This window comes from Acanthochromis polyacanthus, chromosome 7 (genome assembly GCF_021347895.1).
Source record: "Acanthochromis polyacanthus isolate Apoly-LR-REF ecotype Palm Island chromosome 7, KAUST_Apoly_ChrSc, whole genome shotgun sequence".
In the NCBI taxonomy this organism is placed as follows: Eukaryota; Metazoa; Chordata; class Actinopteri; family Pomacentridae; genus Acanthochromis; species Acanthochromis polyacanthus.
The window spans coordinates 19576662-19807853 of record NC_067119.1 but is presented as its reverse complement, the minus strand read 5'-3'; the positions used below and the strand labels follow the sequence as shown (position 1 = coordinate 19807853).

The 231192-nt window shown below is 41.1% G+C and overlaps 16 protein-coding genes across 27 annotated transcripts; 7 read left to right on the top strand and 9 right to left on the bottom strand.

Moving 5' to 3' along the window:
• The first annotated feature begins 6577 nt into the window (after positions 1-6577).
• On the top strand, positions 6578-11522 carry sftpbb (surfactant protein Bb). The gene is made up of 11 exons (XM_022196357.2): positions 6578-6735; positions 6926-6978; positions 7195-7269; positions 8162-8284; positions 8530-8661; positions 8757-8837; positions 8933-9116; positions 9219-9361; positions 9512-9592; positions 9997-10107; positions 11028-11522. Exons 1-11 carry the CDS (start codon positions 6681-6683, stop codon positions 11070-11072), a joined length of 1083 nt encoding a protein of 360 aa, XP_022052049.1. The 5' UTR covers positions 6578-6680; the 3' UTR covers positions 11073-11522.
• A 44-nt stretch (positions 11523-11566) lies between these two features.
• On the bottom strand, positions 11567-17727 carry usp39 (ubiquitin specific peptidase 39). The gene is made up of 13 exons (XM_022196355.2): positions 17523-17727; positions 17151-17229; positions 16959-17053; positions 16741-16877; positions 15565-15717; positions 15247-15472; positions 15085-15159; positions 14776-14843; positions 13933-14121; positions 13563-13705; positions 13235-13370; positions 13056-13142; positions 11567-11761 (listed from the first exon to the last, which is right to left on the bottom strand). Exons 1-13 carry the CDS (start codon positions 17581-17583, stop codon positions 11711-11713), a joined length of 1500 nt encoding a protein of 499 aa, XP_022052047.1. The 5' UTR covers positions 17584-17727; the 3' UTR covers positions 11567-11710.
• A 628-nt stretch (positions 17728-18355) lies between these two features.
• c7h2orf68 (chromosome 7 C2orf68 homolog) lies at positions 18356-21588 on the top strand. Its single transcript, XM_022196358.2, has 4 exons — positions 18356-18701; positions 20331-20446; positions 20535-20680; positions 20769-21588. Exons 1-4 carry the CDS (start codon positions 18592-18594, stop codon positions 20889-20891), a joined length of 495 nt encoding a protein of 164 aa, XP_022052050.1. The 5' UTR covers positions 18356-18591; the 3' UTR covers positions 20892-21588.
• Positions 21589-32792: 11204 nt separating this feature from the next.
• Positions 32793-37761, bottom strand: mat2ab (methionine adenosyltransferase II, alpha b). 2 transcript variants are annotated; one of them, XM_022196359.2, is made up of 9 exons: positions 37486-37761; positions 36720-36797; positions 36509-36631; positions 36301-36413; positions 36052-36195; positions 35724-35942; positions 35456-35638; positions 35197-35330; positions 32793-34656 (listed from the first exon to the last, which is right to left on the bottom strand). In XM_022196359.2, the coding sequence occupies exons 1-9, from the start codon at positions 37577-37579 to the stop codon at positions 34554-34556; spliced, it is 1191 nt and encodes a 396-aa protein (XP_022052051.1). In that variant the 5' UTR covers positions 37580-37761; the 3' UTR covers positions 32793-34553. The 2 variants fall into 2 exon arrangements, with proteins under 2 accessions (XP_022052051.1, XP_022052052.1); XM_022196360.2 differs by having other exon boundaries at positions 32793-35330; positions 37486-37760.
• Positions 37762-40429: 2668 nt separating this feature from the next.
• inpp5jb (inositol polyphosphate-5-phosphatase Jb) lies at positions 40430-54343 on the bottom strand. The gene is given in 14 exon segments (XM_051950892.1): positions 40430-43453; positions 43621-43725; positions 43806-43889; positions 44044-44181; positions 44482-44689; positions 44883-44992; positions 45444-45555; positions 45716-45891; positions 47172-47182; positions 47185-47287; positions 51535-51590; positions 51593-51642; positions 51920-52027; positions 53903-54343. Coding segments are annotated over 14 exon segments (1680 nt in total). The 5' UTR covers positions 53971-54343; the 3' UTR covers positions 40430-43102.
• A 10083-nt stretch (positions 54344-64426) lies between these two features.
• Positions 64427-67595, top strand: selenom (selenoprotein M). The gene is made up of 5 exons (XM_051950836.1): positions 64427-64709; positions 65455-65492; positions 65690-65722; positions 65832-65910; positions 66812-67595. Exons 1-5 carry the CDS (start codon positions 64431-64433, stop codon positions 67040-67042), a joined length of 660 nt encoding a protein of 219 aa, XP_051806796.1. The 5' UTR covers positions 64427-64430; the 3' UTR covers positions 67043-67595.
• A 635-nt stretch (positions 67596-68230) lies between these two features.
• smtnb (smoothelin b) lies at positions 68231-118035 on the bottom strand. The gene is given in 31 exon segments (XM_051951123.1): positions 68231-69753; positions 72345-72496; positions 72674-72800; positions 72893-73069; positions 73165-73231; positions 73329-73391; positions 73648-73818; positions 74691-74732; positions 74946-74978; positions 74981-75004; positions 75239-75370; positions 75373-75440; positions 78105-78258; positions 78343-78406; positions 82517-82590; positions 84522-84555; positions 84558-84800; positions 84802-84842; positions 84845-85029; positions 85031-85068; positions 85070-85114; positions 87376-87410; positions 87505-87575; positions 87577-87677; positions 87740-87777; positions 92239-92335; positions 97832-97911; positions 99335-99413; positions 99503-99581; positions 101925-102082; positions 117705-118035. Coding segments are annotated over 31 exon segments (2877 nt in total). The 5' UTR covers positions 117756-118035; the 3' UTR covers positions 68231-69599.
• Positions 118036-122437: 4402 nt separating this feature from the next.
• Positions 122438-132011, bottom strand: trafd1 (TRAF-type zinc finger domain containing 1). 4 transcript variants are annotated; one of them, XM_051951084.1, is made up of 12 exons: positions 131916-132011; positions 131215-131263; positions 130747-130882; positions 129910-129963; positions 129372-129807; positions 128644-128952; positions 128504-128568; positions 126395-126655; positions 126024-126162; positions 124845-125061; positions 124663-124720; positions 122438-123525 (listed from the first exon to the last, which is right to left on the bottom strand). In XM_051951084.1, the coding sequence occupies exons 2-12, from the start codon at positions 131247-131249 to the stop codon at positions 123487-123489; spliced, it is 1749 nt and encodes a 582-aa protein (XP_051807044.1). In that variant the 5' UTR covers positions 131250-131263; positions 131916-132011; the 3' UTR covers positions 122438-123486. The 4 variants fall into 4 exon arrangements, with proteins under 4 accessions (XP_051807044.1, XP_022052061.2, XP_022052060.2 ...); XM_022196369.2 differs by having other exon boundaries at positions 131215-131274; positions 131555-131997; XM_022196368.2 differs by having other exon boundaries at positions 131555-131997.
• A 4534-nt stretch (positions 132012-136545) lies between these two features.
• mob1a (MOB kinase activator 1A) lies at positions 136546-148201 on the bottom strand. The gene is made up of 6 exons (XM_022196370.2): positions 148005-148201; positions 146861-147027; positions 146387-146480; positions 144401-144534; positions 143275-143438; positions 136546-138497 (listed from the first exon to the last, which is right to left on the bottom strand). Exons 1-6 carry the CDS (start codon positions 148016-148018, stop codon positions 138420-138422), a joined length of 651 nt encoding a protein of 216 aa, XP_022052062.1. The 5' UTR covers positions 148019-148201; the 3' UTR covers positions 136546-138419.
• A 1520-nt stretch (positions 148202-149721) lies between these two features.
• Positions 149722-154670, top strand: mthfd2 (methylenetetrahydrofolate dehydrogenase (NADP+ dependent) 2, methenyltetrahydrofolate cyclohydrolase). The gene is given in 13 exon segments (XM_022196371.2): positions 149722-149977; positions 151741-151838; positions 151841-151924; positions 152021-152143; positions 152467-152513; positions 152516-152563; positions 152565-152622; positions 152712-152819; positions 152901-152993; positions 153085-153149; positions 153151-153211; positions 153306-153337; positions 153339-154670. Coding segments are annotated over 13 exon segments (1014 nt in total). The 5' UTR covers positions 149722-149897; the 3' UTR covers positions 153456-154670.
• A 794-nt stretch (positions 154671-155464) lies between these two features.
• Positions 155465-158703, top strand: arl6ip4 (ADP-ribosylation factor-like 6 interacting protein 4). Its single transcript, XM_022196372.2, is given in 7 exon segments — positions 155465-155749; positions 156355-156395; positions 156398-156532; positions 156535-156664; positions 157774-157891; positions 158001-158070; positions 158151-158703. Coding segments are annotated over 7 exon segments (717 nt in total). The 5' UTR covers positions 155465-155583; the 3' UTR covers positions 158208-158703.
• A 565-nt stretch (positions 158704-159268) lies between these two features.
• Positions 159269-203208, bottom strand: LOC110952705 (membrane-associated phosphatidylinositol transfer protein 2). 8 transcript variants are annotated; one of them, XM_051950298.1, is made up of 27 exons: positions 203027-203208; positions 183954-184196; positions 179505-179719; positions 178662-178783; positions 177846-178079; positions 177400-177735; positions 175795-175890; positions 173435-173539; positions 173271-173335; positions 172966-173037; positions 172090-172334; positions 171690-171879; positions 171378-171497; positions 171011-171225; positions 170704-170879; positions 170190-170360; positions 168966-169118; positions 167822-167986; positions 166622-166912; positions 165920-166068; positions 165696-165812; positions 165341-165457; positions 165102-165250; positions 164161-164310; positions 163864-164044; positions 163584-163712; positions 159269-162640 (listed from the first exon to the last, which is right to left on the bottom strand). In XM_051950298.1, the coding sequence occupies exons 2-27, from the start codon at positions 184029-184031 to the stop codon at positions 162257-162259; spliced, it is 4425 nt and encodes a 1474-aa protein (XP_051806258.1). In that variant the 5' UTR covers positions 184032-184196; positions 203027-203208; the 3' UTR covers positions 159269-162256. The 8 variants fall into 8 exon arrangements, with proteins under 8 accessions (XP_051806258.1, XP_051806256.1, XP_051806257.1 ...); XM_051950296.1 differs by lacking the exon at positions 203027-203208 and adding an exon at positions 202322-202989; XM_051950297.1 differs by lacking the exon at positions 203027-203208 and adding an exon at positions 184514-184783.
• Positions 203209-207455: 4247 nt separating this feature from the next.
• mtrfr (mitochondrial translation release factor in rescue) lies at positions 207456-208656 on the top strand. The gene is made up of 2 exons (XM_022196351.2): positions 207456-207886; positions 208206-208656. Exons 1-2 carry the CDS (start codon positions 207620-207622, stop codon positions 208434-208436), a joined length of 498 nt encoding a protein of 165 aa, XP_022052043.1. The 5' UTR covers positions 207456-207619; the 3' UTR covers positions 208437-208656.
• A 1586-nt stretch (positions 208657-210242) lies between these two features.
• On the top strand, positions 210243-214952 carry kmt5ab (lysine methyltransferase 5Ab). The gene is made up of 8 exons (XM_022196352.2): positions 210243-210376; positions 210591-210694; positions 211905-212052; positions 212369-212582; positions 212720-212807; positions 212897-212956; positions 213118-213308; positions 214397-214952. The coding sequence occupies exons 1-8, from the start codon at positions 210367-210369 to the stop codon at positions 214605-214607; spliced, it is 1026 nt and encodes a 341-aa protein (XP_022052044.1). The 5' UTR covers positions 210243-210366; the 3' UTR covers positions 214608-214952.
• A 993-nt stretch (positions 214953-215945) lies between these two features.
• On the bottom strand, positions 215946-218769 carry rilpl2 (Rab interacting lysosomal protein-like 2). Its single transcript, XM_022196353.2, has 4 exons — positions 218287-218769; positions 218061-218212; positions 216843-216965; positions 215946-216400 (listed from the first exon to the last, which is right to left on the bottom strand). Exons 1-4 carry the CDS (start codon positions 218578-218580, stop codon positions 216379-216381), a joined length of 591 nt encoding a protein of 196 aa, XP_022052045.1. The 5' UTR covers positions 218581-218769; the 3' UTR covers positions 215946-216378.
• Positions 218770-219214: 445 nt separating this feature from the next.
• Positions 219215-226822, bottom strand: LOC110952707 (RILP-like protein 1). Its single transcript, XM_022196380.2, has 8 exons — positions 226326-226822; positions 224825-224975; positions 223136-223254; positions 222734-223018; positions 222460-222639; positions 221012-221175; positions 220831-220929; positions 219215-220587 (listed from the first exon to the last, which is right to left on the bottom strand). Exons 1-8 carry the CDS (start codon positions 226647-226649, stop codon positions 220494-220496), a joined length of 1416 nt encoding a protein of 471 aa, XP_022052072.1. The 5' UTR covers positions 226650-226822; the 3' UTR covers positions 219215-220493.
• Between the last annotated feature and the right edge of the window lie 4370 nt (positions 226823-231192).

Sequence of the window (231192 nt, the reverse complement as noted above, 5' to 3'; positions counted from 1 at the left end):
TATGCTGCTTTCCTTCATAAGGCACAATTTTTACTGACAACATTATCTCAAGTGTCAGTCTCAAGAGAATATTAAGTGCTTGGAGAATACTGTTTGAAAAATTAATTTCTTTTTTCTTTTTTGCTTTGTTTGTGGATTTTCTGAACATTTTCATTTTAACATGTTCAAAATGTTGTTTGTTGAAATAAACTGCAAAACACAGACAACAGAATTAACTTGTTTAATATTCTCTGGAACACTACAAGAGAATAAACTGTCATATGTCACTTGCTATACCAACTTTGTATTTAAGCAGGTAAAAGTACTAGTATTAACTCTTAAATGCAATTTTAGTTATTGCCTCACAATATAAGATACCTCTGAATAAGTTGATCATGATGCTGACTCTCTCAAACTCTGTAACTAGCAAAGAAATTCGGGCCTTCCTGATCTGATTTATCTGGGTCCTGGCAGCAATGGACTGCTCATGTTGAAGAACTTCTACTCTGGCCTTTTCCTCTGGAGTCAGCCCATTTCTCACGAAGATCTGATTAAGAAGCCCTCTGTAGCACATAACCACACATACGCATGTTAGTAACTGCTCATTTGATAAACCTCAATAATCTGTGTGATTAGTTTAAATCATTTGATTTTCAACTTGAACTGACACACATTTTGTTTGTTTTTGGTAAGGGAAAAAAATGTATTCACTGTATAATTTGTTCAGTTGGCTTTCAATTTAAATGTTTCTATTTTTTATCTATATTTTGGGAAGAAAAAATGGTGAAAAGCAGGCTAAGAACATTCTTATTTAACTATCTAACCATTATTCATTTCACACAACCCATACGTTTGTTCTGTTCTTATGAACAATATTTGCTTAAGATTGGAGAGTTTTTGTTTGTGGCTAGACATCATTTAGATGCATAAGGTCACAAAATCTGCTGAGAGCTATTTAACTCATTATTACAAACATCCTATATGTCCTCAAATAAAAAAGGTTAATATCACCTAAGCTACATTCAGTTTGTGCATATTTAACTAAACAGAATAATCCGTATGGCTTGATCTTTGATTTTTTTTCCTTTCAAAATAAAATCCAGCAAACTAAAAACAGCTGTTTCTTTTTTCCTTTTGTCGTTGTAAAACATAGAAAATGTTTAAAGATTAAGAAATCTAACAAAATCAACAACTTCTGTTTTTGTTACTTTTTTCAATTCAATACCTAAGCCCGTTTGTTTTTATTTTGTGGCGAAACCATGGGGATTGTGGTGCGTGCACGCGCATTGCCACTGACGCACTTACGCCAATGGGGCGAGTCAACACACCGCGGTTCAGGGATCGCGGCAGCGGCTGCTCTCTTTGTTAATCAGCAGAGACACATCCTCTCTCCTCTGTCACACAAAGTCTGAGCAAACTTTAGTATCTGCGTCTTTGGGCTAAACACGAGCTCCAACGCTATTGACCAGTGATCAGCTGCTCGATTCTTCACCGCACCACTCACAGATTGGAGCTCCGTGCGCTCTGGAGAGACCAGGCAGCCACAGGGCTGGGACACGTGGAATGGGTATACAGTCCAAGCAGAAATAAAATAAATAATATGCAATATGTATCAATGTGTTTCCAGTAATTCCCTTTAAACATAATTACAAAAACCACCAACAAATATTGCAAATTTGGATTTTGTTTGTGGGATACTGTTATTTCTTATCAGTGGCTCAGCAGCACTGACGATGCCGAACCAAGAGGGCGCAGCATATCGTGCGCCCAGCAGTCGATGTGCACTCGCAGTTAGAAAACTCTAATTGGATAAAAGTTCTATCAGAAAGTCGCATGCCTGGACAGAAGGTGTATATTTTTTAATGTAGGATTTGGAGTTTAATTGATTAAAGCGGAGCAACTGAATGCACAATGACGCACATGCTTGGAGCCTTCAGGACGGAGATGGATGAAATTTTTTAAATGGTACACTTCCATGCGCCGGAAATCCGGCGCGGCGCCGGAAAACTTTAAGCCCTGAGTTCCTACTGTAATAATGCACATTTATGAGAACAATGAAGTACAGAGTAACCTGCACCAACACAGGTACACAAGTAATTACACTGCACTTGTTACTGACTCATTACAAAGGCACAGCAGCTGCTCAGCCCCGTTCTGCTGTAGTGTTTCGGCAATGCGCTGGTAAGGACAACCGACAGACTTATTTGCCTGCTGAATATAGTTTAATAACAATAATGCAAAGAACATGGGCTCTCCAGAAGCTCACATCACAGACAATAAACTAATGTCAGTGTTTATTGTGTTTCAATTGTATGCCATTCAGTAGCTTCTGCAACAACAGAGTCTCCTGAGGACTTGTGAAGTGTGAAACTAATTAACTTTTACAAACTATTTTATTATTATGATCTAAAAAAATGCATCCAGTATAAAGAAGTGAGCTGCATATATGCACTAATAAAGCGGCTTTCAGTCACTATATGCATTTTCATCTCTGCAAATATTTTAACGTCAAAGAGCCCCACCTGTGGCTTATGTCCAATAATACAAGTGAAGAAGGTAGATCACACTTGTAAGCTCACATGAATAGTAATATCCAGTGGTGTGCACAGATAGATAACAGGTGGTGCAAGAGCGCCTGTCCCTTGTCCTCAGTATCAAACAGGTGCCCTCCACATCTGAATTTTTTTTAAACACACACACACGTGCCGTGCCATGCCATGCCATGCTGCGACTCCCTTCGTAACGTGAACACGAGGAGCAGACATGCACGCGGCAGCGGCTGCACAGCCCACAGGCATCTCCACCCCAACTTTAATAGCCAACCAGGAAACATGTAAATGAATCAAGCGTATTGTTCATAAGCCTCAGTTGCCAAGCCACACGGTGCATTTATTTGTCTCTGTTGTGAAGTAGCCTGTCTCATGCAGCACTAAACAACCGTTCCTAAATTAGCCAACTGCCTGCCTGCTTCACCACCTCGACGCTACTCATAATAAGAAATCAATTAATTGACATAACGTGACGACTATGACCGCACAACCAATGTTATTTGGTGAATTGGTACAGCATATGATCAGTATACTGTAACTGAATATTTAGCTTGTGTAGGTTTATTATTATCCAACATTAGGTAGATTTTTTTTCTTTCAATTCTCACACTGTTCTATTAAGGCAGCCAGTGGTTCTACATGCCGCAGAAGGTGTCCTTTTTTTCCCCACTGAGCACTTGCACCCCAAAATGTCTGTGAACGCCACTGGTAATATCCACAATATATGACAAAAAGTGAGGATAAAACAGTAAAGTATGGAACACTGCCACACAAATAGAAATGTATAATATCAATAATAAAACATAAATGTTTCTCTACAAAGTGTGGGGCTATGTACCTACGCTCATGTTTTACTTCCTGTTGTCAGGAACAGTGCCGCCTCCACTGCCAAGTTAGGTGCTAATGACATGATAGTGGTACGCTGGATCACAAACATTAAGTTTAAGTCCCTCTCCAGTCATTGATTAAACCCTAAAAAACTTGTCTCTGTGTATCAGAGTTGCACATGTAGAAGTTTTTTTTATATTAAAATAACCTCCTTCTACCATAAAATGCTGTGAATGGAACTCTACGCCATGGCTTTCTCTGTACTGTTACTTCTTTACAGTGTTGTGATCTATGAATTAACTTCCTCTATCTCCACCCACCCCTTCCCCACTCACTGCAGCTCCAGCACACCAGCTCACATATGACTCTTTTTAAACACTGTAAAACTACTCTACCCTACACAGCAGCAGGTTGGAGTAATTCAGTCATAAATGGTTACACCAAAAACCAATTCTGAAGAAGTAGAAGAAGACATAACAGTCCCACCTCGCACAGGATTGGTTCCTTTAGCTTGTTATTTATGAAACCCTAGAAGTCGAAATCTGCGATTTTGAGACTGTTATTATTAATACAATGCATTTAAAACGCTCAACCATGGCACTGACTGCTTATTTCACTAATATTATGTCTTCTAACATAAAACATCATATGGACATGTGAACAAGGTTGTTTTTTTGTTTGTTTTAACCTCATGCAATCTTTCAGTTTTTCTGTAAATCACACAGAGACACACTTCCATTGGATCTAAACTGCCCAGACCTAAACACTCAAATATGAAGCTCCAGTGTTGGATTGTGATCTCCCCTTGTCCTCACCACCTTCAGCAACAATCTATTAAATTCCTGCTTTTCAACTTTAATAACTGAAGACATTTAAGAAAGAAAAGCTCAGCTCTCCATTTCATTGCCTCTGCTGCCATCTACTGGTATTTTCGGAAACCTTCAGAAGGTGTTATTTTTCATTTATAAAATGAGTTGTGTGAGGAACTACAAATAAATACCTGCATATTTCCCTTTTTTTATACATTAAACCAAAGACCTGATGTTAAGTATCCGCATAGCCATGTTTGTAGCAAGAAAAGACCAACTAATCTAGGTGTCGGGTACACCTGTTAAATTGCTTGATAACACAAATAGCTAATCAGCCAATGCCATGACCACAACTCAGTGCATTTAGACATGTAGACGTTGTCAAGACAACTTACTGAAGTTCAAACCGAGTATCAGAATGAGGAAAAAAGAGGACTGAAGTGACTTTGAACATGGCATGGTTGTTGGTGCCTGACGGGCTGACATGAGTATTTCAGAAACTGCTGATCTACTGGGATTTTCACACACAACGATCTCTGGAGTTTACAGAGAATGGTCCAAAAAGAGAAAATATCTGATGAGTGGCAGTTGTGCTGACAAAAAAGTCTTGTTGATGTGAGAAGTTAGAGGAGAATGGGCAGATTGGTTGGAGATGACAGAAGGCAACAGTAACTCAAATAATCATTCGTTACAATCCAGGAATGCAGAACACCATCTCTGAAGGACATGTCCAACCTTGAAGAAGATGAGCTACAGCAGCAGAAGACCACACCAGGTGCCACACCTGTCAGCTAAGAACAGGAAACTGAGGCTGTAATTCACACAGGCTCACCTAAATTGGACAATAGCAGATTGGAAAATGTTGCCTGGTTGGATGATTCTCCATTGCAGCTGCAAAATTAAGATGGTCATAATTTGGCAAAAACAAAAAAAAACATAATAGCATGGATCCTTCCTGCCTTGTATCAACTTTGGGCCCTTTAATACCAAGAGAGCATTGTTTGAACACCACCGCCTACCTGAGTATTGTTGCCAACCATGTCCATCTCTTTATGACCAAAGTGTACCGTCTTCTGATGGTGACTTCCAGCAGGATAATGCATCATGACCCAAAACTCAGATCATCTGAAACTGGTTTCTTGAACATGACACTGAGTTCACTGTACTCCAATGACCTCCAAAGTCACCAGATCTCAATCCAATAGACTATCTTTGGGATGTGGTGGAACAGAAGATTGGCATCATGGATGTGCAACATCATGTCAGTATGGACCAAAATCTGAGGAATGTTTCCAACACCTGGTTGAAAGAATGGCACAAAGATTCAAGGCAGTTCTGAGGGCAAGATGGGGTCCAACTTGTTACTAGCAAGGTGTACCAAATAAAGTGGCCAGTGGGTGTATATGCTTAACAAGCATAGAAACTAGGCAGGCACATGGTCTTCTTTTTTGATTGTTGTGATTCAAAAGGGGTTAAATTTATCCAAATGTGCACATAAACTGTTTTAGTTGTCCATCCGGTGACAAACTTTCAACCACCAAGTTAATCCTCAACCTAGTCAGCTGTGACTTTAAAAAACAATAATCAGACCATGCCCAGAACACAAGACACTCCTTTAACCAGTGACTATTAAAGCCCGCTATCTTTCATGTGACACAATGCCACAGATAAGAAAAAGCAAACAATGGGCTGTTGGTGTGCTGGATGCTGCATGTCAGAGCTGCAGCCAGGCCTTAAAGGTCCACTATTTGTCATCTAAACAGTCATTTCAGACAGCTCTGGATGAACATGATCCAGTCCCTAAAAATGACCACCAACTTCACCAAAGCCCTAGGAAGCAGCATCAACAGCCAGACAACAACTCTGTATCACAAATGTGACTCATTGCTAATTTCTGATCTATGACTCGGCTCTCCATCTGCCTGTTATCATTCCCAATGCTGTCCATTCAGTTGTAGAGATGCTGTGTGGTTGGAACCACACCTGTGCACTAATCATGGTGTCTAATCAGCATCTTGATATGGCACACCTGTGAGGTGGGATGGATTATCTCAGCAAAGGAGAAGTGCTCACTATCGCAGATTTAGACAGATTTGTGAACAATATTTGAGAGAAATGGTGATATTGTGTATGTGTAAAAAGTTTTAGATCTTTGAGTTCATCTCATAAAAAATGGGAGCAAAAACAATAGTGCGCGTTTATATTTTTGTTGAGTGTACTTCTCTGATGTATAAACAGATCACAAATAAATCATGTTGCAAATTGTAATACTAGATAGATTATGACTACTGAGTGCTTACCAGTTTGTGCTTATTTACCGCTGCAGTGTAAATATAACGAGGAGGAGATTAACAGCAGTGCTCTTTAATTATTCATAACGGCGCCTGCGCATTACGCACGCAGCTCTGATTGGGTGAGACGGTCACCTTGTGCTTCCGGACTAACCCAAACAGCAGCTGATGTTTTTCTAACCAGAATCATCTGCGTCTCATTTCCTCCTCCGCTGCGTCCAACCATGGCAGCTGCAGGCTTCATGCTGCTGCTCCTCTTCACGGTGTCTCTGTGGTCGGGTAAGATCTACTCAAATACTCATTAATAACGATTTTAATGTCTGCACAACCTGACCAGGCGCCATTAATCCTGTTACTACTGATAGGGTGATTTATGGAAAAAAATTTCAGGGATCAAGCTGTTTTCTGACCAAGATTGAACCTATAAATGCTCCTCTGAGTCATCATTTCTCTTTGTTTTTTACCGAAGGAGAGTCCAGATTGATTATTGAGCCTTTGTCATTCATCAAACAGGAATCTCAGGTAAGCCTTTGTGGATTAATGTAACAGTAACACACACACACACACAAGGTTATCATAGTACAAAGATGTATTCAGTAGTTTGAGCAATAGATATTTCACTGCTGTCTGCTACTTAACATTAATTTAGCATAATCTGCACAATACATCAAAACACTGACAGGTGTTGTTTTATGTGTCCAGTTAATAAAATTCTTTAAAAACTTCTCTCCTCATCAGACGCTTGATATCTGCACAGAATGTAGTCAGATCATCCAGCTGTCTGAGAACATGATCTCCAGCAGCGACACTAAGGTAAGAGGCTCACCGACCACAGTTTCGTTGGACTTTTGCTTCACTGCTTTACTGAAACTGGGTTTGTGGAAGTGGTTAATACAGAAACTAGCAGCCACAGCCATCTGCTTTTGTATTCTCTAAAAAAAGGAAACCTTAAATTGACGTTTTTATGACTGAGATTTGACCTATTGTAACGATGTATTAAATGAGAGAAAATCGTCATTTTAATGTCAGGGCGTTAATATGCAATAATTCAGTAGCCCTTTAAGCTGCAGTCAATTCCAGCCATTTTCAGTACAAAAAATCGCGAATATTCTTTTTGTAAATAAAAATATGACGAGAAATACAGGGACTTGGACGGGCATCGCGAGGTGCATTTCCTTGAAAACGACCTATTCGTGGATTATATACCGACTTCAAGACATGTTTTGGACAAAATATTTTACTAGCTTGTTTTGTCTGGATGTCCAAGGTTGGATTATGGCCGTTTTTTGTGGAATATTTTCATCTGTGTGTAATAATGAACCCGGAAATGTCCGTCGCGCTGTGTACGTTAAAGCCGTGTACAGAGAACGGATGGATGGATATTCGTTGTTTGTCGGACAAATGTGTTTATATTACTGCTGTGGTAATCACATCTGAAAGTGGTTTATACCGGCGGATTCATGAGAATCTAAGCTTTCCATCGGTGTATAGTGTTTGTATAATCGCGTTTGCAGTTTCAGACATTTAGCAAATTGCTTATGCAGATCTCAAAGTGTACCGCGGGCGGGACACTGAAGCCCAGCGGGTAGTTTTTGAGCTCTTTGCAAGCGCTTGCTTTGATAAACATGTAAAATCAAACAAATAAATGTCCTCCACACAAGCTTCTATGACAAAAAATAGAAAACTGACCCCTGTGCTTTTGCAGGAGACCGTGTATGAAACGCTGCATGCTTTGTGCCATCGCCTCGCAGGAGATCAGGCATCCGAGTGTGATTCACAGGTGAAGGCTTATCTGCCAAAAATCCTGCAGCAAACTCCTGGTCACCTGGTGAGTTTAACCTCAATTTACACTTCTGTGTACATTTACTTGTAGGGAAACAACAAATGCTGCAGGGTTCAGTGTGGCGACTACACATAATAAGCATATGTTTCAATAAATAAAACTTCAAATAACTAATGTGATTAATACTTATTTTTGATATTTTGAAGCTCGTAATTTTCCTTTCCTCCTTCGGTGCAGGAAAAAAAAAACTGTTAATGTGTAATATATTAATTTATAGTATCTTTTTGTAGAAACCTGGTGAGATCTGTGTGGTTTTTGGACTGTGTGCAACCCACAAGGAAGAGGAACTGCAGAAACCTACGTACCATGTCACCAATGAAGACGGACCCAGTTCTGCACTTGGAACAGGCACCAAGACCGTGGTTAGTGTGAGAAAGCAGAAGTAGAAGATAAAATAGAAGCTGAAGTAAAACTTGTGTCAGTCCATTTACGTGACCTTTCTTTGTCATTTCTCTAGGGGCTATTCAACCCAGTGTGCACTCTGTGTATGTTATTTATCAAGAAGCTGGAGGCTCTGCTGCCCCAAAATATGACTGAGGTGAATCTTTTATCATGTATTTTACATTCACTCAGATGTCCTAACCATTCTTCAAATCATCTAAAAGTCATCGTCTTCTCTTTCTTTCCCTGCAGGATACTATAATTAAGGTCATGGACGAGGTCTGCCATCTTCTGCCTAAAAGCTATAAGGACCAATGTGATGATTTTGTGGAAAAATATGGCGCACAGATTGTTGAATTCCTTATGTCGTCTGCAGCTCCTTACACCATATGTAGCCTTTTACACCTCTGCTTGTTCGAAGAGAAGCCCGCTGAAGGTTGGTCACATGTTTCCTACAAACAAATCTGGTCTTTTGTTTAAAGGTTAGATCTGATCCTCACACTTCCTCATTTACAACGAGTTGCACTGACTTCCTCAGAGGTGTTGATCCCCTCGGACTGCGACTCGTGCCGCACGCTGGCAATGCTAAGCCGACTGCACCACGGACTCAACGCCACTGAACCTCAGACTTCTGCTTTCCTGCAGTCTGTGTGCATCAATCACCCAAATGCCATCCCCAAGGTCTGACGCTCAGCTCCTGCTAGGACTCTTCCAACTAACAGCATCCTTTACCAATCACTCAAACTGTAAAATACTTAAACCAGCCAACATACGTAGTTACTCAGCTAATATACTGTTGTTAACACTTTGCACGTAAAACCCTGTTTTCAGTGTGACGCTTTCATCAAAATCTACGGCTCACAGCTGCTGAAGGTGTTGGGAAACCAGATGGAGACACCACAAGCTTGTGAAGTAAGAAAAAGCTGAAGGTGATACTTATAACTTATCTGATCTCCCTGGAAGAAAAACATATATGAAAGACAAAGTATTACAGTGTAATTGGAGGTTTTCTCCACAGTAATCTGCAGAGTAGTTGCCCTGTCAGTGTCTACTCCTCAACATCAACACAAGGCATCACCAGGGTCCAAACTGACTCACTGCCTGACATGAGTTTTACCATCGCTTGCAGCAACGCTCTGTTTTGGAAGACAAGAAATGCACACCAACATGAGTTAAATTGCTTACATAGTGTTAAAGTGTATGAAGAGTTCTAGTCCGTGCACTAAAAATGAATACAGCGTAGCCACTAGAACAGTTATCGCTTATCTTTGGTGTGGTTCATGTTCTCAGGATCTTTTGTCTTATCTGTCCTGCAGAGAGCGTCTCTCTGTGCCTCCTCCAAGAAGCTGGACTCACTGGGAAGCAATCCTTGTACTTGGGGACCAAGTTACTGGTGCAAAGACACTGAAACTGCTCAAAAGTGTGGTGTAAGAGAAATTCATCATTATTATTATATAAAATACCTGATAAAGCTTTCAGTCATCTCGCAACTGCAGCATAAAACATGCAAACTCTTTTTCAGTCACATGTGTTGCTACTGGAGCAGTGGTGAAATGTGACCAAGTCAGTATTTAAGGACAAGTTTTTCTAATTTGTGCAACTATACACTTCACTGCAATATAACAGGTTTACTTACTTTACAGATTACAAGTTTATATATTCTTCCTTTTGAGTGAAAACTTTGTATCTCCAAATTGAGCTGTTTTGAAGAGAATATATATTTCCTGATACACTGAAATATTAAGTGTTCCTTTCTAGGTTGAGAAAATTCTTTCTTCTTCATATACACAAATGATTCAAAATAATTCTTGGATTAGCTCGTGACAAGTTGGCTTTTTAGAGATTTGTGGTTCTCACAGAACAGCGACCTCAGTAGGTTAAATTGCCTCAGAGTACGTAAAGAAGATAAAATGACATCAACCCTAAACACCTACAGCAGTAATGTTAATGTAGAAACATCACATACAACATCCAAGAACATTTGTGTCGATTAGGAACTTTAACTTTTTTGGTGATAATACTTAAATTTTTTTGTAATGGAGTATGTTTATGGTGTGGTATTAGCACTTTTTCTAAACTACTTCACCACTGCCTCAGAGACTGTTTTATCATAGCGAAACTTGACCCAGTCTGTACCATTTTACAGGACTTGATAAACTTCTTTAGTAAATAATTTAAGCTACTGATTTAATCTTTAGTCCTTTGATAAATAATACCAAATTTATAGGAATCAACAATAAAACTATCAGGATCTGTTCTCGTGTGCCGACATACACAGTGCTACAGTTTGATGTAGTTCTGTGAGTCATTATTTAGTTTGCATCTCATTTATGTTTTCAATCTGCAGAATCGAGCCTTCTGTGAGAAATACATGTGGATGAAGAATGAATGAACCCGACATCAGCACTGAAACTACGTGCACACAAACTACTTTCTACAAATGTACTACACTGAAAAACTGTTGAATGTTTTGTTTTTTTAAATGTGATGCACTGATCGTTTTTTTGAGAAATAATCTATAGCCATACGTGCTCATCATAAACTATTTAAATTAGCATGAAGTGTCACAGGTCTGAGGCTGGTATTCAGTTTGAAACATCAGTTTATGAAGGAGTTTGTGAACTGTTATTCAGTATATAGCTACAGCTTTGTCATTATGAATGTGAAAAGTGGCCAAAAGTTTGCTGTTGTGCTCGTCATAAGATGAACTCTGAGTGTATCTTAAAAGCAATCTGCACTACTGATTGTATAACTGCCAATCTGCTTCTTCTGTAATCATATTGCACTTCTGATCATTTGTTATGTAAAGGACCACATACAAATAAAAAATACTAAAATTAAACTAAGTATGTTGTTCAAATTTAACATACAGTTCGGAGACATGTGTCCTGGAGGTGGTTTATTTAGAAACTGCCACATAGTAAAAAGACAAAACAGTGAAAAACATGGAGACATTTACATACATTTGTTTGCTTTTTGTGGCTATAAAAAAATGTCCTGATGTTCTCTTGCCACTTTCTGTTATTTCACTTACACCCCTGTGTGGTTGTTTGTGTCATCACTTTCTTGTCTCTTCCAGATCTGTGAGTGAAAAATAATTTACATTTAGAAAATCTTGTATTCCTTGTTGGGATCAACCTTTTTTTTTTTTTTTACTTTTGGGCATTTTCACTTGACAAAGATTGAAACTGCAAGCAGGTATGAAATTCAGTTACAAGTAGAATGAAGGAATTTTACATCTAAAAGGAGGTCTATTACATCAAAGGCTCTTCCAAATAACAAAAAAGAAAAAAAAAAACCTTCACTCAGGTGGCTATTTGTTGATATAATTGTAAAAAAACAAAACATACGATCCTTGTTAATGTCAAAATGGAGCTGCATCACAACCAACAGATACTGGCACAAACATCCATCCTCAGGGTGTGATTCTTGCCAAACAAGTTCACAGTGTTGACAATGCATATCAATGCTCTAAGTATTTTGGCAACAAAGTTTTACATTTTGTTTCTGTGGTGTCATCGTCACGCTGGCACACAAGCAGCAATGTGCTGTAAATCAGTCAGCAACGTCAGAGTTGTCTGAGCTGAAGAGCGGAGCAGACGTAGAAGCAAGAGTATGAATGGAAAAGTCGAGGGAGCGTCCAAGAAAACTATTTGATACTTCAGTGAAAAAAGAAACTTCAGAAAAATTACAACAGTCTAAAAAGAATGTGACTGATAGCAGTGACACACACACACACTGACCTAACAATGCTGAGGTAGGTACCACCTACCTCAGCATTGTTGCAGACAATGTACACCCTTTCATGGATATGCTATTCCCTGATGTCTGTGACCTCTTTCAGCAGGACAATGTGCCGTGCCACAAAACAACTATGATTCAGGAATGGTCTGAAGATCACAACAACGAGTTTGAAGTGCTGACTTGGTCTCCAAAATACCACAGTACACTTTCATGGGTCTAATGGAGTCCATGCCTCGACGGGTCAGGGCTGTTTTGTCAGCAGAAGGTGGACTAACCCAACATTAGGCAGGTGGTCATAATGTTACGCCTGATCAGCGTATCTTAAGCATGAATCAACTGTGTTTTTGTAATTACTGTCACTGCCAGAAGGGGGAGACTAAAGCACAAGTGTAGTTTTTAAAGCTGCTAAAAATATAGTTACACTGAAATTCTTATTTCTCTACTCAATCCTATTTTACTGCTACTGCTCTGCATTATAAATAAACACACCCTACATACTCTAAGCAGCAACTGCAGGTTTGCCTTTAACAATAATAAAAAAGAGTGTGTTGTAAATGCTTCTCCAGAAAGCATGGAGCTTTCCCATATGTGCATTTTCCAACACACACTCGAAAAGAGCATGTAGACTTGCCTGAATGTAAGCCTCTGACAGTGTGATCATCTGGGGGAGAATGTCGGTCACCTGCAGGTCCTGCATCTCGTACCACTTCCCAGTCCCCTGTTTAAACACACAAACACGTTATAGTAGCTTATGATTGTCCATTTTTACACTTCATCAGGAGTCCTCAGAAATGTCGGACAGCAACTTACGTGGTGCAGAACATGTATTCTGTACGCTCCCTCAGTAGGTTTCCCATCATGCACTACGTTTGCAACAAGGTCGTAAGTTGTGTTCTTCTCTGTAGCTTGAGCTTCTTCTGTCAAGTACTCACGAAGGTCTACATTCCTGTTAAGGAAAATATAAAGTATCAACGAAAGCCCAGATTTGACAAAAAACACAAAAGTTACATCATTATATAACAAGAAACATCATTCATTTCTATTACCAACGTGCAGTTCAACATTCTGTCAAGGAACTTGCACCAAACTCTTGATCAAGGTTACATACTTTAGCTTTCAGTATATAAACAGTACTTACGTAATGGGGAAGTTGACAATTGTGGGGTTCTTTTCCACAAAGAAGTTGTTCTTGGTGAATCTTTTGATGCAAAAGACGAGGTACGGAGGCAGTTTGGTCAACTGGAACCTTTTAAGAAAATTCTCTTTGTAGGTTTTGTACTCCTGAATGCAAAGTACACAAGCACATTGTCACTGGTGAAGTAATAGTTGGGTAAATCTCAGATTTAAATAAAAATTCTAGTTGATTGGACACTTTGCATTAGGACTGACTATGTCAGACTGCTACAATACAGTCAGTGTCCAGTTACAAAGAAAAAGATATTGCACTGCAATGTTGGAGCTGCAATATTTGAAATGGATCAGTCTAAACAGTGTGGAGGAAATAGTACCTTCTCTGTGCTGCCATTGAACTTGCCCAGGATGTTGAAGAGAGGGACCTGTGGGATAATAAGCTGCTCCTTCTCATCTTTGTACAGTGGAGCTGTTGGAAGGTCGAGGGTCAGAAACAGGAAGGTGGATTCAGACATCTGCTCCTGGTACTCCTCCGTTACAAGCAGCGCTTCTTTTTCCTCTGGTAGCTGGAAATGTTTGAAAAATATCATGTAGATTCTTTAAAAAAAACTCAAGATTAAAAACACAGATTGTATTAAAGCAGTGGAAGGTGCGACCATGACATCAGAGACCATAAATTCATCAGAAAAATGTTTACGGATGGAACAAATCCAGTGAGAGGTAAGGTAATTTTCTCATAGACTTCTATACAATCTGATTTCCATTTGGGGGCACAGGTGTTGCCCCCTGCTGGCCTTCAGACAGAAGTTTAAGACACTGTACAGGCAATGGTTTCACTTTAGACCTAGAGGTGACACTTATCTTTTATGTAGTTTGTCAACCGAAAAGAAAATAAGTGAATGATTTTTCTGTTATTCGTCTTGCATTTGAATAGAACCGTCTCCGTTGCTTTAGGATACATGTTTTTACTAAGGGAATTTACAGTGTGGAGCTTCCAAAGTCCAAGTATTCAACACCATATCAGAAAAACTAGATACTGATGCCACCTTAAAAATAAACTCATTCAGGAAAAATCTTTATTGATGTATGCTAAAATATGTGCCAAATAACAAAACAAATTCGAAAGGAAAATAAACTAACTGAAAAACTACAGTAATATTAAAATAAAATTATTCATATACCAGATGTCAAGTAATTTCATAATATAAGAGGAAACTTACTAAATCTGGATGTGGAAGTTTCTTGGAGAAAATCCGCATGGAGCCTTGAAACGCCTTTGTAATGATTGCTATAAGAGAAAGACAAGGACGGAGGTTAATTGGTGCTATTCTTACAATCAATATATGAAACATTTTACATGCTCAGAATGCTGATTGTAAGTTAATTAACCTGAGAGAAAGAAAAGAATAGAAATAGAATTTACATTATTACAGCTAAACGATTTCAGTATTGTAATAAACAGCTTAATTTGCATATATTAGGACCTACAGTTTATTAGTCAAATCCCCTTTGATTGTTCTCACACTCACATGGCTTTTTCTTTGTGCCTCCAAGAGCACCATGCAGAGCATTCAGGAACCACGTCATGAAGTCCACAGCATCACCTGCAGAGCAGAAACACGAAATCTGAATCACAAAGTAGCTTCATTATAGAGATTTCTAAGTACAATTCAGGCCCTCGAAAGCTTTACCTTGCTTGGTAATTTGGAAGTTCTTCTTGCTGCACAGGACTACAGCCTGCAGCATCTCATGGGGAGACACATGGGCCTTGAAGTTTCTGGGATTCCAAAGTTTGCGCATCAGCTCACCAAACCTCTGCACCAAGAGAAACATGATGTCTCCCGGTGGCCTGCGGATTCCTCTGTAGTTTTCCTCCTCCAGGAAATAGTTTCGCAAAGGCGGAACATTGGAAAAAGCCTAAGAACAAGAGACAAATATGAAGTAGCTAGTATTATTCAAACATTTGATGCCAACATCCAGATCAGAGCTACAGTGGCAGGTATTCATGCCTGTAACACCACGTTGGCGTAGTCATTGGCTTTGATGTTGTTGAGCCCCACAATGCCTGGCAGGTAGGTTGTACCATCATAGGCTCTGTACAGTTTGCCCTGCTTGTCCAGTCCTGCAATGTGCTGCTTAGTGAAAGTTGGCTTCAACACATACTGTGGAAGAGAAAGCGTCAACAATTACTGACCCAAAACCAGAGTTTGGAAATACTGACAATATAAGGCTGAACTCAATATTAATATTGTAACATTTTGAACAACACTTTATATTCATAACTTAAAATGATATTGTGCCATTTTTTTTAAAAGCACCAGTGTCACAACATAGAATGCCCAGCAGGTGTACAGTCCACTAGAACTGTGGTAAGTTTAGTACGATTTAAATGCAGTGTAATTTTCAACATCAGGAATGACCAGAATATTCCAGCTGTATCCCAAGAACATAATAATCAATAACAATCTTGCAGATAACCTGACCACTGAGCCAATTTATTTCTCCATGCTACAGTCATTTGATCCATTAGGAAATTTCAAGGTCCCATATCGTGACACTCTAATTTTAATATAGCCTCCCAGCTTCACAAGCCAATAGGTATTACATTCAGTTTTCTGTGGGTAATGTTGCCTTTATGTTAGATCATATGGACACAGGTATGAGCTCTGTGGATAATGTAAACCTTAGGGACATTCAGAGAAGGTAGACACTTTAACACACCAATTTGAAATCAATAAACAAGGGCTGGGTGGGCTACCGTGTGCCTGTTGTGCTTCAGTGCAACTTAACCTCAGCCAGTGTTTACATCTGTTTGCTTCTCTCCTGTTCTTTATGCACAGCATGTAAATACAACCAAATTCCAAAGAAACGTTTGTCTTTTACATACTTCTGTTTCTCTTGTTAAACACAAGAGCAAACACTGACTGAGATGCAGGCCATTAGAACTGGACTAAAACCACATGTTGTAAACTCATGGTAAAATTAACCATCTTTGCAGTGTTCTGAGGTGAAAATTTGAAACACATTTTGGAAACACGTATTACTTTGACTAATTTACTGAGAAGGAACACAATATGGGACCTATAAGTAACTTAAGACGGTGCTGAATGCATATATAAAATTCAGACTTGGCAGTAATAATGTAAGGATATTATCAGGATATAAGCACACGGCTTTGCACTTACCGTGATGTCCTCTAGTGACGAGTCAATGATCTCATAGTTATCTGGCAGACAGTAAAACTTGAGTGTGTGCAGATTGAGGAACACATGGTGGGTAAACTGGACACTGTGAGTGTATGCATGAGACTTCAGACCTCTGCCTACAAGAGAAAGTACATGAATCAGTGGAAGTACAACAAAGGTGTTTGGTCGCTGCTGAAATGGACGTAACACTTGCTTACCTTGAAAGTATTTCCCACATATAAGGCAGGCGTAGACGTTGATGTGGGAGAGAGAGATGGAGCAGAGCTTCTCAAAGTCAAAGTCTAGCACACTCCTGGAAGTTTAACAGAGAAACTGGAGATCAGCTACAGAGGCTATGGTAAACTGGCATGAAGCGCTAATGTTAGCTGCATACATAAACTTTGTCTTGCCTGTTTATGGTGTCAAGATAAGGGCAGTGGCGGCTTCTCCGGTCCTCTACTACACGTCCTCGTACTACTTTAGCTGCCACTGCAACATGAAGTGATCCACAACAAACAGAATGAATGTAAATTATGTGTGTTCAGTAAACTAGCTACACATGCTAGCTCACCTAGCATTTAGTTGTTAATGGGTGATTGTTTATCTCCACGGAGTGCTGTAGAAGAGCGGTGCGTTTGTTTTAGTAACACGAGGGTAATGGTTGTTTAACCGCCTGTGTGTGACCGCACAGAGCCGTGCATAAAAACAAACGCAACGGCGGCTAGCAACGTAGCCGTTAGCTAGCCAAACGCAGGACAAACGTTTGAAGGAAACAAACTTACCTCCGTCTTCATTGTCATCATCGTCCAAATCATCCTCTCTTTCTCGCTTCAATGAAATCATCGCAACAGTTTGCTTAGGATCTCGGTGGCAAAATAACAGAGAAGGCACAAACTTCACGGTATTTGGAGGAGATGAATGAGTCCAGCACCGAGCGCCTCGAAACTCGCGGTGGTTAAACGTCGCAGCTAAAGAGTAGCTACCTAAAACCTAACCCGGAGTTAGCTTCCGAGTCAGCGGCTGAGGGAAAAGTTAAGGTAAAATAAGGTCCGGATCTAAAAACCATGATATAGAGATATGGCAGATCTGGACTAAATTTTCCCAGAGAGGCTCAAGAATCATTAAAACACAGTTTCTGATGTAAACCATTGCAGAATAGCTCTATATCCAAAACCACTACGTATAGACGGATCTAATCTGCACTAATTCATGCCAGAAAAGCAAAACATCACTTAAATAACTGTTTCTGATGAGTGACACTTTACTCCGTTTATGAAAATGAGAAAAGAGAACAGTTTACTGCTTTTTTTTTTTTTTTTTTTTACATCCAGGCCCAGATCTAGAAATAATCTGACCCATGGTTTTAGATCTGGTCTATTTTCTTCTTCAAAGTACAACAACGGCCCCTTTTGTATTTTAAGAAACAGAATAGAGATTTACATTGAACAAACGGATTTCACACAACATTGAGGGTTTAACAACTATAAAATATTACTTAATACAACTGATAAATACGCGCAGTTTTTCATTACCCATCAACATGCCCAGCATGTTGCCAAAATCAATGTGATTACTTGCAGCCTTTTCACAACTATAACCCGGTGTATAAATTAAAACATTTGTGATAGTTGTCTTGTTTTGTTTGTTTGTTTTTACAAGGTTTCATCCTGTATTTTAGCTGTTGTTGATATGTGAACTCCGGGAGTGTTATGGTTGGACAACAACAGCTCCTTTAGTTAGCTAAAGCTATGTAGCTTTTTGTCAGCCCACAGTGCTCTGACAGAGACTTGTTGCAAACATTAGCGCCATTAGCTCATAAATTCTGTCACTGTATTTAAAGGGTTCGCTGAAATGGATATTTTGAGAGACGACGGGGTGCATGAGCTGAAATACAAACCTGGGGGCCGTTTGGATATGAGCCACGGCTTCCTGCACCATATCCGGAGGAACCAGATTGCGAGGTGAGTCCGTCCACTACCGTTAGCTAATGCTAGCAGGTTATATATAAGCTAGTAAGCTAGGTTCACAACATCCAGGTTCAAAATCTGGAGCTGCTGCCGCCTCGTTGTTTGACGAAAGTTAATCTGGTGACGAAGGAAGGGTTATTGATTGGACGAGTAGTGACTGATAATTATACTTTCACGTTCAAAACGAACATAAAGTGGAAGGTCTCACAGGCCTGTTGGATAAAGTTGTCGATGGTTTACGACAGGTGGACAACACAAAATTTAACTGCTTGTTACAAAATAAATGCATTTCTGAAAACACATCTGCTGTTATAAACTACAGGTTTAAGACCGTTTTAAATTCTGTTGTCAGTATTTTACACTGTAGCTCCTGTAGTTTTTCTGTTACGTGTACTGGCTGGTATCTGTGTCAGGGTTTTAAGGGATACAATGCTCAACCTTAGGACGACAAATACAACAGTCTGTGTTACTTGTCATTGTCAGAGCACAGCTATATGAGGGGTAGAGACCACTTTTTGTTTCTGAAATGCATTTAACTAAAGCAAATATAGAATACAACTCACATCTATCTGCATTTTGTCAAATAGACTTGAACATGGGAAAGAGCAGAGTTGGTGCCAAGTCAGTTTGTTGAAATCTCAACTCTACAAACGAGATACTTATAGTGGATGGAAATGCATTAATCCCAAGACCAGATCAACACTGTGACAGACAAGAATACACATATCACAAAAGAATCACTACATGTCAGTAAGCAAAGTGAATAGAAAAAGCTACATGTTGTTATTTGTTGCTTCTTGGTATGTATAAAACTTTTTAAAAACACTATAAATTATATGCTCTAAGTTTCAGAACCAAACATCACCATATGTATAATAGTGAGTGATGAAAGTGGCTTTGGGCTATAACAGTCGTTAGAACTGTTTTCTATGCTCTCTGTTGTAATATTTGCTAAAAAAAAAAAAAAAACAACTTTTAAGATATATAAATTGAACAGATTTTCAACACTATATTCTCTAACAGGAGAAAATACACAGTCTGATGCTTCCTGGCATAACTGGGGGTGCCAGTGTGGTATAAAGGTATAGGTGTTGACAAGTCACAATTATTTATATACATATTTTAAAAAGAAACAGCTACTGAGCCAAAGTGCTCTCCACTAGTGAAATTAGATTTACCTAACATATTTAAATGTTAACTTTAAGATACAGTTACAGCATTATTTATTATGTGAATTTACCTGACAGAGATATATAGATATAGTATTTAAAAAATAAATACAGCCTAGCAATAAAAATAGCAAGCATACAATATATCACAGCTCAAACCCTACAAAATTCTGAATGAGAGAAATTTACCTGATGAAATAAAATATTTAGGTTACTATCCAAGCATATTATTAATAATGCAGCTTAACCTGAATAATTTAAGTGATAATGTTACGACCCTAGAATAGGGTGTGAAAAGGTGCAAACTTAAGTTTGGATGTTGTGTGTTTTAAGCTCAGGCTGACCATGTAGCCCAAATGCAAACAACCATAAAGTAACAGCATGAACTAGTTTGCTCGTTTTTATTCAGCCACTGGATTGACAAGTATTTGACACATATCCCTGTCTTATCAAGAGATGACTATGACAAAGAAGTGAAGCAGGCCAAAGAACTCCAGCGACGGAGGCACACAACAACCCCAAGAAGACCCCGTCGGCCAGACATCCAAGTGTATCACCCTCGACGAAGACGTGAGATTGATGTGCTTCCTTTTGAGATTTCTGCTGACGACCGTGTATCCACTAGACTAAAGATAATGTGTGTGTGCTAATTTTCCAGATGGTTCAGAGCCAGGGGCCGGTGCTGACGCTGAAGAGTGGAATGAGAGTGGGTCAAGCACAGAGACTGAGACCCACGGGACTGAACTCTTCTGGCTCGACTATCAGGCCGACTCTGGCACCATCACGTCCTTCCTTGTGCACAAGGTTAATGCACATTTCTTTGTCTGATATTTCTGGCTCTTTAAACTTTGCCTCGGTTTTAATCCCCTTAATGTTCTCTGTGTTTGCGAAGGAGGATAAGCCTGAGAAGGTAGTGGAACGTGTGGCAGAGAAGAATATTCTGGATCCAGCCATGAGGGCAGTCCTGGTGGCCCGAATTCGAAAGGAAATTGACAAAAGACGAGAGAAACGCTGAGTCACGACTGCAGACAGTTGATTATGATGACAGAGGAGCTACAAACGGAGAGGAGCGACGCTTCTTTTGCTGTTCTGTGCTCTTCCAAAGCATTAATACTGTTGCGTCAGGGGAATAGTGAGGACTCTGGGATAGCAGAGATCTAATGTGAAGACCTACAATCAATGCATCTTCTGTTTTTACAGGAGAAGGAGCTGCACTTATAGACAGAATGGTTGGGAGATGACTGTCAAATGTTATGTTTATTACATTTTATGAACTTTGGACTGTTATGTCACACCCTGATTCACAGCTTTGGGGACGTGTACACAACAAGACAACAGGACCTTTTAAGTCATTGTTGCTTTGTTGTAGTAAAATTCAGAAACCAGAGGTACTCTTTGACAGAGAGCCTGAAGAGGATCCTTTCTCCTCCATTGAACGTTTTTGTTGTGTTTACAAAGGTCTACTTTTCATAAACAATGCTAAAATGCTATAAAAGTCTGTCGGCAATTTCATGTTTAGAAATGTGAGAAAGTAGTTTTGTTTCTTATAAAGTTGGAGTTTAGTAGGTGTTGCCATAGTAATGTGTTGGCCAATGTGTTTTATAGTTTTCAATGTTCTAATTTATTTTGAGTTGCTGAGAGATTTATTTTTGATACTGTAATATTTTTTGACAAAACTCTTTACATATAAAATGACATATACATGAAAGCTATTTATTGTTGTCCAAGTGTGTCTGAATGTGATCTTATGGAGTTGAACCGCCATGAAATGAGTGTCTTGATCTTTTTTATATGCTCCCGTCTGCAAGACAGAATCACAGATCAACACATTTACTCTGATTACTTCTGTTTTCTGTAATCATTGTTGGGAACATGTAAAATTGGGCTACAGAAAAATGCTGCATGAAGTTCAGTCTATAGAAGTGCTTGACGTCATGTCTTCAGCAGGTGGCAGTATCGTTCAGTTGTACAACTGTGCAGTACTTTCGGTGAACCTCCAGAGCCCTTCTTATTCACTGTTAGATTAGATTTTATTCCTTAGGTGTTCAGTAACTGTCCATTTGAGGTATGCGGGTCTGACTATAAAGTGTCTTTTCCATACTAAGGGTGATTTTAGTCCTTGTAGAATTTCACATATTGTGTCACTTTTACTAAAAAGTGCTTGGAATAACTAGAACTCAGGTGTTGTGAGGGTGTTGAACATTAACTATAAAGCCCAGGGTTTGTATCTGGCTGGGGTTGTTTTGCTGCATATTAATCCCCACTTATCTGTGCCTTTTCTTCCTGTCAACTATCTGATAAAGTTGCAGATGCTCCCAACGTACAGTGGCTTAGGAAGGCATCAGATCATCATGTACTATCTAGGCATTGGTTCTCCAGGTCTTTTGAACTCTACTGGGGGACTGAACACCATTTTTCCAAATGATATTCCCTCATTTGATGTTTTAATTGTTGTGGCGGAGAACGAAGTGTTCAGTTGGGTTGAGATCTAGTGGCTGTAAAGGTCATAGCATATGTTTCACATCATTCTAGTACCCTATTGATATGTGGACATTATCATCCTGGACGAGACCGCTCATATCAGGATAGACATGTTCCATCACAGGATAAAGATGACCACTCAGAACAGCTTTGTATTGATTTGCAGCGACCCTTTCTTCAAAGGGGACACATAGACACAAACTATGTCAGCAAAATGCTCCACGCAGCATAGCAGCTAACAGATAACCTCATTGTAAGGGTCAAGGGTTCAGGTTTTTCTTCTAATTTGACTTATACAACACAGAAAAATAGCACTGAGTTCTTCCTGTCTGACAACAAGCGATCAACGCTGAACTTTGAGCACTATATTTTGCACCAAAAGTAGACAGAAAAAATCTTTAAAAAGAAACATTTAGCTTCTTCTACACTATTAAAAGCACACCCGTTTACATCTGTCCTTTAAAATATGAATGAAAATATCTCGAGTCAGGGGAATTGAAATCCTGAACTCAAGGTGGGAAAAAAAAGATCTCAAGCCAGTTTCATCAAGCTTTATCCACCTGGTTTAGTTTTAAATTACCAAACCAAGGCATCATGGATTTTAAAGACAAGATAACAATGTACTAGCCCAATCCAGAGTTCAACATGTTACTTAGCAACTAAATACCATTAAAATCAGGTTTACATATTAAACCTGTTGGCAGTGCCACAATAATGAACTCCAAAGCAAAAAAAGTCCCCTTCTGGCTTCAAAGATGCTGTGTAACATCCATGAAGTTTAAAAGTCCCTCAGGTGATTGGGGTTCCATGTAGCATTTTTCACTGTTTCATTTCTTTACCCACCCACCAAGCTGCAGCAGGAGGTTGCTATTGTTGCTCTAGTTTCCCATGTGAGACAAACCAAGCAATGTACAAGTGTGAAGCCCCCCCTCCAGTCAAATCTTTGAAACACAAAAGCTTGATTCATACAGCAAGGCTGCTGTAAAAAGAAGACGGAGGGGAGATTTCTGGCTGCGGACCACAAACAGCAGCCTTCAAAAAAAAGCATCATTCCACTTAAAACTTAAATGACGAGTGGTAGCATACAGATTAAATGTGTCCCATCAAAGAGAAAACTGCATCCAAATTCTTCCCTGTGCATGAAAAGTGGAGACAGACAGTTCCACCAGCAGCCCCTGGTCCAATCAAACACAGTTGATTTGACATTTGGACAGACAAGCTGCTGATCCGCACCATAGTAGGAGATTAGCTCATTGTTTTCATTAATGCATGAAAATATGCAAACTTCATCCTGTGACCACATGGCGGGCCAAGTCTCCACAGTGTTATGCAAAGCCTTGTCAAGGAGGAGTGGGCCCTGAGAGGCTATTGGTGGAACTCAGACACTCCCCTTTAGATTGCCAACGGCTTCCTCCGGTTCACTTTCATTCCCAAGTCAGCATGTGACTCGAGATATTCACATGTCTTCTACTCCACTGCTCACCAGACCATCTCCAGTTTCGCGATTCCTCAATTGGCTGAAAATGACCCAATCACAACTCACACTTTCACACCTTCCCTCTCATTAGTGTAGCTTACAATCAACAACTGCATAATCCTTAACCTACACTTCTGCCATTTGCCACCTGGAAACACCCACTGAGTGTTTTGAAAATGTGCAGTGAAGTGAAGCGCTGTTTGTGACAGGCAGAATTGGTAATACTCAAATATTGCCTAACATCTTACATATCGCATGTATCAGGCTGTAACATAATCGCTGTGATTATACTGCACTGTTAGGATTTCCAGCCTATTGTAATGTCAGAATCAAGATAACTTGCAGCACCACCTCGAACATTCTGGCGCTTGTATCAACAAGCTGCAGGATTGAATTAAAACACGTTTATCAATAATAGTAGATGTTCAAATACTGAACCAGTTCCCTCATCTCACCCTTTAAGGGCCTCCAGGAATTCTCTTCTTCATCAACAGCTCCAGCTTCCCACCTTTCATGGAACACATCACATCGCTTTGATTTACTTGCTGAGGTACAAAGCTTCGGACAGGTTTTTCAAATATTGCAAAAACAAAACTGCACAGTATGTCCAGACATTCTAAAATTGTGTATTTACATCATCCTTCCTTCTCTGTTCCTTGTTCATGCTGACTAAAACAGTGAATCTACAGGCTGCCTGCTCCATCTCACCTTATCTTCTGAATTCTTGCTAATTTTTACTTACTGTAAATATAAACAAAGCAAAACAATTACTTACCATTTGGTTTCAAATTTGTTTAAAATAGAACAGCATTCTTGGATTTTTGTTTTTCACCATTTTTGCAAGAGACTCTTTTCTCAGCTGAATCTCAATAAAGCTGTTACATAACATACTGTGAAATGTAGACTGAGTTGGACACGGTGACATTCTGAGTTAATGTTGCTTTTATATCAAACAAAGATAAGTTTAGGGGAGAACTGCAATACTCCTGAAAACACAATTGTGCAACAGTGGAGCTGACAGTGACACAGCTCAATCAAAGTGTAATTGGCTGCACCTTTGTAACCGTCAGCACCAGGGATTTATGAGATAGGGTGTGTTATTCTACACAAAAAATCACCATACAAAGACTGAATGTAAAAAATGTGTCCAGTGAAGAACTATCATAAAAAAAGGTCAAATTAAACCTCTTTGCACCCAAAGTATAAAGAAAAAATCTTTAAAAAGAAACAATTAGCTTCTTCTACACTATAAAAAATCACACCAGTTTACATCTGTCCTTTGAAATATGACAGCTTCGAATGAAAATATCTTGAGTCAAGAGAATTAGCTTTTCTTTTACAATCAAAGGTATTTTTATTTCAGTCTGACCAGGCATGTAGGCAAGATAGATTAGAGGACTTAAAATCCTGAACCCAAGGTGGAAAAAATGTTCTCAGGCCGGTTTCATTAAGCTTTATCAACCTGATCTAGTTTCAGATTAACAAATGAAGAAATTATGGTTTAAATTACGTTATTAAGTTAATGCAACTACCAACAATATTATGCCAAAAAGCTAAAAGCACATCAAAGCAATGTTTGCAACCATGCTTTTACTTATGTGGTGGGTAAAGGGCTTGAATTACCTTTTAGAGTGTACTTAATGCTTAAATTCACATTTTTACTGTGAGGCTTCCTGCTGAATTGGAATCAGTGCAGTGAAATGGTGTAAGTTATCAAGTGCAAACATCTAAAAGAGGAAGAGGTGGGTTTGATTTCAGTTGCCTGTACAAGTACAGTAAGAGCAACCTCCTGCAAATATTGCATCAGCTGTCACCTGATCCTTACGCTAAATCCCACTGACCTCAACTAAATAGCTGACCAGCTTCTGCCCTTCTCACCATGACTACTGCACCGGCTGTGAGAAAATTAAAGGCACAATGAGACACTGTCTTCAAAATATCAGATTGTGCTCGGTTGCTGTAGTGGTTTGTTTGGGCTCCTGTGTGAGCTGAGCACAGGTGGGCTGAACTCTCTGCTGTGGGAAGAATTCTGTGTTCTTTTTTGTTCCAGATCGACAGATGATACCTCACCTGAGTGCTGCAAAGAGCTCATTTCCTAACTTCACTCCATGATACTGCAGTTGCGCAACACTCATACGGAAAATTTGAAGCTGTAGCACATGGCTGCCTCAGAAATCCAGCTTAGTAACGTAGTGCTCTCTAGGAACAATTTTCCAGACCCTTATTACAACCCAGTGCATATCATCTGCGACAGCGTGAGCCTGTGCTGCTGTACCGTTGGAGTAGGAAGTGATCTCTTGCCCATTCAAGGCTATGGACGTGTAGCCCCCCTCCTCCGAAGCACCAACAATCGGTTAAATATAGCTGTCTGGCTGAGCCGCCGTGGTAGTGGAGATGCACAGCTGCTGTGGTTAAGCTGCAAACAGGACAGAGGCTTTGATGGTGTCATTTGCCTATGAATGCTATTCATATCTTGATATACTGTAAGTGTAGGGATGAGCAGGGCTCGATTTCAGAGTTATGAGGTACATCCAGAAGTTATCCGAGGTCACAGAAGGTCGCAGTGGACTGGGTGTCTAATGGCTGATCTGAGTGTACTTTCTATTAATGGTAAGGAGTTCTGCAGATTTTTGAAATTCATCAAGATTCATTTGGAAATATGGCAGAGACAGTCCGTCATTGATGTTTGAAATCCAATGTCAACAACACTCTGACCATCATACACATGCATCCAAATCAAACATGACAAAGACTATATAACAATATTAATTCATCTACGTAGTCTATTGACATTTCCTCCAAATATTTAACATAATCGCACATTAGGAGCCACATGTTATCTGTGTCAGTCATATAGTCATGTTCCTTGTACTAATAAGTCTTTTTTTCATAATGATAAAACTCTGCATGGCTACATTTGCAAAACATAAAATACACCCAGGACTTATCAAAGCTGGAAACATTTATGTGACATAGCTAAAGCTAACGATAACAGAAACTGTTTGCTGGAACAGATTTAATGCTAAAATATCCAGATGGGTTTTAGTCAGACAAATCTGTTTAAAGCTAGGAGAAATTTTGAGAAACAAGAACAAAATAAATCACAGAGATTCTATTGGCATTACAATTTAAAGTTTAATTAATTTCAACTCGTCCTCTTTTACCAATTTTCTTTAGTGTCACAGTACAAGGATTTAGCATCGGCTGGGAACATTTCGTACTTTACTGAATTTTGAAATAAACAGGAGTAAAAACAAATCCTGCAAGGAACAAATATTGGATATGGTCCTTTTTAAAAAAAAAAAAAAGTTAAATCACTGTTATTTTTCATGTTCTGAACTTAAGAAAGGAGAAAATAAGTTCTGCTTATGCATGGTCAAATGTTTGCCTAAAGCTGCATTACATAAATGTTTTATTTAACATACCAGTTGTCTCATGTGACCCCCTCAAGGCGCTGACTAGTGCACACTGCCCAAACTTGTCTTAGTGGGCGTTTCAACAATTTCTAACATCAGGTGTGACTAAAAACTAAGAACTAAACTAATAATGAACAGACATTCCTGTAATAATTTCAGCAGAATCTTCTCACACCATCAAATTCCTCGCTTCATTCAAACGCCACCATCTGAGTGTTCCTTCCATTTGGTCAAACACAGAATACCACCGGTACATATAACTACTTAACAATATATCAGTAGCTCACGTCATTCAAGGTTGTGGCAATGCTGTTTTCCTGTGATTAGTTAATCCTGTCCTGTGTTTGCATTGGCTATCAGGTGTTGTGTCAAGATTATCAGCTGTACAGGCTTTACAAATGTTTTTGTTATTGGTGAGTCACACTATCTTGCGCAATGCTAATAACAGGTATTGCAATATTGACATACGATATGACATTTGATAGCTTGCAGTGGGAAACAACTTCCAGTCTAAGTGAAACAACGGCGTTTCCAGAAGACTGAAGATTTGACCACAAACTAATCTCAGGGTTAAGAAAAAGTGTAAATTGTTCTTGGTTGTCAAAGCTCAAGCAATGGTATTTAGGATTTGCTTTAGGGCTTCATTTTTTGGGGTTATTGAATGAAACCAGACGACACATCTGCCTTTGCTGTTTCGCAATACCCCTATAGGTGTGTTTTACAGAAGCCATTTTGACATTTTGACATTACTTAGATGGAACAGAGACGCTCAACTGCTACATGTCAAAATGGCTGCAGTGAAAAGATCTACTGTTCCTGTCATATTTGTTGGGGGGGTAGAAGCTATTCAGCTGATCACTGCAGCAGTTTGGCTTAAATTTCAATCAGAGTCCACAAGGACACAATGAATCCTCAACTCTTTTGAAGTTTTAATTGGCAAAGAGTGTTTTATGTATTAGCTTGCACAGGAGCAGAGCATTTAGCCTAAAAAAAGAATATTAGTCTCAGAGTCCCAGAACAATCAATCCAATCATTGCATTTTAAATGTAACACTGTCTGAATGACATGTTAAACTGTAGGGCAATAAGTTCAGAACATTTAGTCCCAAACACATTTTCCTACATTTGTTCCTGGGCTCAGAGAAAACGATGCAAACATCAGCCAAACGACTTGCTCAGAGTTAATCCAAAGCTGTTGTTCTGACCTTTTGGCCTAGCAATCAGGACAACGTGCCATTTTACATGTCCTTCTCTGAAACAACTCACAGATTAGGCAAATCTTTGTTTATGTTGTTCTTTAGCTCTCTATATTTACGTAGGAGGACAAATTTTTAGCAACCTTTCCCCCTTTTTTTTTTTACCTTGTGAACTTGTTATTTGTATAGACATCAAATGCGTCCAGTCAGAGTTTACACACACATACAACAGTAAATTCTAGTAATGTTCCCCATGTTTGCTCTTTCAGTCTTTATGCTTTACAGTCTCTGTATGTTGCAAGTATTATTACATGCTCTTTTTAACACTGAATTCAGGTTTTCCTGGTGGCACTGTGGCTAATATGCGACTTAACTACTGGTATTTAATTACATTTAACATTCATTTACATTTAGATGCTTTTACATTTTTGCTGAGGAATGCATTTGTTCTATCATAGTGTTGGCATAACTTAAAATTACATTAGCATGTGGTGGTACCATTGATAAAAACTAAACTGTAATACATATATGGTAAATGGTCTGTATTTATATAGCGCTTTACTATACCTGCAAGGTACCCAAAGTGCTTTACATGATACATCACATTCACCCATTCACACACTGATGGCGGAAGCTGCCATGCAAGGCGCTAACCACGACCCCATCAGGAGCAATTCAGGGTTAGGTGTCTTGCTCAGGGACACCTCGAACACGATGGGGTGAGGATCGAACCGGCAACCCTTTGGTTGCAAGACGGCCACTCTACCCACTGAGCCATGCCGCCCCCCAATTTATGGACACATTATGGATATAATTTTGTTTATTGATAATGGAATTAATTTTGTAATTATGGTTGTAGTTAGTGAATAATGCAGTAGATTATAGCTGACATTATTGCTTAATTTCCTCATTGCTCATTCTGTGCTGCTAGATCAAAATATCATATCTGTCATGAACTGTTCATCACTATTTTCTGGTAAAAACCAGTGACCGACAAAACAAAGGCTTCTTTGTATCATAAAGTTCCAGGTTATAAAGCACAAAAAGAAACACTTTTAAAGTGAATGCATTTACAGTATAGAGCAGAAGTGAATCAGTGAGTTTGCAATATCATTTAAATGTCACAAGATCCACCTCTGAATAACTGAATTATTTTAAAGTTGACAAGTATAGTATTTCCTCTTATTAACAAAGACAAACATTTCAGGAAGACTATATGTAAAACACAGACAGTAAAGTAGAAACTGAGTTAGCATACTGGTGATCACTGACACATTAGGAAACCTGTGATCAATAAAACAAGTATGAGCATGTCCTGTGATTTGCCTAATGGCATGAGTGACCTGTGAACACCAGAGCTTTCTCAGTTTTTTAACTACAAACTCTGTTTATCTTCATGTTTGCATCATGGCTCAACATGCAAAAGGAATTGTCAGAATAATTGAAAAATCTTAAAAGTCTTCACAAAGATGGGAAAGAATTTGAGGAGGTTCGGTGACCACCTAAAAATCAGTTTAAACACAGCTGTAGCTGTACTCGTGGGGTATACAACAAAGTAGTAGTGCCACTAATCAGAGCTACAATGGCTGTCCTAAAATGACACCACTGGCAGAGTGCTACTTGCTTATTCCAGCTCTGAAAAACAGGACAGGTGCTTCACACTTTCCACAGGGTTTATCAGTGTAATCAGAGTTTCTGTGACAGCTCAGCCAGTGAGAAGGACTACTACAGTGAATGCACAGTCCTAATATCAGTGAAGCACAGAGGCGAGAGTGTCCAGGAATGATGGTATCACCTTTAAACAAACTTTCGTATATGTCTTGATTTTTCTGAAAACGTACATGTTCTCAAATCGTTTACATACTAAGCTCCTGTCTATTCTTATTTCCATATCTAACTTGATAAACTGGTTTATCACACTTTAGCCTTGGATTACATTGTTTTGTTAAGCAAGTGTTTTGTATAAACCAAGACCAATGTTTCCAAGATTACTGTTCGCTTCATTTACAATACTAATGTGTCAAAGGAACAAATGTGCTGGCTGCAGGTTTATAGAAAGGTCACGCTATCTCAGCATTTCTGTTGTGTCTATATGCTGTTATCAAGTCAAGGGTCACTTTGCCACATGTGAATTCCACTGCTAGATAAAGGCTAGCCAGGAACTGAGCCATTTTTGACCTGACATGAACACAAATGCTCTGCATGTTGGAGTTCCATTTTCAAAGAGAGGAGAAGAGCTCAATGAGAGCTGAATGAAGAGCTCAACAAAAAAACTTTTCATTTTGTAAAATTTATCCCAATTATTGGCTCTTCATAAATAAAGTCTGTCTTTCTTTTCTACAATCTATTGCGCCATCTGAAAGTTACCTTAATAGGTAACTAGCTGACAAAATCTGCATGTATTTTGTATTAAACGCAAAGTCCTTTGCTGACTCATCTAAAATGTGTCTATTTTCAACATAGTAATGTCTGCTTGAAAGCAGAGCACTTTAAAAAACAAATAATTGAGACAATGTGCCACTGCATGTTGTCTTTGGCTTTTAAAATTTATTTTTCACTGATGACAAAGGTTCAATAAAAATGCAAGCAGTAGGCCGACAACATAATAAAAAGAAAGCAAACATATGTTTGATTACGTAATCAGTGTTTTGAAATTTGTTAGACAAATAACAGTGAAGAGCTCCACCCTTCATACAATGCAGTGTCTATGAACTCTGAATCATTAGGTGGAAGCAGGATCTTGGGCTTTGTGCCACCTTAGACGGTAGAAGTTGAATTTAAAGGCAATATTGGTGCTGATCTGGTAAATGACACCGCAATAGTTTTCAAAGAAGCAAAAAAAATTAAAATAAAAATTGATGTGTCCACATGATGTGAATTATAACGTGGGGGCTCACACCACAGTCAGTGTTAATATTAACTACTGGTTCCTGCTCAGTGACGAGACAACAAGCTTAACTGGTCTTCAGTTACGACATTAACAGAAAATTGATAATTTGACGTCAAGGAGCAAATTCCTGAATTTTGAAATTTCACAATACAAAAACCACAAAACTTCCATTGATGACTAGATTCAACAGCTGAGGAAGCCGGCCTTGTCATTTACCTCCATTATACCCTTCACACTACAAGTGCACCGATTTTTTTATTAGGTATAGGCAGCTGTTGGGGCCAACCAGACAGTTTAGCTTGGGTTTAGCTTGGGGTCCAAGTTTGTCGCAAGCGGTGTTCAGTGCTGGACCAGGTCCAGTGGTAACACGTCAGATGTTTGCCCCGCCTACAACCTTGCAGCCTCCCTCTAGCTGTTTTCTTTTGATTAGACAAATTGAGGCCTCAGGAATGACTCAGCAGAAAAATGCAAAAATTTAAGTCACTGACGACTTCTAAGGTTTCAGGGCATTTAAATCACAGACCAAAATGTAATTCACATTGGCTGCAAACAGGAAAGTGACACTTTTTAACATGGCTTTGTGGTCAGAGATTGGCAAACCATACATTTTTGGAAAGCAAACAGGAAACAGATTCTCAAGATGTTGTTGCAACTAAATTCTGTTGCCCCCATTTTTGTGTCAATACAAACAGCAATTATAATGTAGACAAACTGTTGAGGTCCACAGAAGCATTTATATCACATCAGTGTTGATGGAAATCCCACTATACACCATTATGCCTTCAAATGAATGTTACACGCTTTTCAGATACCCTACAGTCTTTCTTGCATACCTGAAAACTAGAAGACAGTTTTCATAATATATGGTTGTCAAGCAACATGCCACTCATTCCAGTGTAGATCATTGCCTTAAAACACAGATGTGTCGGTGCCACATTTTTCAGTCACCTTTGTACAAGGTGAACCTTAAAACAGCACAACTAACAATTCCTTCATTTATCAGAGTTAAGTTGTATTTTGGATTGCTAAAACTCCTGCTCATTATCACCTTTAAATAAAAGGTCTGGTAAATACACTTACAAGCCCTTACAATGAATACATACCTCTAAAGGTAAACATTTCTGATTTCCATCAGCGGAAATAAGCTTTGCTAGGCAGACATTTTTAAAGTGCTTCAATTGGAACTCTGTTTTTTTAAAAAAAATTATTATTGTGAGCTCTCAAAATGTTTAACAGAAAGGGTCGATTGTAAATTTCATTATATTCACAGCACTACAGGCTGGAGCAAGCATTGAACACTGCTTTGTTTTTGGAAAACTTGGTCAGAGCAAGGGGAAGATATTAAAGCAATGGTTTGACAGATAGTGAGGATTGTCTTAAATCTAGCATCAAACACACAGGTAGCATTCTACTATATGTACAATGAATATGCAAGTAAAGTAAGGAGACAAGCACAATTCAAAGGAGTAGTTGTTTATTACAGAGCAGAAGGAAACTACCCAATCAAGACATGAAGCATATTACAGTAGGAGCTACTTGTTCCTCTGGAAGTTGAATGCATGTTGGTGGGGAGGGAGAAAAGCAAATGGGGGGTGGGAGTGTGTGTGTGTGTGTGTGGGGGGGGGGTAGAGGAAATAGAAAAGGCACTCTTACACTTACTGTAGCCAACGGGATGACTTCGAGTGGTTAAAGGGAACAAAACCAAAACTTGAAACTATCCCTCACATGGGATGGCTATGTAAACAAGGCTGGTTTCTCTGTACTACACCAACCAAATGTTGCCATCGCAATAATGAGGATAGCTAAGTGCCAAAGAATTGCACTCGACATTTTAAATGGGATTTCCAAACTGACCCACCTAAAAAAATAAGATCTGCAGTCCAAAAATAAAAAACGTTTCAAGAGTCATTTACAGTAACCAGTGACACTGCTGTTGAGGTGGACCAAAGCTTTTCTGTACAACACTCTGGAGCCTCAAGCCAAACACTGAAATGATCAAGTCAAACGGAATCCAAGATTCAATAAGCAAGTCTAATTAAAGCTGCCTTCTGAAACCTCAGCTTCTCTGTATCCACGCCGAGTTTCAGAGAACAAATAAATAGTGTTGAGGTTCGATTTATAGCCAATAAGACTGGCAAAAACACACTCCTTTAAGAATAAAGATGGTACTCAGGTTTCTCTGTAGGTACACCTGCCGTCAATAAACTTAAGGAGTAAAAGGGCCTTTAGTCACTTCAAACCATAAAAAAGCAAGTGAAACTACATTTAAAAAGGACTAATTTAAAATTGATTTTCAATGCATAAACAGTTGAAATTTTCCCTATCGCCATCAAGTATAACCAATACCTCTGCAGACCAGAGCAGTGACATAGCAGCTTCTGACTTTTCTGTATTACGTCAGAAAACAGCAAAGGTCTGTAGGGGCATCTGAGGCTTTAAGCTCATTTGAGAGCTTGAATAATTATTAGCATTTGGCTTGCCCCTTAGCCTGCAATGCATAGCATTTTTAGTGAAAACAGCGACAACCCTTGAAATTTAATTGTGCCATTCTAGCATCCTCCACAAAGAGGGGACAGAGCCAAGCTAACAAAAAGGATTAAAACACTGGGTCAAGGAATAAGTATACCAGATTGACAAAGGAGGAATGTTAAAAAGCTAAGCTTTTTTTTTTTTTTTTGGGGGGGGGGGGGGGGGGGGGGGGGCAGTGCTAGATCAGTGGACTCTCCAACTATCGAATGATAGTTATAAATGTACTTGAATAAATTTAGATGTCATGCTGACTCATATCAGTAGCACCAGTAAATTAAGAGGGGTATCGCATATAGCCTAATATGCTACCGCCATGACATTGAATAGACTGACTATACTGACATGTGGAATGCCAAAAGGAGAACAACTGAACGCAACTACTCAGTGTCTATCACAAGAAGCAGGGGGACTTCAAGACATGGGAGAACATGAACTTCAGTGCATGAGTTCATGGAACCCATCCAATTCTTTAAAACATCAAGTTTTAGAGGTATGCCTCCTAGGACCAGCACGATACTGCAACCAGTAGAAAACAGTAACAAGACAAAAGGGAGGTGTGGAGCGAGGAAGGGAGTCATGTGTTAAATGATACCATTATTATGTGAGAGATAAGCGCATTTCACCCCGGAACCTTGGAGGCTTCTCTGTAGTATACACCAACAAGCCTGGGGGGGAAAAGCTTAACAGGTTTAGTATTTGAGTTTTTTGGGCACCTCCCATGGGAAGGAGTCTCGGCCAAAGTGGCCATAGGCTGCTGTCCTCTGATACAAGGGTTTCTTCAGATCCAGCTCCCTGGAATACATAATCAACATATTTAGCAGCAGTCACACCCAGTGACCTTAGATCCACACAATCTACTCACACAGGCATAACCCCACAATTAACCAGTGGGGAGTGTCGAGTCATACACAAAAAGTTAGACTGGCTGATAAGGAGGGAACCGTGAAGCTTCAACACTTACCCTGCCAACCAAACAGGACACTGCAGCTTGCAGATGGAAACCACACTCATCCAATTTACAAAGCAGCAGTTATCTAACTGAGCTATATGGCTTTACTACACCAGATATCAGTCACATTTGCCCCAGTAAATGAGACTTTTTGCCCCAGTGATGCCCACGTGTAACCTATTTTGTAATTTAGTAAAAAGAGATAAAGCACTCAATGTTTGATAACAGAGGTCAAACAGAAATATTCTGTTGTTTCACAATTAATAGATTAAATTAAATCCCGGGCAGGGCAACTGAGTAAAGTTAACACTAAGGCATGGGAAACAGAAAGGAGCCAGGAACTGCTATTTGAGTAGCAGTGGGCTTCTGAGGTTATACTTTACCTGACAATGACTCCAGGACGGAGATCAAAGTTCTTCTTCACAATGTCAAGCAGCTCCCTCTCACTCTTGTGGGAGGTCCCATAGTGGAAGATAGAAATGGAGAGGGGATGGGCAACTCCAATGGCATAGGACACCTAATACAGCACACATTAATGTATTATATCAAGCATAAAAAAACAACACAGAAATTTCAGGTAGGAACCTCTTGCAGCCCCTCTCTCTAAAATGAAAACCAGTGGAGTTTGACATGACAACTTACCTGGACCAACACCCGCTTGCAGAGCTCAGCCTTCACCAGAGACTTGGCCACCCAGCGTGCAGCATAAGCAGCAGAGCGGTCCACCTTTGTGTAATCCTTCCCAGAGAACGCTCCACCACCATGGGCTCCCCAGCCTCCGTACGTGTCCACAATGATTTTACGTCCCGTGAGGCCAGCATCTCCCTGTAAAAAAGGTAGAAGAGAGGTTACCCATGTAAGCAACTCAAAGGCTGAACAGGTGCTGAAAACCACACCCTTTGACATTTACCTGTGGGCCGCCAATGACAAACCGCCCACTGGGCTGCAGGTGGTAGATGGTGTCATCATCCAAGTAGATGCAGGGAACAACAGCCTTGATGATTTTCTCCTTTAGAGCATCTCTCATCTCCTCCAGGCAGATATCCTCATCATGCTGAACAGAGATGACAATTGTGTGCACGCGCACGGGGAGCATGGCACCGCGGTCCTGACGGTACTGCACAGTAACCTGAGAGGAACGTGAAAATAGAAATTAGCTAAAGCCACTACCAAAAAGACAAAATTTAAACCAATGACCATCTGGTTTAATAAAAAAAAAAAAAAGAACAAAGTTCTACCTGTGTCTTAGAGTCTGGTCGGAGCCATGGAAGGGTGCCATTGCGTCGTAATTCAGCCATCTTCGCATTCAGCTTGTGGGCAAGCACAATGGTGAGAGGCATGCACTCCTCAGTCTCATCAGTGGCATATCCAAACATCAATCCCTGCAAGGCAAAAGACAATTACTCAGTATTTAAAATGTATTCAAGATCAACAAAATCAGCAATTTATACTTGGGGTGGACCAAAACACTGAGAGCCACAACTGACCTGGTCCCCAGCTCCAATGTCCTCCTCATTACGGTCAACGTGAACACCCTGGGCGATGTCAGGTGACTGCTGCTCCAGAGCCACAAGAACATTGCAGGTCTTATAGTCAAAGCCTGTGCAATAGAGACATGGCAACAGATCAAGACCACAACATACCGCAAACAACTCAATAAAAATCACAAATCAGTGACACAACAACATGCCACACCTTTGGAGGAGTCATCATATCCAATTTGGCGGATGGTGTCGCGAACAACTTTCTGGTAGTCCACTGTGGCACGGGATGTCACCTCACCTGCCAGCAAGATCATCCCAGTCTTGGCAACGGTCTCTGTATTAGGAAAGAAAAGAATTAACCCAAGGAATGCATTTTCTAAGACACAATATTAATATCTGACTGGAGGTAACTGTTGCCTTACCACAAGCAACTTTGGCATCAGGATCCTGCTTGAGATGAGCATCTAGAACTGCATCACTGATCTGGTCACAGATCTTGTCTGAAAAACAAAACAAAACACAAGAACAACGAAATTACTAAAGCGTGGATGTAAACCACAGGCCCGGTTCGTGTTCAGTGGGAGTGGCTCGGAGTCTCAACAGTCGCCATTTCATCAGATGCACATGTGGTGGCTGAAGGAGCGCGGGTATATCGAGGAGGACCGGAAGACAAGCACGATAGACTTTTAAACACTGTACTACTTACAATACATGTGCTCGATTATAACTAAACACAAAATGTCGCCACGGTGCTCACACCGGCAGCAGCTACTGTAACCCGCGTCTCGATTTTAGCCTCGGACGACTCGGCGCTCGAAGAAGACCGTTAACCGATTAACAGATTACAAAAGGTGATAAAAGTGTCAAATTAACGCCTACGGCGAGTGTGTGACACTAACACCGTGGCATGTTTGCTGTCGGTGGACCAGACAAGTGACTGCTCCATCTTTTCACTAAAGGTTTGCTAGCTAACATTAGCTAACCGCGCGTGCTCTGGAAACCGGCCCAGCTCCATTCAAGTAATAGAAAAGGCCGTTACGTTCAAACCTAGACTGTGTCTGTGCCGCTTTTCCTTACTGGAGTTACATTTTAAATTTACACGGCGGTATGCAACCTCACAGTTATGAATGTAGCTTGTTTCATTCGACAATATAATGTGGCAAAAAAGGCCGGCGTGTCGAGTCTTACCGGGGTGTCCTTCTCCGACTGACTCTGAGGTGAACAAGAAGCAGTCCTCGTCAATGAGGGAGTTATGGAAGCCGTTCATCTGTCCGTTCATCATTGTTGACGATTGATTGGCGCGAAAATATTACGACGCTGAAATGAAAGCTAACTCGGTGTTTCTTATTATTTGGAGTGTCTCGGCGTTTTCGCGGCTACCCCAGAGGACGGTCTCTGTCTCTCGGTGTATTGATCCTCAAGCCTGAGCCTCATGGCGCAGAGCTCCACTATTTATCCTGCGGAGTCAGACGTGCTGACGTAACGAGGAGGTGGACCATACCACTGACCCTGCAGAGGGGGGGTTGGCGCTGCACTGTAACACTGAATGCAGAGCGGAGTTTGACAGCGACCACGTGGTGACAAAATGCCACAGTCACACTAGAGCCTTCGTGGATCAGCACATTTTTATCTTAGAAACCTTATCGCATCTGAAATGTGTTAATTGTCGGACGGAGTGTGTGATGGGAATTTGATGTAATAAATCCGTGGATACAGGCAAAAGGTGTGGCAAACACAGTGATGTCAGATAGAAATACTAAAAGTTGTTGACCTCAAACTTTTAAAAAAACGACAGTGAAAGCAACGAATTCTGTTAGTTTTCTATGCTTTTGGCATACGCTGAAGCACAGTATGTGATTCCATGTCAAACTAAAGGGAACACATGCTTAAAACTCTACTGAATATGACATTTATGTCAATACAGCCTATTCTACACATGGCACATACAAACAAACGTATCTGCTGTCTTTTCCCTCTTTTTTACTCATCTTGTTCATTTTATTAATTCCACTAAGTGTTGTTGTTGCTTTTTTCAATTATTATTTACTCATGTTGAACAGCCTTTTCCATGCTGTGACTACATTAACCTCATAACCATGCCAGTAAAGCATACTGTATTTAAAAATGCAATTTAATTGAATTACTCACATATTGTTATGTCGTTTTATATTAAGTGTTCAGGTTAGGATCCCTACCAGTACTAAAGTTGTTAGAATTGTGAACAAAACAGCAAATTTAGAATCGTAAACTTCCCTCAGGGTGGCTTCACCCACACATCCAATACTTCTTTTATTTCTTCATTCCATAAGTGCAGCAGTCCTTCACTTCAGACCCTAACACAAATGTGCTATCACTAATATAATTCTCATTTTAAACAACCTCTAAATTAACCTCTACCCCTAAACTTGATCAGATGTTACTGTGTTTTGTCTATAAGATGATTTTTTTTTCTCTTTTTTTTTGATGTATTATTCAAATCTCCTGGTGTCTGCTTGCATTGTGTATTTTACCATAGGCTTAAGTGTACCATACAAGTGTTTCCTAGAAACCATTATTAAAGTTTGGTATACACCAGTGCCCAGATAATTAATCTGATAAGCTTATTTTAGCTATCATTGGAACATCAGAACATGCTCTTCCTTGGAAAAAACAGATTAACCTGAAAAGACACTTGCAGCAAAATGCAAACTGGACAGTGGAGAGAAGAGCAGATGCTGAGGACATCATGTCTCACCATAACTTGATTATATTCTACTCAACAAGCTCCCATCTCCCTCTTAGGCTTTAGGCCCTGTTGTTTAATATAATCATCAACTACAATTGGGAACATTTCGTACCTTCATAGGCTGCAGATTGGTTTAGTTATTGTTTGCAGAAGAGCTGGCTGACCAGGATTTTAGCTCCAAGCTTGGGTGTTTTATTTTTTAAGAGAGTCTTTCTACCATCAGTTTAAGAGCACTCTATTCATTCAAAGCACCATTCAGTTATGTTTGTTTTCTCCCCAAAAGGAATCTGGTGAACATTTTGAAGCTGGGAAACAGTTCCAAAGTTTGTGACTCCAGCTACTTGCTCACAAAACCAGCTTATGTACATCTTTTCAGCTTTTCCTGTTGAATGTTTTGACATTTTTTCACCAACGAGTAATCCCATTTCCGAGAATTTTTGTGAATACAAACACTCTGCTTGTCACTGTGACATAGCGTTTTTGAAGGCGTGTATCTCACAAACACCGTGGAATTCCAATCAAAGCTCAGTGTTATATCATAAAGCAGATAGTCCTGACACTTTGTTTGACCTGAGATTTAACACATTCACCGTGCTCCAGCTGAGGTCAACAACCAAGTCACTGTGCCCATTAGATAACGATGAGTAGTGGTGGGGCAGTTTTTATCGTCATTTAGAGAAATATTAAAGGCAACTTTCACAGCCAATACCATTTATGGGGAAGGACTGCTGCATATATTAGTAGCATAGTCATACTGTTTTTGTTTTTTTAATTTCCAAAAAGAAACCAAAATTAAACATTTCAGTTTTGAAGTTTGGTTGGTTAAAAAAAAAAAAAGCTAAAAGAAAGAATCATGCCTCTTCATACTGCAATCTGCATTTCCTGATCTTTGTAATTTTATTAGGCTGACTGTGTTTAGTGCCACTAGAAACTAAGCAACTCAATCCCTGACCAGTGTTGCATCAGTGCAGTACAGTCAGCATGAATTTGCATGGTGGACACTTTCTTTTCAAAGGGCAAGAGCATGATGCAAGATTCACTTGCTGTTGCCTTCTGCAGGATGTGTTGTTGTGTCTGTTGCCCACATGTATTCAGAATGTCTAAAATAACCAGCCACTCATTTGCAATGTAAACAATTACAAATCACTAGGAGCTGATTGGTAGTCAGATTATTAATAGACTGGAGGTCTCCTTTAATGCTGGCAGTCATTGATAGAAGAGCAGCTCTTCTATACAATCAGAAAAATGAGTGTACAGGTCTGTAGTTGCACTAAGGACCTTTATAGTTACTGTCTAATGGAACATGGAATTCACAGGTTTTAGCAACCCACACAGTGCTGTCAAAGAGAATAGTACAATGAAAAAATATATAGATGTAAAGAGATGAAGAAGAAGAAACAGACAGACCACAATTTGAAAGGGAGTATATTATTTCTTTGGACAGTGTTGCACTAGTTTTTGGGTTGGAGAACGAAGCAAGCATCCCTCAAACAACCTTCTAGCTTATCTAATCAGATGATTCCACAGAGGTAAATCATCCGCATAATAGGCCACAAATCAATATCACACAGTCTTGCTATATTTTTTGTAATATCATTCACAATTATACAAACACCTGTAGACTAAACAATCTACACTTCTCACAATATAAGCAACATCTGAATTTCTTAAGATGGAAACAGGAGAAATCACCATCTCTCATCATAGCTTCCAATAGAAAAGAAAATAATTATCAATATTCTGTGATATATTTTGACATTCCCATTGGAATAATGCTCCCTCACTGGCCAGCAGAATTCAGGCTCATTTAACAGTTAAATAAGAAAATAAATACATAAAATAATCTTTGTGGCATAGATTGTCTCCTATTTGATATTTTCTACCATACTTAATATTTGTCCTTTACATACATTTTCTTCTACTTTAGCCACATAATTACAAAACAATGACATTCTGTAGACATTTTTTTTTCATTGACATTTCACAATAGTCAGTCACTGGTCATGACTGCAGTACCAAACATATGTATCTAAATGATCTAAATTACCACAATCTTTTTCAAACGTGCTATTTTAAACAGAGGTCCAGTAGATTTTTGATTTCAAAACCAAGAAAATACATGAATGCACTATGAAATGATTCAAACAATTTCAGATTTATGCAAGTATAACTACTCTGCATTTCTTCACCTAATGTTTACACTGAAGTTAAATTTTTATACTGTCCTTACCATGTTTTTCTAACAATTTTCACAGCCACGATTATGACAAAGAGGAGTCAAAAACAGCACTTTACGGCACAAAAACCACAGTACCGGAATGTACAGTATGTCCAGCAGCAAACCATGCAAACACAGTCGCACTCCATTCACTGCCACTGCTTGTTACACAGACACACCTCCATCATCCAAAACACACACACATGCATACTTCCAGAAAAACGCATACACAGAAAAACTAATTACTGACACACACACTGAGGTTACAGCCACAACAGTATACACTGTTCTATGCTATGCCCAAAAGTACAAAGTGTCTAAGATGGCGGATCAGAGGTCACACAGTAACAATGTAACACGACTACTGCGACGATTGTCACTGTCAGCTAATCACCAGGATCATTAAGGGAGGATCTGAGCAAGAGAGGAAACCAAAACACTGGGAACTAAGAGGAGAAAGCAAAAGTCAAATCATAAGAAAAATAACCAGTTATACATGACCATTTCATTTATTTGAAATATCACATTATTGATGTGATATTTCACTGTCATGGAACATGCCAGCTTTGTATCATACTAACTATAGTATAACACAAATACCTGTAGTAACTCTACATAGTAGAGTTCCTGCTCACATTTGCATGAGATCTCCAGATTGAAACCGTTGTTTTGGGTTTTAATGTTGAAAGCACCACGAAAAAAAAAATAATACTAAAAATTAAATCCAAACAAGTAGGTGATTTTTGTGTTATGGATGCATCTGTATAATTAACAGCATGTTGCTGTGCAAAGCAACCATGAAATAAGGCTTAATAACTCGCATCAAGGTATGTGTGTAAAAGCAATTGGCGCTGGGTCAGGTATTGCTGTAGTTGTTACCACTGCAGTTGGCCCAGCAAAAACGGTGGCCAACAATTAATCAACTTGTTCTGGCACGACAGCAATACTGTGTCAGCTGACAGCTAGCCTCCCACACCCATCACATCCCACTGCACTGGTACGGCGGTCTATTTAAAGGACTTTACGCTCACATTCACTCTCCACACTGACATGTGTTGTGCTGCTGCCATGGCTAGTGGCTGAGCCCCTGAATCCCAGTCTCCACCTACTTTGGTTCTGCTCTGTTTTTATGCCGCCTGGAGGGATTTTGTTCCATTGGTGGATCACTTGAAATGCTCCCTGCACATTATGTATCATGTGTTGATGTGCGCTGAGTTTCCAAAGCAGGGAATGTCCACTAGGTTAGGACCATATCGCCAAGTCAAATTGCATGGCTATCTCCATTTGCAGAAACTAATAATGTGAGAGATTGCTGACAGAGCTGGCAATGATTTCATGGATGATTTTGAATGAAATATGTTCCACAACTAAAGTGAAGAGTGGGCGATTCGTGGGAAATGTCTGTGTCAAGTAATGTTACAACCCTTGTTGCAAAAGCTGAAATGCAGTCTGCTGACATGACTGCTAGGTACATCAGTGCAGAGGTTCAAACCGCTGTTGCAAAATAGGGAAGATGGTTTCTAAAAAGTGTTAACCACTCTTTTACTCTACATGACCAGAAATCCTTGAGTGTTTCCTAATGCAAGGTGTCAGCTCCCTGTACTGTCCACACCTGAGAACGGACAAAGATAGAAGGACAGAGTGAAAGGTTTCTGAATAAAAAACATACAATGTGCACAGCTTAATAAAATAACTCAAGGCAAAGTAAACCCCTGGACAAACCAGATGGTTATTCCTGAAAAGGATGGCATCAGAAACTGTACGTTTTCATGACAGAAAACATACAGTGGAGCGGATGACAATGATAAAAGACACAACAGTTGGCTATGCGACCTGTGACAACAGCACAACTTCATGGTGCATCACACTCCTGAATCCTCTGTGTTTTTGTCTTTCTCAGCAGCTCCAGACTGCTGGTTGCTGCTGCCCTCTGCTGAGCATCCTGTGGACTCGCTTTCCGTCATGGCGCTTGGTGGAGGGACATCAGTGATGTTGAGCTTCTTCATTTTGGCCTGTGCAGGACTGCCAGAGCGGCTGCCACTACGACTGCGGCTGCCACTCTGGCTGCCGCTGCGATGGCTGCGGTGTTTGCCCTTACGTGGACTCGGACTGCGGGACCTCATCTTCATGAGGACAACAGTGCTGTCATCTTCTGAACTGAAGTCAGAGCTGTCTGAAGAACTGACGCCTGGACCTGTAGTGGGAAGCTGGATCTGAGGATAGATGAAAAAGAGGATATGAATGGAATAAAGGGGGAGGATATCGAAAATAAGCAGCAAAGTGGGAATAGAGGGGACAACGTGTAAGAATGAAGATGGGAACATCAGAAAAAACAGCACATGATTGTTCTCACATCAAGAAAGCAGTGAGATATGATTACCTGAAATGGCTCTGTTACACCCACAATGGTGCTCATGTTGTTGCTATAGTAACCCAAGATAAAGTCCCCTGAGCCTTTGGGCAATTCCTCCTCAGTAAAGGTTACCTGGAAAACAGATAGTCAGACATTTATTAAATGTGAAGGAAATTTTTCTCTGAAGAGAATTCATCACGCACTCAGGTTACCTGATGTTCTTGTCGTTGAAAATCAGCCTCCTCCTGCTTGGCCCACACATATCCCACATAGTCCTTGTGGTGCTTGAAACCCACCTGTGGGGGCAGCAGCAACGTCATGATCACTGCCTGCTTGATTACAATTGCTAATGCACAGACTTTCGTTACGCTACACCTACTGGAATGTGTGCTAACATGGACTCTTGAAATCCTACATGATGTTTTGTGTGGTGGAGATAAGATTACTTACCTTGTACAGTCCGATCCAGTCCCAAGAGCTGCGGGAATAGTTGGGCGCCACTTTGAATACAGCTGTGGCATCAGCAATGCTGTTCCACTCATCCTCCACTATGAGTGTGACCAGGGGAACATCCACCTTGTACGGGAACTACAAAGAACATTTACCACGAACATTTAGTCACTGCGAGAAAGCTGAAAAGTCTCCAAAGTGAGCTTAAATGATAGTGAGGGCTGAGTGTAAAGCAGCAATTGTCAAAAACTGGGAAAAGATGCCTCCAAATTAGTTGTTGTTGTGTATATGTTCTTTAAATATTTCCTGATCTTAAATATAGCTCTGTGATGTTTAAATAGTTTCTGTGAAATATCAGGATTATAATAATTGTATTAGAACCACTATCAAAAAGCCTTAACGACAATCATCTTCATAGTGTGTCCTAGTGTGCCCCACCTGCAGGGTGAAGATGGAGGACACTGGTTTGTGGTCACTGACGATGTACTCCATGTGACTTCGGTAGCAGTGCTGGGTCACTTTGGTCCCGCTGGTCAGCCCTGAAATGGATCCACGCTTTCCTGCATTCAGAGCGGCACCGGCAGGTGCGGTGGCTCTCAGGCGCCACAGGATCCGGTCAGTCCAAGCTGGTTTACGTTTCTTCCCACTGGGATGGTGCCAGAAACAGAGAGACAACGTGAGACAAGAAAATACCATATTGAGGAAAAAAATGAGGACTTTCATGGTCGCTTAGGGCTACTGAGGACCTTTCAGAGAGTACAGTGTATTAAGTGTTACTGAGTTCTACGGAATCTGGTGAGTGGCCTAGAATTCATAAAAGCACCTCTGGCATCACTAACCTTGTGTCGTATGTATTTGTTCCAACGTCAAACTTGTAGGTAGGAGAGAATTTCAGCGGTCCCTCTTGGAATCCCTCCAACACCGTCTCACTGTCTTTAGCCATGTTCAGCTGTAAAAATGACAATATGTGGACATCACATAACGTTTGATAATTACAGAGGCCTATAAGAAGAAGAGTGTGTTTCTCTATTGCCCTCTAGTGGCATTACTTAGGAAAAACTGCAAAACAATCTATCACGTACTTCCTGAATTTTAACATATTTTGATCATTTAGAATAATGAGAAGTGTTCACAAGCATTTTGATATAAAGTTTAAATTGTAGAATGTAGAGCTTTTTGGAAAACAAGTCTCAATAGGAATCCAGTGTGTAGACACAAAAGTCAAACAAATTAGTCGCTATGGCTGACATAAGGCACAGCTTCTATCTAGTGATTTTCAAGGAGGTCAAACTAATTTGCCTCCTTTGCATGTGGCCTACTTGAAAAACACTAGATAGATGCTGTGTCTTACTTCTTCTATAGTCATAGTAATTACATACATGATATGTACGTATTTTTACCTGGTCCTTTTCCCACAACATGGAATACTTGTTGTTGTCAATGGCTGATTTTACCACTTGCATTTCCAGGTCATCAATGCGGAAATTGAGATCTCCAAACCAGAACACTACACTGAAAAAAGGAGCAGCTTCATGAATTCAAACACTTTTTCAATCCTGTAAATTTTCACTGCTTGTCAAGCTCAGGTAAGAAGAGGTGTGTATGCGTGTGTGTGTGTTTGTATGTGATTCCCTGTGTGACTGTCTGCATGCGTTTCTATGCACTGACTTACTCGTGGTCAAGAACCCCAGTGGCAGCCTGGCCCTCAAACTGCTGCTGCTGCAGGATGCTTTCAAAGTCCTCCATGCGCTGATCGGAGTTTTCCATATGAGCCGGCAGGTGGCAGTTCAGGAAGCAGATGGTGTGGCCGAACACTGACATGCGGGCACTCACTCCACCTTTATTCCCCTGTAACACGAGCACAGAGAAGTTAAATACTACTAAAGAAAAGACGGCCGTCACTGGTGAAAAGACAAAAAAAATTGAATGAGTGAATGAATGAAATTAATATAGTCAGTGATAAAGAATGCACTTAAGGGCTGTAATTATTATGTCTGTGGTTTCTCTGCCACACTGGAACAGGAAGTTTCCTCATTAAGCACCACTGAGGAACAATATCAATATTTAATGGTAACAGTGAAGTGCACAGTGGGGGACAAGATGAGTCGGCAGATTTCCTCTCACTTTTCTCTTAGCTGCTCTGACCCACTAAAACACAAAGGATGCTTCATTTTAAAATCTGTAGAATGTGCTGATGCTTGTCTGAGTATGTACCAGGAGAATTTCACTTACAAGTACACTGTAACTGTAGAAATCAGTCTGAGGCCTGTGATCCCCCTTTTTCAAGGAGAACATATCCCAGATAGCAAACTATGGGTGAATCAATGTTGAATCTATGTTGAGACCTAACGTAGAAATTATACAGAAAGCGCAAGGTTGATAAAATGTTGAGTCAACGTTTGCTTTTCAACCATAAATCACACTTTACCCAGATAGCAAAAGATGTTAAATCAATGTTGAATTAGGGTTAAGAAGGTTGAATTGTGGTTACGGTTGAAGATTGATGGTTGGATCAATGTTGATTCAACAACATTTTGTCAACATTGAAGTTTGTGTTTAAAAGATGCCATTGAATCTACATTGTATTTTGGTTTAATTAAAATGTTTGACAGGTCAATGTTTAATTAATGTTGAATCTATGTTTGCAAACATGTAATCTATGTAAGCAAACGTTGACTCAACATTTTATCAACCTTGCGCTTTCTGTATAATTTCTACGTTAGGTCTCAACATAGATTCAACATTGATTCACCCATAGTTTGCTATCTGGGATGTTTGTGTGCATACCAGGGAAAATACATGAAAAAGTAGTGGACTTGAGGATTCCTCCAGTGTGTGGTTTAGTTTTCCCAGCATTAATAACTACTGTGTGTGAACACTATCTGCTTCTTTATTCATACAAAACTGGATGAAGCAGCATTTGATTAACAAATAACAAGAGCTGATATGATGCAGTCTTTCATGAATGTGTTCAGTGTGTCTCAGATTTACATCAGCGTCTCGGTGAGAGCGACGCGAGCCTAAAATTAGTACAGAGATGCTGTCCACTTTTCCGTATTGCTGTGTGTCCTTGTGTGAAGCTTTCATAACACAGTGTGATCACAGAATGGTGTCAGTAGCCATCTCACCCAGTAACCCCCAGGCCTGTGCGTGTGGTCTCAGTCTGGACTCCACGGAGGAAGGGCAGATGGAAGTATTTGGCAAACACCAGCAGTAACAACCCCTGCATCCGCTGGGATGTCACCTAGATGAAAGACAAGTGAGAATGGACAGACATGAGGAACTAGACAGGATGACATATAGCAGCAGGAGAGTTACGAGGAGGCACTTCACATGATTCTTTAATGAAGACAGCTGTAAGGTTCAGTTGCACAACAAGGTAAATGTTTAACTATAAACCATCTTCCCTTACAGTTCCACTGTGCCCTGCAGATCCCTGTGGTCCAGCTCTCCTGCTGTCTTACATGAAGCACTGCTCATTAAGGATGCTATAGCTTGTGGTCGACCATCACTGTAGACCACACACTACAGCATTCCTGTACCACTTCATAGAGGCAAGTCTACAGTGCAGGGACTTGTTAACTGCATCTTTTCTTTCTCCGAGCCCTCCCAACAACGTCCTCCCAAGCGCTTCTTGTTACGCTACAGAACAATATGCAGATTTTGACATTTGTGCATGTTACATTTGTGATATGTGCATTTCTTAAGTGGAACAGGACAACGTATTTGCATGCTATGTTGACCCCCTTCCCAGATATGAATTTTCATATCTCTCTCTCGTTTGTTCCAGTTGCCAACACATCCCAACCCCCAACCACAGTCTGAAGAAGCACAATCACACCCGGCCTGAAATGCCCTGTGGGCAGTAATGGAGGCATAAATCTCCACGTGACAGAAGACCCTCTTGCTTGTACACTGACTGGCTATTTGGACGACTTTGTTGCGTAATGGCTTCTACTGAACCGTAAAGTGGACTGACTTTATTTTGTGGTGTGTGTGTGTAGACATGGAAAATGAGTGTGTGCATCTGTGTTGCTGAGTAAAGTCTGAGGGAATGTACCTTTGCCTGCATACACCGAGAATGAAAAGCATTTCCTATCAACTTCAGTGAACATTGGCAGCTTCTGAAGGCTGCCAAGCTACATTTAGACTTAGAACGGAAAGACACTTGTGTGAGAGACAGTGGGAGAGAGAGAGAGAAAGAAAGTATGCATGTGTGCAGCTGCATGTGTTGACTTTATTCAACACACACATGACCGAGGAAATGAGCTATGAGTAACAAGTGTCATATTAGCAGGGCAGCATGGAAATTTGGACAAAGTTCAGCACAATAACAGCTTCTTCATTCTATTCTCTAATACTGATATCCATAGAAATATCAATATTTTCTTCCACTGTACCTTATGCAGTATAAACTTAAATCATTTGCTACTTGCTGGATTAAAGAATAAACCTAAAGTTAGATCAAGCAGATGCACAACTTACAATGCTTCCTACATGTTTTCTACTACATATTGTGTACTTTGTATATGAAACTACATTATTCTAGGTTCAGCTACATTCAGACAGTCATGCTATAACACATGCAACAGATTTAACATGTCGCAATTACAGATTGATGGTAGAAAAAACTGCCTTTGACGATACGTGCACATAAATTGTAGCCTACTTGAACTGAATTTATGGTGACAATCAGCAGCATGTGTGGCAAAAAGCTAGAATAAAAGGTTGTAAGCTCTGTGGTTCTGCAGTGAAAGACTGATTTGCTTTTTGTGCTTGCAGCAGTTCCAGTTTAATTCTAACAGTGAGTCCTGGTGAGCAGACTAGTTACTATGTGTCTGTCCACCATGTTATAACTAGACTAGATTCCTACTGACACTACCATGCACCTCAACTTGACAAACTCCAAACACACTCCTAAATCCGTTAATATCCACAAGAAGCATGCAAAAAGGTCACATCGAGATGATTTTAACGAGGTTTCAAACTAACGTAGCAGACTGTGAAATAGCTGGAGGACAGCATCAGTCTCACTGTCAGAGGTCCATCAAGACTGACAACAATGTGATCCAAAAATAAAATAGCACCCTGGGAGGCACTTGTCTAGCTCCGTCTTTCAGCTCGACAGCTGATTCACGCTCCGCGGCTCACCATGCCAACTGAGCCAAGCGTCGTTTCTGATGCAGCCAGACGAACACCAACCACAGCTGCAGTGTATGAGCTCGACAAAATGAAAACATGGAAACACCAACACACCAGACAGATTGTAAGACATTTTTGATATGATACATAATTGTTTTATATAAATAGATGGCTAAATATGTGCACACTGTTAACATCTTCTGTGATATACAGTATGGAACATACGGTATGCAACAGAAGCACCTCTGTGCAATATTACTTGAACATCGAATGATTCAAAAATTCATTAACTCTCTAAAGTTGACACAGTGTAGTATTTGCTCTTTTGCAAAATTAAAAACTTACAGTTTGGATTTCCTACATCAAAAATAAATGGCCTATAGCGGGAACTCAATGCAACAAAAGTCCGTCCAGCTTTCATTATTGAGATTCATATTTTTTCATTCTTACATACTCCATATGTCCACATTTATTTTTGATGACGGATTCAGTTCTCCTCAGTAAGTAGTACAGCAGTGTTGTACTAATTTTAGGAGAAATGTTCTTCCATTCTTCAACAACATCTTTTCTGCTGCTCTTTGCTAGAGGGGGTGGTGTTGCTCTCTCTTTCTCTTCAAAACAGCCTAAAGGTGTTGTATTGGCGTAAAGTCAAACAAAATTCTAGGCTATGCCATCATTTTCCCTTTTTCCTTCTTGAGAAACTCTTGTGTGATTTTGGCAGTGTGCTTCAGCTTGTTATGTTGCCGGAATACTTCATTCCTGCAAAGCTTCTGCAGACTGGGAGTCATTCCTGGTGTCATCTAAAAATGTCATTTCCCCAACACCTTTTCCACTCGTGCAGTCCCATACCATCAGATTCCCATCTTGGTGCCTCAGTGTCAGGACTATGTGTTCACTGCGGCAGCCCTGGTCAGATTAGCAAAATTTAATCTTGAAGTTTTGTGCCAAAGAGCAAGCAAGAGTGTTTTCCTTGGATACTACCCAAGGACAGTTGACATGATTCACTGTCCTTCACAGCCTTAGCTATCACATAAAACTCTGTTCCAAATCCAAAGCACTTGTCTTGTTAGTCAGAGGTAGATTGAGGACGGCCACTGTAGCTTTGATTAACGGTACAGTGCATCATTCTGTACTTATGACTACTGCTAAAACTGTTTCAACTGATTTTTTTTAAATTCTCTTTTTATTTGAATTGAAAACGTAAATTATTACAATACCAAACATGTCTTTTTTACAGCACCAAAGACTATGTTGTCTTTCCAATATTTTCATTCTTTACATCATTCTTTTTTGATGCAGAAGAACAACAGAAAGAGGGAGCCAGCGATTTGAAATCCTTTTCACAACATTTGAGAGAGAAAAAATAAATTAAGAAATTTTAGACAAAGAAAGCTTTTGTATCTAGTTGTGAGTAGATTCAAGTAAAATCATGGCTTTTACATACTCAGTCCATTTAGTCCAGATCTTGTAGAACTTCTCTTCTTGCACTTTTAGGGAAAATGTCAACTTTGTGCAATATCAATCCTCAACTGATGTTTAGTTGGTCACTGATCATCCTGTTTTCTTTCCTATCTTTGTGGAGACACACTACCAGCTCTTTCAATTCCTCTGGCAATTCTTTTTGAACATGATGCAGACATAAACACAGCTTACAGATCCAAAACAAATTTTCCGGTGTTCACAAAAGATTTTACAATCAAGTTCATGCAGTTGGGGTAACTAAATATCACAGGTGTTCTCAATTTTGTCTGAGTGATCACAGGTTTTCTAATTTGTGCATCAGTTATTGCAAGTGTATTCGATTTTGTAGTACTGAGTTTTACTTCAGGGCCTCTATTTCAATCTTGTCATTTCAAAGAATTTGCTTGTGATTTTGTCATAAGAAGAAATACTCCATTTGCCAACACGAGAACAATTTAATTATTGAGGGGTAATACAATTTTCAAACATTTTATATGTAAATAATATTGCACTGAGGTGTATTCACTTCTGTAGAAACAAACTGGATTTCTTAGTAGTATACACTGGGTATGTGTAGCCACTATGAAAGGAAAGCATAGAGAAAATGGGGCCCAGCATACAGGTATGAATGTACAAAGAGGGAAACCAAGAGTCAGCGAGAGCTCGACTTTGCATGATCAGCCTACAGACAGCGGAAGATGGCAGATAGGCTGACATTACACGCCTCTTATAAATTATCACCTCATCCGTTGCTCAGGGAACAAAATGAGTTGAAACAGGCAAGAAGCAGAGATCTCATCAGCGATCAAGTGGCGCGTAATGAATCTTAGCCATTTAGCATTTCACCGAGTGTGCGCATATGTGTTTACAATAAAAGCCATTACTGACCAGCACATATCCAAAGGGGCTGAGTCTCTCCATGCAGACCTCGCTCCACTGGTCTGTGAGAGGACATCTTTCAGTCTTTTGTTAATCATAGAGTTCACTTCCTGCAGCCTTGAAGAAAAATGACACACAGCAGGGCAAAAGGGTCAACAGCAGACAGAGATGTAAGAGGAGCTAATGAGAGGGAGCTTGATAATGTAATGTTGGATTAATAAATGAAAGACGATTTTTGCCACAGGGAGAACAACCACTGGAATCTGAGCCCGACTGCTCATTAGTGACATTCTCTGCGGTGTTGATGCGGGACAAGTGGACATAAATGGACAATCCAGCTATCACATTGAAGAGACATGGAAACAAGGACGACTGGCCACCACAAAACACTCACCCGATAATGTACATGTCTGTGTTCCCATCACCCACATTCAGCCCCAGCAAAGCAGTGATGTCATCAGGCGGCTGGGCTGAACCCACATTCCAAGTGATGATGTGCAGCCTGTTGGAAACGGGTGTTACATAATGTCTTAGAAACACTCATCTCCTACACACCTGTGTCACAGCCTTCAGACTCACAATGAGGCTGCAGAACCCTTGTATATCCCAAAGTGTCATATCTTCCCTGATACCACTGACATAGTTACTCACCATGATATGTGACATCTTGATTGTATTCTTTGTCTTCTGATGTCATGTCAGAGACAATTGTATGATCAAGTATCTACAGGTCAATTGTGCCACACAGAACCATTATAATGTAAATGAATCAGCCTGTCTGACTCATATGCAGGTGAAACTGCATTCAAATAAGGAACACATACGGATGAACAAACTTAGAAACACCAGAATACACAGATTAAGTTCATTTACAGCAGCTGGATCAAAACAAACACATGGCAGGTGGGCAAATGAGAAAATCTAGACTTGCCAACATCCCAACGTTTCTATTGTATGTGCAACATATTTGAAGAACTTAAAACTCCTTCTCTAGGTCATTGATTAAACCCCTAAAACTCATTTCTCCGTATCAACTTAGATATTGATCTTTTTATGTGAAAATAATGCCTTCCTGCCTTAAAATGGGTGTAACATTGGAATAACTCAGTCATACATGTTCAAACTGGAAATCGAACCTAAAGAAAAATAATTAGACACAAAACCCGGCTCTGCGAGTTCACGGGGTTGGTTCTTTAAGTGCGTAACAAACGAAACCCTGAAAGTCTCAATCTGTGATTTTGAGACCATCATTGTTACACTAAGGTTTTGAGCTGGAAATGCTCAGTCACGGTTTTGACTGGGGGGAAAAAATGATTTTCATTGGAGATGGTCTTTAAATTTGACGTGATTTGCAGCAACCAAATGTTTCCTAAATTTCCTGTGGAAACGAACAGACATCTCCTTTCTGTTTACTGACGAGACCATGGTTGTGTCATAAAATATAGGACACGTATGTGAGAACAAGTGTTTACAACTGATTAATCACAACTTTAAAACACGTGGATGTGTCTCGCATCTCCCACTAATTAGGCCAGGTAGTAATCTTCCCAGGGAGTAAGTAATTTTGTCTCTATGCTCACGAACAGTGACATGATAAATTTCCACCTCATTCCCCGTCTTACAATTAATCTCCTCACAGCACTAGAACATGCAAAATACAACTGTAGCTGACATAAATGGACAAATTGTTAATTAAATCATCTAAGTAAGTACTTCCGCAGCTGCGTTTTTTGTGCAACGTTCCCACGTAAGTCAAGTGTCCCCTGAGAACCAATCTACTTAATGCTATGAATCTTAATTTTTGTTTATATGCTAGCCTGACTCTAATATCTTTATGAAACTCTGGCTCATGGTGTCCCATCTTGATAGACTCAGCAAAATCATTTACAGAAATCCAGTTTAAGCTGAGAAAAAATGTTTCACTGCCTACTGAAATGTGTTCGACATTTCCGCAGAAAAAGAGTAAACATCCACATGTAGAGAAACATGCAATCCTTACACAGGGAAATTTAGATAAAAATACGTTATTCTTCTGAGGTTTAAAGGTGTTTGAGGGTGTAAAAGTGATCATTTATGTAGTTTAATGAATGTGGGAAAGAGGGAAAATATTCATCTGCGTTAGATTATTTGGTTGTTCAGATTGTAACAAACTGAGTGTATGACAGAAACAAAGAACTGTGTTACAACATGATTGGTTTCAGTAAATGCTGTAATTATGATTACAGCATTACCAAAACCACAGTTGAGCCGCATGTCCACTGTGATCTTGCAGTGTTGTGCACCAAGGCTGGACATTTCTCATGCTGTCTGGGAAAGAGAGGCCCTGTGGGGGCATGCTGAGACATGAATAAAGCGACACACAGATCAGGAAACTTGCCTGAAATCTTCCACGATCTGGGCCTGAGTGTCGGCTGTACCTGCCACAGAGAGGGCTCTCTGAGGCATGAGGGTTCAGGTGAGGAGGCACAGGCCTGCTGGCAGCTTGGTGGGGCACTGAGGCAGCCCTAACCGGGTGGCTTTTAGGACCAATCTTAGCACTGGGCCTTTTGTGCTCGCCCAAAGGTTTGACTGCTGCCGGACGAGAGGGTTTGTGATGACTTGCCACAGCGCCATCAGGAATGCTCTCATCCTGGTTAGCTTGTGGATCGGGTTCTGCTTTGGGCTGAACTTTGGGTTCGGAAATGGTCAACAGAGCCCTCTACTCTGGCGCTCCTGTGGGGCAGCCGAGGCCTGGCAGAGACCTGCAGGTTGGCCGACTGGGGGATCGGTGGCTGGAGTTGCTGTGTTCCGATGCGGGAGGTGAAGCTGTTGTTGAAGCTTCTGCTCCTTTGTCTGGGTTGTCTTCTTGTGTCTGGCTTTTGGCTCAGATTATCTTGGTCCATTTCTTAAGATTTCTGTGACAACAAAAACAACAGTAATGTTGCTTAGAGCACATGATTCTTACATTTTAGAAATGAAATTTCCAGAACATCTTTAAACTAACCCTGAAGATACCCTGTGAAAAGGAAAATGCATTTTAAAGTAGGCAAAAAGGCACAGAGAGGGTTTATTAACACTGAAGAATTGGACAGCAGAACATTGCAGCCTCTTTCACTAGAGTGAAGTCAGTTCTGCTGATTGAGAGTAGGACTGTCATGAGATTCTATTGACCTAGCAAGACAACAGAGTGAGTCATTCAGGCTCTGACCATCGTGGACTGTTCAATTACCTGCCTTCACAGGGCCTCGGAAAGAGCTGAGGTATTGATTTAGGAAAATCTGAAAGATCAAAATTTCAAAATTCATCAACACCTGGAGGACCAAGAAGAGACATATTCCCCTCTGTGTGTCCTAAATGCTACTGGACGAGGAGATGGAGCAAAAAAAAAAAAAAAAAAAAAAAGGCTGGACACAGTTAAATCATCCTCTCCAGTTGTACCTAAGCTGCCTGCCAGTCCTCCAGTAACCAGGGAGATGCTCACTCAGTTCATATCAGCTCAGAGCACCTGCCACACACTAACACGAGAACCGCTGCACGGTCCAGAACAGCAAAAATCAACCACACAGAATAAAACAACAAACACAGTGAGGCAGAGCTGCAGAGATATCAGACACTGTGAACAAAGGAGGACCGAAATCAATGAAGATTTTAGCCAAAGAATTCAAGTAACAATCCGTTTAATTAGTGTGAATAAATGTCTCCTCTACATTCTTATGTTGCTGACATAATAGCAATTCAAGCAAATGGATTGCTACTGAATTTTCCAGTTTCTGATTTAAATAAACCTTCACGTGCAGCATCTGACACAAAGAAACCCATAACTGAGTAATTATGGTGACATCCGCGCAATTAATGGAAATTCAAAGGGAGAAATAAATTAGGCACTGTGAAGTCCATGATTGTTCACCCCCAAAGCAACAACATCCTCAGATGTTTAATAAAATTAGCCACATAGTTTGGGGACACAGTGTTGTGGCCTGTGGAGCCTTAAAACAGGTGATATTGGACACAAAACGGGTGGCAGCCCGACCCAGAAACATCAGTCAGTGGTAGCTGAAATCTTAACATGAAAAAGGGCAGAAGATACTACAAGGAAGAGGAAACTGTTGGGTGCAAATCATGGTAAACATTAACCCGTCACATTCTCAACGCTGCTGGAATGCAGCGTTGAGGACGCATTTTGGTCAGTATAAGGAGAGAGGGCTAGCTGCCTGGGGACACAGAAACAAACAAGCTCTCATAATTATTACACATGACCTTGAACAGACGCGAGGCCATTGACTTTCATGCAGTGAGGGGAAGGCTGCCTCTGTATTCCACATGTGCCTGCAACATGCTGTTTTTCCGTTCCAACCAATAACCTTGTTTATGGCTGGGCATAATGTATTCTATTGGTCCATGTATGGCATTTAGTGGGAGGGGGGGAGTGTGGAGGAGGGTAGCAGGGTGAGTGGGCACACGTGGGAGTGGGTGGCTGCAAAACGAGCTGAGGGGGGAGTGGGAGGGAGACGAGACAGCCCATTCAGTGGCAACACTGTCTCTTTGCAGAATGTTCTCCAACTTGATCCTCTCACACTTCCCTCTGGCACCGTCTATTTTTCCAAGCTTTAATCCTTCCTCCTCCCTCCATTTCTTATCGTCCAATTTCTCTAATCCTTTCGCTCTCTCCTCATTTTTCCCCAGACTCTGTTGTTCCCACCTTTACTGTACAACCACTGAATCGCTCACCCCCATCGATTTAGTTTCTCCCGTCCTATACTTTTCCTTTCACATCAATCTATTCCTGCTCTAAAATCTCTTCATTCCTTCCCTTTCTTACCCCCCTCTGCACTCTGAGGTGACACTTACGCTCCTCCTGCGACTTGCTGTGCATTGTTTCCCCTCAGCCAACCGCCTCTCAGTCACTATCAGTGACGTCAACATGCCACAGTTCCAACGGCCACCATCACAACAACCGGACATGGATCACAATCAGTGGGAATGCATGTTTGTGTGCTTGGCAACACGAGAGCATGTTTAAATCATGCATAAGCAAAAGCACAAAAGTATCTGGCAACCTGAGAGGTATGTGGGCAATTAACATTTTGACTCTGTATAATTGATAATGAAAGAATGAAACACTAAAATGTGAAACACAGACATACAGAGGTTCTATGTTTATATTGAGGAAAACATTTTCTGTACTTTCCTGCAAACCAAAATCAAAACACAGAACAGTTCCTTTTTTTTCCCTAACACCCTGAATGCTTATTTCCTTTATGCATGCAATTGCAAGAGACACATTTGCCTTTCTGGGAACTGTTATGGCAGACTACCACTTTATATTCAGCTCACATTCACAGAGGAGAGGAATGATTTGATACTAACAAATGTGTCATAGCTTTTACAAGCACCCTCCTGAGGGGTGAGAGCGCAAAGAGCCAGGAAGGATGTAGTGTAACCCAAACAGCAGGCTCTCGCCAGCCGTCTTGGCTCCTTCGGTGGGATTAATTGACAACACAGAGAGTTTGGGATGACGGAGTCAGAGGCCATATTGTTACATTCTTTAGGGTTACAGGGAAATTATGTACAGCCTCACACTGAGTGATCTTTCATCATACATCACTGGCTCTGTGTGGCTAGACACTGTGATCCCAGCCTTAAAGCTGACCACATTTTGCCTCCTTCCAGTGTTTAATTTTGAATTTACAAACCAAGTAGAGTGATGGTGTTGAGGGCCTGCGGAGCCATATGCCCCTGTGACAGGGATACTGATTGACCGGACAGCTGCTGCCACAGCTGTAAATGGTCTGGAGCAACGCTCCCTGTGTCCAGGGGGCTTCATCTTTCTGATCAGGTCACAGCCAAAACTGCAGGACGTCAAAAGAATTTTGCTTACAGTCGAACACTTAAGACACGTGCTGACAACATACAGTACAATGTCTGCACTGCAAAACTATGTTGTAACTTACGCTGTCAGATTGTGTAAGCTAACAATTACAGAAATCAGCCAAATGGAAACTCATACATTCCGCTTAAAAGGCTCTCTGTGGAGAAAAACGGTCACTGAGTTGTTATCAGACACAAAAGCAATGTCTCATTTATCAAATAGCATAAAGACATTACACAATGACAATGTAAGTACACTGAACTGGCTAGAGAGTTAAATTCAATGACAAAAATTCATCAGGGATAAAAAAGAAAAAACGATCATTTGTGCTTGCATGAAACAGCCCCAATTCATGCGTGCTAATATATGCATGTGCATGAACTTCAAACACTGTCTTATCGAGAAGTCGGTTCATTGCCCACATTTTCCTTCCTGTCTTTTGACTGGTTGTTAAAAAGGAGTGAAGCAACACAACTTGCTCAAAGTTGCAACAGCAGCATTAGTTGCTTTTCCAGCAAATACTGAGGAAACTAGTTAGGTGAGCAATAATCACTGCATTTGACTAAAGTTACCTGCACTGTTTTGTAATCCAGTGCAGCTGCTGTCAGAAGCAAATACTTAAGTGTATCAACATTTAGGGCATTTGAATCATATGTTTCCATATGCTTAACATGCATGAAGAAATGTATAACCATGTCAGTGAAATGTAAAGATGGTAAATAATCAGGATGTTAATCATGATATATGAGGATGGTTCATGGCTTTTAATTCCACCTGCTCAAACCACACTGTGCATAACGTTCAGGACACAAGATAGACTGAACAGACACACCATAATGATATATATCCATCCATCCATCCATTCTCTATACACCGCTTTATCCTCACTAGGGTCACGGGGGTCCTGGAGTCTATCCCAGCTGACTCGGGCGAAGGCAGGGGACACCCTGGACAGGTCATAAACATGACACGCATCTCCTTAACATGAGGATAGAATCATGTGACTATGATCAAGCCCATTAAGCAGGGAAAATAATTTCATTTAAATTAATGCATTCTGTGGCAATTTTCAGTTACTCTCGAAACAAGCTGGGTTTGTTTGTAGTTTCCGCTCAGTGTGCAATAAACCTCCAAGTGGGCCAACGATCACTGACGCTGCTCATTTTCATTGTTCTCAGGTGTGTAAAAATAATTTTCCACTACATCAAACATTATTCCTTGTAATTAAATCCTCACTTGGGGCCAAAATTACATGTATGACAATAAAATAGTAGAGGTATGGCTCCTGTCACAGCACTACATTTACAACAGAGGTTTTGATCAAATATAAACATGCAAATATACCTGACAGCCAAAAGAGGACCTTATCCAGTATGTGTAATTTGATATCTGGTGCATGGTGTGTTTGTAAACACTAGAAACGTGTTGATATGTGGTAACGTTTACATAGTGGGACAGACATGAGTGATACCTCGGCTGAAAAAGGAGAGCAGCAGCAGCAGCAGAGCATTCGGCCTAATTACTTTCAAGGACAATTTTTATGCTGTAAAACAGGATGAAGGTCAATTAAGTGTGTTTTGCATCAAATATTTGTGTCATGAGTGTGCATGCATTTGTGTGTATATGTGCAGGAGATCAGAGTGATTAATCAGCATGATTCTGGCATTGCAAAAGGTGTGAAAATAGAGATTTACACAGTTTTATGTTACAAACACATCTGTGTCAGTATCCACTCATCCACGGCAGTGGAGAATCAGGTTCCAGGGTTTTCTTTGCAGCTGCCGTCTGCGTGAAACTAAATTAGACAACATCTCCTGTGTGTTAACAGAAAGCCTGTGCAATTAACTGCAAACAGCCCTGATAGGTTTCAAGCGTGACACAACGCATGCGTGCAGCTGATTAATCATCACCTTTACCTGTTTGGGTTCTACTCTGTTGAGGATTTTTGCAGCTGAACAGTTCCTGCAGATGTGGCGGTCGATCAGAAAAGATGTGGATTTCTATGAATTGCTCTCCTCTAACCAAAAACTTTCCTTCCCAGCCGCCTCCCAGATGAAACCATCGGCATCTCAGCGTCTACCTTCCTTCGTTCCTTCCTTCCTCGGCGGGGGTGACGGAAGAGAGAGAGAGGGGGAGCAGGTGGGTTTGAAGGAGGAGAGGTCTGTCAGTCAGCCTGCATCTCTTTAGAAAACACACTCGTTTTCTCCTCCCGCGTTTAAAGACGCAGCAGCAGCAGCACGCCCGCTCCCGGTGCCCTTCAAATTACAGAAGACGTCCGGGACGACGCGGGAGGCAGCGCTTCCGTAAACGAGCAGCCGCTGACTGCCAACGATGTCGACTCGATGATTACAGTACAGACTCCGGAGCTCACAGAACTACGGCAACTAGAAAGGACATATCATGGCAACCGACCAACATGGCCTCCGCCTCCCAACTCATAAGACACGCTCGTGCACCGACTCGACACCGGTTTCCATGAGAACGTATGGAACTGTGACGTAAGCCGGCGCCAGGGTGCGAGCCTGAGTAATCCTCGTTAGGAGCTGCGGTTCTACATGATGTCAGTCTATGCTGAGGCTCTCCTGCCGCCTAGTGGTCGCCGGGGTGGAGTCACAGAGCAGCAAGGGGGGTGGATGGCCTTTAAAGGTCCCATGTTATAGCCTTTATAGTCTTGTGAAAGTCTCACATGTCCCCAGAGTGTGACTTTCATTTTTAAGCGCAATATACTACAAAGACGGTGCACTATTTAGCTGCTGGTTTTAGCTCTGTTCTAAACTGGCTGTTTCCGTGTCTGCAGCTTTAAATGCAGCCAAGCTTCTGCTGTCCACACCCCCTTCAGGAAGAAGACTGTCTCCGAGTCTGTGGGTGCATTCTAATATTTATACTGCCATACCATATATAGATTTATTATGTCTTAACATAAATTATATAGTATGTCAAAAGTACCAGGATGTCCTGACCCACAATCCTCTGAGAGCACAGACATATGCCTTTTCTTTTTACTTTCAGGATGCACTACAACTATGTAGTATACACACAACTGAGACAAGTACTCCATCATAATACTGCACCTTAAACTTTGACCTTCGCAGTCTGGAATGTGAACTGAACCCCTTGACGTCAAATTAATGAAAGTCTCACATGTCCCCATTTCATTTTTTTTCAGCTCAGTGTACTGCAAAGATCGTTCATTTCAACATGACTATTTAGTTACTGGTTTTAGTGTCTGTATCTTTAAATGCAGCTGAGCTGTGGTCCACGCCCCTTTCAGGAAGAAGACTCTCTCTGAGTCTGTGGGTGCATTCCAATATCCATACTACCACACCATATAAACATTCAATATGTCTCAATGTACAGTATGTCAAATATAGTATATCCAAAGTAGCAGGATGTGATACTACATTAGGTTTTCCAGTGTGTGAGCCAACATTCTTTTCTGGCCATTCGGATCCACAATCCTCTGCACAGTCATGTTAAATATGTAAATCGAGCCACTGAGAGCACAGACAGATCATACTTTTTCTTTATATTACAGCTGCCCTCACAGTCCACACTGTGCAGTATTCATATAACTGAGACATACTACTCCATTATAAGTAAAACTTTGACCATCCCAGTCTGCAATGTGAACTGAACCCCTATTCCCCTTTATATCAATGAATGAAAGTCTCACATGTCCACAGAGTATGTTTTTCCATATTAAGCTCAAAATACTAAACAGCAGCTGCAAAGAAAACCCTGAAACCTGATTCTCAATACAGAGTTCTGCAGTGCAAAGCCAGTGGACAACAGTGGAAATGGCTGACAAAAACACATCAGTAATGGTGGTGGAGGGTACTAGAAAATGCATGCTACATTTTACTTTACATTATCCTATATGGCTAAAATTCATTTTCATTGTGTTTTGTGGTGTTTTTAAAAAACTAGGATGTGTCAAGTTTAAGCTCTTAAGATATGAAGATGTTCTTTTCTGCCATTACCTAAAACAACCCACAGCAGGAAAGCCTCCCAGCTTTACAAGTCAGTGAGAATTTAACCTACTACATGCTACACATGACTATGAACCAATAGTTCACTCATTCAAAGTAATTTATAATCCTGACCACCCACTCCTTGAGCCATTCAGAATGAACAGCTGCCTCACAGTCTGCCAGTTTATTTTTTAAATGGCCCTCTGCAGTGACACCTAATTAGAGAAGAACCCAACTGTGATTTATTTTGTTGGTAGATGTAAGATTTGGCCCTTTTCCCGTTTCATTTGAAGAGTTTGAAAAGTAGAAGAACAAAAGCAACATATTGGTTTAAGGGTCAAGGTGTGATTTAGCTGTGTTTTGGATGACATGAGATCCGGATTAGGTAATCAGATTACAAAAAAGGCGTTATGTTGTTAAAGGTGCAATTAGATTATAGTTACTTTGTTGAGGATTATTGATTCATTTTTTTTGTTATATCCTCAAAATGTAGCAATTTTAAATGCTATGAAACTTTCATATTCAGTTTAAATAAGTTTTTTTTGTAACTACTTTTGTAACTACTTACAAAAGTTGCCTCGTAATTTGTATTCAACAGCTAACCCACATTTCAAGGCAATCTCACCCAACCTGGGACATAGCCACACATTTATAGGAGGACTAAGCCTAAAAAACTGCTGTGGGGCTGTCTCAATACTTGAACAAAAAAAAAAAAAAAAAGCTTTATATCAAAACTTTATTAAAACCCCATTTTTAAAAAGGTCTTGAGCTCACATTCTACTTGATAATATCATAACATGGATGCTCCTTTCTGTAGATTTTTATTTACAAAGTCATGGAGTAGCAAAGGTGCAGCTTTGTGTAAAGTTATCCATGACTTAATATAATTACATTTACCACACAAAAATAAAGACTTGGAGCTGATGTGCCTAAAACCGTGTATTAAAACTCTTGTTAATTTGTAGAAGCTTAAACACCTCTATACCTTGCCAAAGCATGGGATAAGATGTTGCTGTGGCAACACCTGAGGATACCTCATCAGTCTCTGTGACCTCCTAAATGTCTGTGGCATTTACAAAATTAATGAGTCAAAAACTGTACCCGCCTAAGTGTGTGTGTGTGTGTGTGTGACCTTTCAGGCCACAGCTTGCTGGAGAAATGACATGCACTGTAGTTAATGTGGTGAGCTGCATGTTTTCCTGAAGCTTCTGGTGGTTTGTAGTAGTAATCTATTGCACATACTGTACATACCTGTACCTCTACATGAAAGTAAATTACTTATAGCATATCTATAGTAGGGGCTGCACAGTGACTCGGTGGTTAGCACTGTTGTCTTGCAGCTAGAAGATCCCCGGTTTGCATGTGCCTGGGATCTTTCTGCATGGAGTTTGCATGTTCTCCCTGTCTGCTGGTGTAAATGTGAGTGTGCTTGTTTGTCTCTTTGTGCAGCCCTGTGATAGACTGATGATCTGTCCAGGGTGTCCCCTGCATTCACCATAAATCAGCTGGGATAGACTCCAGCCCCTCTGTGACCCTAATGAGGAATAAGCAATGCATAGAAAATGAATGGATATCTATAGTATTTAACAGCTGTAACATTGTACCAAACTGCAATTTATTTTTTATGTTATTCCTTTTGTAGTCATTTAATAAAACAAACACTGAGACATTCTTGACATTGCTATATAATAACAAACTGGTGCCCATCCTGTATTATTAGTATTCATATCGTAGAAAGCATATCGTACACTGCTGCAGAAGTATACCAGTAAAAAAAAAATGGTGTCATTGTCTGGCCTAGTTGCGAGCTTCAGCGTCACCGGGTTGATTTTTGTCTGTTTTTATCCTGTTGGTTGGCCTCATAGATCAGCAGAGCTCTTTTCCTTTCTCTTCTGCACTGCTGTGAATCATGGTGACAACAGCACAGGTTTTTGTGCAGTATATAGGTCAGTGTTTCTGTCATAACCAGCTGTCGCAGTATCCTGCTCCCTTCATTACATCCTGTCTGTGTTCCTCCATCTTCTGTTCCTTTGCAATTTAGCAAATAATATCCAGATTTAATGTTTCCACTTGAAATGAGCTATAGTATTTAGAAAAATATATGGAAAATTAAAGTTTATAATGTCCACTCCATGTGTGTCAGTGTTTCTGTTAATACATGAAGCCACAGTTTGGCATCAACAGTTACCTCATGGATGGGGTCACAAAACATCTTCAATAAAAACATCAGTGTTGCTCAGCTATAATGCTCAATTTTTTGTCTATATACTGGTAAAATGGTACCATATTAAATGGCAAATATGATATTCTGACCTGTGCACTTCAGGTTTCTGTTCTCTGACATAATTCACTTCGTAGTCTAGAACTAGCTAGAGAGTGTCTCATTACCGACAAGATTATTTTACCACATTCTCCACTACATGTAGGGGCTTGTAATCATGGAGTAATTTATGCATATCTTAATGAAAGAAATATTGTGCCTTTGCAGCAGCAACTTCCAAATTTTTCAGTAGCACTCTATTTATCAATCAAATGTTCCTCCTCCATCGACACTCTTATTAAAAATCTAATACAGGTTTTAAAAAGCTTTTCCTTGCTCTTAATGGTCTTAGTATTTTAGTAGTTTATATTTATGTTATTAAAGTAATTGGTCCTATAAGCTGTGGCCCTGTTTTCCTTGATTTTTTTTTAGCATCTGATGTTTATTTTTTGTACTTTATTATCTAATTTTAGATACTTTATTGTCTAATTTCATTTTAACTTTTTATATGCTAATATCTTATCTTGTTTTGTAAATTTATATATATTTATAACATGTACAGCTTTTTGTTTAACTAAGGTTGTTTTAAAACGTGTTGTATTAATAACGCTGATCTGATTTAATGGGCAGGATTTCTATCGACACTGACAGCATAAATCGACCTGAAGCCACCTGTCACCTTGCCTGAAAAGAGTCAGCAGGCATTATCTCGGCTTTATTGTAGTTTTATGAGGAGATCTGCAAACATTATGGAGGATTAAGCAGAGTTTGCACATGGGATCTGTAGGATTAAGTTTTTATCTGGATGGGAAGCAGCGGATAACCAATGAGCGTCCTCCGCGCGCCTGCTGTCTCCTCTGGCGAAATATTTGACGTGGCAAAGAGGTCCGGACGTGACATAGCTGCTCATCATCTCTCCTCCTCTTCTGGGCTCAGTTACCTTCAAACCTCTGCAGGTCCAACACGGGAGATCGTCCTGGTCCTCGATCCGAACCAGGACAGAAAGAAAATGTGGTTGATCGTGTTGGCCGGGTTTCTGCAATGCGCCTCGGCCTATGATGTGGATCTGAAGAAGCTGGACGGGCTGGCCAAAGCGAGGGTGGAGGTAGAGTAAACCTGCCTCATACTTCATAGAGGGCTGAATTATGCCGTGTTTTTACAGCAACACTGGGCCGATGCGGTGTTTTCCGATTCAGATTTGATTAAACGTGTGAACGGGTGCGCTTCTCTACTCGAATTTCCATGTTGGGCGCATGCGTGAAGGAGTCTTGTAGGAGAGTAGGACGGAGCTGTAGTAAGATGAATGGATGCGTATGTAGGATGGCACCGAAACAAGCACGTATGCTGTCATTTTACTGTTGCAGTAAAACTAAAATCTGCTGTAAAGCGACTTGGTGATCAGTTTAAGGTTTAGAGCAGAATCAGGGTGTGGAACTGCAGTAAAGCTTTTGAAATCCTGCCCCCTTTTTTTTTTTTTGTGAGAAACTGTGTAGTTTTCCCTCAGGGTGTCACCCAATCACCCAACTTTGCCAGCATCACTGAAGAAAAGCTTTATCTGTTGCTATTGTTGTGGCAGCCACACCTAATACCTGAGGCTCAGATATCTGCAAAAATAGGTCAGGCATCCCTTCCCTTAGGCCGGAATAAATCTGATACCAGAACATGACCAAGAGGTTTACCGAAGTGTTACTGAATCTTTGATTCTAACTACAAAAACTGCAGTAAGAAGCTGTTGCATGTGCACAAAGACACATTGGAGTTGCAAATGAGGACTGTTAAGTCATCTTTTTTCCTAAACATGAGAGCTGTTTGCAACCTTTTCCTGTGTCTCACGTCTCCATCTCTTCCAGACATGCGGTGGATGACAGCTGAACAGGCTCAGAGAGGTGAGTTATCCAGCTAGGAAAATAACAGACACAACACTGAGAGCCAGTGTCAGACCGAAGCCTAATCCCTGCCTAAAAGTGTTTACTCTCCAAGAAACATTTTACGTCTAACGTTTCACATAATCCCTGACAGATCTGTCACGGAAACCAGCCTGTAAGTGAAGAAAAAAAAACAATAATCTCCACTTCTGTCTGCAGTCAAAGCCTTTGTGGTCCAGGATATTCCTCTCTAGTATCCTTTGATTCAAGTACACCGTCAGTTACGTTTTCTTAAATATGTTTGTTTATTAATTGCACACTGTTACTTGACAAAAAAATATCCTTGACCATCCGTATCTCAGCCATAACCTGGTGATGAAGCACATTCCTGGAGCTGACCCTGAGCTTGTCCTCCTGAACCACTATTACGAAGAGCTGGATGTAAGACTTGTTTGCTGTGTTTTATTGTGTTAAATGTATATGTTCAATGCAGCAATACTACCTCAAGAAAAATATCTCCTTTAGGGGACAATAAAGTCTGTTGTATCCCACTGTATAATAACTTCATCTATAGAGCACTTTTAAAGAGAAACAACAAAAAAGCAGGATGCCTATAAGTCATGTCAGGTCAAAGTGCTTTCCAGTAGAGAAATAAGATTGGATTTACAACTATACCTGCTAAATTTTAATATTATTATAGGACCCTACAGTTTTGTAAATTATGTAATTGTAGATTCTGAGCATCATTTTAAAGCAACTTTGTTTTGTCATATTGCAGAACCGTCCTCACATTATGGCAAATGTTGCGGCAAATATTTGTGCATCTGTTCAGCCGACATGGAGCAAATGAAGCATTCATTTAGAGCGATAATATTAGTTCTGTTCTGGTCTCCTGAGGGCAATATCTGGCTTGATAGTACTTTAGAGTTGCAAACTTTGTCTGGATTTATGTGAGGTTCTTCATGAATAATAACTGTCTACTTCAACATCAATAACTGCAATGAAGCAGAACCACAACAAGAAATCTGCAGCAACAATGAACCAAAAGACACATCAAATGGTCTGCAGAACTGGGGATAATTCTTTGCTGATTCATCAAAATGATCGACCTTTTTCATATTGCACATAAATTGTTAGTTGCCTTGTTCAGACAAAAAAAAAAAAGTATGAATACAAACTGTGCATTCTTAATTGATGTCTATAATTTTAAATCCATTAATATTCAGCCCAGTTTTCATGAAACATAGCACACTAACAATATATCACGTTAGCACAGTTTTACATACAGCTTTCAGTGAACTCACAGTTAATTTATTCTCCAACATGTGTGTGTCCTCCCCAGCGGATCGCTCTGTCTGACATGACCCGCTCTGAGATTAACGAGCTGCTGGAGAAACTGGGTTTCTACAAGAAGGCTCAGCCAGAGGACGAGGTGCCGGAGGAGTTCCGCTTCTCGCCTGCCAAAGACTCCCCGTTCAAAGATGAGCCTCCTTACAAATCCTCCACTTCCTCTGTAGCTACAGAAAACGCCTCCTCAGAGCCCGACGCAGAAGCCAAGCACACTGACCTATAACCTGTAAGAGCGGACGAAAGTAGGAACGCTAACCCTGAGCCCCTTAGCTGCTCCATGACCCGCTGGTTCCTGCAGCTGATCACAGAGATGTTTGTAATTTCAGAGTGAGGCCAGCAGATCCTGGATCAGCTCCTGGGGACGGACTGAATCTCACCATCAGCAGAAGGCCTTTAAAAATAAAGTCCAGTCTGAATTTGCACAAAAGATATTTTTCATGCCACTCGTTCCTTTCTTTTGGCAGCATTATAAACCCAGCAGGCCGCTTTGTGAGTGCTTTTCTACTCCACACAGAGACTGGATGCGTGTGCGTTTGACTTTGTTGTTTTTGTCAATCATGTGTCAGCCGTCTTCAGGATCTTTGCCTCGTTTGAGTTTTTTTGTGTGTCTGTCTTTGCTTCCTACCTACTGTGAAACTGAATGAAGCCTCGGGCTGAAAATCGTCTGACTGGCCTGAGGCTGAACTGCATGTTCTGGTGGGTTGGACTGATGCACACAAGAAGACCCAAGTGAAGGGGTTGTAAGAATAAAGTGATAAACTGTTTGGAAACACAAACATGTCTCTGATCCTTGGTTTGTTGAATGTTCTTATTGTTCTCTTTTACACACTAAAGTGTAAATATGGCAGATTGCAGGCTGTAAATTCCCTTTCGGTATAAATGCAAGCATAAATAACACTTGATATCCAATAGCAGAGCCGCACTTTCAGATAAATACAGGTATCTATTCCACATTCAAAGAGAGTTAATTCGAGTGTTAATAGGCCTAGAGATGTCTTGTTTGCTACACACGGCTTTTTATGTGACTAATTCATTTAATTTGACGTTAATAAGCAGCAGAAAAGCTAACTCTTCTATGATTTGTAATGCTTTGCGTTCCTCTAAACACTGACAGATTCCAAGTTTATATGGAGGAATTATTTACAATAAAGCTCCCTTCAGAGCTGTCAGGACATTTTTATTAACATAATCATCATTATGCATGAAATTAAACTGTTTTGGGTTACAGGACTGAAGCCGGTGAACTTTTCAGCAGCACTAATAAATCCAGGTTGAAAACAGGAGTGTAATCTTCTGTCAGACACCGAAGGGGTTCAATGTCAGACAGAAGATTACACTCATATAATTCGGTGTGGAAAATGAAAATGCACTTTGTGAGGTGATTCAAAGCAATAATCGCCCCTCGAATACATTCAGTTCTTAAATTGGTTTAATTGTTAATTCATATTTAACTGTGGTGCACAGAAACATGAAATTACAACGTGTTTAAGCTCTTATGTACAACACACTGCTTCAAGGAAGGTTTCGTTTTTCAGTTGGCAGCAGTTGAGTAATATTCTCAAATAATTTCTCAAATCTACCAGAAACAGAGCTTTAAGAAATATAGTTCATCAAAATCAGAACTTTAGACATCTTCTTAAAAGGAACAAAGGAATAAAAATCTTCATTAAAGTTTTTTCTTAGCTCTGTGCCGATAAATATACAATTAGCAGGTATCAGTCAAGATTACTGAAAGCCGGCTTTCAAACAAAAAGCAACTGGTTTCAGAAAACATTGTGGTAGCTTAAGCTTATCGACTTACTTTAAACAAAACTTGTAAAAGCATAATGTACACACTAACAAAAGAAATTATATATTTAAAAAAGTCTACTCAAGCATAAATAAGGAGTCCTCTAGAAGAGCTGTGTGTGAGTGTGTTTGGCAGGGCGACGTCAGCAAACATCAAATGATACAAATCAGCTGTACAACATCAGACTCACTCCTTTTTTCTTTGTACCTACACAAAAGCTGGTTTAACTGCAATCGTTTATGATTATAATATCACAGAAGACCATAAAACCTCCTACATGTTCTCAGTAGCTCTGTGGAGTTTAGAAAAGTGACATTACTCAGCTCTTAACTGCAACAGTAATAGATTCACTTGAATAATGATGAGAAAACATCCCCGTGCTCATGGATTACAAAGTAATACGCTAATTGACTACATCAACATGAGAATATTAATAATAACTTAATTTACATACTTCAAGCAAACAGAATTTGGTTTGAAATGACAAAGTACCGACATAAAGATGAAATAATGCATCGTGCGGATGGGTGCATTTTTCTCTTTCAGTGGAATAGCCAAAAGAAGTGCCGGCAAATTACAGTAATTTGAAAAGCGTAGAAGAGAAAACTGTAGGTACAAATACTTTAAAAGGGGAAATGCCATAAAAATATGACTTCTTTCTGTTTTAAGCAGTTCTTTAGTATTCTAGAGGAGTGACACAGCTACTTTGTGTTGAATATAATCTGTTACGAAGTGGAGTTTGAGTAGAAAAAAGGCGCAAAAATTTAAACCTTAAAAGGTCTTTTAAAAAACTTTGGCGCTCACTTTATGGTTGGAGTTCTCTGTTTTCAGAACAGAACTGCAATAATCGATACATGTCACCACTGCCGACAAAGATAATGAGCAAACTGACACAAACACACACACACAATCCCCAATTTGTCCAACAGAGATGTGCAACTATTTGACCCAGCTTGTGAAGAGAAGAGGACCAACGCCACCTGAACACAGGTCAGAGGTCACAGGGTCGACCCATGGACATCTCGTATCTGCGCAGGTGGTTGACCAGAGATTGTACGTAGGTGAAGACACATTTGGAGTCGGGCTTATTACCCATGATCATCATGTCCTCCACTTCCAGCAAAGGCATGCAGTTGGCGTGGGTCCTGAGGAAGAGGCATACAGGACAGTGCATGAGGAAGAGGAGGGTGAGATCAGACAGGAGAGGAGATAAACCACAGACTGACTAAGCAGGAAACTCTCAGATTTCTAAACCATCATGTTTGGTCACGATTATTCAAACTTTATCATCCATCTAGAGCTTTCTTATGATGACAAACAAAACTGGTTAAGCAACAGTTAAAGTCAGTTTAAAGCACGTACATGTCGGCCCTTCTTTGGTGTGGTTTTGCTCAACTCATACTTTCTAAAATCCTCTTTTATCTCAATTTTCTCTAAACCACTTTATGGAAAACTCTTTAAAAGCCTTGTATAAATAAACTTCAGTAATGCAGTGCCTTTAAATAAACAGTTTCAGGAACAAAGACTTAACATGTAAGTTATGCAGAGAGTGACCACAAGGTGGCGTTATCTCCACACATTGTGAACTGTGTGAGGTCTCCTCAGAGCAACAGGAACAGCACAACTGTAAATCTCTTAGACAGAAAAATAAATGCCAGTGACATAAGAGGCGTTTTGTCATTTAGGGAACTGTAAACATAAGTCATTCTAAATTTTATTACTACTGCCTCTCTAATAGGGTTTCAAAGCCAAGTATGTAAAAACCTGTAAGCTCCCACTTTATAAAAAGTCAGTGGACAACGCAGCAGTTCCGTCCTCTGCTTTGTTTCTTAACTCCTCTGTTTGAAATGCCGTGATACAGCAGTTCCTTTTAAAGTGTTGAGCTGCAGAGGGTCCTGGCTCTCCGCCTGACCCATAGACTGGCTATGCAGAAATGCACACATGGACACACACACTGACATACCATGTTTGGTACTTTGGACTTCAGTAGCTTCAGATTAACATGAAGGTTCAAATATCCAAAAAAAGCAGCCAGTACAGGAGTTTCTGAACCACAGTGTCTGCTATAAACCCATCCAGCTGGTAAGAACATGCAGTACACAAACTCTCTCCATCCCCATAAGTCTGTCAGAACCAAAGTGAGGTTCCCTCATGTTTCCTCTCTCACCATAGGTTCAGTTTTAGGTGGGGGTGCGACTCTAGGAGGAATTTTTGGTTTTAACCAGGCCCTTCGTCACCAGACCCCGGTAGAACTCCTGCAGGTACGTGTACACACACTTCCAATCCGGCTCACGCATCTTCACCATGTCGTCCACATCCAACAGCTGGGGACAGTCCACTAGTTTCCTGCACCCACCCCGCCGTGGAGAGGAAGGAAGGGAAGGCCCAAACAGAGAGAAGAGGACAGGAAAGACCAAGAATGAAGGACAGATAAAAAGAGACAGAAGGAACATGACAGAGATAGCGGACAAAGTGTGGGAAAGAGAGAAAGGGAAAAACACAGATAAAGCAGTGAACAGCCAGTTAAGAAGATTCAGAGTGAAATAAAACACAAGGAGAGAGAAAGAACACAAAAAGAAACAAAAACATTACATTCTCTGTGTTCACAAATATATCCATGAGTTGACATGCACCATGAACATCACAGTACAAACAGTCTGTGGCACATACATGAGACAAAACAAAATGTCAAATGAGCGTCATGTGACGCTCATTCAGCCTTTTTGTTTGTTGTTGTTTTTTTCTGTGCTACGACAAGAAAATGTTGACCATATCAATACAACTAGTGTAAACACAAGACACGATGAAAAAAACAACAAGAACTCTGCAAAAACACAAAGCTACAACCACACGGTGACTCTACAAACACACTGGTGCACAGGACGGTGTGTGTGTGTGTTGGAGTGTGTTTCAGATAACAGCAAACTCTTGGGAGGGTTTGGGAGAAGTGAGTGATAGTGCAACACAGAGGTGGCAAGACGGGGGCTGTGGCTGGGTGACAGTCCAGTGCTGACAGAATAAATCATTACTAGAAACATCAGGACGGGCATTATCCTACGAGGAGCATGTGAACACACAGGTGGGTGGGTGGGCGTCACAAGTTGTGTGATGCAACAAGGATGAGAAAGAGAAAAAGACAAGAGAGGTAATGGGAATAAAATAGAGGAAGAATATCTGGATCGTCCATTTTTTTTAACCTGTTGGGTTTTTTGGGAAGGATTTGCTCATGGGTCTCTGGTTTAGAGCAGATGGAGGATGTCGCAGCAGTTACTCAGAGTAGAGGACAGATGTTAGAAGTTATTAGAGTAGTAATGGGCTCACTCAACCTTGAGGGGGCTCGATACACCTGGGAGAGACAGGGACAGTTAACACTGGGACATCGGTCAAGGAGCTTCCACATACTGGTCCGACTCAAGCAGATGTTGCTACTGAATTAAGTTGATCTTACAGAGGAATGAGAGAAGGATGGAAAAATCTGTACAACGCAAAGAAAGGGAAATGTGTTTATTTGGTCTGGGGCAGCGCACAAACCCGACCTGGACGGTTTGATTGGCTCTGTGTATTCACTACAAAACTTTTAACCACAGAGGAAAGTTAAGACAGCAGTTGCTTCTTCCACGTGTTTCTCCACTTTTTCTCTGCCAGACTGACCAAACCAAAGGTTATTTGCAGTTGATGTGGTTTCTCCGACTGATTAGCACACGTTAGCACAAACATGTCCTCGGTGTTTACTCACTCTGCAGCGCTGAAGGCCACCTCGAAGTTTTGCCTGCGGTTGCTGGGGCTCAGTGCGCTGTAGTCAAAGGCATCGGGGAAGAAGTTGTGCACAAGGGCACAAAATGCCATGCCGTTGCTCCAGCTGGATGAAAAGTTCTGAATGTCCACATGCTAGGAGAAAAGATAAACAAAACAGACATGGAGGTAGTGATAGATTAGTGATGGAAAATCTCCCAAGGTGAGAAAACATTGTCTCAGCCCAGAATACCTCAGCTCAGATCCAGCTACAGCCTCATTGGCTGACATTAAAGATGAGTGCTAAACACAGAATCTGGCCAGTTGGCTCACCTCATATGAGCGGGTCTTGGCACGACACCAGTCGAGCAGCATCTGCTTGATGGAGTTTGCATTGGGTACACCAAAGCTGGTGGAGCGCTGGACCTTGTTTACCTTGGCCACTGCCTGATTTCCAGGGCTAAAAGAAAAGTCGGTTTTGTGTTAATATTTACATGCTTTGATGTGCTCCGTTCCTTTCTTTGGTAGTACTACCTTAGTGTTTACCCTTACCCGCCTCCTTCCTTCTCCAACTTCTCTATCATGGCTTTGCGAGCCTGCATGGCAGACGTCTTTGGCAGCGTCTGAGCCCTCATCAGTTCTTTGCGCCTCTCAGCCTGTCGTCGCTCCACCGCGGCCAAACCACCGCTGCCACTTCGAGACGATGTGTCATCCTCGCGATCAAACACACTGAAGCAGTGATATTTACAGCAAGTTAATTAAAGTGAACGCGCAGGGATTTTACATTTTAGTGTAATTAGCTGTGCTGATGCTTCACAACCCACCTGCCCACTTTTTTGCTTGTGTTAGAGGAGGAGGTGTAACTGTATGATTTTGACTGAACTGTGCCTCCTGAAATGATAAGCAAACACATATTAACGATACGGTCCCTAAAACTGTAATTATCACTGTAATAAACTGAAATCCGGAGAGCAAAATATTGACTCACTGTCTGTTTTCGTCACATAACTAGCCTCAACAACAGTGCTGCGTGTTGATCTGCTCCCATCATCTGAACACACACAAGAACATTTAAAATTAATATGATACTGGACAGGGTCAGTTTCATGGCTCAGTGTTGTATAAAACCCTTACATCCATTTTACGGGTTTATTTTTTATTACTCGTTGTGTTGTGCTACCCTATTTTCCTATTTTTGCTCACCAAAATGTCTAAAAATTAGTTTTGTGATGACTTGAGTGGTTCAATACAGACTTAAGAAAAGTCAAAAGAAGGCTAAGAAAGGCAAAGGAAAAGAAAGGAACTACCAGACTGGGCGAAGCGGTCTGTCTTGGTGACTTGGCTGAGGGACGAGCCATCTGCCGACTTCTCCACCTTCCTCATCACCACCTCTCCGGCTCCGGCCCCAGCGCGACCTTTCTGTGCTCTGTCTTCTCTCTGCTGCCGGAGCTCCTGCAGACGGGTCTCGCGCTCCTTTTCTCTTGGTCTGGGGTGGAGAAGAGGGAGTAGAGGAGGTGGGGAAGGTAGAGAGATGAATGTCAGTGGAAAAAGAGGAGGAGGAGGACAAGAGGTCCTAAAACAAGCTGACAGCAGCTCATCCGACTGCCACAAAGATGGATTAAAACGGGGCTTCCAGATTTGGGGCGATATATTTCAGGATTCTTTCCACAGTACCGTAAAATTCCTCTCAACACACAAACACACGCAGGTGGGAGGCTCACACCAAAGCTGTCAAATTACGTGTCCTGGACAAACATCATACGTCAAAGAGAGCAAACACACCGTGATCGTCCTCTGTGGAAGCCTGAAATAAACCCAACAATGTCCAAAATACTGACATCTGCACTGCTACCTCGAGCTTTATCTGAACGGGTACATGCATTTAAAACACATCCTGTAAAGTTAGTCAGACGACTATTCCTAAAGGGTTAGTTTTCTGTGAAAAAACCCCTCATTTACAGTGCTAAGGACAGTCTTGGACCTGCTCGATGCCACTGACTGCACTCAACTTTTACAGATTTTTTTAAGATAGACTAAGATCAGGGAATCCAATTAGGTGGTTCAACTGTCAGCAGCTCAGAGCAACCAAGTGCCTAATGAAACCACATGGTGGGTGCTTCACTGAAAAACAGTTAACACACTAAATGTGCAGAGGTTTCAGTGACCATGTTCAACACTTCACATTTAAAAAATAACACAGCATTCATGCACATTAACAAAATTGTCAACATATCCTCATCATCCACCAAATCAGAGATTAAAATTTGTGGTGGTCCGACAATGACAGGATGGTGCTCACAGAGAGACAAACACAGGCAAGTATCAATTATTAATGCACACTGCACACCACCTGTCCTACCTATTTCCTCTTGAGTACATCCCAGCATGACCTCTGAGGGCAGAACGGACAGGAATTATGTGGAAATAGCAGGTTTGTTTAAAATGAGTAAAGAAAAGACAGAAAAGTCACGAAAACTATCCATGAGATTTTATTTTAAACAGAAGTTGCCCGCCTGTAATGGATCGAAAGAAAGCAGTAGTCATTGAAAAAACTTTCATCTGGCTGAAGTAACAGATAAAAGACTGGTTTTCTGTATGCCATTACCTCTCTTTTTCTTGCGAAGGTCTCTCATGCTGCGCGGATCATCTTCCTCTCCTCAAAGTCTTTGACTCATCGAGCTGTGAAACGGAAACAATGGGTGGTCACTCCTTGGCAAAAAGCCAAAATGGTATGACTCTATAACGCATGCACTTCTAACTTAGAATTCCATTTTTTTTCCAAATGCACGCTTGCATAGCTGGCAAGACTTAGTGTTGATAAAACAATCGCTCTGCATGACTGAAGCTGCTGTATTCAACTCAAAGAGGTGCTTTTGAATTGAAATCATCCATTACAACTTGGGGTGCGAAATACCATTTTGTCAAGGAGCTCTTCGTCCTCGATCGCAGCCAGCTGTTCAACGGTCAGTTTTCCGGAGCAGTCGACGGGTTTGACCTGAGTGCTGGAGCCGTTGGGATGGCTGGGACATGACACGGCACCTGGACTGACGATTCCTGCTGAAACACCAGCTCGGACGCAACAACGGGCTCCGTCTCCCATCTGCACAGGACACAACAAAGCAGCATAAGCACAAAGACATATGTATTCAATCATCCGACTGCAAAGACGTCTGAGATTTATCTATACTCATTTTAGGAGGAAAACCTTAGTTGGATGTATGCATTGCAGTGAAGAGCTAAATCAGTACCTCAGCCTCTAAGCTATGTACTTACTAAACAGGAATGAAGGTTTAAAATACATATTTCAGGCTGGCTGACAGTTCAGGACGCAATAGCCTGGAGGATTTTGTCAAACACACTGCAGCCATAATAGGTTTGAGTGTGAAGTTACCCGCCCTCTAATAATCTCCTTTTTGTACCAAGACTGCCCACTCACACTATCTCATAACTTCTTTCCATCCCCTCTATTTTCCAGCTTTGGCCAGAGAGAGTGACAGGCAAGCACATGAGAGCGGAGAAACCCTGCCAAGTTACTGTTCACTTAGTTCATGGAGTGTGACTGACATACGGAGTGCTCTTAATGATACCAAGCTGCTGCCAACTGAGAGTTTATGTGACAGGAATGGTACACCCACTATCGCTGTATGATGGGGACAATGCATTAAGAGACATAAATCTGAGGAAAAAACACCCAAAGCCACATCTCTCTCTGGTATGTGAGTGAAGGGAGCACCATATGCACCATAAGAACAAACACAACATTATAGGCTGTTAAGTGAACCTGGCTACACACTGCGAGTTAATTTCATATGGTGCTGAATGCCTGTGGTGGACGTTAGACTCTATAGACTACTTGTGGCTTCAGTGCTTTGTTGTAAGATCCAGATTTAGCTCAGACAGTTGGCCCCGTCCCTGTCCACAGCTGCCCAGCCCTCCTCCCTAAAGGCCCCAGACAGACCAGTCTCACCAGGGAGGAACGGTGCCCGGCACAGTCACGGGTTCTCTCTGATCAAAGGTGGTCCCTGGGTTTTAGACTTTTCTGGACGCACAGTTTTGACCCATGGGACGGGCTGGACTGAGACCCACTTGACCGATGAAGAATGTTTGGGGACACAACACAGCCAAATGAGCGCTCTGAGTCAGCCAATGACGGAGGGTGAGAAACTCCCAGATAACCTCAGACTCTGAGTAAGTGAGCTGCAACGTATCCCTAAGCATCTGAGTCACTGTAGCATGAAAAGCCCTTTTTGTTTACTATTTCTGTAATGAAAACTGTTTAATTAACTGCTCTGACCTGCAGTACAGTCTCCACCAGCAGAACCATGGAACAGCTGACATGAGAGAAAAAGCACATACCACACAAAGAGAAAAGGAAATACAGTCAGATAAGGTCACCTCTCATTATCACGCGTTTGCCAAAAGGATCGACACTTGGGAGGAGTCAGCCACCTTGACTGAAGTAGCTGATTGGTGGACCCAGCTGTCTTTGCAGGATTAGAGAGGAATATGAACTCTAGATGGCTGAATAACTGAAGATGATGCTTAATACTCATTATCCCCTCAGAATGTCACCGGGTTTGTTATAGGCTTTTTGGAGTACATAAACCAAATGGGCCGAGGCATGAGCGCCAAATGGTTCTCGTGTCAAACATGAAACTGTATTGGTTATATAACAGGAATGTACAGCCTTCAATCACATCTAAAAACCTGTTCATATATGGTCCATCTCATGGCTGGCCTGACCTTTCTACATGCCATTCTCCTGCTCTCTTTCACCCTGCAACTTTCTATATAAAAACGCAAAAAAAAAAGCTTAAAAAATAAAGAAAGAGAGAAACATGAAATTAAAAGTAAATGCTCCTGCAAAAGTGAGTATTATGGATGATGGGAAGATGAAAAATTACAGACTGAGCCACTTTTACCATTGAAATAATAGCATTTTTCTCCTCCATTAGGAAGTGCATCCACTTCACACAACACTCATGCTGACATACACACGATTGTGGACTTGGACACAAATAGAGCTGCATGGTGTTACAGACTGGAATACCTCCATGACAGACTGCAGTGAAGTCCTCCACATAAACACAATCTGTCAAACTGACTGACAGCTGAGATGGACAGCTTTTTTCAGTTGAGAGTGACGACCACAATGCGAGATTAAAACCGATGGAAAGCTTAGAGAGGTGAGCTGCAGGTCAACAAGGACATGAGCAGAACACAGAGGATCACCGGCCTGGCATGTAAACTCATGGCCAGCTGATCCACAGGCATTGTCAACAGCAGAACAAAAGATGTTCCCAGCTTATGTGAATTAATCGGGTCATAATCAGAACCGTTAAGAAGAGAGCAGTACCGTGATGTTGTTTGAGGTAATGTTTGCCATCAGAGAGGGAGCAGAGAGGGACGGCGGCTTGCAAAGGTTGGTGGTGAGGGACGGGTGAATGTGCCGACTTCTGAGGTGTGTTTGTCGCAGTAGACTCAGAGTCCTGGGGCATGATGTAGGTTCCTGGGGTTCACCTGCTGAGTTTGCTGAGGAGTGCTAGCAGAGATATCCTGAGCTGCACTGGATGGAGAATCTTGAGGTGTGCAAGATGAATCATCATGTGCTGCTTCAGCTGAAGCCTCCTGCTGTGTGCAAGGTGAAGCTTCACTAGGTGAAGCTTCGGTTTCACATGGAATTGAACAGGAGCCTCCGTTGCTGTCAAGTTCATGCAGTAAGGGATCGGGTAGTCCCATTAGCTGACACAAGGCCTCCACTTGCCTCACCATCTTTTCTTGCTGAATCCTCAGTCTCAGGTTTTCCTCCTGCAACATAGCACAGGCCTCGGCCAGAGGAGCCACCTGAGCTGCTGCCTCCTCCAGGCGAGCATCCACTCGCTTCCCGAAGGCCTGCAGGTCGCTGTGGATCTCCCCCACTGCCACACCGCAACGTCAGCTCAAATTTCCTCTCCCCAAATGCTCTTCCTCGTCCTCAGCTTCCTCCTGAGCGAGCAAGTCACCGATAACCTCCTCCAGACCGGACTCAGCGCAAGCACTGTCTGGGCTGCCCAAAGCCTCCGGAGCCTGTGAGGCTGGCAGGAAGTCCAGGTTCACTCCAGGCATGACCACACAAACTTTACTCAGTGTAAGACTGACTGGCGTCCTATAAGCTTGGGAGAATTTAAGTATCCCCAAAAATTTAGATTGAGGTGTAAGATCAGAGAAATCAAGAAGTTGTGGCCTTTGTCTCCGTAGCAGCTGTCCTCTCTGTCGGAGAGCATCCAAACCAACGCACGTTCTTTATACCTCCAGCAAATCTCCCCTCTTTACAGGCCTCCAAAGTGACAGCCAATGAGCATGCAGAGAATCCCGTTTCCCAGGCAGCCCCCACCCACTTATTTCCAGGTGTCCTGAGCATGTATATTTATCTCAAACCCCGCCATTACTCCACTGAGACAGTCTGTCCTGGGGCCCTGGTGGCGGCGAGAGATGGGAATGTTAGTGACAACAATTTAGAAAACTCACCCCTCCCACTCCAACTTTCCTTTTATTTTAGCTCACGTCCTTCACCACCTCGATTGGCAGGCAACAAGGGTTTAGATGTGGCTCTAGGCCTGGGCTGTGCTGAAAGACTGGCACAGTAGTGTTTCACTCCTCTTAAAACTGCTTTCTAACAAAAATCCTGACTAATGAGGCCGCTTGTTTGCATGTCTGTGATTCAAGCAGATCTCCGGAGGAAGATCAGCCCATGAAGGGCAAAGAGTTTAGGTCCATGACAGAGCATGCTGGAAAGCCAGTGATAATGACCTGTTCTCCCTAACTCTGGGGAAGGACATCACAACCCTCCCAATATTTTGTTTTAGGCTTACTGACAAATCAGCTGCTGCTCATGTAGATGTCTCAAGTGCTCTGTGTTAAATTAAGGGTTCTTGAAGGGTGCTGGCAGAGGTCTGTGGTGTTCTTCATACTGTTAGATGCTTAAGTATATCATTGAAATGCCTACTGCAGATTTCTTGCCACTTGTACTCTGTGAAGAGAAATCCGATGGTACTTTACATACTGCACATCTGAGCACAGTATAAATAGAACCATAAGACTACACATGACCACATGTAATGAACCAATAATTCTTGATGACATGCAAATACACCACAAGCACCAACAGCACAAACAGAATAGAAAACTTCACTGTAAATGTCTGTATCTTAAAACGAAATACTGTGGCTGTATAAATAATATTTCTATTTATCTAAACACACAAAGTCTATCAACCACAACAAACAAAAACAGAACTGCTACCAGGAAGAATCTGACCATGAAGGAGAGTGGAAAGAAATGCCAACTGGCAGCAGGGAAAGTGGGTCAAGCCCTTTCCCCACAATAATACAAAGACAAGGTGTACAAAGACAAGGTGGACAGCATATAAGCACGCTATAAAGCATTTAAATATTACAGATTTCTGCAAGTTGCATGTTGTGTTTCTTATTGTTATGTCTTTGAATGACGATATCGTCACTCTTAGATGTGACAACGCGTGGCTATTGTGAGCCCTCTGCTGGCATTTACAAGCGTTTCCAAAAATAGTGACATGCAACATCCTGCAGAGTTCAGACATGAAATAATGCAGAGGTCTAACTCTGAAGAAGAACCGCAGAAATCACAATCAGTTCATCCAGACATTAGTTTTTTTCCTCAAACTTTTCCACCACATTTGCCCCTCGATCTGCAGACCATGCTCAAACCCGTGACACATGTGAACTGGTTGTGTAATCAGCATGTGTCATGGATCTACAGCATGTTAACAATGGGGTCTTTATCCCCTCTGTGCGACAGTGAGACAACTGGTCACTGTCTGTGGGCCTGAGTGTCCATGTTCATGCAGCAGCACTTAACCAGCGTGACCCAGAACTTGGCAGTAATCTCTGTGACTTCAGGAAAGACTGACTGCCCTGTCATCACCCTGGTTATAAAGCTAAAGCATTATTTATCTTTGCGTTCAAGGCCGAGCGCAGCGGTCGGCATGGACAGCCTGCTCAGATGAGCAGAAACAGCTGTGATATCTTGCAGCAGGAGGCATCAATAATAAGCTGTCAGTCTCACCTGCCTGAAATGAACTTTCATCTCCGTGTAGAAACACTACAAGCATTCTGACCTTGCCAATAACTGAATCACTGTCTTGCTTTATTGTAAATAATAAGAATCCATTTAATTGTTTGGGATCTTTGTACTGCCTCCATCATCCAAACCTTTTCCTAGTTGAAGACTCTGATTTTAAGATGATCCAATGCAAACCGATGTCATCAGCAAAAACATGTTTTATTAGGAAAAACTTACAAATAAGGAAAGAGCTGGTGGTAGTGAGTGTTCATGTTAGACACCAAGGAGAAGCCCAGACCACCCAAACAGATCAGGACTTTCAGACGGGAACCCACTGTGGGTCAATAACAACAACCATCGGCACTAAACAGGAAAAGCTTATTCAGACTCATGTTACACCGTATGCTGCCTTGGTATCTGAACACTCTTCCTTACTAATGTGGAAAGAGTGGGCTGCTTTAAGATGATCCTCCTCTGACAGGTCACCCTCTTCCTCACACACAAAGCAATGAAAGTCAGACAACAGGTGGACTCTGAATCCGTCTGAATGCGATCCGGTTGATGCTAACCAACAGTGTCTGCTGCTGTTTTTACAATCTCATTAGCCGAGTCACTCAGGATCAGTCTTTGTATGGTAAAACTTGAGCAAATCTGGCAGACGCAGCTGAAACAGCAGCTTATGCAAGTGATGAAAGCACTGAAAGACTTAATGTCCGTGGTCGTGTGGTTTATCAATGAAGGAATTTATGTTGAGCTCAGACAATTATGTTGCACTTGTTTGCTTGCCCGTGATTGTGACCGGCAGTCTAGCAGTGCTGCATGCAGTCACGCCCGCTGTGTTAGATGCTGCAGTCAGTGTTAAGGCCTATTGTTAAACCCACACTTATGAAAAGAGAGTTAGCACTAAAGACTGATGACTGACACATGAAGCAAGCTATAATCCACAATGGTGGTTGCTGGGGTAAACAATGAAAAGGTCCCTGTCTCACCAAGTGAAAGATGCAGATATTTTTATGCAATTTCTTTATCTACATGCTTATAAATAATCCTGCACACTCAAAGACATTACCTGCATGCTTAATAGTGAGATAAGTCAAAAAATAAACCTCATCTCCTGCAGAGTCTTTATCTTCTTCCTGCAAAGTCTTGTTTTGTAAGAGTATTTTGGTTTGTACCTGTCCTGTGGTTTGTGCTTCTTGACCAGGACCTAACTGATGGAGACAGCCTACTGCCAACACCTTAAATCCACCCTGCAGTCTCCTCCCAGACATAATTAACCATCTCCCTGATCTCATAACCAGATTACCACAGAAGGGTGAAATACAAAGCCATTAAAAAGCAAACAGGACATCACATCTCGTCTCCTCTCCCCCTAAATCCCCCAACTCTCTTTTCACGAAGACACTTCCTTTCATGGAGGAGAGAAGAGTTCAAGGAATGAGGCAAATGGGAGTTTAGTTGTTCTTCCTAAGCTCAGAGGTCAGTAGGAGGTGGGAGGATATTTGTGCTCTTTGCTCATCCTGACAGCAGTCCAAAAGTCTCCCTTCAGCCAATCAGAGTGCAGAAAGGGGCGCATCTTTCAGTTTTTGCCAAGAAAAGACCAAGTGACGAAGACTGTGTCAGCATGTGTTTAAAAGCAGCTGGACAGTAAATGGTGCGGACGAAGACAGACAGGTGTGATTTAGGAAACATTTCCCAGATAGAATCTCAGTGGGCAACGGCCTGCAGAGGAGAAATCCAGGAATGCCAGAACACCTCCCTCACGCTCCCCTCTCTCCTTCACATACCCTACAAGGACAGATGTGACTGGCTACCCGCTCTGTGTTCATAAACACTGCTCTTCCCTCCTCTCCCTCCTTTCTCACACTCTGTCTGTCCCTCACTCTCCTGGCTCGCTTGCTTTTCAGGCCTTCATAGGTGATTGCCGTGACAGGGACACAGCAAAAACACCAGAGGAATTCAGTGAAGTCGGTTGCAGATTGAAATAGGTGATAAAAAACAAAGCACCAATCTTAAATCGGGAACAACTGGAAACCAATTTCTTATGCGTGTTTGATGAATGCCTCGAGGTGTTTCCAAAAATGTGGCAGAATGTACTTGATGGACAGGTCCAGAAGTGATGCTGGATGAGGAGATCTTGAAGGGCGTTGCTCTTAGACCGAGGGTCAACTCTGCAAGACACAGAAAGGCAAAGATTTACTTGACTTCACATTTAAAATATGTATTTTAAGACCTTAAGTATGGATGAATGAGAAAGAACCCCTAAAAGCCAAGAAAGGGCTGCTGCCTATAAATTACGTGCAGAATTGAGATGTCTGCATGGTCTTGCACTGTGATGGCCGTTAATCAGTTGCATAAGCTGCCACATTGTCATAAACAACACAGACTCCTGTCTAATGACAGTGAGCAAATTGAGATGACGCCACCTTTAACATAAACAACTTTCTTCACTGGCCTGCGAGCGCACACACACGGAGAGGAAAGCTACATCATAAAACGCAGGATTGATGCACACCAGCATACATTTAATAGCCTTTGTAGTGCTTTTGAGTGAAACCGGAGACACTATCGCAGGCTGCCTTTTCGCTGAGTGAAGCAGGCAGGTTCCAAAAAAGGAGCCCAAAACTATTAAAGCAAATTGAGACGAAAAGATCCCATGTGACCCTCATGATGGAGCCAGTAAAGCTCCCAGAATGTGGGCGGGAGGGAGATTCGCTCTAGAGGTGACGAAGCAGGAAAGGCGCAGGTCCAGTTGGAGTTTTAAATAAACTGTTTGGGTTGTGGATCCCGGTTACTGAGAAGAGCTGAAACTTAAGACATCTTGTTTGGACAGACTGTAACAGCAGCTGTAGCAGCCCTGCCTCTGGAACAAATCCTTTCATGTTATAGGTGTTTTTGTTTCATGCATTAAATGAAATCTCTGCCGACACTGTTTTGAACTGTGATTATACACTGTGCTGACTATGTACAGTACTTGATGGGAGCATTGCTGATCTCTTATTGCAGGCATGTTTTAGTATGTAACATTGCAGGATGTTTTCATTGTATTCAATATTCACTCAGTAAATAGTCACAGACTCCTCCCTGAATTCAGCTAATAGGACATTTCACCTGCAACACAGTGACATTTTTAGATTTTTTTCCTTCAAGTCGCTAAGTTCCCCGCTTAACTTCTTGTTTTTTAGCTATAAACGTCAATGTTGCAGGAGGCGCTGGTGCTATAGAGTCCATTAACTCAATAGATTTTAACCTCCCATCCAAAAATACTACTTCATTGTTTCATGTAAACTACAGGTGTTCACGGAGATCTTTTAATCAGCTATTGTTTCCTCACTTTTAACCCACTATGTCTCAACTGCGTCCTACTGCTGAACAAACATGGACACTGTTTCTTGCTACCTGACAATAGAGAGAGACAGAAAACATGAGAAACAGAAGAAGGCACAAGGTAACTCAGGATGCTGCAGCGGCTAAATCTGCATTCTATCTTTTTATTGTGACGCTTGGCAGGCTTCCCAGAAACATTTTTCTCATTCAAATGGACACTCGAATGAATGATGCCAGTAAGTGTGCGTTTTTTTAGAAAGAGGGGGCAGACAACATCTACAGAATATAACAAACAAAGCAGTACACTGTGTGGGCTGCACTGTGACAGTATTACCATTCATATTTGGCCAGTTGGGGCTTCCTTTGTCTGAATTCACTCTCTGCTGTTGACTTGTGACCTCAAGCCCCCGCTCCACACTGAGCAACATGCCCACTCTATAACAAATACCCCTTAGTACCACCAGTTCACGTAATATTCTGCTCTAATATCCATGAGCTTTGTTTCTTTAGCCTCACAGAAACCCTTGTCATCGTCCCACTTGTGACCGATTGCTTGGCTCTGGTCGCTTCCCACAGTGATTCCAGTTGTGACCCACAGACTGGTATTAGCAAGAAAATGCATACAGCTGCTAAACCGAGATCAAGACCACCAGAAACACAATGTAAGTGCTAACTAAAAAGCACGGCGTTAATAAACTCTAGAGCATGTCAAGCTGTTGTTGACTGAGAGAACTTGGTGTGCTACAACCTGCTGCTGTCAGACGGATGTTCCTACCTTGTCTTTGCCCGAGAGCACTGGTGGTGATGCGGCCGGCGTCATGGTGGTGATGGGTACGATGTTGCCTCTGGGGGCTGATGTCGAGGACGTGGTGGTGCGCCCATCCTTGATCTCAATGGTGAGGAAAGTCTTCATGTCCGGGTCTGCTCTCCCTGGTGACCTTGTTCCAGCTGCTCTCCCTGGGGTCCTGTCTTCCTTTGAGTTAACTGGAGGCATGCACATCTTTTTAGCTGGATGCCTCGTCCCACCCATGGAGTTCTGCGATTGGCTGGCTGAGGGACAGAGGTTTGCTGGCCACACCTCTTGGCTGAGGTGTGCCTGACTCTGGGATGCAGCGGAGGTGATAGATGTGGAGTCCACACGAGGCCTGGCTGGCCTGTCTCCAGATGTGCTGAGGGATGCTGCCGTGTGTGTAAACAGCTCAGCACTTCTGGAGAAATTTGTCTGGCCGCTGCTGGCCCCGTTCCTCAGCGGAGTTTTCCTCAAAGTGGAACACTTGGGCTCTGGGCTCTGTGAACTTGCGCATTCGATCGCGAACAGAGTTTGGTGCGGCTGAAACTGTTCCAGTATACATCTTTCTTCTCAGGTGCCTGTTAAGACAAAACAAGAGAAAAATACTAAATACCTCAAAACAGAAGAGAAAAAAGAGCCTCGATCTCCTCCGCTATTCAGGCTGAATTAGCACAGTTAAAGCCTCTTGCTCTTGTCATCTCCTCCTCCACCTCTAAAGCCTTCTACAAATCCTATTCCTCTCTGCCTCCTCTTTCTAGCTTCTGTTAAAGCCCCTGTTTTTTCCTAACTTCCCCTGTCTTTACCATCTTTTGTTGCAATTTTTTTCAGGTTTCTACCCCTGACATTTTTTTTCTTATATTCTCAGATTGTTAATAATGTCAGGTGAGACCACGCATACAAACCCCATGGAAGAAATGCTTGTGATTAGAGGAGAAGATATTCACTGAGGTCACCCCAACAAAAACAAAAAAAAGAATCAGCTGCTGAGAGAGAAACCCACAATTTACAGTACTGTGGACACAGGGAAGAGCATCATCTTCTATTTATAACATGCCCTCATCCTGTAAGTGGTCCGGTATGGTCACTCCGATAGCTCTGATTACTTCCACATACTGTAGTCCTGCAGAATGTCCAACCATCTGCCATGATATCATAAACTATAATCCCAGCACAGTTTTCTCAGGATCCACAATGGGAAATGAATGACTGTTCCTTGAAAGATAACATCCGATGCGGATTCATTTGCTTGTGATTAAACAGCACAGAATAATGAGACTTGGACTAGTTTCTTACCAGAATCCTTACTTTTTCCATGAGTGATGGCAGGTCGCTGTTAATGGTTATCTAAAAAGTAAATAAAAAAACACAACAGAACAGTCAGTAGAAGAAGCAGATGAGATAAGGTTAATATGTAATGTGCCTGGACTGATGACCACAGAGCTACTACACTAAACAGCTCCATGTTTATGGGGTAGCAATGTACATTCATGAGGGGCTACAGCGTACATGGACGCCGTGGTGACAACACACACTAACACACACGGAATCCTGTGAAGAATCGACTGGTGGTGTTTTCATAACATAAACATTTGTGTTTGGAGTGAAGCTGTGAGCCTCCGTTCTTTTTTTAGCAGCGGGGCCACGATGGACCCCAGAGTGTTTACATTGCTCTCAGGAGATGGAGCATCAGCGCATATTGCAGGAACAATAAAAGAAGGCCAGGGCCAGCCTTGGTTAAACACATTTAGTGGGAGCGACTTGATGGCGTCACGGCGACTGAGCTCCCATGTTGGGAAATGGTACAGTTTTACAGTCGGTGCAGAAACAGAAGCTCTGTGCATTTGTGGGATGAAGAGACACAGAATCTGTGGCCTCTAAAGTTGTCAATTCCTCTCTGACGCCAGGTGAGACTGACACTGAGGTGAAGCAGAGACAATCAGGTGCACAGTTTGTTTGTGTAACCAGGTTACAAAAGCTAAACAGCATCTCACAGGGGCTCAGCTTGGTGTGTTTAATGGATGCCGATGAGGCCTGTGAGTCACTAAGAATGAAGTGTCCAGAGGTTTTTGTAATGGATGATAAGATGGAGAGAAAGAAAAGGAGAAGTTGGACTGAAGGTGAACTTGACTGTGACTGTGCAGCTCAGCACCACACCCCAGTGGTGAAGTTGATATGACAACATAAAGTGTATTTTAGGTGTCCAGAACAGCCACGCTGCACCTTAACACCGACTCTAAAAGATTTCTGCAAAAATAGTAATTTCTCCCTATTGGTTGCAGATTTTTGTCCCTAAAAACACAGGAAGTGATTTACAGGAGCAGACACTCCACTTAATTTCAGTTGGACTAAAATGTATGCCATTTGGATGAGATTACGTCGGATGTTTTTGCCATTTTTATGCTCATCAACCCCATCAGTGACCTGTGCTGGCCCTGTATGGAAGCTGCAATCACTTATTTTCTTAACTTGTTATTCGTCTGAATATTTTGACATCCACAAATCCTACATTTATCCAATACACAGGTTAAATTCTTCACCTTTGTTTTCGAAGTCAGTTTTTTCCCTTTGGCGTTGCCATTGAGCCCAGCCCATTTGCAGGGTTCTCTTTTCGAGACAAAAAGCCCCATCAGGCTGCTCCTGGTCAGCAGTCTGGTTCTGGGTTATACTCAGACTGGATGTTTGACTGGATCTGTGGCTTCTGCTGTCGCTTTCTGAATCTGTGCTGTAAGGTGAGCCACTTGTGCAACTTCCGCCCTCCTCTGCTGACACCCTCTCCTCAGAGGACATACTCACACTCTGGTCAGATGTCACAGAGTCCGTCGTTTCCTCGACAACAAACCGATGCTGTCTGAAGTCCCAGAGCCGAGACGAGGTCTGACACATGAGTCAGAGACATCTGAGCCCAGTCTGTCTCATGTAAGACTGGGAGCTGGTGCTTCGCTCTGAATGCCCCAGAGTCCAGTCGAACCAGCTGGGAGCGAACTCTGGCTCTTGTCGGAGGCTCCAGAGTCCAGCGGGCTCTGAAGGCTGAAACCCAGAACTCTTGTCTGAGCCCACCGAATCCATAGTGGATCTTTTCACACTGTGGTCTGAAGCTGAGGAGTCTGACCTTTTGACGCTGAGACAGAACCAGGTCAGGCTCTGTGGTCACAGCGTCACGCTGATGCTGGGATCAGCAGTGGTCCAGAGCCATCATCCTTTACCAGCTGATCAAGAACCCACACCATGCCTGAGTTGGACCCTGTTATAGAAAACACAAATGGAAGATGAGGATTAAGTGTTTTGCTGAACCCTGTAACTTTTCAGATTTTGTATAAACTCATTTTTATGTCACTTCAATCTTCTCACAGAAAAGCAGCAAAAAAACTAAAGAGGAGTTTCTGTATTTGAGAAAGGAAGCAGTAGGTGGTGAAGTTAAAGACTGAAATGAATGTAAATGAAATACTTCCGCAGCTCTGAGGCCCAAGAGAGGCCTGGCTAGAAATATCAGCCAGGATCAAGAGAAGGCATGTGGAGACATGAGGGGATGCAGACATTTCTCCAGACTGGCCTCAGTTCCTGAGCCAGATTTGTGAGATTGTGATAGTGGATGTGAGTAAAAGAAGTGGAGAAAGGGAGCATGAGGCACAACCACAGGTGGCTACCAGCTACAAGGAGTCAGGGAGAAAGTGGGGGTGAAGTAACTGCTAGGACAAACATTTCCCCTCCTGGCTGTCCTTCACTGCTCCTTCTCTCCTCAGGAAACCATACTCCAAACAACACAGGAGTGCCCACATCCTCCCCGTCCATAGTTTGTACCTCCAACACCCCATGGACCTGCTATACGATCGAATATCTGAGGTTGTGTATGCACCACAGATAAGGAAAACAGAGAAAACCAATAGTGTATCCAGTTCCCACATCACTATGTACAAAGCAAAGCATGGAACACTTCTGAATGAACTTAGTTTGCACCAGCTTTACAACCAAATGGGGTTCACCAAGTATGCGTGTCTGTCATTTACAAACCAAATCAAAGAGGGACTCCAGTCTGACCGGAGGCAGCCAGCAGTGCTCCTTTCAAATTTCAGTAGACAGGATCAAGGGTGAACATTCACAGCCTCATTTAAAGCAGTTGATATTTATTTGCCATTATTGCGTAACACACCGCAAAAAGAGCCTCGGTGGGTTCTTCATAAACGGTATAATTGTTTATTATGTGGCACTTCTCAAACAACAAGTTTACAAATTGGTTTGGACATGAGGAGATAAAAATAGCAGCTAGTTGTTGTTTAAATAGAGTACATGATTATGTAATTTGGTCTAAACAGAAAACATGATTAAGATATTCAATTAGGACAATAAATTGCTGCAACGGTTCACTGCACCGCGGCGTCTATATCCAATGATGCACTCAACTCAAATTCAATTACTGGTCAGCTGTAGCTGAAGTGAGAGGCAAAACACTCTGCTTCTTCAGCAAACTCTCACATTATTGTTCACGTCTTTGCCATTGGGAAGCTGTCGTATCTATTGTGTGGCAATTTCTGGGAAAATCCCCCACTGCTGCTGTATAATGAGAGGCTTGCTCTTTGCTTCAAATAGCTACAAAAGCTGCAGTCTGCTGCCAGTCAATATATAGAGCACAAACAAAGGACAACCAAAAGTTTTATATAAAGGCTTTACAGTGAAGCACTGACCCGATGACAGACCATATTTGTCCTCGTTGAGAGCTGGTCAACACAAGTTTTTCGGTTTTGCCTCAGCTGCTTGTGATCGGAGTTGAACACGGGTTCATCACACCTCAGCTTTGCCTCAACAGGTTGAGCAGAGTTTTCTATAGTAGATACTAAAGGTGGCTTCTTATAGAATCATCTTATAGAAATTGTGACATTATTTTCCCATTATGTTATCAGATAACTTAAAATTCCGCACTTTGCACAAAGACTAGATTCTGCAGCATTGCTAGCAACTCTGAGAAGCTGCATTTGAGCTGCACCAACTGGGGCTTTTTAATGTACTTCTGATCCACACTCGCTGTGACAATGCTAACACACTGATGCTATGCAGGTATAATGCTAAAGTGTTTAGAACACTGTATAGCTGTACCTGTGGATTCATCTTCCTATGTTTCAGTTTTTGAAGATAAACCAACTGATCAGGAGACAAACAATGTTAGAATGTATTTAGAGGGGAATACGAATGATTGAGCAAAATTTCACACCAATCCATCTTTTATGCTAGCCTAGCCGCGCTAGACCCATGTTCTGAAGGCACAAGGGTCTAGGACCGCTCGACAGGGAGGGAGGCGGGCTAAGAGGTTGTCTATCAAATCACTCTGCAGCAATTGGGTAGATATACAACCAATCAACGCAACGAATAGGCTGACGGAGTTCCTAGAGCACCGGCGGATTGTGACTAAGTCCCATTAGCTTCCCAACCAGGAGCCGTGGAGCCAACTGGTATATTAAGGATTTGCCATATCCCGTCGGCATAAGTCCAAATACGTCTTTCTTCTCAATGAAACACTTCAGTGCCGTCCTTTGTTTATCTTTCAAGTTGAATTTTAGCTTCAAATCTTTAAGGGCTGTGGCCAAAGCAGAGTCGAAAGATAACTGTTTATTGTGCACCGGTTGTTTCTGTCAGAATCGTCGCGCCTCTGTCATCACTTAGTTACGCCCGCCTTCTGACTCTACACTTCATGGTGATTGGTCCGGCCAGTTTTAGGAGCATCCAGCCTCGAGCTTTATGGAGGGTAACTAGACCTACCCTAGCAGAGAATTAAATTCGCCGTGGGTTGTCTAGCGCGGCTAGGCTACTTTTATGCAGCAATATTTCACAAAATGTCACAAGTTCAAAACTCATTCTGCATCAGAGGAAACATCAGAAGACCATCAAAGTCAGATGTATTCGTTTTCTAGAGATAATGACTGTTGTGCACAAATTCATCTCAAACCATCCAGATGTTTCTGAAACATTTCAGTGGGAAACAAAGTTTTGCACAGTCTGAAAGACTCACAGGCGAGCCACTAGCACATTTAAAAACACCACTTAGACAACATCAGATGACGGTGGCTGAGTAATTTGTTTCTGCAAAATACACTGGAATCACAGCTTCTGTGATGTATCAGTGAGTTGTTTGGTGCAGACCAAAGACTGACCTGATATTTAGAATAACAGACAAGAGATGTCTGTGTGCAGTTCACTCCCTCGGTTATTGTGTGAAATTGTAATTAGTGTGTTCGTGCTGCGCTCCAAAAAGAACAAGTTCTCTCTTTTGGGAACGTGAGGCACAAAGTACATTCCACGGAGAGTCTCTGAAAACATTTAATTTCCTAAATCATAGCCTTACCTGCTACAGTTTGAACTTGAACACAGACCAGCTGGACACATGGTCATTGAGGTAAAGTATATAAATATAAGCTTCCTTTGTCTCAAAGGTAGAGGTATGAGTTTGAGCTATGTTCAAAGATCCCCCTCAAAAAAGCAGGCACAGATCCTCCAAGTTAATCTCTTATTTTCTGCCACTTTCACTCTGCTGAAAAAACAACCACCCCTTCAGAAACCACAGACCCAGCTGGGCTACATGGTCCTGTCAGTCCACAAAAGTCTCACGTCTTTGCTGATTGGTAGCTGCTTTAAAACTCCTTCACTTTTCCATGGTGGTCTTTCCTTTATTTTTGGTTGATCTTAGCTTCACCCTGGCTTAAATTGTATGCCAGTGATAAATACAGAACAGTGGGGAGTTTCTTCACCACGTCAAGCCTTAGTTCTGTTCTGGTATCCGCTTTATTTAGCAGAGGTGTGGTTGTTGGGTTTCCCTGTGTTGCTTCCCATAACCCCACCATCAACCCCAGCTCCATGTGAAGGACACTGAGAGCCAAGCCCAGGGCAGACCAGGCCACACAGAATGGCCGGCAGCCTCAGGACAAGCTCCAGTTGCCCAAGCATGAGCTGAAAAGATGAGCAGCAGACGATGAAAATTAAATGTTGGTGCTCTATATGAAGACTACTTATTTTTTGCTTTTTTATTTTCATTATTTTCTTAAGTAATTTTGTAGCAATGTTCATTACTTGTCAATAATGCACATGTGTAGTTTTACAGGCTGCCCATTGTTTGCTCCACAAGTGTTCCTGCTTCGTTCACTTTGAGGATCCAAGTGAAGGAAGTACATTCATTCCTTCCTGTAGGCCTGCATTCATGCGTCTTTATTGATGGTTGGACTAACAGAGTGGTTAATAAAATTACTTCACACTTTACAAGTCAAAGTCACTAAGCCTATGGCGGCAAGTGACTCCAAACAGTTAATAAAGTTTGATGAAGGAGCTTAAAGAGCCTGAACTAATACGACCTCCTGACTGCCACCTCAGGAGAATGACTCCTTTGGATGACTATATCAACAGGCACTGAAGAGGAAAAGGCATCAGCAGTCTTGTATGCAGTCACAGCTACATGTAACAGAGGTGGTCAGTGTTGGTCTCAGATTATTAGCCTGGCAACCTCAAGCTGACCTTTAGGTGAATGTTTACAGCACATACAAACTGTTGTATTTCATAAATGCCACAAGTGTGATGTAATTAAATATGATGCAAGTGTGAGCCAGTGTGTGCTGTTGCAAGTATGAACATGCAAACAAAACGTAGCCTTTTCAACACTAAAACAATAGCCCACTATTTTGAAGAGAAGTCGCATTCAGTCTGGCGCTGAAAGAGTGTTTCTTACCTATTCTCTGCAGCTCTCTGCTTTGTTGTGTCTGCTGGCTGCGCAACTCCTGGTTCTGAGATCTGATATGCTCACTGTGACTCTCCCGCTCGGTCTCCTGAAGAAAAAAAAAAAAGAAAAGAGAAAAAGAAAAGAATTGAATCGGCTCATTGCAGTTGAATGCGGCTACAACTACACTGCTTTTTAGCTTCTCAGGGCGTCAAATGTGTTACGCCTGCCGCTGCAACCCTTTCCTCAGATCAGTGAAAACATCAGCTTTATCATCTGTTTGAGGTCAGCTTGTGATCACAACAGTCTTTTGTCTGAGGTCCAGGTCAAATACTCCAGCCATGATGAGCAACACACTTGGCCAGCTGGAAAAGTAAAGGTCTATTTTTATTTTCCATTGTGTATTTCAGAGGAGGGGGTGCACCCTGAAGGCCAAATGGGCCAACATATACATCCAGAACATGATTCAGAAGTGAGTTACAGGATCTGCTTATCTGTAGCACCTGCAGCCTGATTGCAAAAGAACGAAATCAGATGCAGAACTCTGGTCCTAATCTGTGATGAGGGAGAGCAAAACTATAGAAAGAGGGAGATCTCAGTGGAGAGGCAGCAATATTTTGGCATATGGGGAGGAAATGGGAGAGGTGTGGAGGGAAGGACAGAGGGGGGGGAAGATGTAGATGCCAACACTACTGTTGGGCCTCTGGTGCCTGACCTTGAACTACTCCACAGGAGAATCAGCTGCACAAATAAGACTCCTCTGAGCATGTGCGCACTCAGTCACACATCATGGTTAAATCACTCCTAAACATATTCTTAGTACACAACGGTCTGAAGACCTGAAAATTTTACTATTAAAGGGCAAAAACTGCGGCGCTTCAGGTGTTATGCATCACTCTGTAGCTCATCTGAAATGATGAACGGCCTCATAACACATGACCTCCTTAAAGGTGTTTGACAAAACGCATCTGGGTTAAAAATAGTTCAACAAAAGGATGGGTGGATCCTGAAAAAACATACAAGACATGACCTTAAATACTGAAAATGTGATACTTAGACCAGATTTACAGCCTACTATTACTTCAAAACGCTTCTGAAAACACATTCACAGTCCCTCAAGCAAGGAAATTCAGTACACACACCCAACCACACACCACCATCAGTTCACCATGTATAAACAATGTTGATCTAGCATGGTAAAAATGTTATAAATGGCACTTCAGTGTTTTTAAAGGCTTCTAATCATGTGATCAGAGACAGGCAGGTTGCAAGTTAATGTCGTGACGAAACCAGAAAGCCTGCAGAGGTGAGAAAGGACTCAAGGCTTTCTGCTCTATTGACTGCGACCTTCCCCACCTTGAGCAGATTACAGGGCAGAGTGGCTCAATCACTGAAGAGAAAATGTAATCAGACACTGCTGCAGGGAGACGGCAGCGTAAACAAACACAGTGAAGCTGGAACGACACAGGTTGAGTCGGTGATTGAACACATATAAATTTTAAAAAATGCTAAAAATCAACCAGACGAGATCAATACGCTTCTGAAAAAGAACGAAAAGCTTCAAAAGGGAGTAAATGTGAAACCCTAAAGATGTAAATCTACATAACAGGTGCTCCGATGTCACATTTTCCAGCTTTTACTTTTTCCATATGGAGAAAAAAAAAAAGCATACTGGGGCATAAAAATGTTGTCTCAGCCTTTCGGGACAAGACTAAATGCTGCTGATACAGTCTGGCACACCACAGTGGAAGGAAAAAATTTGGTAGAATGCTCCTTTAAAGGAGTCATTAAAGTGTCTGATGAGTTTCACACAGTCGCCAACAACAACACGGCCGCGCAATAATGCGCCAGGACACACAAAGGACACTTCAGAGTGGAGTCACCGAGTCAAAGAGTCACAGGGGGAGATAACTGTGTTTGAGCCATAAACACAATTAAAGAGAACGAGCCTTTCCTCACCCGCTCCCCCTCACCCACTACTCCTGCCTCTACCAGGAGTCACACAGACAGCCATCATTTCAAAGCTCCCACTAAACCACAGGGAACATATTTCTCACAGACAGTGAGGCAAAGTGGTAAAAAAAAAAAAAGGAGGGGAGATATAGTGGAATTGGAGACCAGAGCGCTGGACCTGCTGCCAGCCGCCATGCTGTCATTATCGGCTTCGCTCTGGTCCCAGTAGTGAGGACCTGATAGAGTGGAACCAACACCGACACCATCAACCACCGCTCAGCCCATCTGGAGCGTTTGTGTCAGACTATAATAGCAAATTCTCCAAACAACAAAAACAACTGTCCTCACTTGTGACCGCAGTGAGGCGTGGACCATCTGGACTCCTCTGAACTCTTAACACTTCAAAAAAACAAAAAAAAACACAAAACAACAATGAGGCTGCGAATGAGGCAAACACCTCCTTCAGCAGCCGCTTCAGACAATCGCTGCTCCAAGTTTTCCACGAACGTTAAATCCATCACATAGCTGATGAGGTCAGACCATTTGAGGGTCTTCCATGCCTCCACGTGGAAGAAGAAACCTGGCGGCTCACTTTCCATTACTGCAGCCTGAGGAACCACACACTCGGCTCACCTCCAATAGCTGAAATACAGTAGCTGGAATGAAGTAGCAATCATCTCCATATCACACACACACACTCAGTCTGCAGCGTGGAAACCCACAGAGGTCTTCAGCCCAGAGTCTCACTACCATTTTTACTTACGGTAAATCATCACGTGCCAATCTAAGCTTAGTTTATGGCCTTTTTTTTTTTTTTTTTTTTTTAAATGGTCCCATTGTGTTTTTCTTCCTCCAGCACACTTTCTCTCTAAAGTCCACTAAAGCCTCCGTGTTGCAAAGGGCCCCATTTTAGACAGCTAAGCCGCTCTTTCCTCTGGTCTCTTCTTGCAACATGTTTATGATGAGCTCCAATGAGCAAACAACAGGACTCTGTCTGGAGCTGCAGCGACACCTCGGCCCTCCCGGCAACTCACCTGAGCTCTCCCAGCACACCTCATGCAAACACTGACGAGATTAAATCCATAACAACACTTTAAATGGAAGTATTAATTACTGAAAGTTTAGCTTTCTTTCACTCACACATCACTTATACAAAGCTCAATGAATGTGATGTCACGCATCATAAATCAAGCTGTAACTATAGAACCTGTCAGCGACAATAAAAAGAGATCTCACTCGGTAATAAACCATTAAGTACACAAACCTGAAATGTCAACACAGAGGCAGGCACATCTCACTCTCCAAACACAGAAGGATGACTTTTAAATGACTTTCCAGTTCAAAATTTAAAAAAAAGAATAAGCAAAGTCAGAGGAGCGTTTTGTTCTGTGACACACAAAATCAGAGTGACATTTACCTTCTCTTCCCTGGACTCACCGCCTCCCTCCTTCTCTCTCTCTGAGCTGCAACCTTCTAGGAGTCAGGACGTCCGCTATTCTGCCGCTCTGCTCCCTCAGCCACATCATACACACTCACACACAAACATTTACACCACCACAAACACCACACACACACACACACACTCACACACACATATAATACCAACAAGCCACTCCCTTGACTTCCCCTCCCTCCCCGTCTGTCTCCAGAGGGATCTGACCCCCGCCACATTCACACATTCACACACACTTTCCTCACAGGTTAATGGGTTGCCTGGTTGACACATTAACTTCTGACACACTCTGCCTTTGTTTTGACCCATTTTTATACTCATATATTCCTCAAAACAATAAGATATTTTAACATGAAAGTACTTCAGTTGGAATATTTCAGATTTTACAATAATAAACAAAGACCCTATTTTTAGATTGACATTTTTTTTCTGCTACATACATATAATTAAAGTTTTTTTTACAAGCTGTTACAACAGAACTTGCTTCCAAATGAGCAAAAGGAAAGTTTAACTGTACCCTCAGCGCCGATCCCTGAATGTCAACTATTCCCACTATAAACTTCTAAATAAGACTGGATTCAAAATTACAGATGAACAGCCACATTAATCCATTAATTAAACACGCTCTTTCCTTTTCGTCATACGAGCTCTTGGCCTGGTATTTCTTTCAAATTGCTACCGGTGGACACATGTTGCATATTGCGTGCGCCTGCATACATCTGGCTGCTGTGGAGGGCCTATCTCGGACCACCATCTTCCACAGCACAATTGCAAACAGCTCAAAGAGATCCGCTGCTGTGATGTGAGTGGAAGGAGTCCTGCTGCTGCTGGCTGATGTTGTTTTTGGCCACATCCCCATTCCAGCGCAGACCAGACTGACTGCCGGGTCACAGCTGGTGGGCTGCCTCTCCGAAACTCGCCACCTCACGGTCGTCCTCGCCGTCAGCGCCTCCCCACCCACCCCATCATCCATCACACCACCCTGCCGCCACACCGCTGTTCAGCTGTCCTCCAGGAAGCGAGGTAAAAAAAGCCTGAATGTGAGAGCATCCTGTTACGCCAGCATGCTATCACTGCTTCCTATCTGAGGAGAATACGCACACAAAAACAAAGGAATGCATGCAAGCAAAGCGCAGGCCGCAACAGACAATGGGACTGATACCCACAGCCTTTCGTTTCTCCCCCTTTATATCGGCGTGTTGAGAAAAACGGGCTCTTTCAAATGAACCAGCAGAACTCTGATAATGTGACTGATTGTGTTTTCCTTTAAAGCACCGATAGAGGAGGCGCTCACATCACTTAGAAGCTTCGTTTTAAGACCAGTGGCTGCATACAACTTTGGTTTTCCTTCCACAGAAATCCCATCATCTGGAAACAGAGCATTCATCAAAAACTGCGATCAAAACCAGCAGATAAGATAAAAATCTGGCTCCAAGAAAGCACTCCCAAACAAATAAACCCCACGTCTTCCCATCGTAAGCCTCTGCCACTAGAGGGCAGGTCAGCTGTGAGAGACATCTGAGCAAGGATTCAGACAGATGCAACGCAAAGTATTTAAAGATGCTCGGTTCTTCTGATAGTATGAAAAGCTGTACAGTTACATGTGTGTGAACTGACCGAATGAATTTATGGCCTTCGCTAAACACTAGAGTCAAAGTAAGTTTGTCCTCATATTTGGCCAAAAGTGAATGAGCATCTAAAAAAAAAAAAAAAAAAAAAAAAAAAAACCACACATTCCTAACTCTGTGGCAGCTCAGGCATGTGTTTTGTGTGTGTGTGTGTGTGTGTGTGTGTGTGTGTGTGTGTGTGTGTGTGTGTGTGTGTGTGTGTGTGTGTGTGTGTGTGTGTGTGTGTGTGTGTGTGTGTGTGTGTGTGTGTGGTGCAGCCACATTCACGACCCAGTGCATGATTCAAGTCACAATGCTTGTTGTTGTTGTTTGCTGCATTCTTCACTGCGGCAGCAAGGAAACCTCAGTGGTCGCCGTTGCCATGCAAACAAACTCTACGCCCGCAAATTGGCCTGCGCTTGGTTCATCTTTCTAAATGGGAGCTGACATAAGCGCAAATTAGATGAGGGACAGTTTGCCCGTCAGTTGTAATGGTGATGTTCACGCTTTATCAGGGGAAAGCTGCGACATTCATGATCATTTCAGTTCTCACAAGCGACACTAATCGCTCCATTAACTCTGCCGTACTCACCACAGTTCCCATGCTGCTCTGGGGCTCCACATTCTCAGGTTCCAGGCATCGAGCAGAACCTTTACCCAGATCCACAGTCCCTGAAAGCACACACACAGCAATAACACTCAGACGAGATGTACAGTGACACAGGTGACTCATTATCCCATCTGATGTTCACCTTCTGGTCACGTGTGAAATTAGTAGAAGAGCAAACACAGATGGAATACAAGCTGAGGAGCCAGATTATCTGAAATGTCCTGACGTGGCCTCAGCTGGAGGTTGGTTATTCTTTGTTTGAGTCCTGCACATACATCAGATGGCTGCAGGATGACGGGGGCCTCACACAGAGCAGACAGCGCTAAGGAATGACAGGAATCCACTATCTGATCCTGCATCATAGGTAGACCTGCTGTAGTAACTATGGCAACAGACTGATACACCCACGCACCTGTACATGTAAACGTACTTTTCCTTTTGAGTTTAACCGGTAGTTGGAATTTTTCTACCTTTAATTTTAGTGCCCTCATCAGGCCAAAGACTGTCAGTACCGAATTACCCCTATTATGATGTCTTGAGTTCTGTGGATTCATTTACATTTATGGATGTTGCATACCATGAAATTCTTACATTTTTATTTATAGTAGGCCACCAAACTTATCATTTTAGCTGTTAAATCAACTGAATCCCAAAACCTTCCGGTGGGTTTGGGAGGGAGGACATTTTTAAAACAAAAATCATCCAAATTACACCTTTTTTTAAGACAGAAACTGTAACAACATAACAAATCTACACACTTGCATCTTTCCGAAGGTTCTAATCATGCGTCTCATCCCACTCTGTCTGGAAAATTATCACATCTAGGCATGAAATTGTGATATTCCATTAAAATAATTTTATTGTACATGCTTCATTTTTTTAAAATTTCCCAAAATGAACCACATGCACCAACCAGACTATGTAAAATAAAACTAAAATTCTACACTTCCTCACACAACCATGAAGCCATGAGCTGTGACCAGCAGTCACCTGACAAAAATTCAAGACTGAACTGCAGGCTGTGTTTACACAGAGCAGATAGGAGTATGGAAACATATCAAAAATGCAAGTGGTAAAATATGTAGAGTGTGTAAAGACACTGTTTTTCCAGTATATATAAAACCTGTGTACACTAGAACTTTGGAGACGTTCATTCTGGTTAGTTTTTTTAAACTTTTGCTAAACAAATAATCAAATAAATTCTACTTTATTGTAGTCTTTAGATTTATGGCATTGTAACTGCCGCATTGCAAAAAAGCGATTATTGAGTTCTCTCATATTCTAGCCATGGCTGTGCTGTTTCCATAGAGGTGCAGAGGGTGAAGATGCCACAAAATAGTAAAAAATGCAACTCATTCTGTCACAACGACAGAATTGGTGTCTGTCACTGTTTAAAACCTTTCCAAAATCCATAATCTACAATCAGCAGAACAATAATCTTTATTTAAACACATGGTGGAGGCTTTAATAAACACTCAGACTCACCTTGCTGCTGTTCGTCTCTGATTTGTCGGATAGTTGCTCGGATCATCTTCCTCTCTTCATACTCGCTGGCTGCACGGAGCTACAAGCAAACAAACGCAAAACGTTCAATGCATCCACAACACAAAGTCAAATTTTCAGCGATGTGATGATATTTCTTTTAATATTCACCATTTTCGTGAGCTCGTCAATGTCCCGGATTGATTGTAGTTTCTGTGACAGAATGTCCAAGTTGTTGCTCGATTCAGACCTGATGTAGACAGACGGCAAAGTGGAAGAAATTTTAGCAGAACATCACTAGTGCCCAGTCTGCAGGCGATAAATCAGAAATCCTAATCTTTTGAAATATCAGATTATAAAACTTAGGCTTCAGTGACTCTACTCTGTGCTGTCAAAGGCAGAAAAAGACCGTTTATAGATAACAGTTTTCTTGGCCTGGAGACAATCCAGAGCAAACACTCCCAGATCGAGTGTGGAAGAAGTGACACTTTAGCATAACAGATTTGAGAACAGTGACACAAGCTGAAGGAAAAAGGCTGCTCTCATCCTCTCTTTGTTTGCCTCATATTTCTCCATTTCACTGCCCGTTTTAATGTTGTTTTCTAGAACTCATACGCTCCTCCAGTTTTCTCATTATCCTCGCTTTTCTCCAGCCGTTGGTACTAAAGGATGTGTGGCACATTGGAGTGGAATATTTCACATTCCACCATTAGGAGGCACGGGATAACGCAACGTTCAGATGGGCTTTGTGTGTGTGTGTGTTTTAACACGTGCATATGTGCGTGCATGTGCAACAGTAGGTATGCTTTCTTTAGCAGCTTCAATGAGGCACCTCCTTTGTTTTTATAACCCAAGTCATCTGAGCGCAGCAGTGAATGGAAATGATTAGGCGCTGCCACTGGTCTTATTAGGATTCAGTGACGAAGAAAGAGTGCAGCAGCAGAAGCCTGGGAGTGCTCTTCACATCAAATAGTGCTAAATCTTTTCTTTTTTGCTGTAGACCAGATGCTGGGATTGTGCTACAGCCTTGAATGAGCCCTGTGTGCCCCCAAAACCTGCTGGTGGGTTTGACAGCCATGTTAGATTTGAAAAAAATGCTAAAATTACCAGAGTCAGAAACTGTAGAAGCAGAAAGAATCTTTCGATTTTCAACTTTCTAATAGTCCTTGAACTAATTATGAATTCTGGGTCTGTCAGGAAAACCTACCACATCTAAGCCTTAAATGTGAATATTTCAGCAAAAATTACTGCATTTAACATGTCACATTTCAAACAAAACTGGTGGCTTTAACCAGATTCTTACAAAAACATAAAAATACTGCACTCCTTGGTGCAACCAGGAAGCCATTTGTGACTCAGCTGCAACCAACAATCACATGACAAAAATTCAAGGACTACTCAGCCAAACTGCAGGAGAGAAATTAAAAATGTAACCAGTAAAACATGCATAGTTAAGAGTCACTATTTAATTGCTGTGTTAGGAACAGCTGTAGGCAATTGGGGGGAGGAAGTAAAGAGATTAAACTTAAAATTGTTCTTATAGCATCAGAACTGTGTCATACTGCACACATTTTTGATTTCTCTCTTCTTCTAGCCATTGTTGTGCTGTTTCCACAAAAGTCACAGTAAAAAATGAGCCCACAGCGACAGGAGCAAAAGGGTTTCAGGATTAAGTTACCCCCTGCAAAAGGACTCGAGGCAACTTGTTCTGCAGAGCTCAAGATTTTCAAGTTAATTTCATTGTTTCACTGTTTGAGCGCAAGTGTGTAGAACTAAACATGCATTTGATAAGAGAGTTATGCTCATGTATATTCTCACTGACAGCAGCAGCTTCTCTCATCTTATAGGTTATAATCTGCAAAATGTCGGCCTTTTAGTTTAACTGCTGCAGTTTGCCTTTATTCGATAGATTGCATTATTTCTTTAAGGAGCAAAGCAAATGCGCAAAGCAAATGCGCAAAAAGCTCAGTTGTGTTAAATTCATCAGAAATAGTCTGCAGCGAGCTCCAAAATCACAAAAATAAACCATCAGAAACAATATCATTGCTAGAAATCTGTGCATTCATCCAAATCTTGTAAAAATGCCAATCAGTACAGTGTTTACAGGAACAAAAAAACATCTTCATTGCCAGTTTCAAGCCTGTTTTTCCAGTCTCTCATTTGATTTGCCTGCAAAAATGTGTTTATTGACAAAACGGCAGAGGCAGTGTAGCATTACAGCTGAGCGATCACTTTATCCACATTCCCCTGCTGAAAGACAACTGCTAAGATCTTATTTACAGAACTGTGAATACCCTGAGAGAACTCTAAATGGAAAACACACCAAAAAAAACTTCGACGTGAGTGTCGTGAGCTGAAGTGAAAGTATTCATCGTAAAATAAGCACACGTGATGGAAATTGGAAAAAAAAAATACTGTGGTTGCAGTCTTCTGTCCCCGATGATTTCCTGACTTGACTTTTCCAGACTTTTCCCACCGGAGCTGAAGAATGCTGCATCTCGGTTCGTGAATGTTTTCTCAGCATCTCCAGTTCACCTGGCCGGCTGCACTTTGTCATTAGGACAGATCTGTGAGTGCGTGTGTGTGGTCTCACCTGTGCTGGTTCTCCTTGTCCTCCTGCTGATTCAGGCGTGTGGGTCGAAACCTCTTGCTGGCCAGAGCAGCCTCCATGTCCTCGATCTCCCTCCTCCTAAGCTCCCGGATGGCTGAACGGATGAGGCGTCTCTCGTCCAGGTCCACCGTTCCATCCAGCTGCACCATAAAAAAGGCAAACACGGCATGAAGACGAGGGTTAAAAGTGCACCACACACAGCAGGATGACAAACATTTGGCTAGCAAAGATTAGTCACCTGTCGCTCTTAAATTTGCATCTTTGAGTGAACGCAGCACAGATACATGGTCACTTGTGAGGAAATGGAGACACAGTTACATAAGAATCTGCAGCTAAAAGGCCTGCTCTCAGTGTAAGTACAGGGTGGTGAATAACTGCAGGGGCAAAGCACTGTCAAGCACAAGTCGTAGCCTTGACTTCTGACAGTTGCCGTCTCTTGCCTTCTGTAATTGACTGTTGTTTACAAGGACATGCAGACTTTGAGCCAGTCGAACACACAGCTGTCCATCCAGAGACAAAAACGTTCAAGGGAACCCAGTTTGTGATGCCTAATTATGTCAATCACAGTCACAGCAGACGGGCAATAAACGTCAGAACCCCTGTGTGATGTCCAAACAGCGTTGCACTAAAGATCCCGTCTAGCTCAGAGCTACAGGGTCAGCAGGGCCGACAGACGGCTTATGGATTGGTGATGACAAGTGATCCGAGCTCACTAATGTGAAAAGACAGGAGCACCTGACCGAGGGGCGGCAGGTACGGCAACAGCTGGTGCTCAGCTTTAAGGAAGACGTTTGCAGAGCAATCCAGGTCAAACAGTCAGTCAGGTGTCCTCCTGTCTCGCTGTGTTTCATCCTGATTGAACAGGAACCACACTGGAAAAATGTCCCTCTCAAAATAAGAAAAAAGAAATTATTTCAAGGAACTTTTACATTGAAATAAGTGAAAATATCTGCCAATAGAAGAAGTGAAAAATGGCTTGGTAAGATTTCTTGAAATAAGATACGATATTTAGAATCTTGAGATCTCAAAATTAGCTGAAAAAAAAACTTATTTTTAGCTCAATTTTACCTGGATTGTCAAGCTTGGGTGTCTCAAAATAAGCCACATATGCCAAAAAAAAGCAGTTTTTCACTCAAAAATAGATTTTCGCTTTCATGTAACCTCCAAATTTGAGATGCATTAACCCTCCTGCTTTCTTCATTTACGAGCACCAAAAATATTGTTTCTTTGTCTGAAAATAATAATAATAAAAAAAAAAATCAGCAAAAAATTCCCCAAATTTCTGAAAATTTGCAAAACCTCCAGGAAGAAAACTCCAGCAATTCCTTAAAAGTTTCCCTTAAAAAAGTTTTATTTTAAAAAATTACCCAAATTTGGCAAGAAAATTCTTGTAAATATTTTCAAAAATAATCCTAAAAATATCGAAAGTTATTACATATTTATCAGTAAAACTTCTATTTTCTGAAGAACATTCACATAAATATTATTTTTTGTTGGCTGTTTGTGAATGTTCTTAAGAAATACTTTTAAAATTCCTATTTTTCCACCACAAAATGTTCAAAGACTTCCCCAAAATGTTGAGAATGTGGACTTTAGAAGTTTCACTGTGAAAATAAATTTTTTTTCCACATTTTCAAACTTTAAAACGGGTCAATTTGACCCGGAGGACAACAGGAGGGTCAAACTTAATTTGAGATTTCTTGTAAAATTCAACTCAAAACAAGACAATTTGAAGATTGTTTGACTTAACAAGATATTTAAGATGCATTGTCTTAAAAGAAATCCCTCCATCTTGCTGAAATGCCACTTGCTGAGTAAATTTATCTTAAATCAAGCGGGATGAGACATTTTGACTAAAAATAACACAAATAGACTTGGTAAGATCTGAGTTTTTGCAGTGCAGGCTGCATGAGAGACTCAGATGTCACCTAAAACACTCATTGAGCCATTTCATCGCTCGGAGTGACGATTAGTTAAAAGGTTTTTGAGCCACAGAGGAGTAATTAAGGCGTGTAAATGTGTGTACAAAAGCACACCTGCAGACAGACGTACCACCTCGACACGCTCGGATGCTTTCATGTTAGCGACAGCCCTGAGCACAGGAGGGAAGAGGGAGCCCTCTCCTGTCATACGGGAGATGGATCGCTCTCTTTTGGTCGACAGCGGGAACCTGTCAACGCATGCAGAGATGAGCTGCTCCTCCGGCTGGCTTTTCTTATAAACCTCACGCTCAGGCACACTCTTTAAGGTTTCCTGCTGCACCGGTTAAAACCTGCAGAGTTGAAACACAAACCTTTGTGCGCCTTCAGTTAAAGGGAGCTGGATGTGGTTGTTAAGCTAAAGCCGTACATGCTGATGGACTGAAAAAAAAAAAGGGGGCTGCTGCGCCTCACTGCTGGGCCCAGAGGATGAAGAGGAGGAGGAGGAGGGTCGTCTCACTAGAGATGAAGAGGGACGGTGGTTTTGAGGTCTCGCTGTGGTTTGACAAAATATGCAGACCGAGCTGCTCTAGCTCAGAGGGACTCTTCTATATACTGTAATTTGTGGAAATTTAAAGTGCTGAGCTGACTGAAAGAAAAAAGAGGCATGAGGAAAAAAAAGAGCTCAGAAGCAGCAGGGAGCAAAAATATGAGAAAGGAGGAGAAGGACAAGAGGTTAGAGTAAAGCGTTTAACAGAGATATAGTATGTATGACAAAGTGCAAAAGAGGAAAATGAAAGGGAGGCTAGACTTGAGTATGCCTAAAAATGGGCAGATGAGAGTTGGGTGGGAAAGGGCCAGGCCTCGCACAGGTCATTCCTCACATTCCTGCTGACTCACAAGGAAAAAAAGACAGTTGTGAAATCAGCCAATCAGGAACTGGGGTTTGGGTCCAGTCCAGCAGTGAGAGGATACGATGACCTGGAGCGACAGTGGCAGGTTTTTGATAGTGAAACAGGAAAATATTGAGAGGAAATGAGAGCACATTCGCACTTTTTTTTTTTTTTCTAAGTCGCTGGCCACTGTCTTATTCACACACAAACCAAACAGTTTGGGCAGCCTGCTGTTACCACACTGTCAAGCTGATTGCTGAGAGACTGTCATGATGTGGCTGTACAGCCAGTTCACTCGCTGCCAAGTTTTAGGACTGACTGATTTATTTGTTCATTATTGAGATATAACAGAACGGCCTCAAGCTTGGGCCTTCACACAAAAACGTCTGCTTAGCATTTCATAACAGGCTGCATTTTTGGCTTATGATCTGTGCATATCAGTTTAAATATAAAGTCAAAATGTTCTACAGTGAAATAAAAAAACAAAAGTCAAGGACAGGTCCTTAATTCGGAGCATGTGACGGGCCAAAGAACTGTCCGAACAGTTAAAGTAATCTTTTCAAGCAAAGAGAATTAAAGTCGTGATGTGATGATAAGAGATGAAAAACAATTGCTCCATGTTCACGTCAGCACTTTGACTCGACTTCCTCAAACAACATGACTTCAAATAGCAGCATCTGATGAATGCAATGAGTTTAAAATGAACCAATCAGCTGACAGATGCGGCATGTTGAGTGTGTTTGGATTGGTTCAACATTTACAGGTTGAATTCAAACAGTCAACCCGGCTGGCACAACGCCAGCGGCTGTAACTGACTTTTCCTTCACCCATCTAAAAGGAGGAAAATAAAAGTCAACCAATAACTTCCCTGCACAGGAAAGTAATAGGTGGGCATACCTCCAGGCAAATAAAACACACCTTAAAGCTGGTCGGCTGCCAAACTAAACAGAATGACCGTTAAAGAACCAGAGACGGAAACACACACTCGTGTAGAGTCCAGCTGACCACATGACAGTGGCCTGAACACCGAGCCAGTTGTGTCAAACGAGGGGAGAATGGAAAGAAAAAAAAAAAAAAAATCAATCCAGTTACACAGTGACAGCACAGGCATTTTTCAAAACCAGACCACAGACCTCTGGGTAGCCAGCTGTCACAGTGGCTCCAAACAACAACATGACTGTGACCCAGAGAGCAGCGATACACCCAGACAGAAAGCTCTGCTTGTGCTGCCAACAGATGTATGAGTCAGAAATCACACGGAGCAAACGGGTCACACTCAACCACATGTTTTACAGAAAAAAAAAAAATCAGGCAGCTGTGAAGACGTCACCGAGCTGTCAGCACCCATAAAGACGGAGGGAGGACTTTGGTGTTAGCGTCACTGGCCCTCTGGAACACCTGTCTAGCCTGAACACAGTCAGGTGAGTCAGTGATGGAACAGGATGGAGGAGGTGGATACGGCTGAGAGGATGAAGAGAAAAGTCCTGCAGAAACTGGGGCAACTGCTTCAATTCAAAGCTTCCAGACGGATATTACCAACGCTCTCTATTCAAATAAACACGCTTACTCATTGATATACTGTAAACATGAAATGATTTCTCAGGAATGATACAGACGTGAGGATCAAGATGCAAATAAATGTTTCACAAGCAGGCTTGCTAAGGCTTGCAGTGTGAGCTGCTTTGAGTCACATCCTGCCAAGCAGCAGCTTTCTATGGAGCAAAAACCTCAAAACCTCCAAAGACATTCGGCTGAAGCAGCTCAATCAATCACGACCAATTAGAGAGCGCTCACGGTTTACCAGTAATCCCCACCAGCTGGTGACACACTTCCCGAGGACAGAAACACCCTCAATTTTGCTGTGCATGAGAGAAATGCCTTTAAATGTGATTTCAAGTCTGGGAGGCTGGCTGAAATTTATACTGCCAGACACGAAAACTCAATCAGAAGCGGTCAAACATGGCAGGAGCTCAAGGCTGTTCAGGTAGTCAGAATATGCCAAGCTGCTATTATGTGGGTCTGAAGTCAGAGCGTAGCTGAAAGTACACGCTGGAACAGCTACCTGTGGGAGCAGCGCTTAAAAAGGATTAAGTTAGAACTGTGGACGTGAAAAGAGACAGACCACTCTAAATTAATGTGGAAATAGAACGCGAGTAGTGCACAAGTTCAGATTTGTCCTAATTCTGCCCCCTTCCTTTTATTTATAGGATTATGGAGAATTACCTGGAGCTGCTATAGTCTCCAAGTCTTTGGACGTTTTAGCAACTGCAGCATGAACTAATGTTAATAAAACACTTATAGTACCTAATTTCTGTCTTTAAGTCGATATACATCTCTGTAGACTGGACTGAATGTTAAATACGTGCTGGTTTTCATTAAACCTGAAGCTAATTATTGTTTCATTGTCGATTAATTATTTTCTGGATTGACTAATTAGTTGGTTGGTCTAAAAAAAGAAATCAAAAATTGTCAAAAATGAGTTTTCCAAAGGCAAATATGATGTCCAGAAAAGGTCTCGTTTTGTCCAAAATCTGAAAAAAATTCTGACTTCACAGGATGGAAGCAGACAATTTTGCCCTTTTTTCCTTAAAAAAAATCACTCAAACACATGAACTGATGATCAAAATAGAACAGCGGAGAATAAACTGATTAATGGCTGCAGCTGTAGTTTACATATCTTTAGGATTGCTTACACCAAAGCACATGCTTTCTTGGTACCGGTTTTAATTACTCCTAGTCACTTCTGTAATCTAGTTTAAGTGTTTTTTAATCAGATATTTTGGGATTTCAGTCCTAATTTTGACCATACAGTCATAATTTGTAATTTTTTTTTTTTTGCATGTATTTAAGCAACTTTCAGAAAGTTTGGCTTCATTTGTGGAGCAAAAATAATAAAAACAACCAATTGGCAGGTGAGTATTAAGTCTAAAACTCAGGTATTACAAACTGTGTCTCTCTCCCGTTGTGTTTTGTGCTGCATTTCACAGAGGTCAGGTCAAACATCACAGCTTGGTGCACAGATGACATCCACCTTCACCCTCCAACCCCCGTCTGGGAGCACAGCGACCCCTCAGGCCCAGCCTCGACCTTTTCACTCCCGGTGGGAATACACGTGCTCGTCTCATTTGCCGTTTTTGTACTTAACACTTTCTACTTTGTGACGTGCCAATCCTGACACGAGGGATAATGTATACTTTCTGAAAGAAATATGTGTACAGGCGTGTGCATCCACGTGCATGGACCTGACTGAGAGGTGGGGGGTACTGTGTGTTTGTGGGTGAACTGAGGCCCACAGTAATAATTTCCAGAGGAGGCTGAGGTTAGAGTGCAGCCAGGCAGCAGATCGGATCAGTACTTTAAACTCACTTGTGTCAAGCCCACAAGTGAGTTTGCCCTTATAAGGCCAGACAGGACACTCCTTATAGCAGAGCTGAAATGGATTAGCAGCCGCCACTGAGGAAGCCGGACTGGTAAAGACACAAATAAACAATCTAGAAACACTCGAAAGGGTGAGAAAGTTCAGAAATATTTTACCACCCTTAAATCTCTTTATTGCTTTTCTTTAGGGCAAAACTCCAATCTAAATCAGGCGAATCCTGTAAATCATTTGTCAGTGCCTCAGGAAAACAATACATGCAACACAGTAGGCCAGAACACTCACCACACCCACTGAAAAATGGAAATATAATGAGGATACGTGAGAGTCCTGCAAGGCATGAGACTCCTGGTTTCTTAGAAGAGGGAGTTTCAGTCACCTGCCGGCCAGAAAATTAACAAAGAATCAAACCAGGTCTGACGTTAAAGCTCACTGTGTTACAGTGCGCACTGAGCTTCCGTTGTCTGTTCTGCAGAAAACGACGGTGTATCTATGAAACATACAAGTGCAGGAGAGAGATTACAGTGCATGTACCAGTGTGCTTTGTGAGAGTGCGCCTGCACGTGTAGGAAAGCTTAACCCTGACTACTAGCTGGTGGTGGGACACAGGCCTGGTGCAGACCTGGGAAAACACTGTCCCCCTTTACACTTGAGGTAGCAGGCATAAAGAACAGACACATAGAGGAATGCATGAGGGTCAGAGGGGGGTAAAAGCATGAGCCATGTCCTATAGGGCTGTAATGATGCGCTGAAGACAGATCTGAACTCACATTATGTGCTGCATATGTTGCCGATTCATTCAGAGCACAAAGTCTCACATCAGTGCACTGAACACCACATGCTGACGGATTAATCAGTACACGCATGGTCAGTGCTCTGATCTAAAAGCTAAAATATTGACCTTCCAGCTCTGTGCAGGACCTCAAAGTTGTTCCTAATCTTTGATGCAGGGGAACATAATTGTGGTGGGCTTCTGTCGGCTGCCTCTGTGAAGGTTTTGGCCTCTTTCACTTGTCTGGTTCCACACAATCTGTCCCCTCTGAGTGCGTTTCTCTTCAGACCTGCCGGTCAGGTCACTCTGAGGTATCCAGGTCAGTTGTAGCTTGATCAGGACAACTGTGGCCCACATTTGGGAGTCGGCCTCACGACAGGGTTTTACACCAGCATCAGCACAGGCAGAACGCTGACTCACCGTGTTCCTTTAATTACCAAAGCGGTCAAATTACTCGGAGTGTCCGTTCACACTGACAACAATCTTTGTTTTTGGTCATTTCATTTTATGTGTTCATTTGACATTATTGTGTAGATCTTTGTTTGAAGGTCTTATTGATTCAAGTTTGCACACATAAAATGCCTAAATTGAGGGAAATCAATGAAAGAATCGATACAGAAGAACTGTAGAGAACATCCTTTTTACTCCATGCATTCTTTTTCCTTACCAAAACCAGAAACCTCAGCTCCCACAATGTAACTAAACCAGTGACACTTGTTAAGGTAGGAAAGCAGCGGTTCATGCCATCTCAGGCTACAGAAGTCTGGTACCATCACTTCTGTCTCCACACATGTAGATTGTATAAGACTTCAAATTTTAAATCTTTTTTAGTGTTTTTTCTTTTTTCTATTTCACTTTTATTAGTCTTCTTTGAGTGAAGTTTAAATTGAAGGCAATTGAACTGTCTTCAGCCCTAACCAGCAATGAGTCAATGGAGTTTGTGGCAATTTACACAGTTTTCCATGTGTTTGGCTGCCAGGATCTTCACTTTTTGTTTAAAGAACTGGATTTCAAATTGTACTTTCGCCAAAATCACACCAAAAAAAAAACCAACAACTTTTTTTCCCCCCCAGAAGCAACATTTTTATTCTTCCTTTCACCGTTTTCATGTCATTATACCCAACAAATGGAGACCTGCACAGTCTGAGCAGTCTGCAGCTTTTAGTACAGCGTATTGGTATATTCCCTTGGTGGTTAAGAGCAAAAGATCTGATACAATGTGACCGATTTCAGCAGGAAAGAGCCTTCATGAATAAACAGATAAGAAAGACATCCTGAACCAGGCCAGTCAAAGCTGGAGCGAGATGATGAATCCTCACCAAATATGGGACATCACTGGTCAAACGCAAGCCCTGCCTGACAAAGCCTTTTGGTTTAATGAAGGACGAGCCAGAAGGTGAGAGGAGCGTCCCTCAGGAGGGAAATCAGGGAGGCACTGTCAGGCTGCAGAGAACAAACTGTTCTAATAGAGCCATGAGAGGCAGCCACGCCGACACCGAAAATTCACATCTACTATAACCATGGACAGACTGACGGGCAGACACAGCCAAACAAAATTTAACAGATCAGCTGTGTGTATATCTCCAGCGTGCCACAACATTAACAGCAGCGAGCAGGAAAGCCAAACATCAACATCCGCCTGATGATTTTAGTGGACTTCAGGAAATGGCTCCTTCCTGAGGGAGTTGAATTAGAAAAAGCCAAAACCACAGTATTTCTACATTTCTGACTGACTACATTTAGTCTTTTTGTCTGTTTTATTTCCCATTTCAAAAACACCATTCTTTCCCAAGCGGGTAAATGGAGATACATTTATCATTTTTTATTGCTTTCATTCAGTCTGACTTGGCTGATCCTGCAGACTGCTGCATGTTGTTTCCTGCATGCTATTTTTCTCTATAAACAGAGCCACACCTAAGTATTCCAATGTAAAGCCAAAAACTGATGAAACTGGACCCACGCCCTGCTCTGGTACCTCACAGCTGAGAGTCTGTGTTTGGGAAAAGCGAGTGGGCGTCAAACATTAAAGGCATCTTGATAACATCTTCAGGGTGATGAGCATTAATTTTCTCTTCCCCTGTGAGAAAACACAGCTTCCTTATTCCACACGGAGACCATCAACCAAGTTTCATGCTAAAATGTAAAAGTTTTTGCACAAATTAAAACACACAATTTTCAAATCAACCGCTTGTTTTGGCAGTGGCATAGTGGTTAGCACTTTCGCCTTGCAGCAAGAAGATCCGTGCTTCGAGTGCCGGCCTGAGCCCGGGATCTTTCTGCATGGAGTTTGCATGTTCTCCCTGAGCATGCGTGGGTTTTCTCCGTGCACTCCGGCTTCCTCCCACAGTCCAAAAACATGCCGAGGTTAATTGGTTATTCTAAATTGCCCGTAGGTGTGAATGTGAGTGTGATTGTTTGTCTGTATATATAGCCCTGTGACAGACTGGCGACCTGTCCAGGGTGTCCCCTGCCTTCGCCCGAGTCAGCTGGGATAGGCTCCAGCACCCCCCGCGACCCTAGTGAGGATAAAGCGGTGCATAGAGAATGGATGGATGGATGTTTGTTTTGGGAAATGATGCATCAGGCATGGAGACCACTGAAACAGAGGACGAAAAACAGCACTAAATAGGAGTTTGAATGCAAAGAAAACACTTGAAGCATCAAACTCAGGGGAAGGTTTCGCTCGCTGTCCATCTTAGAGACGCCTGATGGTGCTGAAGGGAAACAGCACACCTTAAATCCTTTATGCAGACCCTTTCCATTTGGCAGAATGATGATCCAGACAGACAGAGATCGGCCTCAGAAACCCTCTCTGCTGCATCACTTACCACACAGACAAAAAGACCAGAACAGCTGTGACAGCAGAGTCCGTCTCCAATCTGACGTTTGAAAAAAAACCTGAGTTCACCCATCAGTCGACAGCCACAGAATATATTGTATTAGCCTCCTGGATTTACACTTGACAGAAAGCAGCTGACGTTTGTCAAGTTCTATCATTCTCAAAATTTTACCATTCACTGCATTTTAATTCAACTTTAGGTAATAATTCTTCTGTTGGGTTTTTGACAAGTAGCAGAGCTTTGGAGTAGTGTTGTTATGAGTGGATCCCCGTGACAGCTTGGAAGCAGGGGGGCAAGGCTACCGGTAAAGAGCCAAGCAGCGCAAATGGAGAAGATGACAGCAACCTGGTAAACATGGATGTTAACACGCATGATTTATAACATTCAAAAACAGCATAAATGGAGGTAATGTAGTCAATACATTGGAACATGCATTGTGTTTGGTGAGCATTTTTTAGTCTGATTTGTGTTTTCTGTTACAAAAAAAGTCAACTGCCTTTCATTTTCCCCCTTAATCATTCAAAACATGTTAGATTCTCGGACGATTTCCATAAAAATAGGTATCGTTTTTCCATATGTGGGCTCACACAGAAGGGCAAAATTCACAGACGGTGAGTGCAAGCTGTGACATTTAATGTTTACACTCTAAAACCCATAAGACTATAATCACTTTACAGCACTGACACTGATACCACCCTCTCTGAGCACCACTTGTGTTGATCTTACAGCCACATTAGGATTTTATGACATTTTAAAAAGACAAAGCAGTGGGAATATTAAAATACTGCTGCGCTCATTCAAAAGGCTGCTTACACTTCTGAAATATCAAACCTTTCCAAATGACGCAACAACACCAAGTGTCTACCAATGAACTCAGTTTCAACTTACACATTCAAACAAGCTGTAAATATTAGCTAAAAGTTCAGTCTGACTTTCTGTTCTGCAGCAGCAACCCACTTAAAGGCCAAAGACCAGACCATCTGAAAGTTCACAGCTTTTTTTTCTCATCCACTTCAGAGCCAAAATATGACCGGCTATTTATAGCAGCATCCAGCAACAAATCTTTCCCATTTTAGCAAACAAACATGCAGCTTGTTATCTCTCTGCCCCCTCAACATTCATGTGGACTATGATGGACTCGGTCCTGTCGCTACAACAGAGTAGAAAAACTGTGTCAGTTTAAAGAGATCTACCCTGAAAGTTCAACCGTTCACAGCTCATGTCTTCATTACCTCCTCGCTGACACCTTTGAAACTTAATCACAGAGGAAAAGCTGCTGGAGTAAATAGCTGTGGGAATGATGACAGACTGGGCAGAAAAGAAAAAAAAAAATCAGGTGTGCAGCGTGTGAACCTGTTTTTATACTCCACACCTACAGAAACCACCATGTAAACATCCACAGAGGTCAAGCTCATAAATCCCAACGCAGAAGGTGTTATCAGGAGCAGAAAGCACTTCAGACTCTCTTTTCTCACCTTTGTCTATGTGGTGAGGCTGTATTCAGAGGAAGATCTGCTGCATGCAACAGCTTGTAACCGACACTTAAGGAGGACTTTAGGCAACTTTGCAGTGTCTTTAATGAAAGCCAAAAAAAAAGTCAGGACACAAGTTTCATTTATATATCCATACAAAAACAAAGAAGACGCTTTAACAACTATAGCATCTGAAGACTTTTCTGTTTAAAAACACCCTGAATAAATGCCTGAAAACGTCCCAGACAACAGGTATGTAATGTCGCATAAAATTTCCGCTTTATTCCTGATGATGAGACTGACATTTCAGACCCCGTCCTCAGGAGGGCAAGAAGAATCCGGCGGCCATAGCAAGATCCTACAAAACAAACCCATTCTTCCTCTCTGACTGTAACCGTTGAGCTCTTGTCAACTCACAAAGGGTCCAGAGAGCCATAAAACCAGGGCCCAGGGGTCCCATACATCAGCGAGGCTGGACCACAGAGTGAAACTGTCCTATTTTAAACATGTGTGAATGCCTCTCGCTCACCAGGGAGAAAGGACAGTCACAGGGCTGGTAAGAGTGGTTACAAATCATTATGTGATTCATCCAGCATGTGAAATGAGTCCTGCAGGCGCCACCAGCAGAAAGCACTCCGAGCAGTCGATTCAGAAATATATAAAGCTGTGCACGACCAAAAGTGCAAGACAATGGGATTTTATGCCAGTACTTATGTCACGTTTGGATTTTTTCTGCATTCCTCCTGGGTTGCAGGGCAGCTGGGGCGTTTCAGAAATAATTAGAAGGGAGACGATGGTGTGGCTGACAGACGCCACAGTCAAACCTTATTCTTAGCTCCGCAGGCAGATGCACAAGTGCCACAACAGCAGACACCTGCAGACCCGACTCGTCCTGCAGGTTTCACACACAGGAAACTGTTCCCACACAGCCCGTTTCAGAGGCGTAGCGGCTGATAATCATCGCCCTCCAAGCTCGCAATCAGCTGAAAAAGTCTGCTATTAAGTGACAGTGGTCGGAGCGGTTCGGCTGGAACAAGCTTTTCTCCAACTGGCCTCGGCAGCTTTAGTGTCTTTGTGGCCACAGAAGCTCCATTCAGACAGATGACCCACAGCAAACATCCTCTCAGCTCCTCTCCCAAGGAAACTGGGACACCAACTGCTTATTTTTGTGGATATCTAAATAATCATGGCAGCCGAGAGAAAAGAAAAATGCTTTTCTTGGTTGCCATGGAGGGGATTAAATGAGCAATATAAAAGGCAGCCTGAGCTTTGAATAGAAGTGTAGAGATGGGATTAGTGGCGTTAGAAGGGCCGCCATATGACCTTCTGACTGTTTAGTTCATTAAGTGCGACACAGGCCTGGAGTGTGTGTTCGTTATCCAACCGTCGTTTAATAGCAGCTCCTCCACACGGATTTACTGCCAGTTTAATTAAGCTCGGGCATCTCCAAATGTCCGTCATCTTTTACTGGTGTCCTGAAAAACAACTCTTAATTCACACAACGCCACAAAGTACGGCGCTATATTTCAAAAAATAACAAAAGGTTTCATTCAAGTCTGTCAAGCTGGATTTAAATGTCGTATGAACTTCTCCTCTGCGCGGCAGGAGTTTGTTTCCTTTAAATCCCGGTTCGCTGTGGAAAACGCTGACACTCGAGTCACCGCAAACATCATCAGTGAAAATGTGGGATCTGGGTGACCTTTCTAGCTGCTGGTCACATGTGAGGGAGGGAAGCTGAGGGGAGGCTCCACGAACGAGCAGAGCAGGGAGACGAGGCATTTAGGGTCCATCTCGGTACTGGCTGAATAATGTCTGTCACACACAGATAAAAGCCATAAATTCAGGACAGGAGGCCACACAGGAAGATTCAGTGGAGCTCTCCAAAAACAATAAGTGGAGGTTTGATGTGTCGCTGAAGTTAAACACTGCAGAAGAAGGTTCTCTAATACCTGAGAGTGGAGCTCTAATAAACACAGTAATATTCTTTTTTTATCTGCAGTGACCATTTACTCTTCCCTCCTTTGTGCTCAGTTTGACTCACTTTTGCTGCTCTGCTCTTCTAAAAATAAACTCATAAACCAACTGATCAAAGCCACCAATGTCCCAGTTAAAAGTAAATCATTACTCTGAAGGGACAACATCAATTCTTCAACATACTCTTGCTCTCCCACTAGTATAATGACACTTGCGGTAGAAGTTTGTCCGTTAGTAACTTATGAGAAGAAAGCGACGGTAGAGCTTGGCCAGATGAGTCCGGACTTTGGGGAAATAATGGATACGGTTTAAATAGCATCACACGGGTCAACTAAACATTACATTTATGCGTTGCCTGCATGGTTCCAAAGTAAACAGCCTTTTCTTGTCAGGTTTACTGATCTCTAACAACAGCAATCAAAATGTATTTTTCTGCAAGAGGTTCCTCTTGAAGTACACATTCTTGGGAAATCAGCTAGTGAGGATAATGGCTGAAAAGTCAAGCTACAAGCAGACAAGTCTAGTTTAACTCCCTTAAGGTATTAGAGTAAAGAAAGTGTAAGAAACAGAAAGAATCGCTGGAGGTTCAACTCTCTGATTATCCTTGAACTTATCGTGTAACATGCAGAGTTCTATTGGGACACTGAATCAAATCTGAGCTTCATATCATGAGCAGATTTCATCAAAATCTGTTTCCATAACATGCCTTTTTTTTAAAATATACCAAAGATGTATTATGTGCAGTTCTGTCAGGCAAATATAGTACACGTCTCACTTAAAAATTCACGGAAATTGAACCTTTTGCTCTAATCAGATTCTGTAAAAAAAAAAAAAACAACAAAAAGTTCTGCGCTCCTCAATGCAAATGAGAGGCTACGAGTCACTCACCTGCGACAAATAGTCACTTGACAAAAATTGAGAGTAAAAATGCAACAAGACTCAGAAACTACGTAGAAGTTCAGAGGATTAATCTGGCAGATGGTCAACAACAGATCTGATGGATAAATATCAATATAGAGACCACAAAAGACACAAAATCATCTTTTTTCTCTCTATATTAGGTAATACCAGAAGTATGAACACTCCTGCCAGATGCTTCATGTTCGATTGTTGCGTTTGTGTAATGAGTCACACAAACTCACTGTAACTGCGTCTGAACAAGGACAGGCTGACTCATGCGTCCTTGTAAATGTGTCCGTCTTACAGGTGTCAAGATATACGTGTTGGACGGATGAACGCTCGCCCCAGGAAATAATTACAACATGACTAATGTGACTGTGAACCAGCCAGTCCCACACTTCCTAGACTTTCTACCACATGACACATTCTTCTTATCAGTGCTTTTGTGTTGCTCGGACATGTCTCATAATTTCAGCAGCAGCCAACTTCTTTAATTGTTTTGTCATCGAGTTTGTTCATTCCAATGCTACAACCAATGGATGTTTTCTTTATGAAACAATCTGCAAGTTACTTATTTCATTTCGGGCAACTATTAAGTATTATTTTCGCTGTCAGTTAATGTGTAGATTACTTTCTCAACCAATTAATCAGTTGTTTGGTCGATGAGGTGTGGCATTTAAAGCCCAAGATGACACTTATAAATGTCTGCTTTTGCACACAAATAAAAGATATTCAGTTTCTGTGTCAAAGAGGAGCAAAGAAACGATTTGTGAGTGAGCGTAAATGGGTGAGAAACACAAGATTTTTACAAACACTATGCAATCACTGAGTATTTACCATAAAAAACAGAAAACAATCACATTTCAAACTAAGGAATCCAAGGATATTGACTATTATTCCTAAAAAAAAAGGGGACTCAAACCAACTGATCGATTATCAAAATAGCTGATTAATAAAGTAAGTACCAAGTAGCTGATTACAAGTCTAGAAAAATGCCAATTAATATTCCAAATCAGCCTTTTTTAATCTCCAAATGTTCAATTTTCTGGCAAAAATGACACAAAAGCAGCAGATCTTCACATTTGGAATAAGCAAATGTTGGTATTTTTGCTTGATACACAACCTAAACAGTTACCCTATTGCAAAAAAAACTTCTAAAAACCCATTTTTCCCCCCAGTCTGCTAGAGGTAAACACTGAAAATATACTTCACACTTTGCCTCACCTGGACTGAGACAGGGAGGATCTACTGTGCAGACAGAGCTAATAAAGCAGCAGTGTATGTGTGCAGACCACCTGTCAGGATTAACCCTAATACTGTGCACATCCTACCTGTCAGGTGTCATTACTGAAAGAGAGACACTTCAAGGAAAAAAAATAACATTATACTCTATCACAGGGGTAAAGAGTTGGCTACTCTTCAGTCATGATGTTGTGTTTAAAGACATTTATGATCTCTAGAAACACAATTATGAGCATTAAAGTGCACATTTCTTTCTAAGATCTTCTCCCCAAACAAAGGAATCAACTAATTATAAGGTGGAGCTGCTGTGGAGGTTTAAAATGAACAGAATCACAGATTAGAGTCACTTTGTTCATCTCCATCCATGTACTCACCAGGGCTCGCAGGGAGGACTCGTCCAGCGCTGAATATGTCTCCAGGGACATTTTCGTCTTTCTGCTCGGCCTCAGGTGAGTCGAGAAGCTCTGATGTGGTTCCCTGGTCCGCAACGTGTTCCACCTGCACGACTCGCTATCTTGTTTTTCTTGCCTTATTCTATCTTTCTGCAGTTTCTCTCAAAACTTAGTTTCTGTTGCGAGTCAAAGAAAGTGAAGCAGTATCCGGCGTGTTCAGAGCATATTTCGGTCCTCTTCAGTCGTCTCTGGAGCAGCAGTGAAAGCAGAAACACTCATACAAGTGGACGTTGGCAGCTTTTTGAACAGAGGATTCCCACTCAAAGGTGTAACTCCGCCCCTCCGGGTCTCCGGCTGCTCCCGGCGCTCATTCAAAGCGCGCCGCTGTGTGGGAGGACGTGAAACAGCGACTCGGTATGGAGGGTGATTAGTGCCACTGTCTCACATCGACTCAACTCTGTTCTTTAGACAACAAAGAAAGACTTGGATTTTTCATTTTTATTTATTTAGACAGAACAAACTGGGAATCATACGCTAGTCAACCACACATTCCTGTGGAGTTGAACAGAGTCAGACCATTCTTTAGCACTAACAACACATTATGCAGAATGGTCTGTCTGCACCTAGTTATCATTCTTATCATATAGAGGGAAAAATTAATGCTCTGGCTCGTTTGTATTTCTTTAAAACAATCACAATTATCCTGGGCAATTCTAAGCCCAGGATGCAGCGATGGTGCCCCCTACAACTGTTGACAGAGAAATTGTTTTGGTGGAACATGTGCATGCCGGGAAGCGAGCAGGCATTTAAATGGTTTATTTGCTGAAAATAATCAATAAGTAAACATGCTAGCAATGCTACCTTATTGCATGGTTCAAACCTCAGGGTTTCTGAAGAAATCAGTCAGTCAAATGTAACGCTTTTTAATGCTATAATGTAGAAATTTTAATGCCATGACTGTGAACTCAACAAATTACACGGGTTTGTTTTTTTTTTGTAAAAGATGATTCTTATATGAAAACTGTCTCTACATTTCACTATTTCTGAATCTAGAAACTACCCCTGACCACCCACAGGCTGTAGTCATTTTCTGAAATCCACGTTTTCTAGCCATTTTTGCTGGAATTTTTGCCATTTCCCAGCTCTCCTCCACCTGCCGGCCACTTTAAAAACATGAAATTTTTGGCAATTTGTACCCCACCGGCTGGAACAATTATCGATATAGTTCGGCATGTTTACACAGATGCACATATCTGACGAATCGCAGTTTATAAGTATATATTATATTATTATTGTCAAATATTTTCTTTAAAACTGCAGAAACAATTTTAAATGCCACTGAAAATCAAACTTAATGATTTTTAATGCCATTTAAGGCTTTAATTTTTGCTAAATCAACTTAAAGACTATTAATGCTTTTAATGCAGAAACCCTGAACCTTCAGCAAAATTTTTAATTTTCATGGTATAGGTGGTGGCTGTTGGTTCCCATAATGAAGGGTATTTTGCAGACAATCACACAGATGGTGGAAGAAGAAAGAAAGCTACATGAAATGTAGTTAATGACAAGCTTTGCTGTTGACGCCTCTGACCCATCAAGGCATGAATATGGGACCTCTGAGGCTCTTCAGAGGTGTCTGGCATCCATTAGATGCTTGACTGGTTTGGGATCTGGAAAGTTTAGATGCAAGGACTTTAGAAGTCCTTGTGTTACTCGAGCTGCTCCTGGGCAGTTTTGTAGCGTGGTAGGGCACATTGTCCTGCTGGGGTAAGGCTGTTGCTGTTGCCATGGGGAGAGTTCTTGGTCTTCAATAATGTTTAGGTGGGTGGTACTTGTCAAAGTGACATCCACATGAATGCCGCGACCCAAGTTTTCCCAGCAGAACATTGCAACAAGATGAGTCTTGATCAGCTATGTAGACTTTAGGTACAGGCCTATCATTTCCTCCATGCACTTTACACAGATTTCAACTCTCCTATCAAATCCCCTCCATGGCGGGAAACAACCTTCAAGCAGCACCCCACCACGATGACAAAGTCAAGGTTTGTCAAAGATCTGGATCATGCAATAAAGCAGCGCTGCTTCTTTTATTGAATGTTTCACCACAACAATTTCCCCATCACTGATTTACAAGGGCGCCATTACCCAAGATGAGTGTAACTGGTTAAAAAAAAATACAATGGGAAAGAGTGTTTTTTTCCCCCGTACAGGAAAACAACAGTGAGGTCTAGCAAAAGCAAAGCAAAACCCCGTATGACTAGAAGGGAGCTACAGGAGGGTTTAGCAGTCGTAGGAGTGATGGTGCACTGTTCTACTCTGCAGTGTGGATGAACAGCCAGGACCTGAAAGTGTAAGTCATCAAAGGGAAACTCAAGTGTGATTTCATTGCAAAAGTCAACGAGTGCAGTACATCAATATAGCCAGAGCTGTTCTGGAAACCAGCGCTGTGCACAGATGAAGCTGAAACTCAGCCCTTTGACCACTATGATCGAACACGTGTTGAGAGAAAAAGTGAGCAGCCTTTGATTTACGGAACACTTTGCCAACCGTTAAGAGTAGGAGCGTAAATATTCTGCTTTGGGGCTCTGTGGAAGAAAGGATGCCCTTTACAGTGCTGTACGAACATCACGAGAAATCTGTGGGTAGATTTTACAAATGCTGCAAGTACAACACAGACTGAAAATTATTTCAGAATTTAAGATGATCTGTAAGGATGAGAACACCTAATTCAAGTTTAGAAACTCTTATCTGGCTGCAAAAAGCTTCTGCAAATGGTGGTGTCTGCAAAACAGATGCCACATTTACTGTTTAATTTTTGGCCTGCTTTTTAAGTTAAAGAAATAAAAAGTGACAGTTTTAATGTGTGTTTGCTGCTGTGTTGTAATTATCTCCTTTCACTTCAAAAATCCACAAAACATGTAATTTTCCCAGGGATGCCCCGGCTCTTGAAAAAGAAAGGAGATAGAGAGAGGATGGAAGTAAATGCAACAGAGGCCACAGTTTATATTTGAACCTTCAGCATTGAGAGATTGCGGAGTATAAACTAGTCCACAGAGTTTGCAAGGAGCCCAAACTTTGCTGTCGTTGGCTTTATTTCATTCATGTTACCCCTTCACTCTCGCCCTCCTTGGCTGAGCTTATCCTAAACCATAGACTGTATATAAAGATGGACGTAGTATCTGGCTCCAAAACTGAAGCCCACCTGGAAGTGTCAAAAACTTGCAATATCACGCCGTCCGCTAGGGTTGGCTCCAAAAAGCTTTTTCTCCATAGACCCCAATTCATTTTTGGAAAAAATAAAATTTGATAAACTGATTTTCTACAGCTCAAGATTTTTTTCCTGTTAGTTTTCATGGTCAAAATGAGAGATCAGGTGGCCGATTTTAAAATAAAGCAATACTGAATTTTAAATAAACCGTTAAAGTTGGTAGAGCCAGGGGGGCGTGGCTATACTTGATTGACAGTCCCATTGACTGGTCCTGCCCTCTCCGGTCCAGCCTGTTTGAGGACGCGTTTTACGTCACTGGCTCCAAAAAATCCAAAATGGCGACCAGGAAGTAGCAAAATCCGGGCTTCATTTTCTCGGCGTTGAAACCAATGGGTGACGTCACGGTTAGTTCACGCCTGTCCTAAACCAGTGTTGTTGATCGTTGGGACTCTTATCATGGCAGGAGCCAATCACATCACTCCATCCAATCACTTCTAAGAACCCTGTTTTTTTAAAACATCTATTTTTTTCCCCTTTCTGCTGCTCTTCCTCTTCACTCCGTAAATGTTACTACCAGCAAATTGAACCATTTCCACACGCTAACACACATGCACCCAGTCAGCTCCTGTGCTTAGCAGACAGGGAAGAAAAGTGTGTTGAGTTGAAAGACTAAAACTTGAGAAGGCCAAGTCCTGATGCATGCTTATATGTAGAGCTTGCACGCTGCCACTCTTACCACAGAATTTGTTTGTGCCCAGTGTGCTATAACCTTCCTGTCAATGTTTTTTCTACCAATCAGTTGTCTGTATTTCTAGGAAACTTCCTAAGCGAATGGAAATTACAGGCCTGGAAAACACATCGATGGCATTTTATTTCCCATTATGGAGGTTTGACTACTTTTTAAAATGCTTCTCCGTGTGGCTTGCAATAGAATTCTGGTTAACAAACATTTTCTACTTCATTTTCTTTGTCTATTTTGTTGGCCAGGTGTGAAAATACTGGAGCTGGTTTAGTAGAAATAAAGTCTGGAAACTCCAACCGAGTCCATGACCTTAGTGTACTTTTCATAAAAACACATGTTATGTTGATTCTTACAGACATAATTCAAACACTTTCATTTTTGTTGGCAAGACATGATCTTGACTATTTCAGATAAGAACCGCTTTTAAAGACGCCAAAGCAAAATCCCTCCAATAACACTCAGCATGTTGTCTTTTTCATGGTTGGAATAATCACAACAAAACCAATGTGGGACTCTGGCGTGACAGAAATACTGGTGTCCTGCCACATGAAACATGCCCTTCTCCTGCAGCATGTATTATCCTTCTTGTAGGTAACCACATATAAGAAACAAGCAGCTTCTTAGGGGGTCAACTGGCTGGAAATCTGAGAAATAAAACCAGACAGTTGAGCTTTACTTCTTAGCACGGTTTGGTAAATCACCGGTTAACTGAGGTTGTTTAGATGTAAGTATGACACAACGCTGACTAAATACAAACCATTGATATCTTCATTAAAACATTTAATAATCACGAAACTGGGAGCATCAAGACAGTTGTTCTGAAACAGGAGGAGTCAGCTGAAGTCCAACTAAACACCACATCAGGGGATTCCACTGCTCAGCCGCTGCTCTCTACTTGAGGTTGTTGGTCAGAAAAGCAAAAACTGCAGACTCAACCATCTGTGATTGCCTAGTTTATATGCATGTCTAAAGTGGACCCTATATGTTACACACAAAATACATCTTATCAATCTTAAATCTTATTCAGAGGAGCAAAACAAACGCTTGTCATACTACTGAGACAGGAGACAGGTTTCAAAAAACATCTCAACATAACATCACATATATAGATATGTAGGTACAATTTCTTTTAAAAAAATCTAAATATTATTGAGTAGTTACAGACAAATTATTAAAGACAAATGTTCAACAGTATAAAAGACAAATGTTCAATAATACCGTTAATCTGTTCTCGGTCAAAGATGCATAAACTTATCAAATCTGTTCCACAAGCCCTTTTTTTTTTTTTAACAAAATAAACTATCAAAGTGCTTCAGGTTACACAAAGATGCAGAAACCGATGGGAACACTGAGAAATACTCTGAAGTAACTGGAGAACAGAGGTGAAAACAAAACGTCCTTGGCTGAAGTAAGAAGGTAAAGATTAAGTTCGACAAATGCACACCGACAAAGCCATGTGTCTGTCTTTGATGTTCTTAATCAGCCGCGGCACAACTTGTAGAGTTAATACAAAAAAAAAAAATCTAATTCAGAGTAAATTATATCCATCTTAGAGTTTATCTGTTAAGGCTGGAAGTTAGACAATTAAACAATTGTAACAAGCCTTGATATAAAGCAGAATACGCAGGAATAAACCAAATTACTTGTTTCGGAGCCGATAGTAAAATTCTTCAAAATATAAACCGTAAGTTGCTGATACTCCCACAGGCACTTAGCAGATAGGTAAAGGTTTCATTTTCAAAAGTGTGCAAAAAAGATACATGAAAAGCAGAGCAGGAGATTTGGTTTGTCTATTTCTCCACGGGTTGCAGCTCTCACTCTTCCTGCTGCTCTTCATTCTGCTTCTTGGGTAACTGCAAACATAAAAAAACACCATTAAAAGTCATCATTTTACAGACAATTAAAAAGTCAAGTGCAGAAAAAAATGAAGCAAAAAATGCCTCATTCACATTTCAGCTTCAGATCAATTCCAGCAGGGTCTATTTACTTGAAAAAGAAACTTGCTTGCTTTTAATTTTGCACTAGATTGTATCTGTTCTTTATTCCTCTTCTACCTCTGGACATCTTCAGATTTATCACTGTTCTTCATTCCACCGAGTTAAAGCCCAAAAGCGATCTTGCATTTTTTATTACAATCCCAAATACCTTAAAAAAATCCATCTAATTATCTGTTTAGATTCCCCTTTTACTTTTAACAGTAATTAGGGGATGACTGGCCTGTCTTGTGCTCGCTTTTACTTACTTTTGTTTCTTTCATTATTTTACAGATATTCTATGCTAGTATGAATTAACATCAATCCTTTTTGCATATCTGTGTTCTTACTGAACTGCAATGCATAAAAAATCCCCAAATTTTGTCTCCGTTTAACATTTTGGTCAACACTTTATATCCCTGTGGCAGTTTTTCTGTTTGGTTTTGTAAAGTCTGTAAACTGTGCAGACATTTTTGAATAGTAGTGCACATGTCTGTCCTGTTTTTGTCTGTGCTGGTATTTTTCTGTTGCTGGAATAATTTCTTGTTAACAGAAGGGACTGAGAACATTTAACAACTGGTTTAAAAAAATTGATTTGGCAAGAAAAATTCAAAAATTTAGAATACAATTCCTGTTGGCTTTTTCAGTCTTTCACAGTTGGTTTACATAAAAATGAAACTTCTTAAACAGTGTTAAAGCTTTGAACGACAGAAGTCATCTGATTCTGCTCGACTGATAAAGGTGTTTCAGACCTACACCAGTTTTTAATATTTTAGATCACCTAACATCGAAAGGAAGTAAAAAAAATAAGAAGAAGAATGGCAAAAAGGAAAAATGACACCATTGCAATGAACAATTTCATGCAGTTGTTCATATTTTTCCCCAACCTAAAAGCTTGAATATACAGAAGGTGATGATGTGTTTTTTCTTTCATTTGGACCACGACACACACAATGATCAAACCCACAGGCAATCCTGTTCATCCCCTACAGAAAACAATAGAAAATGTCAGTGTACCTTTGATATTGGATTCCTTCTGTTCCCTCTCCCTTCTTTATTTTCTGGGAGATGAAGTCTGATGGACACAACATCAAATCAGATTGTTTATAATAGGCTAAAATACAGCAAAAATAATATTCATGAAATTCTAAATTGATCAAGTCGAGCTGAAGTAATTCCAATGAATTTATTGCTTTTACCCCTTCATAGACGCAGCACCGGCTTTGTCGGTGTCACAGAACGGTAAATGAGCTCCTTCTGCTTCCCTGCCCTGCTGAGGTCTGTTTTTCACAGAAACGTCAAAGTTGGACGTCTTCCTTTGACTCGGGAGGCCGATGTAGCCTCTCTGCTGTCCCCTCAGGTTGTGTCCTGCTGCTGTGTCCCTGTCATATCCAAAGTCCTCCTCCAGGAAGTCGACTATAGGTTTGAGAGTATAAACAGGATGTGTAAGTAAACACACAGGCAGACAGAGATCAGACAAAACAGACAGTCCATGCTGCGCCGACACCACAATCACCTAAAATAGCTTTTCCTGAAATACAAATGTTGTGTGTTATGATGTTTCCTGTTGCAATGACCGAAGTGTTTAAGTGTTGTACCTTTAGTTTATTTTTGTTAAGAATTCCTCTGATTGAACATTTTGTATCTTACAAATTTATTCAATTACATTTACACACATTTAAAAAGAAACTACTAATCCACCTTAATAAGAACAGACAAAAAAATTCACATATTCAAAAGTTAAAAAAAACAAAAGATAAAAAATGCAAGTCTCTCCAAAGGCAGACTTTATGAGGGGTTAACTGTACTAAACAGTTAACGGACTGTCAGACTGAAGCACAATTCATCTCCCTCCATGTATTATTATATATGATTTCTCAGATTCAATTCTGTTTGATGTTTTGCACAAATATGGCAAGCAATGCAGAGATCTGGAACCATGCCAACGAGAATGGATTTGTTTTTGATTCATTTTGTTGTTCCTGCACAATGAGAAGTTATTTCCTGTTCTAAGAGAACCCTCTTCTCTCAAGTTTCCATGTAACAGGGTTGTCACATCCCATGAATTATCATAAATGTCTACTAAAGACACTATATCATGTCTGTGTTGTCCTGATGCAACACAGAGCTATCTTCTCTATCCGTGTCTTTTAACCTGTGTTGTGTTTGAGGAATAAACCTGAAGTGCTTGTAAATCAGTCACACTTCCCTTTTTGTAAACTGTTAAAACATTGAGGTACAAAGTCTGTTCAGTATTTGTGCCTGCTTGTGCTTCTGCCACACTGCACAAGCTGTAATCAGATTTCTCATAATTTTTCCATAAATAATTCACGTCAGCATCACGTTTTTAAAATATTTGAACAAAGTTCATATCTTACCTTGGTGTTTTAATGTCCTCTGAAAATCTGGAGACATCTGCCCGAAGGCGTCTTTAGCTGGGCTTAGAGGTTTTTTGATGGATGCTTTTGTTATATTATTCAGTGGATGGCCAGCCTGAGGTCGCATATCACATTTGTCCTGGACATAAAAACACACAAATATCACGTACCCTGACAACAATACATATTCAGGAAGAATCTTTAAGGGAGATTTTTTCAGCTTTAAAGTGGAAATCTTTACAGATTAGTTATTCAAATTGCATTAAACTGCCACTAATAATGCCACATTTTTTTAAGATAACCTAAGATGTGTCTGAATAATTTTCTAATACGATCATTAACATCCAGTGGCTCGGTGACTGATGACACACCTGATGGTGAAATACAACCGCCTCTTCCAGAGCGACTCCACAGAATTCACAGGGAATGACCACATCGCCCTCTAGTGGACTGGCTGGGGGACTGTAGGAGGCTGGGGACACTGAGCGAGGGAAGGTGGGGATGTTGGAAGCGAGAGTGTCAGGAAAGCCGTGCATCAGCCCTGGAGCATTCCTGCCCATCCTGTCCTCTTTAGGCGGAGACGAGGGCTGCTTGCTGAAAGACGCAAAGGCAGAAGCTGGACTGCAGCCAGTCTGAAACAAAGAAAAGTTTACATCTAACATTAAACTGCTCGAGTTGAGCCAGAATGTTCCTTCTACATGAAGATAAGGGACAGTTGTTCAAACAGGCAAAGGCGTTAACTGGACTGTGAACAGTAATAGATAAAGAACGGTACGCAAATGCTCACTTGCTATCTGATAATTTAGTGCGGACAGGTTTTAGAACGTTAAACAGAAAGCAGTGTGAATGTGAGAGAGAAGACAAAATGTCAGCTCAACTTAGTAGGCAGGGTGAAAAATTAATTTACTTTTTCTTTAAACAGTCATTGTACCAGATATGCCTAAAAGTTAAATTGATCTGTAGTCGTTGGAGGAGGTCACCAGTGATGTTGCAGAAATAAAAAAATAAGAATGAGATACGGTGAATTATAACCTGACTCTTTAAGAAACAACAATGAATAGCTCCAAAACAACAATGCAGACAACAGTAAACAAATATCAGTTCTCAGTCACTGGACAGAAGACCAGTCAGGCTGGCTCTGGCTGTTTTAATGCAGCTGTTGTTTGGTCATATATAAGAATATGATGCACTGATGTGGAATCACAAACTGTCTTTCCTGTGTTGTAGACTAAAACAGCTTGGCAGGTATTTCTCAAACAATAAATGTGTATTTTACTGTAATATAGACAAAAATCGTCAATGGAGAGCTCGTTTATGATGTTTATGTTTCACTGATAAAAGATTTTTAAACCCAGGAGAAACAAGATGTCTATCGGTTATCTGGCTACCAACGTTAACCAAAAAACAATCTGAAAGACAAGATAAATGCAAATTAATTCAAACTACAACATGAACAAAGGCTCCTTACAACTAACAAGCTTATAATTATTGGAATGGAGGCTTAAATGCAAATATTATTTCTTACTTTGAGGCCCTGAACCCCAAAATTTGAAAGTAGATTTAAGAGGTATCTTGTCTTTAAAAAAAAAAAAAAAAAATCAAAATTATCAAAGCCAGAAACTAAAACAACAGCAACCAAGAAACCATGAGCGACTCACGTGAAACCAGTAAGACAAACATTATAGGACTATTCAACTGAACTGAGGCCTGTGTTTACAAAGAGCAGATACAAGTATGGAAAGAACGGAGAAATCTAAGTAGTAAAATATCAGCATCATTTAGAGTCACCATGCGATTTTAGTTACACTGTGGGCACTTGGAAAAATGCTGTGTATGTTGATTATGAGTTTGTTTTTTAATATTGTATAATACATTTTAAAAAATTAATTACTTATAATGTATGGCATTACAACTTTCTAAACTCTTTCTACTTTGTGCCATAGTTGTGGTGTTTCTATAGAGGTTGAAAAATGAACCCACAATGAGCAACAATGTGACGGGGACACGCTGTCTGGAGGATAATCAGCTGCTCATTTGTATTTTTTTCTACTGCTCAAGTATCGTAAGGGTGCCATCCCAACAAGAAACATTTGTTTTCTAGCTAACTAAGATGAATCATGTCATCTCACAGCTGTCAGAAATGTAAAATCAGCAAAAAACAACAAAAACTGAACAGTCTTATTAACACTGAAAGTAAATATTCTACTAGTCTACTAATGTGGCACATGTCAGTCCTCTTAGGCGATCTGGTAATCTACTGTGATTGCGGTGCTTTTGTTTATATGAGATTGAGCTGAGTGACCGTTTTCCAGAAGGTTTGTAGGCGTGCCGTTCACATTTTTAGACTCTGGTCTGCTTCAGTCACAATCTAATTCCCATATTTAAGGTGTCTGTGCCAAAAATGTTAATGTAAACCACAAAAATCATAGCATCATGCATCAGACATTTGAGCAACGATGTAGCAAGAAGCATTCCCAAACCTGATGCAAAATGAGGTCCTCTTCTGGAAACAGCTCTTCACAAAACTCACAAGGCAACATGGCATCTATAAAAACAATTTCACATGATTAACAAACTGGCAGCAGAACAATGTGAAGTATTCCAACTAAAATCTACTTACCTGTTTGATCGTGGTCCTGGAGTGCACTTGAGCTTGTCCCTACAGAGAAGTTTGGGTAGTTGTTGTTGGGTGGAGACAGTGGAGAGTTGACGGAGGTGTTAGACTTCCCAATCTTGTGATCCCAGATGTCATTCCACATGTTGCCCTCGATGCCTCCCCCCATAGAATCTCCATCACTCTGCAGGCTGAGGGCCAACATGTAGTCGAGGCCCGATGAATCCTCATCCAGTGTGTGCTCGCTGCGTGGCCACATGCTGCTGCTGCTGCTGCTGCTGCTGCTGTTGTGCTGGAAATCACTCTGCCCCAGCACTAGAAGATAATTTTAGAATCAGCTCAGAAAAGATTTGTAGCTAAAAGCAGCAGCACAAGACAGGTCCAGTCAGTGTACAACAATGGGAGAAAAACATGTTTAAATTAGTAGGATTTATTCTCATGTTGAAAAAATCCCTTCATGGCAAATTCCTACTTTTACATCGCATTGTTTAAGTTCCATATTGCTGTTCAAGCAAACTTTGACACTGCAAAGCACACAGTCCAAACTTGGCAACATGTTCAATGCATTCTTTGGCCCTCTGCCAATGGCCACCTTTGTGTCTATTGCTGAGGCTGCAAAATCTCTCCAAATTAATATTTTCCAGTTGCTTCTGCTGCATCTCAGTTTTTTCAAGCTGACAGACGGTGGCAAATTTTTTCCTGCTGCCACATTTAATTTAAAAAAGTACACTTACAGCGGCTAAATGGTGTGTTCTGTGGTGCAGGATTCTTCCAGTCTCCTGAGGCCTGAGGTGCCCTTGAAGCGTTATAAAGTGGGGGATCAAATGGGCGAGGAAATGACTGATGCTCTGCTGCACTGACGTTGTTGTTCTTGGGGCCTCTCTCTTGGGCTCTTAGGAGGTTTCGGATGGAGTGGGCTTCAAACCACGGACCCGGAGACTGTTCCACTGGACTGCGGCTCATCCTGCTGTTGTTCCTCTCTTGGGGTGGCGTGAGGCTTCCACATAGGACTGGATGCACAGCTTGCTCCCTCAGCATTACGTTGCACTTGCAGTGAGGACAAGGCTCAGTGCGCGTACCACAATAGTCCTCATGCTCTTTTGACTGACTGAAAACAAGCTCTAGCTCACAGTACTGGCATGGGACCAGCCGCTGAGAGCATTCAGAGCTCTGAAAGAGATAATCATCATAAGGAAACACATTTAGAGGATTTTTAGTCAAGGTGGTTGAATATTAGATTTATTAATAGGGAAGGAAAATGGTCTTCAGTACCTGGTGAGCTTCAATGTGATTCTTTTCAATCTTCAAGCCACACTTGCATGTAATCTAAAATGAAAATAAGAGTTTCCGTTACACAGTCTCAGTTTGGCGTTGCTTTGTCGTGAATCGTTTAAGACAAAGACTTGAGGTCACTGGTGGCTGCAGGGATTTTTCCATTGACAGAACTGCTGCATTAGCCAGCCTACAATTAGAATAAGCCAAGGAAGATTATAAACAGTAACTGATACTGATAATTAATATACTTTAGGCAAAAAATGCCTTGTTAAATAAGTAATAAAGCACACATGAGGTCCCCAAATACAGTGAAATCATATCCAGCAGACTGAAAAATAACCAAAACATACAAGAATTCCCTCTATAAAGTTTACTGTAGTGACAAACTGCTATGACCTAAAAATAGCAGTCTGAACGCATAACAATAAGAACAGAGGTTCCTGGTTCATTTCACAGTTTACTGAATTTGGAAGAAATGAACTAAGGTTCACATGTATTCAGTAATTGTTCAGGTCGTGCAGATTACACACGTTTTCCCCTCATCTGATGACAGACTGCACTTTAAAGGAGCACACATCTATCACTGACTTTTTTTCCCAACTTATTTTTTGGCCTTTTGTTAGCTATATTGGATCGGTTAGTAGAGAGGCCCGACAGGGAAGTAGGGAGAAGAATGGAGGGAAGACCTGCAGCAAAGAGTCATGAGCTGGAATGAGCTGCATCAGGGACTACAGCCCCCGTTCATGGGTCACCTGCTCAACCAGTCGAGCTACCTGGGTGCCATCTATCGCTGATTTAATGTGTAAATCTCCAGCACTAGCGTTCAGATGTTACCTGTGTGTGCTCCTGCTGCTTGTGGTCCTGAAGGTCTGCCCGGGGCACTGGTTCCTGGCACACATCGCACAATGCAATGTTTCTTCTGCAGTGAATCTCATGGGTTGTAAAATTAGCCTCTGGAATGTCATGTTTGCTAAGAAAAAATATATAAATTAAAAAGACAAGGAAGATGCTGAAACACTGTGTTCACAATCAATTCAATTTTGAGCTGTAATGACTCATCATTAAGTTGCCATACTGATTCAGTAGTTTAAGTGTATTATTTTTTTTTTATTATTCCTGCCTCTTAGAGGTGAACATTTGTCATCTTAGGCACTGGGGAAACACTGATGGACAGTGTTTGCTATATTCTGATTTTACAAACCAAACAATCGATTAATAGAGAAAATAATCAACAGATAAATCTCCATAGCTGCAGTCTTAATCAAATTTACTGATCAAATATTGTGACTTAGTAAAGCTTACCAGTTGCCACAGAACTGTGTGTTTTCATCTGCCATGACTTGACCAAAGCCTGTGGAGAAACTGTGAGTTAAAATGACACATCAGCTTGTCAGGAGTGTCAAAGGAATGTGACATTTGCTGCTCTTCAAAACAGATAAACATGCACTATTTGTAGCCGCAGAAAGGAATTCGTGATTTACTAGTTCAACAAGTGGCATCTGAGATTCATGGGGTCAAGTTAATTGAAGAGGCACCAACATCTAAGCTCATGTACAAACCCCCATAGATCACCAGGGCTAATGTACAGACAGCTAGCACTGTTAGCACATTAAACTGATTCAAGCACTTTCGGTTTGCTCACCCGGTGTTTCCAGTCAGGGAGCAAGCGTTAGCCGACGACGATAGCCTGGATTAGGAAATGGTTTCCTGTTCGAGCTTAATCGACAAGCATTTTGAACTATCTCAAAAAGTTGTGCAGTGCTAGCCTAGCTGTGCGGGCTTTAGCTAGCTACGTAGCCTAGCATTAAATGCACGGCTAGGAAACACCACGTAGCGACGCTAGCTAACTAACTTTATGTGCTCTTTCCGGAGTCCAGCGGCTAACAAAGCGAGAAGCTAACGTAAAGTCCGGCTGTGCTGCTCCTGCCGCCCGGTCAAAGCAAAGACAACTCCACCGTGTTGATGCTACCCTTAGTCAGCTGATAATATTTAACCAAACTCACACACGGTAGCTAACAACTCCGTGGTAACTACCGAGAAAAACAGTTCGTTATTTCCTCCTTGCTCCGTCCTTCCATCAGATGATTGATGCCCAGAGTCAAGCCTGTCAGGCTACCTGTCACGTTAAGAGAAACTGAACCTGAAGCATCGAGTGACACATTTTTCACTTTTTACCCACATTTTGTTGATGTAAATACATGTTAGAAATTTTAGGTAAACTCTTTTTGCTGTGTGTAACCTGCTTTCAATTTGTGAAACCTTTCTTATTCATGGAAATAGATAGATAGATAGATAGATAGATAGATAGATAGATAGATAGATAGATAGATAGATAGATAGATAGATAGATAGATAGAAAGAATTTGGAAGCTAAGTTTAAAGAGTATTAAGGCTCTCTGACAAAATCTAGTCTAAAGCTAGTCTAAAGATATGTTTGCGGTGATTTTTGTTTTTTACCTGCTTTTATTTTGCCATTTGTGCCGAAAAATAAAAAAAACACTTATTTTTAGAAATAGCAAACAGAAAAAGGTTTCACAAATCAGAGACTATGTTGGGGGACAGACTAGTCCAGATTTGGCTTGTCTATATAAAGCGTTTTTTGTTTATTTGCTATTTTGTTATTTTTCATCTGGACCTGTTCTATGAAGTCTACATGCGAAGAAAGCAGTGAAATATCCCATTTTATTTATTTTATGTATTTATTTTGCATTTTTACAAACAGCAAAAACGTTTTACAGCTTTAAAAATGAGTATTAGACAGCACCTAAAATGTCTGACAGTTTTACATCGTTAAAATCTATGGTTAAAATATGAACTAGGTTCCTCTGTGCTGAAAGTTCCCCTTAACTGTACCAATATGAAACTAACCGCAGCATCGCTGTGTTACGATGTATCGAGATTTTCTTTAACAAGTACAAAACCAAATTAAATTCCATTTTAACAAATAATACGGGCATCTTCCCAGATAAAATGAAACTGGCTAAAGTGATTCCATTATACAAAGCTGGCAATAAACATCTATTCACAAATTATAGACCTGTTTCCTTACTGTCACAGTTCTCAAAGATAATGGAGAAATTATTTGTACAGAGATTAGATGATTTTATTGACAAACATAATTTAATAAATGACAGTCAGTACGGTTTTAGATCATCTAGATCTACTTCCCTGGCTCTTACGGAGCTAGTGGAAGAGATAACAGGATGCATCGATAGAAGAAAATATGCAGTGGGTGTTTTCATTGATTTAAAGAAGGCTTTTGACACGATTGACCATGGGATATTACTAAAAAAATGGAGCAGTATGGTGTCAGAGGGGTAGCACTCACCTGGTTACAAAGTTATATTAGTAATAGGAAGCAGTTTGTTCAACTAGCTAACCATAAATCAATGCGCTTGAACATTACCTGTGGTGTACCACAGGGGTCCATCTTGGGACCTAAACTATTTGTCCTATACATTAATGATATTTGGAAAGTGTCTAATATTTTAAAATTGGTGGTTTTTGCAGATGACACAAATATTTTCTGCTCAGGGGGAGATTTGCAGCAGCTGTTATTAATTGTCAAAAGGGAATTGCTAAAACTAAAGTGTTGGTGTGATGAAAACAAATTATCATTAAATCTGAACAAAACCAAGTTCATGATATTTGGAAATCATCACATTAAGCATGAGGTATGTTTGGAAATTGAAAATGTGGAAATTGAAAGAGTCTATGAAATTAAGTTTCTTGGTGTTTTAATTGATCATAAGCTATCCTGGAAACCTCATATTAAATATTTGTGCACCAAAGTTTCCAGAAGTATTGGAGTTCTGGGTAAAACTAAATATGTTTTAGACCAGAAGTCTCTTCAGATTTTGTACTATGCACTTATTGATCCATATCTGTCCTATTGTGTTGAGGTATGGGGAAATACATATAAAAGCTCTTTACATAAGATTTACACTTTACAAAAGAGAGCCATAAGGATGGTTCATCATGCTGGGTACCTTGCTCATACAAATCCTTTATTCTTAAAATCAGGTATTTTAAAATTTTGGGACCTAATTAAATATAAAACAGGTCAGACTTTGTTCAAAGCCTGGAATAAGTTGTTACCAAGTAACATCCAAACGATGTTCATGGTTAGAGAGGGAGCATACAACTTAAGAGGAAAGTGTATTTTTAAACAACCGACCATTCATTCAACTCTGAAAAGTATGTGCATCTCGTTTTGTGGTGTAAAACTGTGGAATAATCTGGATGAGGACTTAAAAAGGTGCATTAACTTAAATCAATTTAAAAGTAATTACAAAAAACACTCTTGTTCAGCTATACAGAACTGGACAGCTAATGTTACAGTATATATATATATATATATATACACACATGTGGACAAAATTGTTGGTACCCCTCAGTTAAAGAAGGAAAAACCCACAATTCTCACTGAAATCACTTGAAACTCACAAAAGTAACAATAAATAAAAATTTATTGAAAATTAAATAATCAAAATCAGCCATCACTTTTGAATTGTTGATTAACATAATTATTTAAAAAAAACAAACTAATGAAATAGGGCTGGACAAAAATGATGGTACCCATAACTTAATATTTTGTTGCACAACCTTTTGAGGCAATCACTGCAATTAAACGATTTCTGTATTTGTCAATGAGCGTTCTGCAGCTGTCAACAGGTATTTTGGCCCACTCCTCATGAGCAAACAGCTCCAGTTGTCTCAGGTTTGATGGGTGTCTTCTCCAAATGGCATGTTTCAGCTCCTTCCACATATGTTCAATGGGATTCAGATCTGGGCTCATAGAAGGCCACTTTAGAATAGTCCAACGCTTTTCTCTCAGCCATTCTTGGGTGTTTTTGGCTGTGTGTTTTGGATGGTTGTCCTGTTGGAAGACCCATGACCTGCGACTGAGACCAAGCTTTCTGACACTAGGCAGCACATTTCTCTCCAGAATGCCTTGATAGTCTTCAGATTTCATCGTACCTTGCACACTTTCAAGACACCCTGTGCCAGATGCAGCAAAGCAGCCCCCAAACATTACTGAGCCTCCTCCATGTTTCACCGTAGGGACAGTGTTCTTTTCTTCGTATGCTTGGTTTTTGAGTCTATGAACATAGAGTTGATGTGCCTTACCAAAAAGCTCCAGTTTGGTCTCATCTGTCCAAAGGACATTCTCCCAGAAGCTTTGTGGCTTGTCAACATGCATTTTTGCAAATTCCAGTCTGGCTTTTTTATGAGTTTTTTTCAGCAGTGGTGTCCTCCTTGGTCGTCTCCCATGAAGTCCACTTTGGCTCAAACAACGACGAATGGTGCGATCTGACACTGATGTACCTTGGCCTTGGAGTTCACCTTTAATTTCTTTGGAGGTTGCTCTGGGCTCTTTGGATACAGTTCGAACGATCCGTCTCTTCAATTTGTCATCAGTTTTCCTCTTGCGGCCACGTCCAGGGAGGTTGGCTACTGTCCCGTGGGTCTTGAACTTCTGAATAATATGAGCCACTGTTGTCACAGGAACTTCAAGCTGTTTAGAGATGGTCTTATAGCCTTTACCTTTAAGATGTTTGTCTATAATTTTTTTTCGGATGTCCTGGGACAATTCTCTCCTTCGCTTTCTGTTGTCCATGTTCAGTGTGGTACACACCTTTTCACCAAACAGCAGGGTGACTACTTGTCTCCCTTTAAATAGGCAGACTGACTGATTATGAGTTTGGAAACACCTGTGATGTCAATTAAATGACACACCTGAGTTAATCATGTCACTCTGGTCAAATAGTTTTCAATCTTTTATAGAGGTACCATCATTTTTGTCCAGGCCTGTTTCATTAGTTTGTTTTTTTAAATAATTATGTTAATCAACAATTCAAAAGTAATGGCTGTTTTTGATTATTTAATTTTCAATAAATTTTTATTTATTGTTACTTTTGTGAGTTTCAAGTGATTTCAGTGAGAATTGTGGGTTTTTCCTTCTTTAACTGAGGGGTACCAACAATTTTGTCCACGTGTGTATATATATATATATATTTTTTTTTTTAATTTTCTTTTTTTAAGAATTTATTTTAATCAGGGTTCTATTTTTATGAAAATTGAATGTTTTTAATCTTCTAAGATCATATGGATTATGAATTATGTATCATGTATCTTGAAATTATGTGATGGCGTAAGAGGGGGCTGAACTTCATAAGCTTTGCTTCCTTAAGCCCCTTCTCGAACTTGCACTTTGTCATAGTGTGCCATTTTTTTTCCCCATTACACATGTTTGTTTTTATGTATGTGCTTGTTTGAGAAAAATAAAAATCAATCAATCAATACGATAGTCTACATCCATTGTGAGACATGTTAATGTAGACGTGTTTGTGTGGCTGCATTCGTGTAAATGTTAAGGGTTAAAGCCGCCCGTCAGTCTGAACTGAGGGTCAAAATGCTCATCATTCCTCCAGGCTCCGCACTGATTGGCTGAGCTTCACTGTGTACCCTGTGAAAAGGTCTCGGGTAATACTGCTGCTGCTTTAAATGTCGATCCTATATTTAGAAACGCAACACATTCCTAGTAAAGAGGTCAAAAACATATACATTTTAAGAACTGTACAGACTGTCAGTTTACATATCAGTACACGCACAAAATGACAACACGACACCGTCCTTTCAGTGTTTATTGAGTTTTTGATCTGTCAATACTGTCTTATCAGACATTTTCGTTATTGTAAGGCACAGTTTTGTTCAGATAAAACACTGATCTTATTTACAGCAAATGTGTGGACGTGGTACAGACATCCTGTGACTCCTCAAAGTCTGATTGACCACCTGACGATTGGACCAATATTGTAAATAAACGTAAAAACTTTTAATTCATTTCAAAGCCCTTGTTGCTTATATGATTCAAAAGAGAAAGCCAACATTTTTACAATGTAATATGAAATGTAACTCCATACCAAAAGCTTACAAATAAAACCGTGAGAAAAGCAATACATTTCAAAAATATGTGATCGAGTATAGAAAGTAATGGATGGCCTGCAGACATGACTTCAAGGATGCTGGCTTGATTTTTTATTTTTACTTTTTGCCGAGCAAATTGTGGACCTTAAAGTAGATTTTAAAAAAAAATTCACATTACGAGAAAGCTTACAGAATCGTCTAAAGTATAAAATGAACACTCTGCTGCCTCTGATTCCATTGGTTATTTCCTGGTGATCCATTTAAGACATTAACTCGTCATAATTGGCTACACAATTGTCTGATATTAATTTAGGTCCAGTACAAAGCAGGTTATGAACCAGTTCCCTTGATCAGACTTTGCCAGGCGAAACGTTCATCAGGAATATTAGCTGCATCGGTTTTTGAATGGATGGCAGTACAAACAGCCCTGCTGCTGTTGCCACAATAAGTGAAGGAAATGACCATGAGAATTATAAATGCACTAAAGGCTAATAAACACTTTGAAAAACTACATACATCTTAGGTGTACAGGTACAATAGTTATTACTCTATTTTCCAATCAAGGGGGGATTTATTTAGTGGGAAAAAGTACCAGCATTGAAACAACAAAACAAAAAAAAATCCATAACTGATCGAAACCACAGAAATGAACTGAAATGATTGTAAAAATAAAAATTCACATTTGACTACTTTTGCTGTTGGCAGGATGGACACTGAACAGCTTTTAGGGCCATTTTATAAGCTCTAAGTGGCTATTAATAATTACTAAATAGCAGATAAAAAGGTATCACTATATCTCACATTGTACTATTCAAGAAAAACAGCCGAAAAACTGTGCAAACACAATATTGGATGACCAAACTGAAATAGCTGTATGCAGTCGATGGTGATTTTTGTGGAAAGAGAACAAAGGCCTCTCAGAGTTATCTGTCACTGAGCGAGTCAATAGGAACCGTGTTAGCACATGTAGGATATCAGCTAGAGCACCAGCTTGTGACAGAGATTTATACTGTATCCTGGTGTGTTTTTGTGCCTGCCGTCATGTATTATTATGTTTACAAACGTCCACCCAAGACCTATTTAATGTCACTACTTTTCTTGCCGTCATTCTTGCTACTCTCCTCTGTACATCAATGACAGACATGTAAAAAAAAATCTAAAAGGAATCAACTAGTAAGTGTGTAGACCATGAAAACACTGTCCAACAACTTCTGAAAAGCGGCTTTTCACTTTAACTTCCAAATGTCATTGGTCCAATATAAAATTCAGTAGGTTGCTCTTACAGAGTCGTTAACCACAGTCCTGTGAAAAAATATTTGTACTCCTCCTACACTATTTTATATGATCTAAAGAGGCTAAAATGGGGGGAAAAAAGGGCTCAAAGACAGCATCCAAGAGAACGGAAAGGAATATAACAAGAAGTACAGTACAAACATTCAGGAAATGTAAAGAAGAAGGCACAGATTTTAAGAGTTGAGGCTAGAAGTCATAGAGGTAGAAGAGGTCACAGACAGGGACAAAGGAGAAAAAAGAAACTGTAAAAAAAAAGGAAAAACAAGAGACGTGTGATGAAATGTCTATCTGTCCTTGGACCCGAGCTTCTCGATCAAGTCCTGCAGAGGAGCAAGCTCTCGCCTGTCAATGAGGTTGAACTCCTAAAAGAAAAACAACAAAAAATGCATAAATAAATGAAATTAGTAACCACAATTTGAAATCAAGACTTTTTTTCCTTTTCACACACAACCCGACGAGTGATCTGTGCATACAACAGAACTGAAAGCACAGCAGCAATTACAAATTTAAAGGCTCACTGAAATGTCAAACCAAAAATATTACAGCATTTTTCTTGTTCTTAGAGTAATTATAATGATCACAATACAGACAACAACGGTCTGGCATCCTTTTTTCTCCCAGTTTGAAATGTCTTATTCCATTCCTGCTCATCCATTCTACTTCTTTATTAATCCTGATTCTGATTCTTCGAGGGGTGGTTAAGGTTACTACACAAGTAAAATCCTCAGTCGCAGGAGACATTTTTCTGCATCGAGTATTATCATTTTTATTTATTTGGTTATCCTTATTGTTATGGCCCTGGGCCGATGCACTCCTCCTTTGCTACGATTTGTTTTACGGACAGCTACGGGCTGGTTAAACATCTTTGTCCACTCCTCCTCTGCGGTTTTGCCTCGCCGACAGCCATAGATGGATTGGCCACGGACAAACAACCTCCTCCAATCATGGCGTCAAGTGGAAAAAGGCTCGTTCATTCAGTTTTCGTTGGCAGTTCGTAAGAGAAGTTGAGCTGCCCTGTTAGCCACTGGTGAACATCAGTTTGTGCTTAGTGGGCATGTGGGGAACTAAATGCTAGCGAGCAGTTCTTTTGGCGTGTTTAAAAATACTTATTGAGAATTCACTGTTAGTTCAGTCAGGGGTGCTACTGCACTGTATTTTAGTTAAGAGTTTGTTTTTGTATTAATTATCTTTTATTTTCTTCTAGCATGTTAATATCAACTTCTGGGTAAAGTTCACTTTCTGTTATGTTTTGTTGTTTTATTTCAGTAGCACCCATTTGCATTTAACCCCCTCACTTTTTGCATCGTATTGTGTACATACCCCTTTCAAAATAAATTCCAGCCTGTTGCTCTATAACACAGCATTGGTTTTACTTTCTTTTGTTGACATCCGGTTACCCTAGACAGCCGGGTCGTAGTAATTTGCAGGACTTTTACAGTGTAGTACTACTACTTCAGGTACTTTCTCTAGAACCGTCCAGCTCCGTCTAAACACACACTCAACAATTATGTGAAATGAAGACAGTTGCTGGGTGTTTTCTAATAACTGCGATGAGCACATTTGCAGCCTCACTGCACATCCCCTTTAAGGAAGGTGGGAACACAAACAACAAGACGTTTTGCAGGAAGCAAGTCTCTCTTGGTGTGTGAGAGAAGCAGCAGCATGTTGCTGTAAGGGATAGGACAAATGTTACTTTAATCAGCTGCAACATTCCCAGATAAGACATAAAGTCCCTAAAAGTCTGTGTTGTGTGTAACAGAGGACGAATAAAGAGCCCCTGTTCATAACTATGGTGTCCTCCTACATTCTTCACAGCAGAGTTGTGTGACATGCTACTTACCATGGATAAATGTTAGCAGTAGAAAGCACAGAGTCAGATAAAGTCATCGTAACCTTAGCAATGGTGGTCTCTTTTCTGTTTTTTTTTTTTTTGGGGGGGGGTTTGACTTCAGCTACTTCACTGTTTCCAATGCTGTACTTGTGCATTTTTGGGCAAGCAATTAAATTAAATCAACAACTTGCTAATCAGGCAACGGCTGAGCAGGTCATCTATAATGTGAGACTCGGGGTTTACTGAGACAAATGTGCTAGAAGACAGAAAGACACACGAGCATTCATGACTAATGGTGGAAACAGGCAGTGGTAGATACAAGTGAAGTGTTTGCAGAACGCTGTTGATCTGTTAGTGGGACTGAACTTTGGCGACAGAACCATCAAAAGAACTTCAAATTCAGTTTTCCTAATGGTTCTCCTGGAATTGGAATAAGTAAATCAAATATAAAGTTTAGTTTCATTTTGAGTTAATAACGTGATGCTCTCCACAACCAACATGGTCTATCATTATCACTGTTATGGAGTGCATTTTTTTTTCTGTGACAACTATCAAGATTGTTTTACTGCCTGACTTAACTGAGCAATCTGAATAAAACCCAACATGCAAACAGTCTTACGCTTGTGTCAAAATCTCTAAAGCCCTTTTAGATTTATAATTGTGAGAATTACACGCTTAATCTGCTTGTTTAAGTAATAACTTTTATGTTGCTTTTGGCAGTGGCTAGACTTTGCTTGGAGCTAGTCTAGAATGGAGAAGTAAGGCGCCTCCTTCCCTCCACTAGCCTGGGTGCACACCTTGGGCAAGTGTCAGCACACCCCAGCCTCCCTCGGCCGGGGATACGGCCGAGTTGCATCCACTGGCGGATCTGAATTGTCAACCTGACTGCTTTTCCGACAACTGGCAGTTCTGCGAGTCAACTCGGCAGCAGTTCTAGCGAAAAGGCAACGAGTATTTTCTACGACCGTGTCAGCATCGCTGTCCCGTCGATCTATATGGAAATTACTCACTAAGGGACACTATCTTGTGCCGTTTAGTGTCGTCTTTTTTAGGCACAGCCTTGCAATTAATTAACGAGATGAGTTTTTTAGATAGTACACACGTGGACAAAATTGTTGGTACCCCTCAGTTAAAGAAGGAAAAACCCACAATTCTCACTGAAATCACTTGAAACTCACAAAAGTAACAATAAATAAAAATTTATTGAAAATTAAATAATCAAAATCAGCCATCACTTTTGAATTGTTGATTAACATAATTATTTAAAAAAACAAACTAATGAAATAGGGCTGGACAAAAATGATGGTACCCATAACTTAATATTTTGTTGCACAACCTTTTTGAGGCAATCACTGCAATTAAACGATTTCTGTATTTGTCAATGAGCGTTCTGCAGCTGTCAACAGGTATTTTGGCCCACTCCTCATGAGCAAACAGCTCCAGTTGTCTCAGGTTTGATGGGTGTCTTCTCCAAATGGCATGTTTCAGCTCCTTCCACATATGTTCAATGGGATTCAGATCTGGGCTCATAGAAGGCCACTTTAGAATAGTCCAACGCTTTTCTCTCAGCCATTCTAGGGTGTTTTTGGCTGTGTGTTTTGGATCGTTGTCCTGTTGGAAGACCCATGACCTGCGACTGAGACCAAGCTTTCTGACACTAGGCAGCACATTTCTCTCCAGAATGCCTTGATAGTCTTCAGATTTCATCGTACCTTGCACACTTTCAAGACACCCTGTGCCAGATGCAGCAAAGCAGCCCCAAAACATTACTGAGCCTCCTCCATGTTTCACCGTAGGGACAGTGTTCTTTTCTTCGTATGCTTGGTTTTTGAGTCTATGAACATAGAGTTGATGTGCCTTACCAAAAAGCTCCAGTTTGGTCTCATCTGTCCAAAGGACATTCTCCCAGAAGCTTTGTGGCTTGTCAACATGCATTTTTGCAAATTCCAGTCTGGCTTTTTTATGAGTTTTTTTCAGCAGTGGTGTCCTCCTTGGTCGTCTCCCATGAAGTCCACTTTGGCTCAAACAACGACGAATGGTGCGATCTGACACTGATGTACCTTGGCCTTGGAGTTCACCTTTAATTTCTTTGGAGGTTGCTCTGGGCTCTTTGGATACAATTCCAACGATCCGTCTCTTCAATTTGTCATCAATTTTCCTCTTGCGGCCACGTCCAGGGAGGTTGGCTACTGTCCCGTGGGTCTTGAACTTCTGAATAATATGAGCCACTGTTGTCACAGGAACTTCAAGCTGTTTAGAGATGGTCTTATAGCCTTTACCTTTAAGATGTTTGTCTATAATTTTTTTTCGGATGTCCTGGGACAATTCTCTCCTTCGCTTTCTGTTGTCCATGTTCAGTGTGGTACACACCTTTTCACCAAACAGCAGGGTGACTACTTGTCTCCCTTTAAATAGGCAGACTGACTGATTATGAGTTTGGAAACACCTGTGATGTCAATTAAATGACACACCTGAGTTAATCATGTCACTCTGGTCAAATAGTTTTCAATCTTTTATAGAGGTACCATCATTTTTGTCCAGGCCTGTTTCATTAGTTTGTTTTTTTAAATAATTATGTTAATCAACAATTCAAAAGTAATGGCTGTTTTTGATCATTTAATTTTCAATAAATTTTTATTTATTGTTACTTTTGTGAGTTTCAAGTGATTTCAGTGAGAATTGTGGGTTTTCCTTCTTTAACTGAGGGGTACCAACAATTTTGTCCACGTGTGTAATTTTGGAATCCCCCCCTGGCACTGAACTTTTTTGCCATTACAAGAATCTTTTTTACTCATCTGAAAAAATTCTTTGTGTAATACCCGTATCGGGTTATAGGCGTTATTTTTTTATGTTGCTATGGAAAAAAACAATGTGGTCTCCATTCAAACATGACAGTACGGCTGCAGACAGAGTCTCAGTTCCTGCATAACTGGCATTTGGCAGAGACTCGACCAGGGCATTTTGCACAATGTATGAAACATGAGATTAGTTACTCTACATGCTGCTAACATGTCTTTTTATCCTGTTCTTTGCATTGAGGCACAGCTGACCTTTCACTTCAGTGTTGGAGCAATGCCCTGCCTTTGTAGCAACAGAACCGCACCGTAAAAAAGGGTCTCTCTAGAGTCACGTGTGTTCATTTGAAATGATGGATGAGCGGAACAAGGTTCAGCATTTAAAGCCTTATTTCTAGCCCCGGTTTCATCTACACTAAGTTGTTATTATCTTGCTGATGCTTTTACCAATATGCTTGTTCTTATTCACATGCGATGAGCTTTCATTCTCATGCTGTAACGGGATGATCTCACCTGAACAAAGAAAATGAAGTGCTTGAAGGAGGTGTTGAGGTGAGCCTCCTCTTGCAGCTGCATCACGGAGTCAAAATGTTGGTGGTAGATGTGAGCGTAAACTCTGAACAGGCGCTTCAGGATGGTTTTGGCCACGGACATGAAATTCTTGGGAAAGGGGACTCCTGTTGGACAGAAGGAGGTGGAAAACGCTGATTTCAAGAGAACAGCATGTACCGTTTCAAGGTCTACAATGCCTTTCAGCCAACATCAGTGTGAAACTGAAATTTATTGCGCTTGTGTGCTCTTTGCTTATTTGCCTAATTAAAATTCAAGTGCAAGTATGAACAGCTGTTAGAAATGTTCACCCAAGCACACCACACACAGAGTCACAAAGCAGGTTTACACTTCTTGCAGAGCAGAGGTGCAGTCCAGTCAGACAGTATCAGGACAGAAACACATTTCTGTTGCGTTTCCTCTTTGATCCGCCACATTGAGTTTTAGAAATAAAACAATGACATTTAAAGCTGTAACTTTCACTTTTGATTTGACGGTGTCACATTCACACACACACAGGAGGACGGACTGTGAAGACCTTTTAACCTTTCAGAGCCCAAAAGAAGCTGGACAAGTTCACATAAACTGACACCAAGTTAAAACACTTAGCTGCAGGAAACAAACAGGCACAAATACTTGTAAAGAGGCTTGTTTGTTCTGGGAGGGGGGGGTTTGCCTTCAGTTTGCTCTTCAGCATGCAAGACACGCTGCAGCTGGACTGAAGTCAGGTGACTGACTTGGACAGTCAATAACATGACACTGTTGCTTTGTCTTAAAGTTGCTGGACAGCTGCCATCTGACGGTTACGTACACAGCTCAAGATCCTGTAAAAGTACATTTATCTGCTCTTTGGTCTTTTTTAAAAAGATCAGAAGACAGACTGTGTAATTTTAAATTCTCAAAGGCTGAAAGTAAAGTTAAAAAAAAAGAGAAATGACATTATTGTGTGTGAAAAGATAACACCAAAGTAAAACCAGAGGTGACGTATGTAGGTGTTTGGTTCTCTCTCCCACTCAGTAATATACATTTATAGCCGTGAAACTGCAACCAAAATCACCACAAAACCTTTAGGCAATCAATCAAAACTCACCAATCTTGGAGGGGAAAAGTGTCTCATCATCCAGTTGATCCTGCACCCAGGTCATCAAATAGTCGATGTACTTGGGCGCAGAGCATTTGATGGGCTTTTTAATATTGGTGCCATCAGCCCAGTGATATTCATATCTACAGAGAAAAAACAAAAGTAATTGGTAGCGGTCCCACAGCAGACCGAATGAGGAGATACGAACATAAACGGTCTACATCAAACAGGCATTCGTCATGGCTTTCTCTCAGGACACGAAAACATCGCTGGGAAGCAGATAAGCTAAAAAAAAAGAACAGAAGGGGAAATGCAAAAAGCATGAAGAGTCTTATTCTTGATGGCGGCTATGTCAACAGGAAGTGAGTCCCCCCATCTCTTCCTCCTGATTACAGGCTGAACTTACAGAGTCTTGGCAGGAGAGGATAGAGGAAGTGCAAGACCTAGATTCTAACTAAACAACTTCTACAGGGTCTAATTCCTGTTTTCCTCATGTGACATTCAGAAGACAGATTCCGATTTAATCTACTTTAACTATCTCAACCGTCTAAAATCTGAATCCACAGTTGGGCTCCTTGAGAACTGTATGTTTCTGCTTCTGACCAGAACATCAAGCAATGTCTCAGAAGCGGCAAAATATGAGAAAGTGAACGCACGATCAAGTCCAGTTCACAAGACTCTGATTCACACGCATTTTGGCTGAGTCGGAACCAAAACAAGAATCTAAAGCGTCTGCTGAGGTTTACTTGTCTGGGATGGTAATTACTTCCCCTTCATTAAATTTAGCTGTTGTTTTTTTAAAATCTCCCTGCAAGTTTCTTCAGCAAAAACATTCATTTTGTCTTTACACACTAAACCAGGCAAAGTTGGAATCTTCTTCAAAAAATGGGATAAAAAGCTTTTTCCCCAGTGTGGTAGTGTGTCTTTACTGTGTTATAAACGGTATAATGTTGCTGAAAACACTTGAGCTTTGTGTGTCATGTCTTTTGTTTCCTCAAAATTTCATAAAAATGCATGCAGAACACAGACTGTTTCCTTGTTTCAACAAAACTGGCATATTTGAGTCACTGCACGGCTCGCTTTATCAGGGTTTCTGCAGAAATCAGCCAGTCAAATTTAACGCTTTTTAATGACATACTGTAAAAATTTTAATGTCACGACTGTGAAATGAACAAATTACACAGCTTTGTTTTTTTGGAAAAGATGATTTCTACATGAAAACTGTCCCTACATTTCACTATTTCTGAATCCGAAAACCACCCTGACCATCCACAGGGTGCAGTCATTCTCTGAAATCCACGTTTTCTAGCCATTTTTGCTGGAATCTGCATTTCATCATTTCCCAGCTCTCCTCCACCTGGTCCGGCCACTTTACAAACACGCAGTTTTGGCAAGTGTACCTGACCGGCCTGAACAATTATCCAGTGCTTTGGCCTGTTTACGCAGATGCACATACCTGATGAATCGTAGTCTATAACTACATATTATAATTGTCAAATATTTTTCTTGAAAACTGCAGAAAGAATTTTTAATTTCACTGAGAATCAAATGTAATGATTTGTAATGCCATTTAAGGCCTTGATTTTCGCAAAATCAACTTAATGACTATTAATGCTTTTTTATGTCCTGCAGAAACCCTGTTTATCCAACAGTTTTTAGTGTAATAGATAATTATTGATAAAATTAATAAATATGCTAGGATTAATATGCAAAACTACACTTTCACTGTTTGTTTCTGTGAAAGAACCATTTTTAACAGGTAGTAGCGAGCAAAAGGAGTATACTACTGCCAATGGGTCAGTTACAGACAACAGTCTCAGTAGGCTGTATGACTGTATGACAGCACATCAGGAGCCAAATTAATACAAAAAATAAAGGTGCTAAACTGAATTTTTAATGTTGTTTTTTTACACCTGTACTTTCTTTTCTGTGTCAAACCGTCTTCTGTGGATAATCTGAAGCTGTGTGCATAAAAAGGATCATGACTACGGTTACCTCGGTCCTGCAGACATCACAGAGCAGCTCGTCTCAGTGCAGAACTCAGTGATGGTGCCGTACAGCATGTTGATCTGGTTGAAGAAATCCACCGCTGAAGGAAAAGAGTAAATTATCAACTGTGTCCTCTCGAAATGATGTTCATTACAATAATAAAGCAATAATTTTCAACTAATTGTAATATGCATTTTACTAAGCATTATCCACTTGCTGGTTTTCCCCACCAGAGTGTCCACACATCCATCCATGTCTCCTGTTCATAAACACAGTATATCCTGCTTTTTTCATATTTTACTTTCAATATTTTGGTGCATTACATGTAAGTAGGACCCAACTACGGTACTCTTCTTAGTCCGCAGGGTGGTACAAATGCTCAAGCTCTATACAAGGATTATTTGTGTTTAATCGCTTACAAAAAAATTAAATAGCTATTTGCATACGAGGCGTGTGGGTTTATTGCATTAATTCACTCACTGTTGACAGCGATCCATTCATTGAGATCTTCTCCCTCTGGCAGCATGACAGCCTGTCTCAGGTTGCCGCTGCCCAGCGTTGCCTCGGCGTGTTTCAGCAGCTCATACTGGTGGGAGCCCTCTGGGATGTTCTTCTTCGGCTTGAAGGTTTTAGATGAGCGACTGCCACTGTAAACACACACATCCATTGAATGCATGTTCATCTTGGAAGAGGGATCTCTGCTCAGGTGTAATTCCTGAGGTTTCGTCCATTTATTTTTCCTCAGTGTTTTTGAAGTTTGTCCTTCTTCAAATCACGAGTTTAAGGACAGAAAATAATGTCTAACAGAATGATCAGAAAGTCCCTTGAGGCAAATTTGTGATGTGTGACACTGGGCTATAAAAATAAACCTGACGTGGTGGTGACATTTTTAAAAGGCCTGTGTAGGACTAGATGGTTCTCTTGGGCCTTGACAAATGAGGATGTTTCCTGTCTGGTTTGTGCAATCAGCAGCTGCAGGCTTCAGGGTGAACATCAATGAACTTGAGAGTCATGATGTGTGATCACTGGCACATTTATCATGTCAACGTTCAAGGCTAAAAAGACTTGTTTAGACTTGCTTTCAGTGTGACTCTGTACAGTGTTGTGTCGCTATAAGCAGGTTACAGTTGCTACCCACTGGGTGACAGGATCACAGTGCTGCTGTAAACAGCGGAAGAGTTAATTAACCGCACTGCGCGACATCTGCTAACCTCGAAAAAAGAGCAGACAGCGAAGGCGTGGGTTATGACGAAGCTTAGCATGAGTAGACTAATCTGAGCAGATGGAAGAGTGAGGCTAAGTCGGCTAATCAACGCGAGCTATCATCAGGCTAGCCAAGTTAGCAACTCACTAGTTAAAAAAGTTGCGAGGTCTCGGAAACTATAAATAAACACAGCTCGCAGATAAGACTACGTCGACGCATGGAGAATCTAGTTAAGAAAAAGTCGATTCAAGTGTAACCTAGACTTATTAGGACTGCAGTGCGAGTAGCTGACTGGTTTTCTGTAACGGTGTCTTATTTTAACATCAGTTACTTCCCTTGATGGAAGTTCGTAGAAGCGCAGCTAACGTTAACCGCAAGCTGCGGCTGCTGGTGGCCTTCATGAAAACTGACTTTACTTACAACAAGAAGCTCATCTTGGCGCAGCAGTCGTCGAAGAGCCTCGATTACACCCCTGAGTCTAGCTTAATAAACAGAAATGTGCCGTAGAACTACACACTAACCACTTATCAGCGTTGGCTGCTAACAGCGACGCTCGGGCTAACATGAACTGCACCCACTGAGACTCTTCCTCTGTCGGCTGACTGCAGCAACTCAGCCGGCAGACTGTCGCCTCCTGCAGGCCGCATTTAGGTACGACAGCTCAGACACTACCGGAGTTATTATTGTCATAGATATATACATATGTTTGTATATATCTATGATTATTGTGGTACAATAATCTAATTCAGGTGTTTTGTGGAGTATTTAACCCTCCTGTTGTCCTCATTTACGGGCAACAAAAAATATTGTTTCCTTGTTGAAAAAAAATCCAAATATTCAGCAAAAAAAAATCCCCAAATTTCTGAAAAATTTCAAACCTTCAGGAAGAAAATTCTAATAATTCCTAAAAATTTTCCTTAAAAATTGCATTTAAAGACTTTAGTTGTTTTAGTTTCTATTCTGCTCACATAAATGATAAATATACTAGTGTTTTAACAAATTACTAAAAGTACTGAGTCTTGGGGTATGTATAATCCGGTATGTACACCTGACAATTTGGTTGCTACAAGGTAAAGTTGAAGGTGGGCATTGGTACAGCAAATATTTGCCTTTAATCCCCCACAGTTTAGTTTGGCCTTCATGGAAAATTATTGCATTTCATAAAGTAGTGTGTTGGAATTCAGTTCTGAGGTAGTGTGCACATAGCTGAGGATTTACAACTTAACATTTATACCCCGCTCCATATCAGAGGAAAATATTGTACTTTCTTTTTACTCAACTGTATTTGTATGCCTGTAAATAGTATTTTTTTTAAACTATGGTGAGCATATAAAGTGCAAAGTAGTTATAAAGTAGATGAAACGGTATATATATATATATATAAAATAGCTATGACTAGCTGTACCAACTAAATACTGCATCTATGTTAATGTATCATTAGTAACAATCAAAACGTAATTAACAGCAGCTGTTTTCTCAAGCTGCATTGTATGTACTTTTACTTACATTTTTAATATCAGTGATGGTGTATTCAGGTATATATTTGTTGTTAATGAGTTTACTTTTGCTGTACTTTATACATTTATTCAATTAGCCTATTGTATAATCAATCATGCTTCAGTAAATAATCCAGTTTATTCTTCTACTACTTTACTGCTACCACACTACCAGTCAAAAGTTTGGACTCACCTCCTCATTCAATGTTATTTAACTGTAGATTGTTACTTAAGACATCAACACTATAAAATAATACAAATAGAATTATGTTGTTGATTTAAAAAAAAGTTAATCTTCGGTATTAATCTACAATGTAGAAAATAACACAAATAAATAAAAAGCATTGAATGAGAAGATGTGTCCAAACTTTTGACTGGTATACTTCAGTGGTAATAGCAGTAGTTATAAACATGTTATTAACCTGTAATCTTTACTTTAATGTTTTTGTTTTTATTTCTGTACTGTTGTGTGCGCTTTGGAGTTGTCTCCCAGCAGATAGACGGAGAACCCAGCAGCTGTGCGTGTGTGTGTGTGTGTGTGTGTGTGTGTGTGTGTGTGTGTGTGTGTGTGTGTGTGTGTGTGTGTGTGTGTGTGGGTGGGTGAGAGAGAGAGAGAGGAGCAGCTCGCTTCGTTGGAAAATTACAGGCCGTGTGTGCAGCAGAGGTGTGGCGGCAGATAACGGTGACGCAGCGTCGTGCGTAAAAGGAGGCCGGCCCTTAAATCTCTCAGCCTCTTCCTCCTCCGCTGACTCTCCGTCTGTCCGGGCGCTGCTGTGTTTCATAACCGGCGGTGGTGTCTCCTCTCCTCCTCTCAGCCATGGCAGCGGTCAGGACTCTCAGGAAACTGTGCCAGCACTCCCAGCACCAAGTCTGTAAACTGCACACGTCCGCCTCGAGGTGAGTCGATTATTTATCTGCCGCGAACTGACTGAATGTGGGAACAATTGTACGACATGTGCGGCTGGTTTGCTTCCTAAATGACCGGACGGCTCAGTTTCTTTCCCGTGCGCTTCCTCCAATGTGGGTTTCTCCTCTAGATAGATAAGGTTGCAGGTTTTATTCTGTGTATTCTCGGGGTTTGGTTGGTTTAATTGTGCCAAATGTCCGCAGCAGTGTGTGAGTTGATGCGCCCCAGCGTTTTGCCGGTAACATTGCAGCGGTTGGCAGGCTGATGAAATCTGCCTAAGCGCTTGCACCCTGTGGCTTTGAGGAGCCAAGTTTCAGCTGGAGCCCGAGGTGCAGGTCCGGGGGGAAAGAGGACATACATGTGCATTCAGAACATTCCGTCCTGGATGGTATGAGATCATTCAAAATAGAACAAAATCAAAACGGCTGTAGGCAACTGAGCAAGTCACAGATGGAAAATTTACATTCGTGCAGGTATTTATTGGGAACGTGCTGAGTACAGCATGATACCAATGACTGGGATGCAATGCAGTGAACTAATGCTGCTCACACGCTTTGATAAACTTTAATCTCGTGGCTTCTGCACATGATCTGACTGAAGACACAAGATTGATGATTAAAACCTGTGTCACGCACCTTTCATCATTTCACTAAACTAGATCTGGTTCAATCACATGCTTTTAAAGAACAAACAGGGCAGCTTTAATTATTAAGGTGTGGAACTTTTCTGGCAACTGAACTTCATGTTCTTCTTCTGATTTGTTCTTGTTCAGTTGCAACAGACAAACTACTTTGTTCTTTAGTTGCTACAAAGTAGGGACAGTTGTGACAACTAAAGAACAAAGTAGTTTGTATGTTGTAACTGAACAAGAACAAATCAGAATAAGAACATAAAGAAACAAAAGACACAGCTTTCCTCCGTTTAGTCTCACTTTACAGGAGCTATTAGTGCCCCAGTGAATCTGAAAAGGAGAGTTTCTTCCTCACCAGCAGAGCTTTGTATTTAAATTTATGTGCAAGTAGTTGGCTGCCCTGCAATCTCGACACATTTCTTTGGGGACCTGGTACACTGGCCCCATGGTCTCACCTCCTTCTGCTACATTTAATTAGTTTTGGCAGAAAAACAGTGACGGTTACATCACTGTTGATGGCTCATTACTCTTCAGTTATTAGCCATTGATTTCTGTTTGTTATATAACGCAGAACCAACTTGGCGCCTTTGAATATTGGACAAAGCAGGAGGGCAGCGTTGTAAATACTGTACAGTGGGTTTTAACCCTTGTTGTAGGGGGAAAAAGCTGCTCTCCTTTGCTTCTGTGTGCCAGTTTGTTCTGACTGTGGTTTAAAAGACTGTAAGACTACATGTACTCATAAAGCATCTGCTCGGTCAGGTGGAGACGTGTTGCGTCTAATTATAGAGGCAAGATCTGGTGCCTTTCCATGCTTCATGGTGGAAGATCACAGGTTTCTGGTGTCCTCAGCAGAAGTTAAACAGATCATGCACCGTTAATAAGTTTGGTTTGGAGCTGATCTACAAAGATGAGCCAACTTGAAAGGATGTTAGCTTAGTTTTCACAGTTTAGTGCCTTTTTGTGGTTGACAGTCACATTAAGGAGGACAGTTTTCCACTGTCTGTGTGAACTTGTTGAATTCACACATTCTAAACAGGAAACTCTGTTGGTTGAACTTATTTAGTTAACTGAGCCGAGCTTGGATAACTTACCCTCTGACCTCACTTCTTTTCTGACTCTCAGGCACGAGGCAGTGGTCATCTCAGGAAAGAAACTTGCGCGGCAGATTCGCGAGGAGGCCCAGGTCGATGTGGAGAAATGGGTTCTAGCCGGCCACAGGAGACCCATCTGAGCGTGGTCCTCGTGGGAGACAACCCTGCCAGCCACTCCTACGTCCTGAACAAGACGCGTGCCGCAGCCGATGTCGGTAAGTGATGAAACACAACTGTCCTACTTTGTAGCGACTAAAGAACAAAGTAGTAGTCTGTGTGCTGAGCTGTCTTCTCACTTCGACCTCCCACAGGAATCTCAAGTGAGACGATTCTCAAGCATTCAGACATCAGTGAGGAGGAGTTACTGGACTTGATCTACAAACTCAATGCAGACCACCGTGTGGACGGCCTGCTGGTCCAGCTGCCTCTGCCAGGTACAGATAAAGCTGTCAAAGTGACATGAGTTAAATAAGTGTAGAGAATCCTGCATCTGTAGAGAGGCTGCTTTGTGTCATGGTATGTGCTTTTAAGGTCAGCGAGGATGGAAATAAGTCAGTCCAAGTATCAATATCGGCATGTGTTTGGCACTAAATACGTTTGAGGATGAACCTGCCCACCTTCATGCTGTCTCTGTGGGGATTTGCTGTTTTTGAGGGCGAAAAAGTGTGGTGTGCTTTAAAAAAGTTGCGCATTTGTGAACTTTACACACAGTAGTGCTCCAGCTTCCTGTCTCTAACTCCTCGCTGTTCTCTGACAGACCACATCGATGAGCGTACGATCTGCAACGCAGTTTCCCCGGCGAAGGGACGTCGACGGTTTTCCACGTAGTCAATGTGGGTCGCATGTGCCTGGAATCAGTCCACCATGCTGCCTGCCACTCCCTGGGGAGTCTGGGAAATTATTAAACGCACAGGTAACAGGAGGGACAGCTTACTTCCTCTTAGAGTTGGAAAGCTGCTGAACTAAATGTCTGGGTTAACGTTCCTGATTTTAATCGTGCAGGTATTCCTACTCTTGGGAAGAACGTCGTGGTTGCAGGACGCTCCAAGAACGTGGGAATGCCCATCGCCATGTTGCTGCACACAGATGGCCGACACGAGAGGCCCGGAGGTGGGTTATGATGTGAGCTTGGATATGATGTGTCGTTTAACAGATTTCATGCAGGCACACTCACCTTCTGTTCTGCTGCAGGTGATGCCACAGTCACCATTTCTCACCGTTACACTCCAAAGGATCAACTTCGCCAGCACACTAAAATCGCTGATATCATCGTGGCTGCTGCAGGTTTGTTCAGCTGCATTTACTCAAACTGAGTTGTTTTCTTGAGTGGGTTGAGTTTTCTTTGTTGCCTAACTGGGAGTTTCTGATCTATCAGGGATTCCAAACCTGATTACGGCAGACATGATCAAAGAGGGAGCAGCAGTGATCGACGTCGGAATAAAACAGAGTGCAGGACCCTGTCACTGGGAAGAACAGGCTGGTGGGAGACGTGGATTTTGAAGGTGAGGCTGGAAAGTGAATGTGACCGTATTTCTGCAGGGACTCTCTTGGTATCTTGGGTGTCTGTAACTTCAAACTTTGTCTGTCTACATTCAGGTGTGAGACAGAAGGCGGGATTCATCACCCCAGGTGCCAGGAGGAGTTGGACCCATGACTGTGGCGATGCTCATGAAAAACACTATCAAAGCAGCTAAGAACGTCCTGCTGTTCCCCCCAGAGAGGATCCGCATGGCAGCTGCGTCTTAATGGTCACAAAAAACCCCGCCAAGAGCGACACATTCCTCCCGAACACCACCACGTCCTCATTTTGAACTCGGGGCGACCTGCCGAGCTCCGCTTGCACACAGACTGGAAAGATGAGAGCTTTGAGGCTCTCTTTCTGCTGACATCTTTAACCTTTCCCAACTTCAAGTCCAGCCATGTTTAGACTGTTACTATTACTCATGCAGCTGCATGTTTTTATGTACCAGGGTTTTCGGTATTTATCATTGCAATGTACTTCTTTGGGGGTTTTAAGGACTCTTAAGGTGTTGTTTTATTTATTGCTACAGTGACACAGTATTTAAACATGAATGAGGACAGGTGACGGTATTTAACCTTAAGCTGGAGCGCTGCTGAAGCAGAGAGATTGAGGCCTGTCTGTTGTGTTTCTTTCGGTTTAGTTTAGCCTTATGTACCAAGAGTGATAAGGGCCTAACACCATCAGGAACAACTACGTTTATCAGTTTACAAGCTTTAAAGATTCACAATTGCCTTTGTAAAAACTTTGAAATAAAGATTACGAAATATGTTCTCAAGTTGAAGCTTTCTGTGCACATAAATTGTGTCAAATCATGTAAAACACGGGATAAAAATGTGAAATCATCAATGTGACACACTGGAAGCTCTTGTCACACACAGGTTAGATTTTCTCACAGAGACTTTATTTTCATCGATTGATGGTAAATAATAAACTTGGTTTCTGTAGCACATTTCAAAACTGGGGTTATGAGGTGCTTTACAGAAAGAAGAGCAACAACGAAACTTCAAGAAGCAATAAGACATTAAAAGAAGACAAAACATTCGAAAATACCACATCAGGACTAAAGTTCTGTGTTTCCTGTGTTGTGTATTTATGAGCGGTCTTATTGCTGAGTTGACCTGATGGTCTTTTTTCTTAGTGTTGCCTTTATGTTATTAGCCTCATTAAAAAGCTGAATGGACTCTTTTCATTATTCTTTCCTGCTTTTATTTTCTTTCTTCTTAGTGTTTAGAGGTTTCCTTTGTTGCTCTATGACAAGCAACGGGCAGTGAAGTGTGTTTGGGTTCATTAAGTTGTAGGTTTGTTTAGTTCTCATATCTGCTTAAGCAGATTGCCCCATTTTGACATTTATCATGGCCCTTACAGGGTTTATGTTGAATGAACAAAAAAAATCTATGAAAAAATTGTTTGAAAATAAATGATTGCTGTTAAAGTGAGAAGGAAGATTCAGTGGACATTTATTGTACATGATGTATTTTTTTGTTTTGTTTGCATGCTAACCATCCAGTATTAGTTCTATGTATATTCAAAGAAATATTGAAAATAAGGATACCAGTGACTCCAACTCTGACAGAATGAACCATTTCTGTATATTTTTTTATATGAAAATGATCAGGTTACAAGAATGATGCCTCTCTGCTGAGTGAGCAGGTAGTTCCAAATATTTTTCACTTTCAAAATAAAGAAGAATTTATTGTGATCGATTATTACAGGTTATGACGTCAATAAGGATGAGTGGGGAACAATTTAACCAAAGAATGATGTTCCCCTCTCAGTTTTGTATAATTTTAGTGTTTTGTAATGCGTCTCAAGGACACACACACACACAAAAGCAGTAACAAAAATAGAAAGCAATGTATTTGAGTGCACTGGTTTCATTCCTCTGATTAATTTTTGTATCAGTTTAGGATTAAACTCCACAGTATGTACAAATATTTCAGTTACATTTATCTCAACCAAGTGTAAAATGTTTGTTTTTTCTTCATGCCTCTGATTTAATGATCAAATACTCGATAGTAACACTGTGGTCATTCTGGACAAATATTTTCCTTTTCATACTTTAAATACACTTTTCTGATAAAACTTCGCATTTAGAAGAATTTTTACATTTAACCCTAAATGCACACAGTTTTTATTTCTAGTTTTATTCTTATTTTTATTTAGAATACGTAATTATGTTCTAATATGAAGTTGTTCCACATAGGCACTAGGAACCTTAGTCATGTCATGGTGGCGGCGACGGAAGGAAATCAAAGACGAGCACACTTCCGTAAACGAAAACGAGCTTTCAGTATCAGCTGCTATACGCTCTTGTTTACCTTCTGTGCTCTTTAAACAGCTGGTTTCGTAGTTATGGATCGCAGCAGGTCATCGGACAGAGCCGGCAGAGAGAAAAAACAGGAGAAGAAGAAGAAACGGAGAAGATCTTCCTCCTCCTCCTCTTCTTCTTCATCCTCTTGCTCATCCAGCAGCAGAAGTCGCAGCAGATCTACTAAAAAAGCTTCACACAAGAGCAGAGGTTAGGCCTTTTAAGTAAATTATTTAAACATGAAATAAGCTTGTCGTGACGGAGAAGAAGGTCCTCATCTTCTAAGAGGACGAAACTGAAAGGATAATCTGATTGGAGTTAAGAGAAAAGTTAAGGGAAACTCAACCTTCAACATTGAGCCACAGATTCTCCTTTTTACAGATTGTCCCAAAAAGGCACAAGACTCTTTGCTTCCTGGCCACAATCCAGAGGACAGGAGGAGGACACAGGAAAAGGATAAATGCAGTACTTTGTGAAACTATTTGTTAAATTGCAAAGGGGATTTTACAGTCTTTGCATATTAGACCAACTCCAAGTGTTAAACTACTACATCTAGACTAGTAAAATTTAGACTGGAAAGGACTGGTAGGCTAAGGACTCCTTAGGACATATTCTTTGTGCATATTTAGATCAGTCAAATCAGGACCAGATTGTCCTCTAGAGGCTAAAGGCATCTAAAGTGTTGAAAAATGGAAAATAGGTCACTCAGCACTTTAAGTTTCCCTTATCTGCCGAATTAGGGATTTTGAAGTGGAAGCGACCTTCATCGTCATTCAGAGGTCTGTTTAACCCTGTCTCGTTTTTTTTCCCCTCAGATGAGAAAACACAAAGAAAGAAGCGCAGAAGACGCTCCTCTTCTCCTCATCCAGCTCTTCCTCCTCCTCGTCTTCTTCATCCTCGTCAAGTGACGAAAAGACAAAGAAGAAGAAAAGCAAAGCCAAGAAGAAGAAGCTGAAGAAGAAAAAGGCGAAGCTGAAGAAAAAGGAGAAAAGGAGAAAAAGAAGAAGCTCAAGAAGAAGGAGAAGAAGAAAGCAGAGCTTCAGCTGCCTGCTGGTCCGGCAGAGAAGCCTCCATCTTTCCTGGAGGTGTGGCAGAGTGATGAGGGGGCCGTGGAGCTGGGGCCTGGTGGGTCCTCACATACCTGCTTTTTACATTTTACACATTTTAATGCATTTCACAGTTATCTAAATTACTTTAAAATACATTTTTAAATCCTGTTTTCAAACAGTCCAGGTGATAAATATCGTTTACTCTATTAATGAGTCAAAAAGCTGCTTGGATAATTAGCCAGTTTTTCTACTTGACTAAATTATTTATTAATAATCATGCGTCCAGCTTCTTAAATGTGAGGATTTACCGCCTGTCTGTCTTATGCCACTATATCTTAAAAATCTTTGAGTTTTACGCTCAAATTTAAATGATTAGAAATTGTGATGCATTTTACATTTGTTACATTATATAATCAGAAAAGCTAACAAGCAGTAGCTGCAGTCCTAATTTGCACAGTTTGGGTGTTTCCCATCTAAAAAGTTAGATAAAATCATATGTTAAAGTCTATGATATGCTACATTTATTTTAAGTCAAGTCACCATTATTTATAGGGAACATTTAAAACAATCCTTTCCTGTACAGAAATAAGATTGGTGTTGTGATCTTACCTACAAAGTTTAAAAAAAACTGTAGTTAAGACTCTACAGTGTTGCTTATTATGTTAATTATTAAATACTGTGGTTAAAACTGTACAGAATTACATAAAACCGAACATTTACCTGACTAATTACATGTTTAGGTGACTACAGTGCACTATTATTATTCATGCAAATTATCCCGACTACCTTAAATGTTAAGACTCTATAAAAATTAGACACGGAAAACCCAACGGATCCAAAGACTTCCTGTGAGCGAGCATTGTGACGACAATTACTATATATTCATGCATGACGGGACAGATTTTCTGGAGTATCAGGTGACACTGAGCAGATGAAATACGATAAATATAAATTATCCAAAAGTCGATACTACCGTAAAACTGTCTCATACGCTTGTTTTTAGCAGACAGAAAAACTACTTCTGTAGAAACAGCACAGGTAAATCTTCACCAAATTCATTTTGCTTCTTGTTGCACATTGCCTTTGAAATTAATTCCAAGAACATTACCTGGTTATTTTTCTCACTTCAGGGTTTGAATTTCCAAATCGCTTGAGTTCTGTTCGATGCTCTGCTTCCTCCTGCAGTCATGACGGATGAGCAGAAGGCTCGGCTCTCCACTAAGAGGCCTCTCACCAAGGAGGAGTACGAGGCCCGGCAGAGCGTGATCCGCAGGGTGGTTGACCCCGAAACAGGACGGACCAGGTACGACCGACCTCCTGTCACACTGTAGTTTATGATTACAGGTGAGTTTAAAGAAGCAGTTTGATCAGTCTGATGATATTTGTGTTTTGTTTTTTTTTTAATTTCCCAGGCTGGTGAGAGGAGAGGGGGAGGTCATAGAGGAGATCGTCAGCCGAGAGAAACACAAAGAAATCAACAAGGTAGAAGTTTTAACTGTAACTTTGCGTAACAACCATACTGTTGGCCCGTAGTTAACAGTGAACATCTTTTAATCCCACAGCAAGCTACTAAAGGAGACGGGAACGCCTTCCAGAGGAAACTAGGAATCAACAGGTAGAAGATCCACTAAACTGAAACAAACTACTTCAAGAGGAGTTCACCCAGACAGCTGAACCTTCTCTAAATATAGAAGAAAATGCATTTTTAGGAAGGCAGATTTATCTGTGATTGAACTGTGTAGAAGTAAATGCAACACGCATCTCTCCAAGGAGATCTAAAGAGGAGATATTAGATTGAAAAATTTTGAGTCAGCGGATGCAGCAGCTCACGACGTGCCAAATAGTTTGCACATCCAGTTTACACTGATTCATTTATTTCATCTGTTTTGAAGCATATCAATGTGTAAATTTAAATAATGCTACTTTGTTGAGTCATGAATATTCAAATGGTCTCTTCGTTTGATATCAGCTAGTTGATATTGCATCATGTGTTTAGTGTCTACATATTGTACACCCACCTGTAGATGTTGTCTCCCACCTTCTTTCATTTTTGTTCCCTAAATAAGCCTGAATTTGTGTGAACTGATGCCAGAAAAATAAATTGTGTTAACCCTCCTGTTGTCCTCATTGTTTCCTTGTCTGAAAAAATCCAAGAATTCAGCAAAAAAAAAACTTCCCCAAATTTCTGAAAATTTGCAAAACATTCAGGAAGAAAATTCCAATAATTATTTAAAAGCTTCCCTTCAAAGTTTTATTTTTAAAAAAATTCCCCAAATGTGGCAAGAATATTCTTGTAAATATTTTCAAAAAATGAGTAAAATATTCCCAAAAAATCTGTAAAATGGCTACATATATATCAGTAAAATGTCTAATCTTTTCTTTAAGAACATTCATTAAAAAAATCCCCCAAAATCCAGCGAAATTCCTGTTTCATTCATTCAAATAAAGTGTTCTGTGAAAAGGGGAATCGCCTGCACATTTAATCCATGTTGCAAAAAATTTGGATCAACAAAAAAAGACAAATTGACTTGAAGATTCAAGTAGGATTAAATGTTGTCAGTCAACAAATACGTTTTCTTCTGTGTTCTACTACCCTTCTACTTCTAATGAAGCTGAACTGTAGTGTTCTTTGAGATGATGTCGCTGTTTTGATCGTGAAAAAAGGCCACAGTTTCTTAGCTGTTCTTTATATATTCTTTATACACTGTACATAAAAACACAAGGGGATGGATAAAATGGCATTATCCAAAACCTACAAGATACACACCCTGTACAATTAAAATATTTTCCAAGCATGATTCACCCATTTCTGGTTTATATACACGACCTAAAAATGCTAACTGTTGATGAAACAGTCGTGACATTGCAGTACCCGGGGAGCAGAGCTTGACACAGCGATGGGTTGCCTAATGTTGGTGAAAAATGTCATACAGAGTTCTCCTTTGTATTTCTCCTTTGCAGGTATAACAAACCAAAGCTTTTAAAGAAATATGGCCTCTTCCTATTTCCACAAAGTCAACAGTCTATCCTTCTCCGTGACGTCAGCTGGGGTGTGAGCAGCGTTCATTCCAGGCCTTGCAACACAACGGTCAATGTAAGGCAGAAAAAGGAAGTGTAAGGCCTCTGGTAATGTGTGTGTCAGTAGCAGAAGCGATTGTCTGCCCAGAGGTATCCAAACTTCACAGATCACCGCTTCATCTTTTACATTCTCTGGATTTTAATATCCAGCCAATTCAGATCAGGGGATATGGTTCAGTAGTTGCCAGCCAGCGTAACATGAGTTTTCCAGCATCGCCTGCCATTTTCTTCCTCATTTCTATAAGTGTACAAGCAGCCATTCTTTCCCCAGCAGCTCCCGGAGGAGTTCAAACCGAATCTTGACTGTCAAAATGCAGAGGGAGAGTAGTACAGTGTTTCTGATCTACACCCTCCTTCATCAGAATGACAAGAAACCGCCCTGATTGAGACGTAACAGCTTTTTTAAACAAGGATGTCCGATAATGTCTTCTACCCTCAATGAAATGTGCAGCGGACAAAATATTCGAAACACAGCGTAACACAATACAATTCAACAGCACCACAAACTGCAGCCTCCGTCCATCTGAATCTCTCTACTGACAGAAACCGAACATTAGATCCTTCATCACGTTTTATTGCAGGGATGTTTTATTGGACTGGATTATTTTCAGCAAAGGTGGACCAGATGCTCTGGCAACTGACTTTTCAATGTTGAAACCGAGACTGATATCCAAACCGTTATCAGGCCAGTGGCACTTGAATGTGAGAAACCTTTTGTTAAACCCTCTGCAGTTTGACGTCTGTAGAATGTGTGCCCGATCAACTGATTGTCATTGCACCGTGACGCTTCCTCTACAGTCTGTTTGATCTGGTGGTACGGCTAACTAATATTGCACGTTTCCCCTTACATTTGAGCCCATATTGGTCCATTGCAGTCAGCTCTGTACACACCAATTAGAGGGACAAAGAAACACAAAATTTCACCCATTTTTAGAAATAAATGGCCGGCGGCATAAAGTAAGTCTTAGCTCTGTGTTCCTACTTTCGACAGCGTATTGTACAGAATTTACAATTTGCACATGTTCTTCCTCTAAAGGCGCAGCAGAACAGAGAAAGAGACCTTAACCTAAGGAGGATTATCTATAAGCACATTCAACGCCTCATTTACAGCTTAGGGATAACCAAAGAGAAGCCATATCTCAAATTTTCCAAAATAGTTAAGAACAAACATACAATATATGACACAAGATAGCAGTTCTGTTGATACAACTCTGGTGATCTGCAAGATAAAATAATAAAAATACAATACTGTGCCAGGCAAAGACCTCTGAGTTTTGGCTGCTGCAACTGAAGTTTGAAGGAAAAAAAAAAACAAAACACAACGTAGCTAAAGTAATCTTAAAACACGCTTTGTTCACAAAATCAGTACATTTCTAAAAGTTCTATAGTTTTAAATAACAATTATTATCATCATCAATCAATAAAGTATATCCTGAATGAGTTGGTGTTTACCCCCAGAGTAAAGAAGACACTTGAAACTGGTCTTCGCTGGACCAGATACCAGATCTGCACTGTAATGTAACAATTATGTACAAGCCTTGTTAAGGCATTCAACTACATACTTACACAGTCTATTCCACTTTTTACACAGGAGACCTCTCTTTTTCTTTTCCTCTCTGTTCATTTACAGCATATCATTCTATACTGTTTACTTTGGCACATTAACTGTACAGCAGTAGCAGTTTTCCCCGAAGCTGAGCTGCTTTTTTCAGCAGCACAGTACGGTGTGACGCGGTGAAACACTATAAAAGCACAGGAACAGTTTCAGCTGCAACCATAGTTTAAAGGGAAAATTCGCAGTTTGCTTCATGTGACGTTTGGATGATTCTTTGTGCCTCAGGGCTGACTGGAAAACAAGCAAACCTGGACTGTGTGGCTGACTTTTAATCTCCGCTGTTCTTGATCAGTTCATTTCTCGTAGAACAATGTTATGGTAAATAATTTTGATGCAGATTACGTGTGGTTTTGTGATTATTTCTATGCAGGGACACATCCAGTCCAGTTTCACCTGATTCTCAGCTCCGCTCTCAGACCAGAACGTCCCTGATTATCACATAAAAAGGACATAGCTTTAAAACTACTGTACACAAAGACGTCTCCGTAGCAAATGTTGTGCTTGCATTGGCCACATTAGTCGGTCACAGAGCAGCTCAAGCTGTCTGTAACTACTTCGTGTTTGTTTGCTGCAGAATTCAGCAGGCGGGTGCTTTTATGTGTAACTGCCTCCAATCTAAAAGCCCGTTGGAGGAAAACTGACCTTGTATTCAAGATTGATAGAGACTTACTAAACAGTAAAAACAGTCTGGATCCCTACAATGTGAGCTAAATCTGGTTGTGTGCATTTTCCCATTTTCAGGGGAATTCCTTTTGAAATGCCTATTTATACAATGAACATAGCCACAGCCTCTGTCCATGAATATCTGTGTGGAGTGTGATTGGCTAGTTTTATAAAGAGTGGTTTGTAGCACCTGATTTTCCTTGTAGTATTTACCCATCTGGTGCGAGCCGACTGTTTTTCACTCTTTATCTTTAAGTCATTTGTGTCTGCAAGTCACTCGCCCGAAGGCTGTCTCACATTGTCTCTGTAATCTCATTTTGGGCTGAAAACTCCTGGTTCCAGCTTGGTGCTGCTGCTGCGGCCCCAGCAGCTCGCCGTGATGCTCATGCTGCGCTGCGTCGCTCCCTGGCTGTGGCTGTGAGCTCGCTCCAGCCGCTCCCGCTCCAGGCGTTCGCTGTCCGACTGGCTCTGTGTGCGCTCGGGTCTGTTGTGGATGCTGCCTGTCGGGGAGCTGGGGGCCGGCTGGGAGGAGATGGTGCGCAACAGGTGGTTCCTCTTCCTCAGGAAGTCGCTGTTTGCGCCCAGGCCGAAGCTGCCTTTGCGAAGCACCATGCGCGCGCTGCTGGACTTGGCGGGTCGAGAACGGTGGTTGTACTCCAGCTGGGACAAATGAGCTGCGTAACCGTCTGTGATGAACTGTGGAGAGGATCGGAGGACAGAAAATGGTATTTTTACATATTGATGGTTTTAATTCACATTGGATCACTCTTTTCAGTGAATTAATTACTGGCTGTAGGAGCAGAAGTATTAGAAAACAGATCTGCATCACATTCAAAACCCAAAAACCCACCTGGAGATTAGAAAGGCATGTTTTTTAAATAATAAATTATACCATTTATAGAAAGAAGCTGTAAGAACAGGAGAGACTGTCTGACTTTTCCAATTTTCAACAGTCCTTGAACTAATCATGTGTGACTTTGATTTTGTTGAGAAAAACAGCCAGATGTGAGCTAAATATTGGGATATTTCATCAAAATTACTTTATTTTACATGTCTAATTTAAAACGAACTTGGTAAAAACAAAGCATTTACACAAACCAGATCCTGTAAAAACAAAATAATGTTGTGCTTCTCAACACAACCAAAAAGCCATTAATGACTCAGCTGCAAACTGAGAATCAAGTGACAAAAATTCAGCAGCATTTTGGCTGAACTGGAAACAGTTTACACAGAACAAACAGAAGAGAAGTATGTAAACAAACCAGAAATGCAGGCAGTAAAATATTTAAACAATATTTTTCTTCCAGTATTAGTGACACGTGTAGGCACTTGGAAAAAGTCTTATGATTTATGGCAATCTAACTTTGTTAAACTGCACAAAAGACTGTTTTGAGTTCTCTCTAATTCTAGCCATGGTTGTGCTGTTTGCATAGAGGTGCAGAACTTTATATTGCAGTGAAAAATGAGGCCACAGCGAGTAAAAACGTGACAGGAGGAAGACAAATGCCCAGAATCAGGTTAAATAAATGTCATGGGGTTTCAGGGCATTTACTTTAACATTCTTGAAGTGTATTTATGAACTATAAACATAAAAAAAAACTATTTATTTTCCCAAGTTGTGCATCGTATGATAAAATACCTGGCACTGGTGCTGCATCTTCTTAGAGGGTCTCCCAACTATATATATTTGGGAAGGCGGGAGGCCAATGGAGGTGTAGACTGAGATGTCTTTGGTTGATCCATAGCCAGCGAAAATCTTCATGTGAGCCTGGAATCGGTCAAATAAGGAAGAGAACTGCTGAGCACCGCATTTTTCATACAAATACTTTTCACATAGCGCTGTATTTTTTTATAGTCATTGCACACAGACAGCAGTACATCTAAAAGTGCACACAGTCCTCGCCTCCTCCCAGTCTGACCTCTGTAAGGGACTTCAGGAAGTTGGCCTTGTGTCTGAGCGGGTCGTGCACCAGGCCGTCACAGAAGGAAACAATGCCATGAGGGAAGTTGTGCTGAGACAACCAGGCCACCACCCGCTGCTTCTGCATGTCTGGACGTCCGGTCACATAAATGATCAAATAGCCTAAATCCTGCCAGTGCCTGTGATGAGGAGAAGCAGCAGAACAAACTCAGACATAAATAACACAACTACAGACTTCAATCTGAAAGAAAGTCTTTGAACACAAGGAGAAAAGAGAGGAGGAGCAGCAGGGCACCTGACAACGTCCACAGCTCCTGCCCGCACTTTAGGATCGCTGCCCATGATCGACACGCTGGCAGCAAACGAGCCATCAATGCTGAACACCACAAACTCTGTGCCACGTGGAATGACTGTCAGGTAGCTGTCTGCAAATGTGTGGTCGCCCCTGACGAACAAAAAGAAGAGTGAGAAAATAGAGGCAAACAAAGATCAAGGTGTATGGTTCGTTCTTTGGTTTTTCCATTTCAAAATAAAATGCGAAAAAAACACAAATAATCGTTTTGTTTTTCCGTTTAAAAATTAAATTTGAAAAACAAAGAGTAGAGAAAGAAAAAAACGCTGCGTTTTTACAAATTTTAAGGTTTAAACCAAAAAAGTTTTCCCTTCGGCGCGCCATTTGGAAGCTGCCGGTGGAACCAGAAGTCAAACTGTTCTCCATGCAGAACCTCCTGACACTCATTTTGGGCAATGTGGAGCTCCATGGCAACGCAAAGTGTCGCTGATTTCTGCGTGGGTTTTCCCAAGAGCTCACAAATGAAATTGGAAAATGGCTCGAGCACAGCCATTGTTGATATTTGTTCGCGGTGCAGACCAGCTCAAAACTGCTCTTCCTCGGCGACTTCCAGAATTACCGGTGTTACAACAAATTAAAACAACAGCCGTATTGTGTATTTCGGATTAAAAAGCTAGAGCAAAAATCCAACACTGTGGTTTTTTCATTAGTTAAATAATACATTCATTAGTTAAATAATACAAAAGAGCGAAATATACATTGTTATTATTAGAGAATGATGTTTTTTTTCTCAAAATTTGAACTTGAAATGGAAAAACAAAGCGAGTTAGAAAGAAAATAGTAACCAGGATTACAGAAAAAAGCATAAAAAGCTTGAAATGCTCCTTTAAAAACCAAACTAAGCCCCAACATTTGGTTTTAAAAGGGTACCGAGCTAATCTCACCTGACGACCATTTTAACCGGGTAAACTCCGATGCCCAGACGCCTGTCCTCTGGGATGATAAAAGACACTCGTCCGCTACTGTTGGTCACCTCTGTGTTGAAGTAAACCCATTCTCCTGATGGAGGCTGGATCATGATGTGGAGGTCGACCTGCACAGGATCAAAAAAAAAATTAGCACAAACACAAAGTACACAGGGTAACCTAAAGCTGGCTCTAAGTAATGACCGGTGTGTGATCACCTTCTCTCCAGCCAAAGTGACCATGTCCAGAGGGCCGTACATGAAGCGACCCATCACAAGCTGCTGGCTGTCCTCAGTGAACACGGCATCGTTCACCCGGTGGTTGGCGGTCACATTCTGCACAGGAAAGAGAGAAACACACACGCTGAAGTGTTGTTTTTGTGTCAGTGTCATTAATTTGGTGTGTTTCTCCTTTATGTTTTTGTTTTGTTGAAGCACTTTTTAAAATGTCAGATGAAATTTTGCAAGACAAAAATCAATGTCAAAAGGCCAGATGTGAACCAAGGATGTTGTCATTAGATGGAAAGTATAGTGTAGCAAACTTAGATCCAAATTAGCTTCTTCTGATACTCACCCTGATCTTAACATGAGTCCTCTTGCGCAGCCACTTTTCTCGAGGTTTAGAAGGGGTGAATTCAGACACTTCTTTCCCGTCGAGCTCCAGGATACTTGAGTTTTCGTGCCTCATGACCTAAAAGGAGCATTTCACTGATTCATCTTCTGTGTCTCTAAAGAAAAGTCTGCAGGTTACATATTAACAGGCCATAGAGAATAGCAGAAATTCTAATGTTTACTCACCTGCCTCAGGAGAAAAGACACGACATCGGTGGACTCCCAGTATGATGCGTGGAAGAGGTGTGGTAGAGCCACTGTGGGGAAAGCGGTCAGAGCATCGGGGCAGTACAGGGCAAAATCCAGCCGCTTTGTGCCCCACCAACGTGCTGCAACTGCGATGGGAATGGGATGAATAGGGAGCAGAAACGTAAGATGAGACTTTAAGAGTCGGTGTGAGGAGTGTGATGCCACGCAAAGGTGCAACACCCCTGAGGCTAAAGCAAAAAAAGTTGATTTCAGTCTTCAACCACAATCATCACCAATCCCAGCAGTTCTTCAGCTACAGGAGGGAAAGGAAGGCATCTGTAATTGTTATTATTAAGAAAATCAAGCGCTGATTTGAAAGACAAAACGAAAATATAGTTACTGGAATGTGATTTTATGAGGAAACTGAAGATGGTTATTTGTGTTAGTATGGGCATGAAAAGAGGTTATGGATTTGGAAAGACGGTCAAGATCTAAATTTGTGCCCTAGTCTTCAGTGCAAGTCACTGTGCTTGAATCCTTGGGAATTCAATTTACACAGAATTCAAGTAAAGAGGAGGAAAAAGAGGCTTTCTGGAAGAGCAGCACGGAGTTTTTGATTGCGACACAGTGTAGGACAACAGACAGAAAAGACCTGTAGCCTCATGCTGATTCCAGCAGTCCCCTCCCGGAGAAAAATACCTTGCTCCACTTCAGCCTGGGAGTCCAGTGAGACCAGATCAGATATAGCACAGTCCAGGCCCGCCGACAGGCAGTTCTCGTACTGGTCAGTGGGACTCAGACCTTCACTAGAGTCTGCGTCACCATCCAGCTCTGACGCTAGATCTGCATCAGGAGATTCCGTGGCCTGGCAAGCCTCCGCTTTCTTACGGGTCTTAGGAGGACTTTTCAGGAAGAATTTGTTTTGTGATGATAGGGCCAGCTGGGACAAAAAACTGAACGTTCTGGATTGGTTAACCTGGCATGATTTGGCTATGAGGGGAGGGAAACAAGGAGAAAGAAACCATATGATAAAATGAATGCATATGTGACATTTTATGACAGTATAAACAGTTTGTAGAGTGATTCTGGGATGATTCCAGTACCATTAGGCTGCTTAAAGAGAACTGTGAAGCTGAAAAATAACTGTTAGTAGCAGCGGAGATGATAGATCTTTTGATGTTCTGGTGTTGCAGGAGCATAAATATATTTTGATTCGTTCATGTCCAGTGCTGTACTGCAGGTGGTGAAACAGCCAGCATTCAGAACAGTAACGGGAGGTACGAATACATGTTTACGGTAACAACGAGGAGAAGGAGGGACTTTGGAGGACAATCAAACAAAGAGGAAACAGTACCGATTATCTCAGCAAAACACTGCAGTAGGGAGTGGACAATGCAGGAATGGCATTGGGAGGCAGGTGTCTACATGCATTGCAACATTAGATAAATGCAGCATTCGTTCATTGCATTTACATTTAGACAGTGGGTAAGAGTCAGACAGACAGTGGAAAGTGGCGCTAAGCTTGCTTTTCTTCAGGACTCTGATCTGATCAGCACTTGAGTTTTAACAGGAGATGGACAAAACACCTTCCATGAGTCTCCCTACAATACAGGTGTTAAGTCTGGCACAGCAGAAGTAGCAAAAAAGGACCTGCGTATGCTGATGTGTACTTGGCTGACTTGACTGCTTCAGCTGCAGTGCAGGATGTGTGTAGAGTCAGAGGAACAGGGGTTGAAAGAAAGAGAAGGTGATGTAGGATAGTTGGAAAGAGAAACTAGGCAGAAATTAAAGAGAAGAGTTGGTCTGAAAGCAAGAGAAAGTGGAAGAATAACTAGAAGAGTGTTTGTGTGAGTGGAGGGAAGAGAGAAAGAGCGACCGGTTGGTTTTGAGAACACTTACTGTTGGCTATGTTGGTGGCAGTGTAACTGTCTGCCATTCCTGAGACCTGGCTGGCAATGCTGACCTCACTGGCCCTCCGCTGGCCCCGGGAGAGGGGGCCCGTTACGGGGGATGAGGGGTACGAACTGTCCATGAAGACACCACCATGAGACTGAACAACATCCGCTATTGAGCGCAAACAAGGAGATCCCATTAGACAGAGACACAGGAAAGGGGAACTCACAGTGATGGGAGGGACGGGAGACGTGGGTTAGACCGGCAGAAGAGAAATGTGACAGCAGGCACCGTGGTTTCAGAGGACACATGAAACCACAACGCAGCCACATGGTGGCTAAAGTCAGATTTCTTTAACCAGCCGACACATGACCAGCATATGAACACATAAAACACTTAGCGGATGTCAAATCACAAATGTTCACATCTGCTACAGTCATACCCACGAAGTAGAATCTTTTATGGAGGTGACTTTCAACTAGTACTAAAGTATTATTACAACATGACAGAATAGTGCTGCAAACTGTATAAAGATGAAATCTGACCATTATCACAAAAAGAAACACACAGATCAGTATATTTAGGATGTGTAGATTGAGGTTCATGTTCACGATGCAAACACAACATTACAAGCAGCACAAAGTTCACAACAAAACCTTTCTCTGAAATTCAGGTGACTACAGAAACACCCTCAGCCGACATCGATATTAACACTAAAACTGGGCTCAAAAACCACAACACAAACACATGTTCACAGCACTGAACATGACATGAATATGTGATGGCAACACAACATGAAAACCTAGGACAACAACAGATGCAGAGAAGCTTTTTGCAAGTATTCCCATTACAGGATGTGACAAGCTGGTATAATTTCTACTTTAAAACAGAAAATAAATCCTTAATTCACGTTGTTTGTGTGCCGCAATTCAGGAAGAACACTAGACGCTGGTCTCTCAATGTCTCTGGATGGAGAAACAAGACTGCAGCCTCTTGAAACAACAGCGATGGGAATACTCAGAGATGTAGTAGGTTAAAAAAATCCAAGCATCTTGGATGTAGCAACGAGACAGATGGACAAAGAAGAGACACACAAAAGACAGCGACTGAGGGTCAGGACAGATGCAGGCGAATGGGAGAGGCTACACACACTCCATAGTGGCGGGTGTGGCTTTGAGGGAGCCCTCCTGCCAGTTTAGCACAGGTACAGGGATGCAGGTCTCACTGATGGTCTCCTGACAGCGAAGGAACAGAGGAGGCCCGCTGTCAAGTAGCAGCTGAGCGTTGCTCTGGACTGTCTCCACTAAAGAGGGAGGTGGAGGGGCAGAGGGCAGAGGGGGCAGAAGTCAGGGGTGGTTTCAGAGGTATGCAGATATGGGGACAGGAGGCCAAGAGAAGAAGAAGAAAAAAGACAAGGAAGACACAAACATATATGAAGCAAGAACAATTAAACACGAGACAAGAAAGAGACAAGCCCTTAGTGGAGCCCACTGCTTTTGGACCAGAACTACTCCTCAGTCATAAACCATCTTATCATCCTGACTTAAAGCTGGAAACAGGCTATCTGCTAGGTATAAAATCACTGTTTTGTCTTAAAAACTAGCTTGAATTTGTCTTGAACACTTTATTACAACTGAAAATAATAAGTAGTTACACAAGGAAGACCTGAGGGTATTTAGTGACAGCCCTTTTTTTTTAGGGAACATCAAAACTATGGCTTAAAGGAATTTAAAAATATCTACATGCATGTTCAGATTATTAACCTTTGTGTTCCTCTTTAATAAGCTCTGGTTTCTGACACAATTGTGGAAGGTATATAATTTAATTTAACCTCAATAAAAATAAAATCCTTATCAGTTCATTAGTTATCTTCCTATTTTCTGCATCTTTTATCTATAATAATCACAAACATAGATCTGTGAAGAGGGTGAGGCTCTAAGGGTTACTCTATTCTAATGAACAATCCCAACAGAAACCACCAGCAGGACTATGATCACGTTTAGATGAATAAACTGCTTCACAAAAGACGTTGAAGTACAAACGGTAGAAAAATGTTTCATTTTTCTTTGAGACAGTGTTGACGCAGAAAGTGAACTCATAGTGTGCTACTAAGGCTGCTTTAAGGCATCTGTTATCTATGGCATGCATCCAGGGGAAAGAGGACAGTGGGTTACAGTCAGTATCTGAAGCATCAGCTGATATGATCGGAAATTAAAAGGAGAAATTCAACAGCCATTACTATACAGGGAATTATGCATTATGTCTGCTTTTGTAAATGCAAGTCTGAACAACATGAATCCTAAACTGTATGACTGCATGAATATGTATTTAGAATATAATAATGAGACTTTTAGAAATGATCAAAGGGACTCACCCAGTAGGGCAGAGTTTCCATCTCCCAGGGGGAACCGCTGGTAACGGGGCACGTTGAAGGGAGGGAGGAGGTGAAATTTCCTCTCCAGTAGAGGCTCGAGGCGGGAGGCAGAGGGATCGGCTGGGTGGAACAGGTTATAGACTTGCTGACAGGCAGGCCTCAGCTGGGCCACTAGGGGGAGAAATCAAACCAATGAAATGAGAACGGAGAATTGACGAACCCGAAGGATGGAAAAGTTATGCAAGAGCTTCTTTATATATCTTCTCTTAAAAACACATGAGGTCTGCAGGCATTTAGGCATTGGTAAGATCAACCAGATATAATTTATGGAAATATATTTTTTAAATATGGAAATATAGAACACTATATTAATAAGTAAATTTCCACCTAAGGCAAATGTTGTTCACTTTTACAGGTAAGACAGTTAATTAGCTCATTTTTACAATATCCTCAATGTTTGCTATCACTGATTACACCGCAAAAACACAGCAATTCTCTGTGCTAAGCTACTTACCATCCAACATAGGAATGACAGTCTTTCTGAGGGCCAGGACCAATCCCAAAGGAGAGCCAAAGAGGAAAAAGTCTGACACCTCAAAGTCAAACTTCCCTAGGGAGCCTCCATCCAGCATAGTGCTGCTGCTCGACCTGCGTGAGGCTGCGTCGTTCCGTAGGACACTGGAGTGTAAGCTGGAAGGACAGCACAAAGTCATTTACTCACTGTGGAACTAAAAATAAATCACATTCTAACGGTGCAAGAAGAAAGAACTGAGGTTTCTTATTTCCCAGGTGAGGATTTTTGCCATCCACACTCAACACACCTGGACAGGAAAGCCTGGTGTTGTTTTATTGTGTCCATCTCGTAGGTGGAAGAGTCGCTTCTCTTGCGTGGCAACTGTCTCTTGGTGTCATCACCAACGCCGGCACGAGGGATGTCGATGTTACTGCGGCTGAGGTGACGACTGCCCTCCAAGGTTGGAGACGCTGATCCGTGTCCGCTGTTGACGATGATGCCAGGAGAGAGCAGGTCCTGGTCCTACGGGTGCAATTCATGAGAATGTATTAAGAAAACTTAAAGCATAATTGACATCTTTGTCATGAAAAAAGGGTTCAAATGCAAGCACGACTGTTTTAGGTTAAAGTTAAATGTTCTTGTGCATTCACTACATTGCATGTTTCGTCTCTTACCTGCACGCTGATGATGCTGCCTCTGCGACTGCTGTTCTGGCTTTCATTGACTGTCTGATTGCTGTTGCACAGAACGTCAAATCCCAAGATTCCACCAACACAATCCCCAATTAGGCAAACCTAAAAAAGGATCAGAAATAGCATTTGTGTTTTAAATTAGAGTACAGGTTTAACATAAGAAAAAAATAATTACATTTATTGTGAAATGGCTGTTCAAGAAGGTGACAACTCATACAAAATTGTGACATTGTTACTCATCGTAAAATGGCATACCGCAAAGCACGACAAAAACAATCAAACACTCTGACTGACCTGGCCAGAGAAGGCGGCCCCATCCAGAGACTTTATGAAGTCAGCGTACACCTGATTAGCTCGGACGATGACGGTGGCCACAGCTTCCTGGTACTGTGGAGCCGAGGTGGCCAGCAGGGGCAGAGCTGCCAGCGGGATGTGATCCTGACTGCTGGACAGACAACCCTCATCGTAGCTGTAAGGGTTCAGGCTGTCAAAAAAAAAGACAAAAATGGGCAAAATTAAATTCTGAACAAGTCCAAAGCAACCATAGAGGATGTTGAAGAAATGAAGTGAGAAAGAGAAGACAACAATTTTGAGCTACACCTGGACCTTTTCCAGCCAGTAAACATAAACCTTTCCATCACTACACACGATGCTAGGAGCCTGCAGAAAAATCTGTGTATGTGTGTCCTCTTACTTGGACACTAGGGAGAAGGCCTCAGCACAGATGGCAGGGCAGGGCACCAAGCGGATGGCGATGCGTCCCAGAGCAGCAGGGTAGTGAACACGCATGACTGTGTCAAAAGCCGTGCTAATCGTGTTGACGTCGGCCTGCTTGCTGTTCTGGTCTCCTCCGCCTGTGTCCAGGATGTTCCCTCCATGCAGGACCAAGATCAGCACATGGATCTTGGAAGGCTGCAGACACTGTTGGGACGAGCTCTCCTGCGAAAAGCAAATTAAAACAAAAAACAGGGTGACGGACAGGAACATTGAGGAACAACCCTTGGAGAATGCTAAATGTTTATTTACTTTATTAGCATGAGAAAAGACAGCATGCTTACTGAGTGACAAAAAAAATCACAGATAAACAATAATGCCTTTGCAATTTGGCACCAAATCACTTTTATCCGATTTGTCATGTATGGATTTGTGTCCATCTCTTCAGACATGGACCCTGTTTTCACAACCACTGAGGGGCAGAGAACCATGAAGGGATATAGAACAGAGTCAGCCTCCATCTGGACGACTGTTCAACTAACAGAAAACAACAACCATGCTTCCTGAGGACAAGTCACAGTAAATAGCACAGCACAATGTGTAGTTTTGTCTTGTGCGCCTGATCCAAAACTTCACATTTTCATCGAAGGACTGGATGTACACTCAACGCCACAGCTTTAAGTACACAGTGTTTGAACAGAGGGGGTGAGGTTGAGGAGTACACATGGACTGGGTTTGGGCAACGGCAAGGAAAAGGGCAGGGGGGCAGTAAGTACTGGGTTTGTCCAGACGGATCGGAGGTCTCTGTGGAGCTACTGCGCCCCACAGTGCATTTGGGCCAAAGTGTTTTACTTACTGACTGGTGCCTTGTTACCATGATGGTGGGAATAGGAGAGCTATCAGCTTGGCCACTAAGAGATTCTTGTATCTGAACACAAGAGCACAGAGAGGCTCAGGGACAAAACAGCCCATCTCTTATCCTCCAAAGGTTAAAGCCTGACATAAAATGTCTCACAGTAAAAGACAAGCTAAAATCAACAAAAGCTTTGGGTCTTGAAGGGAAATTTTCTAAAAGGGAGTATTTATTTCAGACATGGAGCTGCATCAGAAGCATGGTTAGGACTGTGGCTTGTACATACACTCAGTGTTTGACACACATACCTCATCTAGTCTTTCCTCACTGGCCGCTCTTTCATAATCCACGGTCATTTCCTTGAACAGCTCACCTGAATACACACATATACACACACACACACTCTTAACATCAAGGATCACAGGAGTGTGACTGTCGATGATGAATTGCCTGGCCGTAGTCTTCATCGTACCGGGAGTCTCCTCTGTGTCCGCGGCTTCAATCTTGTCCATGAGGTCGTTGGAGTTCCATTTAGCAATTTCCTTCGGGAAGACCTCTTCACCGTCAGAGAAATCCTCTGCAGAGGAAACACAAGAGACGTCGTGATCAGGTGAAGTGTGTCTGACATTCAGGGTTTACAAGTTGTCACTACACCTATATGTAATGCACAGCGCTCCACTGGGTTGCGTGCTTTATATTTGTTAAGTAATATATGGAAACAGTAACGCAAACATAAGAGAACTGGAAAAGGTTTTCCACTCAGTCACTGGATGGATTATTTATAACTAGCTGATATAAAGCATCACTTACTGCCCCCTAGTATGATTTGTATTTTCATAAATTACGTGTAAGTGTTTATGTTCATCTCTTTCTGATAAGCGCCCATTATTTTGCAAGTTAAAATGGCAGACAGTTGCCTGTGTGGTGTAGTTATATTTTCAACTACACAAATTGATTTACTAAACCATTAAATATTCATGCATCTTTTGAATGTGTCTGAACATATGCATGGACTGGGTCATCCAGCCACCGACATTAATCTGCAATTTAAAGAAACAGGAAGCTGCAGGCCTTTAAACGGATTCTTTTCATCTAATTTCTCTCCTGGAACATTTTTTTTTAAACTGCCAGTGTTATCATTCCTAAGAAACAGATGGCTGCCTCCTGCTCACTTTATGTGTGTATGTGTGTATGTGAGCAAACTGAATATTTAATTTAAAATTTTATGTATAAATATTGTATAATTCAGCTTACTTTCATAGTAGTTATGAAGAACACAAATGTAAGAAATTAAATGGAAATCACGGTATTTCATGATGACGTGCTTTGAATACTAGTAGGAAGATGCAGCCAGTTTTCAAAGTAAAGTCTGATATCATGAAATTGTTCGAGTTCCCACGAGATTATGTGTTCTGTAAACAGTTCTACGTCAAGTACTCTTTGACTGCCGTTTAAGGCGTTTCCTCAGTTGTTTCAATATTTCTCTGGCTTGTTAATAAATATGTCTAACAGTTTGGTCTTACAGTGGCTAAAAATCAAGGTGAGAGGGTAAAGCAGTACTTTTTTTCCATGTCTCAGCTGCAATAAATAGCATTATATTGCAGCTTCATTTGCAAATCTATATATTTGTGAAGACTTTCATCGAGTCAGACATGCTGAATGTAGTGTTCATTATGAGTTTCCCTCCTAAACCTTCTTTATTAATTTGCCCAAAAAAAGCCAAAGGGGGATTAAAAATAAACTTGCACACGTCTCTCGAGTATTTATAAAAGATGACTAGTGCAGGAGGAGCGCGATCACCAACAAACTTTACAGACAGAAATCTAATATCAGGTGCAATCTGAGCCAAGTCAGCCTGCTTCCATATTTAATTTGTGTATCTCACATCATGTGATTCATCCAGACACCAAAGCACACACCAGTGTTTGTATGCACAAATTCATTTTGATACGCCACCTTCATTTATTTATCACAATTAAATAACTGCTTATTTCATGATATTGTCTCTGCAGTGCAAGAATCACAAGCAGGTGAGACAGGTGTTGGAGCAGGAAGATCTGTATTAACTGTCAGCGGTGAGCTCTAATTGATGACAGTGTAGCCAGAACTTTATTCAGCTCATTTGATAAAACCTAATGTGCTTTCACTTCAGACGGCCAGCATATAACACTTAATCATTACAAACATGAATACTGCAGCACATAATGAATTATCAGATGTCAGCACAATTCATTGTTTTTACTGCGATCCACTCACACTGTCACGAGCAGCAACGTATTCAAATTAGAAAACGCAGAAACTCATGACTATAGCAAAAATTAGCATTAATATAAGATATGACAGTAATATGCACAATTTTATTCAGGTCTCATCATCATGACTAAGCATTAAGTTACAATTTCACCACACAAACAAACACCGTGGAGCTATTTGACGGGGGTCATTTATTGCTTGGATGTATCACGGATTGTGAAGGATTGTATTTGTGTGTGTGTGGGGGGCTTGAATGATGATTCAGGAACTGGAGTGTGTTGGTGAGTGAGGGGCTGGTGGGCAGAGATGATTGTGATTCTGAACTTGACGTCAGGATGAGACACCTGGCCCGAATCCTCAGCCAAACTCATCCAGCAGGGAGCATGGGTGTTGCACCACACCCACCTAATTCAACTGCAGCCCCAAAGCATGCTGGGTATCTGGGAAGCTTAAGAACTGATCTGTGGTTAAAGAAATGCATGCAGAGGAATTGAAGAAAGGGGAGCAAGCGGGTTCTTGGAAAACTGAACACAAGAAACATTTGATACACCTTGAATTTAAAATCAAAGCAGTGGTTACCATGAGCATCGAAGAACTCCTCATCCGAGCTGTCGTCTGAGTCTCGCGCTATGCTCTGCATCCTCCACTCTGAGATGCTGTGACGTGATGGGCTCACTGCAAAAACACACGAGAAAAAAAATCCCTGTTATTTTGGGACATGTGTTTTGGCCTCTCTCTTTTCCTTTCCAACACACACACACACACACTATAACAAAGAAATGCTGCACAACCCCCCCACCTCACACACACACACAGTGTTATATAAACATGCAACAGCCTCTGTGGTGCAATTACTTCATCACAGATGGGCTGCTTGGTGGTCAGGGGTGGCGCGTGAAAAGTGAGGCCCAATGTAACACTGACGAGCAACAAGCGCACCAAAATATCCAAATGCCAGCTGAGGGAAAATTAAAATGTTAAAAGCAGGCCTCATCTATCACATCTTATATTTATTCCTCGTATATCATTAGTGCAGAGAAAAGGAGGGGCAGTGAGAGGGGGGCACAGCTGTAGCTGTCAGCACACAGAAGGAAACAGCAGCGGTGGAGGGGAGGGTCACTCTGAGGAGCGTCAGCCTCCTCTGGTCTGTGATGTCAGCACTGCTGCTATAAATAGGCCCGGAGAGAACCACAGGGGGGAGGTACAGGGGTGAGACAAGGCATGCTGGATGAGAGTCAGGGTCCATGTGGCAACCACAATGAGTGCTACCCGAGAAGGGTGTGTGCCAACATGAGGTTTGTGATGTCAAAGTTGCTGCTAAAAATAACCCAGGTGTGCAGGGGTAAGAGGACGTGAGCCGGACAGGACATTTAACGTGCGAGCAATAAAATATCACTATGCAGACTCAAAATGCTCCAATTAACACCAGGCATTGGACAGAACAGCAAAGCGTGGCACAAAGCACAGGCTGCATACTAAAAAGCTGCTCCTGGTGTGTTTGACTTTATTAACACTAATTCAACAATCTGAACCCAGAAGTCTTCAGTAGACTGATTAATTCAGCTTGGACGCAACTTTCAGTGTGTACACATGTGAACAGCTGAACCAAAAAACTAGTCTACATTACTATTAGTCTACATCCTGTGCAGCTACACATTTAACTATAGCTTTAGTTCTAGATGTGAAATCCAACTTTAACAGATACCCTTCAGCTTTACAAGGAGTCGAGGGAATCTGATTTGATTCTGATCATTTCGAGCCTTTTATTGTACAGGATGTACAATATAGAAATGACACCAAAAAAAATTTTTTCCACAAATGAAAAGGCAAACCATTACACTATTTTGGCTCGAGCTAGGAGCTTCACCTCGCTGAATTCTTCACATTCAAGCTCCAAGTATGGATGGGTTTCAAATATCACAACTGGCTGTGTTTACTTATGAGACAGTCTGATTTTGATGTTATTATTCATCAGCCTGAAATACAAGGCTCCAAGGCAGGATGAAGTGTAAATATAGACGTGGTAATGTGTGAAGAAAAGAGTATGCAGGTGCAAAGCTCCAGGAAAAGAATGTATAGTGGAGAGCAACACACAATGGATGTAGGTTCCTCTGACACCAGTTTCACACACTGTCACACACATAGGCTACATCGGTGAAAGGTTGAAGACACTGTTCTCCTCACCTCCTCTCTTGGATGAGCGGGAGGATCGGGAGGATGTGGACCACTGCTTGGTGAGTACACCTCGGGGCTGGAGAGTGTCTCCTCCTGAGCTGGCGACAACTTCCTCAGCTTCAATTGAGCTGATGGCCTCTTTAACCTCCTGGTCTTTGTCTGGAGACGGAGCCCCTCCGTTGGCCTCGGTAGCCTCCTCCGCCTGGCTAAACTGGGCCATCTTCCTGGCCAGGGCCAGCTGGGTCTCCAGCTCCAGCTGCCTGATGTCCTCTATGGTCAGACCGTACCATTCATCCTGCCAGCACCAGGCCTGCCGGTGGGCACGTACCATCACCTTCCTCAGTCCTAAAGAGAGACAATATTACTAATAATCTCCTCTCAAAACATCCTGTTAGTAAGAGTCACAAACTACAACACTACACCAAAGACTGAAACATTCGTGTCTGTTTACTCACCAACATCATGAATGAAGCGTTCAATCTTAGACTGCATGCCCCAGTAACGGAACTCCACCTTGCAGAGCTTGTAGGCACACATGATGGGGGTCTTTCCTGGGTTATTGTTGTACTCTTCTATCCAGTCGTCCCGCAGAGGACCCCTCTGGGTCTTCACTGACTTGTAAAGCCTTGGATCTTCCTCTGCTTTGTACTCATGAGGGGGGATGGGATCTGTCACTATGTCGATTGGATCTGCCAAAGACAAATTGCATTGACAGAGCAATGACTTGTGGAGCCAGGTATTTGGAATTTGTAGCACGAGCGATGTCACTGTTGTTTGATTCCCAACCATGTCATGATGTGTAGTTAAATGGGTGGGGTGGTACAACATGTATGGGCTTGTGTTTAACAGCTTGAAATTCCTTTTGTAACTGAATTTCAGCCTGACTAACCCATCAGATACACAAGAAAGAGAGATTGATTAAAATCATTACAAACCATGTTGGAACTGGGTCACGCACGCCCTATGAGCATTCATTTCTGAGCAGCGTTGTTTTCAATGGGCAAACATGCGCCCAGCCACAGAAAAAAAACAGATGCTATACCATTTAACTGCCACAAGTGGGCTTCATCCACTGTTATGATTGAGTAACAAGAGGACAGATATCAAAACACCATCAGATGAAACCTACTAAGAAGAACCTGACACCTTAAATAAGTAATGCATGAAAAGATCACTACTTGCTGCGCTGATTCTCTAATAAATCTAGATGGAAGCACTAAGTGGACTTCAGTATTTTAATATGAGTTCAGAATTTACATAAATGATCTCACCAATAGTCCTCTGTCTCTTCTCTGCTGCCGACATGTTGAAGACTTCAGCTTGATTTCCAGTGTCAGGTTTGTAGTAGGTCTCAATGTCAATGGAGAACTTCTCCACAAAGGGACAAGTGTATCTGAAGGAGAAGACATAACAAAATCAAAAACACAGAAATGTTCCCACAAAGAAAGAGTGAATGACAGGTTGGTGCCTTAATTAAAACTATTATTTTCTACCTGAACGGCTCAAGATCAGAAATACTGTATTAAAAGTGACAACAACCTCTCACTGCTGAGGGAAGAAGACACGAGAGCCATGCCCATCTGTTGCATCTGAGGCATCTGCAGCAAAACTGTCACCAGTTGAATAGATGTGTCAACAGGCACTTGGAGTCTATCAATATCCTGACAGTACAGTCAAGGGCACATCTCTTTTCAGCACCTTCATGTCGCTGCGTTTGTCAGGCCCCACACGGACAAACAGACTGACACCCTGAGAATGAGGGGCCATCTACATCTAGCAGCCCGGGAGCGCTGCTGGCCACATGCCAATCTGATAGGCTGCGAGGTAATATTCTGACAACTTGCTCTGAGGTTTTTATTCTCTTCTGGCTTTTATTGAGAGACAGCTGGACTTCAGACTTGGCACTGTCAACCGTACTATTCATGGCATTTATGTATTACACTGACAGAGTTTGAATTATGAGCTTCCTCACAAGTTGGGGTTGAATGTGTGTACGTCCACCAGCTGCAGCAGTTGGGTACACCCAGCATTTAGAGCTGTGAAACCTTGGCAGGTGGACTTTCACCTGTGCTCCAAAGGGGTGTTAAGGTGGCCTTCTTATAAGCAAACCTCACCTAGTCCGAGTGTAAGGATAGGCATTCCAGGACTCCTCCTCAACCCTCAGCGCTGCTTTGGGCAAGATGGAGCGGAACCAACTGGGAATGTGCATGCCAATGTGGTAGACCTTGTGGGTGTACTGGCCCGTCCCACCCGGTCCATCCGTGTAGGGTTTATTCTCTAGGATCTCCACCCCGCTACCTTCACCACAGCTCTCTTCTCTGCTCTTTTTCTGTAGGAAAAAAACAGCAAAGGAAATTACAGTGAGTCTGCACAGTGTTTGCATATTAGCAGTGCAGAAAGTGGAGGAACTGAAACAAACAAATGAATGGATGTGGCACCTTTTGCAGACAGTCAGTTGTTACAGTGACCAGATGGGTGACATAAGACAGGACACACCAAAATTAATAGCTTCCTGAAAGCTCTGCCAGATCTGAATTGCAAATCAGGAAGCCCAAAAACCAGCTTGTGGAGCCACACCTTCCCCTTATTTACATTCCAGGTGCACAGAGGAAGAGACTGGGTGGAGCCTGCTGACTCACTTGCGTAGAGTTACAGCTGGATGATTCAAAGCTTCAAAGACAGGCATGGAGAGCGCGGAAAAAGGCATATTTGCAGTTGAATAAGAAAATCTAAACAGGAAAGCATAGTCCAAGTGCTGACGACATTACAGACAGGGGGCAAGGTACGAGGGTCGTAAATGTCAGAGATTTCTTATGTGTCATCAGTTCTGTTTGTCTAATCAGCAGTTGTTGAGTCTTTCTCCCGTTTGTTCAACGCATTGTTTAGCCCAGCAACAAGATAATAGGGGGACAGATTTCTCAAGTCAGTCCGGTGGGAAGAGGTGATGCAGGCCAGCCAGTGAATCGGCTGAACAGGGGGAGGGAACCATGAAGCATCCAGCCCTCCGGAACTCATTACCTCTGACAGGTCATTCATTAGCCACTCGTCCTGCTCTCAACAGCCCAGACACAGCTCCAACGACACAGCACAGACGCCACAGCGCTGTCAAACCGAACGTACACGCAGCCGGTACACGAGACAGGAACTCAACAATGAATCATGCTGCAGTTGAAGTAAATGTCAAGTTTACAGCGTACCATATGCATACAAACACTATAAAAAGGTATGCCGTTATAAAAATACACACATACAAGCCAAAATGCGTGCACACAACTTCATGAAGTCCACAAAGGAAATAATCTTCCTACTTTGAATTCGATTTGACTGATCACAATCAGGTCACAACAGGATAAGTGCATTTTCACTACCGTTATGTACAAGGACTTGCAGTTTTCAGAATGTAACTATTTTTCCTTTTGTCTACAGCTGACAGCTCCAAATGTTGGACAGAAAAGTCTTGATGTTATGTCAGCACTTAGGGGGAAAAAAAAGAAGAAAATGTTGTTTTGCAGCGGATTATCCCTTTAATTCAGTTCCTGACACGTGACTGCAGCCTGTCAAGTGCGGAGTGCCGACCCTTGTTCTTCCTCTCCCCCCTCAGAGCGAATGGTGATTCTCTCCAGTTCACCAGGAAAAAGATTACAAAACACTGGCCAGGGCTTAGCTGTTCCCTCAGGGGGGAAGTGAGAGAACAGACAACATGCTTAAAGTTAAATGAACACTAATTGTCATGTTGGATCTTAATGAACTCAGGACACTTGTCCGTTTTGTATACAGACCTGTACCTGTAGGGGGACAGAAAAGACTAAATAGTTTACAACAGAATCAGCTGCCTGGACACAGAGGGAAGGAGGCTCTCCTCTGTGTTAGTATTAAATACTTTCTGGCTCAGTACAGAACAGAGTACCTGTTGTGTTATGAGCTTAATCCCTGGCATAAAACCTAAGCTACATAGCACTCTTTCTCTCTTGCCAACCTTTCTTCAAATAGCCATCAAACAGTTACAAAATTAAAGCTGTAATCATGAAAGCCTACTGTATGCATTTATATCTGACTGCTCTGACAGGATGAGAGTCACATCCTGGTTTTTTCCTCTTGCCATCAAGTTAGTGAGGCATGTTTCCTGTCTGAGATGCTGCCTTTCACTTAACACCGCAGATACAGCAGCTTATTGGAGACATGACTCGAATGAATGGGAACTTAACGTATTTAATTTCTCCGACATTCTTCAGTTTCCTCGTAAATCCTTCTACACTGATAAGGAATTTACAATCAGCTATCAAACAAGAAGGCAGCGTAAGCGCAAAGAAATGGAAGTAAGAGGAAAGACAGGGTGGGGTACTGCCTTTTGAGGTGAAGATATAGCCAGGCTGTCCTAAGGCTCTCCCTGGCTTCGTCTATGAGGCTTACACCGGGATGGATGGATTGCAGGCAGGCAGGCAAGCAGGCAGGCCTACATGCAGCAGTTGCCCTGGTAACATACAGCAATGAAGCGAGGGTAGCCACACACTCTTTCTTTCCACCCCCTCTCTCATTTCTTCCCATCCCTCATACACAGCCTCTCTTTTTATCCTCCATTTCCTCTTTTTATTCACTCACTCTCGTGAACAAAACCTGACCACTGGCACGCTGCTGATGTCATGGTTGCCATAGTGACGGAAGGCTTACAGCAACCAGGATATGTGGAGATGGTCAGGTCAGGGGAAAGGTAACTGTGGGTCAATGATGAAAGAATTCCTTGTCAGGTGATGAGCTTACATGTTGGCAAATCTACATATCAGTAGCTTTTAGCATAGACTAAAGCTTTGTGTAAACCTGCCTGCATGTGCGTCATGCCTTCGCACGATCTCGCATCTGAAGAAACCTATCTGGAAGCGAAGCAAGTCAGAACAAAAATGTAGCTATGTGTTTCACAGGATAAATAACTCCCCAGAATACCCGGTGCAACAAAACAAAACTGCCAAGGAAATGATCAAGTGTGGTGCAGCGACTGGTTTGTGCTGTCTTAAAACGTCTGCTTTAGGGCACGTCTGCTGAGTCATGCCACCAACCATCCACAGCTCAACTGGATTACCTGTCCGTTCGGAACACTATGGAGAGGACATGAAGAAAAACAACAAACAAGTTCGCCAACTGAGAATGTGATATTATTGTTAGAGACTAATATACGCTTTCTGGGCTTCTTTTAGTGATCAAAGATTGTCTCAATTTCCTGCCGACAGGGGTTTCATTTGCAGTGATGCATTGTTACTACAACTAGTATTTCAATGTAGCATTCACACACAGAGAGAAACGCTTTGAGACAAATAGTTTTAATATTACAAAGAGAAAAAAGGAGAGGCCCTCTGAGCATTACAGTTGCATAAATCTGTAGCCGTTGTAGTTTTGTTAGACAAGTGGGTGGATATTAACTTTAGACAACTTTGTCAACATAAACACCTATTAATCTGGGTGTAAGAGTAACAACTGTAGGAGAGGCCTCTCGATGGTGAGGTCAGCAGCTTAAGGACACGCTAGTGTTTCCTTATTTCATCCCTAAATGTTTAACTTACACAGTGGAGCTCTTTTCCTTTTGAGGGATGCAGGTAAACAGTGCAGCTCCCATGTATATGTATCTAAGCCCAACTCACAATATTTTACCATATTTAGCTGCTCATTTCACTTGATCCAGCAACTATGAATAATAAACATTAATCTTCTCCACCACCATAATGTAAGATCACTAAGGAAACAAGATGCAGCGAGTCCAGCAAAAAAAAAAAAGAAGAAAAAAGAAACCTGAACAAACAGGCCTGTAACTTCAACCTGCTCTTCAACACACTGCCACTTTTAGTCCACATTACATAACCACGCAGCTCAAATCCCAACAAACTGCCGAATGATTAGAGTCAGGATTCTCATTAAACAGAAAAACACACCTAAATGTGTACAACATATCTTAACAGTATTAACTACACAACAGATTTTTTTGCTACACCCTGAGTCATACCTTTTTTGTGCACTGCTGCTCACACTGCACCTGGCACTACCACGGGATAAAATAAATCCTCCTCCATGTACACATGCTATATGAAGAGAAAATATGTTGCCACACGGGATAACTAAACCTGTATAAACGGGCCTCTCTTGCTTGCAGCTGTAAACCCTAAAGCTGCAACACACAACCCTTCATCTGAAGCCAAGGGGTCAGGTTTGACATGTGAAACTGTGCGACAGGTACAAAGCAACACGTCCATCTCCATCGCAGAAGTATGTGTGCTCTGAGTGTTCAGTAAGAGCAGGGTGACCCCACTGTCCTCCTGAGGAAAACATGCAGCCGGCCTCAGAGAGTTTAGGTTGGATAATCTATCAGCACACAAGCGCTCTTTGTTCCATTACCAGCGTCACAGACCACGTGACCAATCATTTCATAATTAGGTATGTTGCGATCGCACTGTCAAGAAATTTTCTGTGTTAATTCATCTCCTCTCTAACTGCTTGTTCTTGTCCCATGGCTTCTGGATCAAAATGGTCAGGTGTGTGTTGTAGAGCATTTAGCAAGGACTGAGGGGCTGTTACCTCACCTGAATCATATAGAGCTGGGCGATGCGGTACTCTTCCACACTCATGGGCATGGGGATGCGGTACTCCTTGATAAGCATGGTGAATTTTGGAGAAGGGGGAAAAAGGGGATCAGGGAGAAGATTGACAAGGGAACAGGGGAGGGAGGGACAGAGGGAAGGGAGGGGGAGAGGGGAAAGGAGAGACTCCGGGTGCTCCTATATGCGACTCGTCAAACCACCAGCAGAAGTCCGCATTGATGGTTCCTGTAGGGGGGAGAAGCAAATACAAAAAATGAAGTACGTGAGCCGTGAATGTATTCAAAAATAAATACAAACAACTGATCAGTTGCATTTGATTCAGTCAAAACATGCTGTTAAAGTTGATGACGGACGTCTGAAAACACCCAGCATTGCTTCAAACACATCTCCGTCAACATCCATCACTCACAAGCAGCAGAAAGCGGCGGCAAAAAAAAAAAAATCATTCATCGGAAGCAAAATGTCAACACACAGAGTAATTTCTAAAGCTGCGAAGTTCCTTTATGCTCAGCCGAGGAAAAAGATTCATTCTCGTGGCTCACACGCAGATGAAGAGGAGAGAAGAGTCGGAGTGTCATTCAGGACATGTGCTCGGCGTAGTAGGTAGTGTAGATCTGGTCCGAGCCTTGACACCGAGGACGAGCATCAGCGCCGTGTCTCCACATCCAGCATTGCAAATCCAAGTAAGGCACTTCACAGGATTAATTTGCCTTCTTATACACAGGCCACTGCTCATTGTGCGCGTGAAGGGGGTTGGCCGGAGTCTACGGAGAGCACCCGTGCCTTGCAGACGGTCCCAGCAGCCGCCCTGTCTCTCCCAACCCTCCAACGCCGTCACATGGGGGGGCTCATTCAGCATAAGAGGGATTACATTTGAGTGGGGAGCATTACATAACGTTGTAAGAGCCCCCCGTGCGTGATCGAGGTTTCACAAATAGCAGCCTTAGAAATACACAAAGCATTGTTTTCTAACCACTGGGCAGATAGCGGTAGGTGTGGGCTATACATACGCAAAGTGTGGGTGGCGTGAGTTGCAGAAGTCTGCTTTGACCGCGATGGGAAGAACAGCTCTCCGAAGCTAAGCAAGTATAAAACAAGATCATGACTGCACAGCACAGTATTGTCTTGTAGTGGGAGTTTATCTAAATTAAATATCGCAGGTGTCAGCTGAGGTGGCACATTAACTGAAGAGGAGTCAATAAGGTAGAAGAGATATCAACTCGTTCAAAGATTGCCTCTGTCAAAATAAGTGATGGCATATGCAAAGATGCACTTCTTTAAAAGAAATCCTGGTTCCTCCTTGTCATGAATGGGAATCAATTAAGACTGTCACAGGCTGAATCCCAGGTGATGTTCTTCTATTCTCTAAATTGGATTAGCAGATGTTTGATAAATAGCTCCAGACCTGTTAGTAATTCAAAAACAAAGATTTGAGAGCCTAGTAAATGAAGGGATAGTACATTCTGTTTTCAGATGGGTCTGCTGGAAACAACGTGCACAGGATCTTAGTCATGGTGCTGAGGAGACTCTACTGCACACTACTGTACAGTACGTGTGAGGGAAGACAACAACACCACCCTGGCACTGAATCCGTTTGGCCATCCAAATGTGACTACACTGCATTGCATAACCCCGATATTCACTCATTTCTGACCTACGGCAGCAAACTAGACCTGGCTCTGGAACCAGGCCCAGTCTGTCTATTCACACTAATCACACTATTATTCCTGCTGCGTCACTTATCCAGCAAACAAAGGCCAGCTTTGATGAGTCTCCTGGTGTAACCAATGGCCCTGGTCCTCCAGCTATTGGGTGCTTCTCCCTGCCACTCCTTGCTGAAGACACCTTGGTCTAATAAGTTTCTCTGGGAGGTGTACTGGTGGAAAAAAAACACAAGTAACATTGTGTTCTATACATTTTTAAATTGGATATCTTTGCTTTACACTGGAGAACAATGCATTGACAAAATCAGAGCAGAACACCACGTTTTGCTGAAAATAACTGCACTCTTGGGAGAGGCTAGGATAAAACTAGGCTAGCTAGAGAAGCCCGGAGAAAAGCCTGCGGCTCAAGAGCACGATAAGCCTATAGATGTTAGAGACAGGCTTTAGGGGGGGATGTCGCAGTATTTATAAGTGTTGATGAACAGCTTCACTGTTTACTTCAAGCATGGTTCAACAATGTGGCAACAGTATGAAAGCGGGTTGCAACTGATGCCGCAACAAACGTCTGAGTGTTTCTGAGAATTTCATCTTGGCCAGAGACTGTGGATGTGACAGTTGTACCGATCTGGAAATGACTCAGTGTGACATGATAAGACAAAATTTTTACTTTCTGACTATCTGCCTGAGAATGGGCATTGTGTGAATCAAAGTCCAGGCAGCAGCGGCCGACGGGCACATAAGGAAGTGACGGAAAGGGAGAGCACAATAAACACAGAGGAAAGCAGGAAAAGCAACAAGCTGCTTAGCAGAGGGACACGGTACAGTTCACAGACTCGCTCTGTCCGGCCTGAAATCATGCTGCTGCACAGGGATTTGTAGTGATACTCGTGCATGCGAGTTATGCCACCAAATGCCAAGCAGGATTATGACAGTTTTGCTATTGGTTAGAGCTGTGACTAATTCTTTTTGCTCAGAAATGACCTAAAATAGATTGAATAACTGTTTCAGAAACACTATTTTCACTGGTTTCATGAAGATTATTGTCAAATGTAACAGAAATTTTGTTTAATATATTTTTCAGAAAACATTTCTTGCAAAACAAATAATAAAGTCAGTTTTCATTAATAATTTCAATTTGGTTGCATTTATGGCAAGCAACAATATTTAAAGTGCATACTTAAAGTGCATACTGATATTTGGCTCCAACCACCAAAATACCAGGAACATGTTTTGGTCCAAGTTTGTTTTTATATACTGACTTGGCAAATGTGAGATATATTCATGGCCACAGACTTGTCAACAGATTTGTCAGGCACAGATTGTGACTTCAATTTTAGTTTCAACTTTCACCTCTTGACAATCTGTTGTTGCAGTTGAAATAAACCATTTATCACGTTTAGCTTCAGCATTGCTTTCAGCAAAACATGGAAATCTTGTGGCACACGGTTTTCCAGTCAGTTTTCTCAACTAATGGGAGCAACAACCAAAGACGGACTCTTCTAACTTCAGTAAAAAAAAAAAAAAAAAATCAAAACAGCAGAAGTACACATAGATTTCGTTTTTGCTATGTTTTCTCCTTACCACAGATTAATAAGGCCTTCTGAATTACCTGATTTTGAGAGCATCTATCTGCTTTCCACATACAAAGCTATCCTGAAAAAAGCACTCCTGGTGGTTTAAACCTGTGTCTCTCTGACTCTTTCCTCTGTGACTGATGCAGATGCTGTGCACAGCACAAGACCTGTAACGCATGATCCACCAGCAGCCTCGAGAGAGTACTGGCACCATGCTTGACCCAGAAAAAAAGCACTCTCACACACAGAGTTTAAAAATAGCCCGGTCACAATAATCCAAGCATACGCAAGCAGAGAGCTTGACGTTGTTTGTTCAGAGAATATGCTCATTCCCTTCTAAAAATACAGTCTCTGCCCCCCTCTAGGCAGTGACGCAACAGCAGCACACGCCAATGCACAGCGCTCATCACAAAGCAGCCCCCAATGTTCCTGCTCCTGTTCCGACAAAACCAAACGCAGCGATAACTACAAGATACTTCCGAGTAGGATTGTGCTTTGTAGCTCTTCTCACCATCATTTCTGTAGCCTGTATGCCCAGCTGTGGCTGGACCATGCAGTCTGAGGTGTGTGATGCTGCCTCTCAAAAGGTGTGATGAACAGTCAGAGGAAAGGAGTGTGATTGTTTAAAATCGCGTTATTTACTTTAATATCTGTTTTAAAGCTGAATTACACACTAAAACCTTATTTGGACGCACTGGTTGGATATCATCGGAGTCAGTCTGGTGGAACTTTCCAGATCACATGATGCATAATACCTCAGGAGCCGCAAGGAAGATGGTTGTAAACACAGCGACATCTGTGTGAGTTCAAAAGTCATCATAAACAAAAATGTGCTCGGAGATGAGCACATCTGCTCACCTCTAAACACAGTTAAGTGGCCTAAACAGACAAAGTCTGCTTACTCCACAAAACAAAGACTAGATTAGTCATCGGAAGCCGAAGGCTCTTGTTTCCACCACAACACGTAACGTGCCTTTCACTCTGAATGTGATTTTCCTTGCCACTTCAGGCTGTCCTTTACTACAATAATGGAACGTGGCATTACTAAAAATGTCTGAGGATGCAACATATAGTTCAGGACTGACAGCTATATACAAAGCACAGAGAGCAACAGCTGGGCCCTACTGTCGGACACAGAGCAGAACACTAGGAGGGTTGAGGTGACTCACAGGAGGCTTTTACTTAAAGGCCACAATGGTGGCGCTCCTTTAAATTTAGCTGTGTTTTACAAAACACCACACTGAGGTGGAGCTGCAAAGAAGGTGGTGAGTCCCAGAGGAGTTGGGGTCGGTGGGGTCAGTGGATGGGAGGAAGATTTCCCTCATGAGTGACCGGAGGCAAGACCCCTTTAAAACAGAAGTGGAAAGTTTTAGCCCCTTGACTGCCTGAAATACCATAGATCAGTTTCACAGCGTTGCCTTGATATTGCAGAGAGACCCTCAGCCATGACAACCACCGCAAACACAAACTCAGCCAGTGACGAGAACCCTTGATTGAGTTGATGGGCTTATCCACCAATCCAGTTAAAATGTCAAAAGGCTTGAGACAATGCCGTCTGTGCTGGGCTCAGCATGATACATGGCTAGTGTGAGGGAGTTCACCTTCTATCTGTAACGGCTCAAGAGGAATATAATTTAAATAGCGCAACACTTAATTCTAATCTCATCACAGTATATTATACTGAGATTAGACTTCTCTATCCAGCCGCATGTCTAATAAGGGCAAATGATAACAGTCTTTTAAAGGAACATAAATGAGATAAACAAAGTTTATCTGACTGAATATAAAAACTGATTTACACCCTATAAACTCTGCTCCCATACTCTCCAGATTCCCTACTTTTATCTTCATCTAAAAATGCACCTGTATTAATCAAATTTGTATTATTTAGCCCTTTTATGTGCGCCACATGACAGAGGCTGGAGTATTTCTATGTCGTACACAGGTGCAGTTGGGGTGGACAAAGACCACGTTTTACTTTACCTGACTTCAATAAAGCAGTGAAGCGGTGAGCAAACATTTACCTTTTGCCTGTATTTAAAAAGCGGTTAGGTTTCTCTGTAGGCTGTACCACACAATGCATAGCTCAAAGAAGGGAGGACCAGGACAGGGGAAAACATTTGAGTGATCCATTATTTAGTTGGCACCGTTTTTTAACTGGGGCTGAGCTAATAAAACAGACAAATGTAGATGCAGCACAATGAGATCTTCCGGCATGGGAGCACAACATAAAAAAGATACAACAACGCGAATAATCGCCATCACTCTAAGCCAACAAAGCAGCACGATCATGCAAACTGATGCGTTATCCTGGTCCTGTACTGTAAAGCTCCCACAGTGCATCCTATAACGTGGTCATCACTCTCTCCGTCCCTCAGGCCCGTGCTCTTCCACAGGCTATGGAGGTGGGATGCAAAACCTGGCCTTGTTCTTTACTCATCGCAGTACAAGGGGAAAGCTAAAAATACTTGACACCCTGTGAGCATCTCCTCCATTGTGTTCCTCCTCCTTCTCCTCGTCCTCTTCCTCCTACAGTAGCCCTGCCAGTACGAAGTGCTGCTAAAAATGATCCTACACAGGGAGGGAATGAACAAGAACAACCACCATGCACACACACACACAGTTAAGCGTGGGGTTGTGAGAAAAGTTGAACTTTAATTACTAGCAAAAGAGATTAAATTAACTGAGCAAACTGTTAATCGCTCTCCGCCTATAAGACTTGGCAAGATGTTCTTAAAGGATGTCACAAGTACTCATTTACTGCTTTACATGGAGCAACTTAGCATTACAAAAGAAACCCACAACTTAGATTTCTAGCCGTTTCAGTGATATCAGCTATTTTTATTCTTTGAGACAAACAAATATATGGCTACATAGTCATGCGCGATCACATGGTAAAAATTAATTCTATCCGAGGCAGATCACTTAATCTCACCAAGTCAAACTGAGGCGCCGAATCAGTGGAAAAATAAGTCAAGTTTTGGATTTAATACCCCCGCAGCATGTAATTAAAATTCAACATAAATAAATCTGGTGCCTTGTGACTGCTGAGAACTTTAAGCTGCTTTAATAATTGGAGCCATTGTTTTCTTATGCCTCAGTGGCGCTCATCAGCCCACCGTTTTCCAAAATGGGCCCGTTACATACCAACTCTATCTCCAATCAACACCACGCTTCATTCTGCAAACCAAAATTAGATGACCTTATATGCAAATTACACTTGGATTAATCAGTTACGTGCCAAGGTTAAACGAGGATCTCCCCTTGCTGTCATTCTCTCCGAGCACTCAGACAGCCTAAATCAACTGCGTAGAGAGCAGTCTTATGTAACTTCAGCAGACACAGAAAAAGGAAAGCATCGCTACACTTGCATTTTGTCCGTTCCATTAACTAATTCATGTAACCCGTGCACTACAGGACAGGAAATGCTTCGGTACATTTAGACAATCTCTCCCAAACATCCCCATCAGTCGCTCAGTGCGAGTGTTTGGCAGCAACAAGACGCTGATTGAAATTAAGGCCTCCTTGCTAATGTGGAGCCCATCGCTGAGTGCTCACTCACCACCGACAGCACAAAGGCTTGGAAGAGTAGCAACAAATGCATTTCCAGTATCACTGCCGCTGGCGATGTCACACAGTTGTGCAAAGTAGCTTTGATTATATGAAATGCTTCAGTGATGTGTCCGAGATTCATTACTGCAGCGAGACACCGACATTACATGTCCACGGCAGAATCCAGGCAGAGATTCACTCCGCACAATCTGACAGTCTGCAATAACTCAAAGGGAGATTAAAGTTTTAAAAACCTGAAGGAGTGAAATTAAAAATAACTTGTGTTACAAGATGATGCCTAACATCTAGAAACTGAAGAAGCAAGGATAGATTGGTGTCTGCTGTCAGACAGAAAATGCTTTAAACAGATAGAAAAACAGAACAAATGTCTTTAATGTCAAATGTCTCCATAAAGCCATATGTTCCATCAAATTTAACAAAGTAAGGTAGTAGTCCCTCTAAAAACATGGTAGAAGCATATAAAGTTGAAAAGTAAATGTAAACAGAAATTATTGTGCTCAGTCTAGAGTTTATTTTTAGTTTTCCACATTTAAAAAGAAAAACTTCAACAGCCCTCTCACAACTGGCAATGCAACTTAAAAAAAAAAAAAAACTATGACGGAGAATAGAAATGAAATGGATTGTACTCAACAAAACTTGTGAAGAAAAATGTTTCGCCTTAGGCCAAAATGTATTTCCTTTCCTGCCCCTTTATCCTCTCCATCACTGCTTGAACGGGGGTTACCATGGAGACACAGTGGGCCCTTTTCTTATTGGTTGCCAAGATGAAGTCAGAGTGACGAAGAAAGTAGAGACCAGACGCTGCTGGGGCTCATACTTCTTTCTCCTGTTTCTGCTGTCTCCACTTTCACTTTTGTCAGCCTCTATTCTTCCCCAATCGCGGCTCATTTTCACTGCTCTCCGCTTTTCATTACAGGAGCTGCCAAAAACACTCGCTGGCTCTACCACATCACGCACTGAAATATTCACTGCTGTGATACAGCTGGTATCGCAGCAAATATTCACAGATCTAACATGCTGTTTTAAAACTGTTTTGTGTTCTCTGCTAATAACATACACTGCATAAAACGAATGTCAAGACGAGCCTGTTTCTACCTGCATCCCATGTAGAGTTAGAAGCTAAAATCCCCTGTGAAACTATGACGCAAATTCTCATTATATAGTTTAAGATTAACCTGGTGGACCTCTAACAGCAGCTCAGCGTTAAAATATAAGTTGGCTGATTGTTTTTTGAGGGCCAATACTAGTGCTGATATATTAGCAATGAAGGAGATCGATAACTGATATTTGGAAGCAATATATATTACAGGAAACATGAATGCCCTGCTGTCAAAATTGATAAAAACATGAATTTCAACACAACTTTGTTGAAATGTTTTTACTTCTTTATGTTTGACGTATGTTTAAGTAACTCCTTAAACACTAAAACCCACTGGTGGGTTGGACAGGCATTAAAAAAAAAAAAAAGATTAAAAAAAACAACAGAAATCACCAAAACACCATTTATCAGATTCAGAAACTGTATACACAGAAAGAATTATTGGATTCTCAACCTTGAGACAGTCTTTGAAATAATCATGTGACACAAAATTCTGTCGGTAAATTTAGCCAGCTTAAGCTAGACATTGTGATATCTCATCAAAGTCACTATATTTTACATGTCTCATTAGAAATTCAACTAAGTTAACAGAATTCTGTTGGTGCAAAGCATCAAAAAAAAAAAAAAAAAAAAATTACATGCTCCTTGGCGAAATCCTAGAAGCTATAACCGACTCAGCTGCAACCAAAAGTCATGTGACAAAAATTTGGGGACTTTTCGGTTGAACTGTGTCTACTCTGAGCAGAAAGGAGATGAGCTTGGAAACACATTAAATATGCAAATATTAAAATATCTACAGTTTGTAGCATCACGATTTGTTTTTCCAGTAACCACTTTGGGTACTTGTAAAAACTGGGCACCTGTTGATTATTTTTTTTCTTTTAAAAAAAAGCATAATTAAAGAAATTCAAGTTTCTTTTTTTTTGATGATTTACACCATTATGTTATAAATGTGGTATACTACACAAACACATTTTTGAGTTCTGTTTACTTCTAGTCACCTTTGTTCTGTTCTTATAGAGGAAACTTTAAAATGCATGGAGAATTGAGCCCACAGTGAGTAGATTAAAAGTAGATGAACGGGTGGAATCATTTGTTTACAAAAAACAACACAGATAATCAAAAAAATGCTGAATACTGGATCCAATAACTGACAATGCTGATAATCATTCAGCCCCTGCTTTCAAATATCTAGCAGTGAGTGTGCACACAATATTATTTTATTGCACCTTTGGAAAGAAATTAGCTTTTGTGTTCCATTTTCACGTACTCTGGTAGCTGAAAGGAAAGTGGATCTGAAAACTCTGATGTGGATTGGGGACAGAGGAACAGAAAATATGCAAACATCAGGCAAAAAGTACACTACAGGAACACTGGCAAAGTAAAGGGAACATGAAGTTGAAGTGGTGTTTAATGTGAGTTCATTAGACAGACTGAGTGTTAAATTCATCCTTCACAATATGCGTAATACAGTGGGGCAAAAAAGAATTTAGTCAGCCACCAATTGTGCAAGTTCTCCCACTTAAAATGATGACAGAGGTCTGTAGTTTTCGTCATAGGTACACTTCAACTGTGAGAGAGAGAATATGGAAAAAAAAAACAGGAAATCATATTGTACGATTTTTAAAGAATTTATTTGTAAATTATGGTGGAAAATAAGTATTTGGTCACCTACAAACAAGCATGATCTCTGGCTCTCACAGACCTGTAACTTCTTCTTTAAGAAGCTCTTCTGTCCTCCACTCGTTACCTGTATTAATGGCACCTGTTTGAACTCGTTATCTGTATAACAGACACCTGTCCACAGCTTCAAACAGTCAGACTCGAAACTCCACCATGGCCAAGACCAAAGAGCTGTCGAAGGACACCAGGAACAAAATTGTAGACCTGCACCAGGCTGGAAAGAGTGAATCTATAATAGACAAGCAGCTTGGTGTGAATAAATCAACTGTGGGAGCACTTATCAGAAAATGGAAGATATACAAGACCACTGATAATCTCCCTCAATCTGGGGCTCCACACAAAATCTCATCATGTAAGGTCAAAATGATCATGAGAACGGTGAGCAAAAATCCCAGAACTACATGGGGGGACCTGGTGAATGACCTGCAGAGAGCTGGGACCAAAGTAACAAAGGTTACCATCAGTAACACACTATGCTGACAGGGAATCAAATCCTGCACTGCCAGACGTGTCCCCCGGCTTAAGCCAGTACATGTCCAGGCCTGTCTGAAGTTTGCCAGAGAGCAAATGGATGATCCAGAAGAGGATTGGGAGCACGTCGTGGTCAGAGGAAACCAAAATAGAACTTTTTGGTATAAACTCAACTCGTCAAGTGTGGAGGAAGAAGAATGCTGAGTTGCATCCCAAGAACACCATACCTCCTGTGAAGCATGGGGGCGGAAACATTATGCTTTGGGGCTGTTTTTCTGCAAAGGGGACAGGATGACTGATCCGTGTTCAGGAAAGAATGAATGGGGCCATGCATCGGGAGGTCCATCAGTGACAGCACTGAAGATGAAACGTGGCTGGGTTATCCAGAAGGGCAATGATCCCAAACACACCGCCCGGGCAACAAAGGAGTGGCTCCGTAAGAGGTATTTTGAAGTCCTGGAGTGACCTAGCCAGTATCCAGACCTCAACCCCATAGAAAATCTGTAGAGGGACTTGAAAGTTCGCGTTGCCCGGCGACAGCCCCAAAACATCACTGCTCTAGAGGAGATCTGCATGGAGGAATGGGCCAAAATACCAACTACAGTGTGTGCAAACCTGGTGAAGAACTACCGTAAACGTTTGACCTCTGTCATTGACAACAAAGGTTATATTACAAAGTATTGAATTGGACTTTTGTCATTGACCAAATACTTATTTTCCACCATAATTTAAAAACAAATTATTTTAAAATCCTACAATGTGATTTCCTGGATTTTTTTCCATATTCTGTCCCTCACAGTTGAAGTGTACCTATGATGAAAATTACAGACCTCTGTCATCATTTGTAGTGGGAGAACTTGCACAACTGGTGGCTGACTAAATAACTAACTTTTTGTTCAAATGACGGCGAAAGAGAACAAGAAATTCATAAAAGGAAGAGCAACTCTGATCTTAACATATTTAATCTGCATCAGCATTTGTATTGTGTTCCACCAGTCTTTAGTTTCTGGTCTAAAGACATTTAAATCCCTGAATCATCAGTTCAGTGAGGACTACTGTTCATTTAGAGGACACCGTGCATCGAGGCACATTACTGATCAATGGTGGGAAAGCTGCCCATTAAAAGCTGAAGCTGCCTGCTGCCCTTTGGTGAAATACCTCAAACCCTCTTGTGCAGCACAAATAATGCAGCCTTTCCAAAAGTGTTCTACTCACTGACCAAAGAGTGAAGTCGTCTCTCATGTTGACCATAAAAGGCCATTTCCAAAGATGCTCCTGGTCTTATGACTTTGGCTAACATTTCAATGGGTTCTGAGGTCAGGTTTCAGCCTTGTGGAAAACCTTGTGGGATTCTCTTATCGGAGTCAGAGCCCATAAAAACCAGAAACTCTCAGTCTTATACAAAGAAGGACTCTGACATCTCTCTCACATGCACATACACCCCTCTTGGAAGGGAGACATGGGGCTTTATGTGGCCTATAGAAGCAAAGAAGAGGCATTGCAGAGACACATCCCAATAAAAAGCCTGTATAGTGGGAGTAGGTGAGGGGAAGTGAGGAGGGGGAGTTAGGGTCTGAAGGAGTCTATTTTTAGGTTCAGAGAAATCAGGTGTCTGTGGCCAGTGGAAAAGAAAAGAGAACGTGGGTAAAGTGACATTAAGCAGTGCTGTCGCTTTCATTTTACATGATCCGTGTGACTCAGAGCGCTGCGAGGACTGGGGGAAGAGCAAAACACAAACATATAAAATGGCATACATGTTCCGTACCGATGTAACGCTGTAAAGATAATTAGCAAAACACCTCAAATAAAAGCAGGACTGACGGTCAAAAAAAGCAGGTAAGGAGACGTCCAGTAACCAGCACTTTCTTCAGTGACTGGGTGGTGCACACAGCATTTCTAGTTCACAGCAGACTACGCTCTTTGCAGATTAGATTAGCAAACACATCGACTTTGCCTCACAGAAGCACATCCTTCTGCTTAAGAGTCAAGGAAGTTTTCTGTCAGAGAGCGCCAGACTGCCTCGATTTCACTTCATCCACGAGCCTGGTAATTATCACTATGAGAAAGAAGAGCACCCCTTCCGTGTTAGGATGCACCTAACGCACTTAATTCCTCCTCCATAAAATGAAACTCGAGTAGACACACAGTAAAGGTGGTCGACCACTATAAAAAGACCTCAGCTCCTTTTTGGAGTCCACCCACATTGCTAGAAAAACTGGTACCCAAAACGAAGGGGAGACAGAGCGTCTGCTTTCGTCTCATTCCCCAGACAACGCCACTGTAGGAGCATTAGCAGTGATGTGCCATTCATCAGCTGGCTCATCAGGGATGCGTGGGGACAGGTTGTACCCCTGTTGTCCCTGTCAACAGCTCAACACCAGCATTAGCATCACCTGCTTTGTTCGAGGGAGCTGAGGTGGGAGGGCGGGCTGGAGAAGAAGGACGGAGTCACTGGAGCTTGAGGTGCAGAGAAAACACAATGTTCTATTCGGTGCTTGGCCGGCACCCAGGTGCATGATGGAGGCTCATGTGAAGTGCTATCATGCCTGATTGTCTGCTCAAGAGGAGTTAAAAGAAAAATTTGATCTTCAGATAAACAGACAGCTGGAACTGTGTCTTTACACTTCTTAAGAGGACATCACAAACTCTAAGAGGTTTCCTTCAGGATGACTTCAAACTATAACTAAACTACAATAAAAATGTTTACTGGTTTCGTGAAATAGTTTGAACTTCTTTGAGGCGCATCAATATTCACTCTATACGACTGGAAATAGATACTGTTCATTTCTTAAGGCGGAAAACCGATGATGTCCAACATTCCAACCAATGTTTCACAGTAAAACAGGTCTGATCATTCAGGCTTGTCAAGTCAAGTCAGTGTTATTTATACACACAAAAATCTAACATTTGCCTAAAAGGGCTTCATAATCCTGACAGGATGTGATACCTTCCATCCTTAAACCCAGGCTCCATGATCAGCACATGCCCCGTGCTGCATTACTTTTGTGTTTCTTGAGCCAGGAGGGCAATGATCGAGTTAACATGTGACATCGATGCATAAGCAGATCAGTTAACTGGTAACTCTGTCTGATTCCCAAAGCGTGTCGCAGATGCAGCATCTGGTATTTGTGTCGCAAAGCTTTGGATGTTATAAAAAAAAAACAGTCACAGCTAAAAAAAAATAAAATCTAGGTTACATTCAAAGATGATGTATTTTAATAATTCTTTTTCAAAATTTTGCTTCATTTTCAGAAAAAAAGCATGTTGCTGTTACCATTTTGTGTTGCCGGTACTCAAAATTCTGGTTTTGTGCATCAGAAGCCATAGTGTGCGAGCAGTGCAGTGAATAAAGAAACAGGATGTAATGTTCTTCATCTATCAATCACCATTATCTAATTCTAGAGGGGACATGAAGCTGATCATGACAGTGTTTCAGCTGAGTACTGAGGACCCAAGCAACACATGAAAAGAAAATTCTAGAGTAAAAACAATTCCCTTCTTTTATTCTTCTTCACGAAATTAATTTAAAAAAAATCAGTTTCTATCCTGAGAAGCACTTACAACAGAAGAACCACTGAGACTTGGTTAGTTAGTATCACTTTTTGTTCCAGTGCTGCCAACGTAACAAGCCAACAGTCGTGTCCTTTGACAGACAGTAAATAAAGATCATAGGGTGTTTTATTGAGTTTCATTTTCTACAGTCGGGCACTTCAAAAGTTCGCTCACAACTGGTGAAAATCTCCTCCGGTGCCATCAGAGCTCATAAATATCCATCTATTGACCGTCAGAGAAATGACACTAACATGACATGACTCTCTGTATGCGGAAGTTATCAGCTGTGGGGAAAAATAGTTTACACCATACAGTCCAGGATTACACGCAGGGTTTGTTGTGAATCTTGTTTAATACCTTTAGTATCTCCGTTTAAGCTTGTTTAACAAACTGAATTTCCAACATTACATGGCAAGCTGTAGAATAAATTGGCTTTTCTAACATCCTAACAAAGTAATCACAGGAAGCCGGCTAATCCAACCATATGAACAATTCCCCACTCTGACAAATGAGCCCTGTAGAGATTATGGGCTGCACGTTTTATAGATGAAATAAAATAAGATTAAAAAAAGGACGATTTCTCCTTACTGTTTAACCATCTCTGCATCTTATCCACTGGATTACACTGCTGTCGTGCTCTGGGTGGGACTGACAGTGGCTGTGCTTTATGGTGGGTGGGATACCAGATGTAAGACCTCAGCGTGCAAGAGATTTACGAAATAGTCCACATTCTGGTCTACGTGAAGAGCCAAGACTTCAGATTGTAAGAAATTGCGCATAGCAACGCCAATATTACACAACAGGCTTTTACAAAATAAGCAGAGATGGAGCAACGTGATTAAGAAAATGTCACATTACCACACAAATAAGCATCTAACATAAATACATATATATATATATATATATCTAGAGAGCAGCATCTGCAGTATGCAGGAGCAGCTGTAGCAACACCACACTGGATCTTTGACCTTATTTACCACAGCTCATTTGCTCATGTAGCTCACTTTACTGTTTGTACCTGGTGTTTCTTTACTCTTCCTGCGCCAGCGATCGCATCTGATAATCAGCTCGAATAGTACAAACGTGGAACCAAAAAATGTGGTGAGCAGCTGCGCACGTCATTCAAAGTTTAACCGGCAGGAAGTGCCTGTTGTCTCTCACTCCTTCGACTGAAACGCTCTTACTCAATGGCTGTGTGCTCGTTTGTTGTCGGCGCTCTCATAATTCACAGCACTACTGAGTTCTGCTGCGAGACAATCATAAGCAAAACAGGCGGTTATTGTAGAAACACAGCAGATCTGTGACACGCAAGAATACCACAAGCAGACAGACAACACACGGCGCTCTGAATACTCAAACACGGCTGGGACACGAGCGCAAAAGCTACAGGCTCCTCTGTCAGGAATTTTCCACTCCACCGTCACTCAGACATACAGCATTTATTTACAGCGTTTTCCTCCTGACCATCACGGTTGTGGGGCACTCCCAGAACTGTAGAACACAAATGGAGTGGTGGGTAATTTTAGTCTGTGTGACACAAATGAGCAAACACCGGCACAGAGTCCGAATGCGGTTAATTAACTGCTTTAATTCAACAGCTACAACTTGTGAACAAGGAACAAAAGAAAGCCGCATCCAAAATTCACAACTGTACAGACAATAGGCTGATTCATAATCACCTCCACTGCTTCTCCTGCAGTGGTGAGAAAATTGTGTTTGTTTGTCTGATGTGTTACATTCAAGAGAGGCACCTGAGAGTTTCAGAGCTATCAGGTTTCTGACTCTCAACTACAACTCACTAATATTCCTTCCTCGTAGGTGCTTTAAACCATCTGAAATGTGTCACCGCTTTGTGTCTGTTTCGATAAGAAATATTTTGAAATGGAATAATAAAATTACTGATTCAGATAACAACAATAAAAGGACCAAAAACTCAACCAATCTCACACCCTGACTGTGTCACGCTCCAGCACGACTACAGCTACACATCATTTTGCAATACCAAAGCTACAACGCTAATATTTCGGGAATAACTCTCATATTTATACTGAATAAATATTTGAAATATGTTTAAATCACTGGGTTACTTTAAAAAAAATCTTTGTGGAATGGCATTATAGTTGGACAGATTGGAACTAGGTCCAACCAACAATAGTATACAACATGCTGCTGTTGGTGCAGCTGCTCAAACACAAAATCATATTAAAAGAATCTTCCTCATCAAAAACACTATCAAGGTCAAGTGCCAAAAAGTGGGTTACGCATTTAAGAAGACCTAAAAATCATAATGATGTAATGATCGAGTGATTAGACGTGTTCTAGAAAACATCTAACAGCACGGCCCAGAGTCAGTTTCTGCACATGCGAACACACAAAACACTCACAATATCTATTTAAGTTTGAGGGTTAGGTCTAATGTGAAGTCAGCGAGCTGTCATGAAGACTTTTGTTTGAGACCTGTCTGTACATTTCTGCATGTCTGCAAGGCTGTAGAACTTGCTTGAGGAGACGACCCATAATTCATAGTGTTTTGGATGTCGAAAACGACAATGAAAAGAGGAATCAATAAAAACATGGAAAGTGTACACTGCGGCAAGATGTCTGTGCAGCTGTTCTCCTTTATGAATTCATACTGAAAACACCACATTTTATTTCATTTTATTGGCTTGCAGAAGTAACAAACTCACTGTCATTTTTCTCACTGAGCATTTTGAGTCCTTGTTCTCACGCACCCGGACTGCTCGGTTCATTAGGCTGGACATTGGGAAATCAGAACCATCGCTACCTGAACAAATTGCGATATTAAATTCAGCTAATACTCTGACAGGGACCATTTAAGTGAATGCTTGTACTCAGTTACAATTTTGAATATGTTTTCATTTACAAAAAGGAAGTCAAAAAAAAGACTCTCTGAAGCTTGACGCCACAGAGCTTTTCGAATTTGCATCGCCAACGCAGCCCTGCCTTTACACTACATGTGTTTGTGTGAGTGTGTCTACTGAAGAGGGGGAAGGAAGCCCACTATCAAAAAAACAGGTTAGGCAAATATCTTGAGGAGCCGCCCTTAACTACAGCAAAGAAACCTCCACTGTGTTTAAAGGTCACAATGACATCACAAAGGTCATATATAGCTGGTGAAGAAGAGTGAATTCTGGTTTAAGGTGCTGTAATCGATGGCCTTCACTTCCAGCACTTTTTTTTCACCCTTACTTTATTTAATCCTTTGTGCAAGTATCTGTGTCTTTGAGCCACACATTTCTCAACTGCAGCTACCGGCTTCACTAACCTATTGTGTTTATTCTAAGGTGCTGTTAGTCTGATTTTTATCTGCTATGCTTTTTCTCTCCCCTTTACCTTCACCTAAACTAGTCAAGGCAGATGGTCGCAGTTGTGGTTCTTCCTACTCTTGCACGTAAGTTTGCTCAGAAAGAATACTTTGGATTTGTCTTAAATCTGTAATATTGTCAGGTCTTCACCTTACTCTGTGAAGTGCCGTGAGACGACTTGTGTTGCGAATTGGCGCTGTAGAAATAAAACTGAACTAAACAGATTTTTAGAAAAACAGGAACATAAGCAATGTCTGTTGAAAAGTTCAAACCACAAGAGACTCACAGAAGAACAGTGTGTCGAAAAAAAACAACAACAAAAAAAACAGGCTGTCTATAATTCAGCTCAGGAAAGAACGCAGAACGTGTTCTTCGCCGCTCCAGTATCTGTTTTAGAAAACAGTAAGTTCCAGATCACTGAGCGTGCTACACAAACCTCACTGACATTATGGCCTCAAGGAAGCAGGACACAAGTTGTAACATGTCACAAGTGAGTGTACATCGTGTGTTCAGTAGCATTGTCCTACAGACATTCTAGCTTGGTATGTGTGTCCTGTATTTCTCTAACCGTCAAACATTCTCCATGTGCAGGCCAGATCTTGTTCCCGTAGGGCTGATCGCAGCTTGGTAGCACAGATAAAGCTCAAAACTAGCGTCAAAATGCGATATTGAGAATAAAACAAGCGGGGTCATAGTGGAGTGGCAGTGCAGCAGCTCCTGCCCTCATAGCAGAGCCATCATCTGGACAACAGACGCCACAGCCTCCAAGTCAGCACTGCCTCCATGACTCACCCAGGCCCCGCTGAGTCAAATGAACTCTGGATGCTGAAACTCATGTAAAGTCATACTGAAACACAAATAGCCCTTAAATATGCTAAATCAGCTTGTAGCATGCAGATTTCTAAGTTACGTCAAGCTGATCTATGGAAAATTTTAGCTAAGTGCTGAGTGGGATTCCATTTTTTGGTTAGTCAAACGTGCTGTGATGTTCAGCAGGGTCTTACATAAACTCTCACACATGGGTGAGAAAAAAAAACAGCGAGTTAAAATAGATGCAGTGCATGACAGTCAGAGCACATAGAGGAACATTTCATCAGCTATAACGAGCATGCCTGAGTACAGCAACAGCAGCAACAGGGCCATGGCATGAGAGCTAGGAAATAAATGCCGCACTTCTCCGGCCCCGAGGAGGAATGTAAAGTTGGTGTAAACACGTCTGGTGGCTGGTTATGACAGCACGTGTTATTTAATACCGTGTAAAAAAAAAATCAGGTTTGGTTAACGTGACGCTGCATCTCCTAGAGGGATGATCACATTTGAACTGGAGTAAACCCACCGTCAGTTAGTTACCTAGCAACATGGCAGCACGGTAATGACAAATTGATGGCTTGCAATGCTCATCACATACCTGGACCTGATGCACCGCTGGCTTCACCACGCTCCAGCACTCATTAATTCACAGTTCATGGGCCTTTTTCACCGGGTTTTGGGGGGCGTCTCCTTTCCTCCGGGTTCCCTTCAAGCACCCTGCGACTCACTCAGGTCGGGAAACGATGCCATAACTGACAGGAACGCACCGAAAGTCAGCGACTGGTTTCCTTTCCGTTTGCTCGGCCCCTCGGCAGAGGAAGGGGTGCGACACGTAAAGATGACACGGAGGAAAACATCATCAGCAGCCTTACCAACCAACTTATCAACCGCCGTTTCTGTTCGTGTTTACAAAATCTGCCCACATCATTGCGCCGGAGGTACCCACACGCTGGATTTCCTCAATCGACCGAGAAAAAAAGGCCAAAGTAAAGCTGTGGTTTTTAAAAAATGTCCTTGAATATCCGAGCTACCCTCGTATGAGTTGGCGGCCGGGCTCGTCCCTTTGTGGAGGGGGGAAATGAGTCGGCGGTGAGCTCAACCCCGCAGTGGCTGCCTACGTCTAGAGAACCGGGAAGAGCGAAGGGCAAACACATGAAGAGTTCTCGCCATCGTAAGTTGTCGCTCCTCAAGTCTGAACCGCTGCAAGACTTCAGTCCTTTCAAGCACGACAACGAACACATTCAAGCTAACGCGAGGACGGCGACGTTTCTGGTGTGATTTTAGAAATAAAAGTCGAACTTACTGCGTATTTATGTTGAAGTTGCGATCGCTGAAAACCTGCCGCTCCTCCGTCGTTTCTTTCACGAAACGGCAATTTCACACAGTATATCCACCTCAAATTGCGTCTTACTGTTATTTAAGTTCTATCTTGGATGATATTCAACTGAAACAATGTGAACAACACACCACTGACTCTTTACTTTTGAATGATGTGACTCATAACTTCCGGTATGTGTCTTTGCTTCTGCTGCTTGACGACTGGCGTCCAGCTGAGCCGTTCTATGGTTTTAATGGCAGAACGCCCCCTGCTGGCAGCACAGTACACGATAAAAACCAGTAGAACCAGTGCTCAATCAGTCATCCTTCCATTATTTATACACCACTTAATCCTCATTAAGGACCTGGGGGGGACTGGAGTTTATCCCAGCTGACATGGAGTGAAAGTAGGGGACACTCTGGACAGGTCATCAGTCTATCAGAGGACTGCATATAAAGACAAACAATCACTCATATTCACAACTTGAAAACACCAGTTAACCTCAGCATGTTTCTGGACTGTGACAAGAAGCCTCAATCAATCATTATTAAAATTATGATTAAATTTAATACATTTTTATTTCATTTTTCACTTTTCTAGGATGATCTTTTTGCTAATCTTGAATAGTTTTACTTGTGAGAGGAAATTGAAAAGTTATGTTGAGGTATATTGATGGAATATTTTTGATAATAATCTGTGTGTTTTTAAAAGGATATACACATACAAGCCTTTTTTTTCTAATTGCACGAGAGTCATGTAATGGACTAGTTCTCTGAGCAAAAAAATAGTTTTCTGTAGAAAGTGTAAGTGTAACAGAAGGACTTTTGAGAGAAAATACCCCCCATTGACATCAATCATCTTAAGACTTTAACCTATATTTTCAATAAATTATGTACACCATTTTCTACTATAGAAACATTATAGCTAAAAAAAAAAAGTGCTATTATCGTTTCATAACCTAGCTCACTGATGTCGTGGATACTACACTGACTTTAAGTTACTTAAGCTAATAACATAATGCTGTATTAGCTTGCAAGCTAGTGCTATAGCAAGCTAATACAGCATAATGCTGTTAGCACCAGCTAGCTAGCTAGCTTAACTTCCTTGCTGCTGAAGTGAAATATTGATGATAATAAGGTTATAATAAAGTTAAAGCATATCAAAGCTAATCTCTTGTATGAGCTGTGTAGCATTTGTGGTGCAGTTTACGTATAAGCATAATGAAAGTGGGACAAAGTTAATCTTGTGGATGAAGTTTGTATTAACTCTTGAGGTAAGACCATTTACTGAATTTTTATTTAGTTTTATAAAATTTGTTCACTGAAGCATAGTTCCTATGTATGCACAAAAGCAAATTTAAAAAATGAATGGATTAAATAGATAAATCTGTATTCATCCATGTTTGAACTAAAGATCGTCAGACATTTACAATTTTTAATAAGCTCCTAAGAGAGACTTTCCATGTTTTTGTTTCAGTCAATTTAAAGCACTGAGATTGTGCACAAGGACTGTGGTGGAAACTGAGAAAGCATGGATGTAAAAAGTTGTTCAGTATCAAGTGTTGGAAAAATATAAACAAGTGTATAATCATGTAATCCATCTGAATCATGTATTTACATAGGCCTATGTTTATTATGCATCAAAATCTATAGTTACAGGAGTTAAATGTGTGAATGCAAGTGATGGTAAATTATCAGTACACTGAAATGTGTCATTATGTGAAATGTCCAGGCCAGCTTTGACAAGATTGTTCTCTCAGTGCTCTGTGCAGCATTACAAGACAATCTGCAGGCCACAATGTTCAAGCCACAAGATGTCCTAAAACAAAGATTACATGGGGTTTAAATGTCAGCAAAGCCTGAGAGGCTGATTACACACAGTCTGCTGAAGCAGCTCATGACAGGAAGTGAGAATCTGGTGACAAACATACTTTGGTTAGGCCCGTGATACATGACTGGCAGGTTATAAGAAATACAATAAAGTTCACGTATTTTGTACCAGCGTCTAGCTTCTCTCAACACCACTTTGGTTTGTTTGTTCTCTCTGCGTAGTGTACAATAAATAGAATAATCTAGAGTGATTCAGTGAATGTTAATAAAATTCTAGACTGCACAAGTCACCTTGAATGTCCTTCATGTTATTACCAAACACAATACTGTCTCTAGTTAGAGGAGCAAATGTTAGGATTTTGGTAGAAAGAAAGTCTTGCAGATCATCTCACAGTATTAGCACATACAGTGGAAGAACTGATGATCAGCAGTTTCAATTTCAGAATTACAAAAACTGCAGTTTGTGTAATCACCATCAAATCTTAACAGTTCATTGAATTGATATATATTATTCTGGATTTTGAAATGGACCTCTTGTCTTAGAAGTTGGAGGGTAGGCTTTATAATTCTGTTTGTTAATGTCTGATTTTGAAAACTATTTATTCGATTGTACTGGATATAGCATATTGCTCAAGTGATTATGTGTCAGTGTGTTTAAATACCCTTCAACTCCTGACCATTTAATAGTAGCACAGGTACGATTCTCACATGTGACTGTTTAGGGATCACTTTAATCAAACAGAGCTGTGAAGCAAACTATATCATGAGGATGTGAAGTTACAAAAGTACAATTACAGCAGTCATGGTACTACAGTGATAGGCAAGTCTACTTCTGTCCACATTTCTTATGTGTTCCGGTAATTCTGTTTGGATATTCTGCATTTATCACGATCATGCAGCTTAATTAGCAAAGGGAAATGTCAAATAACAGAAAAATGGTTTTAATTTATTATTGCTGTTGCTATTGATGGTGGGGACTTAGAATGTAATAAGAACGACACAGTCAAGGTTAAAATGTCCTGAAATGAGGGTCTCTGTTAATGTGAACACTAAAGATAAAGTTTAATTAGAAATGCACCTCCCCCATCCGCAATATCACAGAGATGTCATCACAGGTCATCAGAGAGATTGTCTCTTCCCTGTGACCTACATAGTTTCCTGATTTACTAATTATAGTCTTTGTCAAGGGAGGGGACAGGAAGTGTTGCATCACAGTCCATTTTGTTCTCCATGAAAAAATGTTTCTTTCATAAAATATGAAAATATTTGGTAATACATGTATTGTTTGTTATTAAATTGCGTAGTTTTAAATGGGCATCAACAGTTTGAGTGACCTTTGTTTGAGTCTTGCAGAAAGAAATCCTTCCACAAGTGTTTGTCAATGATTGTAGTGACAGAAACCTGCAATTTACAGTAAAGTTCCAATTATTTTCAAATCAGCTGTAATGTCTAGTGTTAAACAGCCAAACCGAGTATGTACTCTGTGATAAGGACAACAAAGTTATCGCACTGTAAAGTAATGTGGCAATTATCAAGTCATTGTTTAGCTCCATCGTACACTTGTTGATGCTCCTTTAATGTGAAAAGCACTGTTCATCGTCAAAAGAAAAACACTTCATGATGAAATACTTTCTCCAGTTGAGTGATTAAGTTAACTGATTTTAACTGTAAACTGTGTGTTATTTTTTCAATAGTTCGTGCATCACAATAAATTCTACTTTAGAGCTATGCTTAAAGAGGAAAAAAAGTAACAAATAATGACAGCATAAACTTAAATACAACAATGATCCAAACTACACACTGTAAATGACTATTATCTGACTTATTTAAGCAGTATAGATTATGTATTCTTATAATGGACAAATAATCCCACCTTCATAGGACACATGTTTATACACAAAACATGGCTGTATGGCCTTGTAAATAGTTATAAGTCTGTGCACTGTGCTGTTTTTATATGTACAGAAAAGCTGAACAGTACACGTCCATGAAGTAAATACTGAAATCCTTCGAGCATTTGGGAATTAAGAAAAGTTCACCTACTAACATCATAACCATAATGATTGATTATGATTATTAACTTTTAATGTGAATTTTTTTTTATTAAAATGAAAAAAGAAGAAAAAACCCTCCTTTCCCATGGCCACATCCCTCATACACCCTCCCTAAGAACTGAGGGTCATGTTTATTTGTGGAAGGTGAAACATAGTGTTCTTTTGTCCATGAACCAAGGACCTTATTCTTCTATTGCTGCCTGTGACCACATTTCCAGAGTGGAAGACTTTACTTTATCAGTTTAGGAAATAGACAGCTCACGATTATGTAGCATATTGAAAAATAGAAGATGGGAGCACTGGGTCTTAAGCAAATATCCAGAAAATTTACAGAAGGGCTGCACTGTAGACACTCTCCAGCTTATGCTAGCATCTACAAGCAGTCATACACCCGCAGAACCCACCTGAAAGAGTCTTTAGACGCTTCAAATCAGGATATCAAGTCAGACTCAGCATACTTACAAACATATTCCGCTGAGAGACAAACGGTGGCGGTATGGAGTCAACATACCTGTTATTCTGTGCACGAAGCAGAACACTGCGATTCCCGATTGGCTGACAACAGGCAATGTCGAAGAAAACAACACTTGCTGTGAGCGTGCGATAGTAATGCGGTGATACGACGTTTTTAGTCGGGGATTTCATGTATTAATTGTCATTTCTGTCTCTGGAGGCATTAAATAAGATGTAGCGTGATGTCGGGGCTTGCTCTGTTCCTCAGACGGTCCAGTCGGGTCTTATGGAGAGCTTCTCCCGGTGTCCTTCCGCTGCTCAGACCGCCTCCGGCTGGACTAACATGTGTTGTAACAGCTGGTAAAAAGGACCTGATACATCTTCCAGCCCTGATAGAGGACGAGCTAGAAGAGCAGTTCGTGAGGGGATCAGGACCTGGAGGACAGGCCACCAACAAAACCAGCAACTGTGTGGTGCTTAAGCACATCCCCACTGGGATTGTAGTGAAGGTACATCTTCAACTGGATATATGTTATTAGAGGGCTTCCAGAAAGTTTGTATATATGGGGCTAGATGGTACCACTAATCATTTTGGAGTGGCATACGAAACACAAAAGACAGAACTGAATAAGATTTTAAATGAGAGTTGGATGTTCTGTCAGTTGGAGACTTAAGGAATGGCATACTGATAAACCTTGGTTTCTTATTTTATGGTTAATAAGATGAGTTTACTTTTTTGTCAGCCAAGCTTCTCTGATTTACTAATCATGTTCGTTCAATGTTTTGTTTCCTTTCCTTTCCTTTCCTGCCCTTTCCTTTCCTTTCCAGTGTCATCAGACCAGATCTGTGGATATAAATCGAAAACGTGCGCGGGACATAATGAGAGAGAAACTTGATGTTGCATATAAAGGAGAACTCAGTGATGTCGTTGTGAAGAAGAAAGAGTCCATGCAGAGGAAGCAAGAAAAGAGGAGGAAAGCAAATGAGAATCTGGAGAGAAAAAGACAGTTCAAAGAAGCACTGGCTGCAGATTCCAAACCTGGAAATGACACTGTATGAAATGTTTGTGTGGGGAAATGGAATGAAGATATAAATACTTGAATGATGCTGTATGTCATGTTTGAAAAGACTCAACAAAACCTGGAAATGTACTTTTATTAGTATTCAATCCAACCAGCCATTTGTGTCGCATCAGTCATGCAAAGTTGCAAGATGTCGTAATTCACAATGAAAGACAAAGAGGGAATTTAAAAAAGAAATAAAAGCATAGTTAAACATGTTGGTGTTGTCCATCTTTCAGTACTTGAAGGAGGTTCTAATAAAATTAGTTAATGTTGGTGAATGCTTTAGAAAAAAGTATGCAGCCTTTAGCCTTGTTAGAAATATGACTTTTTTCTCTATTTGTCATGTGACATGGGACGGGATCATTTCCTACAGGTTTAACTGATGGTGAAAACCCACAAAAATCAAGGCAGCATTGTGACTGTTGTAGCATCAGTGAACATAATTTTACAATAATTTATCACTAGATGTCAGCAGAAGCCTTCCAACCTAAGCTTCAGTGAAGAGTCTCCTATGAACTGGCATCCACACATTTCATTCTTCTGAATATATGGACATAATTTTTAATAGCATATTATTAATAACAAGAATAACAACAACAATAACAATATAAATCTAAAAAGTAAATATCCAATTATTATATTTATTGGTTACTCCTTATCCCAAATAACTAGAAGATATCTAAAATGCAAGTCCAAACAAAGCTCTGGTCTTAGGGAGTTAAAGACGTTGCTTGTCTTTCTGATCTTCAATCTATGCATATTCCTGTCTGTTGTCCCTGATCAACACCTCTCTCATTATAGAAAAAATCAAATTTAATTTACCAAACAAAAGGACAGACCAGACAATAATATTATTTGAATGGACAGAGTCTAGATGAGTGATGAGTGACTTACTATGCTCACTCACTCACTCACTAAATGATGCTTTTATTGCTGTGGTTGATTATCATCCATTTATCTTTGATCCTTTTGTTTGCTGCATCAAACCTTTAATAGTCAGCCTGAGGAGATAAGGCTAATTCAATCAAAGACTTCTACATCATTTATTAAAACCGATTTTTTAGACTTGATTTTATGAGATGTCATCTCTTTTAGAGTCAGTCACTTTTATTGTCAAGTACATTTCTGGTGCATAATAATGAAGACTAACATGTAGAACATTTTAAAGAAGGATTAAAAGGTTTTAAAAGAAAGTTGCAAGAGAGGAGACAGTAAGTTTACAAGTCAAATCAACAAATGTAGCAAATCCAAGGAATTACTAAGTAACAAAAAGTAAAATAAATGTTACTTTATTGCTTCAACAATATATTTTTTGTTTTTTTTAGTACAGACCTACTGTGATTTGTATTTTACACAGTATGTTGTTTTAACTTTGTTACTTCTATCTCTGTTTTGTCTTGTCATCTTTTAGCTGTTGTTATTTTGAAATCCAGCTTTTGCTTGGCTTTGTCTGTCATAACACTTTGTAGACACTTGTTTTCAAAGTTCTTTATAGTTATTATTGTTATTATAAATAACGGTATAGGACATTTAAAAATCAACCTATTTAAAACTTAAATTGTCATTTTCTGCTCTGAGTTGGTAAACTATTAAAAATAATAATAATCATTGTTTTTGGTAGCTTTAACAGAACTGAAATAATGTCACTGGTGAGAGCAATGGTTGTAGTGACTCGCCAGTCAGCCTGAGGGGTGTGACAACCAGAGCTTCGGCCAATGAGAGAGCCGCTTTCCGGTTGGAGCCCCTCCCCCTGTACTGAACAGCCAATGAGATGAGCCGAAGTAAGTTTTTAAATCCTCCACGCCTGTACAGTAGTAGTCTGAAGTTTGTTGCTGCAGGAACAGTGGACTGAGCACAGCGAGGAGCCCCAACACTCAGAGGGCAGCATTTAAAGGACGTCTATCGGCTGCTTTCCGGGAATTGAGATGGCAAAAGGTAAAGCTGTTAATATTTTATTTGAGTTATTCATTTAAATCATGCGAACTGCAGTAGTATCTGGACTGACAGCTAATGCTATTTAGCGCTAGCACAGGAACAACTTTGTTTAAATACACACATAGCTGTTTACTAATAAAACTCACAGGTTTTGTACAGTGTTTTCTGAGTTGGTAAACAGTGCTTACAATTATTTATTTCCGTGTTTATAAAGGAAAGAAAAATGTGGTGAGAACCGACAAGCAGCCAGAGGAAACTGTTGAACATAAAGTCACTTCACAGATGGAGACAAAGGAGAACAAACCGACAACTGACAAGGTGTGTTCTGCTGTTTGGGTTTATACTTTCATGTTAGCCAACTAAAGCAACTAACCAACAAGCTTTAGTCGCATTTTCTTTTAAGTTAAAGGTCCCATATGGTTATAATTCAATTTTATTATGGTTGGTATACACTTAAAGGCCTCTCAGCTTTAGGAGCCAGTCAGAATTTTATCCAGTTTGTAAGTAGCAATTTGGTAACCAGTAGTGACTGAGCTAAAAAAAAAATAAAAATTTTAATATGGCTGAATTCCCTTTAAAGTAGTTCTTATTGACATTTCTGTATTCTGAAATCGTGACACAAACACACTACATTAAGAGTGTATGTTAACCAGCTACATTTACATGTAAAATTATTTCTGAGAGAGAACTGATTTAAAAAAAAAAGTCCAATGTTTCTCTCTTAGCTGTCAGTCCCAGGGACAGTCTTCTTCCTGAAGGGGGCATGGCAGCAGCACCCCAGCTGCATTTATATCTATCTAAATGCTTTAATGGCCTGTTTAGAACTGCCCTAAAATTATAAAGTCATCTTAGAATGAACCATATTTGCAGTATTTTGAGCTGAAAAATGACGTTCTGGACACTTGTGTGTCTGTCATTAATTTGCTAAATGGGGGCACAATATGGGAGCTTCAATACACTGCCCAACAATTCAATATATATTTTCTACCAATCAAAAATGGTACTGTTACCATGGAGATATTTAATACTCCCAGGCTGTGGCCCAAGTCACTTCCTATTCAGTACAATGTGCACTACATTAACTGTTTGCCCTTTTGTTTGGACGTGTACATTTACATGCCGTCACTCTGCGGGCAAATTAATGATTTGAGTGAGCATCCAGTGTCTTAATTTACTGCTCACTGTTTGGTGTCCGTTCTAAAGAGAGCAGTGAGTGAGCGAACAAGGAGCTGATTTCAGACACAGTCACTGTTGGAGTTGGCAGGCAAAGCAGTGAAGTCTTTGCAATCTGTTCACTTTGTTTGTTTTTTTTTGCTGGCTCCAGAGGGATTGAAGCTATGAACAGTCTTTTTATTCACAAAAAAATATTCTAACGAGCAGAACTGAACATGTGCAGCTCGTCTCTAAATTTGGACGGCATAATTCTGAGGACAGTCACAGAATATGGCGTCTCATTTATTGCCCGCCTTGATTTCTTTGAAGGGCTCTTCATTTTCCAAATCAATGCAATTAATATTTACTTTTTCAGGATTGTGTGGGTAAAGTGCAGACAGTTCCTCAGGGTCTAAGGAGTCCAGGCAAACCTAGATCCCCTCTGAGTGACAGTTCGAGCACGCTGATCCAGGAAGGCAACGATTTTGATGCGAGTAATCCTGACACTTCAAGGCAGAAAAAAGGTGAGTACCTAAATAACCTAAAACATTTTGAATTTACTGATTTTAAAATGCTACTGTTTGCTCATTTCTGTTGCATGTAATCTCCCAGCTCTTTAACAGCTGACCCCTGTGTTACCTTATGGTCAGCAGACTCCTGTGTTTCACAGAAACCTTTCCAGTTTGTTTGAATGGAAGCAGTGTTCACTCACCCATCTATTTTCTCACACAACTTTACCATGTTTCTGGATGAACTTCACTCTGTTTGTTGCAGCTAAATGTTCAGTGCAGATGTCAACTGTTCTTCTCAGTTTCAGTCTTTGTTTCTTTCTCGTTTTAGCCATACCGAGTGGAATTAAATCTGACAGTTGTGAGCCTAAAGAGCAGCAGCCTGAAGTGGCTCGTCACACTCTTGGGATAAGAGAGCAAGCTGCTGCCCAACCAGAGCAAAAAGAGCCCACGCCACATTCAGATGTCAAAAGGTCTGCAATAAACAGTAAAGTTTCAGAAGCCAAGCCTCGCAGTAGAACTGGTCGCAAACTTGGAGCAAAGAAGTGAGTCCACAAAACCAACGTTCACTGTCATTTGTAAAAAAAAAAAAAAAAAAAAAAAAAAAAAAAGACAAAGGCTCTTTCACAGCCAGCTGCACAAACAGAATTGCTCATTACTTTCATCATGTCCTTCTTTTCAGAATGGAGAATGAAGCTCTCCAAAACAGAAAGGTCACAGACTATTTTCCCATCAGACGGAGTAACAGAAAAACTAAAGCAGAGTTAAAGGTTTGTAGAAGAAAGAATGCTTACATGTTATGAGGAGGATTATATCTTTAACTGAGTGTTTTTGATCATATTACTAAATATGTCAACAGAGTGAAGAACATGGACGCATTGATGACCTGATAAAGAACGGCAATGAAGAGGGAATGCAGGTAATATTTAATGGTTTGATGTGTCAAGTTCCTTTGATTCTGTCACACACGGTATGCAGACATTTGATGTTTCCTTTAAAGCAGTCACAGGAGAAGAGTTATCAAGCAGCTCCCACATCTTTGCTTAATCAGTTCAACTTCACACTTTTGCATGTTTACAGGTCAAACACATGGAAGGAAAAGGAAGAGGAGTTTTTGCCGTAAAGGGCTTTAATAAAGGAGACTTTGTCGTCGAGTACCACGGAGACCTGCTGGAGCTTGCTGAGGCTAAAATAAGAGAGGCCCAGTACGCTCAGGATCCTCAAACAGGCTGTTACATGTACTACTTCCAGTATCAATCTAAAACTTACTGGTAAGTCCACTTATCACCACTCTGCAACACCACTGACACATGTGGCCAGATGTAGAAATGATGCATTTACACAAACATTTCACACACAAACTGGGATTTATAGAAGAATAATATACAGACCTTTGATTTTTCAAACCAGACCTACAGTTTCCAACTGTGGATGTAGTGATAAGCAGTACATGAAATATAAGATGGCATGTCATAACAGTAAATTTGTGCTAGATTGCTGTTTTTCCCCCTTTCTTAATGTTCTAAGAGGCAATCTGGAAATGGCTCATTTAGTTTCACTAAACTTTTAATTTAGTGAGCTAACGTAATTTGTTAGGTCTGTTTTCATATGAACTCTATTAGTCATTGATGATCTTTTTGTCATTTAATGATGAGATTTGAGATGTGACAACAGTATTGGTTTAGAGAGCGATGATTTCAGATTAATAAAACGAAACCATGACATGATAGTGGAATGGCTAGGGTTTAAACCATGTGTGCAACTGCCATTAAACAGTGAGTCCTCCATTTCATTCCTGGCCTGATGCATCTTTACTGCATGTCTCTCCATTGCTCCCTCTCCCACATTTCCTGTCTTCTACTATTTGTGTCAAAAAAAAAAAAAATTAATTGAAAAGCAATAAAATGCTTTTTAAAAATGGGTAAAAAACACACCCAGAACTACTCATATGTGCAGTTCTATTCATATGCATGCAGATTTTTATTTATAGTTGTTTAAAGCCTCTGGTTCCACACTTGCTGAAAATCATTATTTAGGACTGTACACTTTTGCGATTTCTGGAGCTAACGTTGCCATGCAGTGCTTTTTTATAAGTCTAAGACTGAAAAATGCTTATTAATAACTATTCCCCATCAACAATATCATGATACAGAATTTTCTCTGTCGACTTTTGATGTGTAGAATGACCTGCTGGTGGACATTAGTTCCTCTACCAATCAGCCTCTTGCTGAAGTGAAACACTGATTCATTAAGATTTCAGGCTTGAAAAAGAAATATGTTCTTCAAATTTTCCGAATGACTTCTAGTGTGGATACCCATATTGTGTTGTAGTGACGCTGTTCTCTTTATCATTTATCAGTGTCGATGCTACAAAGGAAACAAGCCGTCTTGGAAGACTGATCAACCACAGTAAAACAGGAAACTGTCAGACAAGGCTTCACCCCATCGATGGAACCCCTCATCTGATCCTGGTAGCTTCCAAAGACATCGAAGCAGAGGAGGAGCTGCTGTATGACTATGGTGACAGAAGTAAAGCTTCAATCTCAGCGCACCCTTGGCTCAAATATTGAAATCTGTCCACATTTCAAAAGAACTGTTGCTTTCCATTTCATCCTTATGTAAAAGATGCCGTGCATGAACAGTCTTCAAAATGCTTTTTTGTTAAGGTTAAAAATGTTTTTGTTTTAAATGGAGGCTGAAGCTTCAACTCATGAAAAGTGCATTTTTGCTCAATTTGTTTTTATCATGCTTTTATGGTTTTCTTAACTAATGGATGCAAATTTGAGTATTTTTTTTTTCCATGAAATAGTGTGTTATTGTCCATGGGATTCTATTGTAATGAATGCAAGTCTGAATATTGTAAATTATTGCTTGTGCTGTAAATTGAGGAATAAAACTGGTGAGTTTTCATTCCAGCTGTGGCATGGTTTGTGCTGATGATGATCTGCAGAAGAAACAACCTGAAATTTGGAGCTTTATGAAAACACCATCCTCCACTGATTCATATTTAGATCCATCTAGGGGCACAAGTGGAAGACACTACTTCAGTATCGCAAAGAAGTTGCAAAACTGAAAAGCACAGCGGGATAAAAATTTAGCCTTAATTGTTCTGAATGTTCACACACTAAATAGTGTTCTTCAACTCAGCTTAAAAAATACACTGAATATTTAGAAGAAGTGTTAAATACCCTGAGTATGTCCAATAGAGTGACTTCACTGTTAACTCAGAGCTGGAGATTGCGTTAATACCGCAGAGCAGACATACAAATGAACAGATACAAGCAAATCCAAACACCATAAAACATTATGGGGAAATTGTTAATGTAACTATTTAGAATATGTGGTGCAAAAAGGAGTGAAGAAAAAGAGAATTGGCTATCATAAAACAATAACACTAGTAATCAGATCATTTGTTTAATAAGAACCCACACTAAATGACGGCAAAGCAGAGAAAAGAACCATACAGAGCAGTAAAAGCCTGTTTGATGCACCTTAAACAGAAAGAGAGCCACTCGACCTCAGCATACAGCTTGTAATAATGAGTATTATAATTATCATCTGAGTGCAGAGGCCTGCATGTACAGAAGGTCGCCATAATCTAATGCTGATAAAAAGTTACCTTAATCAGTCTCCCTCTGCAATGCAGAAGGAAAAACATTAATTATTCCTTTTTTTAAAATTATTATTCATACTTAATTTGGACACTAATTTATCACATTAAATTTAAAGTTCTCTTATAACTGTGTTGCCATATAATTTTAACTAAACTATCCTTATTCTGTCCATAATGTGTGAAGTATAATTATGCTGTGGATTATGATGTGTATGCATGAATCTGACATGAGATCAACGAGAAACATCAGAAGCTTTTGAATTATTCAACCCCAGAACAAAAAGCACAAGCGCTGTTCAAAATGTAATCACATTTTTATTCTTAGATTTTGTTGGACATGAGGCCCTTTTATCTGTATTTGATGGATTAGAATGATAGAAAATGTGTTTTACATGACTGGACCCACATGGAAACTTCATTTTGGTTCATAAAAATATTTTTTAAGACTATAAATAATTTCATTTTGAGTGAAAACACTTAACAAGCTCAACACTAGTTAGATAATACTTTCCAGTTTCCTTGCAATATTTTCTTTTTACAGAATTTAGATTCCTGCTACAGAAACTTTACATTACTATAAACCATATCAGGTTAAAATTAGCAGTACAAAATATAGTGCTTGTTAGATTGAAAATAAACATTAGAAATAAGGAAGTAGAAAAGTGGTTAAATTGTGCCGACAAATCCCGTTTGTCCTCTACATGGTCAGTTCTTGTGAGAGGTTTTTCTCATTTTCGCCTGAATGAAAACCTATAAACAGAAAATGTGTGGAATTAGTTGAAAAAGTTTTTCCTCCAGCAGGGCGAGTGAACATGTAATATACAAGCAACTCTGAATCACGGCAGACTGTAATTACTGACAGCAGCCGTTTGGCAGGCATACTCAATTTCCAACCAGCTCTCATTCATTCAGCTCTCCGTCACTGCTCACACAAACATCCTCAGCATCAGCATGAACTCATTCGGTCACAAGTATTTCGTTAGGAGACAGGAGACGGGCTGTGTGAACGGCTGGCTGACTATAATGTCATGGGGTTGCAGCTGAAAATTCTCCCCGTTCAAGGTGTACAAGTAAACATGGTTTCAACTAGCTAGAAAGACATGCTTTCACTTAGTTTACGCAATTTCTTTTGGGCTGTTTTCTATCGTCTTTGCATAGTTTTATCTGTAAAACAACCCAGCTTGCTACTCACAGTTTGCTTATGGTTGTCTTCTCCTCTTTCGTGTCGTTTATCGTGGCTGGACTGTGCTCTGTAGCTGCTGGTGTCTCCAGATCCACCTCGACCATGGCTGGTTCAGCTTGTGGCAGAATCCCACTGTGGAAGAAAGGCCAGATTTATGGTCGCCGAGATTAATTCGTGCAACAGTGTCCAAAAAAAAAAAGAAAAAAAAGAAGAATGGTAGGGCAATAAAAGAACACATCACAGTGGAAGCTATTTAATTAGAGCTGACTGATGTTGTAGTTTCACAATGAAAATGAGTGCTATTATAAACATAATAGTGGGAATTAAACGTGAGGCTATTTTCAGTTATATAATTTCAGTACCAGTGACATTTGCAATATTAGCCTGATTGTGGAGCTCATATGGGTGTGTATTTTTCAGTTTTCTTTTTTCAAACAAAAAAAGAAAGAAACATTGCAAATAACGCCCATAAGTTAGTCACCTCTGCATTTCTTCAGATACCTGATAATGACAGACAGACCCTGAACCTTTTCACGTCACGTAGGTTTGTTGTTTCCGTGTGCATGTGTCTCTGGGATGGGCAGTCCAGTCTGTTTAGTCTATTTATTATTTATGTTTAATTGTGTATTTTGCTATTAGTTCTATTATTTTTATCATCTGATCGTGTTTGTACTCTACTGTACAGCACCTTGGTCAACTCTGGGTGTTTTAAAGTGCTTTATAAATAAATCTCATTTAACTTGAATATCTTCATTGCCTGGACGCTAATATTCATATGACAGTGTGTCCAACAGTAGGTCAGACAATGGTAACAGTAGTCTCTCTCAGTCTAGTGTGGAGTCATGATAAAATAAAAACAAGCCGTGTAATTTATATCAGTAGTTTCACATTTAGTTCCTCACTTATAAACTGCACCGAAACAGTCTAGTCTCGCATTTTACAACAGCCCTGCAATAAATCTTGTTCTAACTCAATTTATAATCCTCAGATTTGTTGACTCCGGAGTCTGAGAGATGTTGAATTAGCTGTGTGGTTGTAGTTAGTGGCTGTAACGGATTACATCGCTTTAAGGTATTTCTCATGCTTCTGATTGAAACAAATGAAGGTAAAAAGGACATTTCCAAAATAATTTAATACAATGCGCAGCTAGAAAAGAGACAGAAGTTAGCATTAAAAGCTTTGTTTGAGTTCTATCTTAGAGTGGGCCTGAGATTTTAGATTTCCTACCTCTTGTAGAGCTGCAGCTCCTCCTGAGCCACCATGAGCTGGGCCTTGAGCTGGTTCCTCTCCTGCAGAACCTCCTTCAGCTCCTGCATGGTGAAACGCGGTCTGTTGGGGTCCGTCAGATCCACCACCAGCTGGTTCGGTCCCGCTGTTTGCTGTGACGGCAGACACGACACGTATCTCTACACGTCCACCTCTAATCTGACCACAAGCCGACCGTGAAACTCACCGTGCCCTGCCCGGAGGAGCCCTCCTGGATGATCCGGTCCAGTTCGCTCTTCAAGTTGTCCCGCTCCATTTTCAGCTCCTCCAGAGTCAAGTTGTACTTGTTGACTAAAGTCTCAAACATTTCCAGAACACGGACTATTCTAAACTGTAAATCCGACACTTCTTCCCCACTGCTGCTTATTTTTAACAAATCTCGTCCGATCACATAGGAAATGTCGTACACATCTTCGACCGTGAGCTCAAACGCGTCCTTTTCGAACGCCACAGCGGGCGACGACTCTTCACCAAGCTCCATGACGGACCGACGCGACTCCTTCAAAAACCAGTGAGAAGTCAACTTTTCTTCACCAAAGCGTACTTCCAAAGCTCTAAAAACAACACTTGAATTTCTGAACTTCGGCGGAACAGTTTCAGTAAGCGAAGGTAACTAACTTCCAGTACAGCCGCACTTCCCCCATCACTGAGCCACCAATGACGAGACTGTGTGGACAGCAGAGGAGGGCAAAGTATCCTAGCGACAGGTGAGCTCAAAGATCCTGCACTATGAAGAGCACTCACTTCGCATTGACCGTCTGTGATCACAGGTCTTCAGTTTAAGTGGAGCAGAAAACGCATGATTTGGACTGTATAAGTGAGACCTCTTCTTTTTCTACTCCTCATATCAATCAAGGCCTGTCAGAATCAGGTGAGAAAGCATGTGATTTAATGTTTGTTTTTTCATTTTCGTGGCGTTCTTTTATTGACTGGAATGAAATAATCCATGGAAGCTTCTTGTCAAGACAAAATTATGTATTCACAATGCTAAACACTATCAAACCTTAAAAATATATTTTATGGGCAAAAAACTGACCTCTATCATATACTTAGTAGACTTTCTCACTAGCTATACTAATTTTTGATAATGACACAATACCAATAACTCAACAAGATGAAAAATAAAACTTTATTGCTTCATTCTGAATAAACATTATTTTACAGGTGTGTCCTGGTACATATTGACAATTAAAAGTTTTCATTTTACACGTATTTATATATGAACAGCAACAGGGTAATTGGGATTTTGTCAGGCAGTGCATTTGCATCAAAAATAAAATATGTATTTTTTAAAGTCTGAAAAGAAGTTAATGTCAATAAAGTAAAAAACAAAGCTCTGAGTTTGAGAAGGTATAAATTATAGTCAAATAGGTTCTAGCAGACAGACCTCTCTTGTAGATTGGCCAGAGAAAATAAGAACTATATGGGTTTTCTGAATCAAGCAGCAAAAAAGTGGTAGCATGACTTGTTTTTAGTTAACTGGACTGACTTCACATTGCACTTTCAGTGATGTGATTTTAGCACATGTGCACATGTAAACCACAAGGTATGGTTCCAGTCTATATTGTTATAAGTCTTCTAATTGGTAGTAATATCCTTTTTACAACAATCTAGAAGATGATCTCACACAGACACATGATCATCTAGCTCTTTTCAGTACACAAACCAGACATATGAGCAGTAATTTCCCATCAGATATACGTGATCTTCTGAAATAAATTACACAAGATGTTAAATTGATAGACCATGTGGCAGATGGAGCTGTTGCTCATGATGCCGTCATGATTCAGAGACTGCTAAGGAGCTTAAAACATCGTCTGTGAAAGCCAAAGACTGTATGGTGAAAACACAATTGATTCTACGGGGAGCTCTCTATATTACAGGCAATACTTGTCAAACTGGTTAGATAATACTGTATGACATGAAGTGCACTGACACCATTTAAGTGTTTTGATAAAGAAATGCAATGAGAAACCTGAGCGAGAAACTTTGACATCAGCATGTGCAGCATTACAATGAATGAAGCACAGCTATTTCCTTATTATATATCAAGTGAAGCAATGAAAGACGGTGACTTTATGAAGCCACAAAACCTGAAAAGGTCATAAATATATTTAAGATTGTCCTGGTATGGACAGTTGTCTCACATTTGAACTGCTGAGGTTCACTTAAAGCTCCTATCAAGTTAAAAAGTAAAACCAAAATGTACCATAAAAATTAACATCAATAAAGACAACATAGTTAATTCACCTGAATTTCAAGTATATAAACACAGATTTGTTTAAAATAACTGAGAAAGGCAGACATTAAACCAATTCTTGTAAGCAAATTGGTGTTGAGATGGTGCTGTTAAAAAAATAAGAGCATCTGTTTATAAAGAATTGAAATTTAAGGTCATATAAAGGAAACAAGTCTTCTGATTGGTAACAACGTGGGGTCGTCTGTGATCAAACCAGCTGCAACCATTGGCATTATAGCAGTGAAGATCCTGGTCAGAGAGGAAAATGGACAAGGGGAGGAGTGGAGGCAGAGTGGGTTGGATACAGGAGAGAAATTCAGAGTTAGAGAGAAAATATTATGTCCACACATTCTAATAATTCTTTACTTTTACTTCAGCATTAGTATAATATGAAAGCAGAGCGGTACAAAGCTGATCATCTTCACAATTGCAAAGGTAAACCTCGGTGCAAAAAGGAAAGTGTATGAGTGTCATTTCAAACAGTTTACTCACAAGCGTCTAATTCCTGATTCAGGCGGATCAGAAGAAGTTGAACATGGTGGAGGAGACGGAGCGGACACGATGGAACTGATGCTGTCCTCAAAGTCCTCACTGAAGGATATAGAAGAGGTACAATTTAGCATGAAGTGTTGTAAAACGGATTCAAATCGAAACCGTGCGAACCAAACCATACCTTTTGTAGTATGTCAGCTCTTCCTGAAGCATGAACACCTGGGCTTTGAGTTCATTTCTTTCCTGCAGGACGTCCCGCAGCTCCTGCAGGGTGAAGCGAGGTTTGTCTGAATCCTGCTCCAAGCTGTCTGTCTCCTCCTCTGGCTCTGTATCAGGTGATCCTTTCTGCAATCAAAACACACATTCAGCACTTGTCCTGCTCAGTCATGTTAAAAATAAAGCAGGCACCTCAGAACTGCGACACTCTTTGGTTGTGTTGGTGAAGTTAAACTGATTTGCTCTGACTACCTAAAATGATGAATGGACCCTGTGGCGTTTAACCAGTAGTGACGTTGTAAAGCATGCCCTGTTTTGTTTGTGCCTTTGTGCGTTCTGAATGAGAATAGGAGTTGAAGTGAAACATATTTCTGACAGCTGCAGAGCTGTGATGACAGAAATACATCATGACAGACAGCAATGTGATAATTAAAAAGGAGAAGAGCGACAATGCAAGCTGATGTAAAACAAAAACAATCAAAACATGCAATTCAGCAGGTTTTCATGGCCTTTAAGTGGCAATAGACATGTTTTTATGCTTTAACTTGTCATTATAATGTAAATGTTGATTGCACAATGTAATGGCTACACAATAACGACATCATCAATGTTTACATCAGTTCCTGATGAGTCTCATTTTAACTGCGCAAATCTGTCACAAAATCTCCCCAGCAATGAAGGCTCAATTTATTTACGGCACACAGGAAGGGCTTCTGCAGCTGTGCGACGGTAAAAGGAAGATGATAGTGCTTTTGTTTTCCCCTGCAGCTACTAGTATCAACGTAACAATCAGAGTAATTTTGGAAACTAAAAAAGAAAAGGTCCAGCTGTCAGAGAAGGTGAAAAGGTAAAACAAGAGTGAGCAACAGATGGGCATTCTAGCAATGGAATGCCAGACTTGAGGCTTCAACACCACCAATCAGTTGACATTACTTCTTTTAAATCCTGCTGACTTATTAATAAAATCAGTGATTTCTCTTGATCACCGAGAGCACAGAGATCAGGCATTTTATTTCAAACTTGGATTGTTCCGGTTGTTTCTTCTTGTTTTTCCTCTGTAACCCCGCTGCAGCTCAAACTTTGTTCTCACTCCATACAAGATTAAAATTATTTTTGCATTAACCAAGCGTGCTTCTTTCTTCTCTCATATTTTACAAAGTGGTACTGATAGTTTTGAAATCTGAGTTGGTAATTGTGAGATTCTTGGGAAAACAGACAGCGACAGTAGTAACAGCAACACGACTTGGAAATGCAGGAGAGAGGAGTTAAAAAGTTTTCTGTTTTCACTTTAGGGACACAAAGCAGGGCAAAGTGATAATGAGGTCTGTTTAATGTAAATATTCTTATAGTGTAATGTAAATAGTGTTAAACTGAGTACTACTGTCTAGACTGGATAGTGTGAGTAGATGTTACCAGTAACATTGACGTAGTGTTGTCATCTTCAACACTCTCTTCCTCATTCTTCTCTCTGTTCGCTGACCTTGGGAGTGGGGAAAGACTCTTGTCGCGTTCAAAGCAGTTTGCCAGAAAGCCCGAGTCTCCTCCACACTCCACCCACACCGAATTTGGTTTATAAAGCTCGGCAGCTGAGGGCTGACACCAAACAAGACACTTAACATCTACAAAAAACATACATAGTTTGATCATCATATTTACACTTTGGTCAAAATTAGGTCTTTTTTTTTACCCTCATGAGAGGTGATAGAGGTGATAAAGGTGATGACATCCCAGATGGTGAAGAAGAGAACTCTTCTATCTTAATGAGTTCTCTCTCTAGTTCCCACTCCTGGACCTCCTTTCTCAGCCTCGTGACCTCCAGCTGCAGAGCCCCAAACTCCTGCTGCTGTGCCTGAGCTGCAGCCTCCAGCTCTGCCCTCTGCTGGATCAGCTTCTTGCCCTGAGCCTCCATCACTCCTATCCTGTGGAGAAGGTCCTGGTTGATCCTTATCAGACGTTGCTGCTGCAGCTGGAGCTGTAGTTGAGAGAATCAGTTTTATGAATTCACTAATTCTGGTGAAGGATAATGGTTTGTAGACTACATATCATGGCAGTTGCCACCATTTGTGATGTGCATGGTGCAAACCCTCACCGCGTCAACATCCTCATTTCTAAGTATCAGCTCGTGATCTTTAGCCCGGATTTCATCTCTCTGTTTGTCCACCAAGTCTTTCAGCTTCTTCATCACCTGTCCTTCTTTCTCAGACATTCCTGCAGTCATGAAAAAAATAAAATCACAGACAAAATGTTCACACAGGTAAAATCCATGCATTCCAATTACAACAGCTAAGAAGCAATCAGCGTTTTTCTGTGTTTAGTCTGTTACAGAAAACTGCATATAGCCCAACCCCACTAAGAAGGCAAGAAAGTCCACAAATGAACCTTGACAAGGCACACCTGTGAACTGAAAACCATTTCAGGTGACTAGCTCATGAAGCTCATGGAGAGAATGTGAAGAGTGTCCAAAGCAGTAATCAAAGGAAAGGGGTGCTACTTTGAAGAATCTAAAATAGAAAACATGTTTTGATTTATTTCACACCTTTTTTTGTTTACTAGATAACTCCATATGTGTTCATTCATAGTTTTGATGCCTTCAGTGAGAATCTAAAATGTAAACAGTCATGAAAATGAAGAAAAACCATGAAATGAGAAGGTGTATCCAAATCTTTGGCTGGTAGTGTATAGAACAGACCCCTTTGTAACTGTTTCATCACATTTCAAAAATCTTGCCAAGTTAAAACAAAATGTTTACTGTAGTCAGAACAAACCCATCCCTGCAAGTTACTTCCACACCACACCACATCAACAGAAACTTTCTGACAGCATGGTACCTGTGTCAGTGTAAAAGTTGTGGTATTTAAAACACACCTTTAAAATGTTCTCTATTTCAGCCTTGCTTGGGCCTCTACCTGGGACTAAAACATCTGTTATACCATGAATGCATTTCTTGGGACAAAAAAGATGTCAGTGAGCAGAGTAATCCTATCATGCCGTACCCTTTCATTTGTGTGCATATGTTTACAGGCAGTGTTTGTGTGCTGCAGTCCTGACAGTAAGTACAGCTGCAGCCCCCATTAGTTTCACACAAGAGCTATATTTTGGTCTGCTTCAAAAATAGTCGCCTTTACAAGCTCCTGACTGCCTCTCTTCACAGCCTACTTTTTCATGTCGTCCAGCAAACATGTAGCATGTACTGAGCAATCTCACGTGACTGCATGGGATGAAGATGTTTAACGTACAACAGATGGTAAATCAACACAAAGCACTGCAGCATTTAGCACACATGGAAGACATACCAGATCTGCAGAGGAACTCCCAGCCAAGACCGAACTAAATCAGTTTCCAGAGTCATGCAGATACTGTACAACCTCCATGCATGGCAAGGGATTAAATGCAACAGACTTCAGAGCCACTGATTAGTGTGCTATTATTATAATTAGTGAACTTTAGACTATGAATGTACTTAACATATTTAGCTTATTCTTGATTGGTGTCTATTTTACACTACATGTTGCTTTAATATGTTCAATTACACGTGGCTTTGGTTCATGGATACTGGTGCATTAATATCAATTCACTCATCCCTATCTACTGGAGTAACCATATAGAGAAGCATCAATCCAGTAGTTTTACTGTGGATTGGTGCTTCAGTGCATCTCTATTACAGTACAATTTAACCAGATTTAACTCTACCAGAAAAGCTGAAGAGACCTTAAAACACCTTACTATCTCACAAATCATCTTCTCAACCCCTTCGAAACCTTCATCTGTCGTGACCCACCCTCATGTTTCTGCAGGTCTTCCTCCGTGATGGGCGTCTCCTTGAGAGAGAGGCTCACTAACAGCCTCTTGTTCTCCGCCTGAAGCTGAGTGATTTGAGAAAGCAGGTCCTGCACTTCTCCTCTCCATACGTCTTCCACCAGCTCCAACTCCTGAGCAAAGAGGATGCAGAAAACAAAGTCAAAAAAGAGAGGAAAACACTATCACAGAGTCCTGGTGTTTGTTGCATAGAGGCATATATGAGGGAATGACAATGTCAGCAGCACTTCAGATTTTATGACCGCCAAAGTGAAGATTCAAAATAATTAAGCTCAGTCTTAAATGTTTTAGGTTTTTGCCAATTTATTGAGCAGATGTCTTTCATCTTTATACCACACTTAGGGCACTGAAGTCAACCAACCAAATATTCCAGGATGTTTTGAGATCTAGACACAAAAATAGAAGCAATAAAGCCTTCAGTCTTATTCAGATTTGTCTTTAAGTCTTTGTGTTTTATGAGTTGCTATTTATAATTGCACAGCACTTCAGTTCAACTCCTCTTTTTTAAGTGTGCTGCATAAATAAACTTGACCTAACTTTGACTTTGTCACCTGGTATTATTGCTATTATGAAGTTGCTCACATTTGTGGATCTGTTTAAAGTGTGAGATACATTAGTAGCATTGTAATGTTAAGTGCAAAATATACTACAGATTAAAGCAGTATTGTGTCGGACACTTAACTATGCCTTACCACTATAGGAGTGATTTAATGTAACCAAGCACTGTTCCCAGGAGACCACACAGAAAAACTGTTATGCTTCACTTCAAACCTGTGCATTATGAATATATTGTACATTTAAAATATTTTTCATCGGCATAGATAAAAAATCTGAGCAATGCCAGGATTTTCTACTCACAAAGGAATCAGTGCAATACGAACAGAATTAAATGCAATATCTACATTTTTAATGTTGTTATTTTTCCCCTCATGGAAGAATCTGGGCAATATCTGCATTTTCCTACATACAGAATAATTCTGTGAAATATTATGTTCCACATTCAGAAGGATCTGTGTAATATCTTATATTTCTACATATAAAATAATCTGTACAGTATCAACAGTATTTATGTGTATTTCTTGATTATTTCTATTTTTCTACTAATGTCCCCACATTTCAGCACCATCCCATTTTTCCTATTTTCAGCTGTGGGATTAATAAACGATTATGTTATCTTATCTTATTTTATCTTTAAGGCGTAAGAAATACACAAATGGTGCTAGATGGATGCATTGATCAGTCAGTTAGTGATCACCAGAAACTAAATCAAAAGCAGTTTTGATAGGTGAGTGACTGGTAAGCAACTTAACTGTCAGAAATCCCAAAATGTTACGAAATAGAGATCCAATATTACTGTTACCTTGGAAGGTACACATGGTACAAACAGGCAGACAGACATGTAGAGACACTTCAATGGAGGCAGGTGGGTTAATATGAAAACACTCACATAAACACCAACTGACCTTCTGGTGCTTCCTCTCCTGCTCGTATCTGTCGCTTCGCTCCTGCCGCAGCCTCTCCAGCTCTCCCCGCAGCTCCTCGGCCTCTTGTCCCGCGGCTCCCCGGCTCACCAGCGCCTCCAGCAGCTCCAACACTCGCACCACCCGGGGTACCACTCCGACCAGAGACTCGCAGCCGAACCGGTCGATGATCCGCTCAAACTCCTGGCCGAGGACCGCCGCGATGTCGTAAACGTCCATGACGGTCAGCTCGGCCGCGGGTCTGTCCAGCGCCAACATGCCGCGGGTTTCCATGTCTGCCCTCTGCTTTATTCGCACCTGAGACATTTAACAAATCTCAGTGTCCTTTGACACTGGGATTAGACTCACATTTAAAGTAGAAAACGAGTTTAAACCGTGCTTGGTTCATAAAAGCTGTCGGTTGAAGCGTGCCGAAGTCAACTTGCTTCAGTTTGTTGACAGGTAAAACTTTGCTAACGTTCGCTGCTGCCTCTGAGGCTGCGTTCATCGTCCAGCGAAAACTCGTACATGTCACAATCACCCATAATTAATACCAGTGGACGGAGCTAGCAAACAAAATATAGTTAGGTATTTTAGGTTGATGGCAAAAACAACAATACCTAATGTCGCCATACACTAAAAAAGGACAACAATAAAATCTTAATACAAATACAGAAATCTGACTATCACTGGATGATCCCGGTCATATCAGCAGTGTTTTAAAGTCTGGTTTGAACAAATGTCCATATTTACAACTGGATATGAAGGCAGCAGCTCAAAGTCCTACTGCGCATGTCGTGATATTACTTTTAAAATATCTCAACTCCACATGGCAATTCAGTTATAAGCAGCCTATAATAAGTCAGGGCTGCCAACTGTCACGCTTTGGCCATGAGACACACGCAACTCAGTCCCTTCATGCGCTCTCACGCCACACTCCAAATATCACATGGGCAAAAAGAAAAAAAAATCCACTTTGCTGTTATGAGAATATGTGACTTTTGGGGAAATCCAGTTCGCGTTTACTCCAGAGAACGCCAGGTTTGTGAAAATTGGGTCCGCATTTTCCGTCCTACACGTTCCCGAGTCATTGGGCAGCTGTCAGGCTGGCTGTCTCTGAGGGACACACCTGTGTTTGAAAGCCTGTGTAGCTGCCATAGACTGTATATAAAGATGGACGTAGCATCTGGCTCCAAAATTGAAGCCCACCCGGAAGTGTCAAAAACTTGCAATATCACGCCGTCCGCTAGGGTTGGCTCCAAAAAGCTTTAGCTCCATAGATCCCAATTCATTTTTAGAAAAAATAAAATTTGATATACTGATTTTCTACAGCTCAGGATTTTTTTCCCATTAGTTTTCATGGTCAAAATGAGAGATCAGGTGGCCGATCTTAAAATAAATCAATACTGAATTTTAAATAAACCGTTAAAGTTGGCGGAGCCAGAGGGCGTGGCTATACTTGATTGACAGTCCCATTGACTGGTCCTGCCCCGAGTTGCTCCCCAGTCCAGCCTGTTTGATGACGCTTTTTACGTCACTGGCTCCAAAAAATCCAAAATGGCGACCAGGAAGTAGCAAAATCCGGGCTTCATTTTCTCGACGTTGAAACCAACGGGTGACGTCACAGTTAGTTCACGCCTGGTAGCTGCCCGGGCAGTGGCAGATCTTCTGTGGGGACATGGGGTGGGCAGTGGTCCCCCGTGATCTGATTGGCCACTCCGTGTGCCACCCAAAATTTTCGTTGGAAATTTAATGATACTCCGATTGCCGACGCTACTGAACGCAACTTCGTTGTCCGACTGCAACTGAATGCACCAATGACAGTTCAATCTTTTGATTGTATTTCATTTGGATTTGGTTTCCTGATGTCTGAGGAGAAGACAGCAGCTTTGCACCTTTGCGGTAAGAAGACTATGGCCGTTTCTCAGTACGTAACTGTCCGTACTTGTTCTCACGTACTCGTGAAACGTCATCATCGAGACTGCATCGGACCAGACTAATGTGCATAGATATGAATCAGTGGATAGATATACAGTGCCTATCATAAGTATTCACCCCCTTTGATGTTTTACCCTTTTAATTGCTTTCATAAATCAATCATAATCAATAAAATTTAGCTTTTTTAACCAAAATAATTATTGGAAAAAACTCTTTAATGTCAAAGTGAAACAGATTTCTATAAAGTAATGTTAATGAAAGAAAATTATATAAATGAAAATAATTGTTTGCATAATTATTCACCCCCTTTTTAATTTAATGGTCTAATCCAATAGAGGTCCATCAAATTGTTGCCAATAGTCTCACAATTAGTGAAATGAAGATCACCTGAGTGGTGTGGGTGTGTTTCAAGTGATTGAGTTGTAAAACACCTGTGGCTGAAGGGTCCAGAGAGTGATTGATCAGTATTCCTGGCTACCATTACACCATGAAGACAGAAGAACACTAAGCAACTCAGGGAAAGGGTTATTGAGAAGTACAATTCAGGGGATGATTACAAAAAAATTGCCAAGGCACTGAACATCCCCCGGAGTTCAGTGAAATCAATTATCAAGAAATGGAAGGAATATGGCACTTGTGTGAATCTGCCTAGATCAGGCCGCCCTCGTAAACTGAGTGACCGTGTAAGTAGGAGACTAGTGAGAGAAGCCACCAAGACCCCTACAACTACGCTGAAGGAGTTACAAGCTTCAGCTGCTGAGATGGGAGAGACTGTGCATGTAGCAACTGCTGTCCGGGTTCTTCACCGGTCAAAGCTTTATGGGAGAGTGGCAATGAGAAGAAAAGTCACATTAGATCTCGACTAGTGTTTGCCAAAAAGCACGTGGAAGACTATTGGTCTGATGAGACCAAAATTGAGTTTTTTGGCCATCAGACAAGATGTCATGTTTGGCAGAAACCAAACACTGCACATCACCAAAAACACACCATCCCCACTGTGAAGCATGGTGGTGGCAGCATCATGCTGTGGTGATGTTTCTCAGCAACTGGACCTGGAAGGCTTGTAAAGATGGAGGGCCGAATGAATGCTGCAAAATACACTGAAATCCTGGGGGACAATCTTTTTCAGTCTGCAAGAGAACTACGTAACGTTCAGGAAACTTAAATGTGATTAAGCACTCTTTATTGTTTAGTTGGCTGATGTGGTCAACTTGAAGCTGTTGAGTGTGTGCATTAGAATCCTCCAAGACAAATGTTACAAAGTGGTTGCTGGAGTTATTTCAATTATGCAGATATTTATGGAAAATACTGAAATGTGTTGTGCACATCCAGCCACAAAACTTCTATCCATATTTTACATGAAGAACCATTTTCAGTACTGTCTGCCCTTGCTCTGTTTTTTTTTTCCTGATTTTTTTAAGCTCAATGTTTTTATTATCCCTTAATGTTATCTCTATAATAAGATTTTAAAAGGGCAAAATGCTCTTAAATTACACAAGAATGCAGGAAATAGGATCAATAACTTTCAAAATTTTCTGGGGGAGGGCCCCCAGACCCCCTGTCAGCATCCCACACAAACCAAATCTCACTCTAAGGTATGGTCACAAGTTGGTAGCCCTGATAAGTAATGCATTAAACAAATTAACTTTTATTTCTGAAAATATTACTAGCATATAAATACAAAACGTGACCATATTTCTTGGTAAGAATGTGACGACATAATTAAAATAAACTCGTTTTTAAATGACCTTTATCTATGATTTGTCTAGTAATTTTAGCAGTTTTAATTATTGTCTGTAAATATGGTCAGCAGGCATGGCAAAAAAAAAAAAGTTGTTTGGTGATTGTGGTTACAACCCAATTCGTTAGGGAAAGGGAAGCAATGTGTTTTTGGTCAAATAAAGTTATCTATTAGGAAAGTGGTTTTGGTGTTTGACAAAACAAAACCGAGAGAGGCAAACTAAAAAGGAAAAATGGCCTGTGCGTACTGCTGTAGGAGTTACATCTCCCAAAGTCAGCAAGTCAGTGTGTGAACACCTCCACAGACATCTACCCAGAGTCTACACTACAAGGGCAGCAGTCTGCATGCATATAGCACATAAAAACAATGTATGGAACAGAGTTCTTCAAACTGACTCCAAGTGGACCAGAGAGTAGTAACAACAACTACGGTACATATCTGTGATGTCCACAGCTTTGCAAGAGACTTAGGATTCCTGAATAGAAATCTATGGGAGAACACCAAAGATGGAGGTTATGTAACATGTATGCCATTTCTCCCCCTCATTTGTTTTGTAACAGTCAATCTGGGAACCACTCATAGATCTGTGTTGTTGCAATGACTCAAACGTGGAACCATGAAACTGTGCACGTGTAGCAGGAATATAACCAGCAGAATAGCATGCTTCTTAAACCTTAATTTTCAGCAACATCATCAAACTTTTAGAGGTTTCCGCAAGGAAGGGTGATCAGGCTTAATGCCTCGTGTCCACTGTAGACTGTAATTAAAAGATGAATGTAGTCTCTGGTTCTGGAAGTAAAACCAATGCCAGAGTATCTTAAACCTGAATTCTTTCCAACAGAACAGCCAGCAGGGGGCAACTTTTCTGATTGCATAAAGATTGCTAATGAGAAAATGACCCTACTTCTCGCTTGATCTGTCACCTCAAAATATTTTTCAAATGCGTCTATGGTCTCAGTTGCTAGTGTCAAGACTTGCTGAATACAGCATGATGCTCATTGATAAATTATGGCCTCATTTAGAGGACAACAGACAATAAAGCACGATATGTTTTAGGGTGGACTTTGTAATTAACATCTTTGTTGTCAGCTTCAGCTTTTCACTTGTCATGGCAGGTTTTAAAAGGCCAAACTAATGCTCTGTGTCACGGTTGTTTTCCAAACACAGCTTGAATTGTTGCTAATTCCAAAG

Bases quoted from the DNA above. Each gene is read 5' to 3' on its own strand.
- LOC110952707 (XM_022196380.2), bottom strand. From the start codon at position 226,649: ATGTCTCAGGTGCGAATAAAGCAGAGGGCAGACATGGAAACCCGCGGC. The intron at 221,176-222,459 runs GTAACATCTACT...TTTTGATTGCAG, and splicing joins ACACTACGTCAATGTTACTG to AAAGGATCACCTGATACAGA. The intron at 220,930-221,011 runs GTATGGTTTGGT...TATATCCTTCAG, and splicing joins GAGCTGACATACTACAAAAG to TGAGGACTTTGAGGACAGCA.
- mat2ab (XM_022196359.2), bottom strand. From the start codon at position 37,579: ATGATGAACGGACAGATGAACGGCTTCCATAACTCCCTCATTGACGAG. The intron at 36,414-36,508 runs GTGTGGCATGTT...TCTATTGCACAG, and splicing joins ATATGATGACTCCTCCAAAG to GCTTTGACTATAAGACCTGC. The intron at 35,639-35,723 runs GTAAATGTCAAA...CCTTTTTTACAG, and splicing joins TTGTCATTGGCGGCCCACAG to GGAGATGCTGGCCTCACGGG.
- mtrfr (XM_022196351.2), top strand. From the start codon at position 207,620: ATGTCGGGGCTTGCTCTGTTCCTCAGACGGTCCAGTCGGGTCTTATGG. The intron at 207,887-208,205 runs GTACATCTTCAA...TTTCCTTTCCAG, and splicing joins CCACTGGGATTGTAGTGAAG to TGTCATCAGACCAGATCTGT.
- rilpl2 (XM_022196353.2), bottom strand. From the start codon at position 218,580: ATGGAGCTTGGTGAAGAGTCGTCGCCCGCTGTGGCGTTCGAAAAGGAC. The intron at 218,213-218,286 runs GTGAGTTTCACG...CTGCCGTCACAG, and splicing joins GCTCCTCCGGGCAGGGCACG to CAAACAGCGGGACCGAACCA. The intron at 216,401-216,842 runs GTGAGTAGCAAG...TTCTGTTTATAG, and splicing joins AAGACAACCATAAGCAAACT to GTTTTCATTCAGGCGAAAAT.
- trafd1 (XM_051951084.1), bottom strand. From the start codon at position 131,249: ATGGCAGATGAAAACACACAGTTCTGTGGCAACTG. The intron at 129,964-130,746 runs GTAACATCTGAA...TTTTCATTTTAG, and splicing joins AGCAGCAGGAGCACACACAG to ATTACATGCAAGTGTGGCTT. The intron at 123,526-124,662 runs GTACACTGACAT...TTATGTTTGCAG, and splicing joins GAAGGAATCCAATATCAAAG to TTACCCAAGAAGCAGAATGA.
- usp39 (XM_022196355.2), bottom strand. From the start codon at position 17,583: ATGATTTCATTGAAGCGAGAAAGAGAGGATGATTTGGACGATGATGAC. The intron at 17,054-17,150 runs GCAAGACAAAGT...TTAAACTTCCAG, and splicing joins TATCTTGACACCATAAACAG to GAGTGTGCTAGACTTTGACT. The intron at 14,122-14,775 runs GTAAGTTTCCTC...AAACATTTCCAG, and splicing joins AACTTCCACATCCAGATTTA to CTACCAGAGGAAAAAGAAGC.
- kmt5ab (XM_022196352.2), top strand. The intron at 212,957-213,117 runs GTAATATTTAAT...GCATGTTTACAG, and splicing joins GCAATGAAGAGGGAATGCAG to GTCAAACACATGGAAGGAAA. The intron at 213,309-214,396 runs GTAAGTCCACTT...ATCATTTATCAG, and splicing joins TATCAATCTAAAACTTACTG to TGTCGATGCTACAAAGGAAA.
- c7h2orf68 (XM_022196358.2), top strand. From the start codon at position 18,592: ATGGATATTTTGAGAGACGACGGGGTGCATGAGCTGAAATACAAACCT. The intron at 18,702-20,330 runs GTGAGTCCGTCC...TGTCTTATCAAG, and splicing joins CGGAGGAACCAGATTGCGAG to AGATGACTATGACAAAGAAG. The intron at 20,447-20,534 runs GTGAGATTGATG...CTAATTTTCCAG, and splicing joins GTATCACCCTCGACGAAGAC to ATGGTTCAGAGCCAGGGGCC.
- mob1a (XM_022196370.2), bottom strand. The intron at 146,481-146,860 runs GTGAGTGAATTA...CTTTTCCTTCAG, and splicing joins TGAATGGATCGCTGTCAACA to CGGTGGATTTCTTCAACCAG. The intron at 143,439-144,400 runs GTGAGTTTTGAT...TCTGTCCAACAG, and splicing joins ACTTTTCCCCTCCAAGATTG to GAGTCCCCTTTCCCAAGAAT.
- LOC110952705 (XM_051950298.1), bottom strand. From the start codon at position 184,031: ATGCTTATCAAGGAGTACCGCATCCCCATGCCCATGAGTGTGGAAGAG. The intron at 173,540-175,794 runs GTAACCACTGCT...TTTCCTCTGCAG, and splicing joins GGAGTTCTTCGATGCTCATG to AGGATTTCTCTGACGGTGAA. The intron at 173,336-173,434 runs GTACGATGAAGA...GTGTGTATTCAG, and splicing joins GGACACAGAGGAGACTCCCG to GTGAGCTGTTCAAGGAAATG.
- sftpbb (XM_022196357.2), top strand. From the start codon at position 6,681: ATGGCAGCTGCAGGCTTCATGCTGCTGCTCCTCTTCACGGTGTCTCTG. The intron at 8,838-8,932 runs GTGAATCTTTTA...CTTTCCCTGCAG, and splicing joins TGCCCCAAAATATGACTGAG to GATACTATAATTAAGGTCAT. The intron at 9,362-9,511 runs GTCTGACGCTCA...CCCTGTTTTCAG, and splicing joins ACCCAAATGCCATCCCCAAG to TGTGACGCTTTCATCAAAAT.